At 36.7% G+C, this 243,793-nt stretch overlaps 1 protein-coding gene across 1 annotated transcript; it reads right to left on the bottom strand.

Moving 5' to 3' along the window:
• Positions 1-1,943: 1,943 nt before the first annotated feature.
• On the bottom strand, positions 1,944-126,163 carry LOC149828488 (putative mitochondrial-processing peptidase subunit beta, mitochondrial). Its single transcript, XM_090017064.1, has 10 exons — positions 126,035-126,163; positions 120,615-120,743; positions 120,228-120,383; positions 108,159-108,296; positions 107,899-108,050; positions 107,620-107,731; positions 55,557-55,655; positions 10,252-10,317; positions 2,603-2,710; positions 1,944-2,386 (listed from the first exon to the last, which is right to left on the bottom strand). Exons 1-10 carry the CDS (start codon positions 126,161-126,163, stop codon positions 2,303-2,305), a joined length of 1,173 nt encoding a protein of 390 aa, XP_089873190.1. The 3' UTR covers positions 1,944-2,302.
• Between the last annotated feature and the right edge of the window lie 117,630 nt (positions 126,164-243,793).

Here is a 243,793-nt window from a genome sequence, read left to right as displayed (position 1 = left end):
AACCCAATAGGCAAGGTTTTTTCCAAGTATCTGCCTCGCAAAAAGGAACATGTCCATATGTCAATAAGTGCACCCTCGTATGTTTGAAACCAGTATAACAACCTCATTCTTGAAAAACAATTAACATGCTGCATACAAGTAATTCAAATCATATATTTTCTAACCAAGCAGTTTAAGCACGTGGTACTTTATGTAAATCAGTCACAACACTAGAGAAACCTGGAAGTATCCAGCTTATTGGTTAAACATATTACCAAGTCTGATCTGCTGTTTCAACCTTGAAAACATGCAAACCAAATTTTAGTTTTTTTTTTTTCTGGAAAGCCATTTAGCATAATCACAGAACCACAATCTGTTTGAATCCGGTTTTATAATTTGAGCATTCTCAAATATTTAGGTAAACATAACAGAACCAAGTTGTGTGGATTTGATACATAATTTGAACATTTTCAAATACACAGTATGACCGAACCATAGGCTGTTTGGATCAGATTTATAATTTGAACATACAGAACAAAACTATAATTTAGCACAATGTCATCTGAGTAATCGCGGATAGATTGACCAAATCAACACATTTCTTACCTATTCAAGTTATGCAAATCCTTGAGAGTTTTGCATATCTTTATACAAAGGACGTGGTTTGTTTGCATGGTGTATCTGTCTCGATCATATCTGATCGTGGCACTCATTTTACTTCACAATTTTGAAACCAATTTTAGCAAGCCTTTGCGAATGTCCTGACCTTCACATGTGAATGTCCTCACACATTTGTGAACGTCCTCCTGCTTATACCCCTTATGCAATTTTAGTAAAAAGATTTCACACCTTTTGGGGACCTTTGCAAATCATGACCGTGAATGTCACACTATATTTGTGAATGTCATAACATGTCAGGCAAAGGGCCTCATTGCTAATATTTGCAAAAGTGTTGCTAAAAATATAAAAACCTTTAACGATGCTCGTAAAATGCCATTAAAGCCTTTTGGGACGCTCATAAAGTGCCACTAAATCCTTTAAGAGAACATTCACGTATTTAAGAACAAATTCACATATTCTCGTATTTGAGAAAAAAAATTTGCATATTTAAAAAAAAATCGCAAAATTCACATATATAAGAGAAAAATCACATATTTGGATATTTGAAAAAAAACTCCCATATCTGAAAGAAATTTGCTTGTAGAAAAAGTAAAAAAGTCATTTTACAAGCAAAAATTTAAGAATTTAAACTTAGAACAGATTTCAAAAATTGTTAAGGCATTTCAAAAAATGCATCATTTTTGGCATACAGTACCGCCATTTTCTCTAATAAGAATGTTTCTATTCTTGAGTCTGAACAACAGGACTTGCAAGCAGGTGAGGAGGTTGTTGATTGATTTTGATTTCCTAGAAACACGTTTGATTAGACAAACCCGAGCAAGGACAAAGCAGTCTCCTCACAAGTGTTGTCCTCCATTTGAAACGCAGGGAAAATGCTGTTTCCACAGGGACCGCCATATCCCTTATGTAATGAGGCAACAATACTCATGACTAGGGGAGAAACCCACAGATTCTGGACAAGCACCTTCGGATGTGTCTGGATGGCAAACGCCCTCTAAAAGGGGTTCAGTAGAAAAATGGTGGCCTACTGGATCAAAGAAGACTACGGGCAAGGCAGCTATTTGTTGTATGGACCTTAGGTCCAGATCCAAGGGTTAAGGTTAATATTTTTTGTATTATGCTTAAAGGGTTTGTATGCTACCGTTGATTGTGATATGCAGGCATACTGGTTCTAAAACGCAATTTTTGGAATGTGCTCCTACGGGAGATCGATTGTATTATTGTAATAAAATGGGAGGCCTATCCCCCAGCAGCTTCTCATCAAAAAAATGAACCAGCAGAACAAAGTAATTTGAGTAAGCTCCCAATTTTTGAGGCATGAGTTTTGCAAACATCCAAATAATAAAATGAAAAGGCACAATGAATTGGGATTAACTTGGTTCACAATTATTCATCAGTAAGAGGCCACTTCGGTGATAACTTTTGGAGATAGAACTACATAAACATTAGAAACATATATCTATCCCTTGAGATAACGATTTCTTTTACGTGTCCTGGTAGTTTAAATGTGCATAAATATGAAAATTTTAGCAGGAGATACAAGGGCAGGATTGCACAAAACTTGGGGACATCTCCAAGGTTGGTACACAAATATGATTCTTGATGTTAAACCATGTGATCAATGGAAACCATCAGGACAACCAAAACTCTCTATATCAGTATCGTGCATCTTCACTTTTGTGGGGCTTCAATTTTTTCTCAACTACTTCATGTAACATGTTTGAGAGCGAAACCAACTATGATCTGGCAGCTGATGAATTGGGCCAATACCCGCAATGGCAATATCCTAAACACCACAATTGGCACAAATGAGAGGGATGAAGCATTGATAAAAGACAGAATTGATGAAAGAAAATTAGGCTCCAAAGGACAAAGGATCATCCTTAAACTTGTCACGGCACAGTTAGGCCCATGCCATTCATCTATTGGGAGTCGTTGATTTGCTGATACGATTACCTTCTAGACTTCAATAGTAAAGATGAAAGATCCAAAAGAATCAGACCTTATCGACAATTAACTGCATCGCTGTCTGTTTGACAGTACCTACATCCACAGCATCGACTCTTGAGAAAAGTTCCAAGAATGGGAGTGACCTCCCATAAGTCAGCATCTGCACCCAATAGTTATTACTGCACATGGTCACCAAGTACTCAAATGACAAAACAAAAAGAACAGAATAAATAGCAGGTTTCACAAGCGTCTCACTGCCATGTTTTTTTCAAATAATAACTTTTAAAGCAATCTGACAAAATCCAAAAGTATTTTCATGATATTAAAAACCAAAATTCAAAAAGACAATTAATTGTCTGTACTGAAATTTCTGATTAACAAATCAAGTGATAAGAAGAAGACATAGAGAGAGATGATGTAGGCAAATGAGATGAAATTTCTTATCGAGCCCCCATTCTCATTCATAACACTAATATGAGATGCACCAGTACAAATAATATTATGGATCAAAATACCCTTATACCCTAAACAAATGATAAATATGTATAAGCAGGGTAAAAAAGAAAAAAAAAACTCCACTCACACTTAATATGACAAAACTCACTCATTACGCCCCCCACAAGTTGGGGAAAAATATCAAGCAAACCCAACTTGCAAACCATCTTTTGAGATCTGAATCTACTTATAGCTTTGGTAAGGATGTCAGCCAGTTGAAGATGAGTGCGAACAAGATGAATATAAAACATTTTATCTTCTATCTTTTTCTTTATAAATATGTTTGGTCCTTTCATGATAAACTAAATCAGAGGCTATTTACACAGCTGTCTGATTGTCACAATATAAGGAGATGCGAGTCTTTATTTCTATCTTCAATTTTGAGAGCAAAGGTTTCAACCAGATTCTCACACATCTCTTGAACCATAGCTCTAGACTCAGCCTCAGAACTCAATCCGGCCACAATTGTCTGTTTTTCACTCTTCTAAGATGCTAAATTCTCACCCACCAAAGCACAATACCAAAAGGTAAAGATCTTAATCAATTTGCATCAACATATATCTCTATATCAAAATGATCATAGCTAGAGTATAAAATTCCTTTTCCTGAGTTTTGCTTCAAATATCTTAAAATACAATATATAGTACCCATGTGTGAAATAGTAGGGGAATGCATAAAGAATCACCACACCCGTTACATATTTAATTTTTAGGTCAAGTGATCGAGAGATAAATAAGTTTCCCCAACAAATGCTAATACCTCCCAATATCTTCAAATTTGTCGTCTGTTGGATCCCACTTCTGATTTTGCTCAAATAGGAGTATCTACACTTTTGCATCCTACTATACTTCACTTAATAAGTCCAGTGCACATTTTCACTGGGACAGAAGAATACCTTTCCTTGACTTTAATACTTCGATACCCAGAAAATAATAGAGGCTCAAAGTCCTTGATATCAAAGACTTCACATAGACGCTTCTTTAACATGGACATCTCTTCCTTATCATCTACCATCATCAATATAAATTAATATAGATAATTTAAACCCCCTCGCAGAAATAGTATATGATCACACTTGTTTTATAGCCAATCTAAATTATTGCCATGTTGAAGCTTTCAAACCATGCACCAAGGGATTGCTTAATCCCATATATGGCTTTGTTTAATTGGTATACCTTGTTTTCAACTCATGAAAATAAATTCTGATGGAAATGTCCCATACACACATTAGATTCCCATATATAAAGGCATTTTCACATCCAACTGATGTAGGGCTCACCCTTTGTATGCCGCTAAACAGATGAGAATTCTTATAAATGCTAGTTTGAAAATATGAGCAAAAGTCTTATGATAATCAATACCATATGACTGACCGAGCCTTTTGCAATTAATCATGCTTTATATCTTTTTATCGATCTATCAGTTATAAATTTGAGAGTATACATCCACTTATGGCCAACTGAACTTCTCCCTTCAGGTGTAGTGGTCACTCCCTGGTATGGTTATGTTAAAAAGTGTGTGTGTATATATATATATATATATATATATATATATATATATATATATATATATATATATATATATATGTGTACACACCAATGTATATACATGTATTATATATATATATATATATAATACATGTATATTTATATATTTTTCCTTTTCTTTTCTTTTATTTTTTCTCCTTTAGTTTGTTTAGTTCATTTTGAACTAGACTCAAACTAGTCAACATTTTGTCGTTGACTAGTTTAAGAGCCATTGGACTAGCGCCAACGACTCTATTTGAGCCTCTTCAAGGCCCATTTCTTCCCCCCTCTCTTGTATATAAATAAGGGTGATTCCCCTCTCATTGTATTAATGTTTTTTAAGCATTTTATGTGAATTAAATAAAGATTATTATTTTACTCTTGAGCCTTCTCATTTGTGCCCTTTTGTGAGTTGTGGTTAATGTGTCTTTAATAGACACTTGTTGTGAGCATTTGTGCTTTTGTTGAAGGACTCCATTTCATTACATAGTATCAAAGCTAGCTAGCTCTTGGATCTTGGAAAGTTGCTGCCTTGACTTCCGTGCCATTGAAACAAAAAGTTGCCGCTTCTCTTTTTCGGTGATTCAAGTATTCTTGTGTTTACATAGTTGAAGAAAGGAGTGGTTTGTTGGCTCAAAGAGATCGTTGACTCTACTCAAAGATCGTGGAACCGTAATTGTGCTCTTGTTCTCTCTTTTTTCTCATTTTTTTTTCTTCTTCCCTCTTTTATTTTTCTTTTTCATCTTCTTTCTCTCTCACCCTTGTAAGAATGGATGACAATGAGAAAGTCATTATTAGGTCCATAAAACTAAATGATACCAATTATGTAATGTGGGTTTTAATTATGAAGCACCATATTTGGGGAAAGAGGTTGTGGGGGTTAGTCGATGGTTCCAATTCAGAACCAAAACTAATCCTCACAAAAATAGAAAATGAGAAAAAGGTACCTCTCATGGAAGGAGAGAAGACTAAGGCATTAGCCACATATGAGAGAAAATAGAAAAAATGAAGGATGGGGCATGCCAAGATCATGTCTTGACAAATTAATAGCATAGATATCAAGAAATGCTCTAGTCTTGTAAAGTTTGAGCATGCCAATAAAGCTTGGGAATACCTTAAAAAATATATATTCCCTAAAGATATTGCACATGTGTGCAATCTATAAGACAATGTGCGAACTATAACCCAAAGTGACAAAAGTATTAGAGAATACTATAATGAGTTGTTTGAACTTTGGGAAGAGTTAACTTTTCTTGAGCCAAAGTGGCATTGTTCCGAAGATATCGAGCTTCGCAAAAAACAACTTGATATAGAACACTTTTACCAATTTGTAAATGGTTTGAGGCCAGAATTTGAAAACACTAAATCGGCCCTTGTACATAGAGGAAAAAATTCCTCTATTGTTGACATTATTGAGGAATTAACTATGGATGAGAATATTAGATTTTGTATGTGTGGTTCAGCCTGCACAGGAAAGTAGAGAGAGAGAGAGAGAGGAGATGCACAATCAGCTGGGGCGGCACACTTAGGCTCGACCTCCAAACCCTAACCTTTATAAAATAAAACAGGTATACAACGAGCCTTGTAATATCAGAGATATTACAAGGATGCCATTAATGAAGTTGTATAGAGCATGTGTTTCATTTAACATGCCATGCGTATGGATCTGGATCCAGATCCATACGCAAACTATATTTTAACACCCTCCCTCAAGTTGTACGTGATTTTGGAGCATGTACAACTTGCTCTTCAATAACCAAAATTGACGTCCTGTTAACCCCTTGGTAAACAGGTCTGCCACTTGATCTTCTGTTCGAACATGACGTAGTTCTATCTCCTTCATCTCGACTTTCTGCCATATGAAATGTTGATCAATCTCATTGTGCTTCATTCTGCTATGCTGGATAGGATTACATGCAATGTTTATTGCGCTTTGATTGTCACATAGAAGAAATAATCGAATAATTGTCTCCCTAAGATCACTCAATAAGTGTCTAATCCATGTGGCTTCTGTCGTGCCTGCAACCATCGATCTGTATTCAGCCTCTGTACTCGATCGTGCCACTGCCTTTTGTTTTCTGCTGCTCCAGGACACTAAATTGTGTCCAATATATACACAATATCCAGAGACAGATCGTCTCTCATCTGGATCCTCTGCCCAATCTGCGTCTGTATAAGTGATGAGTTCATGTCCTCTATGCAGATTATCGTTCTTGTGATAAACAAGTTCGTCTCCTATAGTTCCTTTTAAATAGCGTAGAATGCGCTTCACAGCTTCCATATGACCCTCCGTTGGAGCATACATAAACTGGGATACCTGATTGACAGCATAAACTATATCAGGTCTGGTAAAGGTCAAGTACTGTAACATCCCCACGAGACTTCTATACGTTGTAGGGTTGACACAAAGATGACCATCTTCAGAGCTCAGCCTTTGATGTAATACACTAAGAGTACTGACTGGTTTGCAATTCGTCATCCCGGCTCTTTCCAGAAGGTCAAGAGTGTATTTTTGTTGCATGAGTGTCAATGTGTCTTGTTGTCTGTCAACTTCCACACCAAGAAAGTACCTCAACTCCCCTAAATCTTTCATCTTGAAAGTTTTCATTAAAAACTGCTTCACGTCTTGCACATGATTATCTGAACTCCCAGTGATCACAATGTCATCAACATATATAAGAAGTATAACAATATCTGCCTTTTGGTAAATAAAGAGTGAGTGATCCAAAGAGCATCTTCTAAAACCATAACTCTGAATTTGCATAGAGAAACTTTCAAACCAGGAACGGGACGCCTGTTTCAACTGTCGTAGTCTTCACCATATTGTTGTGTGAATCCTCGAGCAACAAGTCGTGCCTTATATCTGTCAATGCTTCCTTCAGGCTTATACTTTGTTTTATAAACCCATTTTGAGCCAATTGCATTCTTTCCTACTGACCGAGGGACTATTTTCCAAGTCTGGCATTCATGAAGAGCTTCTATTTCTTCATTCATAGCTTCAGTCCAATGACGGGATTGAAGAGCTTGATTAAAACAAGTGGTTCATCCTGTTTTGTGAGCTGAGACATAAACAACTGAAAATCAAGGGAGAAGGTCTCATAACTCACCTATCGTTGAATAGGATGCTTAATGCGTGACGGCCTTTGAGCCGGATCATTGGCGATGCTTTCCACATTCCTTGGCTTTGTATTTTTGACCCGTCTAGTGTATATCTGCCCAGAGAAGCGTTCTACTGGGGGTGGCTCAACTGGAGACTCAACTGGAGATAATTCAACATGCATCTATGAGTCATTCAACTCCCTACTCAAGCCGAAGGAAGGACAATTTGTCTGACATGTTTCTCCTGTATTAGCAAAAAGATTTGCGCTCATCCATGGATCATATACTTCTAATTCTCAAGATGGCAACGCTGCAGAGTCATTGACCTGAAATTTTTGTTCGTCAAAAACAACATTTCTGGAGGTCCTAAAATTTTGTTCGTCAAATTCAGAGGGTATAGTGTGCAAGTTGAAGAGGGCCTTGTATTAGCTCAAATAGGCTCCTCGAGCCTAGCTCAAAATTTTTAATTCTGATGTTAGATCTCTTGGTTTCAAGCAGAGTTATCATGATCTAGATTTGTTTGTATCATCTTCCTCCCAAGGGAAATGCATATTACTCCTATATGTTGATGATATGATCATTACAGGAGATGATTTTCAAAAGGTAGATGATACCAAAAAGAAGTTAGCTAATATCTTTAAGATGAAGGATCTAGGAAATCTGAAATACTTTCTTGGCTTAGAGATCGCATTCTCAAAGAGAGGACTTTTCCTCTCCCAACATAAGTATGCAACTGATTTGGTTGTGAAGGCAAGATTAACATATGATTAAAAAAGGGTTAGTTCTCCTATGAAAGTTAATGTTAAGCTAAGAGCTTCAGATGAAGTGGAACTAGACGATCTAATGGTATACTGGCAGTTAGTCAGGAGCCCAATATATTTTACTATATCTAGATGAGATATCATTTATGGTGTTCATGTAGTCAGTTAGTTTATAAGATCTCCTAGGACAAGTCATCTTGATGTGGTACTTCGGATTATTGGACATGTGAGGGACACCATGCACTATGGGATGTTCTTTTCATCTTCTTCCGTAGATAATAAGAGCCTTTTGTGATGTTGATTTTGGAAGCTCTACTAGGGATCGTCTCTCTACTATTGATTTTTCAATTTTCCTGGGGAGGTCCCTAATTTCATGGTAAAATAAGAAACAACAAAGAGTTGCCTTATATACAGCTGAAGCAGAATACAGAGCAATGACTCAGGTTACAACTGAGATTATTTAGACATGATGGTTATTGGAAAGTTGAGAGTTCCTATTGATGGTTGGACCTCCTTATATTGTGACAATTTGAGTGTCATATATTGCAAAGAATCTAGAATTTCACGAAAGAACTAAAATATTGAGATAGATTGTCACTTTAAAAGGAGGCTCTATCAAGATGTTCTCTCTTGAGCATGTGCGCACTAAGAATCATATTGTGAATGCATTCACCAAGAGCCTTGCTCCTTTGCACTTTAGCACATTTCTTTCCAAATTTGGGATGATTACTCTTGCATCTCTCAAGTTTGAGGGGGAGTGTTGAGAGTCTTGAGACTTATGTATCGAAGGTATATTACATTTAGTGTTGCTGCCCCCTCTTTGTATTTATGTGTACATTTCGTTCTTTTCAGGGATATTTTTATATGTAAGCCTTAGTTAGTGGTAGAGTGTAGAGTCAATCGTTTTTGTCTTGTAGTGCATAGAGGAGACGTCCCCTATTTCTGGTTGTTGCTTTTCATTTCAAGACTAATGAAGTTTCCTTTAAGCGTCTCCACTTGTTCTCTCTTCTTCTTCATGCTATTGCTTGATAACAATCAGAGTATTATTCACATAGTTAAGAATCTTGACAATTATCACTTTAACAAATACCACTTTATAACAAAGCCATCATGTAAAATATGTGAAAGTATTGAAAAATAAACTACTTAAGGCAGAGAACTGGGAACCATCCAGTTGGGAAAAAGTCAATTATAACCATAAGCAACTAGGCTGAGTTCACCAACACCAAAATTAACATTAGCCAAGACAATAACTTGCTCAGATCACCTACTCATGGGGATACCATAAGAACATAATGAATACTTCTCAAAAGAAAAAAAAAGAAACAATGAAAGCAAAAAAGCTAAATGAACCCTATTAAGCAAATTCCCTAACAGATCCTTTTGAATCCTTGGTCTTTTTTAGTATTCATTTCAGTCATTACATCTCATAATGTATATGCATGCAAAGTGATACCTTTTGTCATGACTACAAGTTGATGGTGATGTTGCATATGTCAGCAAGGCACATTTATAACATCCCTTTCTGCTTAAGTTTGGTTTAATTCTCAAAAACTTCCACGTAATAAATTAATTCCTTGTAAGATGGTAGCATAAATTTCTAAAGCTTTTGCTTTCTCATGATTTAAATAATTTTATGATATTAAAGTAAAAGTTACAAGGATCATGGCTCAGCACCTCCTCTCACATAAATAAACCACATTGACTCCACATTTTGATATCTGCAGAGTTGCCTCTGCCAAGTTGCAGTATCTAGACCTTTAGAAACTTCTGGAAAACATTTCTAAGCATTATTAGATGGAACTGATATAATCACTCACCTGCCGTCCATTGTTTTCTGCAACAACACTTGTTCCATCAATATGGAGCAGAAGGGCTGACTTCAACTGCATGACAGAGAGAAGAAACATGATATCATTCAAAAGAATAGAATTTCTGACCAACCTAAGACAAGAATTATTAATACCAAGAAGGCTGTGAAAAACAATCATGAGCCATGATTCCCATTTGTCTTCTTTAGAGAGGCACTTAAGAGGGTCTACACGACTTTCCTGGAGCTTTAAAACTGGTTGGGACACCAAGGAGGTGGGTCCCACTGAGCTTCCTTGGTCTATTTCTGGAGGGGGCACCCCACAGGTGGGTCCCACTTGGTCTTCAACCCCATAATTAGAATGGGGAATCCCTTGCATGAGCCCCAATTGGTCTTCGTTGCTGTAATTAGGAGATGGCGCCCCATGGGTGGGCCCCACAAGCTCTAGCATTTGGAGCAGGGAATTTGGATCTGGATCTTCATCAATCAGGTCCGCATCACAGGCCATGGGCTTTGTATTAGACCCAGGCCCGGCTCGATTGGTCAAGGTCCGTCAACAGCCTGATCAAGCTCGTCCACTAAACGGGTTGGGTTGGCCCATCCCGCCTATTGTCCAGCCCTAGTCTCAGTTGTGCAACTTGGACGCAGTGACAGAGAACATGAGGTTTAAGAAGAAATCAAAAGACCTGACATGGGAGTGGGTGTTTTGCAAAAACAAGAATGATTTAAATTTTGTGACATGGTTTTTGCTTGGGAACATATTCTGGTAGGATATTTAGAATCCAACATCTATTTAGCATAGGGGTCAATGTTAAACATGTGGCCAAGTAACACCGATGAATGAAAAGAACAAAAGAATCATGATATACGAGGGAAGATTAGCTAATACACTTTCAAGTGGAGGATCAGAAGTAGTAGTGGTAGCCAGTGAAGTGGTTTTAGGATGAGACCACATCATAAAGGACTAGTGTATTTCTAAGATGATTTAGAGAAAAAAGAAGAAGCAATCATCAGGGGTCATATGGACAAAGCAAATGACTATAGAAAAACGATATAAGGAAAAAAGGGAATGTGTATGCGAGTACATTAGTAGGTGGTTTTATCAAGCTGGCATACCATTCAATGTTGTAAGATTGCCCAGTTCTCAAACTATGATCGAGGTGATCGGGTAGTTTGGCCTTCAAATGGATGCATTATCGCATCATGAGCTAAGAGAGCCATTATTGGAGAAGGATGTAGCCATAACAAATGAATTCTTGACATCGTACAAGCAACATTAGGCCAAATATGGGTGCTCCATAATGCCAGATGGGCGGACCAATACAGAAGAAAGGGCATTGATCACCTTTCTTGTTTATTGTCCTTTAGGGAAGATGTTTTTGAGGTCGATGGATGCACCTAAGCATGTAAGAGATGCAAACTTACTATATAAATTGGTGTATGAGGAAGGAGGTGAGTCCAAAAAATGTAGTTCAAGCGATCACAGACAATGCCTTGAATTATATGAAGGTAGGTAAAATATTGATGAATGAGTTCATTTTATTGGACTCCGGCATTGCGCATTGCATTGATTTGATGTTGGAGGACAAAGGAGAATTGCTTAAAATAAAAGTTGCTTTTAAAAAAGCAAAGAATTGGTGATATTTATATATGCTCATGGACAATCATTGTATTTGATGAGAACATATATGAAAAATGAGCTTTATAACCAGTAGTGACCCATTTTGCCATTAGATTTTTACTTTTCAAATCTTACGTAAATCAAAAAAGGAGCTAAGATCTATGGTTCTTGAGGAAGAGAGTGGCTCAAGAGTAAGATTGAAGATACTATTGGTGAAAGGAGGTGTCAAAGACTAATCTTACAAACTAAATTTTGGGAGAGTGTAAGTCATGTTTGCAGAATAACGAGTCCTTTAGTTGATGTATTTCGCTTGGTTAATACCAATGAAAAGCCAGTCATGAGATACATATATGAGAAGATGGACCATGCAAAAGAGCAGATAAAGGTATATTATAATTTATAAGTTCTATTGGATTTATTGAATAATTGCTTCCATTGATTTTATTTTTACGAATTAATTTGTGGCTTTTACTACTTAATAGGAAAACTTGAAACATAAAGACACACATGTCCTATCTAGAAGATAGTGGATAGAAGATGGGAGTTACAATTGAATCAGCCATTGCATGCAGCTGCATTATACTTAAATCCAACAATATATTACAAGTATGAGAATATTGAGGCGAGAATATTGAGGCAAATGGTGAAATTAAAGGTGGATTGTACAAATGCATTGATCATATTATTCCAAAGAATCCAAACATTGAAGATTGAATTGCTATCCATAATCAATTACGCAGTTATAGCAATGTTGTTGGACCTTTTGACCTGAGATGGCAAAACGAAAGAGGAAGAATTATTTACCATGTAATTTAGCATTATATTTTGTATACAGTATATAAAACTTTTGATTTATTTTAATTACTTATCAATTTCATGCTTTTTATTTTACGTAGGCAAATGGTGGAGTGCTTTTTTGTTATGACGAGGAACCCTCGCTGAAGCGAGGAAAAGCCCAGAGGGATTATAGCATAGGGTGTTCACAGCTGAAAAACGTTGTTATTCGAGTTCTTGGCCTCACTTGTCCAGATTCTAGTTTTGAGCTTAATTGGAGTACTTTTGATAGGTAATCAAAATGTTCAAATTACTTTTGTCGATCTTCTTAATACTATTCATTCTTATAGTATTATATATATATATATATATATTAAGTTGAAGAATTTTTGTGCAGATACATACCAAAGAGAGGAACAAATTGTTACAAAAAGTTGAATAATTTAGTGTTTATGCAATATAATAAAAATTGAGGCAAAGATATGGAGAAAGAATAAGCAAAGGAGACAATGACGCAATATACTTAGAGAAGTAGATGAAAAGGATGAATGGCCAAGTGATGATGATATGGTCTATGACAGTGGTGATTGTTAAAATATATCATGCGTATGGATCTGGATCCAGATCCATACGCTTGGCATATTAAATGAAACACACATGCTAAATTCATCTTCATTAATGGCATCCTTGTAATATCTCTGATATTACAGGGCTCGTTGTATACTCCTTGTATTTTATAAATGTTAGGGTTTGGAGGTCAAGCATGCAGAGTGCCGCCCCAGCCGATTCTGCATCTCTCTCTTTCTCTCTCTCTCTCTACTTTCCTGTGCAGGCTCTTGCAGGCTGAACCACACATACGAGATCGAATACTATTAGGATTGTGTTCAGCGAGATCACAGGTTTTAGCTTGTCTTCCTCTCCCAATCTTTTCCCTTTTTCATTTTCCCCTTTTCCCATTTTCATTCTCCTCTCTGACTGCAGCCATAAACGACTGATCGTAGCATGTTTGATTCAATTTTTGGTTGTAGTCACCATCTTTTTCTATTATGCTAGTTCTTGATTTTCAAAAATTTTAACGTGATCACAATCTCTTTAACGTCTGCTACTCATTTCTTTTTCCCTTCGTCTGCTACTCATTCTTTCTATTTCCAGAAATTTCACTCTTTAACGTGATAACAATCTCTTTGATTTCCACTCTTTAACGTCTTTGATTCCAGAAAATTTTTTTTATTCATTCTTTGATTTCCAGAACTTTTAACGTCTGTCAGTTTCATTCATTCCTTGATTCCAGAAATTCTTTGATTCCAGAAATTTTTCTTTATTGCTATTTTAGTGTCCCCTGTGCAACGCCTACAGGCATATTGTAACTGTTTACAATCTCGATTCTGAACTGAAAAAAAGAAAAAGAAAAATTACTTATTGATTAAGTGATCTCAAACCTGTTTGTTTCTTTCCATTCGTTTTGGTTGTTTATTCATTGTCCCATTGATATGGATTACTCATCGTCATCCGGTCCCTCTGCAAATTTCTTGAGTCAGCTCGTTACAGAAAAACTTACTCATTCTAATTTTTTGACTTGGAAGAGGCAAATCCTTCCTGTTATACGTAGTCAGGATCTCGATGAACATCTGGATGGTTTAGTTCCTATACCACCACGCCTTCTCATGCAGGAAACCAAGGATGAGAAGGGTGACACAATTACCATTTCTATTAAGAATCCAGAGTATACAGCTTGGAGGAAGCGGGATCAGTCTTTGGTTGCTTATATTACGTCAACACTCTCTCAAGAAGTGTTGGTTACTCTTTCAGATGATTGCACTGCGGCGGATCTGTGGAGTAAGCTGTCTCAGACATATTCTCAGATATCAGAAGCCCGAGTTATGTACTTAAAAAATGAATTTCAAAGTTTGAAGAAAGGATCCATGACAGTCATGGAATACATAGGCCGCTTGAAGAGTATTACTGATCAATTGGCGGTTATTGGAAGTGCTATTGCAGATAAAGATAAAGTTCAACAACTTCTCAATGTATTGGGTCCTGATTTTGACATGCTTACCACAGCTTTATCATGTCTTCCGTAGTTGCCCACTTTTGACGACCTTCAAGCGAAACTTCTCCAGCATGAGATGATTATGAAACAAAGGGCAGAAGGAAATGAATCTGCTCGTCCTCATTCAGTTTTGGCCATGGACACTTCTATAAGTTTTGGACGAGGGAATGGAGGGCATCAAGGAGGCAGAGGCCGCGGACGTTTTGGGCAGGGAGGACGTGGTATCTTGCCTACACCTAATATTTCAGGGGTTTTTAATACAGGGAATCAGAGGAGAGTGCCCACTTGTTTCTTATGTAACAAAAGAGGACATGTGAAAGCTGATTGTTGGTTTAATCTACAAAATAGAGGAAAAATAAACAAAATTGATAATAAATCAGCTACTACTGTAGACACAAAAAGGTCATCCACAGATATGCAACAACTTTTGTTATCAGCATTGTCACAGATGACGATCAAGCAAAATGAACAAGGCGAATGGTATGTTGATTCAAGTGCCGCCACACATGTTACGGGTAATGCGGGTAAGTTATCTCACTTATTGTCTTATTTTGAAAAAGGTAGTATAGTTACGAGAGATGAAACTTATCACTCCATTAGTCATACTGGCAGTGCACATATCCCTATGTCAAAGTCCTCACTTCACTTGTCTAATGTCCTTGCTCCTAATATTAAAAAGAACATTGTTTCTGTAGCAAAACTTGTTGATGATATGAATTCTTCCGTCGAATTTACTCCCTCTTCTGTTTATGTTAAGGATCTACGAACGAAGGAGACGTTCGCTAAGGGGGAGCGACAAGGAAACATGTACGTCTTCAAGGAGATTCCTTCAGTGTCTTCGTCTTCAGTCCTAGTTCTCCAGTTGAAGTCGTCCAAGGATTCTTCAGTGTCTTCACCTTCAGAGTCTTTGTTTTTCCCTTCATTGGAAGTTTTTAATTCATCTCATTGTAATAAGTCAGATACTTGGCATAGTCGTTTGGGACATTGTAGTCGGGGTTTCGTTGAAAACCTTGTATCTGATGGTCTCCTTTCAGAGTCTAGTTTATGTTCATTTTTTGATAATAATAATAAATGTTCTTCATGCGAACTCTGCAAAAGTCATGTTCTTCCTTTTCATATTATAAATAAAAGAGCTTCAAAGCCATTTGAGATTATTTGTTCTGATGTTTGGGGACCCGCACCTATTCATTCTCTTTCTGGCAGCTGTTACTATGTTATCTTTATTGATTCTTATTCCCGTTATACTTGGATATATTTCTTAAAACACAAGCATGAAGTTTTTCAAATATTTCGGGAATTCCATTCGATGATCAAAACAAAGTTTGCTTGTGATATTGTGCATTTACAATGTGATGGTGGAGGAGAGTATTCATCGAACGAGTTTATTGCCTTTCTTCGGGATAAAGGAATAAGTCGACTGGTTTCTTGCCCTCATACTCCTCAACAAAATGGGGTTGCGGAGAGGAAACACAGGCATATTGTAGAGAGCGTGATGAGCATGTTACATGATAGCAATGTGCCCGTTAGTCTCTGGACAGAAGTTTTTCACACATCTGCTCATATCATAAATCGTCTTCCTATGACACTTTTGGATCGGAAATCTCCCTATTATACTTTATTCGAGCAACAACCCTCTTACGATGAGCTGTGTGTTTTTGGTTGTGTATGCTATGTACATGTTGATTCATCTCTGTGAAATAAGTTTCAGGACAAGGCTGTCAAGTGCATATTTGTTGGGTATGCAGATGAGTACAAAGGTTATCGATGTTATGATCCTACTACAAAACGTATTAGGACCTCCAGAAATGTTGTTTTCGACGAACGAAATTTTCAGGTCAATGACTCTGCAGCGTTGCCATCTCGAGAATTAGAAGTATATGATCCATGGATGAGCGCAGATCTTTTTGCTAATACAGGAGAAACATGTCAGACAGACAAATTGTCCTTCCTTCGGCTTGAGTAGGGAGTTGAATGACTCACATATGCATGTTGAATTATCTTCAGTTGAGTCTCCAGTTGAACCACCCCCAGTAGAACGCTTCTCTGGGCAGATATACACTAGACGGGACAAAAATACAGAGCCGAGGAATGTGGAAAGCATCACCAATGATCCGGCTCAAAGGTCATCACGCATTAAGCATCCTATTCAACGATGGGTGAGTTATGAGACCTTCTCCCTTGATTTCCAGTTGTTTATGTCTCAGCTCACAAAACAGGATGAACCCACTTGTTTCAATCAATCTCTTCAATCGTGTCATTGGACAGAAGCTATGAATGAAGAAATGAAAGCTCTTCATGAATGCCAGACTTGGGAAATAGTCCCTCGACCAGAAGAAAAGAATGTAGTTGGCTCAAAATGGGTTTATAAAATAAAGTATAAGCCTGAATGAAGCATTGACAGATATAAGGCACGACTTGTTGCTCGAGGATTCACACAACAATATGGTGAAGACTACGATGAAACTTTTAGTCCGGTAGTCAAAATGGGTACTATTCGTGTCATCATATCCCTAGCAGTCGATCGAGGTTGGAGCCTTAGCAAGATGGATGTTAAAAATGCATTTTTACATGAAACTTTAAAGGAAGAAGTGTATATGGAGCAACCTCCTGGTTATGACGAGAAGGATCCTACTGCGTGGGTGTGCAAACTAAGGAAATCTCTGTATGGGCTAAAATAGGCCTCCTGTTCCTGGTTTGAAAGTTTCTCTATGCAAATTCAGAGTTATGGTTTTAGAAGATGCCCTCTGGATCACTCACTCTTTATTTACCAAAAGGCATACATTGTTATACTTCTTATATATGTTGATGACATTGTGATCACTGGGAGTTCAGATAATCATGTGCAAGACGTGAAGCAGTTTTTAATGAAAACTTTCAAGATGAAAGATTTAGGGGAGTTGAGGTACTTTCTTGGTGTGGAAGTTGACAGACAACAAGACACATTGACACTCATGCAACAAAAATACACTCTTGACCTTCTGAAAAGAGCCGAGATGACGAATTGGAAACAAGTCAGTACTCCTAGTGTATTACATCAAAGGTTGAGCTCTGAAGATAGGCATCTTTGTGTCAACCCTACAACGTATAGAAGTCTCGTGGGGATGTTACAATACTTGACTTTTACCAGACCTGATATAGTTTATGTTGTCAATCAGGTATCCCAGTTTATGCATGCTCCAACGGAGGGTCATATGAAAGCTGTGAAGCGCATTCTACACTATTTAAAAGGAACTATAAGAGACAGACTTGTTTATCGCAAGAACGATAATTTGCATAGAGGACATGAACTCATCACTTATACAGACGCAGATTGGGCAGGGGATCCAGATGAGAGACGATCTGTCTCTGGATATTGTGTATATATTGGACACAATTTAGTGTCCTGGAGCAGCAGAAAACAAAAGGCAGTGGCACGATCGAGTACAGAGGCTGAATTCAGATCGATGGCTACAGGCACGGCAGAAGCCACATAGATTAGACACTTATTGAGTGATCTTGGGGAGACAATTATTCGATCATTTCTTCTATGTGACAATCAAAGCGCAATAAACATTGCATGTAATCCTATCCAGCATAGCAGAACGAAGCACATTGAGATTGATCAACATTTCATACGGCAGAAAGTCGAGATGAAGGAGATAGAACTACGTCATGTTCGAACAGAAGATCAAGTGGCAGACCTGTTTACCAAGGGGTTAACAGGACGTCAATTTTGGCTATTGAAGAGCAAGTTGTACATGCTCCAAAATCACGTACAACTTGAGGGAGGGTGTTAAAATATAGTTTGTGTATGGATCTGGATCCAGATCCATACGCATGGCATGTTAAATGAAACACATGCTCTATACAACTATATTAATGGCATCCTTGTAATATCTCTGATATTACAAGGCTCGTTGTATACTCCTTGTATTTTATAAATGTTAGGGTTTGGAGGTCGAGCATGCAGAGTGCCGCCCCAACCGATTTTGCATCTCTCTCTCTCTCTCTCTCTCTCTCTCTCTCTACTTTCCTGTGCAGGCTCTTGTAGGCTGAACCACACATACGAGATCGAAATCTCATAGTGATTCCTCTCACATGCACCATGTTGATTTGGCAACTAGAGCATCAAGGGATAAAGTGGGGCCAAGTACTCGTACCATGAAGGGAAAAGGGAAGAAGAGCATGGATTTCCTAGAAGGGAAAGGGAAGAAGGTAGTGAAGGCTGACGAAGAAGAAGAAGCTAGTTTTGGAAAATGAAAAGGACCAATATGTTGATGATTAAGATGATTAAGATGATTCTGATGATGATGGACTTGCATCATTATCATCTCATTCTCATGACTAGCTTTTTTCTTTTTTTATCATATTTTGGGATATATGTTGACTAAGTATTGGAGTCTTTGACTCCTTGAACATGTGTTGACTATTTTATTGGACTTTACTTTTTTATTTGCTCAAGCTATGTGCTTTTGCTGCTTTTTTCTTTAAATTGGTGTGTTTATGCATACGAATGTGATGTTGAATTTGTATGTGAATGTGACAATGAATATACATGATATGTATATTTTATTGGAGGTTAATTGGTTATCTCTTATTTTAGATTTATCGATGGCACACCAAGAACATCAAGATGATCCGCCACAGCGATACTGCTGAAGTGTTAATAATAATCGAAACTTGTTGTGATGTTTGTTTTGTGATGCTACTATTAGAGGTAGATTGCGTAGATTTAAATTGCATATTGCAAGGAATTTGCATCTCGTTCTCCAAATATTCTAGCCACCTTTCTTGCTGAGGTCATTGCCGAACTTGAAGTTGAAAGAAGAAGATTGCAACAGTGCAAAGAAGAATGACTGCCATAAATTATCCAAAATTTTGAGGATGATGATGATGATCCACCTCCACGGCCATTGATTTTGCGACTCAAAATAGACACTAGAAATATGATGCGGCGGAGCGACAGTTGGATGCAACAATAAGGACTTATTGTCCTAATTCTTGGCCTTTGTAGTTTAGTTCTAGGATCTTTATAGTTTAGTGATAGGAGCTTAGCAAACAAGACATTAAATGTAATGTTATTAGCTTTTCATAAACTATCAACACTTCAGATATGACATGAACTATGAGCACTTGGATGTTATTTTAATATTTTTAAGATTTTAGATTATGTTTAAATTAGTTAGCTTTTGTTGATATTGGGAGTTGTGTAGTTTGTTTATTCAATTGTTTTTAATTCATGGGCAGTTTTTGTGATATAACAGGTTTACTATGTGTTAGAGCCCGAACTCCTACGGAGGATGGTTCTACGGCTTTCGACGAGCTGGTCGGCTATACAGGGAGGCGTGAGGTGAATGGGCGGTCGCCGACAAAGGAGGAAGAAAAAGCATTCCCTCTGGGTTGATGACAGGTGTGGAAGAGAGGTGAGGGAGAAACATGTTCCCTCAAAAAACAAGAATATGAACCAAGAAAGAAGCTTAGAAAAATCTCTGAACAAACTTCATTAAAAATAAACTAAGCAGAGTATATCTATTCATAAATTTACAAGAGGGCAAAAGGATAAAAATACACAATTCTCACCCTAGAGAGGACTCTAGGGGGGCCTCCCACCAGAGTCCCTATAACACCTGAGACTTTACGATAATTTTTTTAAGAAATAAAAATGAAATTCATGTTTTTATTCTTGTTTGGATTTGAATAATTGCAATTTTAGTATCTGGATCCTGAAGTGGACTTTGGATATTATAATTAGGACCCATGGGGTGGGATGCCCATTGGATGTAGATCCACTTGGAATAAGAGTCCAAGGACTCAAGCCAAGTCAAAGTCCAATCCAAGGAAGGATGTCCCGACTTTCCTTTCTCTCCTACTTAGCTTATTAGTCATAAATTGTTTCTTTAATAGATTAGGAGTCTTAATTAGCTAAGTTGTATAAATCGTTTTCTTAATAAATTAAGAATCCTAATTAGCTAAGTTGCCTAAATTGTTTAGGAGTCCTAATTAGCTAGGTTTTCTTATTTGGTTATGGGACCTCTTGAGGAAGGCTATTTAGAGGAAAGCTCTTTCCTTCTCTCTCACACACGATTTTTTTTTCTCGCTTCTCTCTCCCACACGATTTTTTCTCTCTCTTCTTCCTCCCTCATGCCCCTCTGAGAAAAATTTCCCATTGACGCCTAGGGTGTGGTTGCATCTTCATTGGTTGTACAGCTAGTAGGAAGAGGTTGATCGATGGAGACGAATTTCAGGAAGAGTATTCATAAGATCTAATGATTTGAGGTAGGTACACCTTAACTGCGTATGTGTGTATAGTGCTAAGATACATAAGCATATCATGGAATGTGTAATATAGTGCATTTTGATACTTAGCCATTCTTAAATTTTGTCAAAAAATTGGCTAAGTCTGGGAGGAAAATCGTTTGAAGCTCAATTTTTAGACTGATGTCTTTGAGTCTAAGCTTGACCCAGGTCTCATCGACAAGGTCGAGGTGAGCCAATCGAAGCGTGAGAAAGAGTTTTATTTTCGACCTTTAAATTCAAGTGAATATCGTGTTATTTTCAGACGAAATTCAGAATTTGATATTCGTGTAATATGCCGTTGGATGCGTCTCGAAATTCTAAGTGCAACAATATTTTACTTTCCTAATTTCGAGTTCCGGTTGGCCCGAAAATCGCGTTTTTCTGAAAATTAAGCAGTTTGTCAAACCAGATCCGAAGCGCGATCGGATTAGATCCAAGGCATATGATCCGATTTATTATGGATTTGAATCTTAGTTATGACCCATTTTAATCTGGATTTAATCCAGATCTTGATCAATTTTCGTTTTGGTTATGGGTTTAGATTGTTAAATCCGGATCCAAATCCAAGCCCCACGATTTTTTCAGCTTTAAATTCAATATAACGCTTTAATTTGGGGTTTAATAAGGTTAGGGAGCCTACTGGGTTAATTTGGCTATTTTTGAAGTTTTTAGATAATTTTAATTAATTAATAATTAATAATTAATTAATAATTAATAATTAATTAATTACATAAATAAATAATATTAATTCCAAATTTATTTCAGGGCAGAGTAGGACTCCTTAAAAGAGTCCTTATTCTTACTTAAGAAAGGATAAGAGAGAGTTTTAAAAGAATTGGAAGTTTTTTTTAGAAAAGTCAACTTTGGAAGAGTTCAAAAAAATAAAAATTTTGGAAACAAGGTGAGAGAGTTCCAATTTTTTTTGTTGGAAACTCTCTCCAGCCCTGGAGAAGGGGGGGACGTCACCCCCCTCCCCCACTCATAATATAAAGGGGGAAAAAAAGAAAAGAAGGGGAAAGAGAAGGGAAAGAGGAGAGAGAGAAAGGGAAGGAGAGGAAAGAGAGGAAAAAGGAGGAAGAAGAAGAAGAAGGATCTTCTTCTCCAGCCACTCAACCCTTTTTCCACCATTTTTTTTCTCGTTTCTTTCGATTCGCGCAAAAGTACGGGTCTCTTCTTTTGAATTAAGTGAGAAATCGATTACCGATTCGATTCTCATGATATACCTTGGTGTAAACCGTGGTAAAAGAGTAGATCTATATGATCACTCTATAATACACGGAAGAGGATCTATGGATCCCTCTTCCATGTATGCGTTTTGATTTTTATACCCTTTTAAAACTTTGATTTCTGTACATAGTCATTTTAGGGTTAAACAAGAATTTATTTCATGGTAGGAAATAGTTCTTTTTGTGTTTATATGCTAATATTGTTGATGCATGAAAAAAAAAACATATGAAAATCCCTGGTGTATGCATATATTTTGTAGAAAACGTGAATGTAATGGCATGCTCATTGAAAGCTTTGAATAGGTATGCCTTGTTAATTAAGTCTTCCTACATAGATTTAATATTCCTGTTGGATTTTTTGGATTTGTCCATGATCATACATGAACGTAGTCATGTGTAAGCATGCATAACTGGGTTATAAATTTGTAATTGCATGCCTGAGTAAATTTAACTAGTAAATGCTTTCTATTCATACGAATATGTTTAGTTTAGTTTTACAAAAAAATGTGGTTTGTTTTAAAACTAGTGGGCTTCAGCCGACCTACGGTCGGCTGAGCCTTTGAGCAGTCAGCCCCAGCCGACTGGGTCAGCTGGGCTGCGTGACTGACCCAGCCGACTGGGTCAGCTGGGCTGCGTGACTGCTGGGTCACGTTTTTATAAAAAAAAAAAAGAGGGGGAGTTAATAATAAAATTTTTTAGTGGTTGTTCAGTCCTGACAGCACACACAGGCCCGGGCTGGCCCTGTTCATGGGCTGTCAGGCCCAGCCGACAGGATCGGCCTGTCGGCTGGGCTGACTTGGCTAGCCCGGCCTGGCAGGCAGTCCGGCCCGGGGCTGACCAGACCCGACCCAGCTGACTAAGGTCAGCTGGGCCTGTTTGGAACCCCAGCCGACTGGGTCGGCTGGGTGTAAACCCTTTTATAAAAAAAAGTGTGCGTTCAAGTGTTGGGTATGCATTGATGTTCATTCAGTGAAAAAAAAAAGACTGTATTTAAAGTATGTTGATGCAGAACTTAAACAGAATGTGCATTGCTATGTTATGCAGAATTGATTTGGAGTTGCATGAGAATTAAATGAGCATAAGCATTGAGTTATTTAGATCATGCAATTGGCATGATTATGCACACTCGATGAGAATTTGCATTTATATGAGCACGTACATTCAAAAGACATATGCATTGACACGAATTTGGATATTGAGTGAGAGCATCAATGAGTATGTACATGTAATGAAATCATGCATTTGATATGAATGTGCGAATCAAATGAAAACATGCAATGAATATAAAGTGGTGAATTCATGCACATGCATATTATCGTTTTAAGCACATCTTTAAATGGCATTTATAAATATGCATTGAGAAGCATTTAGAAGTAATGCATTGTGGTATGTTATTCATGATTTTTGCATATGGTGCATCGATGATCCAAGTGAATCATCGCAGGTCGGGAGAGCCTCGAGCACTAGATGCTCCTTCTTTACTTACTTTTAAATGCATCGCAAAAATCACATTTATTTTTATTGCATTGTGTTTACATTGTTCTATGTTTTTCCGTGGGCGGTGGTCCCTCGATGGCTCTCGCAAGGGTAGATGCGAGTTTTTGCCTTTGCTTTTGCATGCTGAATTGCAAAACTTAATAATTGACCTTTTAATAAAAGATAATGAATAATAAGAGTGTAATATACGCTCTTAGATATCTCATCGAAAAAATGGGCATCTTAGATATTCGGTTTTGGGGGACCACGAGGATACAAAAACTCTGTGTGCTTTACTTATTACCCATGAACCCGATATTGAGGTTCTTTCTCCTGACAACGGTTTTAAGAAAAGTCTGTCACTTGACCTAGGGTGGTGTGTTAGACACATCTGTTGTTTTGGTATACCAAGAAAGTGGCACTATTGGATGTGGAGGTCCTTAGTGTCCCGACATTAGATATGGAGGTCTAATGTTCCGAGTGTGATTCAGTCGAGTGCTAAGTTTAGAACCCAATAATAAAATACAACTTGTGTGCTAAGCTACCTTGACTTCGAAAATTCTTACCCGTTTGGTGTATCCGTGGGACAAGCATATGAAAGAAAAACTATAATGATAGATAATAATTTACTCATGCATTTCACTGAAGTCATGCATATTCCTGCTATGCATTAGATCATGCATGTTTACCTTTTTCCTTAACTGATAAATGTTAGTGAATGCATAATATTGTTCCCTAAAGCATGTTAAATGGGTGTATTGCTAAATTTGTGATTCTTGTTACTTATTAAATGATTCATCATGCATAACAATTGTTCCTTATTGCAAGAGTGTTTAAGTGAATTATGAATTTGTCATAATTGCATACCTCTAAGTTATTGCATGAATCTTATATTTATTCTTTATGCTCATTTATTTCATAAGAGGGATTCGCACGCAGAATTCCTCAAATTTCTGACACCCTTACTTTTCTGGTTTTTTGCAGCCGCAGCGGATCAGTGAAGCGAGTAGCTTTTAAGAGAGCTACGAGTTTCACACTTTTGCTAGACAGTTCACAGAGGGACAACGTAGCTCAACTTTTCTTTATTTACTTTTATGTCATTTAAATAACTCTTATATGTCTCTTGCAATTATTGTTTAAACACTCTTTTTTCAGAATTAATAAATAATGAGTTGCTATGGTTTGGGATGATAAATGTAAGATCCCTTATGGTGTGTTTGGTTATCTAATTGAAAGTAGAACTATAAAGGCTTCGGGTCTCTAGGAATATTTCCGCAATTGATTAAAAAAAAAATCTGCATTTTTAAGGGGTATGAGTTGGGGTCGTTACAAGTTTGGTATTAGAGCCACCACAAAATCTTATACTTTTATCATCCTTTAGCATTAAAATTTTTATTTTGGTAAGTGAGCTTTATCCTAAAGTGTCAGCAAGTTGTGCCTCGTGCTCCAGAGAAGTGTCCTTTACTGGTAAGGCGGTTTAATATTTTTACTTAAGTATGTAAATTCTTATGCTTGCTTCCATTCATGGTTACTTCTCCTTTAGTGTGTATTAAATATCTGGATGTAATTGTATGAATGAATTGTTCGGGATCAACCCCAAGGGAGTAGGATCGATAAGGGTCTAAATTTTTGTGAAAAATTTGCACGTGTAGATATACGGACGCAAGGGTGCTTCATCTTCCACTGGTGCTCCTGCGGATTGGCAGGAGCAGAGGGAATTCATGATGAATGCCCTCAACACCCTGACCGAGGCGATGGCGGCGCAGGCTTCGCAGGCAGCTACTGGTTCCCAACCCCACGAGGTAATTTAGAACGCTGACGATGTTTCTTTTGAGAGATTCTTGAAGTTGGACCCGCCAACTTTTTCAAGCAAGTCCGACCCAGAGGCAGCCGAGAGCTGGGTCGAAAAGATTGAGCGGGCGTTTGACGTCCTACCTGTCCCCGAGGATAGGAAGACTCCCTTTGGCATGTACCGTCTGAAGGGCGATGCCAAGAAATCATGGGACACCCTGCGGAGGTTGAAGTATGTTGATATGGACGTGGTTCCCTGGGAGGAGTTCCTGGACACCTACTTCCCTCCCTACGCTCAAGAGCAGATGCAGCAATGGTTCCTTGAGCTTGCTCAAAGAAGCATGAGTTTGGTGGACTACACCACCAAGTTTAGGAGTTTGGAGCGCTACTGTCCAAACTTGTTCACCAATGAGAAAGCAAGGGCGACCAAGTTCGTGCACTGGCTGAAGGATGAACTGTGGACTCGTGTGTAGATGAGCCAGCCTACTACCCTGGTCGATGTGATAGAGTCTGCCACAGTCCTGACGGAAGACTAGGAGATGTCCAGGACTGTATTTCAGAAGAGAGATGGCAATGAAGGAGGTTCTTCGGGCGGGACGAGGAAGAACCCACCTGCAGGCGAAAAAGTGCAAGGTGGCATGAAGCAGCGGACCCGTGATGGGCGACAGCAGGGTCGACCCCAGCAGCAGAGGCAGCAGAAAAAGTCCCATCCAAAATGTCGCAAGTGTAGCAAGAACCATCCACTGGGTTTTTGCCCGATGTTCAAGGGGGTCTGCTACCAGTGCCAGCAACTAGAGCATATTGCTCCATTTTGTCCAAACAAGCTAGCGGCTCAAGGAGGACAGTAATAACAAGGACAGCGCAGAACCAATGGACGAGTCTACGCGGCTACAACAGTCACTCAGAGCGATCAGACTGACCCGATCGAAGGTATCTTCTTAGTTGTTGATGACTTTGCTCGTGTGATGTTTGATTCGAGTGCGACCCATAGTTTTATTTCTGCTTCATTCGCGAAATTGCTCGATTTGGTTCCTTCTAGCCTTGAAAGGGCTCTGGATGTGATGTCACCTATGGGTGCATCCTCTTCCTGCGGGAAGTATTTTTCGGTAGCTAGCATTGTTATCGAAGGGCATGAGTTGTCTGTCGACTTGGTCACACTAGATATGATATTTTATGATGTCATTCTGGGTATGGACTGGTTGTCCAGACATAATGTTACCCTCCAGTGTCGAGGCAAGAAAGTTATCTTAGAGTGTCCCGATTTGTCTGTGTTGTCATTCCATTCGACTAGACCGACAAGTGAGGTGAAGATTGTTTTCGCATTGAAGATCTCCAAATACCACAAGCAGGGTTGTATGGTGTTCTTGGCTAGTGTGTCCGCGCAAGACAGCCAGGCGACACCCTTGGAGCAGTTAGACGTTGTCTGCGAGTTCCCGAATGTCTTTCCCGAGGACTTGTCGGGTTTGCCACCGCATCGAGAGATTGAGTTCTCGATCGAGCTAGTGCCTGGTACGACACCAATCTCTCGAGCTTTGTATCGCATGGCACCTGCAGAGTTAGTGGAGCTGAAGAAGCAGTTGCAGGAGCTTCTTGACAATGGTTTTATCAGGCCGAGTATATCTCTTTAAGGTGCACTGATCCTCTTTGTCAAGAAGAAGGATGGTTCGATGCGGTTATGTATTGATTACTGCATGTTAAACCAAGTGACGGTGAAGAACAAGTACCCTCTGCCTAGGATCGACGATTTATTCGATCAGCTGAAAAAGGTAAAGGTGTTCTCGAAGATCGACCTTGGTTCTGGGTACCATCAATTGAGAATCAAGACGGAGGATATTCCGAAGACAGCATTCAGGTCTAAATATGGGCATTATGAGTTCCTGGTGATGTCGTTTGGACTCACCAATGCCCCTGCCATTTATGGACCTGATGAATAGGGTTTTCAGTTTATGGCTGGATTCGTTTGTCATCGTGTTCATCGACGACATTCTTATCCACTCTGAGAGTGGAAGAGCACCGAGAGAATCTACGGATCGTACTGCAGACACTAAGAGAATAACAGCTTTATGCTAAGTTCTCAAAGTGCGAGTTCTGGATTGATATGGTGATGTTTCTCGATCACGTGATATCCGAAAGGGGCGTGGAGGTTGATCCAGCCAAGGTGGAGGCCGTTTTGTCATGGGAGCAGCCAAAGACAGTGACTGACATCAGGAGTTTCTTGGGATTGGCGGGCTACTACCGTCGATTCATTCAATACTTCTCGTGTATAGCTGCCCCGATGATTCGACTGTTGCAGAAAGGAGTGAAGTTCGAGTGGTCACCTCAATGCGAGTACAATTTCCAGGAACTGAAGAAAAGGTTGATCACGGCACCCGTTTTGACGTTGCCTTCTGAGACGGGTGGTTTCGTTGTGTACAGCGATGCTTCAGAGACCGGACTGGGTTGTGTCCTTATGCAGTACAGAAAGGTCATAGCGTATGCTTCTCGACAGCTAAAGGTGCACGAGAAGAATTACCCCACGCATGACTTGGAATTAGCGGCAGTGGTCTTCGCATTAAAGATCTGACGCCACTACCTTTACGGGGAACAGTTTGAGGTTTTGTCCGATCACAAGAGCCTCAAGTACATATTCACGCAGCGTGATTTGAATTTGAGGCAGCGTAGGTAGTTGGAGTTCCTGAAAGACTACGACTTCTCCATCGTTTACCATCCTGGTAAGGCGAATGTGGTGGCAGATAAGCTTAGTAGAAAGGCGTCGATTACAACAGCTAGCTTGATTAGGCGCAGTTGGGATCTGGTCGAGGAGTTCATCAGATGGCAGCCTTTTGCGGATGACTCCGGACATATCCTTTGTGCTGGGATGCAGGTGCGGCCAGAGATCATAGATCGGATCGAGGAGCTTCAGTCAGCCGATCCGAATTTCGAGAAACTATGTGTGAGTTCCCAAAAGACAGAGGCGCAGTTTCGCCGAGAGGAGGACGGAACCATCATGTTCGGAGACAGATGGTGGGTTCTGAAGGCGTTGCGGGAGGAGCTGATGAGTGAAGCCCACAGGTCCAGATATTTCGTTCACCCTAGTTCCACCAAGGTGTTTAAAGATCTTCAGAGGACTTACTGGTGGAATGGGATGAAGTGGGACATCGCGGAGTTCGTATCCCGGTGTCTCACCTGTCAGCAGGTGAAGATCGAGCACCAGAGACCTGGTGGACTTCTGCAACCACTTGAGTTCCCAGAATGAAAATGGGATGATATCTCGATGGATTTCATCGTAGGGTTGCCTTAAGATCCCTTGTGGTGTGTTTGGTTATCCAATTGGGAGTAGAACGGTAAAGGGGTCTTCGGGAATATTTTCGTAATTGATTTAAAAAAAACACCGTATTTTTAAGGGGTATGAGTTGGGGTCGTTACAGAATGATCCCCGAATGTGTATCAGCATGTATGTCAGCCTAGATTGACGTAGGAACTGATATTGTTTTGTGTATGGAAGATTTAAAACCATGATTTTTGTCGTAAAAAGGATTTATATTTGTATTATACAGCAAACATGGTTTTCTTTTGAAAAATGAATTTATATTCATATTATGTGTTGGATTTCTGTATGTATAGCATGTTAAATAATTGTATCAATGGATTTGATGTGTTCTTGATGGATTAAAAACATTAGATGGTTTTCTTGAAGTTCTTTTTGAAAACTTAAAGTTTCTTAGTTGATTCTTGTTATATTTTGTTATGTGGTATTTTGATCTGACCAATCAGAATGATAAATTTGTTTCTCCCAAACCGTAGACCCATAAATCCTGAAAAATTGTGAAGATGATACATACATGTAGAAGTAATTCCATATCAAATTTTAGCCTCGGATGAGTTGTGGACTCAGAGATATGCTATCTTCAAGTCGGTACAAAATTTATCTCATGACTGTAAGTATGTGGAGACAGAGTATTTTGTAAAAATCATATATCCCAAAATACTTAAGATTTGTGGCTAAAATTTTAAGATGTGTTAGTCTAAATATAGAAGAACATATGGTTAAAATTTTAGGGGTCGATTCCGCACGGTTTGAAAACGAAAATTCACGGAAGTCAGTCAAGAATCTGTAATTTTCAAGAACATATTTTGTCGAGTAACAAAAAACAATGTGTTTCAGGATTTTTAGCTCTCAACTGGAATCAAATTAAATTCTAGATTTTTGTGGGCTTGAATCTGACATATCAAGCCACTCAGTAAAAATCCCAACATCTAATTATTCATGGACAATTTATGATGGATTTTTCTTGGAAAAGACAGAATTGCACAAGTATGTTTTGTGCATAGTTTAAAAACTCGTTGGGTTGACCCGGTAACTCGACTCGAGTCGCCCGATCACCGGGTCAAAAAACGTGTTGAACTCATTCTTTACAAAACCAGGCCAAGTCATGGTCTGACTCGACGAGTGATGGTCTGACTCGGTGAGTCGTGGTCTGACTTGGCCAAGTCATGGCCGAGTCAATCGAGTCAGGGGCGAGTCATGCATATATATACATATATAATATATTTTATATATAATTACATATATTATATGAAATATAATATAAATAATATATATAATATATATAAAAATATGGTTATACATGTATTAATAAAATTATACATTAAATATATTATAAAAAATATCATATAATGTATATTATACATAATATATTGGTAAAATACTATAAAATATAGATAGTATATACATATATTTATATATTTTATATAAAATATAAAGTTAACATGACCCGGCCGAGTCACTGAGTTGACCCGACCGAGTCACGAGTCACTCAAGGACGAGTTGAGTGACGAGTCACCGGGTTTTAAAACACTAGTTCTGTGACCAGAAAACAATGTGTTCCAGAAATTTTATTTTCTGATATGTAATGAGTTAAAGTCTAGGTTTTTGAGGGTATGTATTTAACATGTGTAAGAACCTTTAGTTAAAATCCCAGAGCCTAAATCATTTTAATGACAGGTAGATTTTTATGTTATCAGTCCCGAGTTAGTGGATTGTTTTGTTAATGGTATGATATGGTTCTAGAAGTGAACCAGATGAATTCTGTGATGGTTCTAGAAGTGAACCAAATGGATATGTAACATACATATGAACAGAATATGGGCCTATTGAGGTAGTGCGCCTGTGGAATCCTTTATGAAAATCTTTTGAATGTAAAGATTTAAATTTTGTCATGATGTTATAATATGCATCATAATCTTATAATATGTCGCATGTAATTATAATGTACAAGGTATGATATAACATGTGGTGTCATGTTGCAAGAAGTCATGAAAAACATGCATACATACATGAATGCAATCATAAGAACATAAATGAGCAAATGGTTTACAAGAACCAATGTGGTGTCATAAGTGAACAAAGTTACGAAAAACATGCATGAATGCTTATAAGAATACAAGTCAGCAAATAGCTTAAAGGAACCAATGTGGTGCCATAAGTGCACAAAGTTATGAAAAATGTACATGAATGCTCATAAGAACATGAGTGAGTCAGTGGTTTAAAGGTACCAAGGGCCTACTAAATGGGTTATCTATACGAATGTACTAATAAACTGTGTAATTGATATGAGTAAGTGGTATGATGCTCTTGACATGAAGGCAATTTTGGAAAGTTACCCTAGAGGGCTGCATGGGCTAATTGGCCATGGAAGGTCGAATGGTAAATGGCAAATGAATAAAAATGCATTGCCACATTGCCCTTAATAAAGAGAACCCAATAACCCATTTAGTCTAGGTCTACCTTAGAGAGGGTAGATGATACACACTCCGATGGACCACGTTATAATTCTTTGTGAGCGAGAAAATTCATTTGGTCCCTAGTCCTCGAAGTTAGGGGTAAGGGTGTCAACGGGTCGAGTTTGGTTTGGACCCAGGTGGAACCAGACTTGGACCTGGTTTTCAGGTATGGTATTAGGTTCGGACCCGAGTCTAATCGGGTCCACTATAAGAAAAAACATACTTGGACCTGATAAGAACTACATGAACCAAACCCAGACCATACCCAGTAAAACCATATGTTTTATCATTTTTATATTGAAAATTTGCGGGTCTTAATTAGAACTCGGGTCGGGTTTGGGTCTGGTATAAAATTTCACAAACTATACCCGGGTCCATGTATTAATTGAACCTTCGGGTCCGGACTCGGGTCTTATTATGTATCACCATACCGAGACCCTATATGATTTGGTTTGATTTGGGTCAGGTCCGAGTAAAACCGACTCGTTGACACCCCTAATTAGGGGGGCAGACTACCAATATTGTCCTAGGAGGTATATCCATGTCTTTTGCAGAAATTTGTTAGAATATCCTTTTTATGCTCTCACTGTTAGGGTTTGTCTCGATCGTAAATTGCCCTCAGTGAATTTGTTTCAGTAAGTCACTCGGGTCATTAAAATACATGGCATAATAAACCCCCGAGTGGTCTCCTCTGATTCGACGACTTGTCCTGTGCGTACCCGCAAGAATGATAAGCAAGAGAAACAATGCATTAGAATTGAGTAGGTTCATTTTTTAATGAAAAACAAAAAGAGAGAAACATGAAAATATTGTGAAAGCCACATGTAAGATTATGAAAAGACTTTGGTCGAAAGTTATCAAAGGATGCATTTGTGTTAAACTTGTGTTAAAAGCATGCACTTGATGATTTAATGCTTTATCATTGATATGTTCTTGTTTTATAAAATGTTATATGGATTGTCCATCTGAATGCATTATGATTATATTACATTGTACATGTTCCGAAATGATGCATGATTAATTGTATACTTAGTTCTATACTCACATGCAATGTTATAGTGCTCCTACTGATACTCGATGAGTATGTCCCTTATATCATAAACATATAGGTAAGGAGTAAACGAGTTGGAGCGATGGCGAGATACTACAGGCAGTGTCGAGAACCAACTAGTTTAGTTATGAGATTTGTTTTGAAAAATAGTATGATTATAAAGACTTGATATTTTTATTGACAATGTTGCGGGCCTTAGAGTTCAACGGTTACAAATAGTTCATTTATTTGATGAATAGTTTAATTTGGTTCATTAATTGAAATTCTTGTTTCCATCTTGGATTTCGGATTCTTGATTGGACCTGATCCAAGATTTGGACCTAGACCCAAGTTTATAACAGGGAATGGATTCAATCCTATGTTGAGTTAGAGTACCTCTAACCCACCCGAAATTCTAACTAGAACCAAAAAAGAACAATTCCTTGTATTCTAAAGAATTTAAAAAAAAAAATATGAGATTTTAAAGTATATTTTCGAGATAAAATTTTGGGGCGTTACATTCCCAACCTGGTCAGGACTCCAGCATAGTCCTAGCCTAGGTGGAACTCTGGACTGGGCGACTCTTCTGGTCTCTATACACACAGTCCCAGCATGAGTAGGACTCCAAGTTAAGCGGCTCCTCTGGATCGGATCCTGGGGTGGCTTCTCAGGATTGGATCTGGGACGATCCATAACAAACCAACCCTCTCAAACTCGCCTTGCCCTTAAGGAGAGAAATCTGGATAGTGAGTTGTTAGCCGGTCCTCCTCTTTTTCTAATCACGTTCCACCTTGTGGGTTATGCGTCCACAATATGGAACCGAATCTCGGAGCTGCGCTATAAACCGAATGAACCAAGCAAGATCTATCCCAGCATGCGCACTGAAGCCAGGAACATTCTTGATCCAACCAAAGTCATGTGAGAGGCCTCCAAAGTAGAACGAGTCAAACAGATCTAGAGCGACTGGTTGAGACAAAATATAGATCCATTTTGAAGGCACTTAATCTTGTCCAGATGAGTTGAAAATATGGAGCACCTTTGGGTTAGATAATGAGTTTGGGATGGGTTTGGATTTAGTTAGGAAATTGGACATGGAGAGGTTTTGAGATTGGATTTAACAAGCTCAGGTTTAAGCCCATTTTAAGGGTATTAGAGAAGAGGATACGAGGCTCCACAGTGGGTTTAGGAGGGCCTAACATAGGAGATTTGGATTCAAGATGAGTTTGGATCCAAATCTTCTTGAATTGAATTTGGGTCTTGAGAAAGGTCTTGGATGGGTTCTATGAGAGGGATGTCAGGATTAGGTCACAATTGAGTTTCATCTACTCAGGTTTGGGTAGGTTGAGGGGTGTCCGAAAGCTTTTCCTTTTCCCTATTGAGTTCCTTTTCAATATCTAAGGCATGCTGAATAGCTTGCTTGTTGTGATGCTTTTCATTTTCTCGGATATATTGTAATATCGTGTGTTTTCCTTCATGTTAAGTTCTGAGATTTCTAAAAATTTGGCTAAGTATTTTGTAAAGTTATTAAAAACTTCGATTTTAGGTGGCGTCATCTAAGTCTGAGCCACAAGACCTAAACGAGGCAAATAAGATTTTGTAAAACTTTTTATTTTTGACCTTTAAAATCGCGCAAAATTCGAGTTAAATTTAAGCAAAAATCGGAGGCAAAAATCGAGTAATATATCATTAGATGCGTCTCAAAATTCTGAAAACATTGATATTTTGTTTTTCTAAATTCAAGCTACGACTGGCCCAAAAATCGCAATTTTTCAAAAATGACCCTCCTCGATGTGACCAGTTCTGGATTAGGTCAGATTGGATCGGATCCATTTGATCCGAGTTGATATGGATTTGGACCCAGTCCAAGACCCATATTAGTTAGGATATGATCCAAGAAGAGACACATATGGATTCTAGATATGGATTTGGATCTTTAATCCGGATCCGGATTCGAAATCCAAGTCCAACCAATTTAAAGCTTTAAATTCAATATAAAGGGTAAATTGAGTAAAAATTCCATGTTAAGAAGACTCCCAGAGGGGTGAGATACCCACTGGAACATTCTTTAAATTTTATTATTTAATAATTAAATAATTAAATAATTAATAAAATATAATAATTAATAAATTATGAATTTGAATTATCTGGATAGGGGGAAAATTCTACATTTGGTAGAACTCTACCTAGATAGGAGTTCTAGATAGATCTCAAATTAATTAAAAAAAGAAATAAAATAAAAGATAATAAGAGGATAAATAGGAGTAGTTAGAGAGAGAGAGAGAGATATAGAAGCTCTATAGAGGGGACGTCACCCTCTCTCTAGAAGACCAAAAAAAATATTAAAAGGTCTAACTTGTCTATCTCTCAAGATTTCATTTTCTAGAGAGAGAGAGAAGGGAAAAGAAAGAAAGAGAAAAAAAAAGAGTGGAGGAATGGAAAGAAGAATGAAAGGAGGATCCATTTCCGTTCTGATCGTCCGACGAACACTTTTCCGGTCTTTTTCTGTTTCTTAACCAAGGTACGGGTTCCTCTCTTGATTTGAACACAGAGAATAGTCTAAATCAGATTTATGTAGAGATTCTAAATGGAAAATTAATAAATCTGGGTTTTTTTACATGTTCACCCACATGTCTTGATGCAAGATGGCATGAAACTCAATTTTTATGAAAACAAGGTTTGTTTCATGTGTATTCATGTTTAATTTCATAGCAACCACATGCTTAATATGTGTGTGTGTATATATATATATATAGGCGTGGCAAAATCTGACACGACCCGCCAACCCGCTTCTTAGCCGGGTTCGGGTTTGGCTTAAACGGGTTCGTGTCGTAAACGGGTCGACCTGCCTAACCCGTTTATTAAACGGGTCGGATTCGTGTTAGGGGTATGCCAACCCGTTTGATCCGTTTAATAAACAGGTTAGGCGATGGGGGTCAACCCGTTTACACGAACCCGTCGACCCGCAAGCCGTTTATATTTAAAATGGTTCTTTGGGATGATTAAATTCGCAACACGTTTGTAATTTAAACTAGTAATCGTGTCGACCCGTTTTAAATATACACGACACTTTTAAATATTTAAAACTTGCCCTGCAGAGGTGACAAGATTTGAGAGCAATAGCATTAAATGTGAGAGAGAGAAAGAGGTGGAAAGTTAATCGCAGAGGTGACAAGTATTGAAACTGTTTGTGTTTCCGGGATACGGGTTTGGATTGGATCTAGACCCGAATACCAGAATCTGTATAACATCTTATATTTGTATTCGGGTCTGGAACTGATGAAAGGTTATGTAATATCCAGACCCGATCGAGTCTGTAACACATATGTATATAAATGAAAAATAGGGCACGATCTCTCTGAGTGAGATCAGACCATTTGTTGCAGTCGTCCCCTTCTTTCTCACCATCTTTCTCTTCTTTTGCATCAGCGTATACTCCAAGAGGTCACGGGTGCGGGTGCGAGGATTCGGCACTTTCAAAAAACCCGGGTGCGGGGGTGCGGCAGGGGCAAAAATGTCCATATATATATATATATATATATATATATAAGGGGGTCCAAGGTTCCCCCGGCGCGGGTTTTAACAATTTTTATAAATTTAACCCCCGTTTTTAAAGTATATGGCACTAGCGTAATTAAGTGATAGAATGGGGCATTTAACAATTTTTGGAAATACAAATAATCGTTGCTAAGCTGACGCGTGGGGCATCGCAAGGGCGTCAAAGTCTCTTCTTCTCTGTGTGTCAATCGTTGGCACGAAAATTTGTGGAAAAAAAACAAGAAAAAGGAAAAGCAGAGAGAGAAGGAAAGAGGGTTCGGAAGCCAGAAACGCAAATCTGGAAGCAATGACCAGTGAAGCGTCTCTCTTCACTCCACCAGGGAGAGGAACTCGCTCTCTCTACCTCTTCCTACACTCCCTCCCTTTTGTCGTAGAAGGATCGGGATGCGCGTGTTCGCCGCTCGCTCTTCTTCAGGTCAGTGGAAATCTCCCCAATCGCACGCTCGATTTTCTGGGGTTTCGCTCTCGATCTGTGTTTCTCCATGGTTTATGCCGGTTAGCTTCGAGAATTGGAGGAAATCGCGGGATCTTGAGGTGTTCGGGTAGATTTTTTTGAGTGGAAATCGTCTTTTATGAGTCAACACTTGAGCTTCTGGATTTCTGTTTTTAAAAGCCGAGTTTTTCGTGACATTTGTCTTTGAAAAGTGAGATGAAACTTTTTTATTGTATTTCTTTTTTTCTTTAGGTGATCGGAGGAGCGTTTTGAGTAGAAACCGAACGCGTTTGCGGGTTTTTTTGTCTGGACCCGAGTTTTTCATGATATTTGGATCGGGAATTCGAGAAAATGAAGTGTGTTGTTGTATTCTGTCGTTCTTTAGGTGATCGGAGGAGCGTTTGAAGTAGAAACCGAACGAGTACGGGCTTTCTTTGTCTGAACCCATTTCATAGGGCAAATTTTTTTTTAAATTCCGCAGCCCATTTCATGGGGCCAAAAAAAAATTTTTTTAAAACCAAAAAAAAAAACGAAATGACCCTGAGAGCGGTCAATGCACCCAGAGTCGGGTTGACTGCACCCGGTGCCGCACCATGTTACATAGTCCAAGAGGCAAATCTTACATGGTATCAGAGCGGGACTTCATCAGACAACTACCCAAGACGTGAAGTTGATCTCGAAAAGCGTGTCTGCAGAGATTGAACTTCTAACTCCAGGTTAGAGTGATTCTTTCTTTCCTTTGTTTCTAATCATCTCTTCCCTCTTCTAATCATTCATTTCTCCTCTAGATATCGAGAGATCTGAAACTGATTTTAGATCTGCGATTCACTTCTCATTTAGATATCGACAGATCTGAAATCAATTTCAGATCTACGCCTTTTCTTCTCGGTTTCGACTATTCCCCTTAACCCCAATCCCAAACTCTATTTCTTTGTTTCTAATCAGCTCTTCCCTTTTCTAATCATTCATTTCTCCTTCAGATATCTACAAATCTGAAACTGATTTCAGATCTGCGATTCACTTCTCATTTAGATATCGACAGATCTGAAATCAATTTCAGATCTGCGTCTTTTCTTCTCAGTTTCGACTATTCCCCTTCTTCCAATACGAATCTGATTCATTGTTTTCCCAGTTACGTTATCTTTAAATCGGTCCTTCTTGATATTCCTGGAATAGATCAGGTCTGATAACTAAGACCCCTTTATTCTGCTAGTTGTAGACATTGACGTCAACAACAGTTTTAATTTAAAATACAAAAAAAAAGAAAAAAAAAGGACCTCTATCTTGATTAGCCTTCGCTGAATACTAGGCAGCACCAGAACAGTTGGGTGTATTCGATCATTTGCGGCTAACATATCTCTTTAAAAAAAAAAGGAGACGAATTTTGATTGTTGGAATTTCTAATGCGTTGAAATTTCTATTACTACTGCATTGGTTGTTGCCTTGTATTGTTGCTCTTGCACTCGACGTTTTCCTTATTATCTTTCTTTGTATTCTTTCGTCATGGATTCTCCTTCTCTACCATCAAGTTTCCTTGGTCAACTCATCTCTGAAAAACTGAACAATTCAAATTACTGACCTGGAAGAGGCAAATTTTGCCCTTTATCAGAAGTTTGGATCTCTCCGCACACCTCGACGGGACAGTTCATGCACCTCCGGAGCTTGTGATGCAGGAAGAGCGAGATGATAAATGGGAGGTTTTCAACAAATCGATTCGTAATCCAGAATTTCGGACATGGAGGAGAAAAGATCAAGCGGTAGTTGCTTACATTACATCACATCTACTTTTTCTCAAGAGGTATTGGTCGGCATTCCCGATGAATGCTCGGCTATGGAGTTATGGCAGAGGTTGGCGCAAACATATTCTCAGATTTCAGAGGCTAGAATCCTACATTTAAAAAGAGAATTTCAGCTCTTAAAGAAAGAGAACTTGTCAGTTATAGATTACATGAACAAGGTCAAGATTCTCACCGATCAACTGGCCATGGTGGGTTGTGAAATTCCTGGCAAAGAAAAAAGTTCAACAAGCACTGAATGGACTTGGCTCCAATTATCACATGTTGGTCACCTCCCTTCTATGCCTTCCTTCGTTGCCAAGTTTTGAAAATCTTCATGTGAAATTACTACTGTACGAAATTACCATTAGGGGAGAGGAGATGGCTATCAACTCCAGTCATCATGATGTACTGGTTACCGGGATGATGTCAAGAAGAGGACGTGAAGGTTTTCGAGATGGTCACGGTCAAGGAAGGAACAATCAAGGAGGTTGTGGGTTGTTGCCCACGCCCAATATGCCACTTAACTCATTCTCAGACAACCAGAGATCCAGGAATATACCAACATGTTTTCATTGCAAAAAAAGGGGGCACATTACAGACAATTGTTGGCACAACCCACAGAACGAAGAAAAATCTAATGGTGCAGGATCCTTTCACAGAGGAAGAATAGGAGAAGACTCAAAAGACGATAAAAAGGACAATATGAAGAATCTTTTGATATCTGCTCTTTCAGCGATAAGCTTCAAGCAGAATGAAGGAACTTGGTACATTGATTCTGGGGCTGCGGCACATGTAACAGGTGATGTCGGTAAGATTTTGAAACCCATTCCTTACCATGAAAAATTTTATATTAAAACTGGAGATGGTACTCTTCATTCTATATCTCACACTGGAAATGTTGATCTTCCACTTCTTAATTCTTCATTGAATTTATCAAATGTCTATCATTCTCCCAGTATTGTCAAAAACATTGTTTCTGTCTCCAAACTTGTTGATGATACTAATTCTTCTATCGAATTTACTCCTGCTGTACGTGTCAAGGACCTTCTCACGAAGAAGACACTCGTTGAAGAAGAAGAACAGGGAAATATGTATGTCCTCAAGGAATCTTTTTCTCTTGTTCGTGGTGCTTTATCAAGTTCGTCAGTCGGTCAGTCAGATCACCCAGTGTCCTTCAAAGATTGTTTTAGTTTGTCTCAGTGTAATAAGCCAGAGATTTGGCATCGTCGTTTGGGTCATTGTAATAAATCATTCATTGAGAAACTTGTGTCAAGTGGGCTTGTTCCACAGTCTAGTTTAAGTGTTGAGTCTGAGACCTCTCTTTGTTCCAACTGTCAATTATGCAAGAGTCATGTTGTTCCTTTTAGTTCAATAAATCAGAGAGCTTATGTGTCATTTGAAATTGTCTATTCTGATGTTTGGGGACCTGCTCCACAAACTTCTTTGTCTGGTAGTCGTTATTATGTTGTCTTCATTGATAGTTATTCCAGATACACTTGGATTTATTTTATGAAACATAAATCTAAGGTGTTCAAGCTCTTTCGTTCATTTCACGCTCTAGTCTGTAATCAATTCTTGTCCAAAATTCAACATTTTCAATGTGATGGAGGGAGGGAGTGTTTATCAAAAGAATTTACTAAATTTCTCCAAGATAATGGAATAAGTCGTCGTATATCTTGCCCACATACACCACAACAAAATGTTGTGGCGGAAAGAAAACATCGACACATTGTGGAAAGTGCCTTGAGCATGTTGCATGACACTCAGATTCCCATGAGTTTATGGATGGAAGCCTTTCATTATGTTGTGTATATCATAAATCGTTTGCCCATGAGATTACTAGAGAATCAATCTCCCTATTTTGCACTCTTTGAAGTTTAGCCTGATTATAATGAATTAAGAGTGTTTGGTTGCATATGTTATGTTCATATTGATAGCTCTCAATGTGATAAGTTCCAGGACAAGGCATGCAGGTGCAAGTTTGTTGGATATGCTGATCAATACAAAGGGTATCGATGCTATGACCCCACCACTCATCGCATTAGAGTCCCACGAAATGTTGTGTTTGATGAAAACACTATTGAGAACTCAGGAAATATAGATGGACACAACAAGGATGTTGAGTGGTATCAGCCATGGTTTGTCGCTGAGTTACTTAACCAACTAGACACAACAGGGACACATGATGTCACCCCATGCCATACCCCACCAGTTGAACAGAGTGAGACCAATATAGAGCCTCAGCCAGAAGGAATGAGAAATATGCAGGTTCCTATCGTGCCTACTTCAGATGCCGCAAAATTCCAAGGAGTCATCTATGAACGACGTCACAAGAATAGTCATCAACACATCGATGTCGCAGCCCAGGAGAACGGGAAGAATCTGACATCCTATTGAGCGATGGGTCAGTTATAACAACTTCTCCACGGATCTACAGTTATTCGTTTCACAGATTGAAAAGCAGGATAAACCCATCAGCTTCTCGAAGGCATACATGTCGACTAAGTGGGTTGAAGCTATGAATGAGGAGACGGAAGCTTTGCATGAATGTGGAACTTGGTAAATTGTTCCTAGGCTTTTAGACAAAAATGTTGTCGGTTCTAAATGGGTCTATAAGATCAAGTATAAACCTGATGGATCCATTGAACGCTACAAAGAGAGACTTGTAGCCAAAGGCTTCACTCAAGAATATGGACAAGACTATGATGAGACTTTTAGTCCTATTATTAAAATGGGAACCCTTCGATTAATTTTATCTTTGTCGATCCAACATGGATGGACTCGCAGTCAGCTTGATGTCAAAAATGCATTTTTGCATGGTAGTCTGAAAGAAGAAGTGTATATGGAGCAACCACCCGGTTATGCAAAACACAGTCCCAACACTCATGACTGTAAATTATGAAGAGCTATCTATGGGCTAATGCAGGCCTCCCATTCTTGGTTTGATAGCTTCTCTGTCGAAGTTCAACGACATGGGTTCACTCGGTCTCACCTCGATCACTCTCTATTTATTTTTCAGAATCATCAGGTCAGTATATTGCTCCATCTATGTGGATGATATTATCATTACGGGGAACTCTGATGAACATATAGAAGGTACAAAATCTCTACTAAGTCGAAAGTTCAAAATGAAAGATTTGGGGGTTCTGCGTTATTTCTTGGGGGTTGAGGTAGATCGGCGGGATAATTCCCTTTGATTAACTCAACACAAATATACCCTGGATTTATTAGATAAGGAGATAAGGGAGGTATGAAGGATTGCAAGCCCCTATCCACTCCCAGCGTGTTGAATCATAAGCTCAGTGCTCAGGACGGGGAAGTATATGGAGAACCTCAACAATATAGCAGCCTTGTGGGTATGCTTCAATATCTAACTTTCACAAGACCGGACATTGTGTATGCAGTGAACCAAGTCTCACATTTCATGCATGACCCACGCACAGAGCATATGAACGCTCGGGTACTCTTGGGGATGGCTTAATCTATCATCAAGTTAAGACCAAAGGGAAGCAACATCAACTAGTTATATGCAGATGTTGATTGGGCTGGAGATCCGGATGACAGAAGGTCAGTTTCTGGGTACAACAACAACAACAACAACAACTACGCCTTCATCCCAAAACAATTGGGGTCAGCGATATGAACCAAAAAAGAAATTCATTTTGGGTCTTCCACATGAATCCTTTTCCTCCAATCATTTCTATCCAACGCCATGTCCTCGGTGAGGTTCAAAGCATTCATATCCTTTCCTATCATCTCCATTCAAGTCTTCCTAGGCCTACCCCGACCTCTTTTAACTAATATATTTTCCCATTTCTCCAACCTTCTAACTGGAGCATCATTAGGCCTTCGCCGAATATGTCCAAACCACCGTAAACGATTCTCTCGCATCTTATTTTCAATGGGTGCAACACCTACCTTCTTACGTATCTCTTCGTTCCGAATCTTATCTTTTATTGTATTTCCACACATCCATCTAAGCATCCGCATCTCAGCTACACTCATTTTTTGAATATGATGTCTCTTGGCAGCCCAACATTCCGTACCATATAGTAAAGCGGGTCTAATAGTCGTCCTATAAAACTTTCCCTTCAACCGCAATGGCATTCTACGATCGCACAACACTCCAGTAGCACTTTTCCATTTCATCCACCCAACCTTTATCCTATGATTTACATCTCCATCAATTTCTCCATACTTTTGAATGATGGATCCCAAATATTTGAAATAATCATTCACCGGTATATCTTGCTCACCAAGCTTCACTACACTCCCATCCCTACTTCGTTGCTTACTAAACCGACATTCCATATATTCAGTCTTACTCTTACTCAACTTAAAACCTCTAGCTTCCAATGTCTGTCTCCATAATTCTAACTTAGCATTAACCCCAGCTCTAGACTCATCAATCAAAACAATATCATCAGCAAACAACATACACCACGGTACATTTTCTTGAATTGATCTCATAAGCTCATCCATCACTATCGCAAATAGGAAAGGGCTTAAAGCAGATCCTTGATGTAACCCAACCGTTATCGGAAAATTGGTTGTCACCCCTCCACAAGTGCGGACATTGGTTACTACTCCTTCATACATATCTTTAATTATACTAATGTACTTGAGAGAAACACCTTTCTTCATCATTGTCCACCAGAGAACGTCCCTAGGTACTCTATCGTATGCCTTCTCTAAATCAATAAAAACCATATGCAAATCTTTGTTCCTCTCTCTATATCTTTCAATAAGTTGTCTAAGAAGATGTATAGCTTCCATAGTTGATCTTCCAGGCATAAAACCAAATTGATTCTCCGATATCATGACAACCTTCCTCAACCTAGACTCAATCACCCTCTCCCAAAGTTTCATAGTATGACTCATGAGTTTTATACCACGATAGTTTGTGCAATCTTGTATATCACCCTTATTCTTATATAAAGGCACCAAAGTACTCTTCCTCCACTCTGGGTATTGTATTTTTATTGATGGGAACTTAATAGCATGGAGCAGCAAGAAGCAACGTGCAGTTGCACGATCTGGTATCGAGGCAGAGTATCGGTCTATGGCAGCAGCAACAACAGAGGTTACATGGCTGAGACATCTTTTGATGAAAATAGGAGAACCTATTCTACCCACTACTCTCCTATGTGATAATCAGAATGCTATACAGATCACTTTCAATCTCATTCATCATAGCCATACAAAACATATAGAGATTGATCAGCATTTCACTAGACAAAAGGTAAAAGAAAAAAAAGTTGAACCAACCTACGTTCGAACATCAGATCAAGTAGCAGATTTGTTCACTAAAGACCTTACCAGCATACGGTTTTGGTTCTTGAAAAGCAAGTTGTTTATGGTCCGCGACCATGCACAACTTGAGGGAGGGTATTGAAACTGTTTGTGTTTTCGGGTTACGGGTTTGGATCTGGACCCGAATACCAGAATCTGTATAACATCTTATATTTGTATTCGGGTCTAGAATTGATGAAAGGTTATGTAATATCCAGACCCGATCCAGTCTGTAACACATATGTATATAAATGAAAAATATGGCACGATCTCTCTGAGTGAGATCAAACCATTTGTTGCAGTCGTCCCCTTCTTTCTCACCATATTTCTCTTCTTCTGCATCAGTGTATACTCCAAGAGGCAAATCTTACAACAAGACTTGAGAGCAATATCATTAAATGTTCTCATCTGAAAAAAGCGTTAATTTTTTTTAACATCAAATCAAGCTAAAAGTATAACTCTTTTTAATTTCTTCTTATTTAAAATAACCCCCCCTTCTTATTTCCTGCTTGCAACATCTTTTAACGGAGAGATATAATCATGTCGGGTCGTCCCGACCCGTTCATTAAACGGGTTAATCATGTCGGGTTGGGTTACCCGTTTAATAAATGGGTCGTGTTCGTGTTTGCCACATCCGACCCGTTTAATAAATGGGTCGGGTTCGTGTTGAGGTGTTCTGACCCGCCGACCCGATACAATTGTCATCCCTATATATATATATATATATATATATATATATATATATATATATATATATATATATATATATATATATATATATATATATATATATATATATATATATATATATGGGGTGGGTGGGGGGGGGGGGGGATTGGTCGTGCATTGGTTGATCTATCATGGTCTGATTTGGGATTAGATCTGATCCAAATCAAACCCGTCATAGTTTAAAAATGTTATTTCTAACTGACTAAATGTTATGTTTCAAAATTGTCACTCAATCATAATTATGTTAAAATGTAGTCTCTCTTTTATATATATATATATAGAAAGATACATATACATATATATATATATGTATATGTATCTATCTAAGTATATATATAAATATATATCTCAAACCCGATAAGGGTATTTATGTAATTTCATGTATTTTACTCATATTCTCACTTGAGAATATGTTTGTACATTTTTTTCAATTTCTCTTTTTACTTTTTTACTTTTTTCTTTTTTGGATTGATGTGACATGAGGGGGCCCTCAAGGCACATGTTGGAGCCCCCTCCAACGATTACATTTCTAACCGTTGGAGGGGCTCCAACGTATTTATTGGAGCCCCCCATGTCTCCTTTACATTATAAATAGGGGTGATCCCCTTTAGCTTTGGTTATCTTTTTGTAAAGCCCCTTTTGGGACCCAATATATTGAAGTTGATATTTTTTATGCTCTTGTGCATGTGTATTCGTGCCTTTGTGCACTTGTGAGAGTTCTTCTTTCTGCCTTTGTGCACACTTCGTGTTTCTAGCATTGTGTTTATACACAAAATCTCTTTTTATAGAGATTTTCACATGGTATCAGAGCAAGGTCGCTTGGAGAAAGAAATTTGTGTCGTTCTTCACAATATCGAGTGCCTCAAAAAGCGTGCCTTCAACTTTTTGGTGATTGGCGTAAAGACTCATCTTCATCCAATATTTTAGAAGATTACTATAACAAGATTTAAAATCTTATTGTGGTATGTCCTCTTTTCTCTCATCTTACATCTCTAATGAATGAAAAAGACTCATTTTTCTCTTGGTTTCAAGCTAAATGGCTCCAATTATCACGTATGGGCCGAAAATATGGAAGCCCACATCAAAGAAAAAGGGCTTTGGGGTTACGTTCAAGGCTCGATTCCAAAATCGGAGCCTAAAATTACGTTGATTCAAGAAGGCGAAATCAAAATTCTTGAGGGAGATGAAAGAACTAAAGCTCTTGAGGAGTATAGTAGAAAACATGAGTGGGAGATAAAGAACTTCAAAATCTTGTCATGGATTTTATCCTCCGTTGAGACAAGAATTAACGCCAATATTATAAAGTTTAAAAAGGTTTCTCAAGCGTGGGAGCGCCTTGAGAAGATGTACACTTCTAGGGACGTGTCCCATAAGTATTACCTCCAAAAGAGGGCGCTAACCCTTCTTCAAGGAGGGATGACTATAAGGGAGTATTTTGCCAAACTCTCTTCCATTTGGGATGAGCTTGCTATGCTCGAACCCAAGTGGAGTGAAGAAGCCATAGAGCTTCGTCATAAACAACTTGAAGAAGATCGATTTTTCAACTTTTTGAACGGGCTAAGGTCCAAGTTTGAGCAAATTAAATCTTCTCTTCTATCCTCCTTCACCTCTCCCTCTCTTGAAGATGTCATTACAAAATTAAGTGGAGAGGAAACTCGTATGGGCATTAGCAAGCAAAATCCAAGTGTTCTTGCAATGCCCACAAATCAAGAAGAATGTGATGGAGTCAATGTCGTTTCTAGGCCCAATAACAACTTGAGGACATATAAACCTCTTCATTTTAAAAGTCAAAATCAAGGAACCAATGGTGGTCAAGGCGGAAGAAGGGACTATAGCAAAGTTGTGTGTCACTTTTGCAAAGAGTCGGGTCATATCAAACCGGTTTGTCCCAAATGGAAGAAATTACTAGCAATGGCCACCACATCTCAACCACAAAAAGAGGAATCTACAAATGGAGCTCTCTCTCTCTAAATCAAATTATTGAAGCTCTTCAACCTCTTCTCAAAGGAGCTATTTTTGGTGTTGTCGTGTCTACTCCTCCAGGTAAAACTTCTTGGCTTTTAGATTTGGGTGCTTCATTCCATATGTCGCCAAACATTTCCTCTCCGAATATTCTGAAAGTCCATCACCATCTTTTGTTTCTACCGCGGATGGCACTTCTCTTGAAATTAAGGGAATTGAAAATTTTAAAACCCAAAACTTCTTTATTCCTAAAATTAGATTTATACCAAAATTGAATTTAAACTTACTTTTCGTCTCTCAACTCTCGGACCTTGGGTGTGATATTCAATTCTCATCTAATAAATGTTTAATACAGGATCACCGGTCCGGAAGGTTGATTGGGGAAGGCTCTAGGAAGGGAGACCTATACTATGTGTACTCTCTTCAAATTCCTAAAACCCCCTTTTGTAATGTGGCCCAACATAAAGACATAAATGTTTGGCACCAAAGACTTGGTCATCCCAGCATCACCAAGTTGTCCTATTTGGACTTTGTTAAACATCTTTGTAAAAGTACTTTCTCTTGTAATGATTGCATTCTTGGAAAAATAAGAAGTATGTTTTTTGAACAAAGATCTATGTTTACCACTAAACCTTTTGAAATTATTCATTCGGATGTTTGGGGACAGACACCCGTCATATTCAATGAAGGTTTTACTTATTATGTAATTTTTTTGGATGATTTTTCCCGATATTGTTGGCTATATTTTCTCAAACATAAGCATGAAGTCTTTTCATGTTTTAAATCATATCATATGATGATCAAAAATCAATTTAATAGTAACTTAAAGATATTTAAGACTGATTCCGGAGGTGAATATCTCTCTAATGAATTTAAGAAATATCTTGAAGACCATGGTATTGTCCATCAAAGATCGTGTCCTAAGACACAGGTTTGGCCGAAAGGAAGCATAGGCATATCATTGAAACCACTAGAACCCTTCTTATTTATCAAAGTATTCCAAAAAAAATTGGGCCGAAGCGGCTCTTGCTTCCGTTTATCTTATTAATCGTCTTTCATTCAAAAATTTAGATAAAATCTCTCCTTTTGAGACTCTATATGAAAAAGAACTCGATTATAATAGATTGAGAGTTTTTTGTTGTAAGTGCTTTATCATTACAGATAAAAATGATAAACTCTCACCAAAAGTCATTCATTGTACTTTTCTTGGGTATTTCGAAACCCAAAAAGGATTTCAATGTTATGATACTAAGAATGATAAATTATATGTCTCAAGGAATGTAACATTTTTAGAAAATGATAGTGGTTTTGAAAAGAATGAATCTCATTTAGAAAATGCTGACTATTCCTTTCTTTTTGATACATTGTCTAAAGATGATATCTCTAGTGATGATGAATCAACATATAACAGTGACAATGAAGTAGTTGAAATCAACAATAATTCTAACCCTATTATCCCTCAAGAAGAAAATATAACTAGAGACCCTATCACCTATACTCAGAGAGATAGATGCACCTTTAGAAGTGCTATTGAGCAATATAGTGAACCTAACGAATCTATCTCCACACATGATTCAAATCCTAGAAGAACCAAAAGAATTAGAAGAACTCCCTCTAGATTCGTATCCTTTGATTCTTTCTCTCCTAAATATCGGGCTTGCTTAAGTGTCATTCACTCATATTTTGAACCGAAATTTTTTGAAGATGTCAAACGATGTATTGAATGGAGAGAAGCCATGAAGAGTGAACTCAAAGCGCTTAGGAAAGCCAACACTTAGGAATTTCAAACGCTTCCCAGTGGAAAGAAACTATAGGATGTCGATGGGTGTTCAAAGTCAAAACCAAGAGTGATGGATCTCTTGAGAGGTATAAAGCTCGTCTAGTAGCTAAACGGTATAGTCAAGAATACGAAATTGACTATGAAGAGACATTTGTTTCAGTAGCTCGTATGATTACTGTTAGATGCCTCATCACCATCGCTTCTATTAGAAAATGGAATATTTATCAAATGGATGTCAAAAATACCTTTTTAAATGATGATCTTAATGAAGAAGTCTACATGGATGCTCCACCTGGTATAGAAATTCCTAAAAATAATGTCTTTCATTTTCCTAATGCTCTTTATGGCTTGAAACAAGCTCCCAAAACTTGGCACGATAGGTTTAACAATGTAATGACTGAAAATGGTTTATTTTCATGCTATACTGACACTGCATTGTTTGTTAAGAAATCTGATACAGGAATTGTTATATTATTGTTATATGTTGATGATATGTTGATAACAGCTGATGATATTAAAGGAATCAAAAGTATTAAATCTATCTTGACTTCAAATTTTGAAATGTCAGACTTAGGATTCTTGACATATTTTTGGGGAATTGAAGTTGTTTTTTCTCACAGAGGTTACTTTTTGTCTCAAACTAAACTTGCTTGTGAGATCCTTGACAGATTAGGAATCACAGATGACAAGGTCTGTGAAACTCCTGAAATAGCAGGTTTGAAGATGAAGATTGATGATGGGATTCTTCTAAAAGATCTCACACCTTACAGACAATTGGTTGGATCCTTAACGTATCTCAGCATTACTAGGTCTGATATTTCTCATGCAGTACATGTTGTCAGTCAATTTCAACATGCACCTACTATAGTTCATATGAGCGTCATTCTTCGCATCATCAGATACATAAAGGGTACAGTAAACAAGAGAGTATTTATATCCTCTTCTTCTGAATTAAGTTTAATTGCTTATACTGACTCTGATTGGAGAGGTGATCCAAATAACCGTCACTGCACCACCGGTTTTTGTATTTTTTTAGGGGAATCGCTAATTGCTTGGAGATGTAAGAAGCAACAAAAAGTATCTCTTTCATCCATCGAAGTTGAGTATAGAGCCATGGCCTCTACCACCATGGAGATTGTTTGGATTCACAGCTTGTTGGAAGATATGAATATTAAAGTTTTAGGGCCCACAAAATTATGTTGTGATAATAAAAGTGCAATTTACATTGCCAAAAATCACACATTTCATGAGCGCACGAAGCATATTGAGATGAACTGCTACTATGTTCGTGAAAAATATTTAAGAAAAACCATTGTCCTTCCTTATGTTACATCAGAATATCAACTAGCAGACTTCTTCACCAAGGCGTTGTGCTCTCCGAGATTTAACTTTTTTCTTGGCAAACTTTCGGTTGTCACACCCTAAGTTTGAGGGGGGTGTTAAAATATAGTCTCTCTTTTATATATATTCATATATATGTATCTATCTAAGTATATATATATATATCAAACCTGATAAGGGTATTTATGTAATTTCATGTATTTTATGCATATTCTCACTTGAGAATATGTTTGTACATTTTTTCCAATTTCTTTTTTGTATCTCTTTTTACTTTTTTACTTTTTTTTCTTTTTTGGATTGATGTGACATGAGGGGGGCCTCAATGCACATGTTGGAGCCCCTTCCAACAGTTACATTTCTAACCGTTGGAGGGGCTCCAACGTATCTATTGGAGCCCACCCATGTCTCCTTTACATTATAAATAGGGGTGATCCCCTTTAGCTTTGGTTATCTTTTTGTAAAGCCCCTTTTGGGACCCAATATATTGAAGTTGATATTTTTTATGCTCTTGTGCATGTGTATTTGTGCCTTTGTGTGAGAGTTCTCCTTTGTGCCTTTGTGGACAGTGCGTGTTTCTAGCATTGTGTTTATACACAAAATCTCTTTTTATAGAGATTCTCACAATTTACAATTGCTGAAATTCGTTGGCTGTTAAATTTTTTTGAAGATATGAATTTATGATGAGATGTATCTTTTCCCAGCACTATCTATATTCATGGTAAAGTATTGTTTGAATTTGTCATGACTGTTATATCGAAACTTTTATTGGACATCGTTAGATTGTCAAATCTGGTTTAATATCAGCACCTGATTTGTAAAAAGAAAATTTATGATGAGATGTATCTGTTTTTTTTTGGCAGCATCATGCTGCTGATTTTGTCATGCACCATTAGCCGCTGTCAACAGCCTGTTAGTGCAAATTTCTGCAGCAGCAGCAACATGCTGCTGACAGTGTGTTACCAACCAGCAACAGCATGCTGTCAACAGCATACTGCTGTACTGGTAACGCAGCAAATGACCGTGCTTGATTTCTGTTCATAGTAATGTTTTTTTCTGTTCATAGCTGCTGTTAGAACTGTGCACAGCCGTATATTTCCGGCATGTTGTGTTTCTGAATTTAGTGGCTGGTATGACTGTGCATCAGCCGTGTACATCCAGCCTATTGTTTTCTTCTATTGACCGTTGTCACGGTTAGGTTTAATCGAGTCCCATTCATACTGTATGCTGAAATTTTTATTGGCTGGTGTAAATTGTTTTATATCAAATCTACCTGAATGCAATTAAGTTAAACAAACCAGTTTGTAGCAATTAAGTTAAACACAATATCAAATCCGGTATTGTGTTTTCTTTTGAAATTTTTGGACTGCATATTGATAATCGGGTCAATCTTGCTCTTTTTGTTGTTATGGGCAGATCGACAGCTGATTTTATATATATATATATATATGGGGCAGTGTCAGCTATGTGCACATGCAGATCTGGACCGATCTGCCGATGCACATAGTGTGGACAAGCCACTTTAAGTGTGATGGCCGAGTGCTTGGGGCTCGGTCCTCCAAAACCGACTACTCAAATCAATTTTTTTTTATTCATGGCCATTAAGCTGACTTGTGTTAGGTGTTAGGTCAGACCAGCATCATTATCCATGTGATTTATTTGTTTTCGGTGGGATGTTGTAATGCCAATAGCATACTAATGTTGTCCTATGCATTGTGGCAGCACAGTTGTGACTCGGTGGGTATGTTTTGTATCCCGAACCATGTAGTATGTCCAGATTTGTTGCATGTGAATGGAAAAAGTGTTTATTAGTTATGATATGCAGGATTATCATGCTTATGCCTTACGCATGGAAACTCATGAAATCTATTAGATGCAATAATATGATCATGTGCATATTTGAGAGTTTATACATATGATGGATCATGAAAAATGCATGTTGCAAGCGTTTGTTCGTATGCATATGCAATTTGTTTTGTATGTACATTCTTATTGTATTTGAATGAATGTGCATTACATGGTCAATAATTGAGTTTGTGCATGTTCAATAAGAATTTTGCATGAGATGCATTGGTGGTCAGATGTGAACCATTGTAGGCCATGTGGGTCAGGAACATGTGTTGCTTCAAGACTTGTTTTATACATTGCAAAATTCATTTTAAATTTATTGGCTTTCTAATTTAATTTCACTATTAAAAATTGTAACGGGTCAGGTCCCGTGTTGGGTTTTGCATGTTGATTTGCAAAACGGTTCTTGTATAAAGAACTTGACTTTTGTTAAAAAGATAACAGTGTAATTATTTTTTTTTAAGTCTTTTCCACAGTGTGGGAATCCTGGATGGCGGTTTTGAGAAAACTGTGAGGACACTAAAACTCTGTGTGCATTTGTGCCCCTGAACCCGATTTGGTGGTTCGCCTCTCAGCCACGGTTTTAGAGAGTTTTCAGCCACTTTGCCTAGGGGTGGTGTTGTAGACACAGTTGTTGTTATTGGTATACCAAGAAAGTGGCATCAGTGGATGTTGATTTTCCTGGTGTCCCGACATTAGATATTGATTTCTAATGTTCCGATAGATGGTGTTAATTTCTGATATCGATCGAGGAACAAGTGTAGAACCCAGTAATAAAATACAAATTGTGTGTTAAGCTGTCACTGAGAACCTAACTTGGACTTCGGGAACTGTTGTACCTGTTTTGAGTATTCGCGAGTTTAATGAGAAATAGAATTAAACTTGTGTGCATTTAATAGGGACATGCATGCAAAAGAGAACTCCGATAATAACTTAATAAATTGTTCATTCATGTGTATTGAATCATGCATATTTATTGTTTTACATTAGTTCATGCATTCTTACTTGTTTTGTTTCGTGTGAGAAATTGTTATTGCATGATACTTGCCTTTAGATGCTTGAATGGTAAATGAATTATGAGATTGTTATTCTTATATTCCTTTAAATGTCTTGCATGAATTTTATTTATGCTCTTTTTTGCCTATTTGGATTTTTAGAGGAATTCGTACAAAGAATCTTTGATTCTTAACCAGTATTTCTAATGTTTTTCTAAAGACCTGAAGCTCAGTGACGGGGATGACTGTCATAAAAAGCCTGCGAGATCGTGTCACTTACTTCTGTTATTTCTGGACAGTGTGGCTCTGTGATTTCATACTTTAATTTATTTTTGTTCCCAGACATTGATTTAGTAATTAATAAAGTTAGTTATTTGATTGGTTGGTTCAATGTAAAGATCACTTGTGGTTTGGAAGTTGTTAAGTCTGTAAGGCCTCGAATCCATGGGTTTTAGTTTCCGCAATTGCTATATATATATATATATATTATTTATTTATTTATTTATTGATTTTCAGTTTTCACGAGGATAAGTTGGTGTCGTTACATATACGAAAATCAAATTCTTCAATATACCTGGTAATCTACTTCTGTGTAGTTTCCTAAATCTGGGTTCCCCATATCACTCAATGAAACATGTTTGTGTATTCTTGTACGGACTTGGAGGCTTGAAAAAGAGACATTAAATTTCCATCATCAAATCTTCATCCATTCTTTACTTGTGTTGTGTTGTGTGCCTGCATGACAGATTACTGCTACTCCAAAGTTCGGGTGATGTAAAAAGGTAGGGTAGGGTTTAAGGGAGGCTCTAAGTTTGGTTGTCTGATATGAGGTATTAGGTATACAAAAATATTTTTTCAGGATTTTTAAAAGGTTGAAACTAATTTATTTCTGGGATAGGCCAGGGCGTTATAGATTCAGTTCGATTTTTTGGGTTCCGACAAGTTTCAAGTATCGGACGAGATCTCAGCGATCCAAACAAATTTTTGGGATCTGTAAATTGGGTTTGAAAGCTAATAAATGTACATTCCTATGGTAAAAAAATCCAGAATTCATGAATCTAGGATCAAGCCTATAGATTTTTTTTAAGTTTAAAAATGTTAGGTCGTCAGGATCTAGTCACTGGATCTAACAGGTTTCGGTAAAACAGTAACATCTACATATCGGGATATGATTTTTTCAATCTGTGAATTAGGTTCAGTTTAGGACAGGTAAGGCTAACTATTGTCACTTTTGGGGGATTTATAGGTTTGTCAAACTCCAGGGATGAATTTTAGAAAATCAAACTTGGATGTAGGCTTGTACTGGTCCTTCCTAAGAACAAGCAGAAATTTGGCCTGACTTCCGGAAGTCGGATCGGAGTCACCAGTGGTCGGATTCTAACGATTCAAAAAATAATTTGGAAGTACGAGAATTGAAGAACCTGATGCCGATGTGATCTCCTTGGAACGATCAGATGAGAGATCCTGAGGTGCAGATTATCATGGTTGATGCAAATCACTGTTGGTTGTAGCTAGATCTATCGTGCGGAGCCGTGAAATTCATTGCTTACCTAAAATTTTATAATAATAAGGTTAGACTTGTGACAATCTGGTAGGTATCTTATCAATTCCAAGTAAAAAGCATAACATTTAATATTTACAATTCAGGGTTCATAAATCTAGAGAGTTTGACTTATGTTATAACATGTATATAGTAGTGTAATTCTTTTAAACTTATGTTTTGATATTTAACTCCCACTGTGGGTACTCATAGAGAAAACTTTGAGTCAATTGAGACCATACGGAAGTTTATTATACCATGTGTTTTAATACCCCATATGACTAATTGACCCTGTGACTTTATAGGAGGCGGTTCAATAACGGGGAGAGAATTCCACCTTGAGCCATAAACAAGGATGCATTATAACCTTTTGCAAAAGTATGAAAACTAACCAACTAGGATTCATCTCTGGAAGATCCCGTCCCATATCTTCGATGGCCAAGGACGTCGAGTCATTACCACTCGAGGTCTTAGGCCCTTGTTGCGTCATCCCAAAGTAACAGCTTAGCGGCATGACTCCTGGGGACGATGCTCTTATACCACTATTAGAATCCAAACTCCCACGGAGGATGATTCTATGGATTTCGGCAAGCTGGACGTGAGACATGGCTCTAGAGAGAGGCGCGCACCACAAGCAGAAGCGGCGTGTAACGTTGAGAGAGAGAGAGAGAGAGTCGTGTCTCTTGGTCAGCTACACATGAAAGCGTGAGGTGGATGGGGGGTCAACGACAAGGGAGGGAGAAAAGGTGTTCCCTTCGAGTCGATGACGAGTATAGAAGAGAGGCGAGGAAGAGACATTCTCTCAGAAAACAAGAACATAAACCAAGAGCGAAACTTAAAGAAATCTCTTAATAAACTTTATTAAAAACAAACTAAGCATGTTCATTTATTTATAGTTTTACAAGAGGACAAAAGGGTAAAAATACACAGTTCCCACCCTAGAGAAGACTCTTAGGGTGGCGTCTCACCAGAGTCCCAACCTAGGTGGGACTCCAGGCGGCTCTTCTGGTCTCTACACAGTCTCAACCTGAGTAGGACAACAGACTGGGCGGCTCCTCTGGATTGGATCCTGAAATGACTTCTTTGGATCGGATATGTGGCGGTCCATAACACTATGCTTGACGAGTAGCAATATCTTATTCTTTGTGTATTTCCTTGTTGATTAATTTTATGTTACATGCATATTTGTTATTAGTTTTAACACTCTATTTTAAGAATTTAGATTATGTTTAAATTATTTAATTTTTGTTGATATTGGCAGTTGTGTGCTTTGTTTCTTCAATTGTTCTTGAGTCTTGGGCAAGTTTTGTGATATAACAGGTTTACTATGCTTGACAAGCAGCAATGTCTTATATTTTTGTGTATGTGGTTGTTGATTAATTTTATGTTGCGTGCATGTTTGCTATTAGTTTTAGCATTTTATTTTAATACTTTAGATTATGCTTAAATTAGTCAGCTTTTATTGATATTGGTAGTTGTGTGCTTTATTTATTCAGTTGTTCTCAATTCTTGGGCACGTTTTGTGATAGAACAGGTTTATTACGCTTAACAAGTAGCAATATCTTATACTTCTGGTATTTCCTTGTTGATAAATTTTACTTACCTTACATGCGTAATTGCAATACCAATTAGTCCTGCCTTGCCTAGTCTCTGACTAGTTTTTTTAGAGTTCCACACAATAGGTACCGACTACTGCTTTTGACTACATAGCTCGCAAGGGCATACCATGTACAATATCCAATATTTGCTGATAACTGATATAATGACCAGTTCTAGTAATATAAGATGTGCATAATATAAATCATTCTTATATGCCCCATGCAATCTTTTTCAATATTCCTTGTGACATTGTATATCTATATTGAAAATAAGCTAATAATTTGATGAAATGCATTTACCTTGCATTTAATTAGGCAACAAATTTTTTGTAATTTGACATGACTAAGTATACTATGAAATGCAACATATGCAACTTCTAGAAGTTTCCAATTATGGGACGGCAAGAGCAGGGATTCTATAATTCTTATATTAATTTGAAAACAAAGACAAGTTACAAACCTGATTTTGGGCCCTTATCACTTCATCTTCTGAGACCTCATGAGCAATTCTAGAAAACTCTTCCATTATTGTACTAGATAAATTACACAATTGGTCAGCCTGCAATCAAAAGCATGACATCATAAAAGAGAGTAACAAAAATTTGCTAAAACAAAGATTCCAACAACTACAAATAAGAAAGACATACAGAATATTAGATTCAGCAAAGAAATAAGAGAGCAATGGAGAAGAAGATCAAAAGAGAGAAACTTCATTAGCTTTTAAAAAATGAGAGGATACAACATATAGGGGTTGACCCCTTTAGTTACACAAAAAAACAAAAATGGTTGACTATACTCTCTATGGCTATGCTACATAATAAACCAAGGTTGCCAGTCGAGGAAGTGGGAGCAGGAAGCGAGGCAGTTCTAAAATTTTAGGAAGCGAAAAGCGCAGAACGACTTATAAGCGAACCATGAATAGTCTCAAAAGAGAGTAGAGAAGCAAACCGAAAGCGACCTAGGAATTTAAACTGAAAGTGAACCAGGATTCGAAAGGAAAACAAAGAGGGAAGAGGCCTAGGATTCAAGTGGGAAAAGAATAAGAATCGAAACAGAAGCAAAAATGTAATTATATTTTTTCAAATTTACCAAAATAGAATATTTATATTATCATTGACAAAATAAAACATGAGTAGATAACATTAAAGTTGATCTATTAATCTCAAAACTGAATCATATATGCAAGTGCAACCATTTAACAAATGCATCTTGTTGCAAGCATTTAATAAATAAATTCATCAAGAAAAAATCATAATACACCCATGGACGTCGTCGAAGCTCGAGATTTCACTGGAAGCCTGGGACTCTAGAACGAGAGAGGTTAGGGTTTAGGAATTGAAAATCCCAAACCCTACTCGATATTTGTTTTTCATATTTCATAATATTTCAAAATGATTATTTTACCCTTTTAAAAAAACTGAATTTCTTTAATTTTTTGGGTAAAAAAATTTATTAAAGGTTAACTTAAAACTCTCCAAGTCTCCAAAAAAGGGAAGATATTGGGAAGCAAGCTTCCCCTTTCCATTTAAAAGTGCTTCCCTCTGCATTTCAGAAGTGTCGCGTTTCGCATTTCGGGGAAGTGTGCTTCCCAAGCCATGTGGACGCTTTCGGTAACCCTGGAACAAACATATATACAAAGAATACAGGGGTAGCGTCAAGGTTGCCAAACTAGAAAGTGAAAGTGGGAAACGATACGGGAAAGCGGAAGCGAGAAGCAAGGTATTTTAAAATTTATAGGAAGCGGGAAAAGAAGTATCAATTTGAAAATAGGAATAAAAAATGAAGCAATATGCTAACTGAATGGGAATTGAACAAGAAGTAAATAAAAACAAAAATCAAATTGATTATTCTTATATTTCATGATTTTTCAGTAAAAGAGTTAATTTTTTGTTAAAATTTAACAATGATGGTTAGCAATTTAGAGAAAGTACATGGGAAGCGAGTCGAAGCGTGAGAGAAAAAACATGAAAAGAAACATGAGAAAAGCATAGACCGTGTGTGTGGGAAGCATAGAAGAAGCATGGGGGAATCGAGATTCCCATGAAGTTTCGGAAGCGAGGAGTATCATGCTTCCAAAGCAAGTTTTCGGGAAGCGTGCTTCCCACCTACCTAAGAAGCTTCTGGTAATTTTGGGTAGCATACACATTTGTAATATGGGTATTACATTCTTCAACACTCCCCCTTAAACTTGGGATAATGAGAACACAATCATTCCAAGTTTAAAGACAAAAGGTTGGAAAGCAGTCCGCTATCTAACTGGCAGTATAATATCCGATATTTTTCAAGTTTTTTTCTCAATTTTATAATTTTTGGATAATGGAATTTTTGAGGCATTATTCATGAATTTTGAGTTTATGGTTGCATTCGTATTGAAATGTCGAAGAGAACAGTCTTTGTTTCATTGAAAACGGAGTTAAATTGAGTTTGGAGCAAGCCTGACAAGTTTTGGGGGTATTTTGATCATTTTATGAGAGTTTCGAGGGTATTTTGGACCCAAGGGGCATAGTCGTCCAACCTAGAGTTGATTGGATCAGTCAACTGCATGGGGGGACATATCCAAAATTATTAGTTTTGTTTGGATGGCATTATTGTGGTTTTGTCTTAGAAAAAGGGTAGTTTTAGACACTTTTAGCCATGATTATCTTTTGAGGGCATTTTTGACCTTTTGGACCTGCCAGGGTCCGCAGAGACCAGCCAAGTGGCTGGTCTCTTTGATGGTTCTGTTTTTGACCCAGTTGGCCTAATAGAAGCCTAACTAGGGCCCAAAGAGCCCTTTCTAGTTTGGATTCAGATTGGATCTCTAAGGATCCAATCCAGGACCCAACCCAACCGAATTCACTTTTTTTAAGAAGACCCAATTTTTCTCTCTCAACCCCTTTCACGAATCTGCATTTTCTCATCTCTCTCCCTTCTCTCTCTCTTTCGAACTCTCTCCCTCTCACTCTTCCTCCATTGTTGGAGTTGTTGGAGTGCTTCTTCCTCCTCCACCTATCCTATCCTCTTCTCTGTGGAGCGGCATGGTGGAGCTATGGAGGACGTTGTAGTTTAGTGAAGCTGCAATTGGTGGAGTGTTGTTGCGTGGTGGATTCGCAAGGACCGACCAATGTAGGTCAGCCCTATCCTTCCCTATTCTTCCTCCACTCCTCTCGTTACTCTTCTCATCATTCCCTTGTTCTGGGTGTCCTCAAGGCGGAGGACGTGTTGCATCTTAGTGAAAAAGGTGCAAAAGGATCTGACTCGATCCATGTAAAGATTGTGTACAGTATACGTTATACGTCTTTTCCTTTTAATCGGGTTTGGATACACCAGACCCGGATCCATACCTGTGTAAAGTAAAGTTATAAATGAATTGTTTTAGGTCACGATTTCAATACAGAAATTGTGACAGCCGCAGACCCCTTCTTGCTTTCTTCTCTTCGTCTCTCTCTCTCTCTCTCAATGCAGGTACAAGTGGATTTCTAACATGGTATCAGAGCTAAGATCTGTCTAAGGGCAAAAAAAAAGGTTTCCGGCAGGTGCGACAATCGGAGTTTTGAGGTTTTCGTTTCTTTCCTTTTCTACTCTTCTTCATTTTCTTTCTTCTCTCGTTCTTCCCTTCTTTTCTGAATTTTTCCTATGTACCCACATCTCACGTGGGCTTGCTTCTCTCTTGGATCTGAGATTCATGTGAATCCTGTTCACGTGAACCCAAACCGTGAAAAACGAGTGGTTGTATTTCACGTGAATCGCTGAAATCGATTCATGTGAAAAATCAGACCAATCGCATGCCCCATTTTAGTTTTTTGTTTGATATTGCCTGCTTGACCCCCTTTATTGCTATCGTCTGTTCGATCTCCCTTTGTCCAATCCCCTCCATGCATCTATTTCTACATATTCAAATATATATTTGTTGTGTAGTTTTCTTCCTGTTTCTCTTTTTGCTACTTGTTTGAAAATATATTTAACGTGGGAAAGTTTTTTTTTACGTCAATATCAGTTTTCTGGAGTGCATAGAAAAAGGTTCAGTCTCTCTATTCTCTAAATCTGGCAGCCGCAAAAAAAAAAGGGTTGAGCATTTCGTAAAAACTCTTGCACTTCGTGAACACTCTTGCTGAATTTCACTCTCTATGGATCCTTATTCCTCTCAATCAAATATTTCTTCAAGTTTTCTCAACTAACTCGTTTCTGAAAAGTTGAATACCTCAAACTTCTTGATTTGGAAGAGACAAATCATTCCTTTTATAAGGAGCCAAGGTCTCTTAGGTCACCTGGATGGAACCACCCCAGTCCCACCAGAATTTGTTTCGAGAGAAGAGAAAGATGATCAAGGGGCGAATTCGATCGTGTATGTCAAAAATATAGAATTTCTCAATTGGGAAAGGAAAGATCAATCAGTTGTTGCATATATCACCTCAACCCTGTCTCAAGAGGTCCTTTTTGTCATTCCTGACAATTGTACATCACTACAACTTTGGGAACGACTGGTTCAGACGTATTCGCAGGTTTCTCAAGCAAGGATGGTTTTTCTGAAAAGGGAATTTCAGTTGTTAAGAAAAGACTCCATGACCATCATGGAATATTTGAACAAGATAAAGATCATCACAGATCAACTTGTAGTTATAGGATGTGTCGTAAGTGACAATGACATGGTGCAACAAACTCTGAGTGGATTGGGATCTGACTACAATATGATAGTCACTTCACTATTGTGCCTTCATGTTCTTCCTACCTTTGATGAGCTACGAGCCAAATTGATCCAGTATGAAATGACTCTGAAGGGATTCTCTGAAGAAACGCACATTCACCCAAATTCTCAAGAAGTTTTTGCCACAGGCCTGATTTATAGTAGAGGACGGGGACGAGGAGGACAAGGGCGAAGTGGATACGGAGGGTGTGGTTTGCTTCCCACTCCAAACATGTTAGCTCATGCGCAGGGACCAAGATCCATCCCTACTTGCTTCCTTTGTAACAAAAAGGGGCATATCAAGGCGAACTGTCGGCATAATCCAGAGAATAAAGGAAAGGGTCCACAGACACAAACCAAAAGAAGATTCACAAATACCAGAGACAGTAGAGAGATTAAAGATCTGTTGATATCTGCCTTGTCAGAGTTGAAATTGAAGTAGAGTGACGAAGGCACTTGGTTTGTCAACTGAGGGGCAGCGACTCATGTAACAGGCGATGCAGGTAAAATTTCTAACCCTATTCCTTATTTTGGAAAAAGTAAGATTGTCACTGGAGATGGATCCCACCATCCTATTTCTCATGTTGGAAAAAATGTCATTCCCATGTCATATTCCACTCTTACTCTTTCTGACGTTCTTCATGCTCCTGACATTAAGAAAAATAGTCTCTGTTTCCAAACTTATTGATGATAATAATGCTTCAGTTGAATTCACCCCCTCCTCTGTGTAGGTCAAGGACCTACGCACGAGGGAAACATTCGCTGGAGGAAAGAGACGAGGCAATATGTATGTCTTTGAAGAAGCTCCATGTCATGTTGTCTGCCTTGTTCATCTGAATTTGAAGCCTTCATTAGAGTCAGGTTCATCCTCTTATGCTAATGTTTTTAGTATTTCTGAATGTAATAAGTCATTCTTATGGCATAGTCGATTAGGACATTGTGGGAGTCATTTTATTGAAAAACTTGTCTCTAATAATCTCATTCCAAAAGAAAGTCTCAATGGGGATGAGAGCAGTCATAAGTGTTTCAGTTGTCTTTCATGCAAGAGTCATGTATTGCCTTTCCATTCCATTAATAAGAGAGCTTCAAAACCTTTTGAAATAATTTGTTCTGATGTATGGGGCCCCGCCCCGATTGCCTCTGGATCTGGGAGCAGATACTATCTAATCTTTGTTGATAACTATTCTCGATACACTTGGATATATTTCATAAAAAATAAGTCAGAAGTCTTCTCTTTGTTTCAAAATTTTCTTTCCTTGGTCAAAAATCAATTTTCTGAGTCCATTCAATTTTTCCAATGTGATGGAGGTGGGGAATTCTCATCCCGTGATTTTATTTCTTTTCTCCAAAATAACGAAATAAGAAGTGTGTCATGCCCTCACACCCCTCAACAAAATGAGATTGTTGAACGAAAACATAGGCATAACGTTGAAAGTGCCATGAGTATGCTTCATGACAGTAATCTTCCCATCAACCTATGGACATAAGCTTTTCATTATGTCGTACATGTGATAAATAGATTGTCTATGGTTGTTCTGAAAAATAAGTCTCCTTATCACTGTCTTTTTGGAGCTCATCCTAGTTATCATGATCTGTGTTTTTTGATGTGTTTGTTATGTGCATATTGATCAGCCCCTGAGAAACAAGTTTCAGGACAAGGCTCAGAAATGTAGGTTTGTGGGATATGCAGATGACTACAAAGGATATAGGTGTTATGATCCCACCGACAAACGCATCAGAACCTCAAGAAATGTTGTCTTTGATGAACAAAATTTTGATCACGAAGCGAACACAACGAACATGCCAACTGAAGTTTACTATCCTTGGCTGAGTTCAGAACTTTTTGCTGGCTCCAATGAAGCATGTTCCTCAGATTGCGTGCAACAAGAAGAAGAGATGTTTGAGAACACTAGGACGTCGGGATCACAGAATGCAGAGAAAGTACTGGGCAAATACAAAGACATTGTCTATTCTAGACAAAGACCGACAGCATCAAGCCATTCATATCATGTATCAGTCGCCAATCCAACTCCTCATACTCTTGAGGTCAGAAAATCAAACCGCATACGACATCCTATTGACAGGTGGGTTAGCTATAACAACTTCTTCTTGGATCTTCAACTCTTTTTAACTGCACTCAATAAGGAAGATGAGCCCATTATGTACTATCAGGCAGTCACTTCTACCAAATGGTTAGAAGCCATGAATGATGAAATGCAAGCCTTGCATGAATGTGGAACCTGGGAAGTTGCTCCCAAACCACCTGACAAAAATGTTGTCGAATGTAAATGGGTCTACAAAATAAAGTACAAGCCAGATGGAACCATTGAACGATATAAGGCAAGGCTTGTAGCAAAAGGATTCACTCAAGAAGCAGGGCAAGACTATGATGAGACCTTTAGTCCGGTTGTAAGAATGGGAACAATTTGAATTATTATTTCTCTGGCCGTTGAACATGGATGGAAGTTGAGTCAGCTTGATGTGAAAAATGCATTCTTGCATAGAGATTTGAAGGAGGAAGTATACATGGAGCAACCCCCTGGATATGAAGAACAAAATTGTAAAACCCATGTGTGCAGGTTAAACAGAGCTATCTATGGTCTGAAGCAAGCATCTCGCTCTTGGTTTGATAGCTTCTCGCTAGAGATTCAGAAACATGGATTTTCACGTTCCATGCTGGAACACTCATTATTTATTTTTAAAAGTCAGACTGTGACCACTCTATTATTAATTTATGTCGATGATATTATCATCACAGGAAACTCTGCAGCCCACATTCAAGAAGTAAAAGACTTACTAGGTCAGAGGTTCAAAATGAAAGATCTTGGAGTTCTACGCTATTTTCTTGATGTAAAAGTTGATAACCAGGCTCATGGCTTGACACTCACTCAGCATAAGTACACCGTAGACGTTTTCATCAAGGCAGGCATGAAAGACTGCAAACCTCTAGAAACTCCGTGTGCTTCATCAAAAACTTAGCGCTGATGATGGAGATCTGTGTGATGACCCCACCAGGTATCGAAGCATAATAGGAATGTTACAGTACCTCACATTCACTAGACCTGACATCGTTTATTCAGTCAATCAAGTGTCGCAATTTATGCATGCGCCACGTACTGGACATATGGAAGCGGTCAAGAGGATCCTTAGATATCTGAAAGGGACTATTGGGGATGGATTGATATATTCACCACAGTCATATGGCAAAGATGAGCACGAACTTACTGTATATTGTGATGCAACTTGGGCAGGAGATCCTGACGAACGAAGATCTACATCAGGATATTGTGTCTTCATTGGAAGAAATTTAGTCTCTTGGAACAGTAGAAAACAAAAGGCTATCACTAGATAAAGCACTGAGGCTGAGTATAGATCCATGGTTGTTGCTACTGCCAAAGTCACATAGATCAGGCATCTACTAACTGAAGTAGGAGAAAAGATCTCCCACACTACCTTGCTATGTGACAACCAAAGTGCTATCAACATGTCATTCAATCCAATACATCACAGTCGTGCTAAGCACATTGAGATTGACCAACACTTTGTGAGACAGAAGGTTGAAGAAAAAGAGATTGAGCCTGAATTCATCAGTACTGAAAGACAAGTTGCAGACATATTTACCAAAGGGTTAACAAAGGATCATTTTTGGATGCTTAAAGGCAAGTTGTTCATGGTCCAAAACCATGATCAACTTGAGGGGGGGTGAAAAAGGTGCAAAAGGATCCGACCCGATCCATGTAAAGATTGTAAAGATTGTGTACAATATACGTTATACGTCTTTTCCTTTTAATCAGGTCTGGATACACCAGACCCGGATCCATACTTGTGTAAAGTAAAGTTATAAATGAATTGTTTTAGGTCACGATTTCAATACAGAAATTATGACAGTCGTAGACCCCTTCTTGCTTTCTTCTCTTCGTCTCTCTCTCTCTCTCTTTCTCAATGCAGGTACAGGTAGATTTCTAACACTTAGTGGGTGCTGCACAGGTCGAGAGTGTACGATTTATCGCGTTTTGTGGACTTATACCGGTCGGAATAGCGAGCAAAGGTAGGAGCTTGACTTCCCTCCTGCAATAGTGGCATGCATAGGCACAAACTATGTTTATGATATGTGAGTTTGTTGTGAAATCATAAAACGTGTATCATACTAGATTTTTGTTGTGTACCTACATGAAATATGTGAGGAAGCTTATGATTGAGCCACTGTTTTTCTGTAATTTGTATGTTGAAATGTTTTAGGAAATATGGATTCTGATGTGTTCATTTACATGCTAAAAGGATTCATTTTGTATAAATATGCGTACTAAAAAATGTTGTTTTTGTATGCTATGCATATTGCATGAAGGCATAAATGTTTTGTAACCATGTTATGAGAGATTTTTAGGCATTGTGTTTGCCAAAAATCGGATTTTGATATGTTGTTGAGGGTTCTGAAATACATAGGAGTTGACTCCCGTAGGTTCACGTGATTTAAGGCAGCACGAGGGTCGACCCTCGATTTTGAAGAGTCGACCCTTGCTGTTTTGTTTGAGTAACTGAGTCAGTGAGAGTCGACCCTTGCAATGTGTTATGTTGAATGTTGTTGTGCAGACCCGCAAGGGTTGACCCCTGTGCTTTAAGGATTGACTCTTGTTGGGCTATGGTGTTGACCCAGACCCACAAGGATCGACCCCTGGTTCCAGGAGTCGACCCTTGCTCAGTCTTGGGTTGACCCTAAAGTGTCTAGGTTGATTCTTGTTGAACAAGAATTGATCATTGCACTGTGTGAGAGGATTTCTAGTATTTTAAATAGTATTTCTTCAACTCGTTGACCCAGTTTTGGATAATATATATATGGGTTTTGTTTGTCAATCTACGAGCATGTGATTTTAGAAAAAGAAAGCCACATTTCCTTTAAAGTTTCGCCAAAGCTTGTGTTGTGAAAATGATTTTAGTACGCTTGAAAGATTGGATTTCTGAATACTTTGGAAGTGATTTTGTATTCTTGAAGGTTCCAGATTTACATATATTTTGGAAATGCTTTTTGAAATCTTAAAGCCTTATGTATGTATATGTGTTCTTGAGAAAGTCTTCAGGATTTAGAATAATTGTCAAATAAGTGTGTTTTTCAAAGGCTTTTTCTGAATCTAGAAAACTTGCAGATTTATGATATTCTGGAATGATTTCTGTAATCTTTAATGCTTGAAGATGTGTATATATGTTTGTTGGAAATTTAGTATTTTTGTACCTCGTCTTATTTTGAATTGTGTTGCTTTGTACTTTCTATTTTTGGGAAGTACCTGACATTGTGAATCAAAGGAGTTGATTTTTGTAGTTCAGAGTCGACCCCTGTTGGTTCGCAAGTTTAGGGCAGACCTGAGAGTAGACTCCCATGCTTGGGAATTGACACTCCATGTCCAGTTGTTGACTCTTGGAGTTGACCCCTGCTTCTTGAGGGTCGATCCTTGTAAGGTGAGAGTCGGCCCTTTTTTAAACAAAATAGTTTTTGTTTCATAAAGAGTCAGCCTTTGCAAGGTGAGTCGACCCCTACGTCGACTTTTCTGAACAGAATGGCTTTCTATTCAGAAGAGAGTCGACCCTGGTGATGTGAGAGTCGACCCTTGCTTAACAGAAAAGGTTTTTTATCAGAAAGAGTCGACCCCTGAGTTGACAGAATCGACTCCTATGCACTTGTTTTCATGATTTTAGTGTTTTGAACTTGGATAAAGGTTGTTTCGCCTAGGTAATGCATGGATTAACCCTGGATCAGGTTAAGGAACCTGTGTGTGGTGTGATGAAGGGTTTTATGCATCAGCTGAGTTCGGTAGTCCAAGGAGGGACCCGAATCATCTTGAGATACTAAATGAGATGTTCATAAATAGATGATCTTTAAATTTGTTAAGCATGTTATATGTTCCCTGTATGTTTGAACTAATATGCAGATGTGTATGTAAGCAAGTTTACAATGGAAGAATTCATATACATGTATGCATATATGAATTAACATGTATGTCATTAAGTTAGGTCATTATGCATACTTGTAGTTATTAGGATTTATGTTGATATACATGGTATAATGACCCTCTGCTGAATAATGTAATATAGCATTAGATTGTGTAATTCAGTTCACTTTCTAAAATGAGTTAGAGATGCTTAGGTCTATGAAGACTACGTATTAGTTTTGGGGTTTCATAAAAGGTTATTTCACAAGTTTACCCCTGATATATAGATTAGACCTTGGGAGATGAAATCTGCCCAAGTGTGAGCTTATAGTGGATCGTACTAAGGCTATTAATGACATGATGTTGTTGGGACACGATGGTGACCCCAAGTGTGCAACTGTGAGTTGGCACATGAAATGAATATTCTCATAAGTTAAGAACAATGTAACTTGTTGGGGCAAGGCCCTATGTACCTAAGTGGTACTATGAGAATTAAATAATGCATATTAATTAAAGATAAAACAAGTTACACAGAAATTGGAAGTCACGCCCTGAAAGATGGGGTGACCTATAAATGGAGTCAACTCGTTGAGCGAGTTAGCACCAATCCCGTAGATGTTGAGTTGGAGGTGGTGATAGTTTCTGGTAGGCCCCGTCCTGGTCACTAGAGGTGGACTAGTCTCCAACCACGGCAGCTTAGGAGACGAAGACTACTTTTTGTTAGAGGTCCTGGCTACGTAAGTTAGTGGTAGTGTACTATAATTTTTCAAGAAAATGAACACCTTAACGAAGGGTTTTGGACTCTTGGTGTTGGTGAATCCGGAAGCTCTTGGCGAATAATAATAAAATATGAAGAAAACACAAACGTGTGAAAATACGCCCCCAAGTAGACCAGTGAGCCTAGAGTGGCCCGGACAGTGGTGCCCCCGTAGAGAAGAAGAAAATAAATCAAAATAGTAAATGTAATGCATCATGTAAAGAGCAAAAGATTAAGATAAATGAAAGATTAATAAAATATGTTCATGCATTTAAAACATGCACGTGTGTTTTCAATCTCTTAGTGAGAGGTTGAGGCGAGTTGATCTCGCAGGGAGTCGGAAGTTTGGACTCGTGTTGAGCCACAGACTTAGTTATAGTCCGGTTCGGCTAGTGACCTATCTGTGTCTGTTATTGCGGGACGGGTGGTCTTGTTCCTGCTGAGACTTGTGGTTAGTCTTACCCCTGCTTCTTTTTCCTTTTTCAGGTACTCGTAGGAAGACGCGCGTCGAGGATGATGGATGTTGAGGACTTGGACACCCCTGGAGCTGATTCTGGACTCTTCTATTTTTGGGACCATAGTTGTATTTTGGACTGTTTTGTATTTTGGGTCGATTGTGTGTTTGGACCCTTGTATTCTTTTTGTACTGTTTGGTATATTTTTATAAACGGTGTTGGTTCACTAAGTTTTTGTTCAGGTGAACGTTAAATTTAGAAATGACGGATTTTGTAAACAGCCCATATTTCGTTGAACTTTTGTATGAAACTTTGAATATTCAATGAATGAAATAGTTTTGCATTTTCCGCTATGCAAAGAATTCTCCTGTTATAGATGAGTTCTTTACTATTTAGTTGGTTTCAAAAGAAAACCCTTTTGAATAGTATTTCTTCCGTTGTGATATGAAATAGCCAAATCTTTTCATATATTTAAAAAGAAATGGCTCAGATTTTCGGTTCGGTGTGTGTTACAAGCGGTCTCAACATATAACAATGATATGACTCCTTCCAAGCATGCTCGACGAGTGAAATGGAAATCTATCTTAATATGCTTGATCCTCTCATGAAATTCTGGATTTTAAACTATATGAATAGCACTTTGATTGTCAGTATACAAAGTAGTAACACCCTCAACAGTAACACCCATATACTGTAGAAAGCATCTTAACCAAGTAATCTTTGATGTGACCTAGGTCATAGCATGATACTTTGCCTCTGTTGTAGGCAAAGAAGCTCTTTGTTGCTTCTTTCTCTTCCATGATATCAAGAAATACCCCATAAATATCCATAACTTGGTGGTTGAATGTCTGACTTGAGATACTCCCACAAAGTTTGTATCACAATAGGCTCTCAATTCCAATGCAGACGAAGCAGAAAAGAATAGAGCATAATGTTGTTAAAGTATGTTGTTCATATATATAAATACATGTGTACACACACACACACACACACGTGTATATGTGTGTAATAGGTAATACTCTCTAGGGGTATTTTTGTAACTTTGTATATGTATATATGTGTGTTTGTAATATGTAATACCCTATAGGGATATTTTCATAATTCTGCATATGTAATAGGTCCTACCCATTAGGGGCAGAATTAATATTTTTACTCCTTTTATTTTATTTTTTTGTCTTTTATTTTCTTTGTAAGGGCGATATGGTCTTTTAGACTCTATAGGGATTACTTGTCCCCCTGTATTCTATGCATTCCTTAATGCATATTTGATGAATAAAATATATATTTTTTAAGTTTGTGCTCTTGTGTTGGCCTTGTGAGATCCCCTTTGTGGGTTGTTCTTGTGCTCTTGCCCATAGTAGGCATTCTACATTTGAATCCTTAAGGATTCATTGCAATGTATCAGTCATTGACTCTTGGCACTTGGCTATTGGGATCATGGTGCTCGTGTGATTGTAGGTGCCACCCTTGCTCGCACATCACTCTCCTTCAAGTGTTCGTTGTGCTCGTGATCAAGTGTTCGTGATGTCATTCTTGCATCCTTCATCTTTCTTTCTCCTCTCTTTTCTTCTCATCTCTATGGCTGACAAAGAGGTTGTTACCATCTTCCCCATCACGTTCAATGGGAACAACTACAATAGACGGACCACGGTGACGAAGAGGTTCTTTGTGGGAAAGGAACTATGGGAACTTGTGAATGGTTCAACTCCGGATCCCGAACTTGTACTTACAAAAAATATAAATGGAGTGGAGGAAGCATTAAAAGATAGTGAAAGAAAAAAGGCTATCTCTAATTATCGAAAAGCCTTGAGAGATTGGGAAGTATGTCATGATAAGGTCCTTTCGTGTTTATAAATAGCATAAACCAAGATCTATGTGACAACATCTTGAACTATGAAAGGGCCGATGAGGCATGGACATTTCTAAAAGAAACATACACTCAAAAGAATGACGCCTATTTGTGAGAACTTAGAGATAAGATCCATTCATGCAAGCAAGGTGACCAATCCATGAGATAGTATTATGGCAAGTTGAAAAAACTATGAGATGAGATGGCAAAGCATGATCCCATATGGGACACACCCAATGATGCCAAACAATGGAAGAAAGAGAGGCTCTCAATACATGAAATATTGGCAGAAGTTTGTACGGAGGAAACTAGGCTCAAATCTTCTATAGAGCCTAAATAACCCAAAGAAACAGTGTTGGATGTGTCTAGGCCCAATTCGAATGTTAGAACCTACAAGCATCCTCACTTTAATAAGTTCCAACATGATGCTCAAAGGAAGAAAAAAATCATTTGCCACTATTATAGAAAATCGGGGCATATCAAACCTTATTTCCCCAAATTGAAGAAGGTGAACAAGAAGAGGGTGGCTTTAGTTCCTTCCCAATAAGGACAAACAAGAGGGTTCGATGATTGTAACGACCGCTCGAAAAATAGTGAAAAAAAATTTAAACAATTGCGAAAATAAATTAAACTTTATAAATTAGAAGTAATAACAGATTTAATATAACCATACCACAAACCATTCCATGTATTGAATCAATTAGAAGTAATAAATTAAACTTCATAAAATTAATCAATAAGTCGAATGTCAAAATATAAAAATCGACTCTCTCAAAAATCCTGCGCACAGGTCAGAACCCAAGTACCAAGTCGCAAGCCTCGAATCCTCCTGTTAGTCAGTCGTACGCATCACTGAGCATTTGTGCCTGTAAAATAGTTTTAGAAAACGGGTAAGAACTGAAGTCCTCGTATGAATTCCTCTAAAAATCCAACAGTAAAGAAAATAGCATAAATTAATTCACGCATAAATTTAAGAGGAAATCACAAGCAATAACTTATCACAATTAACTTAACATTCAAGCATTCAACAAATATCATGCCAAATCAAATATTAAGAAATGCATGAAACTAATGTTGAACAGTAAAATATACATGATTCAATGCGCATGCATGAATAACTTCTTAAGTTATTTATCAGAGTTGTTTTTGCATGTATGTCATTATTTAAATGCACACAAATTTAATTTTTACTTTTCCTTAAACCTGTGGATACTCAAAACGGGTACAAATTCTCGATATCCAACTTAATTCCCAGTTATAGCTTATCACACAATTTTTACATTATTTACTAGGTTCCATCTGATATAAGGTATAAGACACGTGAATTTAAAATCTATATATATATATATAATGTTTTGGATCCAGATTGGATCCAACCGAATCCGGGTCCACACAGCCCCTGGTGTTTCTATTTAAACCCCCCACATAAAGGTTTTCCTTTTTAAAACCTCGAAGACCCGACTCCTCCCCTGTGCAACCCCGACCTCCGACCCTCTCGCCGGAGGCAGTGCTCTCTCCCTCGCCCACCTCTCTTCCTCCTGAGCTCCCCTGTGCTAATCTCTCTCTCCTTCCTCATCTCTCAACCCTCGCCTGATTCCTCCCTTGCACAACCCGGAACCCCCTCACCTCCAAGACCCTGACGGGATCCCCTGTCTGTAAGGCAACCGGAACCCCCGAACCTCCCAATTTTTGCCGGAGCCACCCGAACCCTCAGGTACAAATCTCTCTCTCTCTCTCTCTCTCTCTCTCTCTGTTAGCATGGCAGGAGGGTGCCACCCCTCCTGCCCTCTCTGGTCTCTCTGTTAACGTCAGGGAGGAGGGAACCACTCCCCTCCTCCCCCGTTTCTTCTTCTTCATTTGCTTTCTCAGAGGACGGCACGGTTGTGGCCATTGGGTGCCGACCCCGTAGGGCAGCGGAAGCCGACACCCACTGCCCCCCCCCCCCCCCCTCTCTAATTTTGGCAGGCCGCCCGCCTGCCCCTTCTCTGTTTTTCGAAGGCAGTTCGCTACCCCCCCCCCCCCTTTTCTTAGGACTATCGAAGAGCCTGGTGGCTCTTGCTCATCAAGGGAGAGAGGGTGTTAGACACCCTCTTCCCCTTCCTATTTTATTCAAACAGGCAGTGTGCATAGCTCTCCTCCACCTCCTCTCGTCGTTGGCTGGTGGCGGCAACCACTGCCTCCGACAATGGCCTGACCGTTGGCTTGCCTCACCCCGCCACCCCTTTTGTTCCTCTTCCTCATCAGCGTTTCCTGCCAGACGAGAGAGGCGAGCGAGGTCCCCCCCCCCTTGCTATTGTCGTACCAGGACTATCGACTCCGCTACCGCACCCCTTGGTACTCCCCAGCCTCAATCGAGCTAAGCCTCGACAAGGCCAGCCGCTGTCACCCCACGAGGCGCTATCAACGAGTCTGGTTGTCTGAGAATGCAGCCCTGTCAGCCCTCCTTCCTGTCGCAGCATGGGGACCAAGTCGAGCTCGGCCTGACTGCCGAGCCCACCCCCTTTCATTGGTCGCATAGCCCACCGAGCTAAGCTCGGCTAGAAGCGGGCTCAGCTCGATCTCCGCTTTCGGATTGAGCCGATTCAATTAGAAAGCTGAGCTTGGCTCAGTCGAGCTTTACTACTTGCCTCTTGTACTGAGACCAGCTCGGTCCATTCTGTTCAAATTGGATTCAAGTTCGAACATTGCGACGCAATGATCTCCGCTTTCGTCAAAAACTAAGAACTTAACACAATGCAATCAATTGCAACATACCGCTTCGGCACAACGGATGAGACACATTTACCAAGGCACGAGCCCTTAAAAACCTACGCTCGGAATCGTCAGCAAGTTCGACCATCTCCGAGGTAGGAGAAAGTTGCATACGAGGACAAATGACAAAATACTTCTAACTTATACGTATAGTATATACATATACTTATATATATATGCTTTTAAACTCAAGGACGCAGTTTTGCGTATTCTTGTCCATTTAAAATTTATGTCATTTACTTTGTCGTTACGCTGTTACGTGCACAGGCTACTGCTTATGCAATTTACTTAGCCGATGTACAGTTTTGTACATCGTGCACTGCTTATGCAATTTATTTAGCCGATATATGATTTCGTACATCGTGCATGGCTTACGCAGTTTATTTAGCTCGATGTGTGGTTTTGCACATCAAGTCTAGTTTTATGTCATTTACTTTACCGTCGCACTGTTACGTACACAGGCTACTGCTTACGCAATTTATTTGGCTGATGAACAGTTTCGTACATCGTGCACTACTTACGCAATTTATTTAGCCAATGTACGGTTGCGTACATCGTGCATTGCTTACGTAGTTTATTTAGCTCGATGTGTAGTTCGCACATCGAATTTTGTTTTATGTCATTTACATTGTCGTCGCGTTGTAATATGCACAGGCTTATGTTTTGATATATATGTATCATATATATATATAGCTTTGTAAGGTACGCAGTTTTACGTACTCCTGCCTACCTTGCGTTATGCTTGCATTTAAAGACGTAGAATTGTGCATGCTCGCCAAGTCTTTAAAGAAAAAGGAGATTTCACATGCAAAATCCCAAAGCTCGTAATATGCGTTTTAAAAAGCAAAAACGAATATTTGGTGTTTGCATATTCGCAACCAAGTATTTCCTTCAACCCTGCTAACGAAAGGGCTTCGACTGCGTAACCCTAAGTGATACGTACGGTCCTTTGTTTTGATATCCGAATGATTCGGATATCCCCGGCCTAGAGCACGGGACTTTGAGATTTCAAAAGAATGTTGGGGTTTCTTTTTGAGAAACCAATACCCCTCTCATCGTAACGATACTATCAGACATGCACGGCATGTTAGTAGTACGATGATTGGATGAGAAGTTTATGGTAACCTCGTAATGTGAAAATACAAAATGATAAAAAGAAAATCACATAAATAGTGATAATCGAAACTTTGAGATTTCTAAATAATGTTGGGGTTTCTTTCTGAGAAACCGATACCCCTCTCATCGTAACGATACTATCAGACATGCACGGCATGTTAGTACCACGATGATTGGATGAAAAGTTTATGATAACCTCGTAGTGTGCAAATGCATAATGATGAAAAGACAATCACATAAATGGTGATCATCGCCTTCACAAGTAAGATGCTCGATTTGATTTAAAAGACTAGAGCATGTAGAATGGGTCATCAGTTAAAATAGAACCTAACATACCCATTCGTCTCTTTAGTTTTGTCAAGGGAGAGGATAGAATGGTACAAAAACTTCGATGAACAGGTTGTTAACAGCTACGCTCCACGAGTAGCAATTGACTCGATGTCCCCGGTCATCGAAGTTAGAGAACAGGGCTACCAAAAATTATCCTAGGTATTAGATCCCATGAACTTCTGCAAAACTTGGATGCATCCCTTACCACGAATGCCTTTAGGGAATTCTCTCTCGGTCACTGGTCATCCTCTTAGGAACAGACTCAACTAGTTATCCAGGGTATCAAAATACAGAGCATAACAAACCCCCAGACAGTCTTAGTTGTTTCTATGTTCTCTCATGTGCGTACCCTCAAGACAATTAATATCGAAACAAGATTATGCATGCTCATTTTGCTTTTTCTGAATTGCATATCATGAAAAAGACAACATATATGTTAGTTTTGTTCTTAATTTTGATATTTATGCACCTACCAGATTTTCATCAATCTGACCCATTTTATGGGTACATGTAAAAACCACGAATAAAAAAAAATTATCGGACCTGGATGCTTAGTCGGCTGTGTGCTTATAAAAGCACGCAGCGGCAAAAGGGGAGGTTTCTCGAAACCTCCTTCCCCTTTGTTGTTCTGTCCTCTCTCTCTCTCTCTGCACTCTCTCCCCCCCCCCGACCCCCTCTCGTTTTTGCTCGCCGGAGATCCACCGCCACCGCCTCTTTCCCGTCTCCTCCCTGCATCTCTCTCGATTCTCTTACTGTCGGGATCGGCGCAGGAGACCCACCAGACGACCCCCCACCACCAGTGACCTCCCGTCCGGAAGCCCAGGGGCAAAAGCCCTTTTGTCACCTCCTCTTCCCCTTTTCTTTTTCTCTTCCCCTTTTCTTTTCTTCTTCCTTCCATCGAGCCACAGGGGCAAAAGCCCCTGCCTGTCGGTCTTTTATGGTAGAGAATGGACGTCCGACAGAGGCTTTAGCCCCTGCCACTTTGCCGACAGGTCGGCAGGGGTAAAACCCTTGCCGCCTGTGAGAAGGGTTCTGGAAAGGGGTTTTGGAGCCCCTGCCTGCCCTTTTTATTTTACCAGGGAGGGTTGAGACCCCTCCCTATCTCTTCTTTTTTCACAAGGAGGGTCGAGCCCTCCCTGTCTCCTTTTTGTTGCGCAGAGGAGGGTTCAACCCTCCTTGCCTCCGTTTGTTGCGGGGAAGGGCTCGAGCCCTCCCTGCCTTCGTAGTACGCAGGAGAAGGGGTCGAGCCCCCTCCTTGGTCCCTTTGATGTTAGGGGAGGGGTCGAGCCCCTCCCTGCTTGTCTTTTTCACAAGGGGAGGGGTCGAGACCCTCCCTGCTTGTCTGTTGTGCAGGGAAGGGGTCGACCCCCTCCCTGCTTCCGTGTTTCGCTGGGAAGAGGCCGAGACCCCCTTCCTCCCTCTTTTGGTCAAGGGAGGGGTCGAGCCCCCTCCCTGCACCCTCGTTGTTCAAGGGAGGGGTCGAGACCCCTCCCTGCTCCATCTTTTTTGGCGTCAAGCAGAGGCTTCGCCCCCTGCCTGTTTGTGTGTTCGTCGGGCAAGGGCCAAGTTCGTACCTCTTTGTGTATTCGGCAGGCAGGGATGAAGCCCCCTGCCTCCCCCTTTGTGGCTAACGGGCAAGGGCCTCGCTCCTGCCTCTTTGCTCTTTCGGCAGGCAGGGGTGCAGCACCCTGCCTCCATGTTTCTCGTTGACAGCAGGTCAGCAGGGGCTTGCAGCCCCTTGTAAGTTTTGCAATGCTCGAGTTCTTCCACTCGTGAAGGGTGAGGAGCAGTGGGAGAGAGAAGGAGTTGCAGAAAAAGTCGATTCCAATCTTAGGGTCGGTTGCTCTTCTAATTCCTTTATACTTACATACTAATACAAAATTTAGGGTACTAAAATACCCCTATTACAAAGAGAGGAAATTACATAATGCCATTAATGAAATGGCAATGACTACGGATCTGGATCCCCTAACCCGTGACCCATAACAAGAGATACACGTCTTTTCACCCTCCCTCAAGTTGTGCATGGTCTTGAACCATGAACAACTTGCCTTTTAACATCCAAAATCTGTCTTTTGTCAGTCCTTTTGTAAATATATCTGCCACTTGATCTGTAGTTCGTATAAATTCGGGCTCAATCTCCTTCTCTTCTACCTTTTGTCTCACAAAATGCTTATCTATTTCAATATGTTTGGCAGGACTGTGATGGATTGGATTAAAAGACATACTAATGGCACTCTGGTTGTTACATAAAAGGAGCGATCGAGAGATCGATTCTCCTACTTCTGTCAGTAAATGTCTAATCCAGGTAGCTTCAGCAGTAGCGGCTGCCATTGACCTGTATTCGGCTTCTGTACCAGATCTAGCAACAGCCTTTTGTTTCTTACTACTCCAGGAAACCAAATTCATCCCAACAAACACACAATAGCCGGATACTGATCTACGTTCATCTGGGTCTCCCGCCCAGTCTGCATCAGAATAAACAGTAATCTCATGTGCATTTTGCCCATTAGTCTTTCTCTTATATACAAGACCATCCCCAACAGTTCCCTTCAGGTACCGAAGTATCTGTTTAACCGCTTCCATATGCCCTTCACATGGTGCATGCATAAACTGAGATACTTGATTCACTGAGTAAACAATATCAGGTCGAGTAAAAGTGAGGTATTGTAACATGCCCACTATGCTACGATATTGTGTGGGATTCTCGTATGGATCTCCATCTTGAGAACTGAGCTTTTGGTGAAGAATACTAGGAATTCCCAAGGGCTTGCAATCTTTCATACCTGCTTTATTGAGGACATCAATGGTATACTTATGTTGAGTGAGAGTCATCTCTTCAGGGGTACTGTCGACTTCAACTCCAAGAAAGTATCGTAGTTTACCAAGGTCCTTCATTTTGAATCTTTGATTCAAGAGATGTTTGACTTCCTCAATATGCTTATTGGAATTACCAGTGATGATAATATCATCTACATATATCAACAACAGAGTAATTGTGTCTTGGTTCTTGAATATAAACAAGGAATGCTCAAGAAAAGATTTCCTAAAACCATATTTTTTTATTTCAAGAGGGAAACTATCAAACCAAGAACGAGATGTTTGCTTCAATCTATATATCGCCATTTTTAATCTGCATACATATTTTGTAGGATTGCCTTCTGCGTAACCAGTGGGTTGTTCCATGTATACTTCCTCTTTCAAATTTCCATGAAGAAAAGCATTCTTCACATCAAGTTGACTAATAGTTCATTGATGTTCAATAGCTAAAGAAAGTATGACTCTGATTGTCCCCATTTTCACCACTGGACTAAAGGTCTCATCATAATCATGTTCTTGCTCCTGTGTAAATCCTTTGGCTACAAGCCTCGCCTTGTATCGCTCTATAGTCCCATCTGGTTTATACTTTATTTTGTACAGCCATTTCGAACCAACAACATTTCTGTCAGGTGGTCTTGGTACAACATCTCACGTACCACATTTATGTAGAGCTTCCATTTCTTCATTCATTGCTTCAATCCATCTTCTGGAATTTGATGCTTGAGAAAACGTTATGGGTCCATCTTCCTTGCTCAAGGTTGTTAGGAAAAGTTGAAAGTCCAATGAGAAATTTTCATAACTGACCCATCTTAGAATCGGATGACGAGAACGAGTGGATCTTCTAGCATCAAAGGTAGAAGTGGATGGAGAGGATGTGTCTATTTATGGATTAACAATAGTGGGTGCCTCTCTTCCTCGTCGGGTGTAAACAAGACCTTTATACCTTTTGGGGTCCAAAGATGGCTTTGTATTCTCAGGTGCAATCATCTCATCAGCAGGTATAGATTCCTTTTCCTTTTGAGCACAATCTGAAGGACAGACATCACTAGTTCCGGAGAAAAGTTCACAATTCAACCAAGGATAATAAACCTCAGTTCTGGAATTTGATTCTGAAGGGCTAATGCATCGACAATCAAAATTCAATTCATCGAAGATGACATTTCTTGATATTTTGATGCGCTTGTTCGTAGGGTCATAACACTTGTACCCTTTATAGTCATCGGCATAGCCCACAAACCTGCACTTCAAGGCCTTGTCCTGAAACTTATGCCTCATTGAACTGTCAATATGAGCATAGCATAAACAACCAAACACACGCAAATCATGATAGTTGGGATGGAGACCAAATAGAGAAAAGGAGACTTGTTTTCCAAAATAGTCATGGGCAATCGATTTATCACATAGACTGCAGAATGAAAGGCTTCTGTCCATAAAGTAATCTGAAGATGTAATATAAGCAATGTAGATATAATATAAGCAACTAGCGCCTGGTCTCTTTTCATCCAGGCTACAAATTCAGGATGTCTAACATATACCGTAGTAGATGCTCATTTGTTGTCCCTTTCTTCTCGTGATATGAACTCTGGAAGAACTGGAACGGATCCATCCAGATGTCCAGAAAGATCCTGACTCCTAATGAAATGAATGATTTGCCTCTTCCAAGTCAAGAATTTAGAATTGTTTAATTTTTCAGACACGAGTTGACTGAGGAAGCTTGAAGAAAGAACAGACTGACTAGGGAATGAATCCATCTTTCACAATACTAAGAATGTGTCCAGGACACAGCCTGTCTACAATTTATGCAAATTTTTTTTTTTTGCTGATTGAAAGGTCACGCACCTGACTAATGTAACTGTTGCAACCTCTTCTCCCTTTCCTTTTTTTTTGCAGAGAATACTGTATCAGGCTATGTAAATGGCACTAGATAGAGATTTAAGAGAAGAAAACTGATTCGATATCTAATTCAAATCAATATCTGATTTAAAACAAAATATTGAATACCGATCAGATTTCTGATTTTCAGAAGAGAATAAATAATAATCACTGAATACGAAAACCACAACAAAAAAATATGTGAATAGGAAATCACACCCGATATTAATGCAATGCTTTCAAGTATGAAAAGAAATAGAGGTAAGGAGAACGTCAAAAGAAGAAAAATTCAGATTTGAGTCTGGTCAGATCTGATCAGGAATATGACTCGATCAACTGACACTCGATTACGTGACCAGATCACGCTCTGATCAAAATTGATAAACAAGATATGTTGAGAACAGATTGAAGGATAAGGAGACAGCCTTGAGAATGCTTTGGATCAATATACCTAGACCGAGACGATTCAGATTTATCAGAAAAGAAAACTTGATCAGATCTAATTAAAATCAGATTTGATCAAGATGGAGATGCTAAGAGAAAAATGGGACGAGATGAGAAGTCAAACAGAAAGAGTATTGAGAAAAGAAATTTTCTTGACTTAGAAGAGGAAAACAATGGGATTCAAATCTTTCAGATGGATCTTTGGAGTCAATTTCAGGTCTTGTTGTAACCTGGCTCTGATACCATGTAAGTTTTGCAATGCTCGAGTTCTTCCACTCGTGAAGGGTGAGGAACAGTGGGAGAGAGAAGGAGCTGCAGGAAAAGCTTATTCCAATCTTAGGGTCGGCTGCTCTTCTAATTCCTTTATACTTACATACTAATACAAAATTTAGGGTACTAAAATACCCCTATTACAAAGAGAGGAAATTACATAATGTCATTAATGAAATGGCAATGACTACGGGACTGGATCCCCTGACCCGTGACCCATAACAAGAGATACACGTCTTTTCACTCCTGCCCCTGCTTCTTACACTTAAAGCAAGTTTGCAGAGGCATGTTGCCTCTGCCTCTGCCTCTTTCACGACAGGACAGAGGCAGTGCCCTTGTCTTCTCTACCTTTCTGATTGAGATAGCATATTGACGTCTCGCTTTTACAGCTCGTACGACAGATCTCGCTCATGCCCCGTAACCCGACCCGTTAATCGCTTACACCCGTAGACGCCAACAAGCTCACAACTCCCTAAGGTAGGGGAAGATTGCACGAAGGACTTCGACAATTGAATTGAGTTCAATTAACTAAAAAAGATAATTAAATAAATATATATGCATATATATATATATATATATATATATATATATATATATATATATATATATATTTTTTTTTTATATGGGTACGCATTTAACTCAAGGACGCGGTTTCGCCATCCTTGTCCTTTACTTTCTATCATGTCTTTACTTTACCGTCGCGCTTTGCGCCCAGGCTCTTGCTTTTGCAAATGTTTTGTTACTGCCTTACCACTACAGATGATGCTCAGGTTTTCGCTCATTGAATGTGTTATAAAGGCATACTCATGGAGAATACAAGAGGCATTTACCACTCTCCCTCTTGCGACAAGAGTTGAGTCGGGAGCTTAACAATACATCATCGTTTAAGGAGGGAGATTTCTAGCAGGGATCCTGGCTTTTCGAGTGAGCAGTCATGCAAAGTAGACTTGAAAATTTAGGGAGTTGCGCAAAAGCATCAAAGACTGCTCAAATCGAAGTATTTAAAAGGATGTGATTGACTGGTTTTGTTCGTCTATTCGACATATCTCGGGTAACCCCGAATTGGGGCTTGAGCGAACTTCTTAGCGGAGTACTGCTGAGAAACTCGTATCTTGTTGATCGAAGCCGATATCGAGTCATGCGAGGCATGTAGATACCACGATAGCGGATGATATTCTAGAAAATCGCATGCCAAATGTTGGCACAAGTTGTTGGTTGTTTTAAAGGATAAAGAATGTCAAAAGTAAAGTTTGAGAAACATTACATCTTTATGAAACACTTTTGTTGAGGCTCCTATTGAGGAATTATACCCCTTTCATCCTAGAGTACTTGTAGTCGTGCACTACACGTTAGTACTGCGATGATCGGATGAGACGGTCGTGCGACCTCGAACAGTGTTAAATGCAAAATGCTATAAACACATAAAAATGGGATCGCCTTCATAGGTAAGATGCTCATTTGGTCAAAAGACCGGAGCATATAGAATGAGTCGTCAGTTAATTTACCCCTGACGCACTCATTTGTTTCTTGTAGCCTGTCAAGAGAGAGGACAGAGTGATACACACTCCAATGGACAGGTTGTTAATAACAACCCCACGGGCAAAGATCCGGCCTCCCCAGTCATTGGAGTTAGGGGAAGGGACTACCAGACATTATCCTAGGTGGTAGATCCTATTAACTTCTGCAGAAGTTGGATGCATTCGTTGCCAAGTACCTGCCTTTAGGGGTGGCAATCGTGTCGGGTCGGCGGGTTGGCGGTTCAGAACACCTCAACACGAATCTGACCCGTTTATTAAACGGGTCGGATGTGGCAAACACGAACACGACCCATTTATTAAACGAATAACCCGACCCGACACGGTTAACCCATTTAATAAACGAGTCGGGTCGACCCGGCACAATTATATCTCTCTGTTAAAAGATGTTGCAAGCAAGAACATTTAGCTTGATTTGATGTTAAAAAAAATTAACGTTTTTTCAGATGAGAACATTTAATGCTATTGCTCTCAAGTCTTGTCACCTCTGGGATTAACTTTTCACCTCTTTCTCTCTTTCACATTTAATGTTATTGCTCTCAAGTCTCGTCACCTCTGCAGGGCGGGTTTTAAATATTTAAAAGTGTCGTGTATATTTAAAACGGGTCGACACGATTACCAGTTTGGATTACAAACGTGTTGCGAATTTAATCATCCCAAAGAACCATTTTAAATATAAACGGGTTGCGGGTTGACGGGTTCGTGTAAACAGGTTGACCTACTCGCCTAACCCATTTATTAAACGGGTCAAACGGGTTGGCGGGTTGGCATACCCTAACACGAGTTTAATAAACGGGTTAGGCAGGTCGACCTGTTTACGACACAAACGTGTTTAAGCCAAACCCGAACCCGGCTAAGAAGCGGATTGGCGGGTCGGGTTAGATTTTGCCATCCCTACCTGCCTTTGGGGAATCCTCTCTCGGCTAAAGCCGTCCCCTTAGGAACAGACTCAACTAGCTATTCGGGTTAATGAAAATACATAGAATAACAGACGCTCGAACTAGTCTCAGTTGTTTCTACGATTTGTTTACGCGTACCCGCAGGCCAGTAATATCGAAACATAAAGTTTGTTCACACTGGTTGATGAGCTATGAGACTTGCTTGTTGTATGGTAGTTCACAGCTTACGATCAAATGAATCGTAATGCTGCGTTTTGACAGTTGCATTGCTTACCTGCTTTGAACCGCTTACTTGTTTTGAACGGCTTACCTGTTTAACTGCATATCTGCTTTAAACTGCTTAGCATGCTAAATTAAATGTAATTAATTCAGTTTCCTATAGTCTCTCTTGTGCACCTACTAGTTTTTCGCGAAACTAACCCATTCTATGGGTATAGGTGATGATTAGGTATACCACGGGCGATGGCTTCAAGATTTCTTTTTCCTGCTCTTAGCTCGTGCCCTGGACGTTTGTGGGTTTTGTCACGGATTTTTCTTTGGATATCCGAATTTTGTACTATTTGGAAACTTCTTTAAATGGAAGTGGATTTTCAAGTGCTTTGCAAGTAACATGTATAGTGAGTTTTGGGTTTTTTAGCTAACGTGCCCAAAGTTGTTGGCTTGCCTTTCTAAATTCAACAAAAGAATTATCTTTCACTGATTACATAAACAAACTCTGAAAGGAAAGAGATTTTCTTCTAGTCTCTTGCATGTTTTCTGAAAGATTCACAAGTTTGAAATTTTCGGGCGTTACAGATTGGTATCAGAGGCAAGGGAAGCAAGGATTCTTGACCATTGAGCATCCGCATCGCGCTGTGAGTATACAATTTCTCTTGTTTTGTAGTTGTATTTTGCATTGTTACGCTAAGTGACTTGACATGTTCTGCTTATGTACAAGCATTGCTGGGTTTTTGTAAACTACTCATGTTACGTATGAATGGTACGAATGTTTTTTGCTTCTATCTCGAGCTTCCTGAAATTTCTGATCTTTGGTATCCCTTGTTTACTTCAAGGATAGTAAAGAACTCGAAGGAAGATTCTGCTGACGAATGGTCAGAACAACGGGGATTCGTGATGGATTCCCTAAGTACCCTGGCAGAGGCTATGGGAAACTAGGTTCAATCTTGAAGGGATCAAGCGCCCTTTCCTGAACCGAGCCAACATACCGCAGTGACGTATGAGAAATTTTTGAAGCTTGACCCCCCGACCTTCGCTGGCAAGCCCGACCCAGATATGGCCAAGAACTAGGTGAAGGAGGTGGAACGAGTGTTTGAGGTCTTGTCAGTCCCCGACGACAAGAAAACGTTATACGGGACCTTCAGGCTGAAGGACAATGCCCGCAACTGGTGGGACATGGCCCGGGGTGTGCAGTTTCTGGGAATTTCACCAATTCCTTGGGAAGCATTTAGAAAAGCTTTCTTGGAGAACTACTTCCCTCCTCATGAGAGGGAGAAGAAGAAAGTGGAGTTCTTGGAGATCAGCTAAGGCAATTCGAGTTTAACGGATTATATCGCCAAATTCTAGAGTTTAGAACCCTACTGCCTCAACATGTTCGCGGATGCTCGCGAGCGGTCAGGAAAGTTTATTCGGGGGCTGAAGAAGGGGCTCAGGTCCTAACTAGTATGCCCTTGACCTTCTCTGCGGCAGTTGTTGTCGCCACCCTCCTGAGTGAAGCTTGGGAGCACTCTAAGAGTACACAGAGCAGGAAGCCACCCGCTGCGAGTGGTGAGCCGAAGACACCATCCGGCGGCCCAAGCAAACGGTCGTTCTTTCCCATAAAGATCGAAGGAGGAAAGAAACAGTTTCCTCTTTCGAAGCGTCAGCGGCCTCTGGGCAACCCTCCAACTAGGCAGCAAGCTGGCAATGTATGCCCAGATGCCGACGATCTCACTTTGGGCAGACGTGCCCGCTCGAGACAGGCTGATGCCTGTATTGTGACAAGATGGGCCACTACCTCCTCGAATGTCGCAAAAAAACAGCTGATGACCTAGGCAGAACAGCGGAACACCTCTGCTCCCTCGGCCACCGCAACAGCAGCATCAGTTGCCGCAATCGCAGTCGAGCGGTAAGAAGAAGGCACCGGGACGCGTCTACACTGCCACGGTCGAGCAGTTGACCAAGGGCGACCTAGTGCAAGGTACCCTTTTTGTTGCTAACCGAGCGGCCTTTGTGTTTTTTATTGCGATGCCACACTCTTTTATTTCGATAAATTTTGCCAAGTTTTTGCACATACCGGTAAAACTCTTGCATAATACCCTTGAAGTGTATAATCCGATTAGAAAAAACACAATTTGTGCGGCCTACGTACTAGAGTTGGACGTAGTCTTGGCAGATCGGCATTTACCGGCTTGTGCTATCCTGCTAGATATGACAGAATTTGACATCATCCTAGGCATGGATTGGTTGCACAAGTATCATGCTAAGATAGAAGAATTGTCTTATCTCCACAAGGAATGCCCAAGGTGGAATTCAAGATCGTGAAACCCATTGGAGCGAGCAAGTTGATTTTGTCGCTAAAGGGGCAGAACTACCTGAGGAAGGGATGCACTGCCTTCTTGGTCAATGTCATCCCGTCTGAACCGATGCGAGTCCCGATCGGGGACTTGAACGTGGTTCGGGATTTTCCAAACGTCTTCTCAGAGGAGCTGCTAGGACTTCCTTCGCCGTGTGAGGTGCAGTTCAGCATCGAGTTGCTGCCGGGTACTGCATTAATTTCAAAGGCTCCATATCGGATGGCGCCAGCAGAGCTCGAAGATCTCAATAAGCAGTTGCAGGAGTTAATGGATCAGGGATTCATTCGCCCTAGCGTCTCGCCCTGGGGAGCTTCTGTCTTGTTCGTGAAAAAGGACGGATCATTGCGGTTGTGCATCGATTATCGGATGCTCAACCAGGCAACAATAAAGAATAAGTACCTGTTACCACGCATCGAGGATCTGTTCGATCAGTTACAGAGGGCTAAGATCTTTTCAAAGATCAAGCTTAGATCTGAGTACCATCAGTTCAGAATTGAGGGAGATGATATCTCCAAGACGGTCTTCCGAACCAAATACGAGCATTACGAATTTATAGTCATGCCCTTCAGACTCACTAACGCTCCTGCAGCCTTCATGGACCTCATGAACAGGGTATTCAAACCCTTCTTGGACACATTCGTGATTGTGTTTATCGACGACATCCTGGTGTATTCAGACACTTGGGAGCAACATGGGGAGCACTTGAGAGTTATTCTTGAAACCTTGCAAAAGGAGCGTTTGTTCGCTAAGTACTCCAAGTGCGAGTTTTGGCTCGATGAGATCATGTTTTTGGGGCATGTCATCTCCAAGGAAGAAGTGTCAGTGATCCAACGAAGGTGGAGGCTGTACTGAGTTGGCAGCAACCGAGGAATGTTCATGACATCAGGAGTTTTCTTGGATTAGCTGGGTATTACCGGAGATTTATCCAGGACTTTTCTAAGATCTCTCTACCCATAACGAAGCTCCTAAAGAAGGAAGCTAAGTTCATGTGGGACGGCAAGTGCGAAAGCAGTTTTCAGATGTTGAAGGAACGTCGTACGACTGCTCCTATTCTGGCCTTACCTTCGGGTCAAGGCGGCTTCGTGATATACACTGACGCTTCCGAGATAGGCTTGGGTTGTGTCCTAATGCAGAATGATAGAGTGATTGTCTATGCATCGTGCCAACTTAAAATTCATGAGAAAAATTATCCGACTCATGATTTTGAGTTAGCAGCGATTGTCTTCGCATTGAAGATATGGCGACACTATTTGTACGGGGAGCGGTTCGAGGCTTTCACAAATCACAAGAGCCTAAAATACTTAATCTCGCAGAAAGAACTAAATATGAGACAGCGGCGTTGGCTGGAATTCCTCAAGGATTACGACTTCACCCTGCCCTACCACCCAGAAAAGGAGAACGTCGTGGTCGACGCCCTGAGCCGCCAGTCTCCCAACGTTTCCATTAACTTGTTATTCACTGGGTGAAAGTTGATTGAGGATCTGGTATCGTGGCAACCGTTTGCGGTCACTCAAAATTTGATCAATCTTTCTAGCATGGTTGCTCAACCTGAGCTATTGTCCAAGATCTTTGTCAAACAGAAGATCTATGCGCAGTTCGAAAAGCTGAAGGCTCTAGCACAGCGGGCCGATACCCCCTTCCGTTTGAGTGAGGAAGTGTATGGCATAAGGATCATCTCTTGGTGCCAGAAGATCCTATTTTGAGAGATGAGATTCTCGCAGAAGCCCATAAGTCCAAGTACACGATTCACCGTGGTGGCACAAAGATGTTCAAGGATTTGCAGCGCAGATATTGGTGGAGTGGAATGAAGCAAGACGTAGCTGAGTACGTCTCAAAGTGTTTGACTTGCCAACAGATTAAGATCGAGCACCAACGACCAGGCGGAGTGATACAACAAATGGAGATTCCATAATGAAAGTGAGATGACATCACAATGGACTTCATCGTCGGTTTGCCGAGGACGCGGAGGAAACATGATGCGATTTGGGTGATCGTGAATCGACTCACTAAATCGGCGCATTTCCTCCCTATCCGCCTCGGTCAGTCTCTGGGCAGCTTGGCGTGCCTCTATGTCCGGGAGATTATGAGATTGCAGGGTGTTCCTATGTCAATCATCTCCGATCATGACCCGAGGTTCACCTCCAGGTTTTGGGCCAGCTGCAGTTGGCCTTGAGCACGAAACTGAAATTCAACACTGCCTTCCACCCTCAGACCGACGGGCAATCTGAATGCATGATTCAGACTTTGGAGGACATGCTGCGAGCTTGCATGATGAACTGGAAGGGAGAATGACACTCTCATACCGGGTTGAAAGAATTCACGTACAATAACAGTTATCATGCGAGCATCGAAATGGCCTCGTACGAAGCCTTGTACGGGAAGCCTTGTTGATCACCTGTTACTGGGACGAGGTTGGTGAACAAACGCAGGATTCACCAATAGTGCTATAGCACTATACTCAGCAAGTGCAGATGATCAAGGAATGTCTGCGTTCGCACAAAGTCGGTAAAAGTGTTACGCCGATCGTCGACGTCAGGAGCTCGTTTTCTCAACGGGAGATATAGTTTTTATTAAGGTATCTCCTCAAAAGAGCGTTTTTCAGTTCGGGAAGAAGGAAAAGTTGAGTCCCCGATTTGTCGGACCATTTGAGATTCTGGATCGGATCGGTGAGGCGGCTTATCGTGTTGTGTTGCCTCCTCAGTATGCTCAGATCCACAACGTCTTCCACGTATCTATGTTGAGAAGATACGTTCATGACCCATCGCACATCATTCATTACAATGATGTGGACATCCAAAAAGACTTGACGTTCCAGGAAAGACCTGTAGCAATCGTTGATCGTCGAGAGCAAGTGCTCAGATCAAAAACGATTTCTCTTGTAAAAGTACGTTGACAACACCATGGAATAAATGTATGTACATGGGAGCCTGAGTCAGATATCAGGGGAAAATACCCTGACTTGTATTTTGACCAATGAATGCAATAGAAATTTTGCAGACGAAATGTAAAACCCCCGAATAAAAAAAATGTATCGGACCCATACCCGCATCCGACCCGGATGCTTAGTCGGTTGCGTGCTTATAAAAGCACGTTGTGGCAAAGAGGGAGGTTTCTCAAAATCTCCTTCCCCTCTGTTCTTTTGTCCTCTCTCTGGACTCTCTCCCCCCCTCCCCTCCCAACCCCCTCTCGTTTCTGCTCGCCGGAGATCCACCGCCACCGCCTCTTTCCCGTTTCCTCCCAGAATCTCTCTCGGTTCTCTTGCTATCGGGATCGACGCAGAAGACCCCTCCCCCCGACGACCCCCCACCACTGACGACCTCCCGTCCGGAAGCCCAAGTGTGCACCCCTCTACCGCCTCCTCTTCCCCTTTTCTTTTCTTCTTCCTGCTGTCGACCGACAGGGGGCAAAAGCCCCTGACTGTCGGTGTTTTATGGTAGAGAATGGATGTCCGGCAGGGGCTTTAGCCCTTGCCACTTTGCCGACAGGTCGGCAGGGGTAAAACCCCTGCCGCCTATGAGAAGGGTTCTGGCAAAGGGTTTTGGGGGCCCTGCCTACACTTTTATTTCACCAGGGAGGGTCGAGACCCCTCCTTGTCTCTTCTTTTTTCATAGGGAGGGTCGAGCCCTCCCTGTCTCCTTTTTGTTGCGCAGGGGAGAGTTCGACCCTCCTTGCCTCTGTTTGTTGCGGGGAAGGGCTTGAGCCCTCCCTGCCTTCGAGCTACGCAGGGGAGGGTTCGACCCTCCCTACCTTCGTAGTACGCAGAAGGAGGGGTCGAGCCCCCTCCTCGGTCCCTTTGATGTTAGGGGAGGGGTCGAGCCCCTCCTTGCTTGTTTGTTGCGCAGGGAAGGGGTCGACCCCCTCCCTGCTTCTGTGTTTCGCTGGGAAGGGGCCGAGACCGCCTTCCTCCCTCTTTTGGTCAGGGGAGGGGTTGAGCCCCCTGCCTACACCCTCGTTGTTCAGGGAAGGGGTCAAGCGCCCTCCCTGCTCCATCTTTTCTGGCGTCAGGCAAGGGCTTCGCCCCCTGCCTGTTTGCATGTTCGTCAGGCAGGGGCCAATCCCCTACCTCTTTGCGTATTTGGCAGGCAAGGGCGAAGCCCCCTGCCTCCCCTTTGTGGCTAACGGGCAAGGGCCTCGCTCCTGCCTCTTTGCTCTTTCTGCAGGCAGGGCGAAGCCTACCTCGTTGTCTTCTTCAAGCAGGGGTGCAGCCCCCTGCCACCCTGTTTCTCGCTGACAGCAGGTCAGCAGGGGCTCACAGCCCCTGCCCCTGCTTCTTACACTTAAAGCAAGTTTACAGAGCCATGTTGCCCCTGCCTCTGCCTCTTTCACGACAGAACAGAGGCAGTGGCCCTGTCATCTCTACCTTTCTGGTTGAGATAGCATATTAACGTCTCGCTTTTGCAGCTCGTACGATGGATCCCGCTAGCGCCCCGCGACCCTACCTTGTTGATTGAGATAGCACACTGGTTGATGGGTCATGAGACTTGCTTGTTGTGTGGTAGTTCACAGCTTACGATCAAATGAATCGTCATGCTGCGTTTTGACATTTGCACTACTTACTTGTTTTGAACTGCTTACCTGTTTTGAACGGCTTACCTGTTTAACTGCATATCTGCTTTAAACTGCTTAGGATGCTGAATTAAATGTACTTAATTCAGTTTCCTGCAGTCACTCTTGTGCACCTACTAGTTTTTCGCGAAACTAACCCATTCTATAGGTACAGATGATAATTAAGTACACCACGGGCGATGGTACGATGGCAAGATGGCTTCAAGATTTTCTTTTCCTGCTATTAGCTCGCATCCTGGACGTTTGTGGGTTTTGTCACGGATTTTCCTTTAGATATCTGAATTTTGTACTATTTGGAAACTTCTTTAAATGGAAATGGCTTTTCCAAGTGTTTTGCAAGTAACATGTGAAGTGAGTTTTGGTTCTTTTAGCTAGCGTGCCCAAAGTTGTGAGCTTGCCTTTCTAAATTCAACAAAAGAATTATCTTTCACTGATTACATAAACAAACTCTAAAAGGAAAGAGATTTTCTTCTAGTCTCTTGCCTGTTTTCTGAAAGATTCGCAAGTTTGAAATTTTGGGGCGTTACAGTACAGGTGATGATTAGGTCGGTACGACAGGCGATGGCACGATGACGTGATAAGATCAATATGAGACTCTTTCGCTGACGTTTCGCTCTGATGATGTTTTGTAATTTTACACAAGGGTTTCCTTTGAAAATTGTTCTTTTGTATAAACTCTAAATTATTAAAAATCTCATTTTAAATCTGTTTGGTTTCAATGAATGTACGGAGTTACAAATCCGTTGTGTAAAGGAATGTTCGCCTATAATGCGCCCAAGGTCCGTTGATTTGTTATTACAAACACCATTTTTCATTGAACTGCTATTTTAAACTCTGAAAAAGAAATGAATACAAGTTTTCAAAATTTTTCTAAAAAGTTACAAGTCCGGGATTTTGGAGGCGTTACATCAGGAATCCTCACGTTTCATCGAAACATTAGGAATCATCACTTGATGTCGAGACATCAATGGAAATCCTAAACCATTGACACGACTTTCTTGGTATACTAATAACTACAGTTGCGTCAACAACACCACCCCCAGACAAAGTGGTTGAAAGCTCCCTAAAACCGTGGCTTAAAACGTGAACCTCACATCGGGTTCTGAGGACACAATTGCACACGGAGTTTTAGTATCCTCACGGTCCTCCATGATTGTTATCCAAGATTTCCACAGTGTAGAAAGGGCATCAACGAAGAGTATAATTATATTGTTTTGGTTTCTTTTACCATTTAAATCAATTTCAAGTTCTTTACACAATAATCGTTTTGCAAATCCACATGCAATAACAATTTCGGGCTCTGGCCCTCACAATTTAACACTATAATTAATTTTGGAAAAACAATAAATTCCAAAATTCATTTTAGAATGCATAAACAATTCAATAACACATGAGCAACACGTACTCCTGGCCTATATAAGGCTGCAGTCGTTCACACATAACCACCAACATATCTCAAAAAGTAATTTATGCCAATTGCAAAATTTCAATGAAGATAAACACACACAGTTTCACAATTAATGTTCACAATGCACATTCATCAAACAAAAAGAATGCGCATTTAGCAAGCACATACACAAAAAGCTTGCAGACCACACTATTAATGATCAAATTTATGCATGTGATCAGCAAACATGCATATGATCACAGTCATGCAAATATCTAATTATATTCAGATTCATGTGTATGCTAAGAAAACTGCAAATTGATCTGTTTAGGATGAGATTTATGTACCTAATCAGAAAATATATATTCTGATCAGATTCTTGTATATGACCAGCTGAGTGCAAACATGCATACGATCAGCTTCATGTACAGGAATCGGCTATCAAAAGTAGGTATGCAATACCTGATTAAATTCATGTACATAATCAATTGACTGCAAACTGCATATGTGCAATCAGCTTCATGTATATGATCAACTGACATGGATATATATATATATGTGCTGATCAGTGAATCGACTAACAAAAAATACATAGGAGTGCAGATCAGATTCATTTACATGATCAACTTCATGTACATGAATCGGCTAAGCAAAAAAATATGTATATGCTGATCAGATTCATGTACATGATTAGCTTCATGTACATGAATCGGCTACTCAGAAGCATACAAGTGCTGATCAGATTCATGTATATGATTAGCTTCATGTACATGAATCGGCTCATTAGAAACATACCAATGTTGATCAGATTCATGTACATGATCAGCTTCATTGTGATCTGAAATACATATATATATATATATATATATATATATATATATATATATATATATATATATATCAGATTTTAAACACATGATCAGCAGTCTTAAGGGAATAAACACGTGATATAAAATCGACCAACTGAATTTATGCACATAAACATCAGGTTCATGCAATTGAAATCAGCAGCTTTATACAAATTCCTTTCCCATGTGAATTAAGAGAGAAACCTGTACCTTGATTTGAAAGATCGAAAAAGACTAGAGGATGGATGAAAAAAAGTCGTAGGTTCTTCTTCTTCTTCTTCTTCTTCTTTCTCTAGTTTTTTTTCTCTCTTTTCTTTCTTTTCTTCTCTTTCTCCCTAACTCACATTTTTCCCCTCTCTCTTTGTCTCTAGAAATCAAATTCTAGAGAGAGAGAGGTTCTAACCTCTATAAATAGTCAAAGGAGGCTCTAGAGAGGGGGTGACGCCTACTTTAGGGGTAGAGTTCTACTAAGTGACACTCTCTCTCTCTAGAAATCATATTTTCCTTGTTTGGAAAATTTTTGTATTGAAGTTCTAATTGTTTGCATACTTGAAAAAATGAGGTTTCTTCCCTTTGCCAAAAACGTAATTTTGTTTCTTCCTGATGATTTGAATCGGTGCACTCGTTGTTTGGGGTCCAACCCCATTGCCTCTAAAGGTGGTTTCTCTTATTATATTGTTTTTGTTGATGATTTCTCTAGATATACTTAGATTTATTTTCTTACGCATAAGTCAGAAGCTTTTCATTATTTTAATATCTTTCATGTTATGAATAAAAACCAATGTAATTCTAACTTATCTATTTTTCGAACTGATTCAGGGGGAGAGTATATTTCAAATGATTTTAAAAATTATCTTGATTTAAATGGCATTCGTCATTAAAGGTCGTGTCCTAATATTCCTCAACAAAATAGTTTGGCAGAAAAGAAACATAGATACATTATAGAAACTGCTAGAACCCTCTTAATTTCAAACAATGTTTCAAAATATTTATGGGTTGAGACCAATCTCATTGTTGTTTATTTGATAAATTGCATACCATCATCTTTTGCTGAAAACCAAAAAGGGTTTAGATGTTATGATGTTAAAAATAACAAACTGAATGTGTGAATAAATGTCTACCTTGTTGAAAAGAAAAGTTACTTTGACTCTAGTATGACTAAGAAAGACTATGAATAATCTTTTTTGTTTGATTTATTGCTTAAAGTAGATGTTGATAATGATGTTGATATACTTGATCAAGAAAAAGATGTTGCCAATGTGGAACCTCAAGTAGATAATAACCTAAAGGAGAATGTCACTTCTGAAGATGAGTGTTAGGGCATTGATCTTGGAATTGTTGCCCTAACGGTTTTCTCGAAAACCGTAAAGGACTTGCCCTCCTTGATGCGCTCATGAATCTCGAGAAACCATGGATGCCACGATCGAAGGGATAAACACGTTCCCGACGATCGGAAGCAGTGGGTTCAATCAAAAAGAGATCCTCAATCCTGATGATTGTACCCTCAAAAAATGTGAAAGAAGAAAACGTGATCTCAAAGAGGGGAGTTCCCCAAAAACATCAAAGATACCTTCATTTTGATGCTAAGTCTCCCTTAAATAATCCAGGGGCAGATCGGGTCCAGTGTGGATCTGATCCACTACAAACCAAAGCAAATATGAAAGCTAATACGAATCGATCCAAGATGGATCCGATCTCAAACAACCCAAACCAAATCAACAAGTCTAAAACTCTACTACATGGATCTGATCGATCCAAACAAGAAAAGAATGAGGAAACGGATCCATGTCAATCCGTAATAATTCCCCACCCCTAAAAAATGCCTTGTCCTTAAGGCGTGAAGTTTCACACAGACCAAAATTGGTCCCACTTTCAGTAACAACCCTACTGAAAGCAAACAACTCCTTTAAACCAAGGAGTCCTTTTTACAGAAAATAAGTAACTTACAATACAACCTATGAGCCTTTATTTTGAATGCAAATGAGATGCAATTGGTTTTTGAGGTTGTTGAAATACTCTATTCACGAATTCACTATCTCTCAAAGGGATTTGAGTGAAAAACTGAAGTGAAAATATCAAGTCATTGAGAAAACAAATACTTGAATGAATAGGAGTGAAAAGCAAGAAGTAAATGATTCAAATCGATTGAATTCTTGTTTATTTGAGTGTAAAATGCACTCATATTTATAGTTAAAAAAATTCATACGTTGAGAGTATGAAAGGGTGTCAAAACAGTCTATTTTGAACGATCAAAACGTTTGAAAAATGAAAAGACACGCATTTTTTTGAAGTTTCAGGAAAACGGTAAAATTAGTCGACTAATAGTTAATTATTAGTAGACTGACAGTTATCATCGGTCGATTGATCTGTTAATCGAGCCGTTTGAAAATCTGAACTTTTGAAACTTAGTCGACTAGAGAAAAATTAGTCGACTGATAATATCATCAGTAGACTGAAAAACCTTTCAGTCGACTGCTGCTAAAATCTTCTGAAAAACAAACATTTTGTTCGGTCGACTGATAAAAGCATTAGTCGACTGCTGCTAAATTTTCAGAAAACACATGTTCTGTTCAGTCGACTGATAAAACCATTAGTCGATTGCTGCTAATTTTCCAGAAAACAGACATTCTGTCCAGTCGACTGATAAAACCTTCGGTCGACTAATTTGACCAAAATGATTTTTTAAAAAATATGGCGTGAAAGGATTAGTCGACTGGTAAGTCTATTGGTCGACTAATAAACACAAAAATTTAAGAAAAGAGTTTTATAAAAAGATTTTCATGAGGGGTTCTTTTAGAAAAGTTTTTCTAAAGACTTTTAGGTAAAATGCAACCTAAATATGCACTCTAAGTAAGGCTCTTACAAGAATCTAAGACTTTTTAATGAATTAAACATTTGCACACTAGTCTTCAAAGATTCTTCATCGAATTCTTCAATTTCTTCATAGCCTCAACTGAAATACAGTTGATTCCACTTGCTCATCATCAAAACCTTGTACTTGAAGTATCATGTATGGCTTCATTGTCGTAACAATCTCCCCCTTTTTGATGATGACAAACTTAATCAAAGATGAAGCATTTTAGATGCATAGATGGAGATTTTACTCCCCCTATCAATATGTTGCAAAACATTAAAAGTTAGTACTTTCAAAGCACATATATCACATATTGATTGGTTTGCATTTTCATTCATCATTACTTCATGTATTTATAAATGCATTCATTCAAAGCTTACTTTTTCTCTTAATTTCGCATTTCAATTTCAATGTAATGCTATCTTTTATCTTTTTTTCTCCCTTTGTCAGAATCAAAAAGAGTAAGGGCAGAAATAGCATAAGTAAAATAGAGATACAAGTTTAAAATATTACAACCCATAAAGTATGAAAGTTTAGACAACAAAGATCAGAAAAGTGAGTTTAGCAAATCCTTGAGTGAAGTAATCTCTTTCTGAATCGAAGATAGTTGTTGAGTCACATCTTCACGAAAAGTGTGTTGATGCAGCTCCAAAGCTTCCAGTCTCTGCATAACTTCATCATTGTCTTGTAGAAAATTTCTTTCTTTTTGATTGAGATGATGGTGTCGCAGAAGGTGAAGGTTCAGAAATAGATGGTTCAGTAGGATCAGATGGTTCAATTTGATCAACATTTAAAGGAGGCAGATATTTAGTTTTCATTCTTTTAAAAATTGTTTAATCAAAGAACTTTTTTTGCTCAATATATTTTTCATTAGTTAAGGGAACTTTGAAATGTCTGAAAATACAAGTTAGAAGACATCCATAAGGAAGAAATGGTTTTTGCTTCCATAAATTTGTAAAATACACATTGGCCCAATTTACAGAAATATTTCCAAATAAAACATAAAGAGTCGCAGATAGATCTGTGGAATAGTAATCAAAAGAACCAGTTTTAGGTAGAACATTGTGGGCAAGGATTCGTCCAGCAATGCGTGCACGAGTTTGAAGATTAGTATTTTTGAAAAGAGGGCAGTGAGGTGCACCTGGAAGAAGAATTTGTTCAAAAATTCTTTCATCATTTAGTTCAACAGTGTTGAAAAGAGTGTCTGAAGGTGTAATTTCTAGAATTTCTCCAAGCAGTTTAAAATCAAACTCGATTTCAACATCACGAACAAGAGAAGAAAGAACTCAAATTTCATGATTAATTTGTAAATTCGTATAAAATAAGTGAATCAGAAAAGGATAATGAAGGGTATTTGCACAGACATCAAAAAGATGTGAAATTCCTGGAAATAATTCTCTTATTTTGTAACGAGAAAACAGGTGAAACAGTACGTTTCGGCTTGGTAAAATAGGTAGTGCAGAAATCGATCCAAAAGTATCATATAAAAGAGGATTTCAGAGTAATCTGAGAGAAAATCCATGTCTTGAAGAAGGTGTAGGAGGAGGAGAACCTAAACCTTTTGCAGATGCAGACTTCGTACGAGGCATGATTAAAAACAGATTTACCAAAAAAAATGTCGGCTTCCAAATGACGTCCGGCAAGGGGAAAATGTTGTCCGGCGTTCACAAACGAAGGAAGATACGGTGGCTGACGGCGAGTGTGAAGGCTGCCACAAGGGGATTCCGGCAATGGCTGAAGATACACCGTCACGGCAAGAGTGTTTCAGCGTGTTTTGAAGATGCGCCAGTTACTGCAAGAGGATTCCGGCGTTTCAAGATCACGGGCAGAAGATTCCAGCGTCTCCTTGTCACGGCAAGAAAATCCCAGCGAAGATCTAACGGCACTCCGAGGGTTTTTCAGAAGAGAGAGAGGAAAGAGACCAAAAAGGGGTTTTCGTTTTAAGGGTTTCGTTCCTTTAAAATAAAAACGAAAAGGTGTGAAAATGAAACGATGTCTATTTAAAAAAAAAAACGGGTGTTAAAAAAAACCAAGGGGTATCGAGTCCCTTCATTTAAATTTTTTTTAAAAAAAAAAATTTAGTCGACTAAAACTTTATCAGTCGACTAAGAATGTGCGACTCATTCTAAAAACATCAGTCGACTAGAAATATATCGGTCGACTAATATGGTGCGATACATTCTAAAAATTTTAAAGCATCACTCGACTAAATTTTTATCGGTCGACTAATATAGTGCGATTTTGAGATATTATTCAAAAATTAGCATTTTTATAAATCTAAAAACGAGCAAATACCTAGTTCTCTCCTAATTCTCATAAAATCTTCATTTTTAAGAGGTTTAGTGAAGATATCGGCATGTTGTTCTTTAGTGGAAATAAAATTTAACGAAATATCTCCTTTTAACACATGATCTCTTAAGAAATGATGTCTAACTTCAATATGCTTAGTTTTTTAGTGCTGAACAGGATTTTTCGAAAGATTTATAGCACTAATGTTATCACAATAAATAGTTGTTGTGGAGTAATTCAAACCAAAATCTTTTAAGGTTTGTTTCATCCATAGTACTTGTGAACATGCTAAACTAGCCGCTATATATTCTGCTTCAGTTGTTGAGAGTGACACTGAATTTTGCTCTTTACTAAACCAAGAGACTAAAGAATTTCCTAAGAAATGACAAGTTTCACTAGTGCTCTTGCGATCAGATTTACTTCCAGAAAAATCTGCATCACTATATGAAACTAAATCAAAGGAAAATGATTTTGGGTAAAACAAACCGAAATCTGAAGTATCTTTCAAATAACGAAGAATTTGTTTTACGGCAGTTAAATGAGATTCCTTTGGATTAGCTTGAAATCTTGCACACATACAAACACTAAACATAATATCAGGTCGACTAGCAGTTAAGTATAATAGAGATCCGATCATACCTCTGTAGAGCTTAGTATCTACACTTTTACCATTTTCATCTTTATCAAGAGAAGTAGTTGTACTCATAGGATTCATTCTTTATTTCGATGAGTCCATCCCAAATCTCTTGAGAAGTTCTTTTGTATACTTAGCCTGATTGATGAAGATTTCTTCTTCAGTTTGCTTTATTTGAAGTCCAAGGAAGTAGTTTAATTCGCCCATCAAGCTCATTTCAAACTCTTCCTGCATAGCTTTAGCAAATTTTTTACAAAGAGAATCATTAGTAGAACCAAATATTATGTCATCAACATAAATTTGCACAATAAGAATATCTGAATTAAGATTTTTAATAAATAAAGTGAGTTTACCCGACCAATGGAAAAACCAGATTGTTCTAGAAAATTTCGTAGTCTTTCATACCACGCCCATACAAAGCTCTTTTCAATTTGTAGACTTTTTCTGGATATTTCTCATTTTCAAAGCCTAGAGGTTGCTCTACATAAACTTCTTCATTGATGTGTCCATTTAAGAATGCACTCTTAACATCAATTTGATATAACTTGAAGTTCATGTAACTAGCAAAAGCAAGCATCATTCGAATTGACTCTAATTGAGCCACTGGTGCATAGGTTTCATCAAAATCTATGCCTTCTTCTTGATTATAGCCTTGTGCTACTAGCCTTGCTTTGTTACGAATGACTTCACCATTTTCGTCCAGCTTATTTCGGAAGACCCATCTTGTTCCAATTACTGGATGATCCTTTGGTCTATCAACTAGATCTCAAACATCATTCCTAGTAAATTGGTTAAGTTCTTCAGACATGGCCAAAAGCCAAAATTCATCATCACAAGCCTCATTGATATTCTTTGGTTCTAATTTAGATATGAAAGCAACATTTGCAATATATTTTTCTAATTGCTTTCTAGTTTGGACACCACTCTTTATTTCACCAATAACTTGTTCATGTGGATGATTAGAAATTTCTTTCCAAACCGGTTGAAGAGGAATATTTTCTTGAGAAGTACTCTCTATCAAGGGTTCTTCTTGAAGTATTACTTCTTCTCCTTCGCTTAGAGGTATAATCTGCTCACAATTCTCATCAAATGCAGCATGTAAAGATTCTTCAAGACAAGATGTTCTTTTGTTGAAAATACGATAAGCTTTACTTCTAGAAGAATATCCAAAAAATATTGATTCATCTGATTTTGAATCAAACTTATCAAGATTATCTTTGGTATTTAACAAGAAACATTTACTACCCAAAATTTTGAAATATGAGATCTTTGGTATACGATCATAATACAATTCAAAACATGTTTTATGTAAAATTGGTCTAATAAGAACACGGTTCAAAACATAACATGTTGTATTTATTGCTTCAGCCCAAAAGTATTTTGGTAAATTTTTATCTTGAAGCATGGTTCTAGCACATTCTTGCAAAGTTCTATTCTTTCTTTCAACAACTCCATTTTGTGAAGCCGCTCTAGGAAAAGCAAAGTTGTGAGATATAACATGTAAATCACAAAACTTTAGAAAAGATTCATTTTCAAATTCACCACCATGATCACTACGAATTTTAATTATAGATGTAGATTTTTCATTTGTAATTCCTTTACAAAGTTTAGAAAATTCCGAAAAAGCATCATTTTTGCTTTTTAGAAAAATCACCCATGTAAACCAAGAATAATCATCTACTATAACAAAAGCATACTTGCTACCATTCAAACTTTGAATTCTAGATGGTCCAAATAGATCTAAATGTAAAAGTTCAAGAGGACGTTTTGATGAAACTATATCTTTTGCTTTAAAAGAACTCTTGATTTGTTTATCCCTTTGGCAAGCATCACATAAGTGATCTTTCTTATATGGTATTCTAGGTAGGCCTCTTACAAGATCATTCTTGGATAACTTTGAAATAATTTTAAAGTTAACATGTCCAAGTCTCTTGTGCCATAACCATTGAATTTCATTTGAAACAATAAGACATTTTTTATTAAAAGTGGGTAATTCATCTAGATATAGTTCATACACATTGTTCCTTCTTTTACCTTTAAAAATGATCTTTTTAGATTGAAAATCAGAAATTAAGCATAAATCATTTTCAAAAGAAACATGAAAACCTTTATCACATAATTGACTAATAGATAATAAATTATGCATTAAACCATCTACTAAAAGAATCAAGGGAAATTTTGGATTACCAATATTACCAATACCTATTACTTTTCCCTTGTTATTGTCACCACAGGTGACGGTTCCTCCATCCTTATTTTGAAGGGTGGAAAATAACTTCAGCCTTCCAGTCATATGTTTGGAACAACCGTTGTCCAATATCCATTTGCTCCTTATATTGTGTACCTACAACAAAATTAGAAAACAGAGCATTTGACCCCTTTCTATTTTTGGGTCCATGAGAGTTAGTCTTAGGAACCCATATCCATTTGGATTTTGGTTTCCTTTGATAATAAATATTCTTTCTATAAAAGAGTTTATCATGTCTAGAATAATCATGTTTAGACTTATAAGCATTATAGTTTCCATGATTAGATGCATTTCTATTAGAACTAGAAGGTTTAGTTCTATGAACAAATGGTTGAGAATAATGTCTTTGATTTTTCACCACATAGTTTGGTCTATTTTGAGTATCAAAAAAGCTATATCCCAATCTGGTTTTATTAACCGAGCATCTTTGAGAACCAAGAAGTTTTTCTAGATTCTCTTGACCATTTGTGAATTTGGTCACTATGAAAAGAAGATCATTTGATATTTTTTTTAGACTAGATATTTCTTTTTGTAAGAGATTGGTTCTAACTCCAATTTCTTTTATCTCAAATGCTTGGCAAGAGTTTTTCTTTCTTAAGATCTTCTATCTCTTGAAGTAACACTTTATTTTGAGAGTCAAGAGTTAAATTTTCAGTTTTTAACTCTTTATTTTTAGAACTTAGACTCTTAAATTTAGCATATAAATCATTGAATGCTTCTAACAAATCATCATAGTCAAATTGACTTATCGAATCTTCTTGTGCTACAAAACACATGTTAGCAACTTCTTCATTTGATTCTTCATCGGAAGAGGAGTCACTATCATCCCAACATGCTTAAAATGCCTTTTTCTTCTTGAATTGGTCCTTGGGCTTGATTTTGAGAAGAGGACAATCTTTCTTGATATGTCCTGTCTTTTTGCAGTTAAAGCACTTGACTTCATTGGGATTGGAAGGATCTGCTTTCGTTACCTTTCTTTGAAATCTTCTCTTTTTGATGAATCTTCTGAATTGCCTTGTGATGAGAGCAATATCTTCATCTTCATCTTCTTCTGAATTTTCTGAGTCAGAAGTAGCCTTAAAAGCAAGAGATTTCTTCTTGGGCTCTTCTTTTTGTCTGTCTTGAAGTTGGACTTCATATGCCATAAGGTTACCAACTAAATCTTCAAGAGTGAGAGTGTTAAGATCATTTGTTTCTTCAATAGGAGTGATTTTTCTCTCTCATTCATGAGTTAAACACCTTAAGATCTTTCTGACTAAATCCACTTGTGAATATTCTTTTCCAAAGGATTTCAAAGTGTTAGTTATATCGGTCATTCTAGTTACCATATCCGATATAGATTCATTTTGCTTCATTTTGAACAATTCAAATTTATGAACTAAAGAAGCAATTTTAGATTCATTTACCTTTGACGTACCTTCGTGAGTCACGAGAAGAGTATGTCAGATTTCATTTGCTGTAGAGCATTGGAAGATGCGATTGAACTCTACCTTGTCAACGACACAATATAATGCATTCATTGCCTTGGCATTAAGTGAAGCAGTCTTCTTTTCTTCATCGGTCCATCGGCTGAAATCAGTTGGAGTTTGAAAATTATCTGAAACAACTCTCCAAATATCGAGATTCATGGATTGCAAGAATATTGTCATTCTCACTTTCCAGTATCCATAGTTTGTTCCGTCAAAGAGAAGAGGACAAACAGAGGAGCATCCTTCTTTGTGCTGAGATGTTGTAGTTGTCATGCTAGATGATGATCAAATCAGAATAATAGCAAACCTGCTCTGATACCAAATGAAAGTGAACTAGGATCGAGGCAACGAGCACTAGAGGGGGGGTGAATAGTGCTTTTAAAAATAATCTGCGAAATATTAAAGAATTTTGCAATTTGAAAATCAATCACACAAAGAACACAAGATTTTATCCTGGTTCGGTCTATCCCGACCTACATCCAGTCCCCAAGCAAAACCCGCTTGAGATTTCCACTATCAACCTTGTTAACGACAAGATCACACAGACCAAAACTGTCCCACTTTCAGTAACACCCCTACTGAAAGCAAACAACTCCTTTAAACCAAGGAGTCCTTTTTACAGAAAATAAGTAACAACTTACAATACAACCTATGAGCCTTTCTTTTGAATGCAAATGAGATGTAATTGGCTTTTGAGGTTGTTGAAATACTCTACTCACGAATTCACTATCTCTTAAAGGGATTTGAGTGAAAAACTGAAGTGAAAATATCAAGTGATTGAGAAAACAAATACTTGAATGAATAGGAGTGAAAAGCAAGAAGTAAATGATTTAAATCGATTGAATTCTTGTTTATTTGAGTGTAAAATGCACTCATATTTATAGTTAAAAAATTCCATACGTTGAGAGTATGAAAGGGTGTCAAAACAGTCCATTTTGAATAATCAAAACGTTTGAAAAATGAAAAGACACGCCTTTTTTTGAAGTTTCAGAAAAACAGCAAAATTAGTCGACTGGAACATCAGTTAGTCGACTAATAGTTAGTTATTAGTAGACTGACAGTTATCGTCGGTCGATTGATCTGTCAATCGAGCCGTTTGAAAATCTGAACTTTTGAAACTTAGTCGACTAGAGAAAAATTAGTCGACTGATAATATCATCAGTAGACTAAAAAACCTTTCAGTCGACTGCTGCTAAAATCTTCTGAAAAACAAACATTCTATTCGATCGACTGATAAAAGCATTAGTCGACTGCTGCTAAATTTTCAGAAAACACATGTTATGTTCAGTCGACTGATAAAACCATTAGTCGACTGCTGCTAATTTTCCAGAAAACAGACATTCTGTCAAGTCGACTGATAAAACCTTCGGTCGACTAATTTGACAAAAATGATTTTTTAGAAAATATGGCGCGAAAGGATTAGTCGACTGGTAAGTCTATTGGTCGACTAATAAACACAAAAATTTAAGAAAAGAGTTTTATAAAAAGATTTTCATGAGGGGTTCTTTTAGAAAAGTTTTTCTAAAGACTTTTAGGTAAAATGTAACCTAAATATGCACTCTAAGTAAGGCTCTTACAAGAATCTAAGACTTTTTAATGAATTAAACATTTGCACACTAGTCTTCAAAGATTGTTCATCGAATTCTTCAATTTCTTCATAGCCTCAGCTGAAATACAGTTGATTCCACTTGCTCATCATCAAAACCTTGTACTTGAAGTATCATGTATGGCTTCATTGTCGCAACACTATTCATAATCCATGACATAACTATGTCATTATCTTCATCCCAGGTAACATATTTTCCCACTTTTTCAGTGGGTTCGTCTTCCAACAAGATATATTTTCTGCAATGTCCAGATACCGACATCATAAAAGTTCTGGACCACCTGGCATAGTTAGTTTCCTTTAACCTTACAGACGAGCCATACGAAAAGGGATTGGCAAATGCCTTATACTCTCCAATATTTTCCAATTTGGAATAACATTTCGAGGTTTCAGCCATACTTCTGCTTCAGCAAAAAAACTGGACAGACTCCAATCAACACAGGAAAAAATGTGTGTTACACTCACACACCAACCAATATGACAACCAACAGTTGTTCACACAAAAAAAAAAAACACGACAGTAAGGAATAGCAGCCCACAACACGAGAACTTTCCCAGCACAGCAGGAAATCTAGCATGCAGTTTCCACGACAGTAGTGAACAGCAGCCCACAAACATGAAAAATAGTTTTAAATTTTTTTTCAGCACATCAGTGAATCACGACCAACATAACTCTGCATACGCAGAACCTGTTTTTTTTTTAGCACATAAACGAATCACGACCAACAAAACTCTGCATACGCAGAACCTGTTTTTCAGCACATCAGCGAATCACAACCAACATACCTCTGCATACGCAGACCCTGAATCATAACAGAGATTGCTCCCCAGACATATACAGCTTGACAGTCAGTCATTTTTCAATCACTAGCAACACCACTACGAGTGTGATTGTTGTTTCTCCCAAAAACAGGAGGTCACGACATGAAATCACGAAACAGAAAAAAAATCATGGCCCAAACATCAGGGAGTCACGGCTGAGATAAGACTCGGCACCAAGAAGTCACGGCAAGGCAAACCTTCATCAGGGTATCACGACTGAAATAAGACTCAGCACTAAGGAGTCACGGCAAGGCAAACATTCGGCACCAGGGAATGAAATAAGGCTCGGAAACAAAGAATCACGGTAGGAACTCACAGCAAGAAAAAAACTCGGCAACAACAAGCATCCACGACCAGCAGCACGCCCAGATCTGTCATCAGATCTTCCAAAAAAAAACAGAAATTAATCGCTAACCTGATTTGAAAGATATTTTTGATGGATCGTAGTTTGATCACGATCGTTCACGCTCCCACGATCGACTGTGTTTTTATCACAATCGATCACGCTCCCACGATCGACTGTAGCTCTGATACCATGTGGAAAGATGCACCGAACCCTAGGTAGAGAGAGAGAAAGACGGTTGCACAGGGTGAGAAAACTCGTTAACCTCTTATTAGGGCCTCTCTCTATGTTAAATAGAGAGAGGCTTAAAAGAATAATTACAACTAAGCCCATTGTGAAAACATAATTTCAAAATAACATCTAATATGAAAAACTTCACTTAAAACCACCTATTCTCAACAAGAACCATAAAGGGGACACAATCTCCAATGGGTGCGGATCTATCGAACAATGATTTAGAGAAGCTGGCAGTGGAAGGATGCATTTTGGTTGATGATCCAACTATGGGTGCATCTTTGTCTGACCCTCTATTGTGATATCGTCAACCACAATCTAATATAATTGTGTATCTCCCTGCCTGAGAACATAGGTCATCTGGCATGTCTCAGTCTTGGCGGGAGGTGCTCGGAGTGTTATGGCTAGAGTGATCCTCTCTCTCGCATTCTGGAACTCTATCTTCATGTCTCTGAAATTCTACTCTACGTTGCGTAACGACTGGAGGCACTGCATTTCCAATACCACATATGCCCCCTTCATGGGCAACACAAACAAGTTGACTGCAAAGCAATGGCCCTGCATCTGTAATGGGGCCTTCGGGCAGCGAGCATCGCACCTCAGCTTGCGAGAAGAGGTGGAGACAGTGGCACCGGTCACGGATTGCCCTTTGAGAAGAGGTTGCAAAGCTTTCACGAGCTGAGAAAGAGACATGTTTGAAATAGATTTGCTTGAAGATTCTTGATGAGCTTATGAAGTTCCAACTGAAGCAAGCTTTCATCTTTTGACTTAAATTCAGGATAATATGGTTTCATATGCCCTGGTTCTCCATAATTATGATAAAGAATAATGCTTTTTTTCTTTTCATTCCCTTTTCCTTCATACATACGAATTTTCTCATAGTTGTTATTATTCTTATAGAAGTGTTGTAGTTTGTATGAATGAGTGTTGGCTCTCGATTTTTAAACAACCAAGACATTATCTTTGGTTTCTCTCGATTCATTTTGAGACCTTAACCTAGTCTCTTCCATGCACACTTGAGCCAAAACCTTTTGGATAAGAGGAAGCTCATCTTGCCTACTATGAATAATATTACTCCTCATTTGCTCAAATTCGGGTCTTAATACCCTCATAAATTAGAAAGAATTGCTCATTATTTATTTTTTATTTCTAAGTTGAGCATTATTAGGAGTCTCCCAAATTGGCTCCAACTTGGCCATTTGATCCCATAGTTTCTTTAATGAGCCAAAATACTCTCTAACACTCTTTTTGCCTTATTTACAATTATGTATGTTATCTTGAAGTTCCCATCTAAAGGCAGCATCACATTGAGTGTAAGTTTGTTTGATAAAAAGTCATGCTTCATTGGCTCTCTCAAACTCAAGAATAGTCTCACAAGTATCTTTACTCAAACTTCTCATGAATAGAGAAAGAACCATGACATGAGCTATTTCTCATTCTTTCAAAGTCTTTTATAGCTTACAAGAGCCTTCACTCTTTCATCTCCTTTAAAAATTTCTTTAATGGTTTCATCCTTTTCTTTTATGGATCTTGTGAGAGTAAGTTATGATTCATTTGCGGAGCTATCAACATATTCCCATAGACCCTTTCCAACGAGGATCCTCTTGATGGCGGTAGCCCATAAATTATAATTCTTTCCATCAAATTTTATTGGGACTACCGTCACAACTTCCCTATCGGCCACAAGGTAAGAGAATAGAATAAAGAGTATAAATGTGTACTTGAAACGATTTGCAGCTTCCTTTAGTGCAACGATCCTTCTATGCATTCAAAAAGAGATAACTCTTCAAGATAAGTGGTCAGCACGCTTCCCAAAGCAAGACCTGATCTCCGCAAATAATTAAATATGCTTGAAGAAGCTCCAAATATCACCAAGGAATTGATCTTGCTCTGATACCATGTCACGATTCAATATGATTCTTCAATGAGCCACTTATGAGCAAAACCTAATATGAGAGACGACCACTTTTGGGTCCAACACAAAAGCAATATTGAAATAAGCCACTTAAGGGCTGAAATGCACATAAAGAATGAACTTGTATTAGGGAAAAACCTTTGAGAAAGATACATTAGAGAGGGGGTCACACCCCTATATATACCCATGAAGAGGGCTCCATAGAGTCGTTGGGATCTACCCAACGGCTAGAAATATAGCCATTGGGTATGGTCCAATGACTCTATAGGAATATTCCCAAAAAAGCCCTTCAAGCTGAGAATATTCACAAAAAAATAAATTAAACTAAATAAAGATACACACTTATTGTGAATTTATATGTGAAAAGACCAAATTCCCCTGAGATAGAAATATATATATATATATATATATATATATATATATATATATATGTTTACATTAACAGCTATGGGGTTTTTGGCACTGGACTCTGAGATTGGCTTATTGGTTCTGAACCTGGCCTATTATGAATATTTTAATATAATTCTGTGTGAATGATGATTTTTAAATTTATGAAATTTATTTGAATAATTGTTGGTTTGATATGATATCTGTAGAATTCTTAATTTCACGTTTTTCGTGCTCTTCTGTTTTCTTGATAAGAGGTTCTTGCCCTTGGATGTCTCTTTCTCGAACTTGATTCTAAAGGGCTATTAAACACTAGCGCTTGCGCACGAGTTGACTCCCTAGAGCTTAGTTTGGTTGGAGCAATACCATAGATAAGGCCTTGCATAAAAAAAATACTCTAAAAAATTGAGTTATAAATTGGAGGCATTACAGACACGCGTGTCTCCGTGTCACGCATCGACACCTGGACATGGGATTTTACCCTCCGTATATACAGGTTTGTATTCAATTTATAATTATATTTTCAGTTTATAACTTTATATTTTTAGTATATAATATATATGTTAGGTATAGCATATATATTTAGATTATATTCAGCTTGTTTTGAATTTATTTTGTATTTATGTGATATTTAATATATATAGTAGTGTCCCCATACCCATATTTTTTGGAATTGTTGTGTCATACCTTCTATACTTGTACCCGTGCTTGTAACCGTACATGTACTTGCCTATACCCGCACCCGTACCCTGGTGACATAGGTTATAGATATTGTGTTTTAGTGTTTTTTTATAGACACATATCTATATAAATACAAATATACTTTTTTGCAAACATACACACATGAATGTATGTTTTTTATGTATATATATACTATACACACACAACACACACGAATGTATGTTTTTGTATATATGTGTGTGTTGCTTCCATATACCCTATGTTTAAAGTGTAAAATTTCATTTTTACTCTGGTTGCAAGTTTTTTTATTAGGGCAACAATAGAAGGGGTTCCCTTCTGTTGGGAATGCTAGAAAATCTAATCAACAAGATAATCATGAGTAAAATATAGCATGTGGTGTCAATTTTTCAGTCATTAGCTCTATCACATGCTATATTTATACATAATCAGCTTGTTGATTAATATCAAGTTGAATACATCTTTGCCATTAATTTTAGCAATTCATTATAAATTCTGTACTTTTTTATTTTTCGGTGCTGACTGGGTCAACTAGTCCCGCCAAAGAACTTGATGTGTGGCACAATAACTCTCAAGTAAAATAATTGCTATAATCCAACTTAATGGAAATTTGGGAAAGAGGGGTTAATATTGAGACTTGGCACACCCATAAGTCTATCATTAGGAGTGATGTTGAGACTAAGCTTTGGTGGGCTGTTAGTTGAAATTCATCCATTAGGATTCATAGTAGGGAATTGGGGATTTTAACCATCCACCATTAAAAGATGGGAAATAAATGGTAAGGGAAATTAAGGGAAACTAGTTTGAGAATAGGAATAATGATTTAGAGACAAAAGAGGGGAATAAAAGAGAAGAATGATTTCTTAGAGCAAAAGAAATAAAGAAAATAAGAAGAAGAGGAAATGAAGAGAAGGAATAAAAGGAAGAAAGAGTAGACTTACCTTGATGAGGACGACAGGGAGGATGGACGGCTAGTATCAATGATGAAGCCTCAAAATCCTCAATCTTTTGTCCCATGTGGAGGTTGCACACTCTTTCTTTTATTAATAAAAGAGGTCCCAATAAGGCGGCATGAGAAAGTCAACACAACTTGGATAACTACAACAATGTCACTTAAGTAAGCTTAGCACAAATAACAAACATATAACAATCTATGTCACACGGACTCAGCTAGGGAGGCGCCGCACCCGAGTCGACACGCCCCGACACGGGTGCGGACACGGGTGCGGCTTCGGACACGGCCCGGACTCGGTCAACGCCGAGTCGGACTCGGTCAACGAGTCCAGGCCGAGTCTGTCTTTTTTTGGACTCGGTCAACGTTGACTGAGTCCAAAAATTGTCCATTTTTAGGGTAAAAAGCAAAGAAAAATGATCTTTTTATATATTTTTAAAATATATATATATATAGCACGAGTCTCAAACATAAGCCCTAGGGAAAAAAATCCGGGGGGCGCTGCCCTTCTACGGCCCCCCCTGTGCCCTTCCCGGTGACCGCGCAGCAGAACCCGCGCCGGGGGGAGCCCCCGGACCCCCTTTCTGCAAGGGCAAAAGTACAATTTGCAAAGTTTATAAAAACACTCATGCTGGTGCCAAACTTTAGAGGACAATATCCACATATATGCACACAGGATATATTATTATATATATTTTTTAATATATATATAGCCGAGTCCCCGTGTCCAAAATTTTTAAAATTGCGCCGCACCCGTGTCGCACCCGCACCCATGTGACATAGATAACAATGAACATTACATAACTAATACAAGTAATGAACTATGGAGACAAAAGACGATAAAATATGAAACCATATGTGTATAACTGCCAAAAAATGATATTGTCTCTGGTTCTAATGGTATCCACATCTTTATATATATGTGGAAAGGTGCTTAAAACTGCCACAAAACAGGCGCCTAATAAGTTAATATGAGGTTAGTGTTTTATTATATAGATGTAACGACAAGGAATTCTAAAATAACAGAGGCGCTCACCATAGCTGTAGCATAGACACCAAATAAGCCAGTATCACGATAGTTAGTGTTGAAGGAAATTATACTCTCAGCCAGGTCACCCATCGCAACCTTCCGAGCAAGTTCTGATCTACTGATTTATGAAAAACATGTTTTGTTTCAACACATCAAGATTGGAATTGGTAAGCATATGCTCACCAAGCAAGTGCAATAAAAGAAAATGAATCACTACTAGTAGAAAGCATGAGAATGAAGATGATAAAGTCCAGCGTCAAACTTTGACTTAAGTTGAAAGTGTACCCAGAAAGGTTGCCAATGCCTGCACTTCGGTTCCAAGACCCCAGCAAACTTTGTACGACCATTAAAGGTATGGAATTTGGATCAGTCCATGAAGCCCCCTCAAACGCAATGGCAAAATGTGCAAAAGGCATGTCATCATTCACCACCCTTACCTGGAAGAAGAAGTACAAACAGACAAGTCAACAGAAGAACTAGGAAAACCAAACAGATCCTAGACGATTGCATACCATCATTTAGGTTGAAAGATGTAATGAAATGACCTCTGAACCAGTGAAAACAGCAGGGTTTTCTTCAACAAGCATAGACGCTGTGGTTGAATCATTGGATAGTCTTGTGAACAGCTTACTGACTTCATCTACCATATCCTCATGTCTAACAGCACCAGCAGCAGATACAACCTAAAATTCACATATTCAACCTCTTAGATGAAACATTCAAAATTAAGTTCGTGGTTCTGTAAAACCCTTATAATGCCATACGTGCACTTATGAAATATTGAACTTGTGATATGCTACGTGGGGCATAAATGAGTGGGGTACTATACGTACACCCTAGCTCATAAGTAAAAGCTAAGATGATGCATATACAAGTACTTGGCTTGGGTTTGAACCAAAATTTTGAAAAGTTGTATTAGTGCTTACTGCACACTAGATTGGGTAAGGTGCATACACTGAGATCACCCCGAGTATTGGTTGGGATTTTGGAAATCCCCTGTGGTGCAATGACTTGCACACCAAAAACAAATAAGAATAAAAAAATATGCACACATAACCTAAATATGGGATTCTGGGTATATCTGAAAGGCGGTATATGTTACTGGTTTCTCGAAATACTGGGTATACCTGAAAATTATATATGTTATTGGTTTTCTAGGGCTTTGGGTACACCTCAAAGATGGTGTATGTTACCGAACCCAAGGTCTACCTTAGAGAGGGTAGATGATATAAGCTTCGTGAGACAATTTCATTTTTTGTGAGAGCGAGGCGTCTCACCCGGTCCCCAGTCCTCGGAGTTAGGGGCTCAGGACTACCAATGCGTCTTAGGTGATAGATTCAAGTCTTCTGCAGAAGTTACAGGGTGCATCCTAATTCTAGTTCTAACCATTGGGGAGTATTCTCTCGGTCGCGAACCGTCCCCTTTGGACCTCTGTATGGCTAGTCATACGAGGTATTAATTGAAAAAGCATAATAAACTCCCATGTGGTTTTTGCTCGCTACGATGTCGAATGCCTATGCATACCCACAGGGTAATTAACAAGAGAAAACATAAAGTTAGTACACTTCTTAAAGTCTTCAAGTATTCACACAATGCTTGATGTTGCATTTGTTAGATTATGATTGTGATTCACTCATGTGATGCTTAGCTTAGACATGTTTTCCTTTACATGAAAAATATGAGAACCTAAATGTGATTCATTCAATAGATCATGAAATGCTTGAATTTAGTGAACTGTACATTCTGAACTTGTTTAAATGTTTGTTATTTCTATATAAATGTGTTGCACATATATTCGTACACATGACACTGTGCACATTCATATAAATATTATGCTTCTTACTCAAACAGGGTAGTCTGACCCCTTCTTAATTATTATTTTTAGGAAACAGATAAATACGGGCAATTGCGGTCGTCGCTGCGGACAGTGTCATGTGACCATATCTTCTGTGGATGTCCTGAGGAACTCTGACTTTAAGAAATTCATTAAGTTTGTAATTTATAACTTTTAAGATTCCTAGGCAAGGTTTTAATTCGCCTAATGTTATTGAGTTAGTGCTATCACCTGTAATCCACCCAAATAAATTGACTGAGGAAGTAATAAAATATTTCCGCTATTGTTTTACAAAAAAAAATTATTCCAAAATTTTTGAGTTAAATATTTGGGGCATTACAGATTTGGTCATTAATATCGATTTGTAATATATTATGCTGAATTGCCGTATATCGATTTGTAAGATATTATGTGTTTTATAGTATCGATTTGTGAGATATTGTTTTGGTTGTTAATATTGATTTGTAAGATATTATGCTGAATTGTTGTATATTGATTTGTAAGATATTATGTTGAATTGTCGTATATCGATTTGTAAGATATTATGTGTTTTCTAGTGTCGATTTGTAAGATATTGTTTTGTTTGTTATTATCGATTTATAATATATTATTCTGAATTGCCGTATATCGATTTGTAAGATATTACGTATTTTCTAGTATAGATTTGTGAGATATTGTTTTGGTTGTTAATATCGATTTGTAATATATTATGCTGAATTATCGTATATTAATTTATAGGATATTATGTTGAATTGTCATATACCAATTTATAATATATTATGCTGAATTGTCGTATATCAATTTGTAAGATATTATGTGTTTTCTAGTGTTGATTAGTGAGATATGGTTTTGTTTGTTATTATCGATTTGTGAGTTAGTATGTTGTTGCTTTGATATTGCAATTCATTCAATCGTTTATTTGGCTTGCTTAACTAATCGGTAGCCGTTGTTATATGCATCCTGAATAAATCGTAGTTGCAGTGAAGATGATGTAACGCAAATTGATATTTTGCTTATGACTGTGTTGAGCATATCTACTAGTTGCAGTGAAGATGGTGTATATCAATCATTGGAAAGTCATGAAGCAATAAACATTCGTACTATCAACGCACCTGAAGAAGTGAATATGTTCACTAATGATGCACATGATAAGAAATGTGTAGGCATTGGATTCACTCTTGACTTGAATATTCCAACAGACGAAATTTAATTCGATAAAGAGGTAGACGATCATGACAGTGCACTTGACAAATGTACAAGCACCTCAAGTCTACATGATAGTACACTTGACTCTATTCTCGTAGAGGGAATGCAATTTAATAATGAGGAAGCTGCATAAAAATTTTACAATGATTATGCCTTAAAACTTGGCTTGTGTGTTAGAAGGTATTTTTGGGCAAAAAATGCACAGAGTGTCGTGGTGAGAAAGGTATATGTTTGTTCTAAGCAAGGTTGGAAGAAGTCAATTGAAAATCCAACAAGGAGCAAGTCGGATTCAAGATGTGGTTGTCCAACAAGAATGGTGTTAAGAAGACTTCCGAATGAGAAATATGTAGTTCATACTTTAATCAATGATCATAACCATGAATTAACCGTTTCATTTATGACTCCTATGTTAAGGTCACATCATAAAGTAACTGAAGTGCATGCTGCAATTGCTGAAATAGCTGATAGCACCGACATTGCACCAAGGAAGACATACAATTTGTGTGTGCACATAGATGGTGATCACGAGAATGTACCATTCACACCTGTGGATCTAAGAAACCACTTGAGAAGGAAGAGGTCAGACAACATGAATAATGGAGGAATATGTTCTTTGGTTGATTACCTACAGAAGAATTCAAGCAATGACCCTGGTTTCTTTAGTGCAATGCAACTGAATGAAGATGGGTATGTTGTGAATATGTTTTGGGTAGATTCAAAGTCAATAGTAGATTATGAATGCTTCAATGATATACTTGTTTTTGATACGACAATGAAGATTAATATGGAACAATGGCCATTTGCACAGTTTGTCGGAGTGAACCATCACTCATAGAGTTGCATATTAGACAACGCTTTTTTGCATGACTAGACCAAGGAAACCTTTGAGTGGTTGTTCAGAGTATTTACACATGCAATGACTAAAGAGGATCTCCTTGTGGGTTCGACTGCAGACAATGGAGAAGTAGCAGCAATGGAGGTGTGGGCTCCTTTGGAATAAGCTGGATGCTTATTGTTGCACTGGCTGAAGCAAGTGATCACCGATTGGAGTTACACCAAGGGGACTTGAAGGTGATGGTACTATGGTGCTGAACCAATAAAGGTGGTGAAGGCTGGATGGAGTCCTTGGAAGAAGTGGTTGCGCCTTGTGAGGAGGGTTGCTGTTGGAGTGGGTGGCTTGGAGAAGGAGGTGGTTGCTGCAATGGTGGATCGACTGAAGGTGGGTAGACCGGCTGAAGGTGGTGGAAAGTTGTTGCTCCCTTTGCTGCCTTGATGAAAGGTGAGAGACCAAGATGGGTCTTGGTGGCTGGATCCAAAGAGGGATCAAGAGAGAGAGGGGAGAGAGAGAGTGAATAAGAGGAAAAAAAAGAGAGCTGGAGGGGATGAGCCGTGTGTTTTTTTTTTAGAGAATAGGAAGGGTCCACACCTTATGGTGTGGGTTGGACCCAAGAGGGAAATGAAGAAATAGAGGGAAAAGAAGAAAGGAAAGAGGGAAGAAAAGGGAAAAGGAAAGAAAGAAGGAAGAGAGGGAAGAAAGAAGAAGAAAAGAAAAAGGAGGGAAGGGTGTTGGTCAACCCAGTGGAAGAAGAAAGAAAGGAGGAAGGAAAGAAGAAAAAGAAAGAAAGAAAGAAGGTGAAGAAAAGGAAGAAAGAAAGAAAAGAAGAAAGAAGAAAAAAAGAAGTAGGGAAAGAAAAAGAGGAGGGAAAAAGGAGAAAGGAAAAAAAATGGGGAGAAGAAAAGGAAAGAGAAGAGAGGGCTGGTCTACCCCCTCGTGGGTCCCACCTCTCTAAAAAAAATGAAATAAAAAAAAAATAAAAAAAATGAAAAGAGAGTAAAAGAAATATATTAATTTTTTTCTTTTTCAATGAAAAGAAATAAAATTCATGGTGGCGCCACCTTAGAATGAGCCTAGAGTGATTTTGAAATTCATTTTGAAGATTAAAGGGGCAAAATGGTCTCTCAGAAAAATTCTGGACGAAATGGATTATTTTTGGCAGTTTTTGAAATGAACTCAGAATTTGGAGTTCTATACTGTTTTTTATATTGCATTTTTTATAACAACCATTTATAACATGTATGTCCATATGCACATCATCGCCTATGTTTGTGGCATATCTTTCAAAATGCAGCAAAGAACATATGACACATTTTTAATCAGATGACATGGTTTGATAAAAAGTTTAGAAAGTGTGTACTCGAGAGCATAGACGAGGTCACCTTTATGTCTGATTGAGAGCAAATGATTCAGATGTACGATCTTGAAGACTGTGTGGTTACAATATTTATATGCAGACAAAATGAAGTGAGTATTGGCATATGAAAGACAATACCTTTGTGTAAGTATGATAAGTACACAAAGAGCTGAATTCATGCATGCCACACTAAAAAAAACCTTGTATTCATGTTTAACAATGTTTCACTTCATGGAACAATATAAATTATTTGTAGACGGTCTTAGACAGAATGAGCTTGAACAAGATGTGAAATGCTTTAACACCCACTCTGTAACTCTGGGCATGAAAATATTGACGCGACCTGCAGATCTGTATACACTAACTGTATTTGAATGGATTAAGAAAGAGGTTATACAGGTCATAAATTGCAACATAGAATGACGTATGCAATATAAAAATATGCACAAATACCATGTTGTATGGGAGGGCGAAGAGCATCCAAAAAGAAAAGAAGCACATGTTACGTATAATGTTGACAACAGAACAATTGATTGTACATGCAAAATGTTTGAATTCAAAGGTATTTTATGTCATCATGCATTAAAGACACTTAATCAAGAGAAGATACAAGAATTACCTAAGTTATATATAATGCGAAGATGGACGAGACACGAAAAGATTGAACTGCTGGATACAAATAATGTTACTCCATTTAGTATTAATGAGAAGTGCCACATAGCCTCCCATTACTAACAACTATGTAGGTCACTTATGCATGTTGCAGATTTGGCATCGAAAAATGAAGAAGCCTATGTATGTATGAGAAAAGTGTCAAGGGAATTACATGAAAAAGTGCAGTTAATTCACCATGAGTCTGTTGCAGCTTATGAAGACCAATATAAGAAAACAGGATCGAACAACATAGGTGAAAATCACGCTTTCGTTGACCCTTATCAGAAGTTGCGTTGAAGTGTAAACATCATCTTCGACAAGTCAAGAGTAAACGTTCTAGATTATGATGAAAATATTCACCTAACGAAGGGTATCAAAAGGAAACCTGCCACTGATCGCAGTCGTCGGAGGACAAAGGGTGCACCAGAATTGGTTGGCAAGAAAATGTCTAAGAAATAACCAAACCCTAAGCAACCAAGCCCTTCACATGAATAGGTATGTAATACAGTATATTGCTTCTAATGTAAATTATATTACATGTAACTTATCAATATCTAACTTGTGTAATTTTCAACATGCAACAATACCCTATAGATGTGCACTACAACGTTGGAACCTACAATCCTCCCGACCTGTTTGAGTGGAATGATGGCATGAGTTTGACAAGTCTTTTGATATGTAATAATTTTGAGAGGATGTTTACATTTCTTGTTGAACTTAATATAGTGTCTGATATTTTTCTGTTTCATGACAGACTCGGTTCAATTCAAAAGTGAGCAACACAACACAGGAATCGCATGTGGATTCTTCAACTACAAAATAGTTGTAGCATTTAACTTTCATTAGTGTAAATCATTGTAATATTTAGCATTCTATAATTCTTCGTTGTAAATCGATAATTCTATGCTGTAATTCTATAATTCTTTGTTGTAAATCGATAATTCTTTATTGTAATGTTATAATTCTTTGTTTTAACTCTACAATAGAAATCATACTACAAATATCATAAAAATGGATACTAAAAAATACAAAATATCTTACAAATTGATATACAACAATTGAGCATAATATATTACAAATTGATACGACAATTCAACATAATAGCTTACAAATCGATATTAACAAACAAAACCATATCTCACAAATCAATACTAGAAAATACATAATATCTTACAAATCGATATACAATAATTAAACATAATATATTACAAATCGATAATAATAAACAAAACAATATCTCACAAATCGACACTAGAAAATACATAATATCTTACAAATCGATATTCGACAATTCGACATAATATCTTACAAATCGATATACGATAATTTAGTATAATATATTATAAATCGATATTAACAACCAAAATAATATCTCACAAATTGATACTAGAAAACACATAATATCTTACAAATCGATATACGAGAATTCAACACAATATATTATAAATCGGTATACGGCAATTCAGCATAATATCTTATAAATCGATATACGAGAATTCAACATAATATATTATAAATCGATATTAATGACCAAATCAATATCTCAAAAATTGATACTAGAAAACACATAATATCTTACAAATCGATATACGATAATTCAACATAATATATTACAAATCGATATTAACAAAAAAATATTATCTCACAAATTGACACTAGAAAACACATAATATCTTATAAATCGATATACATCAATTCAGCATAATATATTACAAATCGATAATAACAAATAAAATAATATTTCACAAATCGACACTAGAAAATACATAATATCTTACAAATTGATATATGACAATTCAACATAATATCTCACAAATCGATAATAACAAACAAAACAATATCTCACAAAAATCGATATAATATCCTATAAATTTATAGTAGACATCGTGTTAGGAAGCAATATCTACAAATCATGATAAAATATCATAAAAATCAAGAGAAAAATTCCAATTAATAGCTTAAAAATAGATATTAAGAATAAGCATACAAATCAATATTAAGAATCAATTTATAATATATTATGCAATATTATATCGATTTGTAAGATGTGTCGATTTGCAAGATATTTGTATTATGATTTTGAAACATGACATTGTTGTGATTTGCGCACTTAAGGTGGCAATTTGCGTATTCAACACGCGTGTGCCAGGTTCATAATTTGGTTTATGGATCAATGTGAATTTTGTACACAGTCTTACAAAATTTGTATACACAGTCTACAAAATCTGTTACAAATGTTTGTAAACAAAAAATTTGTAATGTTCAGGAAATTGAATGTTGAACTGAAAATTGCTCTCTCTCTCTCTCTCAGCAGTAGAACGTAACCCTCTTCAAGTTATCCTTGAGAACAGGTAGACATTTAAAATGACTTCATCTTACTCTTGGGAGCCTCACGCCCTTTGTTGCTTTCTAGGTAATCTTGCAGTCTGGGTTTTTGTATCTTCCATAATTAAAAAATTCATCAATTTTTTGCATAGTTCTGTGCGGAATCCAAGTATATCTTTCTGAAAAAAAACCCGAAAGTCAGAACAATATAGAAATGTAGTCACCAATAATATAGGATAATAAAATATGTTTAAGTGTATAGCATACAACGGTGAATTCTGGTGCTCGTGCTTAGTATATTGCTTCAATATACTTCATTACACATATGCCACAATCGATGCCATTATTTTTGTAAAGGAGCATCCTCTGTGACGTGAAGCCTCCACAGGTCAATGTCGACACCCAACATGTCTTTAAAAAATCCAACCTGTGGTTTATGCAAAAGCAAGTAAATTCTGGGCCACAATACAAGATACGGTAATCTTATAGATAGAAACTTATCAAATGCACAATGTCACGGTCTACACCAATGTTATAGTTCAAGGAGATTGTATAACCATATTTTTTATTTTCGTACATCCAACACATATAAGACCCAATGCTTTTTCGATTGCCATAATGTAGGAATCAATATTTGCAAATCGATTATAAAATATCTTACAAAATCGATATGGAAATGCGTATTAAAAGCATAAAAATCAATGTTAAAAATCAACATATAAATCAATATTAAGAATAAAAAAAATATCTTAAATCAATATTAGGAATCAACATAGAAATCAATATTAAGAATCAGAACAATATCTTAAATCGATATGAAAATTCCTATTGATAGCTTAAAAATAGATATTAAAAACCAACATGGAAATCGATATTAAGAATCAAAACAATATCTTAAATCGATATTAAGCATCAACATAAAAATCAATATTAAGATTCAGAACAATATCTTAAATCGATTTGGAAATTCATATTGATATCTTAAAAATCGATATTAATAATCAAAACAATATCTTAAATCAATATTAAGAATCAAAACATTTTAAATTGATATGAAAATTCCTATTGATATCTTAAAAATTGATATTTATAATCAAAACAATATCTTAAGTCGACATTAAGAATCAAAATAATATCTCAAATCAATATTAAGAATCAACATAGAAATCAATATTAGGAATCAGAATAATATCTTAAATTGATATGAAAATTCTTATTGATAGCTTAAAAATAGATATTAAGAATCAACATAGAAATCAATATTAAGAATCAAAACAATATCTTAAATCGATTTGAAAATTTCTATTAATATCTTAAAAATCGATATTTAGAATCAACATATAAATCGATATTAAGAATCAAAACAATATCTTAAATTAATATTATGAATCAACATAGAAATCAATATTAAGAATCAGAACAATATCTTAAATCGATAAGAAAATTCCTATTGATAGCTTAAAAATAGATATTAAAAATCAACGTAGAAATTGATATTAAGAATCAAAACAGTATCTTAAATTGATATTAAGAATCAACATAAAAATCAATATTAAGATTCAGAACAATATCTTAAATCAAATTGAAAATTCGTATTGATATCTTAAAAATCGATATTAAGAATCAAAACAATATCTTAAATCGATATTAAGAATCAAAACATCTTAAATTTATATGGAAATTCCTATTGATATCTTAAAAATTGATATTTAGAATCAAAACAATATCTTAAGTTGATATTAAGAATCAAAACATTATCTTAAATCAATATTAAGAATCAGCATTGAAATCGATATTAAGAATCAAAACAGTATCTTAAATCGATATGGAAATTCTTATTGATAGCTTAAAAATATATATTAAGAATCAACATAGAAATCAATATCAATAATCAAAAAATATCTTAAATCGATTTGAAAATTTCTATTGATATCTTAAAAATTGATATTTAGAATGAACATAAAAATGAATATTAAGAATCAAAATAATATTTTAAATTGATATGCAAATTCCTATTGATAACTTAAAAATCGATATTAAGAATCAAAACAAGATCTTAAATAGATTTAACATCTTACAAATCGATATGGTCACAAACCTTTTTACTTGAACAAAAGTTTGCCATTTCGTCATCGTTACCCCAGTATTGTAGTCCGTCTAGAAATTCTGCCGCATATAGTATTCAGCGGAAAATACTCTGTTGAATGAAACAATAATAATAGTAAGTTTAAAACACGAAGGTACATTAGTAAATCAAAAAAGAAAATAAACATATAAGATAACTGATATACTATAAAATAAGGGGTGACGACGCTGACCGACAAGGTTGTTTCTTTGCTTTGAATATATATGACGAAATTGTGTATAGTCTGTTTACAACAAATATACATACCCATGGCATACGTAAATGTATAACTGATAGTGGTTTCTTACGTACAAAATTATTGATAGTGTTTCCTTCTGCAAATTCATCTCACATCTGGTCGATGTTCTCTTCGAGCACTTTGATGAGTTTTCTGGCACCTTGTTTTGTGGATGTTGCATTGAAATTAGCTGAATATTCAGTAAACGAACTGTAACATTATATTCAGTAAACGAACTGTAAATGACATAAAAAAGACAAAGCAGGTTAAAGGAATCGAAGGTACCCTTTTTTGTGAACGTTCGACTGAATCGCAGCGTCCTTCGACATCGATACAACTTTTGCGATGGAGGTTAAAGGAAACATCATTTTTTCTGTTCGTTGCTCACGAAGCACGTTATAGGAAAGTCTTCGATTCTTCTTTAAATGAAACGTCGCTTGTTCCATGCTCTTAAAGGAAACATCTTGCATTCCTTGCAGAACACACTACTGAAGTTATGCGATGCTTTATTCATTTATTCTTCACGTCATTTCACATCTCATCGGTTTTAAAAAATCTTGCCCAAAGAATATTAACAAATAAAAAATTATTTTGCGTATTAATTAAAAGACGTTGTTTCATTTGCTAGTATCATCAAAATTACGTGAGTACGTGTAAATGAATGACACATCGCATAACATCAGTAGCGTGTCAGATGACGTTTCCCTAAACTATAGACCCTAAACCCTAAACTAATGTTATGCGACGTTCCTTACACTTAAAGGAAACACTATAAATAATAAACCCTAAACCAGTAATCACTTAACGATTGAACAAACCTAAGTACAAATCGTGGTAACTTCATAATCGCTATACCTAGTAATCGCTATTATAGGAATCACTATACAAAATAAACTCAAAACTAGTAATCACTATAGGATTTACCAAACGTAAGTACAAATCGTGGTAACTTCATAATCACTATACTAAGTAATCGCTATCACAGAAAACACTATAAGTAATAAACACTAAACCGGTAATCACTATACAATTTAGTAAAAGTAAGTACAAATCATGGTAACTTCATAGTCGCTATATTGAGTAATCGCTATTAAAAAAATCACTATACATAATAAACTCAAAACTAGTAATCGCTATACGATATAGCAAACGTAAGTACAAATCATGGTAACTTCATAATCACTATACCTATTAATCGCTATACTAAGTAATCGCTATCACAGAAAACACTATAAATAATAAACCCTAAACCAGTAATCGCTATACGATTTAGCAAACGTAAGTACAAATCATGGTAACTTCATAATCGCTATACTGAGTAATCACCATATTAAGTAATCGTCATCACAGGAAACACTATAAGTAATAAACCCTAAATCAGTAATCGCTATACGATTTAGCAAACGTAAGTACAAATCGTGGTAACTTCATAATCGCTATACCTATTAATCGCTATACTAAGTAATCACTATCACAATAATTGCTATAAATAATAAACCCTAAACTAATAATCGCTATATGATTTAGCAAACGTAAGTACAAATCATGACAACTTCATAATCACTATACATAGTAATCGCTATCACAGAAATCATGATACATAATAAACCCTAAGCCAGTAGTTGCTATACGAATTAACAAATGTAAGTACAAATCATGAAAAAATTATATAATTACAAACCTATGTTTATGTAGTCTTGTCGATTTTTCAGTAGCACTTCTGTGTTACACTTATTAAGGAAAGAATTATATAATTACAACAAAGAATGATAGAATTACAATATAGAATTATCGGAATACACAAATCACATAATATGTTTATTCACTGACACTTGATGACTCAGATGGACATAGAAATCGTCTCTTTCTTTGCCTTAGTGGAGTCTCTTTATTCGGTGGCCTCTTTGTTCCCTTGATCTTGTTAAATCCATTGGTAATCATCTCAACCAGTGACCCAATTTGTCTCCCCAAATTTTGTATGTTCCTTTGTAACTCCTTATTCTCCCTCTCTAGCATCGCTAACCTTTGGTCGGATGATACCTTATCCTTTGGGAGTTGTGTTTGCTCCTTATCGTGTACTGCAACAGAGAGAATCATAGTATCCACCAAAGGGACATGATGGACGCTACGTCTATACTGAAAGACGACATGCTCGGGAACAAGAGTGACCTTACTTTCAGGTTGCTTCTCCTTAATCTGTCGATTTCAACGCATGGGTTGACAATATTGTTTGAAATAGTTGGGGTCATATTGTCGTTCTTTATAATCATATGGTATGGCACGAACACCTCCTTTCTTTCAGCTACCCAATTGTTTCTTGAAGCGTTCGTGCCAATTCACATTCCTGGCCCCACCACTATTCATCTTTCTTCTCAATAGCACAGGCACTTTTGGTATCGACTGTCTCAAGCCAACTTGTAGGAGTACTCGACTACCATACTGCAACTCGGTTTTATATTTGCTAAAGAGCCAAATATCGCAGTCAGCCTGTCTTGCAGCCTCGACAACAACCTCGTCGTCCTCATCCTTCCCAACCCCATATGGTCTCCACACAACCTGTATAATCGAGTTTGTGGTTTAGATATAAATATAATTATTCATGCAAAATGCTAAATGCGATAACGATTTGTACTAAGAAAGACAAAATCCTAAAGCGATGATTACTTAAGAATGATTAACATTACAACGATTTACGCTAATGAAAGTTAGATGCTAAGGAGATAACAATTTGTACTAAGGAAGACAAAATCTTAAAGCGATGATTACTTAAAAATGTTAAACATTACAATGATTTACGCTAATAAAAGTTAGATGCTAAGAAGATGACGATTTATACTAAAGAAGACAAAATCCTAAAGCAATGATTACTTAAGAATGCTAAGCATTACAACGATTTACGCTAATGAAAGTTAGATGTTAAAGAGATAACGATTTATACTAAGAAACACAAAATCCTAAAGTGATGAATACTTAAGAATGTTAAACATTACAATGATTTACGCTAATGAAAGTTAGATGCTAAGGAGATAACGATTTGTACTAAGGAAGACAAAATCCTAAAGCAATGATTACTTAAGAATGCTAAACATTATAACAATTTTAAACCATTTACCTCATTTAATTGCAACCCATCTAAAATGAACTGAGTATTTTCCTCCTTGACATTTATTGAAGCCCACTGGCCAATCTTAAGAAAACCACAAACCGCAGGGCCACACTAAGGACACAATGCAACAATATACTCCCACGTCCAGGCCTACAAAAACATTATATTAGTAAGACTATAACATTCAACGAGCTTAGTCTACAAGCATTAAATATGTAATAAACAAATACCTGAACAAATGGCCAACCCCCCCCTACGGTTTTAATACCCTTACTCGCACGATAAAGTTGATTGTACAAGTGTGTGAGCATAACAACACCCCATGCCCAGTTGTTGACTTCATCTAAGTCTTTCAGGAACTGCAACCACAAGTAACTTATTCTTGAACCAAAACAATTAGAAAATAAAGTAACTCCAAAAAAATAAAGAAGGAAGCCGCGTAACTCTTGGTCAGCTGCTTCAGATGCACATGCAGTGGACCATCCTTCTCATTTATTACGAAAAAAATAAACTTTCGATGAGGAATTGCTTTCACCAGAAATACACTCACGCCATTCATCCATCGACATTCCTAGAAGGGCCGTGCAATTGTCCCTTTGTTTATAGTTTAAATCTCGTATTAGGACAACACTTTCATGGCATTTTAGACCCATAATCCGTGCCATATCTTCTAGGGTCATAGTGATCTCAAAACCCCCAACTGGAATGTGTTCATCTTATGGTTCCACTTATTGATCAGGTGGGTCATGGTGTTCCAGTAATTTTCAAAATAATGTTGGTCTAGAAGGCCGCCGAAGTGCATCTTTCGTAATTGGTCCTTTTGATATTCACTCAGCAATCTAAACCACGATAGAACTACAGGTCACTGACACCGCCCTTTCAACTTTTTACTTGCTACTCTGCTTCTCTTCTGACCTGCCTGTAACACAAAATATCAAATCACAATTAATCACTATATATAGTAATCGCTATCGCAATAATCACTATACATAGTAATCACTATCGTAGTAATCGCTATCGCAGTAATCGCTATACATAGTAATCACTATACATAATAATCGCTATACAGATTAATCACTATATATAGTAATCACTATACATAATAATACCTACAACAGTACATCGCAATAGACAGTAGCGATTTATGTACCTTGGTCACACTTTTCTCCTCTTTATCCCCTCCCTTCCTTTGTTTTTGTACTTCTTTCTTCCCTCCTTCGCTCTTTCGCATCCATCCTCTGCTTTTTCCTTTCCCTTTCCTTCTCTTCCTCCTCCTGCTTTTTCCTTTCCCTTTCCTTTTCTTCTTCCTTCTGCTTCTTCTTTTCTCTTTCCTTCTCTTCCTCATCCTCCTTCTCCTTCCTTTTGCCTTTTCTTCTCTTTCTCGTCCTCCTTCTCCTTCCTTTGTCTTTCCTTCTCTTCCTCGTCCTCCTTCTCCTTCCTTTGCATTTCCTTCTCTTCCTCATCCTGAATCTGCTTCCTTTGCCTTTTCTCTTCCTTCTTCTTCAATTGTCTTTGCTTCTCTTCCTCCTTTTTTTTCAACTGTCTTTGCTTCTCTTCTTCTTCCTTCTTCTTTTTCAATTACCTTTATTTCTCTTCCTCCTTCTCCTTATTCTTCCTTTGCTTTTTCCTCTCCTCCTCCTCCTTCTTCTTTTGCCTTCGCTTCTCTTCCTCCTCATTCTTCCCTTGATTTTCCCTCTCCTCCTCCTTTTGCCTTCGTTTCTCTTCCTCCTTCTCCTTATTATTCCTTTGCTTTTCCCTTTGCCTTGATTTCCTTTGCTTTTTTTTTCACTATCCTCCTCCTTCCTTTCATTTTGCTTCTCTTCGTCATCATTCTTCTTCTTTTTCATCTGTACTTCTTCCTCATCATCCTTCATTGGATTATCATCATCAATATCTGACAAATTAGGTTCCGCTTTATGCTTTACCAGTAATTGCTCCCTTTCTTTATCATTCTCAATCATCGTTATTCTGTAGTACGCTTCTAATTGCACATACAAAGCATATTGTTCGATAATTTCGTCAAGAGATTTTCCCTCTAACGACAAAGTGTTTCTTCTCTTACGAATGTAAGCCATTGGTAACCTGCATAATAGAGAAAGTTACCGAGACGGTAAAGGGTGCTCCGACGAAAGAAGACGAAGCGTTATATTTTTTGTAGAACGTTTAGGAGGAAATATTGCGAAGAGCTCCTTTTATAGCAGAGGAGTTTAATGCTTATGGGACCTGCCAAATATTTTATAATAAAATAACATATACCTTTAAGCGGTTCACGTTTTAGGTGATTTACGCAATGACGTCTTTTTCGACCACAAAGATTTGCCTTTGTTACGAAAATATTATCATAGTATAACACAAATCAATGATCAAATATCATACAAATCAATATGAAAATTCCTGTTAATAGCTTATAAATCGATATACAGAATCATGATATAAATCGATATTAAGAATCAAAACAATATCTTAAATCAATATCAAGAATAAGCATAGAAATCAATATTAAGATTCAGAACAATATCTTAAATCGAATTAAAAATTTGTATTGGTATCTTAAAAATCGATATTTAGAATCAAAACAATATCTTAAATCGATATTAAGAATCAAAACATCTTAAATCGATATGATTTTTTTTATTGATATCTTAAAAATCGATATTTAGAATCAAAACAATATCTTAAATTGATATTAAGAATCAAAACAATATCTTAAATTGATATCAAGAATCAACATAGAAATCAATATTAAGATTCAAAACAATATCTTAAATCGAATTGGAAATTCATATTGATATCTTAAAATTGATATTTAGAATCAAAATATCTTAAATCGATATTAAGAATCAAAATAATATCTTAAATCGATATTTTAAACACCCCAAATTTTTCCAAAAATCCAAAAATTCCCCTTTTGCCTCTAGGTCCATCTTTTGAATAAATCAGGTCAATTTCTGATCAAGTTTCCATTCATTTCTTGGGTTCACTGGAATCCAGACTCAAATTTTCACTTCTGACCCAATTTCTGATCCAAATCGGATCCAATTCTGATCCGGAATCTTTTCATTCTCAAAAAGATCAAAAAAATCAATTTTTTCTTATTTTCTCGAGTTTTTTCTCAATTCAGGGTCCAAACCCAATCCAAAATCCGAAATTCTAAAGCTTTATCAAAAACTCTAGATCCAGATCCATTTTGAAACAATTATGTTATTCCAAAAGCCTTATTTTGTAAAAACTTCAAGATTTCAAATTAAGTATTTTCAAAGAGGCCTCGTCTGGATCCCATCTTCTAAAAACCTCAGGTTTTCCCCTCGCATTCGTCTCACATTTTCCCTCAAAAATATCTTTTTAGAAAAACAACCTTTTCCCCTCTTTTTGAATTTTTTTATAAAAAAGCCACTTCTTCAGAAATGGTATAAAAATTCTGGACCCAATCTGCAAAAGGCCTAATGGCCTCTCGTCACGAAGGAGAAACCGCAGAGGCAAAGGGCGTGATGCCTTCCCCCTTTCTCCTCCGTTCATCTCCAACGACCCCATTTTTCCCGAATCTTCCACCCCTTCTATAAAATGGGCGCAAGAAGGAAGCTCAAGCCATCCCTTTATCACCCCACCATAGTTTCTCATTCTCGGTTTCCCCTTCTTCCTCCTCTTCTTATTCTTCTTCTCTGATTTTCCCATCGCTGAAGTGAACGATCAATCCCAAAAGCCACGTTGCTATTGTAAAGGAATGGGAAGTCAAGGCCAAGCACCAACAACTTATCAGTGGGGTGTCTGTCCTTGCATATTGGATTTCTATATATATTTGGGACTTCAACATCTTACTGTTTCCTACTTCTCTTGCAATATTTGTCTTTACAGTGTTTGGCCTTGATCAACTTTATTGGGATCATTCAATGGCACAAACCATGGTCCTCTTGGTCCATTTCTTTAGTGGACTTGTTCTTATGGTATTATCATTCATAATGGGGCTCATAAAAGCTACTAAAAATGCAAATATTTTTCTTAAGCAAAATTTTAGGCTATCTTCTGGATTTTGCTTGGCGGATGGGCTTGCTTCACTTGCTCTTCGCAGACAAAGAATAAAGCCTTGGTCAGGAATCTTAGATTGGAATGTCACTGGTGCTTCTCTCTGTTATTTGAGACTAGAGAGTATCATTTACTTTGTGTTTGTTCTTGGGATTGAAGTTCTGCCTTCGTCCAAGTTGGATTTGTGCAAAGAAACAAGTTGGTGAAAAAAAATTTGTAAGAGGATTCATGCACGATGACCCTGAGAGTTCACTTGAGCCTTTGTTGAGGTCATCTTTAGAATGTTACAAGCGTGAGTTTGATGAGGACATAGATGTTCAAGCAGAAAGATAGAGAGTCCTCTCTGGTGCAGCCAAAAATAGTATAATCAGCTTATCTAATCTTCACAAGGTGTATCCTGGGGGAAGGAAATATCATGCAAAGGTTGCTGTTGACTCTTTGTGCTTTGCTGTTCAAGAAAGAGAGTGTTTTGGCTTTCTTGGAAGAAATGGGGCCAAAAAAAAAAAGAGTCACATTCAGTGTTTGCTCCCTGCTTCTATCCTTCCTGTGTGCGATGCCAAGCTTTTTAAGTGGTGCAAGTCTATCAATCCGAAAGCTGAAGTGGATCCTGAAATATCTTTGGCACTTATAACAAAGTCTGCAAGACAGTCTGGTTCTCTATGTACCTCAGGAGATAAGCTCTGGATATCAAGACAAACACCTTACCCTGCAAAGGTCATACATTCATTGATTGAAACATCTTCACTATCTCCACATCTCCCCTCACCATACCCACTACGCTGTAGTCATCCACACCTACACAGTGCACATGTTGTTGGTACTTTTCTGCATTCTCTGCAAACACCACCATCCACCATCCCCTGTCACCTACTACTTCTGCTTCACTGTTGCACACTCACCATCTTTATGCACTTCACTTCACTGCATGGCAAGCACTCAACACCACCAATGCTCAACATATGTCATTTAGCCCACACCGTATACTGGTGTTAAACAAACTTTTTTTTTCTCTGCAATCTGCACTATTCACCATCCTATTCCAAACACTTTCACTCACGTCACTTGCTCACAACACCATTTTCACTGCACTATTACTATATTCAGCATCTTCGTAATATACTCTGTTCACTGCTGTCACGATAGCACTCCATCTCCATCCTATACATTAGACTTTCAATGGTGTTTTCACCATCACCAGTGGCCTACTCTCTTTACAAACCATTTGCTAGTCATCCCCTTCTTTCCACTGCTATACTAGTACAACACCACCCCTGTACATAGTTGACAAAACCTCCACATTACCATTGCACTCCCCTGCCACTATCATCTGTACCTCCTGTAATTTTCCCTTTCACAACTACAACCTACTATTTCATCATAACATTCCATCTTCAGCATGTCCAATTACCTTGCTGCATCCATGCACAGTCTCCAGCTTCACCCCATTCCAGCCATGCAACCACTACTTAGTTTATCTTTACACAAACCTTCACTTCCAGCTACCCATCTCATGCCATCATATACCCAGACACCACCGTATTCACTTTCTTACATCCATCCATCTACTTTCCTAGCCCAGTGCTGCCATCACATTGCAATCACTTACACATATCGCAACACAAGCTTCTACCTGCTATAACACAGCCACTTCGTTCCTTTACAAGCACCCCACCTCTTTCACATGCTTGTGCTGTGATTTTCTGCATCATTAATATATGGCACCTTCTTCAGCATCCACCTTCACTTCCCAGCATTTGCAACACCATCAACCTCCCTTCATGCTTGCCCATCACATCTACAACATATGTTTCTAATATCAGCAGGCACCCCACATGTTGCATTTATCTGTTATCCCCTGCATATGTCTATTTCCTACCCATGCTTTCTTTTCTCATACTTTTTTTTTTGAAATTCTTGCTTTATCTTTATATTTCCTGTTTTGTGTCTACTGAATTTTCAACCAAATTAGTTGAATTATATTTCTATAGCAAAATTACCCATCATCTGTTGTAGTCCTTGCATTATGTCTATCATTTAGCCATAGCCCCCTCTTCTATATTGCTTCAAATCACATCTACTTCATCTATAGACCTTTCTCATGAAGCATAACCTTACTTAGGTATTCAGACCTACAAAGATTACCGACTCTGACACCTATCTCCAGCCTAGTGGGCAATTAGAATATGACCCTGTGCAGACATATATGTATATACCCTTCATTATGCTTAACCATATGCAAGTGGGCTTATGCCATGATATTTTTTTTTGCTTTTATGCTAACTTATTCTACAGGAAATACATGGAAAATGCTGATTTCCTCTCCTACATTAGAGATTTTAATATTTTCAATCTCAATTCAAGTTCGTAATAGTAGATGGTAATGAGAATTTTCATTTTCATGTCTTGGATTAGAATGTATGAGCATGTAAACATCATAAAATACTTGTTCTATGTTATTTTTCTCTTTTCTTTCATAAATTCACGATTGGGAACACGAATGGCACATGCACCATTCTAATAAAAGGTGATTAAATCCTAAGTTGACGATTTGCATCAATGGCCATAGTCAAGGTGTGAACAAGACTTAGGATTTTCATCTTTTATGGAATAACATTGGATCTACACTGTATCTCTTTTCAAAATCATCATATTTTTCTAAAATATTTTCTTCCTTTATCAGAGTTTAATTTGAAATTAACTCAAAATATATATCAATGGCCATAGTCAAGATATATTGAGGGTTAATTTCATTTTAAACTCTATAAAGGTACCATAATGTATTTTATTCTTCATATGAATTTAAATACAAATTATTATATAATACATTCAATGACCATAGTCAGGAATGTATTATATCTTCAATCTTATTTCAATTCCCCTAAAGAATGGAATATGCTTTTCAATATCCAACTTTCAAATTCTTTAATTCATTACATCATTTAGGACAGAATCACATCATATTTTCAAATTATTTTAATTTTTTCTTCAAAAATCAAGTGATTTTTGAGACAATTCTTCAAGTATCTTCTTCACTTATCAGATCAATCTTCAGTTCTCATTTGTAATTCAAAATCTCCTTTCTATTCTCAAATTTTATCTTACTTCAAAAATTCAAAACTTCAATTTCAAAGTCCCATTTGACTTTGAAAATTCGAATCTACTTCTATATTCTGAATTCAATTTTCAATTCAAATCGAATTTCAGAGTTCAATTCAACTTTGAAAATTCCATATTCATTTCTAGGATCAAGATTCAATTTCAAAATTTAATTTAATATTCAAAATCAAGTTTCAAAGTTCAATTCAACTTTAAAATTTCCAGATTCATCTTCTGATTTCAAAATTCAAGTTTAAAAATCAAGTTTCATCCTATATCCTTCTTCCCAAAATTGCACAAATTGATCTAGGATTTCTCAAATCCAATTTTTCAAAGTTCTATCTGGGTTCCCAACATCCAATTTTATTCTCAAAACCCATCTATATTTCCAAAGCCGAGACCCATCTTCGGATCTCATCTGGATTTTCAAAATCCAGATCCATCTTCAAATCTCATCTGGATTTCTAAAATCCAGATCCATCTTCTAATTCCATATTGAATTCCAGACTTTGGATCCAATTCCATTTAGGATTCCAAATTTTGGATTCAACTCCATCTTGGATTCCAGACTTCGGATCCAAATCCATCTAGGATTCTAGATTTCAGATCAAATTCTACTCCAGACTTTGGATCCAATTCTATTTAAGATTCCAGATTCCAAACCCAATGCCATCCTGAAATCCAGATTTCAAATTCAATTCCATTCTCAAAATCCTTTTTAATTTCTCAAGTCCAATTCCATTTCTAAATTCCATATAGATTTCCAATCTAATTTAAAATCCAAATTTTAGATACTATCTCAAATTCAGGCTTCAAGTCCAAATCCATGTTTTTCAAAGTTCCATATCTCAAAACCCAATTCCAAAATCCCATTTAGATTTCTTAAATCTCATCCAACTTTCATCCTGATTTCAAAATTTAAAACTAGAATTCCACTCTATTTTCAAATTCCATCTTGACTTTCAATTCTAAACTCCATTTTTGAAATCTATATTCAACTTTCAATTCTTATTTTCTAAACTCCCTTTTTCAAATTCAGGTTCATCTCAATCTTTTATTATTTCAAAACTCAAGATCCATTCTGAATCTTAAGTTCGAAAAACTAACTTCTCCAAGTCCATCTTCAACTTTAAAAAAAACCATTTTTTCACCATATTCTCAAATTTATTTCAGAATCACTTGGAAAATCCCAAATTTCAAAAAGTGTTTTCTAAAAAATATACACGTTTGCATTTGCATTGCACAAGCATGATTATTTGTGCACCCTTAGACTTAGAATAAATTCTTACATAATATTTAGGCAAAGCAAAAAGGCATAAATTCGATCCTTGGTTCGATTACCCCTGGTAAAGGCGCCAGGAACAATCAAACCTCGTACCGACGAGCGAATCCCGTCTCTCCCTTTTTCCCGCAAATATTCAAAAAACGGAGGCGAGTAATCTTTTAAATCTTTTCAAAATTAAGGTCAAGTGAGACCTTCGCAAAAGAGTTCCTCTCATTCTTTCTTTTCTTTTCTCTTCTTTTCTGTCTTTTATTTTTCCCTTCAAAAGGGGAAAATAGAGGCTAGAAAGGAAAAGAGAAGGAAACACAAGAGGAAAATTTTTGCGATGATCACAGATATGAAAATTCCTATTGATATCTTAAAAATCGATTTTTAGAATCAAAACAATATCTTAAATCGATATTATGAATCAAAACAATATCTTAAATTGACATTAATAATCAGCATAGAAATCAATATTAAGATTCAGAGCAATATCTTAAATCAATTTGAAAATTCATATTGATATCTTAAAAATCGATATTTAGAATCAAAACAATATCTTAAATTGATATTAAGAATGAAAAAATATCTTAAATCAATATGAAAATTCCTATTGATATCTTAAAAATCGATATTAAGAATCAAAATAATATCTTAAATCGATATTAAGAATCAACATAGAAATCAATATTAGGATTCAGAACAATATCTTAAATTGATTTGAAAATTTGTATTGATATCTTAAAAATCGATATTTAGAATCAAAACAATATGTTAAATCAATATTAATAATCAAAACAATATCTTAAGGGTTTAGGGTTTAGGGTTAGGGCTTAGGGTTTTTAGGGTTTTAGGGTTTTAGGGTATAGGGTTTAGGGTTTAGGGTTTAGGGTTTAGGTTTAGGTTTATGGTTTAGGGTTTAGAGTTTAGAGTTTAGGGTTAAAGGGTTTACAGTTAAAGGGTTAGGGTTTAGGGTTAGGGTTTATTAATATATTAAGGGTTTAGGGTTTAACATTAGGGTTTAGGGTTTAGGTTTAGGTTTAGGGTTAGGGTTTAGGTTTTAGGTTTTACGTTTAGGGTTTAAAATTTAGGTTTATGGTTTATGGTTTATGGTTTATGGTTTATGGTTTGGGGTTTAGTAATATATTATGGGTTTAAGGTTAAGGTTTAGTAAGATATTAAGGGTTTACGGTATAGGGTTAGGTATAGTAATATATTATGTGATATATGTACCGATAAGTAAAATATTAAGTGCTTTCTAGTATCAATTTGTTAGATATTGTAGTATGTAATTGAAAACTGTGCGTGAAGAATTTACATTGTAACGACATGAGGTGGCCATTTGCGTGTTCAAATCGTTGCTCATTTAGCGATTTCTATGGAAATCGCTTCAAAGCTTCGTACCTGTAACTAAATAGGTATAACGTGAATCGCTATTGTCAACAGGTATACATCGCTATTTCATCAAACATATAAATCGTTCCTGCTTTAAATGTACAAATCACTGCTTAAAACATACAAATCGATGCAGAAATCACACCCTTCATAAGTACATATCGTTGTAACATTTGGGCTTCAACAGTAAATGTCTTTCCACATCCCTCTTGTTGTCAAAAATCGATATGCCTTATGAGACTTGGATTCCGGTTGACGATTTATGCGATTTACACAATGGCGTATATGTCGGCCACAATGATTTGCCTTTGTATATAAAATATCGAAATAGTATAACGCAAATCGTGGTTATAGTAACATACTATCGATTTGCGAGATATTGTTTTGTTTGTTAATATCGATTTGTAAGCTATTATACTGAATTTTTGTATTGATTTGTAATATATTATGCGATATGTATAGCGATTTATACCATATTATGTGTTTGCTAGTGTCGATTTGTAATATATTTGTATTATGATATTGAAACATGTGCGTGCGACATTTATATTTTTGTGTGATTGTGGTGGTGATTTACGTATTCAAATCGCTGTTCATTTAGCGATTAAAATTGAAATCGCTTCACAGCGTCGTAGCTGTCATTAAATCGCTATCACGTGAATCGCTACCGTCAACACACATATACGATAAGTCGTTTCTTTTATTGGCACGATAAATAACAACTCGATGCATAGTATAGTGCGATGCAACTGATGATCATGACAGATAACATGAAGAATGATGTTCATGTAGATTTAATTTTGCATGGTCGGCAGGAAGAAATCCTTTTGCCTCTTAAGTGCACATAGTTTTCATTCTCCTCCTCATTCTTCCTTTGCTTTTCCTTCTCTTCATCATCCTACTTTTTCTTCTTCATCTTTAGTTCTTCCTCATCCTTCTTCATTTGCTTTTCAGCTTCAATATCTGATAGATCAAGCTCTGCATAATAAATACCCAACAATTTGTTCCTGTCTTTTTCATTCTCAATGTTCATTATATTTTGGTACTTTACATAACTCTCATATATATCGGATTGGCGGATGATTTCTCCAAGAGTCATCCCCTCCAACGATGAAGGCTTTCTTGTCTTACGACTTGTAGTCATTGCTAACCTGCACAACACATAAATTTAACCACAAATAGTTGTAGAAATCGAACCCTTCATAAGTACATATCGTTGTAAATCATAAATCGCTACTGCATTAAATGTATAAATTATGGCTGCTTTAAATGTATAAATCATGAATCATAAATTGGTTAAATTGCTACTGCTTGAAACGTATAAATTGTTGTTGCATCGAACAAATCACTACTGATTGAAACGTATAAATCGTTGTTGCATCGAAGAAATCGCTACTGCATTAAATGTATAAATCATTGTTAAATTCAAACTTACAAATCGTTGTAAAAATTTAGCCCTCATAAGTATATATCGTTGTAAAGTTTGGCCTTCATAAGAACAAATCGTGCTAACTATTTTTCGACGCTCAGAAGGTGGATACATACAAATTGATTTGTTTTAGTATGAAAATATGTGTTATTTAGCATGAATAGTATAACCAGTTGTAAGATGTAGCATTCAGATTTACATAACGGAAATCGATTTGTTTACATAACAAAACCTTACACAAAACTCACCGAAATGACACAAGTTTTGCTATTTCGACAGTGGAGGAGAAACACCTAGAAGGTAGATGCAGTCGATAGTGGCAACAATGCTTCAACTACGCTCCGACGGTAGTAAACGACGAAAAGGGGTGCTCCGACGGCAACAGACGACAACAAAGGGTGATCCCGCGATCGTAGACGACGTCAAAGGCTGTGTCGTCAAAGGGAGCTCCTGTTACAGCAGATGGTGCATCATCAAAGGGTGAGCCAGAACGTTTAGGGTGACATATTGCGAGGAGCTTCTGTTAAAGCAGAATCATTTACTCCTTGGGGCGAAAACGATGATGATTTTAACCGTTTCTCTCTTATGGCGGGAGAACATTTTTGTCCTTTACTCGAAACGTCGTTTCATGGTGCTAATGGAAGAAAATGGTACTTAAGTCTTTGTAAACAAACTGGACTCCGATGCTAAGTGATGCCGACACACATGGGGAAATGAGCCCCACGTGCTTACATACATGACGCTTATTCAGACCCGGGGGGAACATCAAACCTATTTCGGGGGAAGATTGGTTGATGAAATGGGTCAGATCTGTCATACTGGTCCGACTACTGACCCCACTAAGACACACTAAGACCTCACTGTCACGGGTCCGAATTACAGATAGTTGATTGGTCCTCTTTCGGGTTGGGTATGTTTGATGGCTTGTTCAGAATTGGACGAAATGAACAAAAAAGACGGAATAGAACATTGATTCTGTTCGTGCTATAACAATTGTTCCAAGTCCAACGTTTGTTTAGACTATACTCTGATCCTATGTTCCAAATTTATGTTGTTTGATGACGATGTGAGGACAACTTGGACAATCATGGATAATAGGTCGAATTACTTTGTTTTGGATCGTTTGACCCAATCCGTTCACCATTTTACATGTTTTAACAAGTTGATTGTGCTTTCATGCCCGGATATGGATTCAATTACAAAATTATGTCTAAAATCATGCTTTTTTGTCTCGAATATGGATTTGGAATTGGATTTTTGCTAAAAACATCACTTTTTTTTGGTGAGCTTATTTGTATTGTAATACCTGCATATAAAGAGATGGTGTATAAGGTTGATGTAATTGATACCTCATTTTCTCTACCATGGATATGACTGATATGGCCATTTTATGAAGTTTTTGGTGTAACTAGTATAAAGGGGATGTGAAACAGTATCAAAATAGAACACCTAATGATAAGCATATTAAATGAAATGCGAACACCAGAAAAAAGGAACAACCTCGTTCATCAGAAAGCAATAACATAGATAAATAATACCAGTAGGGCATAGCAGTTTATAGAAAAAGGAATGACCATGGCAGTTACAACTCCAGTAATCCGAGTTTTGAACAACAGAATCACCTAAACAACATCAATATCAATTGAAAAATATTCTCTCAGTCCTCAACAATGAATTCCAGCAGTCAAAGACAACAAGCATGCAAACATGAATTAAACAAGTTTCAGAAATGTGTTATCTATTTTTGCAGCCAACGAATATCCAATCTTAAGCAGCAACACAAGGGTTGTTCACGAACAGTTTGAGCAGTAGAAAACGATGATTCCAACATCCATACAACAATAGCTAAGGCTTCACGCCTTGTTCACACACACAAAAGCCTCAACAAACCACAACAAGGGTTTCCTCCTTATTGAAACTGCAACCTCTATCACATCTAACCCATTTCCATTCCCCTTTGTTTCAGAATTTTCTTCTTCTTTAAAATAACAACAGCTCCCCCATGGTTGACCCCCCCCCCCCCACTTGGGCTCTTAAACACCCAAAATAGAACTTCATAAAGAGGGCCAGGCCTTTCCAAGGCAGCCTCTTTCCAAGGCTAATGAAATGGCCATTTTTGAATGTGCACATTAAACTCTCTTCATCAACCATTTTGACTTTCAAAGTCAAGGGTTGGATTCAAAAGAAGGCTAGAAATGTCCACCAAAGGTGGCGCCACTTTGGATCTAACGGGTTTGGATCTTGAACAAGATCCAAATTAGCTATAAATCAGATCTTGCACCAAATATTGCTTAAAACAAAATGTAATAAAAAAAAGAAAACTACCCTACACCCTCTAGTGCCACAAAAAAATCCTAAAGGGCACCAGAACTATCCGGATCTGTAGAATCCGACACCTAAAAAAAAAATAATAAAAGAAATATCTAATATGATTCCTTAATTTGACAAAATGGAATAAAAAAAAATAAAAATACAATTTTAGTAATTAAAATAGAGATCCAATTGGACTCAAAAGGTCCTGCATGTCATTAGATCTACATGGTAACACATCTCGGATCGAGTTTGGTGAATTGGATTTGGATCCAACTCATCTACAATGAATTGATGATTTGGATGCTCTACATCATTTTCTTAGGTAGGCTTAGGTAGAAATTAAAAATTCATAAAATACTTGAATTCTTACAAATGAAGATTCCATAAAAGCCAACTAATTTTTATGGTTGATCATGGTTCTTGAAATGAGAAAACACCATTGAAAGTGGTGCTTCTCCATTTCAAACATGAACATTGCCAAAATCGTGTGGTTTAAGAAAGAGATATATGAGGGAAAAAGATAATAATATGCAAATTCCTTTGTCATATCTGCATGTATTATGAAAACACATGTTTATATGGTTTGAGGAGAGAGAGTGGTTATAAGAGAGATGAAGGTTTGAATAATTACCATTATGCATAAATCATAAATCCACTTACCTTGACTTGTGAAATATAACTCGACTTTGATCTTCTTCTTCACCTTGGATCTTATAACTCACTATGGGTGTAGAGAAGAGTTCTTTAAATGACACCTTTCACTACACTAAAGTGGAGAAAGAGGAGAATTGCAAAAATCATGAATGAGGAATAATGCAAGAGAGAGAAAGAGTTTGTGAACTCTTGGATGTCTCTTCTTCATAAATTGATGGGGTATTTATAGGGTTAAGGTAATGATTACATCTAAGATGTGTGGCTTGGATCTATTACAAGGAATAAAGTGTTGAGATCTAATCATCTCAATTCTCAAATATTTCTCCCAAGCATAACCCTTGACCTTCATATCACATGTAGACTTTTCCTAATATGGAAACCTATTCCAAGCTAGAGATTCTATCTTCTCTACTTTATTTGTTCTACCTATGATATTTTGGAGATTCACTTTGGGATTGAGTGTATCTCACTTGGATTTAAAATCTAAAAAACATCATTATAAAAAACTGCCCCTTCCTTATTGTACTTCCATTTAGTTCAAATCAAACTATCCTAACTACCTAGTTACCTTTTCTCTTTACTTTATTTAATTATTATTTTATTATTGATTGATATTCCATTTAACAACCTTAATTCATGATAATTTCATATTAGATCTTATTTTTCTCAAAATTTCATACCAAGTCTTTATTTTCATGAAATTCCATCTTGAGTCTTTATTTTTTTAAAATTCCATTTTGAGTCTTTATTTTTCTAAAATTTGATTTTGAGTCTTTGTTTTTCTAAAATTCTATTTTAAGTCTTTGTTTTTTTGAAATTCCATTTTGAGTCTTGATTTTTTTGAAATTCCATTTTACTACTTTCTTTCTACTTTGAACCTTCTAGCTTGATCTAGTCCACTAGGTCAAAAACTTTACATAAATACTATAGTTTATTTTTTATTAAATGAAATCATGGCTTAAGGCCTAATTAAGAAATAACTAACTATTATAAATTTAATTAGACCTTGCTTTTTAAATCAAATTTAAAAAATAACTACTAATTTAACATTTTTAGTTAATTGATATAAAAACTCTATATTCTAGAAATATAAGCAACATATAGGATCAATATTTTCATATTTAAAAATTCCTCTATATTGTACTAAAATACTAAAAAATTTGTGGGTCTTACTTCCTACCCTTCTTAAAAAGGATTTCGTTCGTGAAATCTGATCATGAATCTATACAAATAGGTCAAGATATTTTTCTCTCATACTGGTCTTGAGTTCCCATGTACATTTCTCGATGCCATGGTGTTGCCAACGTACCTTGACCAATGGATTAGTCTTTGATCACAAAATTTGATCTCTACGATCAATGATCTCTATCGGTCATCCTGACATGGTTAGATTCTTCTATACCTCCATATCCTCATACTTAATGATGTGGCATGGGTCATAAATGTATTTTCATAACATCAATATGTTGAAAATATTATGAATCTAGGCATACTATGGCAGTAATTCCACACAATATGCTGCTTCGTCAATCTGTTCCAGGATTTTGAATGGTCCAATGAATCTTAAGATTAATTTCTCCTTCTTTCTGAATGAAAATATGCTCTTGGTAGGAGATACTTTCACAAACACCATGTCTCCTTCCTCGAAAGTGAGCTCTCGATGCCACTGATCAGCTTAACTCTTCAGCCTGTCCTAGGCAACTTTCAATTTGTCTCAAATCTTTTGGACTTGTTGAGTGTACTGCTGTAAAACTATCGGTGATTTGGTTAATCACTCACCGATGTCAACCTAATAAGTTGGTGATCTTCATGGCCTTCCATACAAAGCCTCGTATGGAGCCATCCCAATACTTGCATGATAGCTGTTGTTATACGTAAATTCTACCAAATTAGATACACATCCCAGTTATTCTTTAAACAGAGCATACAAGCTTGTAGCATGTTTTCTAGGGTTTGAACCGTTCTCTCTGATTGGCCATCAGTATGTGGATGAAATGCGGTACTAAACTTAAGTTTCGTACCTAATGCTTGCTGAAGTTGTCCCCAAAATTGTGATGTGAATCATGGATCACGGTTTGAGATGATCAAAATTTGTACTCCATGTAATCTCACGATTTCCTTAACATACAATTCAGCCAGACTCTCCAGAGGTTGATTGATCCTGATGGGTAAGAAGGGAGCAGACTTGGTGAGTCTGTGAACTATAATCCAAATCACGTCATGCTTTCTACGGGTATTTGGTAAACTTACCATAAAGTCTATGGTAATGTCTTCCCATTTTCATTGAAGAATCTCGATTCTCTGCATCGTTCTTTCAGGCCTTTGGTGCTCGATCTTAATTTGTTGACAAGTCAAGCATCTAGAGACGTAAGCTACTATTTCTCGCTTCATGCCATTCCACCAATATCTTCGTTGCAAGTTTTTGAACATTTTGGTACCTTTAGGATGGATGGTGTATTTGGTCTTATGGGTTTCATCGAGAATTTCTCGTCTCAGCTCAGGGTTATCTGGTACCCAGAGTCATCCTTTCATAAGGACACTTCCCATAATTTTCAATATGAAAATATATACGTTCTTCTAGCGCTCGTGCTTTCAATCTTTTGTATTTAACGTTCAGCTTTGGCTTCGCAATGATTCTCGAAAGAATCTTCGATTGTATGGTTAAACCCAACAATTGAATAACTCCACGATTGTCTAAAAATGGTTTCTATGCATTAAAATCTTTTACAAGCTTCCAACTTCTCACAAGACTGGCCAGAACACTACCTGACTTGCGACTAAGCGCATCTGCTACGATATTTGCCTTTTCTGGGTAATAGCATAAGGTAATTTTGCAGTCCTTGATGAATTCTAACAATCACCATGGTCTCATGTTTAACTTCTTCTGAGAGAAGAGATATTTGAGACTCTTGTGATCTGAAAAGACATCAAACTTGTCTCTAAACAAGTAGTGTCGCAAAAACTTCAGTGCAAACACCACTGTTGCTAGCTCCAAGTAATGGGTTACTTAGTTCCGTTCGTGAGTCTTTAATTGACGCGATGCATAAGATATAACTTTATCGTTCTGCATAAGCACACAACCCAAGACTGTTCCAAAGGCATCTGTGTACACTACAAATCCTCCTCAACCAGAAGGCAAAGCTAAGACAAGAGCTATCGTGAGCTTTATCTTCAAAATATAAAAACTCTCTTTGCATTTATCCATGCATTCAAATTTGATTCCTTTGTGCAGGAGTTTGGTCATAGTCAAGGTAATTCTAGAAAAGTCTTCGATGAATCGCCGATAGTATCCTGCTAGACCAAGAAAACTCCTAATGTCGCTGACGTTCTTTGGCTACTCCCAATCCAGTACAACTTCTACCTTGGTAGGATCCACAGGTACTCTATTCCTAGATATCACGTGACCCAAAAACATCACTTCTTTGATAAAAAATTCATACTTGGAAAACTTAGCAAATAACTGATGTTTCTCTAAGGACTCGTAGTATGATTCTCAAGTTCTCTCTATGCTGCTCTATATTTTCTGAGTAGATCAGGATGTCATCGATGAATACAATCACAAATGTATCCACATACGGTTGGAATGCTTGGTTCATGAGATCCATGAAGGTTGTTGGTGCATTAGTGAGTTTGAAAGACATCACTACAAATTCATAATATCCATACCTTGTTCGAAAGGCAGTCTTAGGGATATCTTCGTCCCTAATCCTGAGTTGATAGTACCCAGTTCTAAGGTCAATCTTCGAAAATACCTTTGTCTTTTGCAGTTGATCGAATAGATCCTCTATACGTAGTAATTGATACTTATTCTTGATAGTAGCTTGATTGATCATCTTGTAGTCAATGCACAATCTCATCGTTTTTTCATTCTTCTTCACAAATAATATTGGTGCACCCCAAGGTGACACACTCGGTCGAATAAATACTCGATCCATAAGTTCTTGTAGTTGTTTCTTTAACTCATGGGTTCTGCTGGCGTCATTAGGTATGATGCTTTGGAAATTGGCGTTGTTCCAGGCAATAACTCAATGTTGAATTCCACTTCTCGCTGCGATGAAAGTCCAGGTAACTCCTCCGAGAATACAATAGAGAATTCTCTCACTATATCCAAGTCTTCTATCGATGTATGGTTATAATTTTTGCAATGGTATTTTTAAAACATATTTTTTTATAAAGTTTTGAAAAATCGCCAACCAAATGTTTAAAACCGACTTTCCATAAATGTGGCAAGTACGTGTCAAATCCACAAGAAATAGGACAATATTTGCTAGTATTTTTAAAAATTTCAATTTATCAATATTACAATTGTCTACAATAAAAACAACTACAATTAAGTTACATATTAATAATAAAAAGAAAATTAAATAAGAAAAATCTAAGTTAGGCTGCTCCAGCTTCCTCCAAGTCTAAGGGGCATTTTCATCATTTCATCAAATATGGCCTTCGCGTTCTCGACATAAATAGCCTTTAACCTGCAAGAGACTTGTCAACCTATAACAAATAAAGTAAAAAAAATCAGTATTGAAATAACTACAATTAATTCAAAATTACAACTAATTCTAATTTTAAAAATAACTCATAAAACTAAATCGTAATTTAAATCAAAATAACATAAAATGTGAATTCTACCTAAACTAACTAATTTATGCTAAAAATAAATTCTGTAATTACACTAACTATTCTGCAGAAAAATTTGGACAATTACAGAAAACTAACTAATTAGTGAAATGTCTCTTTTGCCCTCGCTACAGTGCATGAATGGATTTCTAACAAGTTTTCAAAATAAGCAGTTTGAAGTATCAAAACAGATCAAAAAATTCTAAAATTTGTTTTATTGTATTTCTGACACGTGCAAAAATCAGACCCTTTTTACAGAATCTAAAAAACCATCTGGAAGCTCCAAATATAAGCGTTTTAAAATCAATCAAAATTTGAAAATTTGCCAGTCCCGAAATTCAAACTTTTGAAAAACCGTTTTTTGAAAAACATTTAAAAATCCAACCAAATCAACTCTGAATGAGTTGAATTTTGGTTTGTAGACAGTCAACACATAGATGACGAAAACAAAACCGATTCCTTTAATTTTTTTTGAGAATTTTTATATAAAATGATAAGAGTGTCTGGCTGTAAATTCGGGTGCAAAAATTCAATTTATTTTAATCAAGAGTAATGGCATGCATGCATTCTTAGCACTATGCGGTTGTAATATCACACAAACCAGTATTATCACACTTGATAGAACACACTACACAGATCTTAATTAAGCTAACAAATGAAATCTAAACAAGAATTTAAATTATCAAAAAAAATTGTAAGGAGGAGCTCTAATGCAATACGAAAATAAAATTCTATCATGAATGTAAACTTTGGATGAATGGATTTACCTAACTATGGAATCTATTCAAATGATATTTAAAATAACTAGACTAATTCAAATATGTTAACGACAATGCTAAATAACCCCTATACTATCTTAACTTCTAATTTAAGTATAAATTACTAAGACATGTGCAAATAAAAGACTGACCTAGTGCATCAACCCTAACTACAATGATTAATCACACCAAAGAAAGTACGTAATAGTAACCATTATAATGCATAAACTATAAACATTCATATGCAAAGAAAGAAAGGCTTTATCTAAAAATGCACTAATACTAAAGGGAAATGGTACCTAATCTAAACCGTCTCCTATATGGGACCGACTTGACACTTAACTAGCTGTTGTAGGGAAAGAAGAAAACTTAATTATAATGATAATGAACCTACCCATCATGCAAGATTAGTTCATTAATCACATACCCTATATAAAACGTCTAAGCAGATCTTTCCTAAAGAATTGATGGAATATGCAATTAATTATGCTATTCTAAGTTACCGAAAAGAAGGGATCATGAATGAAAATCTAGGCCTGATTAGATTTAAGAGGATTCCCTTCGCATTTGCCTTAGAGGGAAATTCTTACCTTTATAAGCCAAAAACGTTAACCATAAATGGGCCCACACGTTTTTAGCTGGTACACTTGAATTAAGAAAAGATCTTTCCTTTACTCAAGAAATTCGAATTCTAAGGAAGGTGATTAAATTTTTTTGAATCACCTTACTTAATTAGTTAAGGAAAATATACTCCAAGGCTGGACCATTAAAGGGGTATCCAGACTTTCCAAAACAATCTCTTACAAAATTGGAAGTCCCACTTAATTGCCAAACTCGCCTAGTGATTGAAAATTCCCAATGTACCCTTCTTTCAAAATTCAAATTCTCAAAGTTATAATAAACTAACTATACTTAACAGACTATATATCATGTCTAAATAGCAAATGCATGGTTAGAAATGGAATGCCAAAAAAAAAAATCGTTAATGCTAATTAACAATATAAGAACTACCTATAGTAATTTAATTAATGAATGACTAATTAAAATCTATGCCCTAAATGCATTTAACATCAAATCAAGACTTGCTAAAACTAAATTAGACTTTCTAAAAAGGAAAACACATCAGACCTTGCAACTGGATAAATAATGGTTGTCTTCTTCCTTGAGGAAGATGACAGCCTAAAAATAAAATAAAAACGTTTTAACACTAGATCCAAGAAAAATAATTGTTAACTAAAATAAAAATCTAATTAAAAATGGATTTTTATTTACACTAAACTATGAACTTGACTCGATCTTAGACTATAAAAATTGGGTTTTTTAGCTATTGTAAAAGACTAAACAACATCAGACCTAAATTTTGTAAAAGACCAAAACCAGCTAGACTATGTCTAGCCAATTTTCCAAATTAGCTAAAAACACAAAAATAAAATAAATTTACAATCTAAATTAAATAAGATTCAATCTTAGAATCTGGAAAAATAGGAATTGAAGGCACTACTACTGCTAAAAAAAATCAGAACATAAAAAATTAACTTAGAAAAAACTTGACTCGACAAGGGTTGACTCGATCTAGCCTAGAAGAAGGGGATGAGAAAGATGTACCTCAGAGGGCTGTTCGATGATGGAGGGGAAAGGAAGGGCGGTTTGATGCTTTGGAAGACCTACTCACGTGTTCACCATGGACTGCAAGGTCTACAAGTGTTTGCACCCAGTTCGGAGGCCGATTCGAATTGCAAAAGACAAAGGTGGAGGGAAAGGATGAGAGCCGGTTGGGGGAAGTAGGTCCGGCCGATTCCCGTTGATGTAGACGAGACACCAACTAAGGAGACCTCTTCAATGGTCTGCAACACCTGCAAAACATACAGCAACCAAATTAACATTTTTACCCCCAGAACTCTAAATTTAGAAATATTTTCTCGAGAAAACAATCTGGATTCCTTTCAAACTTGATTTTCAAATTTTCAAACTGGATTTGGTTTGCAAAGGGGTATAGAATTTTAAATTTCGACTTTTATGTCAAAATTGCCAAAATGTTTCATTAAATCCAAAATTCTTTTGAAATTTTTTATAAAACCATTCTATCCCTTTGATTTTCAAAATGAATTTCGAAATTATGTGTGGATCCACTTCCAAGATGGTGCCACATTTTGAATTTTCAAAAAAAAAAAATCTTTTCTTTCCCTATTTCTTCCTTCTTTTTCCATTTTTTTTATTTTATTCCACCTTGAGAAGGGAGTGGACCCCACAAGGGGGGTCGACCCCCTCTCTCTCCTTCCTTTCTTCTCTCCCCCCTTTCTTTCCTTTTTTCTTTTTTTCCCTTCATTTTCTTTTTCTCTTTTCTTTCCTTCTTCTCTTTCTTCTTTCCTTCTTTTATTCCCTTTCTTCTTTCTTTCTTCCTTTTCTTTTCTTCTTTCTTCCCTTTCTTTCCTCCTTTTCTTCCCTCTTCCTCCTTGTCGCCAGCCACTTCCTCTCCTTTTCTTCCCTTTCTCTTCCCTTTCCTTCTTTCCTTTTCCTTCTTCCTCCTCTTCCTCTCCTTTTCCTTCCCTTCCTTCTTTCCCCTTTCAAAAACCTAAGCATCACACGACTGCCTCTTCCCCATTCATTCAAGCACTTGTCTCTCTCTATCATTCAAGCCTAAGACATCTCTCTCTTTTCAAACTTTCTCTCTCTCCCCCTCTCTTACGCCAGCCACATCAAGAGGGCAACTTCTCCCTCTGATTCACTCCCTCCATTGTTCTAGCCTTCTATTAGCAGCTGCAACCTCCTCCAAGGCAGCTCTGCCACCCCCCCTTCAGCAACCTCTTCTACAGTCACCTCCTTCAACCGGTGCTTCAGCCATTCCAATCAGTCGGTGCTACCATTGCCGCAGTCTAGACCCTTTGCTTCGGCCCACCTTCTTCACTTGACCATAACCATTGCAATCACTACAACAGTTACCTTCCTTGGTGGCAGCCATCTCTACAACAAACCATAACAACTCCAGTCCTTCTTGTTTCAACCATTGGTGCAACAAGGTTCCAAGGTTTGTCGAAGTTCTTGATCGATTGTGGCTTTTTGACATGTAAGTCAGATGCCCTGACTGTCAAAAAAGGAATTGATCCTCATTGCGTCCTCTATCATTTCCCAGATTTTCAAGATTTTAGAATCCATATTTTATTTGTTTTAGATTTTACAAGTTTACTTGCTGATTCCCTGTTATTTTAATTTCACAAAATTTAATGGTCTGATAATCTAGTGTGTCCTCTGTAACCGTAGATCTAATGCCAAAACTATAAAAAGAGAATTTGATTCTCTGTTTGTCGGCAACATTCTCCTAAAATTTCAGCATTTTTGGCCATAGATTAGTATTTGTACCATAATTTTCATGAAAACCTGTCAGTTTGCCTACAATCTCAAGGTCGCCGGATTCCGACCTAGATTGTCGGAGCTGTAGCTCTCTGACCATAGGTCGAATCCTAAATTTGTAAAAAAAAATCATTGAATAGATATCCTCTGTCACTATGTAAATTTTGGTGAGTTTTCATGGTAAGTTTCTACCCGAAATTAGGTTGTCATTAGAATAGGTGCAGGCTAAAAGGCAAAAATCATGCATTTTAGGGTATTTTATTGAATTTTCATATTGAATATTACCAAAATAAAAAGATTTTCGTATTCCATTCTATTCCTAGAATTAAAATAGGTGTCCGTGACAAATTTGGTTTGATTTTGAGTTCAATTTCCATGTGTGTTAATTAAACTGTCAGAAGAAAGGCGAAATTCAGGCACAATTCAGTGTTTTTGAGATATTTTTGCAATTTTAAAGTTTTAGCATGCATATAATCATATTATATCAGCTTATGTTTGATTTTATCTTCATTTGCATTCATTTAAATTTCAAAAATCTCATTTTTTTAAAAATTCTTTCTGAAAACCCTGATTTCAAGAACATAGTCTTGCTATCAGGGGCATTTTGGTCATTTTCATCTCAATTTTGAATTTCAAAACTTTATTTTCATATTTTCATGCATTTTCATCATTTATTTCTCGTGTTTACATCAAGGAGGTATGAATCAGGTTTATATCTAGATAAAATCCGATAATTTCCCGATATTATCTGATAAATCCAGAAAAACCTACATATTTGTGCCGACTCATTTTCTAGTTTTGCAGGGATATTCAGAAGAAGATTTTATTTATTTTTTTTTTATTTCATGTAATGTAATATAAAGTATAATATTGGAATAAGAGTTACATTTCTGCATAGAATAGGATGCATTGCATATAGTTTGCTTTTTGTAATTTTCAATAACTGATTGAATGATAATTCATGCATTTTTTCAAATTCACTATGATTGACACAAATGGCACATGCACAAGCTTTTAGGGAGTTAAAAAACTTGATGGAATTTGTATTTATGGTCATGGTCAGAATTTGAATGAGACCAGATTTGTCATCTTCGTATTAGTGTAAACACCCCAAAATTTTCAAAATCTTGTAAATACTCCATTTTTTTCCTCTGGCCCCCATTTCCTGAATAATTGAGTCAGTTTTAATCAAAATTCTAGTTTATTTCTCAGATTTTACTGGAATCAAATCCATTTTCTATAACTGACTCAATTTTGGATCTGGATCCAATATCAGAATCCAATTCTGAGCCCCGTTATCCAATTTTTAAATTGAAATTACAAAAATACCAAAATAATCTTTGAATGGCTCAGATAGTCCATCTGGTATCCATTTGGATCCACTGTTCTATTTTCCTCAATTTGAGGTCTAAAACTCGAATATTTCCCCAAAAATCTAGATCCAAACCCATTTTCTGAAGAAATTTTCAAAGAATAATCCTGAATTCTTAAAAAACCCTTCTTTTGTAAATATTTTTAAAATTTTGCAAAAATAGTTTAAAATCCTTTATTTTCTCATAGTTTTAAAGTTTTTATTTCAAAAACACAAAAAAATATAGAAAATATAAAGAAAAAGAGCAAAAAAAATCAGAATAGAAAAGAAAAATACGAAAGATTGCTCGAGAGACCCTTTTTAGGTTGTTTTAGTAAAAACCCCTTTTAGAATTTTTTTATTGAAGGAACCCTCTTTTTGAAAATATGAAAACCCTGCAAACGAGATCTCCTGCTTCAGGAATATCTCTCTGGTTCGCTCGATCTCTCCCACATCCGTCTATCTCCAACCATCGTCGCTCTTGATGGATCGACCCTCCGATCAATATTCCTCTTACATCCACCATCGATCCCCAACGACATCAGCCCCTTCCTGAATCTTCCTCTTTCTCTATAAAAAGAAGCACAGGGAAAGAGTTTGAGGATCGGCTTTTCCACCTTCCCATCGCATACATCGCTCTTCCCTTCATTGTTTTCTTCTCCTTCTTCCTTCTTCTGTTCCCATTTTTTCTTCTCTTTGATATTTTCTTCTGGGTCGACTGAAGCAACCTCCATTCCAGCAAAAGTAGCCAAGAAATTTGAATCTGCATAGCATAAAGAGGGAATTTCATCTGGTCTAGGTACGATTCTTATTCCATTCGTTCATCCTCTATTCTTCCTATTATCCCATCTATTTTGATTTCCTGTTTTTTCTTTGCTTTTATTCCATTAAAGCACATTCGGTAGCATTGGATTGCCTATGGCAATATCGATCTCCCTTCATGCAATATCAAATGGAACAATCAGGTTCCGACATTATTATTATTTTTTTCTTTTTTTTTGTTTTGTTGTTTTTGTAAGACATTGTTCTGATTCTCGATTGGATACACTTTTGTATTTTACTTTATCGCGTTTTACTTACATTCCCCTTTTAGTCTGTAGATTTTTCACTTTCATAATCTTTAAATCATTATTTACTTCTGTAGATCCCTTGATGTACTACTAAGTTCTATTACAACTCATCATAGTTACATTATCTTTATCATTTTTTTTTGTTCTTCTGCTAATTTCATTTAATTTTCTTTTCATGCATCGTGCACGACAGATGTTTATGACGGGTTGTAGCATTAAGCATATGCCTTCACTTTCTGTCATCAGTTCAGCGCATTGTTCGCATGGTCAATTATTTTCATAACTTGTTCTCTTTCATTTGATATCTCTATAACCTATCATCCGATGCATTCTACTAGCATCTGGATGATGCACATTCGGGCGTTGTGTATCCACCCACCAATGATCATATGGTATATCCATCATCACGCACGGACCCATGAACTTCATTAGATTCAGCCACCCTTCATCGTTTTGTGTTACATATACTGCATTTCACTTACTTAAATTATGTTTTGTTTCATTTTATGATTTTTGGTGTGGTTCATTAAGCTCCATCTGCATCAACGATATCATTGATGTTCATTGTGTTTGATATTTTATGTCACTTCTTGTGTTTCTGCAATATGTTATAGCATATAGCTTAATCTCTGTTTTGAACTTAGTCTCACCAGGTATTGATCTTATCTGTCTCATTTAATTTCTATTGTATTGCCTGATTCATCAGGGAACCAAACCTGAGTTTGATCTCATAGATATACAGTGGTTCATTGTGAATCCCTTTACATTAGACATTCCTCGGCCACGATCTGTCTGCAGATGCCCTCAGTCGATCACCTTATTACCAGTGTGATTAGGTTTTTGTGTCTTCCCTGCATAAAAATTCATGCCTAGTAGACCGGGATAAGTCCCACATGTATTAGTGTAACAAGGAAGCTTCAGGAGGATGCATTTGTGGGTCCGATGCTTTCTAGCTTCCCCAATTCATCTCTGATAACTGATCTGCAAATAAGCAAATGATAGCTCCTCCTTGTCACTCATTGAAGATGCAAAGTCCCTAAATGCATTGGTCTCAAAAGGCAATGTGATGCCTGTTAGCTTCCCGGCAGATGTCTGGAATCATATAAAGCTACAGTACTCAGAGCTAAGCTACTTGATTAGTCAATTGCTAGGTTCTCACCTCACTATGGGTTTACTTTCTTTCTTATTCTTGGGAAACAACCTTTTATCTGGTTTAAAAAAAAAAGAAAAGAAAAGAAAAAAAAGAATAATAAGGGCCCCTTGTCAGTGGATATAGAGAGGCTGTTCTGTCAGATGCGTATGGTTATGCCAAGGTAAGTCTCATTTCAGCACTTTTATATATATATATATATCTTTAATTCCATTCATACTCATGTAAAACATGTGCATTCAATACAATCATTTTTTTTCTTCCTTAATTTCTTATGCTTTGTGGAAAATACGTTCAGTTCTGAATTTTCAGTGATCATTATCAGTATTAAATATATATTTGAGCAGCTGATCGAAATGGGAGTGATAAAATCCACCTTCGCTTGATCAATGGAACATGGGTGTTCCATAACCCTCTCTCTTCATCAACATGTAGTGAGCCGCTAGATCAAGATTCAAATAGAGGAATTAATCCCAACTCTTTATCCCTTAATGCATCTCATTTTATCACAACCTTATTTCCTATATACTTCACTTTGTCACTAGTGTTAGCTCCTTTCTATTCTAACCTGCTATTGCAACAGTGTCATTTTCAGTAGGCATTCACCTTTCACTTGGTTGCATATCATCTGTAACTATTGTCTAGTAACATCACCATGTTGTCACATTGCCATATTACCTTACTGCATCATGCTCATCATCACTTCAGTGGCACCATCATTGCACATCATGTGTGCCATTAAGGCTTCTTCCTACAATCACTACTGTTACGCATACACAGCCCCACATATTGCCACATTTCTCTTGTATTTCCCTGTGTATAGTGTATCACCACACATTACAACTACCACCCAATCCTACAATAGCATCTTGCTGCGCCACCTCCCTGTAGCCTATCACAGTCACATCCATCACTGCCCAACACTATCCATTATCTATTGTAGTTACCTTTACCTATAGCATCCCTCATTTCCTGCATTTTTTTTCTTTTCAGCAATACATGCCTTCAGTATTTGCTGTCTTCACTTACATAGTGCAAACATTAGTTCCCTCACTAGCTGTCATTTCATATATATTACTATTCCCAGCTCGTTCTTCATTATACTACCTATCTATGTCATCTGTGCACTCGCTAAACATCTCCATAACACCCCTTTCTGAGCAACACTGCTGAACACCATGCACTTATACAAGTCCAACATCATTTCTCACTGCCCTGTAGCTGCATTCAACCCCTCATCACATTTCTCCTCCATTGCTACCCCATTACCATTCATTGGTGCATCATACAATGCATGTCATGGTCTTAGTGGCATGTGCATTTAGCTTTCCTATTAAAATCTCCATCATAAATATGCATGCCAATCTAGTTTATACATTCCATATAGATCTATATCTTCCAGTATCTCCATCTTGTATGAACATTTTTAATGACATCGAAAGGGCATTTCATACATCATCTAGGCATGATCAGGTGCATGTTTTTAGGCCATACATGGTTATTCCATCATTTGTATTCCAAGTCCATAATGATATCTCTTTCCATATGCATCTATTATGTTGTGCTAACTCTGTTCTTGCAGGAAAATATATAAAAACGGTCATCTTCCTTGACTTAGAAATTATAATTTTCATTTCAAATCTTAGAATTGTAATAGCTAGATATTAATGAGAATACTTACTTCTTTGCACTAGATTAGAATGTATGAGCATACATATCTTAGAAATTGGCACATGCACAATTCTAATAAAAGGTCATTAAATCCTAAGTTGATGATTTGCATCAATGGCCATAGTCAAGGTGTGAACACAACTTATGATTTTCATCTTTTATGGAATAACACTGGATCCACACTGGATCTTTTTAAAAAATTCATCATATTTTTCTAAATATTTTCTTCCTTTATCAGAGTTTAACTTAAAATTAACTCAAAATATATATCAATGACCATAGTGAGGATATATTGAGAGTTAATTTCATTTTAAACTCTATAAAGGCACCAAAATATTTTTATTGGTCATTTGAATTTAAATATGATTATTATATAATACATTTTATGACCATAGTCAGAGATGTATTATATCTTCAATCTTATTTCAATTCATTTAAAGAATGAAATACGCTTTTCAAAGCTCGATTTCAAATTCTTTTAATTCATTCATCATTTAGGATAGAATTTCATCATGTTTTCAAAATTCTTTTTCAAAACCCAAGTGATTTTGAGATAATTCTTCAAATATTTTCTTCACTTCTCAAATCAATCTTCAATTCTTATAAATTCAAATTCTTCTTTCTATTTCTCGAATTCTATCTTATTCCAAAAATTCAATCTTCAATTTCAAAGTCCAATTTGACTTTTAAATTTCAAATTCATTTCTATATTCGAAATTCAATTTTCAATTCAAAATCCAATTTCAAAGTTCAATTTAACTTTAAAAAATTCAAATTCATTTTCATTTCCAAGATTCAATTTCAAATTCAATTTAGCCTTTTAGATCAAATTTCAAAGTTCAATTTAACTTTGAAATCCCAAATTCAATCTTCTGATTTTCAAAACTGAAGCTTTAAAATCAAGTTCAACTTTTATCTTTCAAAGTTCTATCTAAAAATTGAGTCTTGATTCTCAATCAAGGTTTTTTTTAGATTGATTCTGAATCTCAAAATTTGATTTTCTCCTTTTGAAATTCAAATATGGATTTTCAAAATCCATATCCATCCTCAAAAGTCCCATTTAGATTTTCAAAATCCAATTCCATTTTGAATTCTAGATTTAGAACCCAGTTCCACCTTGGATTCAGATTTCCAATGTCCATCTTGGATTCCAGACTTCGGATCCAATTCTATTTAGGATTCTAGATTCTAAATCCAATCCCCATCTTGGATTCCAGACTTTGGATCCAATCCCACTTAGGATTCTAGATTTCAGATTCAACTCTATTTTGGATTCCAGACTTTGGATCCAATTCCATTTTAGGATTCATATTTTGGATTCAAATCCATTTAAGATTCCAGATTTCATATTCAACTCCATTTTAGATTCTAGACTTCGGATCTAATTTCATTTAGGATTCAAATCCAGTTTCATTTCCTTTTCCAATTCCTACTAAAAAAAAAAACCATTTTGAAATCTATTTCTTAAATATGAATTCAAATTTCAATTCCTGTTTTAGGTCCTGAATTCAAAATTTCCTTTTTCAAAATCGATTCTTGAAAATCGATCCAAATTCAAAGTCCATTATGGATTTGAAAATCCATTCTTATTTCAAAATTTCAATTCTAAATTTCTTTTTCTCTTCGTCTAAAGGCTTATCCTTCCAAATTCTGATCAAGACTTGGAATTTCAAGTCTCTTCTTCCAGATCTATTTCCAATTCTAAGTTAGATTCAAAAATCTAACTTTTGCAAATCAAACCTTTGAATAGTTTCTTCACTCCATTATCAAATTTATTTCAGAATCACTTGAAAAATCCCAAATTTCTAAACTGTTTTCTCAAAAGATACATTTCTGCATTTGCATTGCACAAGCATGATTCTTTGTGCATTTAGACTTAGAATAAATTCTTAGATAATATCTAAGCAAAGCAAAAGGCATGAATTCGATCCTTGGTTCGATTACCCCTGGTAAAGGTGCCAGGAACGGTCGAACCTCGTACCGACGAGCGAATTTCGTCTCTCCATTTTCCCACAAATTTTCAAAACGGAGGTGAGTAATTTTTCAAAACATTTCTTTGGTCAAATGAGACCTTGCAAAAGAGTTCCTCTCTCTTCTTTTCTATCTTTTATTCCTCTTAAAAAAAGGGAATAGAGGCTAGAAAGGCAAAGAGAAGGAAAAGGGAAACGAGAGGAAATTTTTTGCATGATCACAGGTTTGGCGACTGAGATGGGACCCGGCTTTGCTTTGATATTGTCTAAGTCTTTATTCTACAAATGTCAGCTTCATTTCCATGCAAACCTTAGGAGCCTAAACTCTGTCCTAGCTGACATCATTGCATATAGGATCTAAGTATGGTTTGGTAGGACCATATTGAGGAGATTATTCCATGCCTACTTAGACTTAGGTCTGAAATACAACTCTCCTCAATTCTAGGGATTGAATGCAAACAATGTATGCAAGTGTATGCTTCTCTTCATTTTAATTCTATCTCTTTAGGACTTGCATTAGAAACATCTGATTTCTTGCATGATGAACATGTTTTCGAAAACATCCTTACCTATATTGTCCCGGTCTTCACGTTACTGGGCTGTCTCACTGAACCATAGTTTGGGAAAGAGCCTCACAACTGGGTCACTTATTTGGGTTAGCGCCCCCCTACCACGTACCTAAGGGCCATAGTTCGAGGTATATCGGTAGGTGCTCAAGGATGTTGGGAAGACATTATCTTAGAACCAGAGAAATATTTTATATGCCTTGTACTTCGAGCTTAGACTTGGGTATATTGGCATACCCTGATTAGAATCAGATGATCTGAATCATAGAGTTAGGATTGAGGTCCTACAAGCTATTTCAAATATTGCATTTAGAGTCAGCCTTTAGGGAGTGCTATGAGCACATCCTTGTTTGTGCAGCTATGATTATGCAATGTTTCCTTGAATTCTCCTATATATATCCGACCTTTTCCAAACCCTGGGTATATTATTCAAATTTTTCTCTTTATTTTCAAAAAACCCTGGAAAATTCTTTTAAAATTTCCTTGATCTTTCAAAAATTACCAGGTTTGTATCTATTCTTCAAGAGTCTATTCATAAGTCTTGCATTCTATCTGATTCTCCTCATTCTTCTTTGCCCCAGTATTATTTCGATGGCGTCCGATTCCCTCGATGCTGTCTTTCCCAGAGATCATGTCTTCTATCAAATAAAGGATGGACTCCCAGATCATCGAGCTATCCAAACTCATTCCTTCTTCTCCCGGTGGTATTTTTCTTGGTTCGCCACTTTCTTACGTATGTTCCCGAACCACTTGAATGATTGTGGATTGGAAATGACATCGACAGTAGGCAAACAAACCATCAACGGAAGTCTGATTCAAGCTATGGCAGAGCGGTGGAATCCACGTACCTGCACATTTTGGTTTCCATGGGGAGAGATGACTTTACTAATGGACGAATTCAATGACATTATGGGATTGCCCGAACTAGCTGGTTAGCCAGATGATCCTGTCGAGCAGCAGTTTCTGATCAACATCAAATGGGTAGATATTCGAGAGGCTTTAGCTAGAGCAACAGGGAGAAAATCTTGGCCTCTCTCTGAGATCAACGAAAGTCAGTTTATTGACCTATTTGGACTCTATCGCAAGTATAGAGCTTACGAGGAGGTTGCCACTTTGTCTTGAGCAGCAAAAGACAGAATTTAACATGCCATGATCCTATGTACATTGAGATTAGCTTTCTTTCAGGACGGTCAGAATTTCATCGATGTCAGGGTTTCCCAACTCTTTCGAAGATGGGGACGCAAGCAAACCTGTCAACTTTCAGTTTTCATGGTAGCCTTAGCTTTCCTTTACCGAGGCTTGGCTCGTTTTGCTCTTGGAGAGACCATTCTGGTGGAAGGATGCACCTATGCCCTGCAGTCGTGGTTCTTGCGACATGTGCCATCAAAGGCCAGTTCCTTCAGGTTCAACAGTAAGAAGCCGAAGTCTGCTATTCAGCATTGAGCTTTGATCGAGAGTCTGCATCAGGAGGAGATCATTTGGGATTATTTCGATAGGCAAGAATCAGTTCCTCGCTACCCTTATGCTTATAGCAAACGCTACAGATTACTTGGCCCCATCTTCTGTATCGATTATCAGCCAGAGAGGTGTCTCAGACAGTTCTTGCAGCGGCAAGTTCGTGCCAATATTCGCTTCCCGATGGATAATATGCCGGAATTCAATCTGCAGTCAGATCAGTGGTCTAGGGCATACCATGTAACCAAATATACTTGGGATTCCTTCATTTCTCTATCTGTATTTCCTGGATCAAATGTATCTACTGAATATCAAGAGTGGTGGCAAACTGTCTGTCCACCTTCTCTTTGTCTCTAAATCTATTATAAAAAAAATTTACTTTTGCTCTACTGAAAAGCTGTTTGGGCCAAATTTTACTCTTTTGTTTTATTACATAAATGGTCACAATTCTTGTGACAACCTCATCCCTGGTAATGAGATATTTCTCATATTCTTTTTTAAAGTCTTTTATTATGGTTGACGACCTCGCCTAGGTAACAAGGCATATTTTTTTCGTTATCATAAAAATGGTAACACAATTATCATAAGTCTCGTGATGACCCGATCCCGGGTAATGGGATAACCTTAAAAATTGTCTACCAAACCCTCCATTTCTGCTTTTCTTGAAAAATTTTCAAAAGCGCTTCTTCCGTACTCTAACAATTCCCTTATTCTCCAGGAAAACTTTGGCATCTCAAAATGGTTCAGACGAGAACTGACAATCAAACCGTTCAGCAACACAGTGACAACGAGATAGAGGAAATGAACTCTCCCAGATTGTCTAGGAGACATGGCTCAGAAGGGGAAGATGATGTTGATTCTGCCATGTACAATATATTTCAGAAGATGATGTCAAAGATGATGTCTGAGCAGGCTGGTGCTGGTCCAAAGAAGGCAGCATCTAAAAGCAAAATCAAGAGAAAACCCATAAAAAAGCATGTCAAGATCAGTAAATAGAAAGTCCAGCATGACAACACCTCTGAGGACACAAAATCGATAGAAGAGGATTCTGAAGCGGAAGAGCAACAAATGTTTATCCCAAAGCACCTGCGACAGTCCAAGAGGGTGGTTGAAGAGCCTGTATCGGTGAACAAACCTAAATATAAGCCCCCCACAGAAGATCCAATCCAAGCATTGACCAAGACAGTCAAGGATTTACAAATTCGAGATAAAGAAAAGAAAGTATATACCAGGCATAACTTCTATCTTGGATTGGATGTGGATAACAACTTGGAGAATCTCCCCAAGAAATTCATTAAGTTTGATGGATCCGGTGATCCCAAGGCCCGTCTTGCAATGTTTTTTGCGGAATATGCCAGATTCAGTGAAGATAACCGTGCTCTTTTCCTGTGCTTCCCCTGCAGTTTAGAAAGCATAGCTGCGAAGTGGTATGCAAAGCATGTCAATCCCATTGAGTTGCGAGATTTTGATAAGGTCGTCAACATGTTCACTGAGCGATTTCTGTTCAACATGGAAGCTCTTCCCACACTCAATCATTTATACAACCTCAAGCAAGAAAGCAATGAAAAATCCGGATATTTCATCCACAAATGGAGAAGTATTTGCAACAAAATGAGAAATTCCATCTCTGAGGAGCATACCCTCCAAATTATCCTCAACAACTTCTCACAGCCTTTAAGAAGCCTCATTTCTACATACCCATCAAAATCATTCATTGAACTGACAGAACTAGCAGAATGACTCGAAATGGGAATGGAGAATGGAGTGTATGAGGGCATCACTCTGGTCAAGAATGCCCAAGATCAGAAGAAAAAAGCACATTTCACTTACTCAACCGATACCTTAGGCGACGGTCATGGCAGTAGCAACAAGAACGGTAACAACAACGACACAAAGCCTGATCAGAACAAAGGAAGGAAAGGAAAGTTCTTCAAGAACAATGACAAGCCTCTTTCGAGCGGTTCCCAACAAAAAGGGGATCTTCAGGAAAAACCCAAGCACATCAATTGGAGTAGGGATAGAAAATTTACTCCTTTGGATCAGCCTTTAGAGAAAGTCCTGGAATACCTATTGTCCCAAGGAATGGTTAAACTTCCCAAAATCGCAGATCCTCTAGTGATCATGGGAAGGTTCAAAGACCAATTCTGCAAATTCCACCGGACAGCGAGACATGATACATAGTATTGCTTCATCCTCAAGCACTTGTACAAGATTGCATAGATAAGGATATCCTCATATAAGATGAAGATGAAGGAAAAATAGAAATCCTGTCGGCTCCATTCCTGAAACATTCCACGACAACCATCTCAGAATGTTCCTTTTTACCACAAAACCATATATGCCCATGATCCAATGAAGACATCAGTCTCCAACATCAGATCATAGTTCTGCATCCAGACCAGCCTACACCCAAAAAAATGAACATCATCTCCATCCTGAGTCAGAGGAACTCGTCGGCTGAGAACAAAAGGGTCCCTGGTTTCCCCAAGAAGTTTATCAAAAAGCAAATCCCTACAGAAGAAGCAGAAACCTCTAAAGCAGCTGAAGAGCGAGCCAATCTATTGTAGAAGCTAGTCACGGTGCTCTCCAATGTTTCAATTTTGGAGCTAACTCATGATTCCCCAAAACATCAAGAAATGCTAGATGATTTGTTAAGAAAGATTAAAGTAAAGCCAGGCACCACTCCGGAGGATATGGCACAAATTGTGAATAAGGCGATGACCAATGCGCCTATCACCTTTTTTGATAAGGACTTGCCAAAACCTCATTCTTTTCATAACCACGCGTTATACATTGTGGTGAGGACTAGGGGCATGACAGTCCCACACATGCTCATTGATGGAGGCAGAAACTTCAATATTTGCCTAGAGATGACAACAAAAGCTTTGGGATTGAAAGAAGAAGAATATGTGCCTGATTCGATCACAATCTACAATTTCGATAATCACGGGCAGACTGCAAAGGAAAAAATTTTTTTAGAAATTTTCATCAACTACTCAGTACATACAGTTTTATTCCATGTTGTGAATGTGATGCCCACCTACAATCTTTTGTTGGGACGAACATGGATCCACAATGCCAATGTTGTTCCGTCGACCCTCCACCAATGCATTAAATGGTCCAAGGGAGGGATGATCACCACAATTCTGAGAGAAGATCTCGAAGAGAGGCTGCCACAACCTATGATCCCCCATCTGACATTTACAACGAACATCCTCAGCATCCGAGAAAGTGATGAAATCAACCTTAGCAAAAGTTTAGAGATGTTGAAGCTGAAGGATGTTCATGCAGAAGAAAACATTGCATCAGTAGTCCAATGGCAAGGACCTCCTTTCTTCAAGCTGAGAGGACGTATCAACTACACCTCTTTCCAAGATCATCCCTTATTCCCTCAGTTTTTCAAGGTCAAAAGGGGATTTGATCTTCTGATAAAGCATGGATATCACCCATTCAGAGGCATGGGAAAGAATGAGGACGATATAGTAGATCCGATCATTCCTGCTCCACATTCAGCCAGTTCAGGGTTGGGGTTCGCCAGCCAAGCCTCCAGCTAGGAAACCATATTTGTCAGAGGAGCCAAATGAGGAGGATAATGCCTTAGTGTGAACACCCCAAATTTTTCAAAATCTTTTAAATATTCCCTTCTTGCCCCTAAATTCATTTTTGAGCAAATAAGTCATTTTTTAATCTAAATTCCAGTTCATTTCTCAAGTTTTACTGAAATTAAATTCATTTTATATGTTTAAATTGATTTCGGATCTAAGATTCATTATCCAGATCCAAATATGAGTCTCGTTGTCCAATTTTAAATTTAAATTATAGAAAATACCAAAAATAGTCTTTAAATAGCTCGGACAGTCCATCTGACATTCGTTTGGATCCATCACGTTGTATTTCTCGATTCGAGTATCGAAACTCGAACATTTTCTCAAAACTCGGGTCCAAACCCACTCTTCTGAAGAAATTTCCCCGAAATGGTCTGAAATTCTCAGAAAAACACTTTTGTAAATATTTCTTAGAAAAATACAAAAAATTAGTGTTTAATCTTTGTTTTTCCGTAAAACTCTAGGATACAAAAATTGGAAAATGCAAATAGAAAAGAAACAAAAAAATTAGTTTTTGAAAAACCGCTTTTGAAAACCATCATTTTGCAAAATAATCTTTTTTGAAAACACCTTTTTAAAAATCGGGTTTCATAAAAACACCTTTTAGGCAAAATATATTAAAAAACCCCCTCTTTGTAAAATTTTGAAATAACAGGGGCCTTTTCAAAAATATTTTTTTAGGGTTTCCTTTGAAGACTCTTTTCGTAAAGAACTCCAGGAGAAGAGCGCCTTCTCCCTGACTCTCGCCATTTCCCTCCCTTTGCCGACTTCCCTTCTTCCACTTTTCCAACAACCTCCAGCCGAACCCTCATCGCACGCCCCCATGTGCGAGCTCCTCCATCTCTCGATCTCCGTCCATCTGCAACAAACCCCCAACCGCATCCTCCTTCTTCCTCCCTAAAAGGGGACTCAAGAAACCCTAAATCGGGTCGTCTTCTACCCCTCCACCTTCTTCTTCCTTCACGGACCGCTTCTTCACCACCGCACCCCTCTCCTCTTCTTCTTCTCCCTTTTCTTGTTACTTTCTTCTTGAAGCCTCTCCTCTGATAGATAGGAAGATTTCTCTTTTTCAGTAAAAGCAACAAGAGGTAAGTGGCCCATCTTTGCCTTTTCCTTCGTATTACTCATCCTCGTCATCAATTTACCGTATTTCAGTTTTTTTTCCCTTTTATCTTGGTCTTGTTTATAGAAATTTTACCTTTACCATTCAGATTTCGCTGTTCTTCACCTTTGTTTTACCAAAATGCATTGAAGGTGGGATCGATCTGCATATAGCAGGATCGACCCACCTGTTGTCGCTACATTAAGGGAGTAATCTGACTCCAACAATTGCTTTGTTCCTTCCTTTTAAAATTTCTTTATGTTAAAGTAGTATTAATTGATTTAGTATTTTTTTTTACTCCCTTTACAGCTTTGCACCCCTTCATTCTTCTCCAGCATATTGTGTAGATTGCAGCTCTTGTTTTAAAATCATTTTTGAGGCATCCCTGATTCATTATTGTTGTTTGAGGCATTGCCTTTCTGTTATTATCTGTGAATATAGTACACCTAATTCTCATTTTTCCCATCTTATGCGATCTCCATTTTTCTGTTTGATAGTTTTTATTGTTGCTGCAGCATCGTTGTGGTTTCCGGGTTCATCAAATGTGATTTAGCATCACTATTTTCTACATCGTTCTCTGTTTATCTACCTCTGGAGTTCCTGTTTATATTAGCAATTACTTTTGATTTTCGTGCTGCCTTGCCGCAAGAATTCTGATTGAACTCAATTTTCTGTTTTGTATAGACCATCACATCATATCTGCATAATTTCTAGTTCCTTCCTGGGTATTTTTGCATCTCTTCATATTCCATATCATCATTTTTTTTATATATATTATCCTCTGTATATCTCCATTCTGCAATGTATATCAATACAGGTAACCCCAAATATGAACCACGTTGTTGGTCTACTAGAGACTGATCTCACTATGGTTTGGCTAGTTCACTTTTTAGCAGAGTGGATACATAATTTTACTCATCTTGAATTAATGAGTCGCAGAAGCTTCGTGATGAAGCTGCTGATGAGCAACTCTCCAAGGGAAAGCCATTGATGTAATATTTTGGTCCAAAATTCTGGAATCTTAATGAAGAGATGCTGAGTTGGGATGATCTAGCTATGATTTGTTCAGTCAACGGAGATCAAATTAGATCTCAATCGCTAAGTTTCTTGTCATCAGCAAGAGGATCTTCTTTTTAACTTAACCGATGCTGAAGAAGAAGGCATATTACCTTCAATATTGTGTGATTTGGAAGTAACCAAGCTACAAGTCAGGTTACTATAATCACGTAAGAGTTGCTCATCCTTTTTTTTTATTATTCACTGCTTGAGATTTTTGCATTGTAATATTCTCTTTCTGCACGATTCTTAATATGTTAATGTTGTAATTAAGACAACCTGCGTGAATAGTTATCCTTGATGCAAATACCTTTAGCCACTGCTAATATCCCATCCTTCCTATGTCAAGTGATATGTCCCTGTTTCATGATGTTAATTATTTCAACATTTTTTTTTATTTTTATCAAAGCCATTGCTTTACATCTGGGTGCTTATGTATATCCTTGTTGGTAATCTGTCAAAAACCTCGAGGAATCAACTTTCAGTCGGTAAGTTCAAGTCGGTTCACCCAGGTAACTTACTGCTCGATCTGTACAAATGGCTAAAATATATGCAGGTGGCGTTCCTCATCAACAACGGAGGTTGAACTTTTGACCTTTCTTACTGGGAATATTTGATCATTTTGGTATGATTCTCTTGCAGTTCTTTAACCTAGAAGATTTAAAAACGCTCGAGGTCATTTCTACTACAAGCACATTAGTCAAAAGGGAGGATAGACTATAGAGTGTTCAATATTCGAAAGTGTTTAATCTCCCTTTTGATGGCATTTTCAGGCTATTCGAGGTATGATTCATCTCGCCGTATTCTTCATACATCCCAATGTTTCTTTTAGCACTTTATTGTTTTTCTTTTTTCATTTGCCCATTTACCTTACATCAGAAGCGCTGACTATGGAGATATCGTTTGGATCATTAGCAAGGATAGCTTAACGTCAAAAAAAAGAGTTAGACTACATCATTTTTTTTCTATATTCACAAAATTATGTCCATTTGAGATACTCTTCAGCTATCTGCGATCTCATTTACCTGTATATTTGTGCTCTCCCCTCTTGGTTTTGAATATGCTAGGACACCCTATTCCTGCATAAGTGTCACCTGTGATCCATAATATAGCACTATCATAGCACTCTTACAACCTGGTTCAGTTATGTATTCACACTACAACAAAGCAGTAGATTAGCGACGACCACATTTCGTCGCTACACATGTTAGCGATGGATTAGCGACAACGAGGCGACGGTATGCTTACATCGCGAATATTTCGACGCTAACTGACGACAGAATTATTCCGTTGCGAGGTCCTTCGCTAATTGCGACAGACTAACGAGTGCTATATTCCGTCGCCAATCCGCCGGTACTAAATGGCGACCACGGCTTGGCGACGGATTTACTTCCGTCGCTATGCCGTCGCTAGATTAATATGAATAGCGACGGATGGTTCCGTCGCAAACACGAAAAAAAATTTAAAAAAATTTATTTGAAAATTAAATACCGAGAACTGTACAATTTATATTTCCTGTAAATAAAAAACAAACCACACAAAAAATTTCATATAACAAGAATCTACAACAATTAATCGTTCCACCTTAAAATTAACAAGTTTAATTATTTACAATTCAACAATTACAATTAGGAAACATAAAAAAATAGAACTTCTTCAACACAGTTCTCTAATCATCGCCAAGATTTTGTGCGTCTTCTTGTTCATTGTCTTTATCTGTCCCTTCAGCTCCACTACGCTGATTATCGCTAGCAGCCTACACAAGAAAAGAACAGTCAGTATTGATAAACAAAATATAATGAAATAAATTACACACTATATGTGATTCTATCATGTGCTCATGTGTGATCTAAGGCAATAAAAAAACTCTATATGTGATTCTATCATGCTCATATGTGCTCTAAGGCAGACAAAAAGTTATATATATATGTGATTCTATCATGCTCATATGTGTGCTAAGGCAGTCAAAAAATTGAATATGTGATTATAGCATGTTCATATATGTTCTAAGGCAGCTAGAAAAACTCTATATGTGATTCTACCATGCTCAGATGTGCTTTAAGGCAGGCAAAAAACTATATATGTGATTCAATCATGCTTGTATGTGTGCTAAGGCAGTCAAAAAATTGAATATGTGATTATAGCATGCTCATATGTGCTCTAAGGCAGGCAAAGCAAAAAAATTTATATGTGATTTTATCATAAATGATATATGTTCTAAGGCAGTAAAAAAACTCTATATGTGATTTGTGCATGCTCATATGTGTTTTAAGGTAGTCAAAAAACTGAATATGTGATTATAACATGCTCATATGTGTTCTTAGGCAGTCAAAAAACTGAATATGTGATTATAGCATGCTCATATGTGCTCTAAGGCAGGCAAAAAAACTTTATATGTGATTATAGCATGCTCATATGTGCTCTAAGGCAATAAAAAAAACTCTATATGTTATTATAGCATGCTCATATGTGCTCTAAGGCAATAAAAAAACTCTATATGTGATTCTATCATGCTCATATGTGTGCTAAGGCAGTCAAAAAACTGAATATGTGATTATAACATGCTCATATGTGTTCTTAGGCAGTCAAAAAACTGAATATGTGATTATAGCATGCTCATATGTGTTCTAATGCAGTCAAAAAAACTTTATATGTGATTCTATCATGCTCATATGTGTTCTTAGGCAGGAAAAAAAACTTTATATGTGATTATAGCATGCTCATATGTGCTCTAAGGCAATAAAAAAAGTCTATATGTTATTATAGCATGCTCATATGTGCTCTAAGGCAATCAAAAAACTCTATATGTTATTATAACATGCTCATATGTGCTCTAAGGCAATAAAAAGACTCTATATGTGATTCTATCATGCTCATATGTGTGCTAAGGCAGTAAAAAAACTGAATATGTGATTATAACATGCTCATATGTGTTCTTAGGCAGTCAAAAAACTGAATATGTGATTATAGCATGCTCATATGTGTTCTAATGCAGTCAAAAAAACTTTATATGTGATTCTATCATGCTCATATGTGTTCTTAGACAGGCAAAAAAACTTTATATGTGATTATAGCATGCTCATATGTGCTCTAAGGCAATAAAAAAAGTCTATATGTTATTATAGCATGCTCATATGTGCTCTAAGGCAATCAAAAAACTCTATATGTTATTATAGCATGCTCATATGTGCTCTTAGGCAGGCAAAAAGTTATATATGTGATTCGATTATGCTCATATGTGTTCTAAGGCAGACAAAAAACTGAATATGTGATTATACCTAGAGGGACCTGAAATCGAAGATCCCCTTTCCAGAACAGCGACCTTGATCTCATTTCGGAGAAAGGGGGCGACAGTGTATTGGAAGTAGTTATTCAGTGATTCATTAACGATCTGGCGTACATCATCACCGGAAAGAATAGTCGGTTGCTTGGAGCTTATGTCGGTGCAAGAAGTCGGTGAGCCGTAACTGGAAGAACCAATAACTGGTGAAGTGTTCATATTACTCCCAAACCCGAACACGCGACCTTTTTTGGGTTCACCTGCTGCAGTCACCCATGCTGTAGGATCAAATGATGGATGCTGAGTAGCGTCATCACCATATCGCTCTACCATCTGTTGCTCATATGCCTCCTACAAAATAATGTTTAAAGTATTCATTAATAATTAATGATAACATTATGATAACTTGCATATATATTGCAATGATTATTAATAGAATTAATACATACCGTTGTCGTTCTCGCCTTCTCTGATACGAAGACTCCCGTGGTCTTCCGTTTATGTGTTTCAACAAACACATCCTTATATGGTACACTGTCTCCTTTTTCTGCTTCCTGCGAAGTTAAATAACAAAAGATTTAGTACACAAGTTTGCAACAATACTTATAAAATTAATATTATATATTAATGAGTTACCATTTTCTTCAGGTGACTCCCAAATGTCCTAGATCCACCTGTGTGTAGATGGGCTTCAGGCATCTTCGATTGATTTTGTGCAGCCTTCGCAGAGCGATTTCTAAATGCATCTCCCACCCACTTATCGCACATTTCATCCCAGTAATCTCTCCTGATAGTAATAGGACCATGGCCCTTCCACAGTAATGGATCATCTACTACGCCAAATGCGTTTTTTGCTGCAGTCTTCATAGTGTGCAACATGTCTGCAAATCGATTGGCAGCCACCTTCTGCCACACCTTCCTTGCATCATTTTCTTCCACCGTAGTTGCGAAGCGATTCTAAGCCTACAAATATTTTAAGAAAGTTAGTAGACATTTCTTAAATAAATTAAATATGAAACACATTAACTATGATGAACAACTGTATACCATGAATGAGGACCACAATCTGTCTAACACCTCCTTTGGGTACTCTTTCCATTGAGCAACTGGTCCTGGTAGATGTTGAAGAAGTGAATTCCTAATCTCCCGTACTACTTCTTGTGGCTCAAACATCGTGCTGCACATGAATTGTTACACAGTAAATATCAATATAAAATATTTAAAAGATATGCAATAATTGAAAACAAAATACATCACTAGAACTCATAGCAGAACCCAGTTCTGTTCCTGCGGCATCAAATATCAAATTCGTATATGGATTATCGTGCACCACATTCACCCGTGCATCAAAATTGTTTCTAAATTCTTCTCCATGAAACGTCCAGTTCTGATAATCACTCACAAAACCCTTCCTGTATAGGTGATGCCTAACGCCATGAGGTTCTACAAATCGATTATTCTTACAAATCTTGCAGGGACACCTAATCCGACCCATGGGATCCACTGTACTAACACTTGCCGTTGCAAATTCAATGAAACTGTCAACACCATCCATATATTCATGCGATAACTCATTGTCCACTATCTTACGGTACATCCATTCACGGTTTGCAGTCATTTTGTCGTATGATGTTACGAATAGTATCCTAACCAGTTAAAAGAGAATCATCAGAATGCTATGATGAAGAAAATATCAAATTTATCATGCAATATATGATGTCATACAATCACAAGAATTATGATGCATGCATTGATAACTTAATATTTTCATGTGCAAACTATTCATGACACGATACATTCATTTGAAGCATGATTTCAGTATACAATTTCACATGGAAGACATAATTAAATTGAAAGTAACTACATGGAAGCATGGATACCATCACATCAAACATTGCAATACATCGAAATAATTCATATCAAACAAATGTCAAACATGTACCTGCAACAAACACACTTCAATATCCCACTAACTACTACCATGCCTAGCATGGACTCCGTACTTCAAAAATAAGAACACTTCCATATTCATACATTAAAATCATGCTCAGCATGATCTCCGAACTCCAACAAAACAGTCCTAGATATCAACAACTAAGTGAGTGTGTGAACAATAAAGTGTTACATTCAATAAATTAAATAACATGTGATGCGCTTGCATCACTTACTCACCACGGGTATTTACCCGATTTGCATTGTTTTTGTCACTTACTTACCACGGGTGGCGGGGCATGTGATCATCGCAAAATTTTTCCTATTCTCTTGTGGTTTATCTCTCTTCCTTCTCTTTTCCTTTTCCAACCTCTATTTTCCTCCTTTTTGAAGGGAGAAAAATAAAAGAAAGAAAAGGAAAAAGAGAAGAGAAAAGAAAGAAAGAGAGAGAGAGAAGAGGAACTCTTTTGCGGGTTTTCACTTGACCTTGATTTGAAAATATTTAGAAAATTACTCGCCTCCGTTTTGAAAATTCGCGGGAAAATGGAGAGACGAGATTCGCTCGTCGGTACGAGATTTGACCGTTCCTGGCGCCTTTACCAGGGGTAATCGAACCAAGGATCGGATCTATGCCTTTTGCTTTGCCTAAATATAATCTAAGAATTTATTCTAACTTTAAATGCACAAAGAATCATGCTTGTGCAATGCAAAAATGTATGCTCCTTTTGAAAATTGATTTGGAAATTTCCAAGTATTCTGAGATGAACTTGGGAAGGAAGTGAAGAAATGATTGAATCTCACTTAGAACTTGAGATAGATCAGAGAAGTTCTAAGTCTTTGAAGTAAATCAGAATTTTGGAAGAATAAACGAGGAGGAATGACTTGAAGCTTTGAAATGGAAGGAAATGAAATTTCAAAGTTAAGAAATAGATTTTGAATTTGAATTTGAATTTAGGAAAGGAAATGAATATTTGAGATGAAATTGAATCTAGATTTTGAAATTGGAAATCTTAAATTTAGAATGGATCTGAGAAATCTAAATGGTGTAGAGATGAACTCCAGATATGATCTGTAAGTGGACTTAGATTTGAAGTCTGGAAATGAAATGGAATTGGATCTAAGATGGATCCGAGATCTGAGATCCGAGATAAAATTGGGTTCTGTATCCTAAGATGGATTTGGATAAGAAGTCTAAGATCCAATATGTGATTGAATTCTGGATCCTAGAACTGGATCTGAAGTCTAAGATCCGAAGTAGAATTGGATTTCGGATCCTAAGACAAATTTGGATCTGAAGTCTGAGATCCAATGTAGAATTAGATTCTGGATCCTAGAATCAAAAATTGGATCTGAAATCTAAGATCCAAAGTGAAATTGGTTCTGGATCCTATAAGTAAATTGGATCTGAGGTCTAAGATCCAATATGAGTGTTGAATTTTGGATCTAAAAATGGATTTGGAGTTAAATTCAGAAAAGGAATCAAGAATTTCTAAGTCTGGTTTGAATTTGGGAAAAGGAATTTTAGACATTTGAATTTTGAATATACAGATGAATCTCAAAGTCAATTTAGACCTTGGATTTGAAGCTTGAAATGAATCGAGAATCTCAAATTTAAATTGAACTTTGAGTTTGATTGGAGCTTTTAAAAATGAATTTGAAATTTCAAAGTAAAATTGAACTTTGAAAATGGATTTGAATTGGAAATTTTGAATATGAAATGAATTTGAAATCTCAAAGTTAAATTGGACTCTGAGATGGAAAATGAAATAGAATTGAATAAGATTGAAGATTGATTGAAGAAGATATTTATATCACTTGGAGTTTTGAAAAAGTAATTTTGAAAATATGATACAGTTCTATCCTAAATGATGAATGAATTTAAAGAATTTGATTTTTGGATTTTTGAAAAGCTATTCCATTCTTTAAATGAATTAAAACAAGATTGAAGATATAATACATCCTTGACTATGGTCATTGAATGTATTATATAATAATCTATATTTAAATTCAGGTGAAGAATGAAGCACATTTGGTGCTTTTATAGAATTTTAAAATGAAATTAACTCTCAATATACCCTGACTATGGCCATTGGTATATATTTTGAATTAATTTTAAATTAAATTCTTATAAAAGAAGAAAATATTTAAAGAAAATATGATGAATTTTGAAAACAGATCCAGTGTGAATCCAGTGTTATTTCGTAAAAGATAAAAATACTAAGTTTTGTCCACACCCTGACTATGGCCATTGATGTGAATCATCAACTTAGGATTAATTTACCTTTTACGAAATGGTGCACGTGCCATTCGTGTTGCCATTTGTGAGAATTTGGAGAAATAAAGGAAAAGATGCATGAAAAGCAAGTAATTCATGATATTTACAATGCTCATTCATTCTATCTAAGACAGGAAATGTAAATTCTCATTTTAAGGTCTAACTATTACAATATATGATTTTTTTACAACTCCAAGTAGTGATATCTTTCACATGTTCCCCTGCAAAACACTTTGGTTAGTATGAAAATAGAAGAGAATTGTACATATATCATATTAATTCCAAAGATGCAAATTATTGAGACATTCATATACCTACTTTATGAAATGACAGGGATGATCTGAGGTATAGAAGGGTAGCCATTTAATACATTTATATATATAGATATAGGTCTATGTATACATATATATGTATATATATATATATACACTCTCTTATATATATATATATATATCTATATATATATGGATATATATATTAACATGTATGTAGAATAGGTGACTGGAAATGTGCTGGGAGTGTGAATGGTAAGACGAATGACAATTATGTTATACTGAAATATCCATGAATGTTATAAAAAAAAAAGTGACATGTGCTGAAGGTTTTGTGATGACAGGGTGAAATATGAATCATAGGTAATACAGGGAAGAAGCTGGATGGTGGATGCTACAGTGAAAGATGCAAGGGTAGGTGGTGGTGGATAGCATGTGCTGTGTAAATAATAGCATTAAGGTGGCAGTGAAGGAATGGCTGAACAATAAATGCAAAAAGTGTTGTTAGCAGGAGACGTGCACAGTGGCAGTTAGTGAGGTGATAGGTGACAGGGGATGCACACAGGTGCAACAGAATGTGTTGCGCCTGTGACAACAGTGAATGTGGGAAGGAGGTAGTGACAAGGTAGAAGTATACAGTGAGTGCAGTGATGTGGAAAGTGAAGATGAGAATAATGTGTGATAAAACTAAAAAAAATGGATTGTAGCAAATTGAGAGGCCACATATATGGGTTTCATGAAAGGTGCCAATGATGGACTGAAAGGTATATAGGTGAGTGTAAGGGGTTGTGATGATGTGACAAGTGAATTCCCGAAGTGAAGTTTCATAGACCCAAATATCCAGCTTGGGAGAGCAGAAGAGCTGGAAGAAGTCAATGCATATTTTATGTCAGCAACAAGCATATTATATTTGAAAAGATTATCTGAATCCATGCTAATCAGAAAATACACATCAGTCATGAGCAAATTAGTCTACTCAATCGAAACTAGCTGAGTCACTTGATCTGATCTCCTGTACTTATGACAGGTGTATACCCCTGGCACAAGCTTTTGTGGGTTATATGTAACTTCTCCAGTTAAGGATTCCTTTACCCACTTCGAACTTTTAGGGGCCTTGTTCCCTTCATGAGCATCTTATGTTTGCCCACTTCATCAGCATCAGGACCCATCAACACAATTTTCAACTCCTTCAGCTTGTCCCCAATGCTTGAACCATAAGCCGCATCAGCATCATGCGAAGATGAAATTTCCCCAAAATGAACCTGCAAATTTCCTTGGATACTTGTTGGTGACTTGTGAAAACTATTTATCTCCAGTAATGAATTATAGGAGGGGGCTAATCACAGAGAAATTCTCAGTAAGACTGTAATTCTCTTGGTTGTTGCTTTGGGCAGAAAAATTATCACCATCAAATGGAGTTGAGAGAGGTGAGTGTGAAAGCACAGGTGGAAGCATGGTAGGACTTCACTACTTACACTTTGAGTCATGTTTAAGCATGCATGTGCTTACAGCAGCTGGCCTTCCCATTACCAGAAGAAACCTACTCACTGCCAACCAGTTGCCCTACCTTATTTAAACCTTATAGTCAAAGGATTGACACAGAATGTGCACAATTGATCGATCAGTAAACAACAGGTGCAAATATTTCAACATTATAGATAAAAAGAAAAAAAAAATTGGCTATCATATAATGGCTTGTCAATATCACCAGCATATAAACCTGCCATATGTATTTTTAACCAATATAATCCTAACTTCCCTATTGGGTACCCTTTTTGCAAAATTCAGGATTCCCCTGCAAAAGATATAATCTAGGATGATTCAAACATGGATGTATTAAGGAATTTGAGGATTACAGAACACAGAAAATGCATGGATGGGAAGCGAGGAAGATTCAATATAACAAACATAAGAACCAAACGAAACCAGAGAATCTAAGAGGTGCAGAAATTTCAATTATCTACTAGACAGCAAAGCTAATATACAGTAAAAAGAAAAAGAAAGAAGAAAAGGAGAAAGGAAAAAAAAGAAAAAGAAAAAGAAAAGAAAACTCAATAAAATTTAGTAAGAATATAAAATTGCAGGATGAAAACCTATTAAATCGGAGGTTGATATTAACTAAACCTGCTCAACAATTATATCTACCTTACATTTCAACTAAACTGACAAACAAATCCTATAATCCCAACTTGGTTCCCCATCTAGACGACCTATATAAAATCAACAAAGATTATCGTCATTCCTTGCTACATACATTTCAAAAGCCACAACAATCTATCAGAGATCTATTCTTATGACAATGAGAGTCCTATTTACAGAAATTAGGGGAATCCATTTAATGACTTAATCATCTTGGAGATTAGGATTGAGGCTATGCCTCAAATCTTCCCTCATAGAAGAAAAATTTGGAAGGTAATGGAGGGGCGAATTTCACAGTAGGCATTTTTACAGTAGATCCAGATCTGGCCTCAGATCCCCCACCAAGAGAGCTTTCACGAATAAGCTCAATTGTGGATCAGAGCAAAATATCTTCTCAGCAAATCCAAATCAAGTGCTGGACTTTTACTAAAACTCTAATATGGGTTTCAGAGTAACGGGTGACATGAATAAGGAGGATATTTGAAGTTCAGACATCATGATGATGAATTGGATGCCATTGCCAAGATGTATAGATAGGCACCATCGTGAATGTAATAGAAAATACATGCTATGAAAACAATCAGATGCAATGAAACAAAATGTAACTTAAAATGAATAAAACCCAGGGAATTATATGAATGAAGATGCAATCAGAAAGACGACAAAACGCCATCAAAATCAGAAATCAAACATAAATTGGGATTAAAAATGTAAATTAAATGCAAAATCAGAAAAATAGAAATAACCTACGATACGCAGGAGGGTGATGGAACAGGTAAACATGTAGGATGAAATGCAAAAATTCAATTGCAACTAATACATAATAAAATGAGGATACATAATGAGAATACAATAAATCAAGAGCATATAAATCAACAGGGAAAGGATTGTAACCCTGAAGAGGGTTGGATTTCTATTGCAAAATGCAAGTCGATACTGCCATAGGTAGATCAACGTTGCATACATTGCTTCAATAAACAGAGAATCAAAATCTAGGAAAAAGAAAGAAAGAAATGTAAATTTACAGAAAGGGGAATAGAGGAAGAAGAGACAGGGGTTTTCTTACCGTGAATCTGCTTCAATTGGGAGAAATCAGATCTGTCTTCTTGTCTACCGATATAGGATGAGATCAACCACACTCTGCCATCAATTGAGAGAAAGAAAGAAAAAAAAAGGAGAAGAAGAAGAATACAAGAAAGGGGAGAGGTGCAGGAGAAGAAGAAGAATCGAGAAGAAGAAGAAGAAGATGGTGGGGTGAATGGCGGATCCTCTTTAGGGTTTCTTGAAGGTGGTTTATGTAGAGGGTGGAGGATCCTTCTGGAAAGGGGGAGCCTGCGGCTGATGGAGGCGTGAAGGAGAATCCAGTGGTTGAAGATGAGGGGTTGAGGGAAGAAGGAGTTGTTGCAGATGAAGGGTAGACAAGAGAGAAGGGAAGTGCGCGGGAATGATCCGTTGTGGATTTTCCCAATTTCCAAAAGAAGGCCTCTTTTGAAAGTATTTTTGTAAAAAAGAGTGGTTCAAGAGAGGTTTTTGGCAAAAATTCAAATTTTCAAGTTTTAAAACCTTTTGCTTTTCCCAATTTTTTCGATTTTTGCATCATTTTCCATTTTTTTTAGTTTTGTAGTAGAAAACTAAGATTTAAAAAGAAAACTAAGTTTTTAAACACTAATTTTTTTGTATTTTTCTGAGAAATATTTACAAAAGTATTTTTCTGAGAATTTCCGACCATTTCGGGGAAATTTCTTCAGAAGAATGGGTTTGGACCTAGGTTTTGAGAAAATGTTCGAGTTTTGACCCTCGAATCGAGAAATACAATGTGATGGATCCAAACGGATGTCGGATGGACTGTCCGAGCTACTTTGAAAATTGTTTTTGGTATTTTTCTTAAAAATTGGACAATGAGACTCAATTTTGGATCTGGACAATGGATCCGGATCCAAAATCAAATTAAAATGAATTTAATTTCAGTAAAGCTTGAGAAAAGAACTGGAATTTAGATTTTTTGCTCAAAAAATGAATTTAGGGGCAAGAAGGGAATATTTAAAAGATTTTGAAAAATTTGGGGTGTTCACAGGGCACAAGCGAGTTCCGTTGAGAAATCTGCAAAAAACACTGTGTTAAAATGAATATTGAAGCTAATTAGGGAAACACAAACACTTATGCAATGCAAAAAACAACTAAACTGATGATGATATATCTAATGATGAAATGCGATGAAATAAAGTGTGCAAGTAATGTACTGCAATGAATATTGAAGCTAATTAGGGAAACACAAACACTTATGCAAAGGAAGCAAAAAGACTAAACAGAACTTTTACAAGAATGAAAAACTAAAAGATTAACATTATAATAGTCATGTTTTTGTGTGTTTTGTTTAGCTCATAAGTGACATTATAATTATACTCTTGTTCTAGTAGCTTATACACTTATTTTGAGTATCATTGTAGGTAGACAAGAGATGTTTTCAATGTGGTGAGTATTGATGGGTATTTTTAGGTTCTTTTGTGTGTGTTTTAGTGTATTGTAGTTTGTTTATTTATTATGTAATTAAATCATTTATTCAATGTGGTGACTATTGTGTTTGAAAAATTATTGATTTTTTAAAAATGTTAAATTGTCTTATTAAATATTTTTTATATATCATATTTGTGATGTGTTTGGCCATCTTCTCTCCATAATATATAACTGATATAGTTTATTTTTGAAATATTTAATGTTTCATGATATATATATATATATATATATATATATATATATATATATATATATATATATATATATATATATATATATATATATATATATATATATATATATGTATATAGTTGAGATGTTTTGTTAGCTTTATTTACATGTTCTCAACAATTAAATGATATTAAAGACCATTTCTGGAAGAGAACGGTCAATGGCTTGGTGTGGAAACATAAGCTTTTTGTTGCTTTTGCTTTGATATAGAAATCATGTAGTAAATGGATCCATCTTGTAAGGTCTGACTGATTGAATATTGTATAGTAACCATGTTTGAATGAAAGAATTGGAAGCATAACGTGAAGTCACCCGAGTGTTGGACGTAAAAAGAAGTCCTCAAAAAAGGAGGGAAACGAGAAAAAAGATTAGAAGGCTTCCTGTGCTACAAGTTCTTATACAGGTTTGCCTGGCATGCCTAGGGCACAAGGGTGCATGGGCCTAGTTGTTAACGAGGCCCTCTTTATGATACCGCCAGGATCCCCCTCAGCTGTCATTCCTTAATGCAATGAATGTCATCCAACCACCATGGATGGGTTGTTTGGTTCTCAGTCAGAGCTCAACAAAATTCTTTGAAGCTCAAGAAAGGCAGTTCAGCGATGGATGCCATCATTGTATGAATCAACAACCAATGACCCTAGCAGTTAGCAAAGTTGGAACGGAACCAGCTGCTAGACAGGCAGTTTGGATTCAATTCCTGTGGCCATTATCTCCTTTGCATAAGCCGAACCTAGCATAGGCCATGGGGTCAAGGGTACTAGCCATGGCGTTTTATGGCCCCGAGAAAGCGACCATCTCCAGACCCAAGACTGCAGTTTCCTCGTGTAAAATATGGAAAAAAACAACAACCATGGATCAGTTCTGAATGAATGGCATCTGACCACCATGGATGGGTTGTTCTGCTTTCAGAGAATATCTATTCGACATGAAATCCAATCGTTCTTAATGATGTTTGGCAAAGTAGGAATTCAAGATAATTTTAGCACACCTTAATCACTCTAAAAAATCAACAAAGGATCAAGTCATCGGTGTAAAAGGTAAATGCCAGTACAATGATCATGTTTTTCGATTCAACACCATCCAGTAGGAACGAGCTCATCTGAAAATTCAAATTCGTAATTGTGGAAACAAAAGGGAATGTTGGCACCAGGCTCTGTGGAACTAACGAGGCAGGGGGGGCGACCCCCTGCCGGAAAAACTAAAAGGGGTGGGAGAAGAATAAGAAGAAGAATGAAGATGACTTACCGTACCAGAAATGATTACCTGCGCGTCGCCGAGCGGTGGCGGGAGGGTGACGGGGAGCGGCGACTGGCGAGCGGTGGACGGCTGGTGAGCGGCGGCTGGCGAGCGGTGGACGACTGGCGAGCGGCGGCTGGAGAGCGGTGGACGGGGAGCGGCGGCTGTCGAGCGGCGGCGGCCGGGCGGTGGCGAGAGCCGACGGGCGGCGGGAGGGAGAGGGCGGCGGGCGGGCGCAAGACAGCGAAACAGGAAAAAGAGAAAGAGGGATGGGATTAGGGATTTACGTGACATTTAACGACGGCTTAGCGACGGAATAATTCCGTCGCTAAGCCGTCGTAAATCAAAATACCAAAAAAGCGACGTAATATATTCTGTCGCTAAGCCTTCGCTAATTAGCGACGGATTAGCGCCGACAGAGTTCCCTCTCTAAATCCATCACTAAAATGGTGTTCTTGTAATAAGAATTAGCGACAAAAAATTGCAGTCGCTAATCCGTCGCTAAGTAGCGACGGATTAGCGATAAAAGTTGTTTCCTCGCTAATCTGTCATGAATTAGCGACAGATTGTTTCTCTAGCTAATCTGTTGCTAATTAGCGACAGAAAAAATCTGTCGCAAATTTCCGTCGCTAATTAACAATTTTCGTGTAGTGTCATGCTGGGTGTCAAGCTTAGTTTTTTTTAAACTTTGTTGGATGTGATGCAGAATTAGGATCATACCCTCCATAGCATTCATTACCATTAGCCACATCTTCATTTATGTCTTATAGCCATCCATCAACCTGTGCCTGGCATATCCATTTCAAGAAATATGTGCATCTGCTTTGCAGTAAAGTGTTCTGTAATATAGCATCACATGATTCCCTGTGTGGGATTAATTACTCACGGGACAGTTATTCCATTGTCCCCTTTACTCACTATCTAGATCCGGAGAAACCAGCCTTTGAGTGGAAGGCTATGGATATTTGTTTCTCAACATTTGAAAGGTTGAAGGTTAATCAATCACCAGCCATGAATAATTCCCACATAGTAATCATACAAAGACAGAAAACATTCATTTGGCCACTACTTTCAGTTGCTTTCTTGGTCTTAAGGATATGGTGACTTTAGTCTTCCATACTGGTAGGATTCATTATGTTACTAATGTGATACATGACACAACTGTTGATAGTTTGTTTAAAAATTCACTTGATTTTAAGCTATCAATTCATAGTTCCTGTACAGATTATTTCAAGAAAAGGTGTGGAATTAAATTTCATTATAGCTAGCAACCCCTGTTGCTGCTGAAACCAAACCATAGTGACAGTAGGGTATGGAGATTAAAAGCTTACACAGTCTTTATAGTCTGAAGCCATTTCACTTATCTCCTCTACTAGGTCAGTCTGAGCAGCTTGACCCCAGGATGCTTTCAGCCTTGAGTTAAGTCCTAGACTCTCAGCAAAATCACATCAGTCCATTCAATGACTGAGAGAATCAAATATGCCTCAAATCATAGAGGTTTAGAGAGCCCTTGATGCAGAATCTGTTGCAAGTGGCGATAGCATATTATAATCAAGTTGTTTTACATTTCTCGGTCACTTGTTGGAGTGTATAATATGTTGAGACTTAGAATTTTTTACAGGGGGCCAAGTCACTGGTGTTGTTTTGATTGATGCTCCAGCCCATTTGATTAGATTTCTGCATTACCATCTTTTTTTTTTTATTTTAGCAGAATCCTCCACTTGTATTGTATGAAGAATAATGGAGAGCCAAATGAATATAATAGAAGTACATAGGTGTTTTGCGTGTACTTAATTTTGATTAGCATAAACCTGTGCAGGAGCTTATTCCTTTTTCTTTTGCTCCTATTGATGTGCAAGACTTATTCCTAAGACTTGACAATAATAAAATTTGCTTCCATCATGGACCAGTTAGTTTATGAGGCTGTATATATCAAATTACAACCAAGTTTATATGTTCTGCTGACACTTACCTGCTGCACCTGTAGCATTGTCCACATTGCTGCATCCTTGCAGCAACCCACGGCTGCTCCCACCCCTTGCCACTACCACAACACATATCCTCATCATTTCATCAATCACCTATTCTATATCCACATTATATGTATATATACATATACATATATATACATGTATATATATACATACATATATATATATATATATATATATATATATATATAGGTATATATATATACATACGTATATATATACAAATGCACTGAATGGCTACCCTTCCAAGCCTTGGATCACCTACATTATTTTGTTGAGGTATTAAGCACAAGATAAGTATATAAATGTTTCATAATTCGTATCTTTGAAATCAACATGATATATACAAATTCTCCTCTGTTTGTTTATGCTAACTATGTGTTTTGCAGGGAATATGTAAAAAATATCCCTACTTGGAGTTGTAAAATTTTCATGTATTGTAATAGTTAGATTTTAAATGAGAATTTACATTTCTTGTTTTAGATAGAATGAATGAGCATTATAAATACCATAAATCACTTGTTCTCATATTTTCTCCTTTATTGTCAAAAATTCACGAATGGCTACACGAATGGCACGTGCACCATTTCGTAAGAGGTAAATCAATCCTAAGTCGACGATTTACATCAATGGCCATAGTCAGGATGTAAACAAGACTTAGTATTTTTATCTTTTATAAAATAACACTGGATCCACACTGGATCTTTTCAAAAAACCATCATATTTCCAAATACTTCCTTCTTTTATTAGAGTTTAACTTAGAATTGGCTCAAAATATATACCAATGGCCATAGTCAGGGTATATTGAGAGTTAATTCCATTTTAAACTCTATAAAAGCACAAAAATATGTTTTATTCTTCACCTGAATTTAAAATATAGATTATTATATAATACATTCAATGACCATAGTCAAGGATGTATTATATTTTCAATCTTATCTTAAATTCATTTAAAGAATGGGATATGATTTTCAAAATCCAATTTCAAATTTTTTAAATTCATTCATCATTTAGGATAGAATTGCATCATATTTTTCAAAATGCTTCTTCAAAACTCCAAGTGATCTTGAATATCTTTTTCAAATTCATCAATCCTATCTCATTTCAAAGTCCAATTTGACTTTGAAATTCCTTTGTACATTCAAAATTCAATTCTCAAATCAAATTCCGAATTCAAGTTTCAAATTCAATTTGACTTTAAAATTCATTTATATATTCAAAGTTTAAATTCTCAAATCAATTTTGAAATTCCTAAATCCAAAGTTAGATCCTAATCTTGGATCCGGATTTCCAAGTACAACTCCACATTGGGTCTCAGACTTCAGATCCATTCCGTTCTAGGATCCAGAATCCAATTACACTTTGGATCTCGGACTTCAGATCCAAAATCCATCTTAGGGGCCAGAATCCAATTCCACTTTTGGATCTCAGACTTCAGATCCAATTCCATTTTAGGGTCCAGAACTCAACTTCTACTTTGGATCTCAGACTTCAGATCCAATTCCATTTAAGGATCTAGAACCCAATTCTACTTTGGATCTCAGACTTCAGATCCAAATAGGGTCCAGAATCCAATTCCAATTTAGATCTTAGATTTCAGATCCTAAATCCATTTTAAGATCCAATTCCATTCTCAACTCTAGATTTCAAATCCAAATCCATTTTCAGATCTCATCTGAATTTCTTAAATCCATCTCTACTTTTAAATACCATTTGGATTTCTCAGATCCGTTCTAAATTTCCAACTTCAAAATCTAAATTCAATTCCATTTCAAATATTCATTTCCTTTCCTAAATCCAAGTTTAAAATCCAAATTCAAAGTTCGTTCCTTGCTTTGAAACTTCATTTCCTTTCATTTCAAACTTTAAATCATTCTTTTTCCAAAATCAAGATTTATTCTTCCCAAAACTCTGAATTACGTCAAAAACTTAGAACTTCTCTGATCTATCACAAGTTCTAAATTAGATTCTACCATTTATAAAACCATCTCTTCACTTTATTTAAGTTCATCTCAGAATACTTGGAAAATTTTCAAAAATATCTTTTCAAAAGAGCATACATCCTTGCATTGCACAAGCATGATTCTTTGTGCATTTAGATTTAGAATAAATTCTTAGATAATATTTAGGCAAAGAAAAAGGCATAAATTCGATCCTTGGTTCGATTACCCCTGGTAAAGGCGCCAGGAACGATCGAACCTCGTACCGACGAGCGGATCCCGTCTCCCAGTTTTCCCGCAAATATTTCAAAAACGGAGGCGAGTTATTTCAAATATTTTCAAAATTAAGGTCAAGTGAAAACCCGCAAAATAGTTCCTCTCCTCTCTTTCTTTCTTTCTTTTCTCTTCTCTCTTTCTTTTCTGTCTTTTATTTCTCTCCCTTTAAAAAGGAGGAAAATAGAGGCTAGAAAAGGAAAAGAGAAGGAAGAGAGAGAAAACCACGAGAGAGGAAAATTTTTGCAATGATCACAGTTTTGGCAACCGTGATGGGACCCGTCTTCGTCCGGTTGAGTCTATGCCTTTGCTTTGCTTAAATATTATCTAAGTCTTTATTCTTTTATGTCAGCTATATTTCCATGCAAACCTTAGGAGCCTAGACTCTGTCCTAAGCTGACATCATTTGCATATAGGATTTAAGTATGGTTTGGTAAGACCATATTGAGGAGATTATATCCATGTTCACATTAGATTTGGGTCTTAAATACAACTCTCCTCAATCTTAGGGATTGAATGTAAACAATGTATGCAAGTGTATGCTTCTCTTTATTTAAATCTATCTTTTTAGGACTTGTATTAGAGCCTTATGATTTTATTGCATGTTGATCATATTTCAAAAACCTCCTTACCTATATTGTCCCGGTCTTCACGTTGCTGGGTTGTCTCACTGAACCATAGTTCGGGAGAGAGCCTCACAACTGGACCACTTATTTGGGTTCGCGCCCCCCTACCACGTACCTAAGGGCCATAGTCCGAGGTATATCGGTAGGAGCTCAAGGATGTTGGGAAACCTTTTACCTTAGAACCGGAGGAATATTTCTATGCCACGTACTTCGAGCTTCGGCTTGGGTATATCGGCGTACCTTGATGGGAATCAGATGATATAAATCTTAGAGTTAGGATTAAGGTCCTATCAGCCATTTCAAATATTGCATATAGAGTCAGCTTTAGGGAATGCTGTTTGCGCATCCTTATTTGTGCATCTGTGATTGTATGATATTTTATATCTTCCCTATATTCTTCAAAACCCTGGGTATATATTATGCAAAATTTTCTCTTTTTAAACCCAGGTGTATTTTCCCTTTATTTTTCTGATTTCTTCAAATTCTTTGATCCTGCCTGCAATTCTTCAATTTTTTCTTTAAATATCCTCTTTCAAATTCTTTTGTGATAAAATAAATTTTTGTCAGGATATGTCCCTTTCAAAATTAAGTATTTGTTTATCCTTTTTCAGAAAAACAATGTGGTTGTCCCAAATTTTTGGTGACAACCCGATCCCTCGTAATGGGATATTTTCATTATCAGACTTTGATTTCCTTCTTTCCTCCAATTTTTTTTCTAAATATCACATTCTTACCTTCAGAGAGGACATTGACATTTCATCATGGTTCGGACAAGGACTGGAAAGGAAACAGTGCCCCAGCAAAGCGACAGTGAAGGAGAGAAAATGAACTCCATCAGGTCATCCAAGCAGCAGAAAGCAATGTTGATTCAGCTACATACAAGTTGTTTCAGAAAGTGATGGCCAAAATGATGTCTGAACAGGCTGAGGAAAACTCTAAGAAAATATCTCCTAAAAACAAAGCCAAGGGAAAAGGCAGCAAGAAGCAAGTTCAGTATGACAGCACTTCAGAGTCAGCAGAGGAGGACTCAGAGGAAGAGCAACCGACATATTTTCACAATCCCTTGTATCGGCCCAAGAAAGTCAATGAGGGGCACGAGTCAGCAAGCAAAGCCAAAGGTCAGATCCCAGCAGAAGATCCGATGCAGGAGAAAATGAGAGAAATGACTCGTGCGATCAAAGACTTACAAGCCCAGGACAAAGGCAAAAAGGGCTACACCGATGCAGATTTTTATGACGGCCTAGAAGGAGATGACAATTGGGAAGATCTTCCTCGTAAATTCATAAAATTTGATGGGACCGGCAACCCCAAGGATCATCTGGCCACATTTTTCGCCGAGTGCAACTGATTCAGAAAGAACAATAGGGCTTTATTCCTGTGCTTTCCTCGCAGTCTGGAGGGAGTTGCAGCAAGATGGTATGCCGACCACATCAACCCGATTGAACTGCGAGAATTCGACAAAGTCATCAACTTGTTCATTGAAAGGTTTCTCTTCAATACCAAGGCTCCGCCTACCCTCAACCATCTTTTCAACCTAAAGCAGAATGACAATGAGAGGGCAAAGGATTTCATTCATAGAAGGAGATCTACCTGCAACCGGATGAAGGATCCGATATCAGAGGGACATGCACTCTCAATAATTTTGAACAATTTTTCTCAACCTCTGAAGGGTCTGATCTCTAATTCTCCGTCTAAATCTTTCATCAAATTAATAGAGCGAGTCGAATGGCTCGAAATGGGATTAGAGAATGGAATCTATCATGGCATCACCTTGGCAGAAGGCAGTCAGGATGTGAAAAAGAAAACCAACTTTACCTTTTTTACCAGTTCCTCCAACAACAATGGCAAAAACAAAAGAGGTGGCAGAAAGAACCACACTGGCGGGTCAGGCAGAGATGACTATTTCAGTCAAAAGAGTGGGATCAACAGGCAGAATGGCAGCCCTCCTTCGAGCATCCAGTTAGAGTCTAAGCCCCAAGGGAAGCCGAAGCATGACGGTTGGGGATATGACCGCGAGTTTACACCCTTAGAGCAAACACTTGAAGAAGTTCTTGAGTATATGACAACAAAAGAGATGGTTAAACTTCCCAAGGTAGCAGATCCACTTGTGACTATGGGAAGGTTCAAGGATCAATTCTGCAAATTCCATCGGGCGATGGGGCATGACATCGAGCACTGCTTTGTTTTCAAAAACATCGTCCAAGACTGCATTGATAAACAACTGTTGGTGGAAGATAAAAAAAAGAGTAGCTACCGTCCTGGCCTAGCTTCCCGAACCATGTCAATATTTTTCTGCTTTCTCTCTTTTCAGTCACCTAATAGGGACAACTCAGTCCCAGTCTTTTGTGACCTTTGGTCAAACAAGCTTGTAAATATTTCAGTCGTTGTTATCAATACTTTCCTATCAATGAAAATGTCAAATTTTCTTCATACCTATTGATATCAAATACCTCTATCCTTCGCCACCATGGGGCATTTATTTTGGAAAAATTTGTATTTCTCCTATTCTTTTTAAATTAAGGGACAATCCAAAGCATCATCATGAGAGAAATGATATTACCTATGAGGGATTTTCAAAATCATAAAAATCTTGAGAATTTCTGCAAAAAAACTTCTTCATGATCACCAAAAATTCAAAATTTTGATCTAATGTTCTTCAAAATAAACTATCACATTGATTTTTTTTGGGGGTTTTTAAACCATTATCTTCAAAATTAACTCTCATGATGATCTCTCATGATGATTCCTTTTAAAAGGATCAGATCTCAATCCTTACAGTGGACCTTCTCCCCAAAAATGATTTCTCATTTATCTTTTAAATAAACATCTTTCCTTTCAAGATCCCATATGCAGACAGAATCAGAAAAACTCCTTTTCCTTTTAAATCTTATAAATTTTCAGTTAATTTGATATCTTTATTAGTTGCATTCATTTTATTCATATTTTTGTCAAAGTTTACATCAGTTTTATCATGTTTTATAAAGTTTTCCTCAAATTCTATTAAAATTTTATCAACTTTACCCTTTCAGGTTAAGGGATAAACCTGATGCCTCTTTCCCATGAGGTATTCTTTTATTCTTTTCCCCCTCAGGTTAAGGGATAAACCTGACCCTCGTTGTCCGAGGTGTTGCCATTCAGAATAAGGGATAATCCTGAAACCCCGCATAGGAGCGATATTGCTACCTGTGCGAATTCTTTGTGCAAAACAATTTTTCTTCAATCTCTTTGTACTTTTGTAAATTTCTATCAATTTCTCTTTTAATTTTCCCCAAAATTCATTTATTCTTTACCCTTTCAGGTTAAGGGATAAACCTGACCCTCGTTGTCCGAGGTGTTCCCATTCAGGATAAGGGAAAATCCTGAGACCCCTCGTAGGAGTAAACAACGCTACCTATGAGGATTCTTTTGTAAATAAAAGTTTTGCCAATCTTTACTGATTTTTTAGATTTATATCAATTTCCCTCCATTAAATTTTCTTAAATTCTATTCTTTTCCCATTCAGGATAAGGGAAAATCCTGAGAGCCCTCGTAGGAGTAAACAACGCTACCTATGAGGATTCTTTTGTAAATACAAGTTTTATCAATCTTTATTGATTTTCTAGATTTATATCAATTTCCCTTCATTAAATCTTCTTAAATCCTATTCTTTTTCCCAGTCAGGATAAGGGATAATCCTGAGACCCCTCACAGAAGCAACAAGGCTATCTGTGAGCATTCTTTTCAAAAACAAAGTTTTCATAAATTTATTCATTTTCCTCACTTTTTCTTATCCTTTTCCCCTTTCAGGTTAAGGGATAAACCTAAACCTCGACATTCGAGGTATTCTTTCTTAGGACAAGGGATAATCCTGAGAAACTCATGGGAGCAACAAATGCTACTTGTGAAAGCTCTTTTACAAAGTAAATAAATTCCCTCAAAATTTTCTCCATTGTTTATCAATATTTCATCAAAATTTTATTTCCCTTCTATCTGTTTAAATTTTATTCTTTTTCCCATTCAGGACAAGGGGTTAATCCTAAAAATTGGACCGCATACAGCCAAATGTGCTGGTCCATCTAAATCCTAAATCCTAAATCCTAAATCCTAAATCTTGTCATATCTTTTCTAAATTCAAGTCTCAAGTATATCCTCAAAAATCTCCCTCTTCCCTTCCAGGTTAAGAGATAAACCTAAATCATTGTCTATTATATCCTAAATTCTCATCAAATGTCTATCAATTCATTCAATGTCTATCATCTTCAAGCCTTCGGGTCACAACTTCATCAAAGTATATCATTTTCAAACCTTCGGGTCACAATTTTATATCTCTCAAAATCTCAAGCCTTCGGGTTACAATCTCATTCATGTCTATCAAATCTCAAACCTTCGGGTTACAATCACATTTCACATCTATCCTTTTCAAGCCTTCGGGTTACAAATTCGTCAATGTATATCAAAATTCAAGCCTTCGGGTTACAATCTCATCAAATATCCATCATTCTCAAAACCTTCGGGTCACAACTCTATCAATGTCAATCATGCTTACCAATCAAATCCTGCTTTCGAGCTGGTCGGGCAATCAAATCCTGCTTTCGAGCTGGCCGGTCAAACAAATCCTGCTTTCGAGCTGGTCGGTCAAACAAATCCTGCTTTCGAGCTGGTCGGTCAATCAAAATCCTGCTTTCAAGCTGGTCGGTCAATCAAAATACTGCTTTTGAGCTGGTCGGGCAATCAAATCCTGCTTTCGAGCTGGTCGATTCAACAAATCCTGCTTTCGAGCTGGTCGGGCAATAAAATCCTGCTTTCGAGCTGGTCGGTCAAACAAATCCTGCTTTCAAGCTGGTCGGTCAAACAAATCCTGCTTTCGAGCTGGTCGGTCAATCAAAATCCTGCTTTCGAGCTGGTCGGTCAAACAAATCCTGCTTTCGAGCTGGTCGGTCAATCAAAATCCTGCTTTCAAGCTGGTCGGACAAACAAATCCTACTTTCGAGCTGGTGCTTCCAAAAAATTCTGCTTTCGAGCTGGTCGGTCAAAACAAAAACCTAAATATTCCTTCCCAAGTTTCAACTTAAGGTCCCATCAAAATCTATATTGAGTGATTATTTCACAAAGGATGCTCGAAAACCTTGCCAATTTGCTAAAAATATCTGTTGATTCCAATAAAATCTTATTGCATAAAAGAATTACCTCAGATTACCTCTAGTATTTTCTCCAAAAAGGTAAAACCTTTTCACGAAAAAGAGGTAAAATTCATATCTTTTCCCTGTTGATCAACCAAAAGACTGAAAGAAATATCCTCGGTATGATTAGCGAAAGAAACATTCATTGACATTGAAAAGCCGGAAGCGAATTGATATTGATCATAGTTACGACACATGTTTTAAAATGATTTTCTAGCAATTAGTCAGTGGAAATATCCTGAGCGATAAAAAGAATCCACTCAACCCATTCATATCTCCTCATCCACTTAGAGTTGCAATCAAATATCTGCAAAAGGGATCTCTCAACTGTCGTCAAGATGAAGACGAATAGGCGAGCTAGACCCCCGGGGCCAAAGAAGATTTGGATCATCTACCAAGATGAAGGAGCTTGTGAAGGATCCTTCCAGGGAAAGTTTAGATCACCGTCGAGATAAAGGCGAGTGTGATGAACCTACTGACAAACCCTAAATGATATTTGATTTCAGCTATCATCTAAAGACCTTTTGAGCCAATAACATCGATATAATTCTTGAGATAAATGAAGGATCGGAACATCTCCAAGATGACGGAGTTTGTGACGTACCCTTCCCTGAAAAAGAGAGAAAAGCCAGGACATCTCCAAAATGAAGGATGATGTAAAAAGCCCAAAAAAGTTCAATGACTCAAAAAAGAGTGGAAAAAAGATTATCATGAGAAAAACACTCAGATATCAAACTGCCTAAATTGCCAGAAGTCGTCTTCTCTTATGCAAATTTCTTTCATCAATATCCTTTCACTACTTGTTTTTATGAAATTAAGAATATTTCTTCTCTTCTCATATCAGGGAAATGGATAGCTTCCTTGAAGAAAATCATCAACACTAAAAATTTGAATTTGACTCTTAAGACCGAGATGTTAACCTCGTTGGAGGAAATACTCTAGGTAAAAGAGGGAATATCTTTGCACACATGTGCACATTCTCAAGCGTTGAAGTCAACTATAAATTTATCTTATTGGCAAAATTTTTTAGATATTCTAAAAATAAAATAAATATTCAATATCCGTTTTGTTGCAACCTAGCGTTGTTTATATCTTTCAGAAGAGTTACCCCATTTAGTTGAAGTATCTCTCCTGTCCCATCACGGTTTTGAGAAATTCCGTATGGTTGTTCCCACTCAGGTTAAGGGTCAAAACCTCTACTCCCTGCGAGAGGTCATTAAATTCAAAAGTTGATTTAGTCTCAGCAATGAGACGTCCAAGTTCATCCCTTTTTCAAAGCTTTAGGGAACCCCATTTTCTTCTTCCTTTCGCAAAACCCTTTCGGATTTGTTCGTCCAAACTCCGAAGGTCCCATCATGGTCTCTTCACTCGAGGATTCCGTATGGTCGTCCCCTTTAGGTTAAGGGTTAAGCCTGAACATCGTGTATCGAGGTATCTTCCTTTTTTAGGTTTGAGTTAAACCCGAGTCTCGTTCTGACGAGGTTTCTCATTTTGACGAGGTGTTTTCTTCCAAAGTCCCATCATGGCTCTTCCTATCAAGGAATCCATACTTTGTATATCCATCCAGAATAAAATCCTACTTGAGCTTCATCTCATGAGGAGTTTTCTCAAAAATGTCCCATCAAAGTCCTCACATATTCCTTTCCCCATCCAGCTTATCTTGACATATTTTCATCCCATCCAGGTTAAGGGCTAAACCTGAGTCATTCCACAAGGTTGATCTTGTCTCACCCATGAGACTTGATCAAAATTCTTATCTTTCACCATTTCGGGATCTTTGCCCAAAATCCCATCACGATTTCCTCATTTCTATTATTCAGTCATATCATTTTCGAGGATTTCGTCTCCCCCAAGCCATTCAGGATAAGATATTAAGCCTGAAATCATGTCTTTCAAATAAATTCTTCCACACCCAGTTCAGATCTGCTGACTGGGGCATTTTTTCAAAATTTGGAGTGTTTTCTTTGCCACTAAGCTCGGCTTTCAACCGGCTTAGTAGCAAAGAGGGGCATCTATGAACACCCCAAATTTTTCAAAATCTTTTAAATATTCCCTTCTTGCCCCTAAATTCATTTTTGAGCAAATAAGTCATTTTTTAATCTAAGTTTCAGTTCATTTCTCAAGTTTTACTGAAATTAAATTCATTTTATATGTTTAAATTGATTTTGGATCTAAGATCCATTGTCCAGATCCAAATATGAGTCTCGTTGTCCAATTTTAAATTAAAATTATAGAAAATACCAAAAATAGTCTTTAAATAGCTTAGACAGTCCATCTGACATCCATTTGGATCCATCACGTTGTATTTCTCGATTCGAGTATCGAAACTCGAACATTTTCTCAAAACTCGGATCCAAACCCACTCTTCTGAAGAAATTTCCCCGAAATGGTCTGAAATTCTCAGAAAAACACTTTTGTAAATATTTCTCAGAAAAATACAAAAAAATTAGTGTTTAATCTTTGTTTTTCCGTAAAACTCTAGGATATAAAAATTGGAAAATGAAAATAGAAAAGAAACAAAACAATTAGTTTTTGAAAAACCTCTTTTGAAAACCATCATTTTGCAAAATAATCTTTTTTGAAAACACCTTTTTAAAAATCGGGTTTCATAAAAACACCTTTTAGGTATAATATATTTAAAAACCCCCTCTTTGTAAAATTTTGAAATAACAGGGGCCTTTTTCAAAAATATTTTTTTAGGGTTTCCTTTAAAGACTCTTTTCGTAAAGAACTCCAGGAGAAGAGCGCCTTCTCTTTGACTCTCGCCATTTCCCCCCCTTTGCCGAGTTCCCTTCTTCCACTTTTCCAACAACCTCCAGCCGAACCCTCATCGCACGCCCCCATGTGCGAGCTCCTCCATCTCCCGATCTCCGTTCATCTGCAACAAACCCCCAACCGCATCCTCCTTCTTCCTCCTTAAAAGGGGACTCAAGAAACCCTAAACCGGGTCGTCTTCTACCCCTCCACCTTCTTCTTCCTTCACGGACCGCTTCTTCACCACCGCACCCCTCTCCTCTTCTTCTTCTCCCTTTTCCTGTTACTTTCTTCCTGAAGCCTCTCCTCTGATAGATCGAAAGATTTCTCAGTTTCAGTAAAAGCAACCAGAGGTAAGTGGCCCATCTTTGCCTTTTCCTTCGTATTACTCATCCTCGTCATCGATTTACCGTATTTCAGTTTTTTTTCCCCTTTTATCTTGGTCTTGTTTATGGAAATTTTACCTTTACCATTCAGATTTCGCTGTTCTTCACCTTTGTTTTACCAAAATGCATTGAAGGTGGGATCGATCTGCATATAGCAGAATCAACCCACCTGTTGTCGCTACATTAAGGGAGTAATCTGACTCCAACAATTGCTTTGTTCCTTCCTTTTAAAATTTCTTTATGTTAAAGTAATATTAATTGATTTAGTATTTTTTTTTACTCCCTTTACAGCTTTGCACCCCTTCATTCTTCTCCAGCATATTGTGTAGATTGCAGCTCTTGTTTTAAAATCATTTTCGAGGCATCCCTGATTTATTATTGTTGTTCGAGGCATTGCCTTTCTGTTATTATCTGTGAATATAGTACACCTAATTCTCATTTTTTCCATCTTATGCGATCTCCATTTTTCTGTTTGATAGTTTTTATTGTTGTTGCAGCATCGTTGTAGTTTCCGGGTTCATCAAATGTGATTTAGCATCACTATTTTCTACATCGTTCTCTGTTTATCTACCTCTGAAGTTCCTGCTTATATTAGCAATTACTTTTGATTTTCGTGCTGCCTTGCCGCAAGATTTCTGATTGAACTCAATTTTCTGTTTTGTATAGACCATCACATCATATCTGCATAATTTCTATTTCCTTCCTGGGTATTTTTGCATCTCTCCATATTCCATATCATCATTTTTTTTTATATATATTATCCTTTGTATATCTTCATTCTACAATGTATATCAATACAGGTAACCCCAAATATGAACCACGTTGTTGGTCTACTAGAGACTGATCTCACTATGGTTTGGCTAGTTCACTTTTTAGCAGGGTGGATACATAATTTTACTCATCTTGAATTAATGAGTCGCAGAAGCTTCGTGATGAAGCTGCTGATGAGCAACTCTCCAAGGGATAGCCATTGATGTAATATTTTGGTCCAAAATTCTGGAATCTTAATGAAGGGATGTTGAGTTGGGATGATCTAGCTATGATTTGTTCAGTCAACGGAGATCAAATTAGATCTCAATCGCTAAGTTTCTTGTCATGAGCAAGAGGATCTTCTTTTGAACTTAACCGATGCTGAAGAAGAAGAAGGCATATTACCTTCTATATTGTGTGATTTGCAAGTAACCAAGCTACAAGTCAGGTTACTGTAATAAGGTAAGAGTTGCTCATCCTTTTTTTTTATTATTCACTGCTTGAGATTTTTGCATTGTAATATTCTCTTTCTGCACGATTCTTAATATGTTAATGTTGTAATTAAGACAACCTGCGTGAATAGTTATCCTTGATGCAAATACCTTCAGCCACTGCTAATATCCCATCCTTCCTATGTCAAGTGATATGTCCCTGTTTCATGATTATAATTATTTCAACATTTTTTTTAATTTTTATCAAAGCCATTGCTTTACATCTGGGTGCTTATGTATATCCTTGTTGGTAATCTGTCAAAAACCTCGAGGAATCAACTTTCAGTCGGTAAGTTCAAGTCGGTTCACCCAGGTAACTTACTGCTCGATCTGTACAAATGGCTAAAATATATGCAGGTGGCGTTCCTCATCAACAGCGGAGGTTGAACTTTTGACCTTTCTTATTGGGAATATTTGATCATTTTGGTATGATTCTCTTGCAGTTCTTTAACCCAGAAGATTTAAAAACGCTCGAGGTCATTTCTACTACGAGCACATTAGTCAAAAGGGAGGATAGAGTGTTCAATATTCGAAAGTGTTTAATCTCCCTGTTGATGGCATTTTCAGGCTATTTGAGGTATGATTCATCTCGCTGTATTCTTCATACATCCCAATGTTTCTTTTAGCACTTTATCGTTTTTCTTTTTTCATTTGCCCATTTACCTTACATCAGAAGCGCTGAGTATGGAGATATCGTCTGGATCATTAGCAAGGATAGCCTAACGTCAAAAAAAAGAGTTAGACTACATCATTTTTTTTCTATATTCACAAAATTATGTCCATTTGAGATACCCTTCAGCTATCTGCGATCTCATTTACCTATATATTTGTGCTCTCCCCTCTTGGTTTTGAATCTGCTAGGACACCCTATTCCTGCATAAGTGTCACCTGGGATCCATAATATAGCACTATCATAGCACTCTTACAACCTGGTTCAGTTATGTATTCATGCTGGGTGTCAAGCTTAGTTTTTTTTAAACTTTGTTAGGTGTGATGCAGAATTAGGATCATACCCTCCATAGCATTCATTACCATTAGCCACATCTTCATTTATGTCTTATAGCCATCCATCAACCTGTGCCTGGCATATCCATTTCAAGAAATATGTGCATCTGCTTTGCAGTAAAGTGTTCTGTAATATAGAATCACATGATTCCCTGTGTGGGATTAATTACTCACAGGACAGTTATTCCATTGTCCCCTTTACTCACTATCTAGATCCGGAGAAACCGGCCTTTGAGTGGAAGGCTATGGATATCTGTTTCTCAGCATTTGAAAGGTTGAAGGTTAATCAGTCACCAGCCATGAATAATTCCCACATAGTAATAATACAAAGACAGGAAACATTCATTTGGCCACTACTTTCAGTTGCTTTCTTGGTCTTAAGGATATGGTGACTTTAGTCTTCCATACTAGTAGGATTCATTATGTTACTAATGTGATGCATGACACAACTGTTGATAGTTTGTTTAAAAATTCACTTGATTTTAAGCTATCAATTCATAGTTCCTGTACAGATTATTTCAAGAAAAGGTGTGGAATTAAATTTCATTATAGCTAGCAACCCCTGTTGCTGCTGAAACCAAACCATAGTGACAGTAGGGTATGGAGATTAAAAGCTTACACAGTCTTTATAGTCTGAAGCCATTTCACTTATCTCCTCTACTAGGTCAGTCTGAGCAGCTTGACCCCAAGATGCTTTCAGCCTTGAGTTAAGTCCTAGACTCTCAGCAAAATCACTTCAGTCCATTCAATGACTGAGAGAATCAAATATGCCTCAAATCATAGAGGTTTAGAGAGCCCTTGATGCAGAATATGTTGCAAGTGGCGATAGCATATTATAATCAAGTTGTTTTACATTTCTCTGTCACTTGTTGGAGTGTATAATATGTTGAGACTTAGAATTTTTTATAGGGGGCCAAGTCACTGGTGTTGTTTTGATTGATGCTCCAGCCCATTTGATTAGATTTCTGCATTACCATCTTTTTTTTATTTTTATTTTTTTTAGCAGAATCCTCCACTTGTATTGTATGAAGAACAATGGAGAGCCAAATGAATATAATAGAAGTACATAGGTGTTTTGCGTGTACTTAATTTTGCTTAGCATAAACCTGTGCAGGAGCTTATTCCTTTTTCTTTTGCTCCTATTGATGTGCAAGACTTATTCCTAAGACTTGACAATAATAAAATTTGCTTCCATCATGGACCAGTTAGTTTATGAGGCTGTATATATCAAATTACAACCAAGTTTATATGTTCTGCTGACACTTATCTGCTGCACCTGTAGCATTGTCCACATTGTTGCATCCTTGCAGCAACCCATGGCTGCTCCCACCCCTTGCCACTACCACAACACATATCATCATCATTTCATCAATCACCTATTCTATATCCACATTATATGTATATATACATATACATATATATACATGTATATATATATATATATGTATATATAGGTATATATATATACATACGTATATATATACAAATGCACTGAATGGCTACCCTTCCAAGCCTTGGATCACCTACATTATTTTGTTGAGGTATTAAGCACAAGATAAGTATATAAATGTTTCATAATTCGTATCTTTGAAATCAACATGATATATACAAATTCTCCTCTGTTTGTTTATGCTAACTATGTGTTTTGCAGGAAATATGTGAAAAATATCCCTACTTGGAGTTGTAAAATTTTCATGTATTGTAATAGTTAGATTTTAAATGAGAATTTACATTTCTTGTTTTAGATAGAATGAATGAGCATTATAAATACCATAAATCACTTGTTCTCATATTTTCTCCTTTATTGTCAAAAATTCACGAATGGCTACACGAATGGCACGTGCACCATTTCGTAAGAGGTAAATCAATCCCAAGTCGACGATTTACATCAATGGCCATAGTCAGGATGTAAACAAGACTTAGTATTTTTATCTTTTATAAAATAACACTGGATCTTTTCAAAAAATCATCATATTTCCAAATACTTCCTTCTTTTATTAGAGTTCAACTTAGAATTGGCTCAAAATATATACCAATGGCCATAGTCAGGGTATATTGAGAGTTAATTCTATTTTAAACTCTATAAAAGCACAAAAATATGTTTTATTCTTCACCTGAATTTAAAATATAGATTATTATATAATACATTCAATGACCATAGTCAAGGATGTATTATATTTTCAATCTTATCTTAAATTCATTTAAAGAATGGGATATGATTTTCAAAATCCAATTTCAAATTCTTTAAATTCATTCATCATTTAGGATAGAATTGCATCATATTTTTCAAAATGCTTCTTCAAAAGTCCAAGTGATCTTGAATATCTTTTTCAAATTCATCAATCCTATCTCATTTCAAAGTCCAATTTGACTTTGAAATTCCTTTGTACATTCAAAATTCAATTCTCAAATCAAATTCCGAATTCAAGTTTCAAATTCAATTTGACTTTAAAATTCATTTATATATTCAAAGTTTAAATTCTCAAATCAATTTTGAAATTCCTAAATCCAAAGTTAGATCCTAATCTTGGATTCGGATTTCCAAGTACAACTCCACATTGGGTCTCAGACTTCAGATCCATTCCGTTCTAGGATCCAGAATTCAATTACACTTTGGATCTCGAACTTCAGATCCAAAATCCATCTTAGGGGCCAGAATCCAATTCCACTTTTGGATCTCAGACTTCAGATCCAATTCCATTTTAGTGTCCAGAACTCAACTTCTACTTTGGATCTCAGACTTCAGATCCAATTCCATTTGAGGATCTAGAACCCAATTCTACTTTGGATCTCAGACTTCAGATCCAAATTGGGTCCAGAATCCAATTCCAATTTAGATCTTAGATTTCAGATCCTAAATCCATTTTAAGATCCAATTCCATTCTCAACTCTAGATTTCAAATCTAAATCCATTTTCAGATCTCATCTGAATTTCTTAAATCCATCTCTACTTTTAAATACCATTTGGATTTCTCAGATCCATTCTAAATTTCCAACTTCAAAATCTAAATTCAATTCCATTTCAAATATTCATTTCCTTTCCTAAATCCAAGTTTAAAATCCAAATTCAAAGTCCGTTCCTTGCTTTGAAACTTCATTTCCTTTCATTTCAAACTTCAAATCATTCTTTTTCCAAAATCAAGATTTATTCTTCCCAAAACTCTGAATTACGTCAAAAACTTAGAACTTCCCTGATCTATCACAAGTTCTAAATTAGATTCTACCATTTATAAAACCATCTCTTCACTTTATTTAAGTTCATCTCAGAATACTTGGAAAATTTTCAAAAACATCTTTTCAAAAGAGCATACATCCTTGCATTGCACAAGCATGATTCTTTGTGCATTTAGATTTAGAATAAATTCTTAGATAATATTTAGGCAAAGCAAAAGGCGTAAATTCGATCATTGGTTCGATTACTCCTGGTAAAGGTGCCAGGAACGGTCGAACCTCGTACCGACGAGCGGATCCCGTCTCCCAGTTTTCCCACAAATATTTTAAAAACGGAGGCGAGTTATTTCAAATATTTTCAAAATTAAGGTCAAGTGAAAACCCGCAAAATAGTTCCTCTCCTCTCTTTCTTTCTTTCTTTTCTCTTCTCTCTTTCTTTTCTGTCTTTTATTTCTCTCCCTTCAAAAAGGAGGAAAATAGAGGCTGGAAAAGGAAAAGAGAAGGAAGAGAGAGAAAACCACGAGAGAGGAAAATTTTTGCGATGATCACACTTAGTTTTTCTGCTTTCTGTTCTTGCTTTCCAGTCAATCTTGTAGGGACAACACAGTCCCAGTCTCTTGTATCCCTTGTCGGTTTTTGTAAATATTTGGTCGTTGTTCTCGACTTTATTAAAATCAATGAAAGCTTGATCTTCTCATTACATTTGAGTGTTTACCATTCTTGCTTATATTTTGTCTATGCCATTATTCCTCACAAAAGTTTGTTTTGGGCTTGTGCCTTCCCTTAAAAAAACCTTTTTGACATTTTCAGGATCGTCAAAACATGGCTCCTGAATCGATAAAAAGATTTATTATCAATCCCAAATTCTCCCAAAAAAATTTAAAGCTGGCAATAATCCATAAGATTAAGGCAAGAGCAGGGATCAACAAGGAGACAAAACAAACCGAAGGGCTAACAGAGTTTGATTCAACTATTCGAGAATTGCCAGAATTTGCTCATATCCAAAAGCAGGATGAACCATCATCTTTGGTTCAAGATCTAACTGAAGATGTCAACATTGGATCAGAAGATGATCCGAAAATCCTTAAAATCGGTTTGGGCCTAAATAAAGACGAGAAAGCAAGACTCATCCAGTTTCTTAAGCAGTATCAAGAAGTATTTGCTTGGACTTATGAGGATATGCCAAGATTGGATCCCAAGCTAGTCGAGCATCGACTCAAGTTGAAACCAGATTTCAGACCAATCAAGTAGAAACTGAGGAAGTTAGACCCTCATGTTGAGCAACAAGTTAAGGAAGGGCTTGAAGATTTGTTAAAAGCAGGCTTCATCCGAGCCATTGATTATCTGGATTGGTTGGCAAATATCGTGGCAGTTCCTAAAAAGAATGGCAAAGTTCAGATTTGCATTGATTTCAGAGATCTCAATAAGGCTACCCTGAAGGATGATTGTCCACTCCCCAATATTGATCTTTTGATCGATAGCACGGCGGGGCATGCCATGTTTTCTTTTATGGATGGATATTTAGGCTACAATCAAATCAAGTTGGCCGCTCGTGATTAGTCAAAAACTTCCTTTACTACACCATGGGAAACCTTTTGCTATACAGTCATGCTGTTTGGGCTCAGAAATGCCGGGGCAACCTATCAAAGGGCAATGGCCGTTATTTTTCATGATTCAATGCACAAGAATATGGATGCATATGTGGATGACATCCTGGTCAAGTCTAAAGAAGAGGAAGATCACCTCGATACTCTTGGTCAAGTCTTTAAAAGACTCATTCTTTACAAATTGAGACTTAATCCTCAGAAATGTGTTTTCAGAGTAGAATCCGACAAGTTGCTCGGTTTCATAATCAACAAAAGAGGAATAGAGGTGGATCCGACTAAAGCAAAAGCAAAAGCAAAAGCAAAAGCAAAAGCAAAAGCAAAAGCAATCATCGATATGCCACCCTCAACCAATCTCAAGAAACTGCGAAGCCTTCAGGGGTGCATTTAGTCTATTCGTAGGTTCATCTCCAATTTGGCCATGAGATGTGAACCTTTCAATCATTTGCTAAGAAAAAGAGTAAAATTTGAATGGGGATCGGAGTGTCAACTCTCGTTTGAGCGCATCAAGCAGTATCTCCTTAACCCACCAGTTCTGAAGCCACCAAAATTGAGGAAGCCTCTCCTATTGTATATCTCTATCAATCAGAATGCCTGTGGTGGATTCCTTGCACAGTATAAAGAGGGCAGTTTGATAGAGCACGCCATCTACTATGTGAGCAAAACTTTCATTGATTATGAAAAGAAGTATTCTCAAATGGAAAAGACTTGTCTAGCTCTGGTTTGGATGTGCCAGAAATTAAGACATTACTTGTTGGGATCTGAGGTCAAATTTTTGTCAAAGCTTAATCCTCTCAAATACATTCTTGAGCCACCATTTCTCACCGGACGGATTGCGAAATGGCAGGTCCTTCTAATGCAATATGACTTAGAGTATGTTTCTCAAAAGTCAATTAAAGGCCAAGCTATCACAGATCAGTTGGCAAACTTCCCTCTGACAGAAGAAATAAAAGCAGAGGATGGTTTTCCTGATGAGCACATCTACAATGTCCAACAACCTCCAGTTTGGAACCTATTCTTCAATGGCTCTAAAAATATGTCTGGCATAGGGATTGGAATCTTATTAATCACCCCAGAAAAAGAAATGATCCCTTTTTTTCTCAAGTTTGGTTTCCAGTGTACTCATAACATGGCTGAGTATGAAGCCCTAATACACGGTCTCAAAGTTTTGCAAAATTTCAATATCAAGAGAGTGCATGCCTTTGGCAATTCGTTACTTGTCGTCAGTTAAGTTAACACTGAATGACAGGTGAAAGATTCAAAATTGATCCCCTATCAGAAGATCGTCCTAGATCTAGTGGACAACTTTGAAGAATTTCAGCTCAGTCATATCAGGAGGGAACACAATCAAATAGCCGATGGTTTAGCCAACCTGGGCTCCATTTTATCCTTTAAAGGCAGTGAATCATGTCGTTCTTTCGAAGTTGGTAGGCTTGAGCAACCTGCCTTCATTTCAAATATGCAAGTAAACCAGGTCAATCAGAAAAAGAATCCTTGGTATCAAGATATCAAAAATTTCATTGAAACTGGTGAATTTCCACCAGAAATGCCAAAAAGGGAGCAACATCCAATTTAATGCATGTCTCCCTGTTATTTTATCCATGCCAATGTTTTCTATCGTCGTGGGTTCAGTTCTAAGTATGCCAGGTGCTTAGATAAAGATGAAGCTATAGAAATTATCCAAGAGGCACATGAAGGGGTTTGTGGTGGCCATGTTGGCTATCAAACTCTCGTCAAATAGATCATCTGGACAGGGTATTACTAGAAGACCATGCAACAGGACTGCCATCGATTCATGAAAAAGTGCATCAAATGCCAAATGCACGCATCTTCCATTCATGCACCGGCCGCATATCTACAATCAATTGTTTCTCCTTGGCCATTTTCTATGTGGGCTTTCGACGTCGCAGGCCCAATTAGTCCTTCCGCTTCCAACGGCCACAAGTATTTTCTCGCCGCTATAGAGTATTTTACCAAATCGGTTGAAGTTGTTACTCTGCGCACAGTAGAAGGCCACCATGTGATTTCTTTCATTCATAAGAACATTCTTTGCCGCTTCGGCATACCACATGACATTGTTTCAGACAATGTAAGTCATTTAAAAAATGAGAGGATGAAAACCTTCTGTTCCAAATTCAAAATTTGTCATCATTTCTCAGCTTTCTACTATCCTCAAGGGAACAGTCAGGCAGAGGCTACCAATAAGATTTTGATCCGTATTTTGGAAAGGACTTTGAAAACAGGTCGTGATTGGCATGAGAAAATTCATAATGCACTTTGGGCATACCGAACCACCATTCGGACTCCGACCAATGTCACTCCTTCAAAATTTGTTTATGGGACTAAGATAGTGTTACCTCTCCATGTCCAGAAGCCTGCCCTCAGATTTGCCTCACTTATAGAATTGTCACTTGATAAATATCAGCAACAGAGATTGGTGCAACTTGATTTACTAGATAAAAGGACGCTCAAGGCAGCCGAGCATGCTCAATCGCCCGACAATATGCTAAGTCAGCCATTAAGAGAAGATTTTGAGTTAATGATTTGGTTCTTAGGTCAACAACTCATATCAAGCATCGCTCGCAGGGCAAGTGGACACCTAATTGGGAAGGTTCCTACATGGTCAAGGAAGTGCTTCCCCGAAATGCATATTGTTTGATCAATGCAGATGGGGTGGAATTGTCAAATGCTATCAATGCTCTACATTTGAAGAAATTTTATACCTAAAAAGTGTCTTTGTTATCATTTGTATTCTTCCAAGAGCTTTTTCAATAAAAATGATCTTCTATTATCCTGACATTCTTCGCCATTATACTGGGGTATTTTATTTTTATAATTTCATCTTACTTCAAAGTTTCTATATGCAAGAAAAACCAAATCATTTCTCTTCTCTACCCATTCAGTATAAGGGGATAAATCCTAAAAGTGGCCCACATACAGTAAACTATGAGGGTCTAATGAATCCATATTTTTTCATCAAAAAACTCTATTTTTTAAATTCAGTTTAAAAATCAAGCTCATTTGCAAAAACCCAGTCCTCGCATCGGGTATTCCTCAGAATTTTCAATCATATACCGAGCTCATTTACAAAACCCAGTCTTCACACTGGAAACTTTCAAAAATTCAATCTTCTCATTAAAGTTTGTTTCTTCTAAAAATTCTAGTTCTAACTTGAACTCCCAAAATTTGACTTATTCCAAAGGATCCAGCTCTCGCTAGTCATATATTTCAAAAGATCCAACACTCCTTGGTCATGTATTCCAAAAGATCCAGCTCTCGCTGGTTATGTATTCCAAAAGACCCAGCTCTCACTGGTCATGTATCTTGAAGGCTCCAACTCACGTTGGTCGAGCCCTCAAATCAATGTATTTCACAAATTAAACCTTCAGGTTGCAATTTCTCAACCCTATCATTTCCTAACCTTCGGGTTGCAATATTCTCAAAATTCCATCATTTTTCTCAACCCTCGGGTTATAATCTCCCAAATTCAATCATTTTCAAACTGTCAGATTAAACATTTTATTCAAAATCCAGTTTCTCATAACTGGTTAGGATTTCAAATCCAGTATTTTTCACTGGTCGGGATTTCAAATTCAGTTTCTCATAACTGGTCGGGATTTCAAATCCAGTTTCTCATAACTGGTCGGGATTTCAAATCCAGTACTTTTCACTGGTCGGGATTTCAAAATCCAGTTTCTCACAATTGGTCGGGATTTCAAAATTCAATTTCTCATGACTGGTCAGAATTATCAAAATCCAGTTTCTCATAACTGGTTGGGATTTCAAATCCAGTTTCTCATAACTGGTTGGGATTTCAAATCCAGTTATTTTCACTGGTCGGGATTTCAAATCCTGTATTTTTCACTGGTCGGGATTTCAAAATCCAGTATTTTTCATTGGTCGGGATTATCAAAATCCAATTTCTTATAACTAGTCGGGATTTCAAATCCAGTTTCTCATAACTGGTCGGGATTATCAAAATCCAGTTTCTCATATCTGGTTGGGATTTCAAATCCAGTATTTTTCACTGGTCAGGATTTCAAAATTCAGTATTTTTCACTGGTCGAGATTTCAAAATCCAGTATTTTTCACTGGTCGGGATTATCAAAATCTAGTTTCTTATAACTGGTCGGGATTTCAAATCCAGTTTTCTCATAATTGGTCAGGATTATCAAAATTCAGTTTCTTATAACTGGTCAGGATTTCAAAATCCAGTACTTTTCACTGGTTGGGATTTCAAAATCCAATTTCTCACAATTGGTCAGGATTTCAAAATCTAGTTTCTCACAACTGGTCAAGATTATCAAAATCAAGTGTTTTCACTAGTCGGGATGTCAAAAATCCAGTTCCTAATAACTGGTCAGGATTTCCAAAATCCAGTTTCTCATAACTGGTCGGGGTTTCCAAAATCCAATTTCTCATAACTGGTCGGGATTTCAAATCTAGTATTTTTCACTGGTCAGGATTTCAAATCCAATATTTTCACTTGTCGGAATTTCAAAATCCAGTATTTTTCACTGGTCGGGATTATCAAAATCCAGTTTCTCATAACTGGTCAGAATTTCAAATCTAGTTTCTCATAACTGGTCGGGATTAGCAAAATCCAGTTTCTAATAACTGGTCGGGATTTCAAATCTACTTTCTCATAACTGGTCAGGATTTTAAATCCAGTTTCTCATAACTGATCGGGATTATCAAAATCCAATTTCTTATAACTGGTCGGGATTTCAAATCCAGTTTCTCATAACTGGTCGGGATTATCAAAATCCAATTTATCATAACTGGTCAAAATTTCAAATCCAGTATTTTTCACTGGTCGGGATTTCAAATCCAGTATTTTTTTACTGGTCGGGATTTCAAAATCCAGTTTCTCACAACTGGTCAGGATTTCAAAATCCAGTATTTTTTACTGGTCGGGATTATCAAAATCCAATTTCTTATAACTGGTCAGGATTTCAAATCCAGTTTTCTCATAACTGGTCGGGATTATAAAAATCCAATTTCTCATAACTGGTTGGGATTTCAAAATCCAGTACTTTTCACTGGTCCGGATTTCAAAATCTAGTTTCTTATAACTGGTCGGGATTATCAAAATCCAGTGTTTTCACTAGTCAGGATGTCAAAAATCCAGTTTCTAATAACTGGTCGGGATTTCCAAAATCCATTTTCTCATAACTGGTCGGGATTTCAAATCCAGTAATTTTCACTAGTTGGGATTTCAAATCCAGTATTTTCACTGGTCGGGATTTCAAAATCCAGTATTTTTCACTGGTCGGGATTATCAAAATCTAGTTTCTTATAACTGGTCGAAATTTCAAATCTAGTTTTCTCATAACTGGTCAGGATTATAAAAATCCAGTTTCTCATAACTGGTCGAGATTTCAAAATCCAGTACTTTTCACTGGTCGGGATTTCAAAATCCAGTTTCTCACAACTGGTCGGGATTTCAAAATCCAGTTTCTCACAACTGGTCAGGATTATCAAAATCCAGTGGTTTCACTTGTCGGGATGTCAAAAATCGAGTTTCTAATAACTGGTCGGGATTTCCAAAATCTAATTTTCCCCCTATAGCTAAATCAAAGGTTCCAACCCCACTGGTCTGTCTGTCGAAATACAGTTTCTTATAACTGGTCGGGATTTCAAATCCGGTAATTTCCACTGGTCGGGATGACAAAAATCTAGTTTCTCATGACTGGTCAGGATTATCAAAATCAAGTTTCTTTTAAACTGGTCGGGATTTTCGAATCTAGTGTCTTTCACCAGTCAAGGTTTTCAAAGTCTGACCTTCACACTATTCCACTAAATTTCAGCTAAAGGTCTCATCAAAATCTATGTTGAATGATCATTTCACAAAGGATTCTCGAAAACTTTGCCAATTTGCGAAAAATATGTTGATTCCAATATTTTACTGCGCAAAAGAGTCACCTCAGATTACCTCTAGTATTCTTTTCAACAGAGTGAAGCTTTTGCGAAAAAGAATAAAATTCAAATCTTTTCTCTGTTGATCAACCAAAAGGATGTAAGAAATATCCTTGGTAAGATTAGCGAAAGAAATATTCAATGATGTTGAAAAGCTAGAAGCGAATCAATACTGATCATAGCTATGGCACATGTTTAAAACAATTTTTGGGCAATCAGGCAGTGAAAATATCCTGAGCGATAAAAAGAATCCACTCAATCCATATCTTCACATTCATTTAAGCTGCAATCAAATATCTGCAAAAGGAATATCTCAATTGTCGTTAGGATGTAGATGAATATGCGAGCTAGACCCGCAGGGCCAAAGAAGATTTGGATCATCTCCGAGGTGAAGGAGTTTGTGACGGATCCTACCAAAGAAAGTTCAGATCACCACTAAGATGAAGGCGGATGCGATGAACCTACTGACAAACCCTAACAAATATTTTATTTCTGCTATCATCTAAAGATTTTGACCAATGAGCTAATATCATCAGTATAATTCCGAAGAAAAAGAAGGATCATAGCATCTCCAAGATGAAGGAGTTTGTGACGTACCCTTCCTAGAGAAAAAAAAAGTTAGGACATCTCTAAAATGAAGGATGATGTAATAAACTCCTCGCCAAAAACCCAATAAAGCTTAATGACTCAAAAAGAGTGCAAAAAGATCATCGTGAGTACAACTCAGATATCAAATTGCCAAAATTGTCAGAAGTCATCTTTTCTTATGCGAATTTCTTTTATCAATATCTCTTCACTACCCACTTCCATGAAATTAAGAATGTCTCTTCTCTTCTCATATCAGGGAAATTGATAGCTTCCTTAAAGAAAATCATCTGCGCTAAAAATTTGAATTTGACTCTTAAAACTGAGGAGTTAATCTCATTGGAGGAATACTCTAGGTGAAAAGAGAGAATATCTTTTGCACACACATGCACATTCTCAAGCGTTTGAATCAACTATGAGTTATCTTATTGCCAAAACTTTTTAGTTATCCAATAATGAAATAAGTATTCAATATCTATTTTTGATGCAACCTAGTGTTGTTTACCTTTTTCAAAAGAGTTGTCTCATTCAAGCAAGGTATCTATTCTAGTCCCATCACGGTTTCTTCATTTGAGAATTCTGTACGGTCTCACCCGCTCAGGATAAGGGTTAAAACCTGATTTTTCTGCGAGAGGTCATCCATTTCAAAAGCTATTTCAGTCTCAACAATGAGATGCCCAAGATCAATCCCTTTTCCAAGCTTTAGAGAACCCCATTTTCTCCTTTCACAAACCCCTTCTGGATTTTTTCATCCAAACTACAAAGGTCCCATCATGGTTTCTTCGTTCAAGGATTCCGTATGGTCGTCCCTTTTAGGTTAAGGGTTAAGCCTGAACCTCGTTCCATGAGGTGTTTTCCGTTCAGGTTAGGGTTAAACCTGAATCTCGTTTTGACGAGGTAGCTCTCCCATGTCCCATCATGGTTTTCCACGTCATGGAATCCATGTTCTTCATAACCATCTAAGAAAGGATCATACTTGAGCTTCATCTCATGAGACATTTTTTCTCAAAAAAATGTCCCATCAAGGTCTCCGTATATTCCTTTTCCATTTAGGTAAGGGGAGAACCTGAAAATCATATTGATATATCTTCATCCCATCCAGGTTAAGGGCTAAACCTGATTCATTAAAAAAAAAAGCTTATCTTGTCTCACTCATGAGACATGATCAAAATTCCCATTTTCACCATTTCAAGATCTTCACCCAAAGTCCCATCACGACTTCCTCATTTTCTACTATCCAGATATCTCATTTTCAAGGATTTTGTCCTTTTCAAAGCCATTCAGGATAAGGTGCAAAACCTAAAAATAATTTGTCAAAACAATTCTTCCACACCCAATTAAGATTTTCTGACTGGGGCATTTTTTTAAATTTGAAGTGTTTTCTTTGCCACTAAGCTCGACTTTTCACCGGCTTAGTAGCAAAGAGGGGCATCTGTAAACACCCAAAAATTTTCAAAATCCTGTAAATATTCCATTTTTTGCCTCTGGCCCCCATTTTCTGAATAATTGAGTCAGTTTTAATCGAAATTCTAGTTTATTTCTCGGATTTTACTGGAATCAAATCCATTTTCTGTAACTGACTCAATTTTGGATCTGGATCAAATATCAGAATCCAATTTTGAGCCCCGTTATCCAATTTTTAAATTGAAATTACAAAAATACCAAAATAATCTTTGAATGGCTCAGACAGTCCATCCGGTATCCATTTGGATCCACTGTTCTATTTTCCTCAATTCGAGGTCCAAAACTCAAATATTTTCTCAAAAACCTGGATCCAAACTTGTTTTCTGAAGAAATTTTCAAAGAATAACCCCGAATTCTCAGAAAACCCATCTTTTGTAAATAATTTTAAAATTTTATAAAAATAGTTTAAAATCTTTTATTTTCTCATAGTTTTAAAGTTTTTATTTCAAAAACACAAAAAAAATATAGAAAATATAAAGAAAAAGAGCAAAAAAATCTAATTAGAAAAGAAAAATACGAAAGATTGGTCGAGAGTCTATTTTTAGATTGTTTTAGTAAAAAACCCTTTTAGAAAATTTTTATTGAAGGAACCCTCTTTTTGAAAATATGAAAAAACGAGCTCTCCCGCTTCAAGAATCTCTCTCTCTTTCTCTCGCTCTCTCTGGTTCGCTCGATCTCTCCCACATCTGTCTATCTCCAACCGTCGTCGCTCTTGATCGATCGACCCTCCGATCAATCTTTGTCTTACATCCACCATCGATCCCCAACGACATCCGCCCCTTCCCGAATCTTCCTCTTTCTCTATAAAAAGAAGCACAGAGAATGGGTTTGAGGATCGACTTTTCCACCTTCCCATCGCATACATCGCTCTTCCCTTCATTGTTTTCTTCTCCTTCTTCCCTCTTCTGTTCCCATTTTTTCTTCTCTTTGATCTTTTCCCCTGGGTCGACTGAAGCAACCTCCATTACAGCAAAAGTAGCCAAGAAATTCGAATCTGCGTAGCATAAAGAGGGAATTTCATCCGGTCCATGTACGATTCTTATTCCATTCGTTCATCCTCTATTCTTCCTATTATCCCCTCTATTTTGATTTCCTGGTGTTTCTTTGCTTTTATTCCATTAAAGCACATTCGGTAGCATTGGATTGCCTATGGCAATATCAAATGGAATGATCAGGTTCCGACATTATTATTATTTTTTTCATTTTTTTTTGTTTTGTTGTTTTTGCAAGATGTTGTTCTGATTCTCAATTGAATACACTTTTGTATTTTACTTCATCGCGTTTTACTTACATTCCCCTTTTAGTCTGTAGATTTTTCACTTTCATAATCTTTAAATCATTATTTACTCATGTAGATGCCTTGATGTACTACCAAGTTCCATTACAACTCATCACAGTTATATTATCTTTATCATTTTTTTTTGTTCTTCTGTTGATTTCATTTAATTTTCTTTTCATTCATCGTGCACTACAAATGTTTATGCCGGGTTGTAGCATTAAGCATATGCCTTCACTTTCTGTCATCAGTTCAACGCATTGTTCGCATGGTCAATTATTTTCATAACTTGTTCTCTTTCATTTGATATATCTATAACCTATCATCCGATGCATTCTACTAGCATCTGGATGATGCACATTCGGGCGTTGTGTATCCACCCACCAATGATCATATGGTATATCCATCATCACGCACGGACCCATTGGCTTCATTAGATTCAGCCACCCTTAATCGTTTTGTGTTATATATACTGCATTTCACTTACTTAAATTATGTTTTGTTTCATTTTATGATTTTCGGTGTGGTTCATTAAGCTCCATCTGCATCAACCATATCATTTATGTTCATTGTGTTTGATATTTTTTGTCACTTCTTGTGTTTCTGCAATATGTTATAGCATATAGCTTAATCTCTGTTTTGCATTCAGTCTCACCAGGTATTGATCTTATCTGTCTCATTTAATTTCTGCTGTATTGCCTGAATATAGTTGTTCATCATGCCCTCTGTTTTGATCCATTCACAATGCAGTTTCATCATTCTCATAACATTGTATTTCCCCTTTCCTCATCATGATTTGCTTCTGCATCGATTGTCCCTGATTTCAGTATTTACAAAGTTTGCTACCTCTGTTGAAATACGTCAAAAGCCTGATTCATCAGGGAACCAAACCTGAGTTTGATCTCATTGTAAGACAATGGTTCATTGTGAATCCCTTTACATTAGACATCCCTCGGCCACGATCTGTCTGCAGGTGCCCTTAGTCGATCACCTTATTACCGGTGTGATTAGGTTTTTGTGTCTTCCCTGCATGAGGATTCATGCCTAGTAGACTGAGATAAGTCCCACATGTATTAGTGTAACAAGGAAGCTTCAGGAGGATGCATTCGTGGGACCGATGCTTTCTAGCTTCCCCAATTCATCTCTGATAACTGATCTGCAAATAAGCAAATGATAGCTCCTCCTTGTCACTCATTGAAGATGCAAAGTCCCTAAATGCATTGGCCTCAAAAGGCAATGTGATGCCAGTTAGCTTCCCGGCAGATGTCTGGAATCATATAAAGCCACAATACCCAGAGCTAAGCTACTTGATTAGTCAATTGCTAGGTTCTCACCTCACTATGGGTTTACTTTCTTACTTATTCTTGGGAAACAACCTTTTATCTGGTTTAAAAAAAAAGAGAAGAAAAAAAAAGAATAATGAGGGCCCCTTGTCAGTGGATATAGAGAGGCTGTTCTGTCAAATGCGTATGGTTATGCCAAGGTAAGTCTCATTTCAACACTTTTTTTTTTATATATATATCTTTAATTCCATTCATACTCATGTAAAACATGTGCATTCAATACAGTCAATTTTATTATTTTTTTCTTCCTTAATTTCTTATGCTTTGTGGAAAATACGTTCAATTCTGAATTTTCAGCGATCATTATCAGTATTAAATATATATTTGAGCAGCTGATCGAAATGGGAGTGATAAAATCCACCTTCGTCTGATCAATGGAACACGGGTGTTCCATAACCCTCTCTCTTCATCAGCATGTAGTGAGCCGCCATATCAAGATTCAAATAGAGGAATTAATCCCAGCTCCTTATCCCTTAATGCATCTCATTTTATCACAACCTTATTTCCTATATACTTCACTTTGTCACTAGTGTTAGCTCCTTTCTATTCTAACCTGCTATTGCAACAGTGTCATTTTCAGTAGGCATTCACCTTTCACTTGGTTGCATATCATCTGTAACTATTGTCTAGTAACATCACCATGTTGTCACATTGCCATATTACCTTACTGCATCATGCTCAGCATCACTTCAGTGGCACCATCATTGTACATCATGTGTGCCATTAAGGCTTCTTCCTGCAATCACTACTGTTACGCATACACAACCCCGCATATTGCCACATTTCTCTTGCATTTCCCTGTGTATAGTGTATCACCACAAACTACAACTGCCACCCAATCCTACAACAACATCTTGCTGCGCCACCTCCCTGTAGCCTATCACAGTCACATCCATCACTGCCCAGCACTATCCATTATCTGTTGTAGTTACCTTTACCTATAGCATCCCTCATCCTGCATTTTTTTTTCTTTTCAGCAATACATGCCTTCAATATTTGCTGTCTTCACTTACATAGTGCCAACATTAGTTCCCTCACTAGCTGTCATTTCATACATATTACTATTTCCAGATCGTTCTTCATTAAACTACCAATCTATGTCATATGTGCACTCGCTAAACATCTCCATAACACCCCTTTTTGAGCAACACTGCTGAACACCATGCACTTATACAAGTCCAACATCATTTCTCACTGCTTTGTAGCTGCATTCAGCCCCTCATCACATTTCTCCTCCATTGCTACCCCATTACCATTCATTGGTACATCATACAATGCATGTCATGGTCTTAGTGGCATGTGCATTTAGCTTTCCTATTAAAATCTTCATCATAAATATGCATGCCAATCTAGTTTATACATTCCATATAGATCTATATCTTCCTGTATCTCCATCTTGTATGAACATTTTTAATGACATCGAAAGGGTATTTCATACATCATCTAGGCATGATCAGGTGCATGTTTTTAGGCCATACATGGTTATCCCATCATTTGTATTCCAAGTCCATTATGATATCTCTTTCCATATGCATCTATTATTTTGTGCTAACTCTATTCTTGCAGGAAAATATATGAAAAGTGTCACCTTCCTTGACTTAGAAATTGTAATTTTCATTTCAAATTTCAGAATTGTAATAACTAGATATTAATGAGAATACTTACTTCCCTACACTAGATTAGAATGTATGAGCATACATATCTTAGAAATTGCTTGTTTTCATATCATTTCCCTCTTTTATTTCGAAAATTCATGAATGGGAACACGAATGACACATGCACAATTCTAATAAAAGGTGATTAAATCCTAAGTTGATGATTTGCATCAATGGCCATAGTCAAGGTGTGAACAAAACTTATGATTTTCAACTTTTATGGAATAACACTGGATCCACACTGGATCTTTTTAAAAAATTCATCATATTTTTCTAAATATTTTCTTCCTTTATCAGAGTTTAACTTAAAATTAACTCAAAATATATATCAATGGCCATAGTCAGGATATATTGAGATTTAATTTCATTTTAAACTTTATAAAGGCACCAAAATATGTTTTATTGGTCATTTGAATTTAAATATGATTATTATATAATACATTTTATGACCATAGTCAGAGATGTATTATATCTTTAATCTTATTTCAATTCATTTAAAGAATGAAATACGCTTTTCAAAGCCCGATTTCAAATTCTTTTAATTCATTCATCATTTAGGATAGAATTTCCTCATGTTTTCAAAATTCTTTTTCAAAACCCAAGTGATTTTGAGATAATTCTTCAAATATCTTCTTCACTTCTCAAATCAATCTTCAATTCTTATAAATTCAAATTCTTCTTTCTATTTCTCGAATTCTATCTTATTCCAAAAATTCAATCTTCAATTTCGAAGTCCAATTTGACTTTTAAATTTCAAATTCATTTCTATATTCAAAATTCAATTTTCAATTCAAAATCCAATTTCAAAGTTCAATTTAACTTTAAAAAATTCAAATTCATTTTCATTTCCACGATTCAATTTCAAATTCAATTTAGCCTTTCAGATCAAATTTCAAAGTTCAATTTAACTTTGAAATCCCAAATTCAATCTTCTGATTTTCAAAACTCAAGCTTTAAAATCAAGTTCATCTTTTATCTTTCAAAGTTCTATCTAAAAATTGAGTCTTGATTCTCAATCAAGGTTTTTTTTAGATTGATTCTGAATCTCAAAATTCAATTTTCTCCTTTTGAAATTCAAATATGGATTTCCAAAATCCATATCTATCCTCAAAAATCCCATTTAGATTTTCAAAATCCAATTCCATCTTGAATTCTAGATTTAGAACCCAGTTCCACCTTAGATTCAGATTTTCAATCTCCATCTTGGATTCAAATTTTCAATCTCCATCTTGGATTCCAGACTTTGGATCCATTTTTATTTAGGATTCTAGATTCCAAATCCAATCCTCATCTTGGATTCCAGACTTTGGATCCAATCCCACTTAGGATTCTAGATTTTGGATTCAACTCCGTTTTGGATTCCAAACTTCGGATCCAATTCCATTTTAGGATTCATATTTTGGATTCAAATCCATTTAAGATTCCAGATTTCATATTCAACTCCATTTTGGATTCTAGACTTCGGATCCAATTCTATTTAGGATTCAAATCCAGTTTCATTTCCTTTTCCAATTCCTACTTAAAAAAAAACCATTTTGAAATCTATTTCTTAAATCTGAATTCAAATTTCAATTCCTGTTTTAGGTCCTGAATTCAAAATTTCTTTTTTCAAAATCGATTCTTGAAAATCGATCCAAATTCAAAGTCCATTATGGCTTTGAAAATCCATTCTTATTTCAAAATTTCAATTCTAAATTTCTTTTTCTCTTCGTCTAAAGGCTTATCCTTCCAAATTCTGATCAAGACTTGGAATTTCAAGTCTCGTCTTCCAGATCTATTTCCAATTCTAAGTTAGATTCAAAAATCTAACTTTTGCAAATCAAACCTTTGAATCATTTCTTCACTCCATTATCAAATTTATTTCAGAATCACTTGAAAAATCCCAAATTTCTAAACTGTTTTCTCAAAAGCATACATTTCTGCATTTGCATTGCACAAGCATGATTCTTTGTGCATTTAGACTTAAAATAAATTCTTAGATAATATTTAAGCAAAGCAAAAGGCATGAATTCGATCCTTGGTTCGATTACCCCTAGTAAAGGCGCGAGGAATGATCAAACCTTGTATCGACGAGCGAATCCCATCTCTCCATTTTCCCGTAAATTTTCAAAACAGAGGCGAGTGATTTTTCAAAACATTTCTTTGGTCAAATGAGACCTTGCAAAAGAGTTCCTCTCTTTTCTTTCTTTTCTTTTCTCTCTTCTTTTCTATCTTTTATTCCCCTTTAAAAAAGGAGAATAGAGGCTAGAAAGGCAAAGAAAAGGAAAAGGGAAACGAGCGGAATTTTTTTGCATGATCACAATTAGCCACATTCAGCCTACACTCTTAGGCTATTTTGAAATTCACTGCATTTTCCAAATGATTTCCTTAGGAAATATTCTTTGAAGTTACATTCATTCATATTTGCATTATGAAAGCATTTCAAAGAGCCAAATCCTCTGTTATTGAGTTATCTCACTGAAAAATCAATTTTCTCAAGAATCTTTAAATTACCTCTAAAACTGGTTTTCTCAGAATTCTCAAATCCTCTTTCATTGACTTATTTCAATAAGAAATCAATTTTATCAAAAGAATAATCAGATTATTTCAAAAATCAATTTTCTCAAACTTTCAATTATCCCGAGAATCAATTTTCCATTCAAAAGGAGACTTTCAAAGAATTTCATGATTTTCCAATGAATTCCTTTTCCAAATATTTTCCAAGTATCAGAAGCAAACATCATCTTTTCAAATATGCATTCTTCAAAAAACTTCATAGCACATGCCTGATTCTCTGTGCATTTAGGAAATAGAACATGATTTAAATATTTGAGCCTAGCTAGCACACATTGATCCTTGGTTCAATTACCCCTGGTAAAGGCGTCAGGAACGGTTCAACCTCGTACCGACAGGCGAGTCCCATTCTATGGAATTTTCCCACAAATTTCAAAAATGGAGGCGAGTAATTTTCAAAAACAATTTTCAAAACTTTGGTCGAGTTTGACTCGCGGAATCGTTTCTCTCTTTCACAGAAAGAGAAAAAAATTTTGCGATGATAACAAAATGCTATGAAACTGAATTAACACAGAAGATTAACTATGCAAATGAAATGGATGATGCTAAACATAAATGCAACAGAGAATGATGCATATGATATCAAAAAATAGAATGTTGATGCACAAAGGCTAGATCCACATCAACGGAGGCACCTCTTACACTTGAAAGAGAATGATGTGCGCTAGTGAATGCCATGGATATGATGCAAATGAACCATGATGCAAATGATGCTATAATGCAGATACAAAAAATGTATGATGAAAATACAACGATGAATTACAAAAGAAAATTGAAGCATGGGCAAAATGAAGATAAGAATGAAATTACTGTTTTATTGCATGATACAGATCGAATCTGCTATAGGCAGATCAATGCTATATTAGAGGCTTTCGATGGATAATGGGAAATAGAGGAAAGGAATTAACAATGCAAAACTTGAAAAACTAAAGAAATAAACTCACAGAACATCAAAGAGGGGAAGAGTATAGTTCTTACCGTAGCCTCTTGCTACTGATTCAAACTCCTTCACGAAAGAAAGAGAAGAAGAGAAGGGGAGAAGGAAAGGGGAAATGAAGAGAGGAAGGCGACGGATGCTGCAAGAGATGATCGATGGATGATCCTTGATGGTTTTTGATGGTCTCCCCCTCCCTCCCATGATGGTGGTTATAAAGGGGGAGACCGTTACCTTTCTTTCGAAAGAGATCCCTCACTATTTTAAAGAATTTCAAAAGAGGTTTTAGTGAAAAAGAGTTTCAAAAAGAGGTTTTAGTTAAAAAGAGTTTCAAAAAGAGGTTTTAGTTAAAAATAATTTCAAAAAGAGAGTAAAGCTTGCTTTCTTTTCTGAAATTTTATCTTATATATATATTGTTTTTGAAAAATTTATGAAAGTATTGAATTGGGAATTTTGAGGTTTTTATAAAAAGAGAGTTTTTGAAATACCAGAGTTATTTTTTTTAAAAATCGAGTTTCAAAATAGATCTAGATCCGAGTTTTTTAGGAAATATCGAGTTTGGACCTCGAACTGAGAAAATGAAATGAGAAGAACGAATCCAAATGGAGATTGGATCCAGATGTAATACCTGAGCCAATACAGAGAATTCATTTTTGAAATTTTGAAAAATTGAAGATGCGAACTCATAATTGGATTTGGATATCTGATATGGATCTGAGATTGGGTCAAATATGGAAAATGAAATTGGATTTTGGATCCTCAACAAGGAAGTGAATCCGAGAATTAATCAGAGATTGACCCAATTGCTCAGAAGGTAGGGGCTAAGGGTAAAAAGGGAATTTTTGAAATTTTAAAAATTTGAGGTGTTCACACCTCCCTGAATAAAATCAAGAGATTTGTATGAGCCAACTTTCTTAGTTACATCAGTACGAAGATAATGGCGTATTCAGAATTTTTTGGAAAAAAATCGACGAAAAGCCAAAATTTTTATGGGACCCACAGAAATGTTGGTGGAACCCACAAAAATATTCCTTAAAAAATATCTTGTGGGACCCACAAAATTTTCCATGAAATATTCTATGTGGGCCCCACACAAAGAAACCTCTTGGAATTTAAAAGAAGCTAAGGGCAAGAAGGGGAAAGAAGCTCTTTAGATTTTTTCAGAAAAATCCAAAGAGGAGGTGGGATTACTTGGGGGCCAAGTAATCTTGGCTATAAATAGAGGTGCCCCCCTCCTTGAAAAATCGCTAACCCCCCTGTCTCCTCCTCTTCTCTCTCTCTCCTAAACCTCCCCTACCTAGCCTAGCCCTAACCTGGTCCGAGCCTGCCTAACTGGTCTGAACCCACTTGACTTGGCTTGAACCCTACTGGGTCTAGTCAAAGTCAAAGTCCCTTTTAGTCTTGAAACCTGGTTTGGTTCACTTGACCCAGACCCAGCCTACTTGGGCTAAGTCTGAACCTGCTTGACCCAGTTGAGTTGGACCAAACTCAGTTTGGTTCAAAACACCTAGGCTTAGCGGCTTGACCTGTTCTTCCTCTTTCTCAACTAGGTCGAACCCATCTGACCTCTTAAAAGAAGGATCAAACCTTGTTCAAAGCAGTCGGAACGTTCCAAAGCCATTTCTTTCCTTATTTGAAGTAAGTTCACTTCGTTAATCCATCTCTCTCACGTATTTGCTTGTTTGTATATAGCATATACCTTCTGAAGTAGTATCTCACCCTAGTCCTTAGTTGAGCCTTCTAAGACACTTCAGTATTCATGCGCTCGCCTTGTGACTATCGTCGGATATATATGTTTGAATGCACAGTATATGCGTTCTTAAAAATAGTATCTCGCCCTAGTCCTTGGTTGAGCCCTCTAGGACACTTCGGTGTTCATGTGCTCACCTTTCGACTATCGTTGGATGCTGATTCCCGTGTATAATGTATTTTGTCTTGCCGTCGCGTTATATAATGCCAAGGCTTTTGCTTTCTACAATTTACATTATGCACTTATATTACGCATTTTGTTTTGCCATCGTGTCGAATGATGCCAAAGCTCCCGCTTTCTGCAATTATAAATGTAAGATATTTCGTTCGGTTTCACCCCTTAAACAATATGTATATGCATTCATTTACGCCATAGCCATATAAAGCACATGCTTCTGCTTATACTACATATAATGCGCATAAATGAGCGTTCAAATAGAGATCAACTCCAAATCGCCATTGCGATTCCATTATCGCTCATCAATCAAGATTTTGCTTGACGAATGAAGCCCCTATTGGAAAGGCTTCACTTTTGCGCAAAACCACTTTTTTGTAAGAACTAAGTCACTTGCGTATGGACTGGATATGACCTAAGGTTCTATCGAACATCGATGGATGCAAAGTATGCACAACCGTGCCCATCCATTCCTGAGTTAAAGCGTAGCGATTTTCCCATCAAAGAGGAGAAGTGCTGCTCGAATTCTGAAAAGATGCTCACAGAGCTTAAAAGAAACACATGCTTCCTCAGATAAAAGAGAGAGTGCTGCTGAAATTTTTGAAAAAAGGTCAACCAAGCTTGGAAAGAGCGTAGCATGTTACTCCATCATACAGAGGAGGTGTTGCCCATATTTCGTTAGGAACTTTCTACAACGTAGAAAGGTTTGACTCACTCCTGCCGTCGAAGCAGAGGAAGTGCTATCGAAATGGATGGCATAAGAGTTGTCAGAACCAGTTGAATGGTATGAGGATGCCATGTTGTTGGAACGCTGCCAGAATAGCTTGTTTCTATGTTTCGCCTGTAAGGGCACTTTACTCGTAAGGGCCGCAGAGCCAGAGTAGTTGTTGTGCCTTGACTAGACTACTGCTCCTAAGGGCCGCAGAGCCAGAGTAATTATTGTGCCTTGAATAGGCCAATTGCTCATTGCGGTGATTCACGCCGAGCAATCGATTCATTGAGATCGAGTCATATGCATGCTCATGAATATTGTTATACAACTAGACTCGTAAGGGCTGCAGAGCCAGAGTACGTTGTCCACCCAAAAGAGGTGAGGTGCTCGTGATGGCCGTAGTGCTGAGAGCTCAGTTAAGCATGCATACGAATAAGACTTAAAGTTTGAATGAACCCCGTGGTCAAAGAATCATGTTAGGAGAGATTACTGAATGAGGTCGGTGTTATCATCGCAAAATTTTCCCTCCCTTTGCGAGAGAAATGATTCTGCGAGTCAAACTTGACCAAAGTTTTGAAAATTGTTTTTGAAAATTACTCGCCTCCGTTTTTGAAATTTGCGCCAAACTTGTTATCATCGCAAAAATTTTTCCTCCCTATGTGAGAGAGAGAAACCATTCTGCGAGTCAAACTTGACCAAAGTTTTAAAAATTGTTTTTGAAAATTACTCGCCTCTATTTTTAAAATTTGTAGGAAAATTTTATAGAATGGGACTCGCCTGTCATGACGATGTTCAACCATTCCTGACACCTTTGCCAGGGGTAATTGAACCAAGAATCAATGAGTGTTTAGCTAGGCTCACATATTTAAATCATGCTCTATTTCCTAAATGCACAGAGAATCAGGCATGTGCTATGAAGTTTTTGAAGAATGCACATTTGAAAAGATGATGTTTGCTTCTGATACTTGGAAAATATTTGGAAAAGGAATTCATTGGAAAATCATGAAATTCTTTGAAAGTCTTCTTTTGAATGGAAAATTGATTCTCAAAATAATTGAAACTTTGAGAAAATCGATTTATAAAATAATCTGACTATTCTTTTGAGAAAATCAATTTCTTATTGAAATAAGTCAATGAAAGAGGATTTGAGAATTCTGAGAAAACCAGTTTTAGAGGTAATTCAAAGATTCTTCAGAAAATCAATTTTTCAGTGAGATAACTCAATAACAAAGGATTTGGCTCTTTGAAATGCTTTCATGATGCAAATATGAATGAATAATGTGACTTCAAAGAATATTTTCTGGGGAAATCATTTGGAACATGCAGGGAAATCATTTGGAACATGCATTGAATTTCAAAATAGCCTAAGAGTGTAGGCTGAATGTGGCTAATACGAAGATAACAAATCTGGGTCTCGTTCGTATTCTGACTATGGTCATAAATACGAATTTCACCAAGTTTGTCAACTCCCTAAAAGCTTGTGCACGTACCATTCGTGTCAACAACAACAACAACTACGCCTTCATCCCAAAACAATTGGGGTCAGCGATATGAACCAAAAAAGAAATTCATTTTGGGTCTTCCACATGAATCCTTTTCCTCCAATCATTTCTATCCAACGCCATGTCCTCGGTGAGGTTCAAAGCATTCATATCCTTTCCTATCATCTCCATCCAAGTCTTCCTAGGCCTACCCCGACCTCTTTTAACTAATATATTTTCCCATTTCTCCAACCTTCTAACTGGAGCATCATTAGGCCTTCGCCGAATTTGTCCAAACCACCGTAAACGATTCTCTCGCATCTTATTTTCAATGGGTGCAACACCTACCTTCTTACGTATCTCTTCGTTCCGAAACTTATCTTTTATTGTATTTCCACACATCCATCTAAGCATCCGCATCTCAGCTACACTCATTTTTTGAATATGATGTCTCTTGGCAGCCCAACATTCCATACCATATAGTAAAGCGGGTCTAATAGTCGTCCTATAAAACTTTCGTGTCAATCATAGTAAATTTAGAAAAATGTATGAATTATCAATCAATCAGATATTGAAAATTACAAATAGCAAACTATATGCAATGCATCCTACTCTATGCAAAAATGTAACTCTTATTCCAATATTACACTTGATATTACATTGAATGAAATAAAAGAAAAATAAATAAAATCTTCCTTCTGAATATCCCTGCAAAACTAGAAAATGAGTCAGCACAAATATGTAGGTTTTTTTGGATTTATCCGGCAATATCAGGAAATTATCAGATTTTATCTAGATATAAACCCTGATTTATACCTCCCTGATGTAAACACGAGAAATAAGTGATGCAAATGCATAAAAATATGAAAATAAAGTTTTGAAATTCAAAATTGAGGTAAAAATAACGAAAATGCCCCTAATAGCAAGACTATGTTATTGAAATGAGGGTTTTCGAAAAGAATTTTTATAAAAATGAGATTTTTGAAATTTAAATGAATGCAAAAGAAGATAAAATAAAATATAAGATGATATGATATGATTATATGCATGCTAAAACTTTAAAATTGCAAAAATATCTCAAAAACACTGAATTGTGCCTGAATTTCGCCTTTCTTCTAACAGTTTAACTAACACACATGGAAATTGAACTCAGAATCAAATCAAATTTGGCATGGACACCTATTTTAATTCTAGGAATGGAATGGAATGGAATACGAAAATCAGTTTTTTTGGTATTATTCAATATGGAAATTCAATAAAAAACCCTAAAATACATGATTTTTGCCTTTTAGCCTGCACCTATTCTAATGACAACCTAATTTCGGGTAGCAACTTACCATGGAAACTCACTAAATTTTACAGAGTGACAGAGGATAGCTAGGCAATAATTTTTGCCTTTTATAGATTTAGAATTTTCCCTATGGCCGGAGAGCTACAACTCCGGCAATCTAGATCAGAATTTGGCGACCTTGAGATTGCAGGCAAACTGACAGGTTTTCATAAAAATTATGGGAAAAATACTAATATAGGGCCAAAAATGCTGAAATTTTAATAAAATATTGCCGACAAATAGGGAATCAGATTCTCGTTTTACAGTTTTGGCATTGGATCTACGATTACAAAGGACACACTAGATTATTAGACCCCTAAATTTGGTGAAATTGAAATAACAGGGAATCAACAAGTAAACTTGTAAAATCTAAAACAAAAAAAATATGCATTCTAAAATCCTGAAATTCAAGAAAATGACAAATGAGGAACAATTCCTTTTTTGACAGTCAGATCATCCGACTTGCAGGTCGAAGAGCCACGATCGATTTAAGTCGATCTAGACCCTGTCAAACCTATAACAAACACAATACAATAATATGTAAAACTCGATTTTTGACAGATAACAAAGTTTATAAAAAAAATTCAGTAAAATCCAGTAAAATAATAGATATATCCCTTAATCCACTGTATTTTACAAACCATGAATCAGATCTCCCATGAGGGAGATCTCAGATTAGCAAGTCTGCTACAGGGGGATCGAGTGTCTTCACTGGATTGAAATTTAGGGTCAACTTTCAGTCTTTTAAATGGGGTTGTAGTTGTCAAAAGGATCTGGGTTTTTGGCAGGAGATCACCGACAAACAAACATGACTATCATAAAAATTTTAGGATTTATGGATGAAATTTTTTACATTAAATAATGACCGGACTCCATACGTAAACTAAAACCTATAGACTTCTAGGCAAACACTAATGAAATTGAATAAACTACCTATAAAGCAATAAAGTGAGTTAAGTAAAAATGCTTAGAACATGCGATTTACATGATATCTCAAAAACACTGAATTTCATCTTTCTTTTGACAGTTTAACTAACACACATGGAAATTGAACTTAGAATCAAACCAAATTTGGCATAGACACCTATTTTAATTATAGGAATGGAATGAAATATGAAAATCAATTTTTTTGGTATTATTAAATATATAAATTCAATAAAAAACCCTAAAATGTATTATTTTTGCCTTTTAGCCTGCACCTATTCTAATGACAACCTAATTTCGGGTAGCAACTTACCATGAAAATTCACCAAATTTTACAGGGTGACAGAGGATAGCTAGGCTATGATTTTTGCCGTCTACACATTTAGAATTCGACCTATAGCCGAAGAGCTACACCTCCGGCAATCTGGGCCAGAATCCAGCGACATTGAGATTGCTGGCAAACTAACAAGTTTTTATAAAAATTATGGGGAAAATACTAATATATGGCCAAAAATGCTTAAATTTTAGGAGAATGTTGCCGACAAACAGATAATCAAATTCTCATTTTACAGTTTTGGCATTGGATCTATGGTTACAAAGGACACACTAGATTATCAGACCACTAAATTTGGTGAAATTGAAATAACAGGGAATCAACAAGTAAACTTGTAAAATCTAAAAAAAATAGAAATATGCATTCTAAAATCTTGAAATTCTGAGAAATGATAGAGGAGGTCATGAGGAACAATTCCTTTTTTGACAGTCAGATCATCTGACTTACATGGTAGAGAGCCACAATCGATTTAAGTCGATCTAGACCCTGTCAAATCTGTAATAGGCATAATACAATGATCTGTAAATCCCAATTTTTGACATATAACAAAATTTATCAGAAAAATTCAGTAAAATCTAGTAAAATAATAGATATATCCCTTAATCCACTGTATTTTACAGACCATGAATCAGATCTTCCATGAGGGAGATCTCATATTAGAAATTCTGCTACAGGGGGATCCAGTGTCTTCACAGGATTGAAATCCCGATTCGACTTTCAGTCTTTTAAATGGGGTTGCATTTGTCAAAAGGATCTGGGTTTTTGGCAAGAGATCACAGATAAACAAACATGACTATCATAAAATTTTTAGGATTTATGGATGAAAATTTTTACATAAATAATGACTGGACTGCATACGTAAACTAAAACCTATAGACTTCTAGGAAAACACTAATGAAATTGAATAAACTACCTATAAAGCAATAAAGCTAGTTAAGTAAAAATGCTTAGAACATGCGATTTACATGATAGTCATGCTAAAAGAAAGAAAAGAAAAGAAAAGAAAAGGGAAATATGACATTCCATTGATATGGACTATTGGAACAGGAGGTTCGATCCATTAAAAGGATGAACTATCTCATCCACGTAGTCTAAACATAATATTGATTCTCTGAGTGTGAAGAGGGTCAACTCTCGGTATAGGAAAGCGAGTGCGGCCATGGCTATAGAGAGGCGGCTGGTCTGTCGACTTCCCCACCTTCGCAGAAGCTGAACTATCTGGATGTCCATATAATTTTGTCCGTCTAGAAAGAAGGCTAGTCCCACAATGCATAAGACCATTGCGTGCTGAATTCTCTCTCGAGTTATTCAGGATAATGAGCTGACTTCTACAAATATCCCATAGTGTCGTTAGATCTCGAGCAAATCCACATATTCATTTCCATCTACTTCGATCAGTGGCCAAGATTTATATCCTGTCATGCGAGCTAAAGCGTCTCGGGGATCCTGACCTATGACATTGATCAAGAATTGTTGTTCCAATGGATCTCCAGGTTGACCGGCTGGCTCGGGTAATCCCATAATCTCTGAAAATTCATCCATCAATAAGGTCATCTCTTCCCACGGGAACCAAAAAGTACAAGTGCGCAGATTCCACCGCTCTGCCAATGCATGGATCAGATTGCCGCTGATTGTCTGCTTTCCCGCTGCTGATGCCAGTTCTAACCCATAATCGCTCAGATGGTCCAGAAACATACAGTTAAAATTCTTGAGTCAGGAATAATACCACCAGGGAATGAAGGATACAATGCTTGGGAAGACCTTGCCGCACCTCGTAGGAGATGTGACCTTCAGGAAAGACAAAGTCGAGTTGACTGGATGCCATCAGACTGGAAAATAGGAAAAATTGGAATAAGATTTAGGAAAATATAGGAATTTTGGAAAATTGCAAGCAGGATAAAATGAAGTTGGAAATTCAAGATCCAGAGGAACAAAAGAATGGAAATTCACCTGGAGTTTTGAGAAAAAGTAGATAATTTAGGAAAATCATCTAGGGTTTTGAGGAAAATAAGAGGAAATATTTTATGAAAATGAAAGATAAGGATATTTTAAAAAATTGGTCAATATTTTTGTGAAAATTGGGAAAATATTGGAAAATAAAAGGAAAAATGAATATGATACATTCAATCAAATTATGCACATATAGTACTTCCTAAGAAGCTGACTCTAAATGCATCAATTTTGAAATAGCTATAGGACCCTAATCCTGACTCTAGACTCAGACCATCTGTGTCCAATCATGCTATGCCGATATACTTGAGTCGAAACCCAAAGTACGTGGCATAAAAGTTCATCTTTGGTTCTAGGCTTGTGTTTTCCTAACATCCTTGAGCACCTGTCGATATACTTTAGACTATTATCCTTGGTACGTGGCAGGGAGGCGTTAACCCAAATAAGTGGCCCAATTGTGAGGCTTTGTCCCAAACTATGGTTCTAAAAGAAGGCCCAACAACGTGAAGATCAGGTAGAAATAGGTGGGGTGGTTTTGGAAATATGAGCACATGCAAGCAAATCAGAAGGCTCTAAAACCTAAAAAATAGATTTTGAAAAATTTGAAGAAGCAAACAATGTTTACACATAAATCCTAGATTGAGGAGGGTAGTATGAGACCTAAGTCCATGTGAACATGAATAATTCCTCCTCAATTAGTCATATCAAACCATGCCTAGTCTATATGCAATCCATGTCAGTTGGGTTTGAGTCTAGGCTCCTAGGTTCACATGATATCAAAAAGTAAAATCTGACATTTTATAGAACACGATTTTGATAATTAAGCTAAGCTAAGGCACATGATTGATAAGGCGAAAACAGGTCCCATCACGGTCGCCAAACCTGTTATCATCGCAAAAATTTTCCCTCCCTCTACGAAAGAGAGAAACGATTCTGCGAGTCAAACTTGACCAAAGTTTTAAAAATTATTTTTGAAAATTACTCGCCTCTGTTTTTGAAATTTGTGGGAAAATTCCATAGAATGGGACTCGTCTGTCGGTACGAGGTTCAACCGTTCCTGGCACCTTTACCAGGGGTAATTGAACCAAGGATCAATGTGTGCTTATTTAGGCTCAAATATTTAAATCATGCTCTATTTCCTAAATGCACAAGGAATCAGGCATGTGCTATAAAGTTTTTGAAGAATGCATATTTGAAAAGATGATGTTTGCTTCTGATACTTGGAAAATATTTGGAAAAGGAATTCATTGGAAAATCATGAAATTATTTGAAAGTCTCCTTTTGAATGAAAAATTGATTCTCAAGACAATTGAAATTTTGAGAAAATCGATTTCTGAAACAATCAGATTATTCTTTTGAGAAAATTGATTTCTTATTGAAATAAGTCAATGAAAGAGGATTTGAGAATTCTGAGAAAATCAGTTTCAGCGATAATTCAAAGATTCTTCAGAAAATTGATTTTTCAGTGAGATAACTCAATAACAGAGGATTTGGCTCTTTGAAATTCTTTCATGATGCAAATATGAATAAATGAATGTAACTTCAAAGAATATTTTTTAGGAAATCATTTAAAAAATGCAGTGAATTTCAAAATAGCCTGAGTGTAGGCTGAATGTGGCTATTACGAAGATGACAAATCTGGGCCTCATTTATATTCTGACTACGGCCACACATACGAATTTCACCGAGTTTGTCAACTTCCTAAAAGCTTGTACACGTGCCATTCGTGTCAACCATAGTGAATTTGGAAAAATGCATGAATTATCGTTCAATCAGATATTGAAAATTACAAATAGCAAACTATATGCAATGCATCCTACTCTATGCAGAAATGTAACTCTTATTCCAATATTACACTTGATATTACATTGAATAAAATAAAAGAAAAATAAATAAAATCTTTCTTCTGAATATCCCTGCAAAACTAGAAAATGAGTCAGCATAAATATATAGGTTTTTCTGGATTTATCCGATAATATCGGGAAATTATCGGATTTTATCTAGATATAAACCTTGATTTATACCTCTCTGATGCAAACACGAGAAATAAATGATGTAAATGCCTGAAAATATGAAAATAAAGTTTTAAAATTCAAAATTAAGGTAAAAATGACCAAAATGCCCCTAATAGCAAGACTATGGACTTTAAATCAGGGTTTTCAGAAAGAATTTTTGTAAAAATGAGATTTTTAAAATTTAAATGAATGCAAATGAAGATAAAATCAAACATAAGATGATATGATATGATTATATGCATGCTAAAACTTTAAAATTGCAAAAATATCTCAAAAACACTGAATTTCGCCTTTCTTCTGACAGTTTAACTAACACACATAGAAATTGAACTCATAATCAAACAAAATTTGGCATGGATACCTATTTTAATTCTAGGAAAGGAATATAATACGAAAATCAATTTTTTGGGTATTATTAAATATGGAAATTCAATAAAAAAACCCTAAAATGCATGATTTTTGCCTTTTAGCCTGCAACTATTCTAATGACAACCTAATTTCGGGTAGAAACTTACCATGGAAACTCACCAAATTTTCCAGGGTGACAGAGGACAGCTAGGCAATGATTTTTTCCTTTTACAGATTTAGAATTTGACCTATGGCTGGAGAGCTACAACTCTGACAATCTGGGTCAGAATCCGGCGACCTTGAGATTGCAGGCAAACTAACAGATTTTTATAAAAATTATGAGAAAAATACTAATATATGGCCAAAAATGCTGAAATTTTAATAAAATATTGCCGACAAATAGATAATCAGATTCTCGTTTGACAGTTTTGGCATTGAATCTACGGTTACAAAGGGCACACTAGATTATTAGACCCCTAAATTTGGTGAAATTGAAATAACAGGGAATCAACAAGTAAACTTGTAAAATCTAAAATAAATAGAAATATGCATTCTAAAATTCTGGAAAATGACAGAGGAAGTCATGAGGAACAAATCCTTTTTTGACAGTCAGATCATCTGACTTACAGATCGAAGAGCCATGATCGATTTATGTCGATCTAGACCCTATCAAACATGTAACAAACACAATACAATAATCTGTAAAACCCGATTTTTGACAGATAACAAAGTTAATAAAAAAAACTCAGTAAAATCCAGTAAAATAATAGATATATCCCTTAATCCACTGTATTTTACATACCATGAATCAGATCTCCCATGAGGGAGATCTCAGATTAGCAAGTCTGCTACAGGGGGATCGAGTGTCTTCACAGGATTGAAATCCTGGGTCAACTTTCAGTCTTTTAAATGGGGTTGCAGTTGTCAAAAGGATCTGGGTTTTTGGTAGGAGATCACCGACAAACAAACATGACTATCATAAAAATTTTAGGATTTATGGACGAAATTTTTTACATAAAATAATGACTGGACTCCATACGTAAACTAAAACCTATAGACTTCTAGGCAAACACTAATGAAATTGAATAAACTACCTATAAAGCAGTAAAGATAGATAAGTAAAAATGCTTAGAACATGCGATTCACATGATAGTCATGCTAAAAGAAAAAAAAAAGAAAAAAAGAAAAAGAAAAGAAAAGAAAAGAAAAGGGAGATATGGCATTCCATTGATATGGACTATTGGAATAGGAGGTTCGATCCATTAAAAGGATGAACTATCTCATCCACGTAGTCTAAACGTAAAAGCATTCCAACTATGCCATTTGAACTTATCTACAATCTGTTGTATTATGCTAAGACTGGAATTTAAATGAGTATTCACGCCATATTCATTCTTTCCAGCAGATTGCACTGAGATCTGATTCAATATCTATTGATAAAATCGAGCAATAAGGTAAAGTGATGGAAGATCATGATACCATGGGATCTTTTGCACCAGCTGAAGTCATAACAACAATGAAGGAGTCGATTGCTGTGGAGATGGCTATCACCAAAGAAGGTTCGATGTGGTTGGAGCTGCTGCACCAGTGGCTGGAAGTCTTGAAAGTTGAAGATGGTGAAGCTGCTGGAGTTGCTAAAATCTGTGGCTGCAGCAGTGGCTACACAAATTGGAGGAGGCTTGCTGCCTTGATATGGAGAGGCTGCACCTACTAATAGAAGGCTGGAGAGGAGCTGAACCTGCTGGGCGTGAAAGAGAAGGAGAGTTAGAGAGGAGAGAGAGTTGGAAAGGGTTTAGCCGTGTGATGTGTTGGTTGGGTCTTAGAAAGAGGCACTAGGTTTTAAGAAGAGTGGGTGACATGAATGAGAGAGAGGGATAGATGACCTTAGGGTTAACCAAGAGAGGGGATAATGAATGAATGAGCCCCAGCCGTATGATGCTTTGAGAAATAGTAAGAGGAAAAGAAGGGAGAAGGAAAGGAGGGAAAGAAAGAAGGAAAGAAAGGAAAGAAGGGAGGAAAGGAAAAAGGAAAGAAAAGAAGAGGAAGAGAAAGGGAAGAAGGAAGAAAAGAAGAGAGGGGCTGGCGGCAAGAGGAAAGGAAGAAACGAGGAAGGAAGAAGGAAAGAAGAAAAGAAAGAGAAAGAAGAAGGAAGGGAAGAAAGGAAAGAAAAAGAAGCGAAGGAGGAAAGGAAAAAGAGAGAGAAAAGAAGAGAAAGGAAAGAAGAAGGAAAAAAGAAAGAAAAGGAAAGAAAGGAGAGGGGGTCGACCACCTTGGTGGGACCCACTTGTGCTAAAAAAATAAAATAAAAGAAAGAAAAAGAGGAAAATAGGGGAAAAGAAATATATATATATATATATATATATATATATATATATATATATATATATTTAGAAAACCTTAAGTGTGACACCACCTTGGAGTGGGCCCACACATTATTTTGAAAGTTATTTTGAAAACCAACAGGGTAGAATGGTTTCTTAGAAATTTTTTTTGATTAAATGAGATATTTTTTGGTAATTTTAAAATAAAACTCAAAATTTGAAATTCTATACTACTTTGCAGAGTAGATCCAGTTTGAAAATTTGAAAATCAAGTTTGAAAGGAATCCAGACTATTTTCTCGAGAAAATATTTTTAAATTTAGAGTCTTGGGGGTAAAAATGTCAATTTAAAAAACCCAAGGTTTGAAATTGAACTTTGAAAAGCTTTAAAATTTGAATCTGGATTGGAATTTTCAAAACTGGAGTTTTGGATCTCGAAAATGAAATGAAATGTAATGAAATGTAATGAAATGATGAAGAATGATAAGAAATGATATGAAATGTCATGCGAAATGCAAACCCTGGATAAAGAAATTTGGATATTGGACCCCAATTGACAGTTGTACCAGTTTAAAAAGTGATAATTTTGACAAAAATGGGCAAAATGGTTCAAGAAATGATTTCTGGTCTCTACAGAGCCAAGAGTGACACTAACAACTAGGGTTTTAGCTGGTTTGAACTGAAATGAACTCGAATGAACTGGGTTCTAGGGTTTCAGAACTCAAATGAACTGACAAGACACTGGCCTAACTAGACTTCTAGATTGAATGGTCGAGAAATTGTGTCATTTTCAGAGAAATGGTCACTGAAGTGAAGTGAGTTACGAACAAGAACTGGGTTTGAGCTAGAATAACGATCAGTAATACTGAGATGAACTAAAACTAAAGCTCAAACACTAGCTCAACTAACTGGACTTAGCTCAATTTCAGCTGAAATGAGCTAAAATGAACTTCTACACTGCGGGAAATGGTTTTGAACTGAAACTGGAGCACTTGAACTCCTGATGAGCTCAAGCTAGACTCAAAGGAATAGGATTGACTAACTCATAGACAATTGGCTTGGATTTGAGTGAGAAATGAACTCATTTCTGAGGAAATGAACCCATTTTGGCAGGAATGATCAGAAATGAACATGATCAGCTCACTATGAGCTCAGGTGAGCTAGAAATGACTGACATTCTAACTGTTTTGAGCTTAAGAATGAGCTTGGTTGACTCTAACTGACAGGGATCTAGTATGACCTAAGGGTAAAATTGTATTTTTCCTGGTGAAAGGGTTAAAATGACACCTAAACTGAGACAAACTTGGGGTTGGACTCCTATACTGACCTACCAGAGTTGGCATTTACAAGAGGGGGGTGTCTGAGAATGGATGAAGAAAGTTTGGGGTGTTTACAGATGCCTCTCTTTGCTACTTAGCCGAATTAGGGTCGAGCTTAGTGAAAAAAAACACACACCAAATTTGGGCTATAGAAGATTAGCCCTGATGAAAATGGTAGGTATGAAATGAAGAATGATGAAGAAGGATTCACTTCATAGAAGTGAGGTTCAAGTTTTGCCCTTAACCTGGATGGGATAGAAGATACCTCACGTAGAAACAAGGGGTCACAAAAAGGACAATGAAAATACTTTTCCCAAAAAGCTTTGGAAAAGGGAGTGATTTTGGGTGTCCCATGACTGAGACTGAATATCTTTTGAAGAATGGCCTTTTGCGAAAAATGATTCAGGTTTAACCCTTATCTTGAAAGGGAGATGAAATACCTCATCAGAATGAGGCTCAGGTTTAAACCCTTAACCTAATCGAGAAATAAAATACCTCATCAAAATGATGCTCAAGTTTAAATCCTTAACCTGATCGAAAAATGAAATTCTTCATCAAAATGAGGTTCAGGTTTAACCCTTAACCTGATCGAGAAATGAAATACCTCATCAAAATGAGGCTCAGGTTTAACCCTTAACCTGATCGGAAAATGAAATACCTCATCAAAATGAGGCTCAACTTTAACCCTTAACCTGATCAGGGAATGAAATACCTCATCAGAATGAGGCTCAGGTTTAAACCCTTAACCTGACCGGGAAATGAAATACCTCATCAGAATGAGACTCAAATTTAACCCTTAACCTGACCGGGAAATGAAAATAATGGAATCCTCGACTGAAGAAACCATGATGGAACCTTCGAATTTCGCATAATGAATCTGATAGGGGTTTTGCAAAAGGCTGAAAATGGGGGTCCCTAAAGCTTGAAAAGGGTTTGATCTTGGGCGTCTCATTGCTAAGACTAAATAACTTTTGAAATTGATGACCTTTTGCGAGGAAATGATTGGTGGTTTGACCTCGAACAAAAATGGGACTGTCTATGGCAGGACAGTGTGGAACACAGAGAAATGCATGAATCTGAGAGCCCAGATGCTCAGATTATACAAAAGAAGGGAAGGAATCTTGAAAACTCCCATTATCAAGTCCTAAAAAGGGATGACAAATGACGCCAGGATGTATCAAAGTAGACACCAAGCTCTCACTTCACGCCAGGGTAGCTAGAAAATGTTGTCAAAATGTTGAAAATTGTTGTTGATTCAAAGTAATTGAAAATGATGCACAGTGGTGCAAAAAATATTTCCTCTTTTCTACCTGAAGTATTCCCTCCAATTGGACTTAACTCTGTAGAATCAAGATTCAAATTCAAATTGCTTGCCATTGGCTTTCTTTCAAGGGAGCTATAAATTTTCTTGACATGAACGAGAAAGAAAAGATTACCATTATGAAAGCAATTGGTGAAATAATATTGATAATAGAATTTCACAAAATTAAAGAAGATTCTTGACAGATTTGGTAGTTTGATATCCTGAGATTTTTTTTCTCATGATGATCTTTTTGCACTCTTTTTGAGACAAAACTTGAGCTCTCTTGGGATTTTGCGAGAATTTCATTGCATCAACCTTCAACTTGGAGATGCTCTGACTTTTCCTTTTTTTTTTTGGGGTGGGTGGGTGGGTGGGAGGAGTATGTTACAAACTCCTTCAACTTGGAGATGATCCGAGTCTTCCTTGGTCCCAAGGATTATATTGATAAAATTGTCTCTTTGTAAACCTCTTGATAATCTTTTGTGCTCTTTTTGAGACAGAATTTGAGCTTTCCTGGGTTTGGCGAGAATTTCATTGCATCAACCTTCAACTTGGAGATGCTTTGACTTTTTTTTTTGGGGGAGAGGGGTATGTCACAAACTCCTTCAACTTGGAGATGATCCGAGTCTTCCTTGGTCCCAAGGATTATATTGATAATATTGTCTCTTTCGATTGAAATTGCTTTGGATGATAGCATTGATCAAATATCTTTTAGAGATTGGTGGGAGTTTCATCGCATCAGTTTTCAACTTGACGATGATTTGAACTTTCCCTAGAAAAATACGTCACATACTCCTTCAACTTAGAGATGTTCTGAATCTTCTTTGCCCCCGTGGATTTGATTCGTCCACCGTCTTCAACTTGACGATATTTGAGAGATCTTTTTTGCAGATATGTAATTGCAACTTTGATATTTATTGAAAAGATATTGAAATTGAGTGAATTTTTCTTTATTGCCCATGATATTTTCATTGCCTTATTACCACAAGAATGGTCTTTAAAAATGTGCCATTGACTGCGATCAATATCAATCACTTATGACTTTGTGATAACATTAAATTTCCTTTGCCAGCCATATCAAGGATTTATTCTTCATCCTTTTGGTTGGCCATGGGAAAGAATTTTGTATTTTTGAATCTCTCTTCGCAAGAGATTTGCTCTTTCAGAAGGAATGTTGAAGGTATTCTAAGGTAATTCTTTTGTGCAATAAAGATTTTAAATTCAACAGGTATTTGATGACAAATTGGCAAAATGTTCTTGAAATCCCTAGTGAAAGCGAGCATCTGAATTATGGCTTAACGCATCCATGACAAAAAAAATCTCCTCTTCTTTCCCCAAAGGAGAAGAATGAGGCTTAGCCCTTACCTGAATGGGAAATGGAAAATTACTCCTCTCTTCACTGAAAAGGAAGTGTTTGCAAAATGAACTTTCGAAGAGAAATTAAGCTTTCGTCAAAACTTCCTAACATTAGGCTTCTCTTATAAAAAGGGGCCGATAATGGTGAGGTCGGTAAATTGGTCATGAAGGAACGAGTCCATCACACTCTCATTGAAAAGAGGGTCCTCCATGATAAAATAGCCTAGTAAAGAAATTGGGGGGCCACATGGAAAGCGAGCCACCGTCGAAGCTATCCCTGAAATAAGGGTTCCTTGTGTGAAATTAAAATATTGTTTTGCAAATGGTTCACAAAGACACGAGTCCCTTCAAACTCTCCCTGAAAAGGGGCTAAGTGAACAAAGAAGATAGCATGCGAAAAGAACGAGCTCCCTCGAACTCTCCCTATACAAGGTTCCCTCACAAGAGAAAATGATTGAGATTGATATTGAGTGACCAAAAGGTCAAAATTGAGAATTGGGTGACTCGAAGTTCGAAATTGGGTGACCAGAAGGTCGAAATTGGAAATTGGATGACCTGAAGGTCGAAATTGAGAATTGAATGACCCGAAGGTCAAAATTGGTTGACCTGAAATTGAGAAATTGAGTGATCCGAAGGTCAAAATTGGAAATTGGATGACCCAAAGGCCGAAATTGGAAATTTGAATGACCCGAAGGTCAAAATTAGAAGATTGAATGACCCGAAGGTCGAAATTGGTGTAGAGCTTGAATTTTGATGAAAGGTAAGGACAAAGACTGAACCTAAGAGATCGACTAATGCAACCAATCGGAAAAACATTAACACGAGTGCTTTGCATGTAATTTGAACTTATTTTGATATGAATTTTTTACTGCAACTTCATGCATATGTTTTTGGGATCTTTACAAAAAATCAGATCATTCAGATGTCGTTTGGCCCACTTTAAAAATCAGGATTCGAAACATGTTTTCTGCATCGTTATAGTGATGTCAAGAATATAACTTGGAAAGTCATGAATTGAGATTGGAAAATACTTGGAAAATCTTTGAAAAACCAAATGTTTTTGAGAAAATCAATTTTAAAGAAAATCAAGGCAAATTTAAGAAAATCAATTTTATGAGATGGAATTTGGAAAATACATCAACAGAATGGGCATGTGGCTCTGTGAAATATTTTCATGATGCAATCTAAACCTAGATGATGCATGAATATGATGTTGAGAAAAGATTTCTCAGAAAATTGTTTGAAAAAGAATTTTTGTGCCTTATAGAATTTCCATGAATCAAATTCTCTACACATCCCTGACTATGGCCACAGATATGGATTGAATATAACCCACTTGATTCTAAAAGGATAAAAACATTTATAAAAGATTGAAATATGCTATGGTTTTTGAAAATAGACTAAGAGTGTAGGCTGATTGTGGCTTCAAAGAATATGGTAAATCTGGATTTCCTTCGTATTCTGACTATGGCCATAAATATAAACTCGATCGAGTTTACCAACTCTCTAGAAGCTAGTGCACGAGTCATTCGTGTAGACCATGGTGGAATTGAAATATGTGCATGAATGACAAACATAACAGTTATATATTAAAATTTAAACTATATGCAATGCAAACCCTAATTCTAAGCAGGAATTGAAATTCTTATTCCAAATTTGTTTACAATTTACATCACTAATTGAATTTAAATAAAGAAAAATAAAAGGAGAAATATGACCTTGAATGTTCCTGCAAAACTAGAAAACTTGTTAGTGAAGATATGTTGGCTTTTCTGGATTTATCTAATAATATCTGGAAATTACTCAATTTATCTAGATATAAGCCTTTTTCTATGTTTTCCCTAAGATAAACATAATAAAATAGGATGTAAAATTGAAGAAATAATAAAAATAAACAACTTTGAAATTCAGAATTTGGGGAAAATTGATAAAAATACTCCTGAAAACAAGACTATGGCCTTGAAATCAGGGTTTTTTCAGAAAATATTTTGGTAAAACTTTGGATTTAGGGTTTAAAAAGACTCAAATCAAAACTAAATCGAATATTCAATGTCCTAGCATGATTCTAAATGTGTACAAACCCTAAAAACATAAATTTTTATGAAGAAAATAAAAAACAACACAAAAAATATGATTTTGCTAGTGTTTCAGGATCCTGCGGGCACCCTGTTTTGAAATATAATCAATTTGATCATCAAATGAGTTCCAAAATTAATAAAAATCAACACCTGAACTGTTGATAACCCTAAAATTAAACTTGAATAAAAAAAATTAATTTTTGACATCATTTAAATAATAAAATTGAATAAAAACTCTAAAATATGCTATTTTTATTTATGGGCACGTACCTGTCATAGTGTTAGACCCGAATTAGGAGCCAAATCACCATAGAAATTCATAAAATTTTATAAAAAACTACTCAACACAAAAACAAAGATCTTTTTTTACAGATCAGAAAAATCATCTCCGGTTAAGGAGATATCGTTCCGGCAATCTGTGCTTGAATTTAACGAATATAAAATATACTAAAACAGGTGATTCTGGTTTCGGGTACAAAGAAAAATAGTAAATCATATTCAACAATTCTAAAATTTTATAAGTGAATATCAGACACTTAAAAAAAGATTTTACCTTTTTACAGATTGTCAATCGGATCTTCGGTTAAGGATATATGATTGACACAAGTCAACTTAGGGTTTAAAGAAAGCATAACGAGTTCTGAGAAGTAGATCTTATTTTATGACAGAGGAAAAATAGCAAACAAAAACAAAAAAATATAATAAAATTACATCAAATAATAAACACTAATACAAAGCTACTGCAATTTACAAATTTCAAATCGGACCTTGGATGACATAAATATCTCATCTGCAAGTTATACCTAAATATCAATAGCGATTTTAAGAAACAAGAATCATGGTTCAACTTTGTATTTTTCTGACAGAGTTCCCGAACCCAAAAATATCTAAATTTTTTATAGGGAGTTACTGACAAATACTTGGACCAACAATAAAAAAATCAGAATTTTCTAGCAGATATTTAAGCATGAAATAGCATGATTTCTACAGACCTAAAATCAAAACATGCGAATATCCAATAAAACACAAAAAACTATGATTTAAACATGAGAAATAAAAAAAAATACATAAACAGCGTAACAAAATTTGATTTAATGCTAGAATATATATAATAAACACTAATATGAAAGGAAAATAAAAAAAAAATACAGGGAATCCATGGTTGAATTTGATTTACCCTTTGAAAAGATGAATTTAGCCCATTTAACGAACAAATCACATCTTTCATTGGTTAAGAACATAAAAAATGGATTTCTAAACAATTCTAATGGATTAGAATCCTATAAATCACATTAAAACAGAGTTAGATCATCTTCTTGAATCAATTTTGGAGGTTCTTGAATGAAAACCATGGTTGAATCCAACATCAAATGGGCGGCAATGGCTAGAATATGAAATAAAATAAAGAAAAAACTAAAAAAATAATAAAAGGAGGAAGAGAATCATACCTTGGATGTTGTAGCAATGGGGGAAGCAGCTGGGAGGAGAGAGAAGCTTCAAGAAGAGGATGAAAGAGGAATAGGGGTCGACCCCCCTATGGGCTCTTTAAATAGAAAGAAATTAGGTTTTCTTTTTTAGAAAGTTTTTGTTTTCTTAAAACTCTATCTAAAACTATTAGTGGGGGGAATTTTTTCTGAAATTTCCTAACCTATATGGACTCTAGCTAACCTAATTAATACCTAATTAGACTCCTAACTAACCTAAAAGACCCCAAATGTGGCGCCACCTAGTGTGGGCCCACATTGGGTTTTTAAAACTACAAATTAAAACTTAGAAAAACAATAGTTAAAAACCAAAGTTAAAATGAATTTTCAAAAATTAATTTTGACTCTTCTAAACCTCTAAGCTAACTAGGACATTGACTAACCCTAGTCTAATCATGACTTCTGCAAATGTGGCGTCACCCCGAGTGGGGCCCGTTTGATTTTTCAAAACGATTTTAAAACTTGAAAATGAGAGTTTTTTCAAAAGATATTAAAAAATAGGCTTGAAACTGAAAGTTTTGAAATGACACAGAGTTCTGAATGGGTCAAAACTCCTCTAGATATGGCACCAATTGAGTGGGCCCCACATCAGGGTTTTGAAAATTTTAAAATGAAGACTGAAAACGGCTTTGAAAAGGGGTTAAAATCAACAAATGAAATTCAAAGATTTTGAAAATAAAGTTCTAAGTGAACTAAAACTCCGAACCAGAGTCCTGAACCAATTAGGACTCTGAGATTTTAGATTTTTGAAAGCTAAATGAAGGAGTTTTTGAAAGATTTTATCAGAACTAGTAAAAGTAAGTCAAAAAATACACTTAGGGTTAGAGTCCTAACTCAACCGAAACTCTGAAATAGAGTCCTGAATCAACTGGAACTCTGCAAAATGGGCCAATTTTGAAAAAACAAATGGAGAAAATGGAAATGAAGGTAGAAACAAAATTTAGAATAGAGTCCTGATCAGATTGGGACTCTAAGACAGTGTCCTGATTGGACTGAAACTCTAGTTTTTGGGTCTTTTATGAAAAACAAATGAAAGAATTTATGAAAATCAGTGAAAATGGCAACAAGCAGTGAAATCAAAATAGAGTTTTGATCCAATTGGGACTCTGGGGACAAAGTCCTAATTTGACCAGGACTATTAAAATTTTGGATTTTCTGAGAAAACAAACAAGAGGATTTTGAAAATAAGGTGGAAATTGAAGTCAGATTTAGAGTCCTGATCTGACTAGGACTCTGAGGAAGAGTGCTAATTCGACTAGAACTTTAAAAAATTTTGGTTTTCTAGAAAGCAAATGATGAAATTTTAAAAAAAACTTTTGAAAACAGGTGAAAATGAATTGAGAAAATGAAATCAGGATAGTGTCCTGATTCAATTAGGACTTGAAAGAAGAGTCCTGATTCAACTAGAACTCTAGAATTTTGGCTAAAACAAAAGGTTTTGAAAGGTTTTCTCAAAAATAGGTAAAAATGGTAGTAAAAGGTAGAGTTCTGATCCGACTAGGACTCTGAAAAAAGAGTCTTGATCCAATTACAACTCTGGGAAAGAGTCTCAATTCGATTGAGACTCTAAGATTTTGGTCAAAATGAAAGATTTTGGTCAAAATAAAAGATTTTGAAGGTTTTCTCAAAAAGCAGGTAAAAATGGTGGTAAAAGGTAGAGTTCTGATCCGACTGGGACTCTGGAAAAAGAGTCCTGATTCAACTAGGACTCTGAGATTTTGGCCAAAATGACAGAGATGGATAAGGGACATGACTAAAACTGATTTAAAATCAAAATTGAGTTTTTTTAAAAATGTTTAAAAAGATTAAAAAACAGAGTTCTGATTCAATTAGGACTCTGAAGTTTTTGAAAATTTTGATAAATGAAAGAATCCAGAAGCAACACCACCTAGATGGACCTCATCTGAGGATTGAGATCAGTTTAAAATGGATTTAAAACAAATCCAGATTGTTTTTCTGAAGAAAATAAGATCCTGGGGGTTAACAAGTGAAAAATGTCGGTTCAAAACCCAGGTTTTGAAATTAATTTCGAAAGAAAAGTTTTAAAACTCGAATATGGATTCAATATTTTGAAAAATAGGAGTGCTGGATCTCGATAATGAGATGTAATGACATACAATGCTATGTAATGCCATGAAGTTATATGCCAAATGCATGCAGTGATATGCAGTGACACATGAAGTGTAAACCCTGGATGGGGGACTTGAAATCCTGGACCCCTGGTGGAGACAAAGGACTTGGAGATTCTCATCTGAGGATGAGAACTGACAATTGAAATTGAGATAAAATGAGGATTGAATCTTGATTGCAGAATGGAGTATTGAAATTTATTTGTAAAATTTTGGCCATCAACAACCCTGGCTCAAAGGTCGACCAGCTGATTCCCTGAAGACTGCAAAGAGTGGGTCCCAGTGGCAGGCGACAAGTGTTTGTGAATGAGGGTGAAAATTTAGGGTGTTTACAATCACTAAAGTGTAAGTGACTATTGTGCAAGTGCAGATATGTTGTTTCTAATGTAGATGAAATGCTAAACAGAAAATGACCTGCTGTGAAGAATCAAATGATATGCTATGAGAAATAAGATGGCATGCTATGAATACATATGAAGCTACAATGAATGCACATGAAGCTACAATAAACGCGCATGTAGCTACAACATGCAGGGGAAGAGATGAATGCATATGCTAGTATGCCATGCAATGCAACATAAGAAATGAATTATAGTGAACGATATGCAAATGTAAAGGTGATGTTTGATATGCACAACAAATCGAGAACCTAGTTTAACCTAAGAAATGAAATGCAATGAATAACATGTGAATGCAAAAGGTGTTGTACAAGTGTACAGGGTATGAATGAGATGCAGTGGGTGAACTTCATTTGACTGGGAAACATTGGAAGGGGGCAGAAGACAGTCCACATGGCACGTCTCCCAAATAGATGGGAATCTTGTTCCATTTGCATTATAGGCCATAATGGTGCACCACTAGTCAGGAGAGACAGGAAGGAGGAGTAACCAACAGATGCAACCGCAAAGGGCTTACCTTCCAATAAGCCAATAAAAAATGCAGCTAAACCCAGGATAAATGCCAACAAGCAAACTAAGAACATCTGGGTCTTTGTCAAATAAAAATTGTTCTGAAGCCTAATAATGAATAACACCAATAGCAAAGACAACTAACAACAAAACAAAAAAAAATAAAAACCCTATCGTCCATGATTTAACAGTTATTATAACAACTGAGATTGTGCCAAGCAAAAGAAGCAACTCAATGCCAATAAAGACAAACACCACGAGAGAGTTACCAGTCATCATCTTTCCATTTGTACAGCCTAGGGCAAAGCGATAGAACTGCAGGAATGCACACGAGTGGTAGCAATGCCTTCCACATATTAAAGGGAGACATGCCCTAAAACTGACTAGTCCTCTTGAATTTATGGAGTTTCCATGATGAATTACATAATGAAACTTGTTGCTTATTTGCAACAAGAAGCTTTCTAAGTAAATCATATTGCTTGAAAAGATGATCAACCAATCAATTTGCAAGAGGATAGTCCTGAAGAAACACACAACTAAAGGAAAAACGCACAGGATAACAATTTTGTGATTCTTGAGGATATCCAAGCAATCTTTGTTTTTTTCTAGCCAAACCATTATCGTGACAAAACATTTCAATCAATTAGCAAATTGATAGCAAATTAACCAATATTCACATCTATCAATGACACATGAGATGAAAATAAAGAAAGTTCTATGTGTGTGAGAGAGAGGTGATAAAATGCAAATGCTGAATGTAAGATGAACAAAATATTGTAAGATGAAATACCTAACAAACAGAGGTTAAAATAAAAAATAATAATAAAAAAAATGCAAAGAATCAACACTTGATTGCGAGACCGACATCTACTACAAAATATGAATCTAAAGTGCAGAGGAAGTAATGAAGATGATGGATCGCTGATGGGTGAAATGCCAAATGCTAGTATAACACATGATATGCATCTAAAAATAAAGATGAAATGTGTTACAGAGTTTAACCAATGAAACGTAGAAGTAAGTGCACCCTAATAGAGTGCATAAAAAAAATGAAAAGGCACAAACAAAAGGAAATGTAAGACAACAAGGGAGATGTTGATGACCGTGAAACAAAGCAGATGATTTTTTATGGAGATCTTATAGCATCCGATTAGATGATAATCTGATTAGATCCAGAAACATATAAATGATCTGATTAGCTATGCAAATTATACTAGATCAGAGGATACAACTGATCCAGATACATGAAAAGGCTAGTAAAAGCATACTTAATCAAATCATTTAAGCAGTAGAAATGACAATCATCTATTGGTGTGGATGATGTATGATGCATATCAGATAAAGGACGTGAATGTGTTGCAGAGTACCTCATTGCACAACAAATGAAGTACAATATTGTGGATGGATAGGAAATGAAGCATACAGGAAATCATATACAGGTGATGCAAAATGGATGAGATGCTAAACAGAAATGCAACAGAGAATGATGTGTATGATATAAAAAACAGAATGCTATTGTATGAAGGCTAAATTCACATTAATGAAGGCACCCCTTACACTTGAAAGGGGTATGTCGTTCAGTGGTGAATGCCACAAATATGATGCAAACAAGCCATGATGCAAATAATGCAGGAGAAATGCATAAACAAATGAATATAGAGCAATGCATTATAAACAAGAAATTGAAGCATAAACAATACAAGGATAAGAACGAGATTAATACCTTGTTGCAATATGTAGATTGATGCTGCTATAGGCAAATCGATGCTACATCTTGCATTTTCAATAGACAATTGAGAATGAAAGAAAAATAACAGCCGATGCTATGTAAAATTAGAAAGAAAAGAAGAAGAGAAACGTAATTTCACAGAAAAAGAATAGGGAAGAAAAATGAGATGATTCTCACCTTGATTTAGTTCGGATTGAGAGGAGAGAAATGTCTCCACTGTTTACTTTTGCTGGACCAAAACTCCTTCAGTCAATCAAGGGGAGGAACCAGAGAAAAAGAGGAAATAGAAAAAGAAAAAAGAGGGAAGAGGGGAAACAAGAGAAGAGAGAAAAGGAGGACCTCTCGCAAAGGCTCAACGGTGCTCGATGATGGTCCCTTTGCCAAAATGCTTGATGGATGAGAGCCTTCTCTGCGTTGGTTTATATAAGAGGAGACCGTTACAGATTTTTCAAAAGGGGTCCCTCATAGTTTTAAAGAATTTCAAAAAAAGGCTCTAAGTACGAGGAATTTCTAGAAAGGGGTAAAGCTACTTTATGAGTTTTTTTTTTATATTTTTTGAAAGAAAAACCTAAAAATATGAGAGATTTAAAAGATAAGATCCAGATGAGGTTTTTGAATGCTTTACAAAAATATTGAATTTGGAATTTTGAGGATTTTACAAAAGAAGGGTTTTGTAAAATAACAGAATTGATTTTAAAAAAAAAATTGGTTTAAAAAATGGATCTGGATCTAGGATTTTGAGCAAATATCGAGTTTGGATCTCGAATTGAGAAAACAAATGGAGATTGGATCTTGATAAAATACTTGAGCCAATACAGAGAATTAATTTTTGATTTTTGAAAATAGAAGATCTGGGCTCAGAATTGGATTTGGATATCTGATCTAGATCTAAGATTGGGTCAAATATGGAAAATAAAATTGGATTTCGGATCTTCAATAAGAAAATAAATCTGAGAAATGATAAAAAATTGACCCAGTTGCTCAGAAGGTGGGTGCCAAAGGCAAAAAGGGAATTTTTGAGATTTTGAAAAATTTGGGGTGTTTACAGTTTTCTAAAAACTCTAAAAACCAATGCTAACTACTAAAACTTCCTAAAAACTCTAACGCCGATTATTTTTTTCTAATCTAACTACTTAAAATCTAAATCCTAAAGAGAATATCTCTAACTAATTCCTAAATGACCTAAATTGCCAATTTTAACTCGCAATTTATGTTTTTCTGATTTTTACCTTTTTTTGCGTATTTTTCTCGAAATTAATGATAAATGTGAGAATTTAATGCAATTATTCATCATACCATGCATGAATTAATATGATAAAATGCTAAAATAAATGCATGATCATAGATCTCATGTTTGATCATTGGATCAAATCACTTATGAGATTCTATTCCATTCAATTATGTTAAGATGATATTTTCAATTCTGGTCAGTTTTTTTCTTCATAATTTTGCATATAATTAGGTATTATTTTAATCTAATTTTTTACCACATTTTTATTAGTATGTTTTTGAGATCCACACCAAAAATCAGATCAATCTGAGTTGGTTTTATCCCTCAAAAAAATCAGAGTTCGGACCCTACCATTTGGTCTCGTCCGAATTTTCCCAGAAATTAGACCAACTTGTTGGAGTGATTTCTACCTAAAAAAAGATGATATTTCAAATATGTAAATAGGTAAATCTATAGCATTGAATCTAGTTTATTCATGTAAATTTTTATCAATTTCTATGGTGTTTTTATATCTGATTTTAGTCAAAAACCATGACCCTGTAACTCTATGTTATTTTAATGGTTCAGAATTTTATCCTTTTTGTCAAAGACATATCTCCCTAATGGTAGATAATTTTCAAGATCTGTAAAACAGATCCTCTTAATATGTATGTCTAGTTTTTTTATGTAAATTGTCATCCATTTTTATGGAGTATTTCTATTTATTTTGCATTTTACGTCGAGACACTATTTGTTTTCATTTTTGGCTATTTCTCAGACTTAAAATCAACTTGTTGCATTCATATCTCCCTAATGGGAGATTATTTTTTAGATATGTAAAAAGGAGTTTTTGCCTTAGAATGTCTAGTTTATGCATGCCAATTTTCATAAATTTTCATTAAGTTTTCATCTATCATTTGGATCAAAAATAAAAAACCTGTTGAATTTTCTTTCACAGGATTCTACAGATTTTTATTCAACTTGATCAGATTGGATCTCCTCAATGAGAGATCATTTTCTAGATATGTAAATTGGAAATGTTTCATGATTGAACTAAAAAACTTCTCTCACAAATTTGAGAGAATTTAAATCAGTTTAGCCTCTAAAACTTAAAAATTACAGAAACTTGTCTGTCAAAGCTCAATTTCCTAATTTCAAAATGTATTTCTCAATGTTTTAATCATATCTCAAGTTTTAAAAATGATTTTTAAGATCTGTAAAAGGGATATGGTTTTTTGAAGAGTTAAAAATCCATGAAATTAAGTTTCAACTCAATCTAAGTTGTTTTAGGCTTCCATTCATTTGAAATACTCTAACAGAGTTGATTTGCATATATCGATTTTGAAATGTCTTGTCTTGGATAAAAAAAGCAAATTCGGGTTTTCCTTCAAATGTTTTCTGCATTTTTAGATTTTAGTACACTTTTAAGGTTATTATGAACCTTCAAATCCAATTTTATCAATTTCTAATATGTTTATGGATTTTTCCTCTATTTTTTGGGGCATAAAAAGGCTAAATTATGGATTTTTCTCAATTTTTCAATAATTGAAGAAAATTCCTAAATGCCTACATTTATTTCTAATATGTTTGCTCATTTTACATGATTTTACTTTTTTTTATTTTTAATTAATGTCAATTCATTCAAGTGTTGTAATAATACATTCATGAGAATTTTATTTTATGCTAAGTTTAGAATGAATGAGCATTTAGATTAAATTCCATAATTGATGTATTTCATTCATTTTTTTTAAGAAATTCACCATGAAAAACATGAATGACACATGCACTATTTAATGAAGAATAAATAATCCTAAGTAAAGTTTATATTTACGACCATAGTCAGAATATGAATAATACTTAGAATTATTATTCTTTATTAAAATACAAAAATCAACTTACACTCTTAAGTCTTTTTTTTTAAATCATCATATTTCAAGAAAAATGCATTTTCTCCCTTTAATAGAATCTAAAATAAAGATTAAATTAAACTATATTCGTGGCCATAGTCATAAATATATGAAAATTTAATTTTATTTTAATTCTATAAAGGCATAAAAATTTATTTCATTCTTTATTAAATTTTAAATAAAGATTAAATTAGAATAAGTTTGTGACCATAGTCATGAATATATTAAAATTTAGTCTTGTTTTAATTCTATTAAAGAATGGAATTTACTTTTAAATTCCAACAATTTTTTTAATGCATTCATCATTTAAGACAGAATTGCATCATTTTCTTTTAAATTATTTCAAGTTATTTTCACATTTCCAAGTGATTTTCAAAATAATTTTCAAAAACAATTTTCATTTCTAAATTCAAAGTCATTTTCAATTTCCATTCATAAATTCAAATTTATTTTTCAATTTCATTTCTAATTCCATTTAACTTTAAATCCTATTTCAAATAATTATTTTCAATTTTTATTTCTTACTTTCCATTTTTCAAATTCCAAATTTCAATTTTGAATTTCATTTTAATTTGAAATATCAATTTCAATTTTCTAATTCTTTTCAAATTCCAAATTTTGAAATTTCATTCGAAATTCAAATACCAAATCTTATTTTTCCATTTTTCAAGTTCTAATCTGAATTCCATTTTCAAATTTTCAACTTCCCATTTTTAATTTCAAAATTCTATCTTAAATTCAAATTTTAATTCGAATCTCAAAGTTAAATCCTCAATTTCAATTCTAAAATTGAATTTTGAATTTCATCTCAATCCTAAATTCCAATTTCTTTTCAAATTTCAATTTCGATTTCAAATTCAATTATATTTTCAAATTCAAATTTTAATTCTTCAAATTTAAGTTCAAAGTTCAATTTTTAAATTTCAATCATAACTTCTGATTTTCAATTTCAAATTCTGAATTCAAATTCCAAGTTTGATTTCAAAAGTTCAATTCTCAATTCAGAAATCAAACTCCAAATTCAATTTTTCCATTTTAATTCAGATTTTCAAATTTCAAAGACTTAACTTTGAATTCAATTTCAAAATCACTTGAAAATTTTATATTTTTGAAATATTTTCAAAAGCATACACATTCTCAAAACTAAAAATCATAATACAAGCCTTATTCAACGTGCATTTAGGACTTAAAATAATTTCTTAGGCAAATTTAGGCAAAGCAAAGGCATGAATTTGATCCTTGGTTCAATTACCCCTGGTAAAGGTGTCAGAAACGATTGAACCTCGTACTGACGAGCGAATCCCATCTCCCCTTTTTTTCTGCAAATTTCAAAACGAAGGTGAGTTATTTCAAATTCTTTTTCCAAAGGTCAAGTGAGTCCTTGCAACAATTTTCTTTTTCTTCCCCTAAAAAGGAAAAAAGATTTTTTTTTGCAACGATCACAAGTTTGGCGACCGAGATGGGACTCGTCTTCGTCTGATCAAGTTAATGCCTTTTCCCTTGTTTAAATTTTTCTAAAACATTATTCATAAATGTCAGCTTCATTTTCATGCAAACTTAGGAGCCTAGACTTTGACCCAGCTGATATGATTCATATAGGCTTAAGTATGGTTTGGTTGGACCAAATTGAGGAGATTCATTCATGTTCACTTAGACTTAGGTCTGAAATACAACTCTCCTCATTCTAGAGATTGAATGCAAACAATGTATGCAAGTGTATGCTTCTTATGATTTTCAAAATTCTATCTCTTTAGGACTTTGAATTAGAGACATCTGATTTCTTACATGATTGAATCATATTTTCAAAAACATCCCCACATATATTGTCCCCGTCTTCACGTTGCTGGGCTTTCTCACTGAACCATAGTTCGGGAAAAAGCCTCACAACTAGGCCACTTATTTGGGCTAATACCCCCCCTACCACATACTAAGAGCCATAGTCCAAAGTATATCGACAGGCGCTCAAGGATGCTGGAAAACCATTATCTTAGAACTGAAGAAATTTTTATGCCACGTGCTTCGAGCTTCGACTTATGTATATCGGCATATCTTGATTGGATTCAGATGATCTAAACCTTAGAGTTAAGATTAAGGTCATACAAGCTCTTTCAAAATTTGCATATTATAGTCAGCTTCTAGGGAATGTTGTTCTGCACATCATTTTATAGCTTTGCTTTTTAATGTGGATGTTATCTTGTAACCCTCGTTTATTTCTGGTATTTCCTTACATTTTCAAAACCTTGGATATTTCTTCCAAAATTTCCCTCTATTTTCGAAAATCCAGGCGTATATTTTTGCTCTTTTGATATCTCTTATATTTCTTCAGAATAAATCTCAAAAACCTTGAGAATCTTTTCTAAAATTTTCTTTCAAAAACTCCAGGTATCTCTTCCTTTCCTTCCTTTTGGATCTTGATTTCCTCAACATCTACTTTCTATTTTACTTCAATAAAGTTCTGCATTTTTTTTTCTAACTCTCTCTGTTTTACCTTCTTCAGTCTCGTTCAAATGGCGTCCAGTTCACTTGATATCATCTTTCCCAAAGACCATATCTCATATGAGATAAGGCAGGGATTCTCAAATCATTGTGTCATTCACACATGTCCCTTCTTTCCTTGGTGGTATTATTCTTGGTTCGCCACCTTCTTTCGTATGTTCTCAAACCACCTGGATGACTACAGACTGGAGCTGGCATCGATAGTGGGCAAGCAGACCGTCAACAGAAATCTAATTCAAGCTATGGTAGAACGATGAAATCCTCGTACTTGCACATTTTGGTTTCCATGGGGAGATATGACTATGCTGATGGATGAGTTCAATGACATCATGGGATTACCAGAACCACCTGGTCAACCTGATGATCCCATCGAACAACAATTTTTGATCAACATCAAAGGATTGAATATTTGAGATGCCTTAGCCAGAGTGACCGAGAGTAGATCTTGGCCACTTATCAAAGCAGATGGAAGTTAGTTCATCGATCTGTTCGAGCTCTATCGCAAGTATGGGGCATACAAGGAAGTTGATACCCTATCCCGAGCAACCAAAGAAAGGATCCAGCATGCCATGGTCCTATACACAGTGGGACTAGCTTTCTTTCAAGATGGCCAAAACTTTATTGATATCCGAGTTGTTCAACTCTTGCAAAGATGGGGGAGTTAGCAAACCCGTCTCTCCATTTCCATGGCCGCCCTAGCCTTCCTCTACCATGGTTTGACTCATTTCGCCCTTGGTGAAACTATCTTGGTAGAAGGATGCATCTTTGCCCTGCAGTCGTGGTTCCTGCGACATGTGCCATCAAAAGCTAGTTCATTTAGATTCAATGGTAAAACACCATAGTCTACTTCTCAATATCGAGCCTTGATCGAGAGTCTGCATCAAGATTAGATCGTTTGAGACTTCTTCAACTGGCAGGAATCGGTCCCTCGTTACACTTATGCGCATAGCAAGCACTACAGATTACTTGGTTCATTCTTCTGTGTTGATTACCAGCCAGAAAGGTGCATCATACAGTTCTCGCTGTGGCAGACTCATGCCAACATTCATTTTCCAACAAGGATTATGCTAGAATTTGATTTGCGGCCAGATCAGTGATCCAGAGTATACCATGCGACCAAATATACTTGGGATTCCTTTGTTACTCTTTCCATATTCCTTGGACCCAATGTATCTTTTGAGTATCAAGAGTGGTGGCAAACTGTCTGTCCACCCCCTCTTTGTCTTTGATCTGTCATCAATAAAATTTACTTTTTTGTTTTCTCAAAAGTTACATAACAAATTTTATTTTTCAATGATTTTACTCCTAAGTAAAACAATGCAATGGTCACAATCCTTGTGACGACCTTATCCCTGGTAATGAGACATTCTTTCCAAATGTCGATTCAATTTTTGTACTTCTCTATTTTTCTTAAATACCTTTTATCGTGGTTGACGACCTCGCCTAGGTAATAAGGAACATTTTTAGTTATTATAGAAATAATAACGCAATTGTCATAATTCTTGTGATGGCCCAATCTCTGGTAATGGGATAATCTCTCTGAATTGTCTACCAAATCTCTCATTTTTCCTTTACTCAATAATATCATCCTAAAACTTCTTTGGTGGTTTAACTATTCCTTTATCTCTGCAGAAAACATTGGCATTTTGACATGGTTCAGACAAGGACTAGGAAGAAAACCGTTCCACCACAGCACAATGACAGTAGTGCAGAGGAAATAAATTCCCCCAGATCGTCCAAAGGACGTGGCCAAGAAATGGAAGATGATGTTGATCCAGCCATGTACAGTCTGTTTCATAAAATGATGGCAAAGATTATATCAGAACAGGCTGGGGCTAATCCAAAGAAGGTATCTTCCAAAATCAAAATCAAGAGAAAGCCCGTGAAGAAGCATGTCAAGATCAGTAAGAAGAAAATATAGCACGACAGTGCTTCTGAAAATACAGAGTCAACAGAAGAGGATTTAGAAGAAGAACAACATGTATTCATGCAAAACTCTCTGTGTCAGTCTAAGAAAATGGTGGAAGAGCTTGAATCAGTGAACAAACCCAAATTCGGAATCCTAGTGAAAGATCTGATCCAGCTGCAATTGAAGAAAATGACCCACATGGTCAAAGATTTACAAGCCCGGGATAAGGGTAAGAGAACCTACACCAGCAAAGATTTCTATAACGACCTCGAAGGAGATGACAATTTAGAATACCTTCCTATAAACACCATAAATTTTCCTCATTCATGTTCATACACATCCCTTGTGTGAGTGCCAACCCTGTTAGGTCAGTGTAGGTGTCCAACCCCAAGTTTGTGTAAGAAAACTACCATTTTACCCACTTTCATTAGGAAAATTATCATTTTACCCTTAGGTCATCCCAGACCCCTGGTCAGTCAGAGTCAACCAAGCTCATTGGTCAGTTCAGAACAGTTAGATTGTCAGTCATTTCTAGCTCACCTGAGCTCATGATGAACGGACCATTTTCATTTATGACCATTCCTGCCAAAATGGGATCATTTCTTCATAAATGAGTTCATTTCTCACTCAAATCCAAGCCAATTGTCTCTGAGTCAGTCATTTCCAGTCAATCCTATTCCCCAGAGTCTAGCTCGAGCTCACCAGGAGTTCAAGTGCTCCAATTTCAGTTCAAAACTATTTTCAAGTGTCTAGAAACTCATTTTAGCCCATTTAAGCTCTTTCAGCTGAAATTGAGCTGAGTCTAGCAAGTTGAGCTAGTGTTTGAGCTTCAATTTTAGTTCATCTCAGTATTACTGATCTTTGTCCCAACTCAAACCCAGCTCTGGTCCACAATTCACTTCACTCCAGTGACCATTTCACACCATTTCTCTAAAAATACAGCTTTTCTTGACAATTCAGTCTGGGAGTTCAGTTGGGTCAGTGTCTTGTCCAGTCAAGTTATAAAAAACTCTAAAACCCAGTTCAATCCAGTTTATTTTAGTTCAAATTAGTTCAAACCCTAATTTTCAGTGTCACTCTGGCCCGGTAGAGCACGAAAACCATTTCTTGAACCATTTTGCAATTTTTATCAAATTTATTACTTTTTGAACTGGTATAATTGTCAATCGAAGTCTAATATCCAAAATTCTCCATTCAGGGTTAGCATTTCGCATGGCATTTCTCATCATTTTCCATCATTTTCAGCATTTCATAACATTTCATCACATTTCATTTCATTTTCGAAGTCCAGAACTCCAGTTTTATAAATTTTAATCCAGATTGAGTTTTAAAAGTTTTCGGAAATCAATTTCAAACCCTGGGTTTCCAAAATTGACATTTTTACCCCCAGGATTTTAAATTTGGAAATATCTTCTCGAGAAAAACAATCTGGATTTCTTTCAAACTCAAATTTTCAAATTCTAAACTGGATTTGCTTCACAACGAGGTACAAAATTTCAAATTCAGAGCTTATTTCAAAAACTGCCAAAAATAACTCATTTTGTACGAAAACTTTCTGAAAAGACTATTTTACCCCTATGATCCTCAAAATGAATTTCAAATTTGGAAAGTGAGCCCACTCTGAGATGGCTCCTTCATTTACATCTACATTTTTATTTTAAAAGAAAAAAAATATTTTTTTCTTTT

The sequence above is a fragment of the Nuphar pumila genome, chromosome 9 (assembly GCF_984573655.1).
Source record: "Nuphar pumila chromosome 9, dmNupPumi1.hap1.1, whole genome shotgun sequence".
Taxonomy (NCBI): Eukaryota; Viridiplantae; Streptophyta; class Magnoliopsida; order Nymphaeales; family Nymphaeaceae; genus Nuphar; species Nuphar pumila.
The sequence above is the reverse complement of the archived record's forward strand: the minus strand, read 5'-3'. Positions and strand labels throughout refer to the sequence as shown.

What these genes read in the sequence shown, in the direction of transcription:
- LOC149828488 (XM_090017064.1), bottom strand. Translation starts at nt 126,163, where the DNA reads ATGGTGGTGTTTGCAGAGAATGCAGAAAAGTACCAACAACATGTGCAC. An exon ending in CACAACTCCCAAAGGATAAG is followed by an intron (nt 108,297 to 120,227) that starts GTATCATCCGAC and finishes TGTGAATTTTAG; the next exon opens with GTTGTATCTGCTGCTGGTGC. An exon ending in CAGAAAACAATGGACGGCAG is followed by an intron (nt 2,711 to 10,251) that starts GTGAGTGATTAT and finishes TATTGGGTGCAG; the next exon opens with ATGCTGACTTATGGGAGGTC.